The sequence below is a fragment of the Heteronotia binoei genome, chromosome 8 (genome assembly GCF_032191835.1).
Source record: "Heteronotia binoei isolate CCM8104 ecotype False Entrance Well chromosome 8, APGP_CSIRO_Hbin_v1, whole genome shotgun sequence".
Taxonomy (NCBI): Eukaryota; Metazoa; Chordata; class Lepidosauria; order Squamata; family Gekkonidae; genus Heteronotia; species Heteronotia binoei.
In genome coordinates, this window is record NC_083230.1 from 114036036 (window position 1) to 114323634 (window position 287599).

General features: G+C 47.4%; 4 protein-coding genes across 9 annotated transcripts in view; 3 read left to right on the forward strand and 1 right to left on the reverse strand.

The window, feature by feature from the left end:
* The window catches only part of CMAS (cytidine monophosphate N-acetylneuraminic acid synthetase), a 16523-nt gene extending 7641 nt beyond the window's left edge, over positions 1–8882 (reverse strand). The window contains exons 1-4 of the mRNA XM_060245916.1: positions 8646–8882; positions 6048–6190; positions 3313–3468; positions 1543–1676 (exon numbers count right to left, since the gene is read on the reverse strand). Coding sequence (XP_060101899.1) covers positions 1543–1676; positions 3313–3468; positions 6048–6190; positions 8646–8860 — 648 coding nt within the window. The 5' untranslated portion in view covers positions 8861–8882. The remainder of the gene's footprint in view (positions 1–1542; positions 1677–3312; positions 3469–6047; positions 6191–8645) is intronic.
* An 11709-nt stretch (positions 8883–20591) lies between these two features.
* ABCC9 (ATP binding cassette subfamily C member 9) lies at positions 20592–153532 on the forward strand. 6 transcript variants are annotated; one of them, XM_060245922.1, is made up of 40 exons: positions 20592–20687; positions 32513–32682; positions 34891–35032; positions 36600–36721; positions 37622–37788; positions 38061–38303; positions 43106–43300; positions 48879–49037; positions 54544–54699; positions 59748–59882; positions 62730–62892; positions 67420–67460; positions 70694–70836; positions 75160–75268; positions 76316–76426; positions 77487–77559; positions 80001–80106; positions 86553–86615; positions 90676–90774; positions 92699–92783; positions 94064–94144; positions 96865–97002; positions 98762–98887; positions 100885–100981; positions 104650–104909; positions 108229–108377; positions 109713–109782; positions 111572–111729; positions 112375–112467; positions 122502–122604; positions 126934–127035; positions 130859–130979; positions 131788–131918; positions 133324–133402; positions 138908–139016; positions 142746–142849; positions 143690–143823; positions 147190–147252; positions 148533–148700; positions 153338–153474. In XM_060245922.1, the coding sequence occupies exons 2-39, from the start codon at positions 32526–32528 to the stop codon at positions 148668–148670; spliced, it is 4725 nt and encodes a 1574-aa protein (XP_060101905.1). In that variant the 5' UTR covers positions 20592–20687; positions 32513–32525; the 3' UTR covers positions 148671–148700; positions 153338–153474. The 6 variants fall into 6 exon arrangements, with proteins under 6 accessions (XP_060101905.1, XP_060101901.1, XP_060101902.1 ...); XM_060245918.1 differs by lacking the exon at positions 148533–148700 and having other exon boundaries at positions 20593–20687; positions 86553–86591; positions 100885–100987; positions 153338–153532; XM_060245919.1 differs by lacking the exon at positions 148533–148700 and having other exon boundaries at positions 20593–20687; positions 86553–86591; positions 153338–153532.
* A 16198-nt stretch (positions 153533–169730) lies between these two features.
* On the forward strand, positions 169731–175358 carry KCNJ8 (potassium inwardly rectifying channel subfamily J member 8). Its single transcript, XM_060245917.1, has 2 exons — positions 169731–170174; positions 174179–175358. Exons 1-2 carry the CDS (start codon positions 169810–169812, stop codon positions 175077–175079), a joined length of 1266 nt encoding a protein of 421 aa, XP_060101900.1. The 5' UTR covers positions 169731–169809; the 3' UTR covers positions 175080–175358.
* Positions 175359–246642: 71284 nt separating this feature from the next.
* Positions 246643–263354, forward strand: LDHB (lactate dehydrogenase B). Its single transcript, XM_060245925.1, has 7 exons — positions 246643–246775; positions 249852–249969; positions 250820–250993; positions 252631–252804; positions 257588–257705; positions 258247–258370; positions 262949–263354. Exons 1-7 carry the CDS (start codon positions 246650–246652, stop codon positions 263114–263116), a joined length of 1002 nt encoding a protein of 333 aa, XP_060101908.1. The 5' UTR covers positions 246643–246649; the 3' UTR covers positions 263117–263354.
* The last annotated feature ends 24245 nt before the right edge of the window (positions 263355–287599 follow it).

Consider the following 287599-nt stretch of genomic DNA (forward strand, 5'->3'; position numbering starts at 1 on the left):
CCCCCATCTATTTGAAGAAGAAGAAGAAGAATTGCAGATTTATACCCCGTCCTTCTCCCTGAATCAGAGTCTCAGAGCGGCTTACAATCTCCTATGTCTTCTCCCTCCACCACAGACACCCTGGGAGGTGGGTGGGGCTGAGAGGGCTCTCACAACAGCTTCCCTTTCAAGGACAGGTCTGCCAGAGCTATGGCTGACCCAAGGCCATTCCAGCAGCTGAAAGTGGAGGGGTGGGGAATCAAACCCGGTTCTCCCAGATAAGAGAGCTACGGCTGACCCAAGGCCATTCCAGCAGCTGCAAGTGGAGTAGTGGGGAATCAAACCTAGTTCTCCCAGATAAAGAGTCCATGCACTTAACCACTACACCAAAGTGGCTCTCATTCCTTCCTCCCTCCCTCCCTCCTTCGCAGCTCTCAAACATCTGATGTTCATATCTTGTGGCTCTCAAACATCTAACATTTATTCTATGCGGCTCTTACATTAAGCAAGCTTGGCCACCCTTGGTCTAGGCTGATGCTGTATCGAGATGGCCTGGAGGGCCCCTTCCAACTCTACGATGACATGCCTGTCTCTCTCTCTTCCCATAAAGAGTGCAGCGTGGCAAACATGACTTTACCTTTCCTGACTGAATCCTCACAACATCCTTGTGAGGTAAGTTAGGCTGCAGGGCAAGAGAAGGTAGAGAAAGAAGTCCTTTCCTTCCTTTCTCACAATAGAAGAACTCACGGGCACTCAATGGAATTGCTGAGCAGTCGGGTTAGAAGGGATAAAAGAAAGTGCTTCTTCACCCAAAGGGTGATGAACACGTGGAATTCAGTGCCACAGGAGGTGGTGGCGGCTGCAAGCATAGACGGCTTCAAGAGGGGATTGGGTCAACGTATGGAGCAGAGGTCCATCAGTGGCTCTTAGAAGAAGAAGAATTGCAGATTTATACCCCTGAATCAGAGACTCAGAGCAGCTTACAATCTGCTTTATCTCCTTCCCCCACAACAGACACTCTGTGAGGTGGGTGGGGATGAGAGAACTCTGACAGAAGATGCCCTTTCAAGGACAACTCCTGCGAGAGCTATGGCTAATCCAACAGCTGCAAGTGGAGGGGTGGGGAATCAAACCGGGTTCTCCCAGATAAGACTCCACACACTTAACCACTATGCCAAACTAGCTCTGTCTGAGGCAAGAGATGCTCTGTATTCTTGGTGCTTGGAGGTGGGGGGCAACAGTGGGAGGGCTTCTAGTGTCCTGGCCCCACTGGCGGACCTCCTGATGGTTTTTTGGCGACTGTGTGACAGAGTGTTGTCTCTCTGCCCCAGACACAGTGTTCCATCTATAACCTGTGGCTAATAGCCCCTGATAGACCTCTGCTCCACAGGTTTATCCAATCCCCTCTTGAAGCTGTCTATGCTTGCAGTTGCCACCACCTCCCGCAGCAGTGAATTCCACTAGGAAAGGTGTTGCCAAGCGCCCACAGCCACCACATTGGGGGACCCAGTCTAGAAAGTACGGGTGACTTTGGAAAAAGCCCAGCACCGTTTCAGCACCAACCTGTAAGTACCCCTTGTCAATCAGCGACCGTTTGGCAAAATAAAATGAACCGTTTTCATAAAGTTCCCCATCCCAGTCCTGGCGCCGGGGACGTTTTGCCGGATTCAGGTTCTGCGGTTTCGTCACCTCACACACTGTGAACAAAGAAGAAGAAGACAACTGCAAATTTATACGCCACTCTTCTCTCTCAATCAGAGACTCAGAGCAGCTTACAATCTCCCGTATCTTCTCACCCCACAACAGACATCCTGTGAGGTGGGTGGGGCTGAGAGGGCTCTCACAACAGCTGCCCTTTCAAGAACAACCCCTACGAGAGCTATGGCTGACCCAAGGCCATTCCAGCAACTGCAAGTGGAGGAGTGGGGAATCAAACCCGGTTCTCCCAGATAAGAGAGCTCTGGCTGACCCAAGGCCATTCCAGCAGCTGCAAGTGGAGGAGTGGGGAATCAAACCCAGTTCTCCCAGATAAGAGAGCTCTGGCTGACCCAAGGCCATTCCAGCAGCTGCAAGTGGAGGAGTGGGGAATCAAACCCGGTTCTCCCAGATAAGAGAGCTCTGGCTGACCCAAGGCCATTCCAGCAGCTGCAAGTGGAGGAGTGGGGAATCAAACCCGGTTCTCCCAGATAAGAGTCTGCACATTTAACCACTACACCAAACTGGCTGTCAGGTTCTGGGGTTTCCCAATTCCAAGCAGGCTAAGAGAGGGGCTATGTCCAGGGAGCACCAAAGGGAATCCCACAGAATAGATCAAGGGTGTCAAACTCATTTGTTATGAGAGCCAGAACTGACATAAATAAGACCTTGTTGGGCTGGGCCGGGCCACGTCAGGCTGGGCCATGTGTGTACCTATTTAAGATTAGGTAGCAGAGATATAAACTTTATAAAGGACACAGAGGAACACAATTAAGAAGATTTCTTTAAAAAAAAAAACCTTAAAAACATGCTTCAAACATTAGCACTCATCGGTCTTAAAGGTGCTTTCTTTGTATTTCTCCCACGGGATCCAGGAAACTGGACAAAGGAAGCTCTGGCTCTTTCCTTCCTTCCCCAGGGGGCCAGGAGGGAGAGGAGCCTCAGCCAATGGCAAAAATTGAGGTTTTGATCTGTTGCTCCTGTACGTAGCCTTGCAAATCAAGCTGAGATGCAGAAGGAAGCAAGAGAGAGGGAGAAGGAAGCAGATGACACCCAGTTGCTCGGGGGGCCCAATAGGAGCCCTCCAGGGGCCTGATTTGGCCCCTGGGCCTCATGTTTGACACCCCTGCCTTAAAACACACTTAAAATGTTAGCTCTCATTAGTCTTAAAGGTGCTTTCTTTGTATTTCTCCCATGGTATCCAGGGAACTGGGCAAAAGAAGTCCTGGCTCTTTCTTTCCTTCCCCAGGGGACCAGGAGGGGGGAGGAGCTTCAGCCAATAGAAGGAAAAAGAGGCTTGGCTCAGTAGCTCTGCTGTGTGATTGAGAGAGCCTGGAAAAACAAGCTCCGCCTTCCCCCTTTCCTCCCCAAGGGAGAAGCCTCAGCCAATGGAAAAAATAAAGAGTTTTTGCTCTGTAGCTCCTGTGTGATTGAGCAAGCCTTGGAACAAGCTGTTACGCAGAAGGAAGCAAGAGAGAGGGAGAAGGGAGCAGATGACAGTCAGTTACTTGGGGGCCTGATAGGAGCCTTCTGGGGAACTGATTCACCCCCACGGGCTGCGTGTTTGACACCCCTGCCACAGATGCTATTTGGGGAAGGGAGGGAAGAAAGAAGGGGGGAAAGGAAAAGGAACCTGACCTCCTTTTTTGATTTCACTCCACCTAAACTGATGTCGCCTCACTACAGAAAAGACAGAGTCGAAGCCGTCCTCTCGGATCATTTTGGCCACTCGGATCAGATCGGTGGGGTGCAGGCACGGAGAGGTGGCCTGGATGTTTCCTACGATGTCGACCTCTGCAAAAAAAACCCCCAAAATTTCCATGAAGTAACCAGATCTTTAGTTAAATACCTAAGGCAAACAAATTTAGGTTTACAGCTTTAAATCAGGGCTGGCCAAACTTGCTTAATGTAACAGCCACACAAAATAAAGGTCAGATGTTTGAGAGCTGTAAGACATGGATATTAGATGTTTGAGAGAAAGGAGGGAGGGAGGAACGAACGAACGAAGGTAGGTAGGTAGATAGATCAGGGGGAGAGGTAGAAAGAAAACAACTTTAACATAAGAACATAAGAGAAGCCATGTTGGATCAGGCCAATGGCCCATCCAGTCCACCGCCCTGTGTCACACAGTGGCCAAAAAAACCAAAACCCAAGTGCCATCAGGAGGTTCACAAGTGGGTCTAGAAGCCCTTCCACTTCCCCCAAGCACCAAGAATACAGAGCATCACTGCCCCAGACAGTTCCAATAATATACTTTGGCTAATAGCCACTGATGGACCTCTGCTCCATATTTTTATCCAATCCTCTCCTGAAGCTGGCTATGCTTGCAGCTGCCACCACCTCCTGTGGCAGTGAATTCCACATGTTAATCACCCTTTGGGTGAAGAAGCACTTCCTTTTATTTGTTTTAACCCGACTGCTCAGCAATTTCATTGAATGCCCATGAGTTCTTGTAACTTTAAATGCATTCTCCAAGCTGCTGGAAGGAAGGAAGATAGATGAGGGGGGAAAAGAGAGGTAGAAAGAAAGCGACTTTAACTTTAAATGCATTCTCCAAGCTGCTGGCTGGCTTGGAGAAGCGATTTAAAGAGAGAAATGCCTTCTTCAAGGTGGTGGGGCCTTTGAGAGCCACAGTTTGGCCACCCCGGCTTTAAATCAACCTCTGATCACCATCACAGAACCGTCACATTGCTGACAGGGCTTCCACTACACGCTTTTACCAGCAACTTTCTTTTTGTGCCTCCCTTCCCAACCTAGGAAAACGTTGTAGTGCCAGGGGTAAGTTTTAACACGACTTAAAGTTTCCCAGGATCCCTTCCCTTCTGGTGTAAGCCACAGGGTGAAGCCACCAGCTGCAGGGTATCTGCCCCTGAGGGCCAATTAGAGGCTGGTGGGTTAGAAAAAGGAGAGCTCTCTCTTAGTTTGAGCCTTCTGACCACTTGCTGAGGCAAGGAGTGGTAGTGACCTGAGGGTCAGCAAAAATATTCTCGATAGAGTGCCCGAGGAACTTTTCAGCTTCCCATGATCAACCTGAGGGCTGAGGTACTAGTTAGCTTTTAAGTTTTGTTGTTTTTATTACATTTCTATTGGGGGATTACCTGCACTGCTGAAATAAAACTTTGTTTAAATCCTCTCTTTGTGTCAGTGACTTGCAAGGTACCAGTGCCTATCGGCCCACCTCAGAGAAGGTAAAAGCCATAACCAGCTTTTGGTTAGCTGGAGACGGTTGAGCCCGTTAGGGGGAGAATGAGGGTGGACTGGGTCCTGTAAAACAAACCTGTCTGGTGGTAGCAACCTGGGGAGAGGTGGAAGAGCTTGACCTTCCCCCTGCTATTGGATATAAGTGTCCTGGGAATGAGTCTAGGCTGGCCTCCTCACAGGGAGCAGGGAGGTGGCTAGAGGGACCCCTGGACACCACAAATGTTCTGTGAAACTCAGAAGTTTCCTCGCTACCTCAGTGCTCTGGAACACAGGAGTCCCCAACTCAGTGACTGTGGGCACCCACAAACAGCTTTCCTGGAATATACCAATTGTTTTTTGAAAGTAGGTGGGGCCAGGCAGGGTTTTGGCCCTCCAAGGCTTCTGATAGGTTGTGCGTATTTGTTGAAAGTAGATTTGGGAGCTGTGGCCACCACAGCACAAGGCTTTTCCCTGTAGGGCTGAAGACAAACTGTGCGTATACCAGAATATGTCTTCATACAATATGTTGTCTTAAAATGACATCCTATTATGAAGAAGAAGAAGACTGCAGATTTATACCTTGCCCTTCTCTCTGAATCAGAGACTCAGAGCGGCTTACAAACTCCTATATCTTTTCCCCCCACAACAGACACCCTGTGAGGTGGGTGGGGCTGAGAGAGCTCTCCCAGAAGCCACCCGTTCAAGGACAACCCCCACGAGAGCAGCAGCTGCAAGTGGAGGAGTGGGGAATCAAACCCAGTTCTCCGAGAAAAGAGTCCACACACTTAACCACTATACCAAACTAGCTCTCGTAAACAGTGCTTCTGCTTGAAATGCTGAAAAATAACTGTAAAAATTATGCACAACCTTGCTCCCTGACAGTTTGAGGTTGGCTCCGCCTCCTGGCACCGCCATTTTGTGGATGAACTCACCACCCTCTGTCAGAATTCTAAAGGTGCTCTCAGGGTCCAAAATGTTGGGGATCCCTGAAGCAGTGTGTTAAACTACTCTATCAGTCAAGAAGAAACAAGCAACACTATCAACTAACCCCCCCCTTTCTTTTACAGAAACATTTGTTGGTTAGGATGGGGGGGGGTAGGCCAAACCTGTTCTAAAATTCCTCAAAAAAGGTCTTTTCCTCCACACGTTTCACGCCCCGATCGGTTCCCATTTTAATCCACCAGGGGTCATACCGTCATGATACTGAAGAAACTCCACAATAGCGTCCAGGGAGGTAGAGGAATCTTTGGACACTTCCGAGCTCCTTCGATGGACTTGCGCCCCAAACTGCTTGGCCACTTTCTCTATTTCTTCGTGGTCGGTGGAAACCCAGACGCTGTTGGCAGACAAAAAAAAAAAAGCAGCATGAGAGACGGCTCAAGAGATGTGAGGAGGATCAGAGCTAATTTCCAACAGTGTCACTGCTGACCACTGTGCCCTCTAAGCCAGGGGTGTCGAACTCATTTGTTATGAGGGCCAAATCTCACATAAAGGAGACCTTGTTGGGCTGAACCATGTGTGTACCTATTTAAGATTAGGTAGCAGAGATATAAACTTGATAAAGGACACAAATTCAATTAACGATTTAAAAAAAACCCTAAAAAACATGCTTAAAACATTTGCACTCAATGGTCTTAAAGGCGCTTTCTTTGTATTTCTCCCATGGGATCCAGGGAACCGGGCAAAGGAAGCTCTGGCTCTTTCCTTCCTTCCCCAGGGGATGAGGAGGGAGAGGAGCCTCAGCCAACAGAAGGAAGAGAGGCTTCCTCAGTAGCTCTGCTGTGCGATTGAGAGAGCCTGGCAAAGCAAGCTCTTCCTTCCCCCCCCTTCCTCCCCAAAGGAGGAGTCTCAGCCAATGGAGAAAACAGAGGTTTTGCTCTGTAGCTCCTGTGTGATTGAGCAAGCCTGGCAAAGCAAGCTGTGATGCAGAAAGAAGCAAGAGAGAGAGAGAAGCAGGCAACAGTCAGTTGCTCAGGGGCCTGATAGGAGCCCTCCCGGGGCCAGATTCGGCCCCTGGGTCGTATATTTGACACCCCTGCTCTAAGCTGAGTTAGTGCGAGCTAGGAAGCAAATGACAACCAGTTGCTGGGAGGGGGGGGGGCTGATAGGAAGTAAACCTTGGGGGGGGTGTTAAACTGAGGCTAGATGGCCATCTGTCAGCAGTACTGATTCTGTGAACTTAGGCAGTCATGAGAGGGAAGCCAGGAAGGGTCGCATCAGTGCTTGCTTCTCATAGCCCTTTTCTTACACACCCAGGGAATGCCAGTTGCTGCTTTGGGTTCAGGAAGTCGTGTTTCCAGTTTGACAAGGAATCCTGGAGGGTTATTTATTTATTTATTTATTACTTTACATTTATATCCCGCCCTCTCCGCAAGCGGACTTTTTGCCATCTTCTGGGCATGGAGCAGGAGTCACTGGGGTGGGAAGTATTTGTGAATTTCCTGCATTGTGTGGGGGGTTGGACTAAATCAGGGGTGGCCAATGGTAGCTCTCTAGATGTGTTTTCCTACAACTCTAGATGTGTTTTCCTATGGCCAATGGCTGGGGCTGATGGGAGTTGTAGGCAAAACAAATCTGGAGAGCTACCGTTGGCCATCCCTGGACTAGATGGCCCTGGAGGCCCTTTCCAACCAATATCTTTTGTCTAATAATACTGGTCTTGTGACCTCTTAATGTGAGCTGCCCTGAGCCTGCTTTGGCATGGAGATGGGGATACAAGTCAAACAAACAAATAAATACTCCCTCTATGTTGTGGAGTCTTGTGACCAAAAATTCTACTCTGTGAGCTACTGACATTAAAGGTGTGAGCTCCTGCATCAATTAGCTTGCTCTGGGGCCTTTTTTCCTGAGCTAGGACAAAAATGTGTGAGCAGAAAGCTAAACAACTGTGAGCTAGCTCACGCTAACTCAGCTTAGAGGGAACCCTGCTTCCAACGCTGTGATTCTGTTTCTAAAGCACACACATGCAGAATTGAAGCTCTCAAGCCAGGTATGGAAGTGAAATTAAAGGAGGCAGATTTTTCTTTTCTCCTCCTCTAGGACACCTGGCATCCTTTCGATTGAGAGCTTCCGTTTTTTGCATCTGCTCCAAAAAAGCTTATTTTAGAATAAAATGCGGTTACTCTTTAAGGTTCCACAGGCCTCCTGCTTACTGCCCCTGCGGAAAAGACCCTGATTCATTAACATTTCCCTTATTTATATTTGGGTCCAGCCTAGGGTTGCCAAGTCCAATTCAAGAAATATCTGGGGACTTTGGGGGTGGAGCCAGGTTCTGACAAGCAGGATTGAACTCCAAAGGGAGTTCTGGCTGTCACATTTAAAGGGACTGCACACCTTTTACATCCCTTCACTCCATTGGGGATAGGGGCCCCTTCTTGTGGGGCTCATAGAATTGAACCATCTGGTCCAATCCTTTTGAAACTTGGGGGGTTACTTGAAGAAAGACATTGGATGCTATGCTGAAAATTTGGTGCCTTTACCTCAAAAAACAGGCCCCACCACGAACCCGAGATACCCAAAGATCGATTCTCCATTATAGCCTATGGGAATCAGTCTCCACAGGGAACAATGGAGTGCCCAGCAGATATTTCCCTCCCCTGCCCCAACTGAGGATTGGCAACCCTATCCAGCCATTAGGACATCCAACCACCAAGTCCCTATATAGCGTTGCCATTGAGAATAGCAAAGACGCAAAAGTTCCAACGCAACACGGATGTCCGGTCTGGAAACAAAAGAACCCTACCCCTTTATAGTTAAATAAAAGCGGAAGGGAATAGGCCGCATGCGCAGACCTCTGGAAGACGCCGGAGTCCTGGGCTGCCCTCAACACCCAGCCAATAAGCGGGACTCCAGCCAGCAGCTTAATGTTCTTCAGCGGGATCCCTTTGCTGCCCCCGCGGGCCAAGATGAGCGCCGCCATATGCGCGGAAGGCCGCCCGGCGTCTCCAGACGGCTGGGGAAGCCCGGCAGCTGCAGAAGGCGGCAACGGTCTATCGGCAGCCGCCATCCTTCTCTCAAAGAAATGAACATTTCCCTCAGGGACACGTCTAGGCCGTGCCTCTTCACGTAGCGTCCGTGGCGCCCAGCCGCAAAGCGTGCTGGGAGATGTAGTTTTTCTTGGGTCGTTTAAGTCTGCCGCCCTTGTTTGGAAAAGGCGGGCCTCACTCTTGGAGGTGGGTGATGGGAAATGTAGTTCGTTGGTAGTGAAGAACGCGGGGGGGGGGGAAGCCCGGATGGAGGATGGGAAATGTAGTTCTAATGATGGCTCATTTGTATTTGGAAGAGGGGAAAGAATGTATTGAAAAAGCAGGGATAGGGTTGCCAAGTCCAATTAAAGAAAAATCTGGGGACTTTGGGGGTGGAGCCAAGAACAAGGATGTGACAAGTATAATTGAACTCCAAGGGAGTTCTGGCCATCACATTTAAAGAGACAGCACACCTTTTAAAATGCCTTTCTTCCATAGGAAATAATTAAGGATAGGGGCACCATATTTTGGGGCTCATAGAATTGGACCCTCTGGTCCAATCGTTTTGAAACTTGGGGGGTATTTTGGGGAGAGGCACTAGATGCTATACTAAAAATTTTGTGCCTCTACCTCAAAAAATAGCCCCCCCAGAGCCCCCAATACCCATGGATCAATTTCCTATTATTCCCTATGGGAATCGTTCTCCATAGGGAATAATAGAGTGCCTAGTAGACATTTCCCTCCCCCCCACACATGCTTTCTAAAGGTGGGGAGGGCCTCCAAACTAGGGAATCCCCTGCCCCCTCCCTCTCACACACACACATTACCAGATCTTCCGCCGGACAACTCTACTTCCTGTGAAAATGAAAGCAAAAGAAAGGGAGGGGCCGTTCTCAGAAGCCCTTTCTGCTTCCTGCTTCCTGCCCAGCCTTAAAGGGGCAGACATTTTGCAAACGGCTCAGGAGCTCTACAACATGAAGCCTAAAGGTATGTTCTCCCCCCCCCTCCACCCTCCACCCCCACTTCCAGAGTTTTGAAGAGCGGGAGATGAGGCTGCGAACCCAGAAGTCTCCCGCCAGAGCGGGAGGTTTGGGAAGCCTAAGCAGGGAGGGGGAGGTTTGTAGCAGGAACTCCTTTGCATATTAGGCCACACACAAGCAAGTCTTACTATAGCTAATTAGGATCACAGAATCATAGATTTGGAAGGGACCTCCAGGGTCATCTAGTACAACCCCCTGCAGAATGCAGAAAATTCACAAATACCTCCCCCTAAATTCACAGAATCTTCATTGTTGTCAAATGGTCATCCAGCCTCTGTTTAAAAACCTCCAAGGAAGGGGAGCTCACATCTCCTGAGGAAGCCTGTTCCACTGAAAGGAAAGGTCCCCTGTGCAAGCACCAGTCATTTCCAACTCTGGGGTGACGTTGCTTTCACAATGTTTTCATGGCAGACTTTTTATGGGGTGGTTTTCCATTGCCTTCCCCAGTCATCTACACTTTCCTCCCAGCAAGGCTCATTTTACCGACGTCGGAAGGATGGAAGGCTGAGTCAACCTGGAGCCGGCTACCTGAAAACCCAGCTTCTGCTGGGGATCGAATTCAGGTCATGAGCAGAGGGCTCCAACTGCAGTACTGCAGCTTTAGCACTCTGCGCCACAGGGCTCTTCTGTTCCACTGAGGAACGCCTGCTAGAATGGCCTTGGGTCAGCCATAGCTCTGGCAGAGGTTGTCCTTGAAAGGGCAGCTGCTGTGAGAGCCTCTCCAGCCCCACCCACCTCACAGGGTGTCTGTTGTGTGTGTGGGGGGGGAGAAGGTAAAGGAGATTGTGAGCCGCTCTGAGACTCTTCGGAGTGGAGGGTGGGATATAAATCCATTATCTATATCTACATGTTGTACTCCGGGTGATCTTCCTTTCCATTTCTCCACTACTAACAGGTATTATGTTGAAAAGCCTCATCATTGAGGACTAAAGCTGGCAAGGGGCTTCAAAAGACAGCTGTGTGTTTATATAGAAGAAGAAGATGATTTTGGATTTATATCCTGCCCTATACTTTGAATCTCAGAGTGGTCACAATCTCCTCTACCTTCCCGCCCCACAACCAACATCCTGTGAGGTAGGTGGGGCTGAGAGTGCTTTTACAGCAGCTGCCCTTTCAAGGACAACTTCTATGAAAGCTGTGGCTGACCCAAGGCCATTCCAGCAGCTGCAAGTGGAGGAGGGGGGGGGAATCAAACCCGGTTCTTCCAGATAAGAGTCTGCGCACTTAACCACTACACCAAACTGGCTCAATAAATAGGAAAATTTATTGTTTCTAGGCCAAATTTTGAAGCTTATTAAAAGTTGCCTGCCTTTTGTTTAGAGAGTTCACATTTAAAGTTCAGGCCCGTTCTTTTGCTTCCAGCACCTGATCTGAATTGTTAATAATATATGAGGCTAGCAACAATATTCTTGGGAGGGGGTCTTTGACCCTGGCAGTTTAATTCTTATTATTAGCCAAAGAATTGTGCACGCATATGAAAGCTTATACCCAGAATGAATCTTTATTGTCCTAAGGTTAACAAGTAACGGTTGTTGATGGACCTGCCAAAATGGCCGTTCTAAGGCAGCATCAATCCCCACATTTGGGTTTGATAAGGTAGATAGACTAGAGGAAATTATGGTTTATTTTGTGATATAAGACACCTGGACATGCATAACAGGATGTAGCATAGTCCGGCAGTTATGCAGAAGGGAGTGCTTTGCTTCCAATAGATAAGGGCTAACATCCTTAGCTTCAGAACAAAGAAACAAACCTCAAAGTGAGCCAAAGTTTCACAGCCGTAAAAACACCAAAACATATCTTAAGGAGAACAGGGAGGGGGGAAAGAAACACGGGGTGCGCGCGTGATAGAGTGTACGGGGATAGGGCGAAGAGATTGTGAGGCTGTTGGCTAATTGGTTGACAGAGCCAGGGTAGGCGGGACAAGGGAGGCTTAAAAATGAGCTGTGCTGCGCCACAGACTTTGAAGATTTTGCGGTGGGTTTACTTGCCCTAATCTTCCCACACTTTGCAAACCGTGTAATAAACTGCTTGCTTCTCTGACCTACTCGTCCAGAACTCCTTTCTTTCAATAGAAGAAGAAGAAGATATTGGATTTATATCCCGCCCTCCACTCCGAAGAGTCTCAGAGCGGCTCACAATCTCCTTTACCTTCCCCTCCCCCACAACAGACACCCTGTGAGGTAGATGAAGATATTGGATTTATATCCCGCCCTCCACTCCGAAGAGTCTCAGAGCGGCTCACAATCTCCTTTACCTTCCCCTCCCCCCACAACAGACACCCTGTGAGGTAGATGAAGATATTGGATTTATATCCCGCCCTCCACTCCGAAGAGTCTCAGAGCGGCTCACAATCTCCTTTACCTTCCCCTCCCCCCACAACAGACACCCTGTGAGGTAGATGAAGATATTGGATTTATATCCCGCCCTCCACTCCGAAGAGTCTCAGAGTGGCTCACAATCTCCTTTACCTTCCTCCCCCACAACAGACACCCTGTGAGGTGGGTGGGGCTGGAGAGGGCTCTCACAGCAGCTGCCCTTTCAAGGACAACCTCTGTGATAACTATGGCTGACCCAAGGCCATTCCAGCAGGTGCAAGTGGAGGAGTGGGGAATCAAACCCAGTTCTCCCAGATAAGAGTCCGCACGCTTAACCGCTACACCAAACTGGATCTCCAGTTGGCCTTCTGGCCGTTACAGGTTTAGCTGCAAATGAGGCGGCCTGGGGAAGAGAGACACCCCCCCCCTCAGAATCCTCGCAACCAGGGATGGTTTGGTGGTTTGAGCGTTAGACTTGAGATCTGGGAGAATTTGGAGACCTGTGTTCAAATCTCTGCTCCACCATGGAAGCTTGCTGGGTGGCCTTGAACCGGGCACGTGTTCTTATTCTCACCTACCTCACAAAATCGTGGCTTCTGTGCAGGTGTATATTGTGTGTGTGTGGCTGGAGTTCATTAGCTGTTGTAGATTTTCTGGACTGTATGGCCATGGTCGTGGCCTTGTGAGACCTGACGTTTCGCCAGCAACTGTGACTGGCATCCTCAGAGGTATAACCCAGAAAACTGGAGTTCTCTCTGGGTCAAAGTGAGATGAAGATGGTAGGCAGGTACTTTATAACTGCTCAGGAAGGTGGGTCAGGCACGTGCTCTCAGTCTTACCTACCCCCACATCATTGTGGCTTCTGTGCAGGCGCATATTGTGCGTGTGCCCACTCAGGCCAGCTGCAGAAAAGATTTCCGAGTCATTCTAGTAAAGAACAACAACATTGAAATGTGTCTGGGTTTCTGCTGTGCACGAGGACGTACAGTGGTGCTCCATCCTAACAGTGGTTCAGGCACCGCAAGCATTTGGAGAACGACAAAGAGGTCTGTATTTCAAAGGAGATTTGAACAAGGAACTGGGTTTGGCCCAACCCAGGGGGATTCGAAGGTCCCCCTAATCTTCTGAGGAGTCCCTCCCTAAATCCCCATGACCCCGCCTCTGTAGAGGGTGACAATGGAGGCCCTTCCCTGTGATGTCGTTGGCTCCTCCCTATGATGTCACTGGGCTCCCGTTTCTTTTCTTTAAGGATCTAGCATAGCAATGCCTCTTGCCCAGCCCCTCTCCAGGAAATGGGAAGGTCTACGCCCCTAGTTGTTAGTGGTATTAAACTAACAATGTCACAATCAGTGTTCACCTCTAAGCTGAGTTAGTGTGAGCTGGCTCACAGACCTTTAGCCTCCGGCTCACACATTTTTGCCTTAAGCTCAGGAAGGATGACCCCAGAGCACACTAGTTTATCCAGTAGCTCACAACTTTAATGCCAGTAGTTCACAAAGTAGAATTTTTGCTCACAAGGCTCTGCAGCTTGGAGGGAACATTGGTCATAGTGTCGTTTAAAAGTATGCATTGTGATATTTAAGGTTTCTGTATTCTTTATCTGAGTTCCCTCCCTAGCCAACACCTGCAAAACTCCAGGAATTTTCCAGTATTCCTGGAGATTTGCAGGTGTTGCTTGGTTCCCTCTAAGCTGCAGAGTCTTGTGGGCAAAAATTCTACTTTGTGAGCTGCTGGCATTAAAGCTGTGAGCCACTGCATAAATTATTGTGCTCTGGGGCCATTTTTCCTGAGCGGAAACACAAATGTGTGAGCTGGAGGCTAATAATCTGTGAGCTAGCTGAATCAAGAGAACGCCGTTCAAGAAATATGGGAAGCAGAACTTGTCTCTCTAGCGCTCTTCCTGCAATATTCCTGATCCGCCAGCAGAGGGCAGGTGGGTCACATTGGAATCATTTGATCAGCTCGGTGTGTGAAATGAGGGAGTCCCGTACAACCCTGGACCGGGATGGCCAAACTGTGGCTCGGGAGCCACATGTGGCTCTTTCACACCTTTGGTGTGGCTCTCGAAGCCCCCACCACCCTGTTGGCTGGCTTGGAGAAGGCATTTGTCTCTTGAAATCACTTCTCCCAGTCAAGTCAGCCAGCAGTTTGAAGAATGCATTTAAAGTTTCCACCTCTCCTTCCATCCTCCCTGTCCCCATCTCCTTCCTTCCTTCCTTCCTTCCTTCCTTCCTTCCTTCCTTCCTTCCTTCCTTCCTTCCTTCCTTCCTTCCTTCCTTCCCTCCTTCCCCCCTCCCTCCCTCTCTCCCTCCCTCCCTTCCTCCAACATCTGACGTTCATGTCTTGTGGCTCTCAAATGTCTGACATTTTATTCCATATAGCTCTTACATTAAGCAAGTTTGGCCACCCCTGGTCTGAATTCTGGAGTATTGAGAGAGAAGGCATTTTACCACCCCCTCCAAGGTCCTTTCCCAGATCTAAATCCACCACTCTGCTGCAATTGCAGCATCTTCCTTCTCCTTGTTTGTTCCCTTTAAGCTAATCGTTGCTGTTCAGTTGCACGGTTGAGTCCGACTCTTTGCGACCTCGTGGACCACATCACACCAGGCCCTTCTATCTTCCACTGGCCTCCTAAGTTCGCTCAAATTCACGTTCATTGCATTGATAACACTGTTTAACCATGTAGATAGATCCAGGGGGGGCAGCCGTGTTGGTCTGAAGCCATGGAACAAAGTAGGAGTCCAGTAGCACCTTTAAGACCAACCAAGTTTTATTCAGGATGCGAGGTTTCGTGCGCATGCACACTTCATCAGATAATGGAATGGGATGCAGTGAGCAGAGCTACTTAAAGCTGGTGGGCAGTGGTTAAGAATGCCAAATGGTACAAAGCTAGAATCCAATGGCAAAAAAAAGTGAAATTAAATTGAAAGAACATTCGGTCTGGACAGCATTTGTGTGGGAAACCAACTCAAGAAATATCTGAGGACTTTGGGGGTGCGGCCAGGAGACTTTGGGGGTGGAGCCAGGAGCAAGGGTGTGACGAGCATAATGGAACTCCAAAGGGAGTTCTGGCCATCGCATTTAAAGGGACCGCACCCCTTTTAAATGCCTTCCCTCCATAGGAAATAAGGAAGGATAGGGGCACCTTCTTTGGGGGCTCATAAAATTGGACCCCCCCCGGTCTGATCTTTTAGAAACTTGGGGGGTGTTTTGAGGAGAGGCAGCAGATGCTTTGCTGAAAATTTGGTGTCTCTACCTCAAAACATAGCCTCCCTAGAGCCACAGATACCCACAGATCAATTCTCCATTCTACCCTACAGAAATCAGTCTGCATAGGGAATAATGGAGTGCTCAGCAGACATCTCCGCCCCCCATTTTCTTATAGCCCTGAAGCGGGGGGAGGGCCTCCAAGCCGGGGGAGGGGATTTCCTTGCCCCCACCTGGAGATTCAATACAAACAGGAAACCACGGCGTGTGAATAACTATCAACAACAATAACGTTGCGCATAAGCATGACAAACAATCATGCTGTATTCCTAAGTAAATTTATAACTTCCACATATTTTATGATACAAAATCTTTCAGTCACTTCCAATACTTTTAAAGTCCACGGTTCATAAACATAAATTGATATCCAATCCGGATTCTGCATTCGGCCCCTTCACATTAATTGTTGGGGAAGTGAATTCAGCTCGTCTGGCATAGGTGGACTCTATTGAATAATCGTATTGTTCTTTCCAACCATATCGTATGGTTCGATGATATCGTTAGTCATTGCGTTCATTTGCTACATTTTTGATGACACGTAAGAATAATTATATGCATTTTGACGATCAGGTTTTCTGAGTTATTTAGTGAAGTATGCGTAATAGTAATATATTGGAAACACGGTTTTCTCCAGGTCTTCAACCTTTCCTGAGTTTCCCCCCTTTTTTTGCCAAGCCTCCAGGAAGGGGCTGGAGATCTCCCAGAATTCTGTCCAGTTGACAGAGATTCAGCCCCCCTGGAGAAAACGGCTGCTCTGGAGGGTGGACTCCTAAGGCATTATACTCTCCCCTCCCCAAATCCTGCCCTATCCGGTCCACAATCGAATTTCCAAATCCGGGATTAGAAACCCTAGGCACTGATGCTAACCCCCGACCCCAGCGTTGAATAGGAGCTGTGCAGACATGTCTACATGGGTTTCAATTCCTGGAAAAAGCAATTCTTTCAGCCAGGGAGGGTGGGAAGAAAGGTGCCCCCATCTCACCCCTGTAGGATGTCAGATGGCTATCTCCAAAAGCTTGGCATTCAGAGCTTTTCTTTCCTAAGCACGTCTGCGATGGCTTTGGCTGCTTTCTGCTCGCCCCCACTCCCCGCCACCCTCTTAAGCTGGAGCGGCCAGCGCGTTTGGCTCTGGAACCGACTGCAGTCTTTTCGCATGGCATCCCCTAAGAGCAGGTTGCTGCAATAGATCCCGGTAAGTCCTATTCTTTCAGCAAACAAATTTGGAGGGGCGAAGGAGCTGCCCAGAGTAGCTGAGAAAGGCAGGACATGGGAAAGCCTTTCCTTCAGCAGGGCTGTTACGTAATGTGTGGGAAATGGAGCATGTCATTAAGACAACAGCATCCCCTTTGTCAAACATCATCCTTTGTTACTTTTCCCTCACACACTTAAGTCACTCTGACGTCTGGTTTGTTCCTTCATCTCTCCTGTTCCGGCTCTGCAGCTTAAGGGAGATTCCTAGATCAGGATCCTTTGCCAATCTAGGAATTGCCAAGTCCGATTCAAGAAACGTCTGGGGACTTTGGGGGGTGGAGCCAGGGGACTTTGGGGGTGGAGCCTGGAGCAAAGGTGTGACAAGCACAACTGGACTCCGAAGGGAGTGCCGGTCATCCCATTTAAAGGGGCCGCACACCTTTTAAATGCCTTCCCTCCATTGGAAGTAATGAAGGACAGGGGCACCTTCTTTGGGGGCTCATAGAACTGGACCCCCTGGTCCAATCTTTTTGAAACTTGGAGAGTGTTTTGAGGAGAGGCACCGGATGCTATGCTGCATATTTGGTGCATCTGCCTCAAAAACAGCCCCCCCCCCCAAGAGCCCCAGATACCCATGGATCAATTCTCCGTGATACCCTATGGGAATCGGTCACCATAAGAAATAATGGAGGGCCCAGCAGACGTTCCTCCCCGCCCCCCCCCAACTTTCTGATGACCCTGATGAAGGGGGAGGGCCTGCAAACCGGGGGATCCCCTGCCCCCACCTGGGGATTGGCAACCTTATGCGAATTGCATCACAAATGGCAGACTTTTCGAGCACCGCCACAGTCCGAACGACCCGCTCAGTCAGGAAGCTCACTGCATCGCTTCAGAGCCGGTTGCTTCCTCTCGGCCTAACCTACCTCACAGAGCTCTTGAAAAGACGAAAGAAAGGAAGGAGGATCGAACATGCTGGCATGGATTCCTTGGAGGAAGCACAGGATTTAAAAAAAACCCCATAATTAAGTAGAAATCTTGGTACATAACGGTAGAGATTCGGTGTTTCAAAAGCAAATGGTGTATATTGATTTTATTTAAAATGTACCAAATGTTACACAAAAGAGAATGGGCGTTGTGCGGAAGCTAAAAGCGATGGAATCCTAGAGCTGGAAGGGGTCTCCGGGGTCATCTAGTCCAACCCCCTGCACAAATACATACATACTCACAAACACCTCCCCCCGCCACAGCCCCCCTGTGACTCCATGTCCAGAAGACAGCAAAACGTCTCCAGGATCCTTGGCCAAACTGGAATGGCCTTGGGTCAGCCGGAGCTCTCATAGGAGTTGTCCTTAGGGTTGCCAAGTCGAATTTAAGAAATATCTGGGGACTTTGGGGGTGGAGCCAAGAGACATTAGGGGTGGAGCCAAGATCAAGGCTGTGACAAGCATAATTGAACTCCAAAGGGAGTTCTGGCCATCACATTTAAAGGGATGGCACACCTTTTCAATGCCTTCCTTCCATAGGAAATAATAAAGGATAGGGGCACCTTATTTTGGGGCTCATAGAATTGGGCCCCCTGGTCCAATCTTTTTGAAACTTGGGGGGTATTTTGGGGAGAGGCACTAGATGCGATACAGAAAATTTGGTGCCTCTACCTAAAAAAAAAAAACCCACCACCCCCCAGAGCCCCAGATACCCACGGATCAATTCTCCATTTTTTTTTATGGGAATAAATCTCCCTAGGGAATAGTAGAGTTCCCAGCAGACATTTCCCTCCCCTCCCCCTGCTTTCTGACAACCCTGAAGCGAGGGGAGGGCCTCCAAACCAGGGGATCCCCTGCCCCCACCTGGGGATTGGCAACCCTAGTTGTCCTTGAAAGGGCAGCTGCTGTGGGAGCTCTCTCAGCCCCACCCACCTCAAAGGGTGCCTGTTGTGAGGGAGGAAGATAAAGGAGATTGTGAGCCACTCTGAGACTCTTTGGAGTGGGATATAAATCCAATATCATCATTATCTTCTTTTTTCTCATATATTTTATTGAATTTTGAAAATATACAAGTTAATATCAATATTAATACTCATATACAATTAATCTTATGGAATCAGGTTATAAACAAACATAAATACTTACATACATACAATAAAATATCTAGTTAGAATTTTAGGTTATGTAGATGTGTCTTAATATGTAGACCATTTTCTATCCAAGGAGAGAGATCGAGATGAAAACAAGATTAAAGTTAAGGCAATAATTCCTGCATCCAAATACAATCAAATTGAACCCATATTATCATTAAACTATTAAGTGAGCATTGCTAAGAATTCTTCTTCATGTTCTTCTTCTTGTTGTTCTTCTTCAACATAAGAGAAGCCACGTTTGATCAGACCAGTGGCCCATCCAGTCCAACACTCTGTGTCACATAAAAACATAAGAGAAGCCATGTTGGATCAGGCCAATGGGCCATCCAGTCCAACACTCTGTGTCACATAAGAACATAAGAGAAACCATGTTGGATCAGGCGAATGGCCCATCCAGTCCATCACTCTGGGCGTTTTCGCACTCACCTTCAGCTGGCGCGACCCCCCTCTTCACCGCGCAGGATCTGCGCGGATTTCGCACTAAATGCCGCGGAGCAGCCGGAAGAGCCGGAAGCTCCCGGCGCAAAAGCCGCTCAAACATAAACCGCCAAAAAGCAGTTTCCGTTTGCGCGGCTTTTGCGACGGGAGTTTCCGGCTCTTTTGGCTGCTCCGCGGCATTTAGTGCGAAATCCGCGCAGATCCTGCGCGGTGAAGAGGGGGGTCGCGCCGGCTGAAGGTGAGTGCGAAAACGCCCTCTGTGTCACACAGTGGCCAAAACCCAGGTGCCATCAGGAGGTCCTGTGGAATTCACTTCCTGTGGCAGTGAATTCCATATGCTAATTATTTTAAAAAGTTATACAAGATTGTTGCTTTTGAATTTTTTAAAATCTAAACACCAAGAAAGCTACTTACAATCTTTAGGGATCCTCTCACTGGTTCCCAACCTACAGGTGAGGCCTGGAGATCTCCTGGAATTATAATTAATTTCGAACAGAGATCAGTTTCCCCTGGAGAAAATGGCTGCTTTGGAAGGTGGACTCAGTGGCACTAAACCCAGCAGAGGTCCCTCCATCCCCGAACCCTGCTCTCCTTTGACCCTCCCCTCTCTGGATATATGTATTTTACATAATAATTCAGGGGTGTCAAACATGCGGCCCGGGGGCCAAATCAGGCACTCGGAGGACTCCTATCAGCTTCCTGAGCAACTGGCAGTTGTCTCTTTCCTTCTCCCTCTTTCTTGCTTCCTTTTGCATCTCAACTTGCTTTGCCAGGTTTGCTCAATCACACAGGAGCTACAGAACAAAACTTCTGTTTTCTCCATTGACTGAAGCTCCTCCCTCGGGGAGGAAGGGGGAGAAGGGGTAGCTTGCTTTGCCAGGCTCTCTCAACTGCACAGCAGAGCTACTGAGCCAAGCCTCTCTTCCTTCTATTGGCTGAGGCTCCTCCCCCTCCTCATCCCCTGGGGAAGGAAGGAAAGAGCCAGAGCTTCCTTTGCCCAGTTCCCTGGATCCCATGGGAGAAATACAAAGAAAGCACCTTTAAGACCAACGAGCGCTAATGTTTTAAGGTGTTTAAAAAAAAAATCTTTACCTGAATTTGTGTCCTTTATGAAGTTTATATCTCTGCTACCTAGATACACACATGGCCTGGCCCGACAAGGTCTCATTTATGTGAGATTTGGCCCTCATAACAAATGAGTTTGACACCCCCTGCGATAAGTGGTTAGCCTGTTGATCTCTTCCTAGTTTCCTGCCTTCTTGAGTGTCTGTGTGTATGAGAAAGACAAGAAGAATGTGTACACTTTGGAAACCCGATAGGCGGCAGCAGCTGATCTTCTCTTCGCCTGTCTAAAAATAATCTGCGGTAGGGACTGTATGGGCTTCTTGCTGGGGAGCAGATTGCTGTCGTCTGAATGATAGCTGCCACCCCAGGAGAGATTTGTCTTGGCAGGGACCTTGGGGATGTGTGCGTGAAGGTAAGAAGCTTGACCAAATTTGATCTAACATGAAACCTGACTTGATGTAGCTCCCCCCACTAACCTCTCTCTCTCTCTCCGCCACCCTTTCCCTTAAACCTTCTGACACCCCTCTTTTTACTCCTCTGGGCTTCCCTGCCGCAAATTGTTTTACGCTTTGCCATCCTAGAGGGCGAGTGAGAATATTTCTTCATACCCAAACGATCCCAAGAAGTTTTTATTTCTCTTCGAACCCACCCAGTCGGATGTACCTTTTGAAGACAGATGACAGAGCACGGAAATAAAAGTTTTGCTTTTCAGTGCCGTTTTGACGTTTAGCAAAGATGCGGCTGTTGACGGAATTCTGTCTTTTTTAGCACTAGATTCTGTTAGATTCCCCAAAATATAAAGAAGGTACGGTCCAGCTCAAGAAGTGAAATGCTTTTGAAGTTGGCTTTCAGTTTAGAAGGGTTGTGCTGTATTCATTTATTGACCTCTTTTGTGAGGTAACTCAAAAGCCTCCCAGCTAAAGGACGGAATAGGAAGTTTTATTATAAAGAAACAAAATTTAGAACCCAGGAAAGGATTGTAGCATCTATTGTCTTCTCTCCTTGAAGCCAACTGTCTTCTAAAGTCCTTTGATTTGTCCAGATCTTGCCCTCAAGAGAATGACCTTAGCTCCAGATAAATCAGTGCAGTTTTGAAAAGTTTGAATTCAGTTCACTGTTGTTTGGACACACATATACCTTAAAAAAAAAGCAGATAATAATTTACTGTTATTTGTGACTGAGATTTTATAGCCTGTAACTATGAAATCTATATAATCCATGTAAGCGTTCTTGTTTATAAAATAACATAAAACAGAGAATAGTACATAAAAGATATAGGATGATTTCTCCAGGGAATGCGGATTGCAAGTATATATCCTGTAAATATAAACTGAATGTACCTATTTTGAGAAAAAAATGGTTGAATGAACATAGAGAATGTGGATGCTTTAAACCGATGGAAATAACACCAAAAAGCAGGATATTTATATAAACATATGACAGTGTATATCCTTTACAAAAACCAAAATTTACTCATGAAATGCAAGAAATAATAGTTTTACATACCTGAAAAAACACAAATGGTTAGCATTCCTTTTTCTCTGCTATCACAAATGACATTTGCCATGTTATAACAGGCAAACGGTACTTTTATATACAGAACACAAATTTAGCTATTGCCCCTGGGTTTTGGGTTGTTGTTTTTTTTGAGATTGTGGTTTAGCAATTGTGCTTGCCTATTTATTTTACAGAATGACCTCTTCTTGTTTTCTGCTCCATGGAATACATTGTCTTACCAAGGGGTCATTTCGTAGAAAAAGAGGTGCCAAAGCTCATTGGCACAATTCATTTGTATAACTCATTTGCATATGCCACACACTCCTGACATCATCGGAAGGTATACTAAATTATATCAGCTCAGCATCTACCTTCAAATGCTTCTTGGATTATAATTGTCACAGTAAAATCTTACTCCCCTCATACTCTCCTTTAAGCTTGGAGAAACGTCAACTGCGGGGTGACATGGTAGAGGTTTACAAGATTATGCATGGGATGGAGAAAGTTGAGAAAGAAGTCCTTTTCTCCCTTTCTCACAATCCAAGAACTCGTGGGCATTCAATGAAATTGCTGAGCAGATAGGTTAAAACGGATAAAAGGAAGTCCTTCTTCACCCAAAGGGTGATTAACATGTGGAATTCACTGCTACAAGAGGTGGTGGCGGCTACAAGCATAGCCAGCTTCAAGAGGGGATTGGATAAAAATATGGAGCAGAGGTCCATCAGTGGCTATTAGCCACAGTGTGTGTGTGTGTGTTTGTGTATAGGCCACTGTGTGATACAGAGTGTTGGACTGGATCGGCCATTGGCCTGATCCAACATGGCTTCTCTTATGTTCTTATGTTCTTACTTTTTAAATTACTTTCTCCTATGTGGCCACAGTGGCATGAGGAAAATTTCCATCTGTCTGCTTTATATGTTTTTGGTTATTTTCCCAATTTTTGTGGGGGGAAACATTAGAAAGTCTGTCCCATCTTAGAGTTCAGCAAAATTTCCACAGGAGGTTTGAACAATGGAGCCCAGAAATGAGGGGGGGGGGGTTGTGGGGGGGGGAGGTTTAAGAAAGAAAGAGCAGAATAAAATTTAGAGGTTCTGGAGCTCCACACCTGTGAATTCCTGCCCAAAATGAGGCCTGGCCTTACCCTTTGCAGCTATAAAATAACCCGAAGGCCAGGACATTATCAATGAAATCAGAATCACAGCAACTAAGACGAGTGATTTAAAACCTATTTGACACCCAACTCCCTTAAAAAACTTAAAAAAAAAAAAAAAGCAATCAGCAGATTTCAAATATAGAAAAAAAAGCAGACAAGGAGTGATCAGCGTTCCAAGAGCCAGTTCAGTTTAGTGGTTAAGTGTGTGGACTCTTACCGGGTTTGATTCCTCCACTTGCAGCTGCTGGAATAGCCTTGGGTCAGCCATAGCTCTCGTAGGAGTTGCCCTTGAAAGGGCAGCTGCTGTGAGAGCCCTCTCAGCCCCACCCACTCCATAGGGAGTCTGTTGTGGGGGGTGGGGAAGACATAGGAGATTGTGAGCCTCTCTGAGTTCAGAGAGAAGGGTGGGGTATAAATCTACAGTCTTCTTCTCCTCCTCTCTGGAACGCCCCCTCTTTAGTTTAGCCCACGAGGCCAAGACAGAAGGTGCAAGCTGGGTATCGTACCTCTGAAAACAAGAATCCCAGAAACAGGGAACGGCAGCTCCTGGAGTTTTAGAGATGGAGCCTGGGGAGGACAGGGACTATAGAGTCCACCCTCCAAAGCAGCCATTTTCTCCAGGAAAACTGATCCCTGTAGTCTGGAGATGAGCTGTAATTCCAGGGGATGCCCTGGTTCCACCTGGAGGCCAGCATCTCTTTGTCAGTTCAGACAGTATGTGCAATTGTGGTTTCATGAATGAATGCTTAGTGTGCTTGTCTGAGTGCAAGCCACTCCACTAACTATGGTGACGCAGGGTCCATCAAACCATACTTAGAAGTCAGGATCTGGTTGGTTTGTTAGTCTTAAGTAAGATTCCAGATAGGGTTGCCAATCCACAGTTGGGGGCAGGGGACCCCCCGGTTTGGAGGCCCTCCCCCCACTTCACGGTCATCAGAAAGCGGAGGAGGGGGATGGAAATATCTGCTGGGCACTCCATTGTTCCCTTTGGAAACTGATTCCCATAGGATATAATGGAGAATTGATCCTCGGGTATCTGGAGGGGGGGGTGCTGTTTTTTGAGGTAGAGGCGCCAAATGTGCAGCATAGAATCCAATTTCTCTTCTCAAGCTTTCAAAAGAATTGGACCAGGAGGTCCAATTTTATGAGCCCCACAAGAAGGTACCCCTATCTTTCATTATTTCCAGTGGAGGGAAGGCATTTAAAAGGTGTGAGGTCCTTTCAAATGTGACAGCCAGAACTCCCTTTGGAATCCAATCCTGCTTGTCACAGCCTTGCTCCTGACTCCACCCCCAGTGTCTCCTGACTCCACCCCCCCAAATCTCCAGATATTTCTTGAATTGTACTTGGCAACCCTAATTTCAGGTAAGGTTTGAAGGCATTTGTCTGGGCTTCATCTGGTGATGTAGTAGGAGTGTCATACTAGGATCTGACAAAGGTAGAGTTGCCAGTCTCCATGTGGTGGCCGGGGATCTCCAGTTAGTACAGCTAATCTCTCAGTTCGCCTGGAAAAATTGGCTCTTTTAGAGGGTGAACTGTATGGCATTATACCCTGCTTAGTAGGGTTGCCAGATCCTGGAGAGGGTTCCCCTTGTTTTTAGGGGCGCTCCCCACCACTGGGGGGGGGAAACGCTGCCCCCAAACGATGACATTGCCAAGCAACGTCCCTGATGCAATGACATCGCCTGGAAGTGATGTCATCGCATCGGGGAGGGGGGGGGGATTGCATGATGACGTTCTGGTTTGAGGGCAAAACTCTATGGTCTGAAGCCGGTTATAGAGTTTGGCCCAAAAATTAGAGTGTCACTGCACGATGTCCTCAATGCGATGACATCACTTCCAGGTGATGTCATTGCACTGCAGATGTCCCTGAATGCCCCCCAAATACCCCCGCCAGTGCAATGAGGGAACCTGGCAACCCTACTGCTGAAGTTCCTCCTCTCCCCAAACCCCACCGTCCTCAGCTCCGCCCCCAAAATCTCCAGGTATTTCCCAACCTGGAGCTGGCAACACTAGTCAAAGGATTATAATAACAACCCACAGCTATAATTAGGGCTTTTCTTTTTAGCAGGAATGTACAGGAACACAGCTCCAGCTGGCTTGATGCCAGGGTGTGTGGCCTAATATGCAAATGAGTCCCCACTGGGCTTTTTCTACAAAAAATCCCTTTGCAAAACAATGATGACACCAGGAGGTCTGGCCTAATATGGAAATGAGTTCACATTGGGCTTTTTCTGCAAAAAAGCCCTTTTCAAAACAATGATGACCCCAGGAGGTCTGGCCTAATATGCAAATGAGTTCCTATAGGACTTTTTCTACAAAAAAGCTCTTTGCAAAACAATGATGACACCAGGAGGTGTGGCCTAATATGGAAATGAGTTCACACTGGGCTTTTTCCACAAAAGAAGCCTTGGCTATAATGATTACCATTTTCAGGTCTTTGGGGGGGGGGGGGACCGCCACACAATAACACTATGGTTATTACCATTTTTTAAAGTCTGAGGGAAAACGCTGCAGTGGCAAGGGGGGTGGGAAATGGCAGCCACAGAGGTAGAGGCCTGAGGCAAGGGAAATGTGGAGAAACCGTCTGTGTGGATGCACCGTTGCCCTCGGGAAGGCCTCTGCCTCTCTGTGGGTCTTCTAGGCAGGGGAACTGGCTGGCCACCATGTGAAACAGGATGCTGGACTGGATGGACCATTGGTCTGATTCAGCAGGTAGATCAAGATAGGTAGCCGTGTGAGTCTGTCTGTAGCAGGAGTCCAGTAGCACCAGGAAGTTTTCATGAGCTTTTTATGGTTTCCAGACCCTCAGGTGGAGCCTAAATATCTCCCTGAATTAAAACTCATTTACATACAAGACTAGAGTTGCCAATCCCCAGGTGAGGGCAGGGGATCCCCCGGTTTGGAGACCCTCCCCCCCCCCCCCCGGCTTCAGGGTCGTAAGAAAGTGGGAGGAGGGGAGGGAAATGTCTCCTGGGAACTCTGTTATTCCCTATGGAGATTTATTCCCATAGAAAATCATGGAGAATTGATCCGTGGGTATCTGGGGCTCTGGGGGGACTGTTTTTTGGGGTAGAGGCACCAAATTTTTAGTATAGCATCTAGTGCCTCTCCCCAAACTACCCCCCAAGTTTCAAAAAGATTGGACCAGGGGGTACAATTCTATGAGCCCCAAAAGAAGGTGCCCCTATCCTTCATTATTTCCTATGGAAGGAAGGAATTGAAAACGTGTGCCATCCCTTTAAATGTGATGGCCAGAACTCCTTTTGGCGTTCAATGATGCTTGTCACAGCCTTGACCTTGGCTCCACCCCCAATGTCTCCTGGCTCCACCCCCAAAGTCCCCAGATATTTATTGAATTGGACTTGGCAACCCTATACAAGACAGATCAGTTTCCTTGGAAAAAATGGCAGCTTTGGAAGGCGGATTCTAGGGTGATGTCATCGCATCAGCCACGTTGTGCAGCGACGCTCTACTTTTGAGACTTACTCTATGGTAAAATTGGGCTTGATGTCATCGTGTCAAGGGGATGTGCTGTTCAGGGCAGGCTAGCTGGCTGCTGGTTTGTGGCGGGGTGAATCCCAAAAAACTGGGGGCCACTGTGCGACACAGAGTGTTGGACAGGATGAGCTATTGGCCTGATTCAACATGGCTTCTCTCAGGGGTGGAATTCTAGCAGGAGCTCCTTTGCATGTTAGGCCACACACCCCTGATGTAGCCAATCCTCCAAGAGCTTACAAAAAAGAGCTCTTGGAGGATTGGCTACATCAGGGGTGTGTGGCGTAATATGCAAAGGAGCTCCTGCTAGAATTCCACCCCTGACTTCTCTTATGTCTGGAGCAGTGATGCTCTGCATTCTTGGTGCTTGGGGGGCAACAGCGGGATGGCTTTTGGAGTTCTGGCTCTGCTGGTGGGTCTTCTGATGGCGCCTAGGTTTGAGCCACTGTGTGACAGAGTGTTGGACTGGATGGGCAATTGGCCTGATCCAACATGGCTTCTCTAATGTTCTTAGCTGGGGATGGTTTGCAACAGAAGTGAAAATGTTTTGAGGGAGACTTTCCTTCCCATGGTTGCCAGGACACCCCTAGCTACCAGCAGGGGATGGGGGGAAGGTAGAGTTTTCAGATCCAGGCTGGGAAACTCCTGAAGATTTGGAGATGGAGCAGAGGACAGGGACCACAGTAGGGTCACTGTGTGACACAGAGTGTTGGACTGGATGGGCCACTGGCTTGATCCAACATGGCTTCTCTTATGTTCTTATGTGACACAGAGTGTTGGACTGGATGGGCCATTAGCCTGATCCAACATGGCTTCTCTTATGTTCTTATGTGACACAGAGTGTTGGACTGGATGGGCCACTGGCGTGATCCAACATGGCTTCTCTTATGTTCTTATGTGACACAGAGTGTTGGACTGGATGGGCCACTGGCCTGATCCAGCATGGCTTCTCTTATGTGACACAGAGTGTTGGATTGGATGAGCCATTGGCCTGATCCAACATGGCTTCTCTTATGTTCTTATGTGACACAGAGTGTTGGACTGGATGGGCCACTGGCCTGATCCAACATGGCTTCTCTTATGTTCTTATGTGACACAGAATGTTGGACTGGATGGGCCACTGGCCTGATCCAGCATGGCTTCTCTTATGTTCTTATGTGACACAGAGTGTTGGATTGGATGAGCCATTGGCCTGATCCAACATGGCTTCTCTTATGTTCTTATGTGACACAGAGTGTTGGATTGGATGAGCCATTGGCCTGATCCAACATGGCTTCTCTTATGTTCTTATGTGACACAGAGTGTTGGACTGGATGGGCCACTGGCCTGATCCAGCATGGCTTCTCTTATGTTCTTATGTGACACAGAGTGTTGGACTGGATGGGCCACTGGCCTGATCCAACATGGCTTCTCTTATGTTCTTATGTGACACAGAGTGTTGGACTGGATGGGCCACTGGCCTGATCCAACATGGCTTCTCTTATGTTCTTATGTGACACAGAGTGTTGGACTGGATGGGCCACTGGCCTGATCCAACAGGGCTTCTCTTATGTTCTTATGTGACACAGAGTGTTGGACTGGATGGACCATTGGCCTGATCCAACAGGGCTTCTCTTATGTTCTTATGTAGGCTACAATGCCACAGAGTCCACCCTCTGAAGCATCTGTTTTTCTCCAGGGGAAACTGATCTCTCTAGTCCAGAGATGATCTGTAATTCCAGGAGATCCCCAGGCCCAACCTGGAGGCTGGCATCCCTACCAACGTGCCCAAGCATTTCTCTTGTCCCTCTGTCGCCTCTGGTGAAATAGATTTTGCAGGGTTTTTGAAGCATCGCGGGGGGGTGGGGGGAAACCCTGTTTACTGAAGGGGAAAGCGGGGTCAGCCTTTATAACATCTCATCCTTTCCCGACTGCCATCTTGTGCCTGTACATCCCCAGCATAAATAAGCTCAGGGTCAGGGTCAGGTTTGCAATAAGAAGCTGCTGCTGAAGAGCCATGAATAGCGTTGCCAGGTCCAGTTCAAGAAATATCGGGGGACTTTGGGGTTGGAGAAGAGCCCCGTGGCGCAGAGTGGTAAAGCTGCAGTACTGCAGTCGGAGCCCTCTGCTCACGACCCGAGTTCGATCCCAGCGAAAGCTGGTTCAGGTAGTCAGCTCCAGGTTGACAGCCTTCCATCCTTCCGAGGTCGGTCAAATGAGTACCCAGCTTGCTGGGGGGGGAGGGGGGAGTGCGGATGACTGAGGAAGGCGATGGCAAACCACCCCGTAAAAAGTCTGCCATGAAAACATTGTGATGCGACATCATCCCAGAGTCGGAAAGGACCAATGCTTGGACAGGGGACTACCTTTACCTTTTGGGGGTGAAGCCAGCAGACACTGGGGGTGGAGCCAGAAGCAAGGGTGTGACAAGCATAATTGAATGCCAAAGGGAGTTCTGGCCATCACATTTAAAGGGACCGCACACCTTTTAAATGCCTTCCCTCCACTGGAAATAATTAAGGATAGGGGCACCTTCTTTTCGGGCTCATAGAATTGGACCTCCTAGTCCAATCTTTTTGAAACTTGGAGGGTGTTTTGAGGAGAGGCCTTGGATGCTATGCTGCAAATGTGGTGCCTCTACCTCAAAACATCCCCCCCCCCCCGAGCCCTAGATACCTGCAGATCCATTCTCCATTATACCTTATGGGAATTGGCCTCCATAGGGAATAATGGAGTGCCCAGCAGATTTCCCTCCCCACTCCCGCTTTCTGTTAACCCTGAAACAGGGGGAGATCCTCCAAACCGGGGAATCCCCTGCCCCCACCTGGGGTTTGTGTAGAATTTCTAAGAGGTATTGAATTCAAGATAAGCACAGTACTGGTATGCTTGCGACTATACACAACTGTTTTGAGCTAAAATTGCTGCAAAAAGAAGGGCCTGCTCAACATTAAAAATAAAAATATATGAAGTAAATAAGAGCAAATGGCCAACTAAAGAACAGCTTGCCGTATATATTCACAGGGGGTTGCAGGCCAGCAAACTCCAGAAGGTTTTAGCATCTGGTTGAATGTATCAGTTTGTACCGGCTCTAGCTCCTATATGGAAAACGTACACACTTAAGTGTCTTGGAGTGATGGAGAGTAAAGATGTGACAAGAAGAATCATGAACATTGGTCAGTACTAGCGCCTGTTACTCCCGAGGAAGTCTATTGATGAAATGGGCCTATATCCGGGTGCTCATAGACTCTTATTGCAATATGGAAATGTTAATATTGGACCTCTATTACAACATGAAGCATGCGTAATTTACAACATGAAATATATGAATGGCCATTGAAACTGGATTTTTATTACGACATGAAGTTTGTAAAATTTAAAACGTGGAGCATTAAAATATACGAAAGTTTTTTTAATGGTCGCTATATTCCTTGTTTACCATCACAGTAGTTTTTGAACTTCTATTGCCTATCCCACCTGGGGTTTGGCAAGCCTCACCAGGAAAGCCAGCCTCTCCAGCTTCTGACCCTGACTGCCAGTGCCAGCTTAACAATTAAGCCAAGTAGGCCCTGGCCTATGGGCCCCCATGCCTTTAGGGGCCCTGGGCCAGCTTCCCCCCCTCCGCCATGTTTCCCTTCCTTGCAGCCCTCCCAGCCTGCACACGCAGCCAGCAACTGAGCCGCTCTTTGCCCAGCTTGCCTGGTGTGGCTGCTGCTGGCAGCGTCGCCAAGTTTGCCTCTCTCTGCTTCTCCCCCGCAGCTTTGTCAAAGGGGCTTCTGAGAAGGTGCCTGAAGGTTGCAGCGGGGGCCGCAGGTGGTGGTGGGGCACTCCAACTCTGAGATAATTTGCGAGGTTGCCCCCGAGATTTTGACTGCCTGGGGGCCTCCACAGGGGTTGATCTGGCACCGCTGATGGTGTTGCTTCGAATGGTTTGAAAGGTTTGCCCAGCTCCAGCAGCGAGTGCTTGATTGCTTCCGATTCAGTTCTGGACTCTTAAAACAGAGCTGGGGGGTGGGGGGGAAGGGAAGCAGCCCTCTCATGAGAAGCTCTGTCTATTTTAGCCGGCTGCTGGAGGAACACGTGGAAGAAGGTAAGGCTATCCCCCTCTCCCTGGCTGTCCAGAAATGAGATCCTTGGGTGTGTGCCCAGCACGGTAGGAGAGTCTTTGAGAGGAAGATGACTCTGCTTTGGCAGGGAGCTCTTTGTGATCCTGCTGTCTTAAGTTAACTAGGGATGCCAGCCTCCAGGGACCTGGGGATCCCCCAGAATTAGAGTTGCCAGGATTGACTCAAGAAATATCTGGGTGGAGCCAGGAGCAAGGGTATGAAGAAGAAGAAGAAGAGATTGGATTTATATCCCACCCTGTACTCCCTTGGACTGCAAGAAGATCAAATCAGTCAGTCCTCAGGGAAACCAACCCAGGCTGTTCCCTGGAAGGTCAGATGCTGAAGCTGAAGCTCAAATACTTTGGCCACCAAATGAGAAGGGAGCACTCCCTGGAGAAGACCCTGATGCTGGGAAAGACAGAAGGCAAAAGAAGAAGAGGACAGCAAAAGATGAGATGGCTGGACAGCGTTGCAGATGTAACAAACACGAATTTGAGCAGGCTTCGGAAGAAGAAGATATTGGATTTATATCCCGCCCTCCACTCCGAAGAGTCTCAGAGTGGCTCACAATCTCCTTTACATTCCCCTCCCCCACAACAGACACCCTGTGAGGTAGATGAAGACATTAGATTTATATCCCGCCCTCCACTCCAAAGAGTCTCAGAGCGACTCACAATCTCCTTTACCTTCCTCCCCCACAACAGACACCCTGTGAGGTGTGTGGGGCTGGAGAGGGCTCTCACAGCAACTGCCCTTTCAAGGGCAACCTCTGCCAGAGCTATGGCTGACCTAAGGCCATGCTAGCAGGTGCAAGTGGAGGAGTGGGGAATCAAACCCGGTTCTCCCAGATGAGACTCCGCACACTTAACCACTACACCAAACTGACAATCCTAAGCATGGTGGGAGACAGGAGGGCCTGGCGTGACTTTGTCCATAGGGTTGCAAAGAGTCAGACTCGACTCTTCGACTGAACAACAACAAATACTCTGAATCTCAGAGTCTCAGAGTGGTCACAATCTCCTTTACCTCCCCCCCCCAAAAAAAACAAACACCCTGTGAGGTAGGTGGGGCTAGGGTTGTCAAGTCCCCTGCAACTCTAGGTTCCATTCCCAAATCTCTAGCAGCTTCCCAATCTGGATCTGTCAGCCTTATCCCTTCACCCTCCCACAGTGACCTGGGAGGACCTGTTGTGAGCAGAGCTTAGGGCTGCAGTCCTTAGGGCTGAAACCCCCAGTTTCCACCCTACTAACCTGCAGTCAGGGCTTTTCTCTTTCTTTCTGAGCAGGAACACACAGGAACACAGCTCCAGCTGGCTTGGTGTCAGGGGTGTGGCCTAATATGCAAATTAGTTCCTGCTGGGCTTTTCCTACAAAACACCCCTAAAATTGGAGATCACACACCTAAAATTGGAGATCAATTTTAATTAGCGAGGGATTTTTGGGTGCCTCCTGGAGGCTGGCAACCCCATCTGCCTGTGGTAAGATAAAATGAAGGAAGGGAGAACAGTGTTTTTTGTTGTTCAGTCGCACAGTGGAGTCCGACTCTTTGCGACCCCATGGACAAAGTCACGCCAGGCCCTCCTGTCTTCTACCATCCTCCAAAGGCTGCTCAAATTCATGTTTGTTACATCAGTAACACTGTCCAGACATCTCATCTTTTGCCGTCCTCTTCTTCTTTTGCCTTCTGTCTTTTCCAGCATCAGGATCTTCTCCAGTGAGTGCTCCCTTCTCATTGGGTGGCCAAAGTATTTGAGCTTCAGCTTCAGCATCTGACCTTCCAGTGAACAGTCTGGGTTGATTTCTCTTAGGACTGACTGCTTGGATCTTCTTGCAGTCCAAGGGACTCTCATGATTCTTCTCCAGGGAGTGCTCCCTTCTCATTGGGTGGCCAAAGTAGTGTACTCTGCCTTAAATCTCTGGGTGGAAAGATTAGATTAAAAATGTATTAAGTATAAAGAAATAAATAGGGAATTCAAAAAGTTTTAAGAATTCATTTTGTTTTTGGAAGCGCAACCGACTAAATGCCAGAAGTGATGGAAATTGCATTTTGCGGCACAGACAACTCTTCTGCCTATGACATCAGCGATGGATTCTTAAGGAATGTCTGCTTTCTGGATGCCCTCAACTTGGTGCCTCACGTTTTCCTCTTATTTATCACCTTTCCTATTCTGTTCATTGGTGAGTAATCCAAGTGCATCATTTCTGCAGCCTAGAGCTCTTGCTTTGTAATGTTTTCCTTTCATTGCGTGATGCGTCCATTTGTGATTTTTAAAGCTGCAGTGCTGCAGCCCTAAGCTCTGCTCACGACCTGAGTTCAATCCCCGGTGGAAGCTGGGTTTTCAGGTAGCCGGCTCGAGGTTGACTCAGCCTTCCATCCTTTTGAGGTTGGTAAAATGATCCCTCCACTTGCAGCTGCTGGAATAGCCTTGGGTCAGCCATAGCTCTCGTAGAGTGCTAAAGCTGCAGTACTGCAGTCGGAGCCCTCTGCTCACGACCCAAGTTCGAGCCCAGCGAAAGCTGGTTCAGGTAGTCGGCTCCAGGTCGACTCAGCCTTCCATCCTTCCGAGGTCGGTCAAATGAGTACCCAGCTTGCTGGGGGTGGGGGGAGTGTAGATGACTGGGGAAGACAATGGCAAACCACCCCATAAAAAAGTCTGCTGTGAAAACGTTGTGAAAGCAACGTCAGCCCAGAGTCGGAAACGACTGGTGCTTGCACAGGGGACCTTCCCTTTCCATTCTTCTGCCTATGGTAGGTTTGCCAACCTCCAGGTGGTAAAAAGGTAAAGGTAGTCCCTTGTGCAAGCACTGAGTCGTTACTGACCCATGGGTAGGGTTGCCAAGTCCAATTCAAGAAATATTTGGGGACTTTGGGGGTGGAGCCAGGAGACACTGGGGGTGGAGCCAGAAGCAAGGTTGGGACAAGCATTATTGAACTCCAAAGGGAGTTCTGGCCATCACATTTAAAGGGACCACACATCTTTTAAATGCCTTCCCTTCATTGGAAATAATGGATAGGGACACCTTCTTTTGGGGCTCAGAGAATTGGACCTTTTGAAACTTGGAGGGTGTTTTAAGGGGAGGCACCAGATGCTATGCTAAAAATTCGGTGCCTCTACCTCAAAAAACAGCCTGCCCAGAGCCCCAGATACCGTGAATCAATTCTCCACTATATCCTATGGGAATTGGTCTCCATAGGGAATAATGGAGTGCCCAGCAGACATTTGCCTCCCCCTACCCCACTTTCTGATGACCTTGAAGTGGGGGGGGGGCCTCTAAAGCGGGGGATCCCCTGCTGCCGCCTGGAGATTAGGCAAACTGGCAACTGTACAGATTAGTAAGAAAAAAACCCAAACGCTGTAAATTGCACACTTCAAATTAACGCTCTGCACTCTTTACTCATACATTCCTTATTATGATTCACATCAGATACCCTTAACACCATTACTATAAGAGTCTACAGTCCTCAAAGAGAAACTCTATTGCAGGTGAGATCCTCTATTGCATCAGATACCCTTAACACCATTACTATAAGAGTCTACAGTCCTCAAACAGAAACTCTGTTGCAGGTGAGATCCAAAACTGGATGCAGTGGAAGTGGCAAATGAAACACGAATTAAACCTGGGACTTGTGTAGCCGCACCTGTTGAATAGAGGACTGCTGCCTCTGGAGTGATTCAAGGGTGTATCTGCGTCTGCCAGCAAGAGTGATATAAAGACAGCAGGATTTGGTACCTATTATTTGCAGTATCCAGTTTGGATCTCACCTGCAATAGAGTTTCTGTTTGAGGACTGTGGACTCTTATCATAATTGTGTTAGGAGTATTTGATGTGAACCATAATGTAATTTACACAGTGTTTTGTGTTTTTCTTACCCACCTGGGGATTGGCAATCCTAAGGAGAAAGCTGGTATCTTTTTATAAGCAAGTACAAAACCCTCTGTTTCATTGCTGGCTTCAACGCTCTCCATAAGCACAGGCACTGAGACGTCATGAAGGAACCACCCATTGTTGCCATCCACTTTTATATAGGGAGCAAGGTAACCAATCATTAGGGAGCAAGGTAGCCAAGGTAACCAATCAATGAGACATCATGAAGGAACCACCCATTGTTGCCATTCACTTTTATATAGGGAGCAAGGTAACCAATCATTTTGCTTTATGAGGTTCCAAACCTTCTGTTCAATAGCTGGCATAATGCTCTCCAAAATTGCAAGGAAAATATAGTTTATATAAAGAGCGTGCCATTTTAAAGCAGGAACAAAGCCTTTTCTTCAACTGATGGCGGGGAACAAAAAAAAAGCTCCATAGGGTGTGTGAAATAAGTGGGGAGAAAAATCCTAGTTGTCTGAGCGCCTTAGCTATTGCGTTTCAATGTGTTTATTTCAGGATGGGGAACCCAAAGTTCGAAGGTCCAGATCCATCACAACACGTGGCTGCACTTCCCTGGACACAATTTACGATGGATCCTGACGTTCACCCTTCTGTTTGTGCACGTGTGTGAAATAGGAGAGGGCATCGTTTCGGATACGTAAGTTCTTGGCCTCGGGGGCCAATTCCATAGTAAGGCGGATTATTTATTTATTTGTTTGTTTTATTACATTTATAATAACACATTTACATAATATTTATATATTACGAGCCTTCTCAGTTGTGGCCCCAATACTTTGGAACACCCTTCCAGAAGCCTTCAGGGCCCTGAGGGATTTATCGCAGTTCCGCAGGTCCTGCAAGACTGAATTGTTTCGGATGGCATATGACATCTAATGGGAGAGGGCTGCCACCACATCTGGATCCATAACGCTTTTATTACTAACTGCCCAGGATCTGTGCACATGAGAAAGAAAATATTACATGACCCGCCTGAAGTAGCACCATTGTCATTTATCTGATTTGTTTTATTGTTTTAATATTGTTTTTGTTTGCTGTCTTTTTTATGCTGCTAGCCGCCTTGAGTCTGTACAGAATGGGCGGGATATAAATATGAACATATGAAGCTGCCTTCTACTGAATCAGACCCTCGGTCCATCGAAGTCAGTATTGTCTTCTCAGACTGACAGTGGCTCTCCAGGGTCTCAAGCTGAGGTTTTTCACACCTATTTGCCTGGACCCTTTTTTGGAGATGCCAGGGATTGAACCTGGGACCTTCTGCTTCCCAAGCAGATGCTCTACCACTGAGCCACCGTCCCATCCCCGATGCAAATAAATAAATAAATACTTACATCTTGGTGCAAATGCTTTCATTCAACTCATTAACATTCTTCTCTCTGAGAATCATAGAGTTGGAAGGGACCTCCAGGGTCGTCCAACCCCCTGCACAATGCAGGAAACTCACAAACACCTCCCCCTAAATCCACAGGATCTTCATTGCTGTCAGATGGCCATCTAGCCTCTGTTTAAAAACCTCCAAGGAAGGAGAGCCCACCACCTCCTGAGGAAGCCTGTTCCACTGAGGAATTGCTCTAACGGTCAGGAAGTTCTTCCTCATGTTGAGCTGGAAACTCTTTTGATTTAATTTCAACCCATTGGTTGAAATTACCTTCCAGGGCCACAGAAAACAATTCCACACCATCCTCTAGATGACAACAGCCCTCCAAGCACTTGAAGATGGTGATCCTATCACCTCTCAGCCACCTCCTCTCCAAGCGAAACATCCCCAGCTCCTTCAACCTTTCCTCATAGGAGTTCAACCCATTGGTTCTGGTCCTACCTTCTGGGGCCATAGAAAACAATTCCACACCATCCTCTCTAGGACAGCCCTTCAAGTACTTGAAGATGGTGATCCTATCACCTCTCAGCCGCCTCCTCTCCAGGCTAAACATCCCCAGCTCCTTCAACCTTTCCTCATAGGACTTGGTCTCCAGACCCCTCACCATCTTCCTCGCCCTCCTCTGGACCCGTTCCAGCTGGTCTATATCCTTCTTAAAATGTGGTGCCCAAAACTGTCATTGTCCTTTCATCGCCCCTATGAGGAGGCAGTCTCAGTCTGTAATGTTCTCCCTTCTACCTGGAGACTCTCTTGTCCTTGGACTTTGTACAAAACACACTATGATTAAGGACCCTTTGAGAGCTCTGACGTTCCATTTGTTCCCTTGCAGACATTTAAATTCTCGCCACCTGCACCTCTTCCTTCCGGCTATAATGGGATTTGTAGCGGCCACAACGTCTATAGTCTATTACCACAATATCGAAACATCCAATTTTCCAAAATTGCTTCTGGGTAAGTAGCTGCTGTTTCCTGTTCCGTGTTCAAAAAGTGGGTCGCAGAATCTGTGGGTCCTTTGGGGTGTGAAGCCGGCATAGCTTCAGACATTCTGCAAATGGCCTGCCGCTTTTCTTCTTGAGAGGGTTGCCAGGCCGTGTCTGGGAACTGGTAGGAGGGCTGGGGGCAGGGATAATGGAGGGGCTGCAGTCAGCGGGGGAAAGGGGGTACTTATGAGGAGAAAGAGAAAGACCTCGGCCTCTTTGCCAGTGTCACACAGGAAGTAACAACATCACACCAGTGAAATCCAAATGATGCCCTGGTATTGGGGCAAAAACTCTACGGTAAAACCAGCTTCTACCTTCAGATTTTTTGCCCAAATACTAAAGCATCACCCAGCCATCAGTGGCATGATGACATCATATTCTGTGTGATACTGGCAATGAGACCTAGGTCTTCTTTCTTATGGTATGACCCCTCTGCCAGCAAGCTGATTGGTGACTGCGCCTAGCAGCAGGGGACCCCTGCGTCCACCAGGGGGTCTAGCTACCTGATCTACACCACTACGTTGCTTCTGGAGAAAACCAGGGAGTGATGTAGGACAGCTCTAGGAATTGCCAGAAATTCTATGGTTTTCCCAAGTATTGACATAACAGCACAGATGACTTTGGAACAGTAGTGGGCAACCAAATGCTGTTGCCAACGCCATCTTGCGGAATTACTGGAGATTTAGAGATGATGCTTGGAGAAGGAGAGAGTGCATCAGATATGTGATACCTTAGAATCCATCTCATGAAGCTGCTGTTTCCTGTAGGGGAAGTGATTTCTGTCATTTACTGATTACAGATAGATTAAAACAGCTACCCATCCTTATTTACTCCATTCATTCATTCATTCATTCATTCACTCACACCACAGCTCTGTTCCTGTACTGGGTCATGGCCTTTGTCACCAAAACCATCAAGCTGGTCCGGTATTGCCAAGATGCAGTGCCCCTCGCCCAGCTGCGCTTCTGCATCACCGGAATCATGGTTGTGCTCTACGGGTTGCTGATGGCTGTGGAGATCAACGTCATCCGTGTTCGGGTATGTGCCTGGGGAGAGACACGTTTGGGAAGGGGAAGGACATCAGCCGGATATAATGCCATAGCATCCATCCTCCAAAGCAGCCATTTTATCCAAGGGAACTGGAGATCAAATGTGATGTCTGGAGAACAATAAGTAGAGATCTCCAGGTGCCACCTGGAAGTTGGCATCCATAAATAGAAAGTAGTTTGCATGAACCTCAGGAGAGACCTCATCACATACCAGGGGGTGGAAACCAACCCTTAATGCTCTCTTTGCCTTTTCGTCCCCAGAGATACATGTTTTTCACAACCCCTCAGAAAGTAAAGCCACCCGAAGACCTCCAAGACTTGGGAGTGAGATTCCTTCAACCCTTTGTCAACTTGGTCTCCAAGGCAACGTATTGGTGGATGAACACGCTGATCATATCGGCTCACAAGAAGCCAATCGACCTGAAGGCGATCGGGAAGCTGCCGATAGCGATGCGAGCGTTGACAAACTACGTCTCCCTGAAAGACGCGTATGAAGAGCAAAAGGTAATGAAAAGATTGAGTGTGGTTTCATCTCTTTCAAAATGGCGCAGCTGTCCTTCTTTCATTTCTGGTCCTAGGTCTGCCGGTTTCCAAACTGTCTGTTTCAGGGCTGAAATGGTCCTTCAGTAACGTCACCACCAGAGCACAGTGGATTTTCGCAAATAAATATGTTTATACCAATGGGTCAAATAAATATGACCTCCCTGGGCCATTTTAAGTCAGAAAAACGTTACGAGGAGAGTCGTATACACCTCTTCTCTTGTGCTTTAGTCCCAATCTAAACTGGACTGCTAAAGTTGACAACTCCGGGTTAGGAAATACCTGGAGATTTTGGGGGTGGAGCCTGAGGAGGACAGGTGTTTGGGGAGGGGGACTTCAGGGGAGTATAATGCCATGGAGTCTACCTTCAGTGCTTAGTTTTCATGGCCCATTTTACATGCCCAAGGAAATACTCTTTGCCGCTTTGGGGTCAGGAAGTAATTTTTCTCTAGGCCAGTTTTTAGGGATCCTGGAGGGTTTTGTTTTTTGCCATCTTCTGAGCATGGAGCAGGTGTCACTGGGGATGTGTGGGGAGAAGCATTTGTGAGTTTCCTGCATTGTGTGGCGGGTTGGACTAGATGACCCTGGAGGTCCCTTTCAGCTCTGTGATTCTAAAGCAGCCATTTTCTTCAGGAGACTTGATCTCTGTCACCTGGAGATCAGTTGGAATCCCAGGAGATCTCCAGCTACCACATGGAGGCTGACAGCCTGGAGAGAACCATGCAAGAATACAAAACTATTATTCACAAAGTTACAAATGCAAAATGCTGATATATATATTTAAATCTGTATTGTCATTGAATCTTACAGCAAAATTGTCAATGACTCAATAATCATTAATAATACATTAATTATTGATAATGACAATACATTATTATTAATACATTGATTATTGAGCCATTGACAATTTTGCGGTAAGATTCAATGACAATACAGATTTAAATATATATATCAGCATTTTGCATTTGTAACTTTGTGGCCCTGTTCACACAGCGTGTTGAGTCCGTGTTAAACTGACCCAGTTCTGTTCCAAATATCTTTGTTCCGAATATCATACTGCAATTTGAATCACTCCGCAGTGAAACCGTCTTCTGCTGTCCACACGACGGCATCATGCAGTTCTTTTTTTCTCCACTATTATGCACATGCAAGCATTATGCTCACATTTGCATATGCACATAGGTTAAAACATTATGTGGTTATGCGCATATCGCTAAGTAGTAAAAAAAAATTGCAAGGGAAGGGAGAGGGCAGGTGGCAGGGAGAGGCAAGCAGGCAAACTAGGCGCCCCTCCTCCTGGCGCCCTGGGCAACCGCCTAGTTTGCCTAGTGGGTGAGCCGGCTCTGCCTGATAGCTTAAGTGTTGAATTAACAAGGCGGTGCATTTGATGACAGTAAATGGCACCTTCGTTCCCACAAAGACAATGGTTATGGTGTTAGGCTATTAGGGATTATCAAGGAGATTTAGGAAAGCCGCAAGTCATGACAGCTGGAAGCCTGAAGAAACCGTTACTTATGTCATAGTTTACGCTATTACTGTAGATTTGAAAGAAATCTGGCCTGACGTTATTCTGGGTTGCCAAAAGGAGAAGGATAAAGCAAATAGTTCTGTCTGAAAGTTTGCACCATTACTGCAGATTTGAAAGAACTCTGACCTGGACATTATTCTAGATTGCCCAAGGATTAAGGCAAATAATTCTTTGTCTGTTTTCTTCCTAAACCATTCATCGCACTTTGGTGAAAGATGTTGGCCGTGAGGACAGTGCTCTCCTTGAGTGCGTCTGAGGCAGGCCTCTTTTTAGGCAGGAGCTCACAGGAGTGGCGCCCTGGAACCTCTAGATTTCATTGTGCTCTTTCTTTCTTCACCCCCCCTCCCCACAAATACTTGCTTCGGGCTCCATTGTTCAAACCCCCTGTGAGAATTTTGCTGAACTCTGAGATTTGACAGACTTTTGAATATGTCCCCCCACAATCGGGAAATAACCAAAACATAAAGCAGACAGATGGAAATCTTCCTCATGCCACTGTGGCCACATGGGAGAAAGTTATTTTAAAAGTACGACGGAAGTAAGGTTTTATGATGACAGTTATAATTCAAGAAGCCTTTTAAAGTAGATGCTGAGTTAATATACTTTAATACACCTTCTGGTGGTGTCAGGGGTGTGTGGCAGATGCAAATGAATTACGTAAATGCGTTGTGCTGATGAACTCCGGCACCTCTTTTTCTACAAAATGGCCCCTGGTTGTTAGGGTTGGGTGACGGCTATGGGGTGAAGGGGCGGAGGGAGGGAGGGAGACGCTCTGAGGCAATTAACTTCTGAGGAATATCCAGTCCCCCACTCTGGCCTCGCCAATAGATTCTTCATATCTCAACTGGTGCCGTACCTGCCAGATTTCGGTCTGCTACCCAAACGAAGAAGTGACTTTCATAGTGGTACTGTCTACGTCTCTCAATATAAGGAGTTTTATGACAGTGGACTATAGTACCGCCTTATAATATTCATGGGAAAATGATTGTACTTTGCTTTGAAAAGAGTTTTGGTTTGTAATGAAAATATACATCTGGATCAAGGCAGCTCGGCGGTACTGATGTTGCTAGACTAATCGGCTGCTTTCGATACGGTCGACCATCAATTACTGACCCGCCGCCTCGTCGACGCAGAGATTCAGGGGTTGGCCTTGCAGTGGCTTTCCTCTTTCCTAGATGGTCAGGGACAAAGGGTGGCGATTGGGAGAGAACTGACCCAGAGGCACACTTAATTGTGGGGTGTCTCAGGGGGTGGTGTTGTTCAACATCTACATGCGCCCCCTTGCCCAGATTGCCTGGAGGTATGGGTTGGGTTGCCACAAGTACGCTGATGACACCCAGCTCTATCTACTGATGGCCAGCCAACCTGACTGTGTTCCAGAAAATCTGGATCTGGCATTGCAAGCCGTGGCAGGATGGCTTAGACTGAGTTGATTGAAGCTGAATCCAGCAAAGACAGAGAGGTCCTTTGGCTGAGTCGCGGTGGTCTGGGTATGGAAATTCCCTTACCAGCATTTCACGGTGTGCCACTGACAATGGCTCACAAGGTCAGAAGTCTGGGGGTGCTGCTGGAGCCTGCCTTGAAAATGGAGGCCCAGATAGCAGCCGCTGCTAAATCCGCTTTTTTCCATCTTAGGCGGGTAAGGCAGTTGGTTCCCTTCCTGGAGTGCGGCGACCTGGCAACAGTGATCCATGCAACTGTCACCTTGAGGTTGGACTACTGTAATACCCTCTACTAGGGGCTGCTCTTGTGCCGAACCCGGAAACTACAGCTAGTGCAGAACGTGGCAGCCAGGCTGCTGTTGGGGCTTCCCAGGTGGGAGCACATACAGCCGGGACTGCGGGAACTGCACTGGCTGCCAATAGTATACCGGATTCGTTACAAGGTGCTGGTTATTACCTTTAAAGCCCTATATGGCCGAGGACCTTCCTACCTTAGGGACCGTCTCTCCCCACACGTTCCCCAGAGGGTACTTCGATCTAGATCTCAAAATCTATTAGTAATCCCCGGGCCGAAGGAGGCCAAACTAAAGATCACTAGAGGGAGGGCCTTCTCGATCACAGCCCCCTACTGATGGAATCAACTACCAGAGGAAGTGAGGGCCTTGTGGAACCTTGCCCAGTTCCGCAAGGCCTGCAAGACCACTCTCTTCCAGTTGGCTTTGAACTTATGCGGAGCCTATCTTGTAGGGAAACTGAAGAAACGCCATCGTCCCTGAAAACATATAATATCAAAGAGATTAGCACCAAATTAATTCTGTCTGCTTTTAACTACTGAATGTGTAATTTTTGTAATATGTATTGATTTTAATTGTTTGTTGTGATTTTATATTGTGAGCCGCCCTGAGCCTGCTTCGGCGGGGAGGGCAGGATATAAATCAAATCGAATGAATAAATAAAATAAAAATATACGTGTAACGGAATGCAAAGGAAATTTGTCAAGCAAATGTTTGTAACGTGTAATTACGCAGTGGTTTACTCTAGTTGCTACTAATCCCCAGTTGGGGGCAGGGGATCCCCTGGTTTGGAGTCCCTCCCCCCGCTTTAAGGTCATCAGAAAGGGGGTGGTTTAAATGTCTGACTGGAACTGAAACTGGTCCCTATAGGGCAGGGGTGGCCATATATCCCACATATCAATTCTCCATTATACCCTATAGCAGGGGTGGCCAACGGTAACTCTCCAGATGTTTTCTGCCTACAACTTCCATCATCCCCAGCCATTGGCCATGTTGGCTGGGGCTGATGGGAGTTGTAGGCAAAAAACATCTGGAGAGTTACCGTTGGCCACCCCTGCTATAGGGTATAATGGAGAATTGATATGTGGGTATCTGGGGCTCGGGGGGAGGGGTCTGTTTATTGAGGTAGAGGCACCACGTTTTCAGCGTAACATCTGGTGCCTCTCCTCAAAACTCCCCCAAAGTTTCAAAAAGTCCAGACCTGTGGGAGGTCCAATTCTACAAGTTCCCAAAGAAGGTGCCCCATCCTCCATTTTTTCAATGAAGGGAAGGCATTTAAAAGGAGCACAATTCCTTTAAATGTGATGGCCAGAACTCCCTTCGGAGTTCAATTCTGCTTGTCACACCTTTGCTCCTGGCTCCGTCCCAAAGTCTCCTGGCTCCACCCCCAAAGTCTCCAGATATTTCTTGAATTGGACTGGCAACTCTAGTTTGCATGGAGATTCTTAAGGAAGCCTCCTCTTCTTGCTTGTGGTAACTGTACTGATGGGCTTTCTTTTCCAGAAAAAAGTGGCCGACCAACCAAACCGCGTCCCTTCCATTTGGCTGGCCATGTACAGGGCTTTTGGCCGGCCCATCCTTCTTAGCAGCATGTTCCGTTACCTGGCCGACCTTTTGGGCTTCGCTGGACCCCTCTGCATTTCCGGCATCGTCGACAGCTTCAACAACAGCGCTGACAATGCCAGCAAACCACTCGTTGTAAGCGAATGACGACAAAGTCAATGAACGATGCATTTGTGTTTCATTTTTCTCTCTCTCTGGATGTTCCGTTTGGTTGATGGAAAACTGAGCCTGGATCCAACCCGATGCCCTCCATCTGCCAGTGGAACCGATGGGTTGGATCTATGGTTGCCAGCTCTAGGTTGGGAATTTCCTGGAAATCTGACAGTAGATCCAAAAGAAGACAGGGTTTGGAGTGGGGAAGGACACCATAGAATCCTCCCTCCAGTGCAGTCATTGTCTTATATGATAGTGCCCAGACATTGGCTGTGTAATATTCTAGTGAGCAGAAATGCAAGGGGGAGCGGGGGGCACAATCCATTTTAATTCCCTCAGGCAGCTACTGTGGTTTTTTCCTTCCATTTCTGCTCATGAGAAAAGAAGAAGATATTGGATTTATATCCTGCCCTTTACTCTGAATCTCAGAGCAGTCACAATCTCCTTTACCTTCCCCCCCCCCCAACAACCACCAGCAGACACCCTGTGAGGTGGGTGTGGCTGAGAGAGCTCTCTCAGAAGCTGCCCTTTCAAGGACAACTCCTGTGAAAGGTATGGCTCACCCAAGGCCATTCCAGCAGGTGTAAGTGGAGGAGTGGGGAATCAAATGCGGTTCTTCCAGATAAGAGATCGCACACTTAACCACTTAAGAGGCCTCAAGCACAAGTGAGAATTTTGCTCTGGATCCAGCCCAATGGTTGTGCAAACTTCAGTGAATTCTATGAAGCCATTTAAAAAAACAACAAACCCCTAATCCTTCAAAAGAACTCTTTTGTGCACACACCATACCTTGAATAAAACCTGTCAATGCAATCCTAAGGACGCTTTCCTGGGAGTAAGCTCCACTGAATAGACCATAGTAGAATTCAGAGTAGACCTGCTTAGGATTGCCAATTTGGTGTAGTGGTTAAATGTGCAGACTCTTATCTGGGAGAACCGGGTTTGATTCCCCACTCCTCCACTTGCACCTGCTAGCATGGCCTTGAGTCAGCCATAGCTCTGGCAGAGGTTGTCCTTGAAAGGGCAGCTGCTATGAGAGCCTTCTCCAGCCCCACCCACCTCACAGGGTGTCTGTTGTGCGGGGGAGGGGGGGGAGGAAGGTAAAGGAGATTGTGAGCCGCTCTAAGACTCTGAGATTCGGAGTGGAGGGCGGGATATAAATCCAATATCTTCTTCATCCTCTTCTTTGTTGGTCTCAAAGGCAGGGCTTTTTTTGTAGTAGGAACTCCTTTGCATATTAGGCCACCCCACCCCAGATGTAGCCAATCCTCCTGGAGTTTACAGTAAGCCCTGTACAAAGAGCCCTGGAAGCTCTTGGAGAATTGGCTACATCAGGGGTGTGTGGTCTTATATGCAAAGGAGTTCCTGCCTGAGATGCCCTGAGCCTGCTTCGGTGAGGAGGGCAGGATATAAATCAACTAAACTAAACTAAACTGCTACAAAAAAAAAAGCCCTGCTTAAAGGTACCACTGGACTCAAACTTTGTTCTATTGCAGGGGTGGGGAACAGTGGCTCTCCAGATGTTTTTTTTGCCTACAACTCCCATCAGCCCCAGCCATTGGCCATGCTGGCTGGGGCTGATGGGAGTTGTAGGCAAAAAAACATCTGGAGAGCCACCGTTCCCCACCCCTGTTCTATTGCTTCAGACCAACAGGGCTTTTTTTGTAGAAGGATCTCCTTTGCATATTAGACCACACCCTCCTGCTGTAGCCAATCCTCCCAAGAGTCTACACTAAGCCCTGGACTAAGAGTCCTGTAAGCTCTTGGAGGATTGGCTTCATCAGGGCTGCGTGTGGCCTAATATGCAAAGGAGTTCCTGCTACAAAAACAGCCCTGACTATTGCCTTTTGAGGGGTATTTTGTGTGCAAGTCTGAACATATGAACATATGAAGCTGAATCAGACCCTGGGTCCATCAAAGTCAGTATTGTCTACTCAGACTGGCAGCGGCTCTTCAGGTGTCTCAAGCTGTGGTTTTTCACACCTATTTGCCTGGACCCTTTTCATTTGGGAGAGGCCGGGGATTGAACCTGGGACCTTCTGCTTACCAAGCAGATGCTCTACTACTGAGCCACCCTCTCTCCAGCTGCCTTATCTCCTGCAGCCTCTTCCAGAGAGAGGACAAACCTCCTTCCCAGCCAGGCCTATTTATGCTTTCCTCCCAGGTCCCTCCAAAACCTCTTCATCCAATTAGAGTCACAGAAAGAATCCCCCCTCTAAGCTGTGGAGTCCTGTGAGAAAAAAATTCTACTTTGTGAGCTACGGACATGAAAGTTGTGAGCTGCTGCATAAATTAGCTTGCTCTGGGACCATTTTTCATAAGCTATGACAAAAATGTGTGAGCCAGAGGCTAAAAAACTGTGAGATAGCTCACACTACCTCGGTTTAGAGAGAACACTGCCTGGGAGATATAGGCCCACCAGCAACTCCTAGGCAGGCTTCTCCCTGCCCTCTAGGCCACACTAGGCCTCAGATGATGACAGACATAATCTCAGGTCAAGGCCACATTGACTGCTGCTTTGATGAGCCTGTTATCCAGCGTTCTGCTCCATGGAGAACTGCATGTACTTCGCACAAGGCCTTGGTATAGGGGGATGGACCGGACGTCTCATCTCCTTTTGTTATCCGGTTCTACGGTTTGGCCACCAGAGAGTTACGTACGTAGAAGGCCTAAAATCAGATTCAGTGAAGACTCCAAACAGAAACCGCTCATCTTGATAACATCTAAAGAGATGTTGTTGTCGATCCTCAGCCCCTCTTTGATGTGGCCAACGCCGGGTTGGAGATTTCAGGATCAAAGCGGGCCATCTTTTTTGCAGTTGCTGCTAACAGGCCTGGAGAGGACTCAGAGACACCTCCCCACACTCATCCCCTGTCCTATATTCCCCTGTCCTATATTCTGGTACAAAATGAACTGTGCAGAAAAGAAAGGGCTTTATAAAATTACCAAAACTATAAGCAAAGCAAGGCAATATGCTGTTTGGTCATTTTTAACTGAGATTCAGCCGTACACGTCTTATGGTATCCGGGCTATCAAAAAGACACTGTCAACTAATTGAGAAAGGGAAATTATTCAACTTCTGAGAATGTACCAGAATTGTAGATGTCAGGTAATGACGATGATATTGGATTTATATCCCACCCTCCACTCCAAATCTCAGAGCGGCTCACAATCTCCTTTATCTTCCTCCCCCACAACAGACACCCTGTGAGGTGGGTGGGGCTGAGAGGGCTCTCACAGCAACTGTCCATTCAAGGACAACTTCTGCCGGTGGAAGCTGGGTTCAGGTAGCCGGCTCAGGTTGACTCAGCCTTCCATCCTTTGAGGTCGGTAAAATGAGTACCCAGCTTGCTGGGGGGGAATTGTAGATGATTGGGGAAGGCAATGGCAAACCACCCCGTAAAAAGTCTGCCATGAAAACGTTGTGAAAGCAACGTCACCCCAGAGTCGGAAACGACTGGTGCCTGCACAGGGGACTACCTTTACCTTTTACATTAGCCTCTATCTTTTGTATAATCATGAAGAAGAAGAAGACGACTGCAGATTTATACCCCGCCTTTCTCTCTAAATCAGAGACTCAGAGCGGCTTACAATCTCCTATATCTTCTCCTCCACAATAGACACCCTGTGAGGTGGGTGGGGCTGAGAAGGCTCTCACCGCAGCTGCCCTTTCAAGGACGACTCCTGCAATAGCTATGGCTGACCCAAGGCCATTCCAGCAGCTGCAAGTGGAGGAGTGGGGAATCAAACCCAGTTCTCCCAGATAAGAGTCTGCACACTTCACCACTACACCAAACTGGTGCCATATTAACAGAGATGTTCTCTGTCCCCCACATGGCTTTTATGTAAGAGGCGATGCTTCTTCTAAAACAGTGCCTTCTTGAAAAAAACGCAAAACTGTGGTTTGGTTCAGACATGCGTGAAACCCACGGTTTATTTTATCTATGCTTAGGTTATAAAATTCAGCTTCAGCTTTTGGGGAATTGTTCAAATTCTTGTTTGTTTCAACAAATGAATCTCTCCTTACCTCTCTTTTTTTTTTAATGGTTCCCCGTAGCAACCAGGGCTGCCAAATTCCCAGTCAGTGGAAATCTCACCCCTTGCTCCTGTTGCCCAGTACTGCTTGCAGCAGAAGTGTGAAACACTCCTCCCCCCACTCCAGCTATGATGCCAGCTGTGACACCAAGTCACTTCCGATTAAAAAACCCTGAAGTGACATAGGTAGCTCTAGGAATCACCAGGAACTCTGTGATTAAACTGTAGAGTTTCCAGTGATTCCTAGTGTAGCCTCACCATATCCTCACCCACAGCTCACCTGCTGGCTCCCTGGCATCCCTACTAGGGACCTGTTTGACATTCCAGCCTTCATTGAAAAGAGGGACACCAGGGAACAAGCCAGAATTAAGCATTCATACATAACAAGAAAATCTGTAGTTAATAAACCAGACTGCAGTTAATAAACCAGATTAATAAATAAGACTGCATTAGGGTTTGTAGAATCTTTCGGGCTCAAGTGCCGTGTTCTACTGGAGAAAGTTTTTCTTCCAGACGTTTCGTTCTCAGCTGCGGAGAACATCCTCAGTGGTGTTGCAGCTGAAGCAGGCACTCTGACCTTCTTGGCTGTTTCTTGGCTCAATGCACAGCAGCCAAGAAGGTCAGAGCGCCTGCTCCGGCTGCAACGCCACTGAGGATGTTCTCCGCAGCTGAGAACGAAACGTCTGGAAGAAAAACTTTCTCCAGTAGAACACGGCACTTGAGCCCGAAAGATTCTACAAACCCTAATGATGTTACCAGCCGTGAAAATCTGAAATCTTTGATAATAAGACTGCAGTTAATAAACCAGATTCAAACTATGGTTTCAGATCCTAGCCTGATGTACCCTAACTAACCATGGTTAGTTGAGTGGCCCATCTTTGATGATCACACTAACCACCATTAGTTGAAATTATGTGTGGCTTTCATTATTGGTTATTATAATTTAAAACATTTATTAGTCACCTTTCTCCCTTGTGACCCTCAAGATTGTTTATATTAGAAGAAAAAGAAGTAGTAGAAGAAGATTTATACCCCGCCCTTCACTCTGAATCTCAGAGTGGCCTACAATCTCCTTTACCTTCCTCCTCCACAACAGACACCCTGTGAAGTGGGTGGGGCTGAGAGAGCTCTGACAGAAGCTGCCCTTTCAAGGACAGCTCTGCAAGAGCCACAGCTGACCGCAGGCCATTTCAGCAGCTGCAAGTGGAGGAGCGGGGAATCAAACCCAGTTCTCCCAGATAAGAGTCCGTGCACTTAACCATTACACCAAAGTGGCTAGTACAAAAAAAGCTATTACAAAAAAGCATGATAAAACAAGAGGAATAAAACCAACATTATAAAACACATTAAAGGCTACAATTTCATGTGATAGACAAGCCTTGTTTCCCTTCTGAACTATTGTTTACCCTCATGCAAGTCAACTACTCTGTCTTTAATTTGCTGCGATAACTTTATTTCCTTCCCTTAATTTTGGGCGAGTGCTCCGAAAGCCCTCTGAGATCCTTCCTTTCTTTTTATTCTTCAGGATTTGACACAGCCGTATCTGACCTCGCACGATTTCTTGAAAACTGCTTATGTCTTGGCGATTCTCCTCTTCTTGGCCCTCATCCTACAGAGGACATTTCTCCAGGCCTCCTACTACGTTGCCATAGAAACAGGCATTAACCTACGCGGAGCTTTACTGGTGAATAAAGATGTTATTTCATTGGCCGGTCTGCTGTGAAATGTCTCGATAAGGGTCTTAAGATAAGCTTTCTTAATTTGTCATTTCCAGAGCAACAACAGGGAGAGCAGGACAAGGGTAGAAGACAGGCCAATAGCTAAAAGCCTCCTATGATAAGGTTGCCAGCTCCGAGTTGGAAAATTCTTAGAGATTTGGGGGCGGAGCCTGGGGAGGATGGAATTTTGGGAGGGATGGGAATTCAGCAGGGATGGGATGCTATAGAGCAGGGGTGTCAGACATGCAGCACGGGGGCCAAATCAGGCTTTTGGAAGGCTGCTATCAGCCCCCCCCCCCCCGAGCAACTGGCTGTCATCTGCTTCCTTCTCCCTCTCTCTTGCTTCTTTCTGCATCACAGCTTGCTTTGCCAGGCTTGCTCAGTCGCCCAGGAACTACAGAGCAGAGCCTCAATTTTCTCCGTTGGCTGAGGCTCCTCCCTTGGGGAGGGAGACCTTGCTTTGCCAGGCTCTCTGAATCGCACAGCAGAGCTACTGAGCCAAGTCTCTCTTCCATCTATTGGCTGAGGATCCCCCCCCAGTCCCCTGGGGAAGGAAGGAAAGAGCTAGAGCTTCCTTTGCCTAGTTGCCTGGATTGCACGGGAGAGATACAAAGAAAGCCCCTTTAAGATCAACAAGTGCTATGTTTTAAGCATGGTTCATTTCAAGTTTTTAAAAATCTTTAACTGTTTGTCTGTGTCCTTTATAAAGTTTATATCTCCGCTACCTGGCATTATGTCTTATGACACACATGGCCCGGCCTGACAAGGTCTCATTTATGTTGGATCCATCCCTCATAATAAGTTTGACACCCCTGCTATAGAGTTCACCGTCTGAAGCTTTCGTGAGTCGCTGCACAATATTCTAAAGAAGTGAGCAGTGACTGACAGAATCTCCTACCCTGCCACGAATGTTGTTAGTCTTTAAGGTGCTGCTGGACATATATGAACATATGAAGCTGCCTTATACTGAATCAGACCCTGGGTCCATCAAAGTCAGTCTTGTCTACTCAGACTGGCAGTGGCTCTCCAGGGTCAAAGCTGAGGTTTTTCACACCTATTTGCCTGAACCCTTTTCAGTTGGAGATGCCGGGGATTGAACCTGGAGCCTTCTGCTTACCAAGCAGATACTCTACCACTGAGCCACCGTCCCTCCCTAACATATGAAGCTGCCTTCTACTGAATCAGACCCTCGGTCCATCAAAGTCAGTCTTGTCTACTCAGACTGGCAGCGGCTCTCCAGGGTCTCGAGGTTTTTCACACCTATTTGCCTGAACCCTTTTCAGTTGGAGATGCCGGGGATTGAACCTGGGACCTTCTGCTTACCAGGCAGATGCTCTACCACTGAGCCACCGTCCCTCCCTAACATATGAAGCTGCCTTATACTGAATCAGACCCTCGGTCCATCAAAGTCAGTCTTGTCTACTCAGACTGGCAGCGGCTCTCCAGGGTCTCAAGCTGAGGTTTTTCACGCCTATTTGCCTGAACCCTTTTCAGTTGGAGATGCCGGGGATTGAACCTGGGACCTTCTGCTTACCAGGCAGATGCTCTACCACTGAGCCACTGTCCCTCCCTAACATATGAAGCTGCCTTATACTGAATCAGACCCTGGGTTCATCAAAGTCAGCATTGTCTACTCAGACTGGCAGCGGCTCTCCAGGGTCTCAAGCTGAGGTTTTTCACACCTATTTGCCTGAACCCTTTTTTAGTTGGAGATGCCGGGGATTGAACCTGGGACCTTCTGCTTACCAGGCAGATGCTCTACCACTGAGCCACTGTCCTTCCCCAACGCTTGCTCTTTTCTGCTGCTGCAGACAGACTAACGTGACTAACCATCTTGACCTACCTCTGAAGCTGCCGTAGTCTCTGGGGAATTGATCCCTGAAGCTTGGAGATCAATTGTAAATCCAGGAGATCTTCAGGCCCCACCTGGAGGCTGGCAACTCAGTTCTTTATAGTGAGCTAAACAAGTTCTGTGAATGGGTTGGACAGCATTCTGTTGTACCTTTCAGGAATAGTAAAAAGCGCTTGTTATGCTTTTTATCCCATGCTGCTGCCATAATGTAACGGTTCGTAATGCAGAGGGGGGGGCGGGTTCAGAGCAATAAACGACAGCGCCCTTACGGCTCGACAAAAGTGAAATTGCTGCGAAAGTATACCAAAAAATATAAAAAACATTTATCATAAACCTAACATCGTGCATGCCGCTACGTCACATATTGCGAGATCCTGAGAGAGACGCAGGGTAGCTCTAAGAAACGCCAAGACTCTCTATAGTTCTGGTGATCGTTAGAGCTACCTGACATGACTTCCAGGTTTGCTATGTCACTTCCAAGTTTTCACTGGAAGTGACATACCAAAGAACGTACCTTTGCCCTCTCCCCCTGTCCTTGCCCACAGACCTCTCATAGGTTACCAGGCATGGCCTAGCAGCCCTGGCATGTTCTAAACCAGGGGTGGCGCCAAACTGTGACTTGGGAGCCACATGTGGGTCTTTCACACATACGATGTGGCTCTCAAAGTCCTCACCACCCTGTCAGCTGGCTTGAAGAAGGCATTTCTTTCTCTAAATCACTTCTCCAAGCCAAGCCAGCCTGCTGCTTGGCGAATGCTTTTAAAGTTAAAGTTGTTTTCTTTCTACCTTCACCTTCCCCCATCTATTTTCCCTCCATCTTTCCTTCCTTCCTGAGCCAGTTCGGTGTAGTGGTTAAGTGCGCGGACTCTTATCTGGGAGAACCGTGTTTGATTCCTCACTCCTCTACTTAGAGCTGCTGGAATTGCCTTGGGTCAGCCATAGCTACCGCAGGAGTTGTTCTTGAAAGGGCAGCTGCTGCGAGAGCTCTCTCAGCCTCACCCACCTCATAGGGTGTCTGTTGTTGGGGGGGAGAAGATATAGGAGATTGCAAGCTGCTCTGAGTCTCTGATTCAGAGAGAAAGGTGGGATATAAATCTTCCTTCCTTCCTTCCTTCCTTCCTTCCTTCCTTCCTTCCTTCCTTCCTTCCTTCCTTCCTTCCTTCCTTCCTTCCTTCCTTCCTTCCTTCCTTCCTTCCTTCCTTCCTTCCTGTCTTATGGCTCTCAAACATCTGATATTCACATCTTGCGGCTCTCAAACATCTGACATTTATTTTTCGTGGCTCTTACATTAAGCAAGTTTGGCCACCCCTGTTCTAACCTGTAATCCAGGGTCTTAATTCAATTTTAAAACCATTCTATGGCGCTGCTTCAGTACAATATAAGTGGTATTGAATTCTTGACTGTGATCACCAGCATTCTATGAGATGTCCGGCGGCAGCCCTTTTTCAATTAAACAGCAAAAGCCTGCTTAAACAATTCGGTCTTACAGGCCCTGCGGAATGCAGACAAATCCCGCAGGGCCCTTATGGCTTCTGGAAGGGTGTTCCAAAGTTCTGGTGCTGCCACCGAAAAAGCCCTAGATCTTGTTACACATAACCTGGCTTCTTTTGGCGGACAGCAAATTTAAGGGCTTTTCTCTAAACTATACAGCACCATTTATAGATGAGTACATTTGTTGTACCTCTTGCTTAGGAATCATAGAATTGGAAGGGACTTCCAGGGTCATCTAGTTCAACTCCCTGCACAATGCAGGAAATTCACAAACACCTCCCCACCACACCCTCCAGTGACCCATGCTCCATGCCCAAAAGATGGCAAAAAAAAACCCCAACCCCCTCCAGGATCCCTGGGCACACTGGCCTGGAGAAAAATTGCTTCCTGTCCCCAAAGTGGCGACCAGCATTTCCCTGGGCGTAAAGGAAAAGGCCATGGGAACTAAGCGCTGATGCAACCCTTCCTGCCCTCCTCCTCACGATCTTCCTAAGTTCACAGAATCAGCATTGCTGTCAGGTGGCCATCTAGCCTCTGTTTTAAAACCTCCAAAGAAGGAGATAATTTAGGAATGCGTTGAGGATTACTGCTTTACGCATGAACGGGCGGTGCCCAAAGATACCAGCCACTAGAGGAGGTGGATCTGAGCCCTCGAATACAGCAGTATAGAAGGGGTAGGTCTGACTGAAGTGGAATCTGTGGTATCTGCGTTGCACGTGTGCGTGTTTTATGCAACTATGAACAGAAACACATGAAGGACATTTCTTATTGGCCGTTGGATTAACGAGATAAAAGGACCAAGCAGTAGGTGACATAAAGGACCTTAGCCTGAGTCCCTGGAGGGCTGTTGCCAGTCTAAGTGGACAATACTGACTTTGAGGGACTGACCAATACTGACCTTTGATGGACTTTGATGATTCAGTATAAGGTAGCTTCAACTATGTACATCATATTGTGGCCAGGTCTGACTCAAGAACTATCTGGGGACTTTGGGGGTGGGGCCAGGAGACTTTGGGGGTGGAGTCAGGAGACTTTGGGGGGGTGGAGCCAGGAAACTTCAGGGTGGACCCAGAAGCAAGGTTGTGACAAGTACAACTGAACACCAAAGCCATCACATCTGGCCATCACATTTAAAGGGATCGCACTCCTTTTAAATGTCTTCCCTCCATATGGGGAAAAAAAGGCTAGGGGCACCTTCTTTGGGGGCTCATAGAATTGGACCCCCTGGTCCAATCTTTTTGAAACCTGGCAGGTATTTTGAGGAGAGGCACCAGATGCTATGCTGAAAATGTGGCGCCTCTACCTCAAAAAACAGTCCCCCCCAGAACTGCTGATACCCACAGATTGATTCTCCATTATACCCTATGGGAATCAGTCTCCATGGGGAATAATGGAGCACCCTGCAGTCATTCCCCCCCGCCCCCGCCATCCCACTTTCTGATAACTCTGAAGTAGGGGCAGGGCCTGCAAAGCAGGGGATTCCCTGCCCCCAACTGAGGATTGGCTACCCTAGTACGTCAGGGGTCGTTTTGTAGAAAAATAGGTGGCGAGCTCATTAGCATAACTCTTTAGCATATGCAGCCACCCCCCCAGCCAAAAGCAACCCAACACAAGAAAGGAGAGCCCTGGGCAAGTGAGGACTGCTTGGGCTGGCTAGAGATCCAGCGAGCCCAAGCAGGCTTCACTCACCTGGGGCTCTCCTAGGCTGCCCCTCCAGTCAAAAGGCCAGCAAGCCACCCTCTTCCCAAAATCATGTAAGAAGTGGAGAAAGAGTGGAGCGGGCTTCTCCAGAGGTTAGTGCTGGGGGTGTGGCAAAGCTCCTGGTAGCCAGCTGGCTGCCCTCTTTCCTTATCCAGGGATGGTTATGCAGCTGCACCTACTATTCAATGGGCAAGGTAGGTGGGGAGGAAGAGGAGGAGCTAGCAGAAAGGTTCAGGATCTGCACTTCTGTGAGCTCCTGCTGAATCTGAGGCCTGGTCAGGATTAAATGGTGTTGGCCCAGGAATAATATAATGCTTATGGGATTTAAAAGAACGTGTTGTTTTCAACGATTCTCCGGGGTTGTGCTAAACCTGCCATCTTGGTTGCCGCAATCCTGAACAGCCTTTGGCATCTGCTTCTTTTCCTAGGCAATGATCTACAACAAGATGCTCAGGCTCTCGACGTCCAACCTGTCCATGGGAGAGATGACCCTGGGGCAGATCAATAACCTGGTGGCTATCGAGACCAACCAGCTCATGTGGTTCTTGTTCCTGTGTCCCAACCTATGGGCTATGCCCGTTCAGGTAGAGGGGTTGATTTTTGAAACACAAAAATAATTTGCTGGTTTCTTTGCAGTCCGTGTCATCACACATTTCGGATCTGCCAGAAACAAAAGCCCGTTTCAAAACTGGGCTCCCAGTTACTCTCCCAGCATTATTTATTCAATTCACATATCCCTGCTTTCTCCCCAGTATGAACCCAATATGATGCTTGGGGGCAAGAGTGAGAGGGCTTCTGGAATTCTAGCCCTGCTGGTAGACCTCCTGATGGCTCCTGGGTTTTGGCCACTGTGTGACACAGAGTGCTGGACTGGATGGACCATTGGCCTGATCCAACATGGCTTCTCTTATGTTCTTATGTGACACAGAGGTCGTTTTTGCAGTGACCTTATTCTGGAGCGACGTCTCTCTTCACCGCGCAGCGTCTGTGCGGATTTCGCACTAATTGCTCCGCAGAACCCGGAAGAGCCGCAGCTTCTGCGTCGCAAATGTAAACCGCCAAAAACCAGTTTACATTTGCGACGCAGAAGCCGCAACTCTTCTGGGTTCTGCGGAGCAATTAGTGCGAAATCCGCGCAGATGCTGCGTGGTGAAGAGGGACGTCGCTCCGGAATAAGGTCAGTGCGAAAACGACCAGAGTGTTGGACTGGAAGGGCCACTGGCCTGATCCAACATGGCTTCTCTTATGTTCTTATGTGACACAGAGTGTTGGACTGGATGGGCCATTGGCCTGATCCAACATGGCTTCTCTTATGTTCATATGTGACACAGAGTGTTGGACTGGATGGGCCATTGGCCTGATCCAACATGGCTTCTCTTATGTTCTTATGTGACACAGAATGTTGGACTGGATGGACCATTGACCTGATCCAACATGGCATCTCTTATGTTCTTATGTAACACAGAGTGTTGGACTGGATGGGCCACTGGCTTGATTCAACATGGCTTCTCTTATGTTCTTAACCCAAGACAACTTGCATTATTTGCCTCTCCTACCCTTGCAAAAACCCTGTGAGGTGGTGTCACACAGCAGTCGACCAGGGAGGGCCATTACTGGCTGCCGTCACTCTGCCACCCAACTCATAGGTAGGCTTCTCCGCACTAGGCCTAAGATCCTGACAGGCAGGTTAGGCTCTGAGCCGGATTAAAGAGTGCCCACCCCACCACCTGTGGCCCCCGCTGCAGCCTGCAGGCACTTTCCCAAAAGGCTCCCAACCCTCTGGGGGAAAGGCAAAGAGAAGCAAACTTGGCGACGATGCCATCAGCAGCCACACCAGGCAAGATGGGCGTAGGGCAGCTCAGTTGCTGGCTGGGCGTGCAGGCTGGGAGGGCTGCAAGCAGGAGGGAAACAGGGAGAAAAGCCAGCCCGGAGCCCCTAATGGTGTGGGGGCCCATAGGCCAGTGCCTACTTGGCCTAATTGTTAATCTGGCCCTGGTTAGGCTAAGCGTGTGTGACTGGCCCAGGAACCACTTCCGTGGTACCAGGTAAGCTTCCATGGCCGAGTGGGGAATCCGGGTCACCCAGATCATAGACTGACACGCCCTCATTGCAGGGCTTTCCACATAAACAACGCGTGGCAAACAGATGCACACCCTTGCCATGTAGGGTTACCAGGTCCTGCCTGGCTGCTGGTGTGGGGGGGACTTCCCTCATGCGCGCTTAGCACACGATGGCATCACCCGGAAGTGATGTAATCGCACCGGGCACGTCACACAGGGTCACTCTAGCATTTTGGTTTAAAACTCTACGGTCCCTGATTACATCTGGCCAATCCTACCTGAAACACTGACAAATGGCAGCCAATCAGATTAAGTTAAAAGGGAAGAAAAATAATGGTTTGACTCAGCATAAGGCAGTTTCATTTATTCAGTCCAATTTTGGGGGATCACTGATGGGCCCCGGATTTGTTCCCCAGGTTCATAGAAATGTGACCCATGGGCAATAGGAACTAAGCCTATCTTTAAGGAATTATAGAATCATAAATTTGGAAGAGACCTCCAGAGTCATCTAGTCCAACCCCCTGTCCAATGCACGAAATTCACAAATACTTCACCCCCATACACAAACACTGATGTCTGATGACCATCGAGAACAAATGAAATTGCCTTCTACTGATCCATCAAGGTCAGTATGGTCTACTCAGGCTGGCAATAGCTTTCCAGGGCCTCCAGTAGAGGCTTTTTATATCAACAGCTACCCTAACTGGAGATGCTGGGCATTGAACCTGGACCTTCTGTATGCCAACCAGAAGCTCTACCAATAAGCCACAGCCCTTCCCCGAGCACAAGTATCTTACTGGCTCTAAAGCTGATATATGTATACTGCAGGGGTGGCCAATGGTAGCTCTCCAGATGTTTTTTGCCTACAACTCCCATCAGCCCCAGTCAGCATGTCAAATGGCTGGGGCTGATGGGAGTTGTAGGCAAAAAACACCTGGAGAGCTACTGTTGGCCACCCCTGGTATATTGAATTATGCATACATCACAATTCACCACTCCTCCTCTTGCACCTGCTGGAATGGCTTTGGGTTAGCCATAGCTCTTGTAGGAGTTGTCCTTGAAAGGGCAGCTTCCGTGAGAGCTCTCATCCTCACCCACCTCGCAGGGTGTCTGTTGTGGGGGAAGGAGATAAAAGAGATTGTAAGCCTCTCTGAGATTCTGATTCAGAGAGAAGGGTGGGGTATAAATCTGTGGTCTTCTTCTTCTTCGCATATATAATTAAAACTACGTTGTGTGTACTGCTGGTTTTACAACCCTGTTTTTCTGCTTGTGGCTGGAGGGGCATTCAATAATAATATTGCATACTTGATGAGGAGCAAAGCTGAAGAACCACTTGAGTAGATAGTCCTGTGCTAAAGGAGACAGCTGGAGACGATTTAGAACCACATTTGGTTATGTTTACTAGCAGTTGTAAACCGTAATACCGCCGGACATTCGGTCGCACCATGACGTAGCAAACTCTGTGAAAACGGGGGGGACCAGCGAGAAGGTGTTGCTACGGATGCAGTTATGCAGGAGAGGCCATTGCAGTGACCATCTGCCAGGCTTTTTTGTAAGCTCTTGGAAGATTGGCTACATCAAGGGGGTGTGGCCTAATATGCAAGGTAGCTCCTGATAGAATTCCAGCCCTGATGAGGATCATAGAAGTTCAGAATGATGACACAATGCAAATGTCACAGGATTACCACTGTCTAGGCTTGCCAATCCCCAGGTCCCAGCAGGGGTTCTTCCACTTTCCCAGACTCCTTCCTGCTCCCAGTCAGCAGGGGGAAGCCCCGCGCCCCCAGCCACCATGTGCCTTTCCACCTCCGGAGGCTTCAGTCCCCGATGGAAAGGCTTCCTCTTGGGATGGTGTGTCTGTGTTACTTTGAAGAAGTTGGCAGCAATTCATGAGTAGAGAGGCCAATCCCTCACTTCAGAGTCACCAGAAACGGGGGGGGGGGATGTCTGCTGGGCGCTTCATTATTCCCTAAGTGGAGATCGATTCTCATAGGGTATAATGGGGAATTGATCTGAAGGTATCAGGGGCTCTGGGGGGGCTGTTTTTTGAGGTAGAGGCACCAGACTTTCAGTACGGCATCTAGTGCCTCTCCCCAAAATACCCCCCCAAGTTTCAAAACGATTGGACCAGGGGTCTAATTCTATGAGCCCCCCAAAAAGGTGCCCCTATCCTTCATTATTTCCTATGGAAGGAAGGCATTTTAAAAGGTGTGCTGTCCCTTTAAATGTGATGGCCAGAACTCCCTTGGAGTTCAATTATGCTTGTCACACCCTTGCTCCTTGCTCCGCCCCCAATGTCTCCTGGCTCCACCCCCAAAGTCCCCAGATATTTCTTGAATTGAACTTGGCAACCCTACCCCTATCCCAAGATGGCCTTACCGTGTCATTCAAGGAGGCCTGGCATTTGGATGTGAGGCTTTATTGGTGTCCTCTGTGTTTACGGAGGATGGGGACTTGTTTGTTTGGAGCAGGCAGGAATAGGTTTGCATCATCGATGCAACTAACATGAATTTGGATGAACTTAGGAGGATGGCGGAAGATAGAAGGGCCTGGCATGATGTGGTCCATGGGGTCGTGAAGAGTCAGATTTGACTGCGTGGCTGAACAACAATAACAAATCCTTTCTTTAAAAACTGGGTTGTTTCCATCCCATTGTGGCATTTCTCTTCAGATAGCAAGAGGCCTCTTAGCCTCTCCCCAAACCCCAGTACTTCTCAGTAAACCAGCAGGGGGAGAAATGAAGGGGAAAACCAGGGATGGAATGCTAGCAAGAGCTCCTTTGCATATTAGGTCACACCCCCTTGATGTAGCCAATCCTCCTGGAGCTTACAAAAAAGAACCTTGTAAGCTCTTGGAGGATTGCCTACATCAAAGGTGTGTGGCCTAATATGCAAAGGAGCTCCTGCTAGAATTCTACCCCTGGGGAAAACACTGTTGCATTAACCGCATGATGTCATTTCCAGGTTGAGCTTGAAAGTGACATCACGTTGCTCTAGGATTCAGTGGCATCGGGTTAGAACTGATAAAAGGAAGTCCTTCTTCACCCAAAGGGTGATTAACATGTGGAATTCACTGCCACAGGAGGTGGTGGTGGCTACAAGCATAGCCAGCTTCAAGAGGAGATTGGATACACATATGAAGCAGAGGTCCATCAGTGGCTATTAGGCACAGTGTATTGTTTGAACTCTGTCTGGGGCAGTGATGCTCTGTCTTCTTGGTGCTTGGGGTGGGGAACAGAGTGGGAGAGCTTCTAGTGTGCTGGCCCCACTGGTGGACCTCCTGATAGCACCTGGGGGGTTTTTTGGCCACTGCGTGACGCAGAATGTTGGACTGGACGGGCCATTGGCGTGATCCAACATGGGTTCTCTCATGTTCTTAACTGTATGGTAAAACCATAACTTTTCTTCTGAATCAGAGCAGTGTGATATCACTTCCAGGCCAGGAAATGACATCACTCTATCCATGCAATGCCTTCCATGCCCTTGCCCCCCTCTCCGGTCTAAAGGATACACGGATCCAGAGTACACTAATGACATTTCCTACATCTCTTTGTTCCTTTTCCTTGTTTTTAGATCATAATGGGTGTGATCCTGCTCTACCATTTACTAGGGAAGAGTGCCTTGGTTGGTGCCGCTGTGATTGTCCTGCTGGCTCCGATACAGTATTTCATAGCAACAAAGTTGGCTGAAGCTCAGAAGAGCACACTTGTAAGTTGTCAAGTTTTACTGTAAGCTTCTCCACACACTCCATACAAGCAATTTCCTGCCACATTGCCCGTTTCCTGCCAGTGAACTTTTTATAACCTAAAAAGAGAAGAGAAATTGAGAGCGAAAAGAAGAGAAAGACAGGCAGGCGAGGAGGAAGGGTGAATAAAGAAAAGAGGAGGGGGGAAGAGATATGGCTAAACTAGGAGACTGATCAGCTGGGCCAACGGGGCCAACTGTATACAGTTCAAGGTTCCCACGCTAGGATGCCATTGGATCATTCAAACCAGCAGGGGGCCCGTGATTGGAGCAGAGCTGCAGGGATTTGGATCCTACTGCCCGTTGTTCCTGAGTCCCCAAGCTCATGCCTAAAGGTTCCAATGAGCCAGGTAGGAAGGAACCCTAGTAATACACAACATTAGTCCACATACACAACAGAAAAGAAAGACAAAGATGGGAAAGGAAGACAAGATCAAATAGAGGTGCCTTAAAAAGGATAGGAGTGTAAAGGGAGCTTTCCTCAGCACTTGGATTATTTGGGGTGAAGGTATCTTCCTTCCCTAAACTATATTTCAGTACTGGGATCTTTTGCCCCACAAAATGTATAAGTGAGGGGCTGACTACACCTTTAAGTCTCAGTGACTAAGATTTTTCCTCTGCGACAAAATGGTTCTTGTCGCAGTGAAATTGGCTGAAGATTCTTTTTTGTGTTTATTTAGGGTTGCCAAGTCCAATTCAAGAAATATCTGGGGACTTTGGGGTGGAGCCAGGAGACTTTGGGTGTGCAGCCAGGAGCAAGGTTGTGACAAGCACAGTTGATCTCCAAAGGGAGCTCTGGCCATTACATTTAAAGGGACTGCACACCTTTTAAATGCCTTCCCTCTATTGGAAATAATGAAGGATAGGGGCACCTTCTTTTGGGGCTCATAGAATTGGACCCCATGGTCCAATCTTTTTGAACCTTGGAAAGTATTTTGGGGAGAGGCTCTGGATGCTATGCTAAAAATTTTGTGCCTCTGTCTAAAAAAAAAAAAACACAGCTTCTCCAGAGCCCCAGATACCCACGGATCAATTCTCCATTATAGCCTATGGGAATCAGTCTCCATAGGGAATGAGTGCCCAGCAGACATATCCCTCCCCCTTTCCACTTTCTGATGACCCTGAAGCGGGAGGAGGCCCTCCAAACTGGAAGATCCCCTGCCCCCACCTGGGGGTTGGCAACCCTACCTCCAGGGTAATGACCCATTGGGACATTTCTCTCTACATTAGATGTCCCCTTTTAAAAGATGCAGTTGAAGAGACAATAGGGTTGCCAATCCCCAGGTGGGGGCAGGGGATCCCCCGGTTTGGAGGCCCTCCCCCCACTTCAGGGTCGTCAGAAAGCGGGGGGAGGGGAGAGAAATGTCTGCTGGGAACTCTGTTATTCCCTATGGAGATTTATTCCCATAGAAAATAATGGAGAATTGATCCACGGGTATCCGGGGCTCGGGGGGGTTGTTTTTTGGGATAGAGGCACCAAATTTTCAGTATAGCATCTAGTGCCTCTTCCCAAAATACCCCCAAAGTTTCAAAAAGATTGGACCTGGGGGTCCAATTCTATGAGCCCCAAAAGAAGGTGCCCCTATCCTTCATTATTTCCTATGGAAGGAAGGAATTGAAAAGGTGTGCCGTCCCTTTAAATGTGACGGCCAGAACTCCCTTTGGAGTTCAATGATGCTTGTCACAGCCTTGATCTTGGCTCCACCCCTAATGTCTCCTGGCTCCACCCCCAAAGTCCCCAGATATTTCTTGAATTGGACTTGGCAACCCTAAGAGACAAGCTTATTTGTCTTATTTTCATGTTCTACACTTTAATAATATAGTTTGTTATCTGGTGGTCAACAAAGGGATTTTTTTTTAAATAACCTCCACTTGATGACTTTTCCAATGAGATGTGGGTTAAAAAAAAACAAGCTTAAAATAGATCATCGCTTTTTCAATGTCATCGCCTTTTTTATTTTTCTTCTGCATTGTGGCCCCCCCAGTTTGGTGTAGTGGTTAAGTGCACGGACTCTTATCTGGGAGAACCGGGTTTGATTCCCCACTCCTCCACTTGCACCTGCTAGCATGGCCTTGGGTCAGCCATAGCTCTGGCAGAGGTTGTCCTTGAAAGGGCAGCTGCTGTGCGAGCCCTCTCAGCCCCACCCACCTCACAGGGTGTCTGTTGTGTGGGAGGAAGATAAAGGAGATTGTGAGCCGCTCTGAGACTCTTCGGAGTGGAGGGCGGGATAGAAATCCAATATCTTCATCTACCTCACAGGGTGTCTGTTGTGGGGGAGGGAAAGGTAAAGGAGATTGTGAGCCGCTCTGAGACTCTTCAGAGTGGAGGGTGGGATATAAATCCAATATCTTCATCTACCTCCCAGGGTGTCTGTTGTGGGGGAGGAAGGTAAAGGAGATTGTGAGCTGCTCTGAGACTCTTTGGTGTGGAGGGCGGGATATAAATCCAGTATCTTCATCTACCTCCCAGGGTGTCTGTTGTGGGGGAGGAAGGTAAAGGAGACTGTGAGCCGCTCTGAGACTCTTCGGAGTGGAGGGCGGGATATAAATCCAGTATCTCCATCTACCTCACAGGGTGTCTGTTGTGGGGGAGGAAGGTAAAGGAGACTGTGAGCCGCTCTGAGACTCTTTGAAGTGGAGGGCGGGATATAAATCCAATATCTTCATCTACCTCACAGGGTGTCTGTGGGGGGGGGGGGAAGGTAAAGGAGATTGTGAGCCACTCTGAGACTCTTTGAAGTGGACGGCTGGATATAAATCCAATATCTTCTTCTTCTTCTTTCTTTCATTCTGTGTGCGCTTCATGGAAAGGATTATTCTACAGAGAGGCTGAAGAAAACCAACGAAATCCTGAAAGGCATCAAACTGTTAAAATTATACGCGTGGGAACATATATTCTGTAGAAGTGTGGAAGACACCAGGATGAAGGAACTCACCAGTCTGAAAACGTTTGCCCTTTACACATCTCTTTCCAGTGAGTAATGGTGCCTTCCATGTGGCCGTTGGGGAAAGCCTTTGTCATCAGATGTAAGGAACTGATTTAATGTAACCACAGTCTGAGTAGTTGACTTCAAAGATGAAGTATACGCATTTCTGTACCTCATAAAGCCTTCTGAGTCCTTGGTGTTTCATGGAGTGTTTACTCCTGTATCGAACTCCCCAGGGCTTTTTTAGTAGAAACATCACCACTGTTTCACACAGGGCTTTTTTGTAGGAAAAACCCAGCAGGAACTCATTTGTATATTAGACCACACCCCCTGACATCGAGCCAGCCGGAACCACGTTCCTGTGCATTCCTGCTCAAAAAAAAAAAAAAAAGTCCTGGAACTGCCCATTGTGTAAAAGCAAGTTGGTGTTGTTAGGTCTTGGTTCTATCACCAATGGACCTAGAGCAGAAGTCTCCAATCTTGTTGAACCTGTCGGACATTACAAAATTCTGAGAACGGGAAGTGGGCACCACCACAAAATGGCAGTCAGGAAAGGCAATTACAAAATGGCTGTCAAGGGGAGCAAGGGCCAGTCAAAACAAAGCAAGACGCTGCAAAATGAGCATCCTCTTATGGCAGAGGCAGCTGTTTCTGAATGTGTGCTGTGATGCCTCTTGGGTTTTTCTGAAGCAGTTCCTGTTCCACTGAGGTGCAAGAAGGCCGGGGTTGGCCCCGTTGCTTGAGACAGAGATGCTGTGTGTGTGTTTAAATAAGTGACAGGTACCAAATGGCAGATACCATAGGATGGTGCCCGTGTGTGTGTGTGTGTGTGTGTGTGTGTGTGTGCGTTTAAATAAGTGATAGGAACCAAATGGCAGATACCATAGGATGGTGCCCATGAGTATCATATTGCCAATCAGGCTTTTTTTAGTAGCAGGAACTCATTTGCATATTGGACCACACATCCCTGCTGTAGCCAATATTCCTGGAGCTTACAGTAGGCCCTGTACTAAGAGCCTTGTAAGCTCTTGGAGGATTTGCTACATCAGGGGGTGTGGCCTAATAAGCAAAGGAGTCCCTGCTACAAAAAAAGGCCTGGCAATCACTGATCTAGAATCTAAATCGGGGTCCCCAACTTTTATCAGCCTGAGAGCACTTTTGTAATTCTGACACAGCATATTGGGTGGGCTACAAAATGGCTTAGAAGGTGGAGCTAGCCACATAATGGCTGTTACAACTTGGTGAAGATCTGTGTGCTGTGGTAGCAGCTGCTGCCAATGCAACATTTTTGAAAGTCTGCACAGCCGATCAAATTCTCCAGTGGCCAATCAGAAGCCTTGCTGGGCGAAAGCAGCACATGGCCTCACCCTAGGGTTGCCAAGTCCAATTAATGAGAAATCTGGGGACTTTGGGGGTGGAGCCAGGAGACTTTGGGGGTGGAGCCAGGAGACATTGGGGGTGGAGCCAGGAACAAGGATGTGACAAGCATAATTGAACTCCAAGGGAGTTCTGGCCATCACATTTAAAGGGACAGCACACCTTTTTAAATGCCTTTATTCCATAGGAAATAATTAAGGATAGGGGCACCATCTTTTGGGGCTCATAGAATTGGACCCCCTGGTCCAATCGTTTTGAAACATGGGGGGTATTTTGGGGAGAGGCACTAGATGCTGTACTGAAAATCTGGTGCCTCTACCTCAAAAAATAGCCCCCCCCAGAGCCCCCAATACCCACGGATCAATTCCCTATTATTCCCTATGGGAATCGTTCTCCATAGGGAATAATAGAGTGCCTAGTAGACATTTCCCTCCCCCCCACGCTTTCTAAAGGGGGGGGGGAGGGCCTCCAAACCAGGGAATCCCCTGCCCCCTCCCTCTCTCACACACACAAATACTTACTAGATCTTCTTCCAGAGAACTCTACTTGCTGTGAAAACGAAAGGGAAAAAAGGGAGGGGCTGTTCTCCAAAGCCCTTCCTGTTTCCTGCTTCCTGCCCAGCCTTAAAGGGGCACACATTTTACAAACGACTCAGGAGCTCTACAACAATATGAAGCCTACACGTATGTTCTCCCCCCCTTCCACCCCCACCCCCCCGCTTCCCGATTTTTAAAGAGCAGGAGATGAGGCTGCGAACCCAGGAGTCCCCCGCCAGGGCGGGGGGGGGGGTTGGGAAGCCTACCTCACCCACTTTCTGAAAGCACGTGGTGGGAGCCAGGAAAGATGTTGACGGTGCCATGTTGTGGATTTCTAGTCTAGATTTAGGGACAGGGGTGGAATTCTAGCAGGAGCTCCTTTGCTTGTTAGGCCACACACCCCTGATGTAGCCAATCCTCCAAGAGCTTACAAGAGCATACAAAAAAGAGCCTTGTAAGCTCTTGGAGGATTGGCTACATCAGGAGTGTGTGGCCTAATATGCAAAGGAGCTCCTATTAGAATTTCACCCCTGTTTAGGGATAAAGTAAATTTCTGTCTGGCTTGATTGGAATATCCCAGGTCTCATTTTGGACAGGAGCTCACAGGAGCAGAGCTCTGGAACTTCTAAATTTCATCACGTTCTTTCTTTCTTACCCCCCCCCCCCCCCGCCCTGCAAAAAACCTTGCTTCTGGGTTCCATTGTTCAAACCCCCTGTGGGAATTTTGCTGAACTCCAAGATTTGACACATTTTCTAATATTTCCCCCCACAAAAAATGGGCAAAAAGCCAAAACAGATAAAGCAGATAGATGGAAATTTTCATCATGCCACTGTGGCTACATAGGAGAGAGTAGTCTAAAAAGTATGATGGGAGTAAGTTCATGTGAGACGGCTCACACATTTTTGTCTTAGCTCAGCCTGCCCAGAGCACACCAATTTATGCAGTAGCCCACCACTTTAATGCCAATAGCTCACATAGCAGAATTTCTGCTCACAGTTTAGAGGAAACACTGGCATGGAACATTGTTAGATTTCCGCTTCCTGCAAGAAGCAGTTGACAAACCAGAATGGGGAAAAGAGACATAGCGATGCCACGTCACATGTTTTTTTTAAAATTGAACATGGCCGAGGATCCTCAAGTGGGGGAGGGGGATAGAGTGCAAGTTGAGACGGTGTTGGCAGCCATATGCCCCTCCATGCCACTAGGACAAAAATTAACACTGACCAGATTTTGTTAGTGCTGCCCACCAATTTAAAGGTGTTTCAGCTGATTGTTTATCTGCCCTGGCTCCCTAAAATGTACCATACCCAGGGGTGGGATTCTAGCAGGAGCTCCTTTGCATATTAGGCCACACCCCCTGATGTAGCCAATCCTTAAAGAGCTTACAAGGCTCTTTTTTGTAAGCTCTCGGAAGATTGGCTACATCCGGGGTGTGTGGCTTAATGTGCAAAGGAGCTCCTGCTAGAATTCAACCCCTGACCATACCCTAATTATAATACTATTCTTCATGTATATGGTTTTTTCCCCTTACCCTAGTTTTAGAGTTGGCGATTGGGAGGGAGATCCTGCAAGGGATAATCTTCCTTACCTCCTTGACCATTCCCAGAGTTTGCCAGTTAGGCCCGAGAGTAGGGTTGCCAAGTCCAACTCGAGAAATATCTGGGGACTTTGGGGGTGGAGCCAGAAGCAAGGGTGTGACAAGCACAGTTGAACTCTAAAAAGTTCTGGCCATCACGTCGAAAGGGACCGTGCTCCTTTTAAATGCATTCCTTCCATAGGAAATAATGGAGGATAGGGGCACCTTCTTTGGGGGCTCATAGAATTGGACCCCCTGGTCCAAGCTTTTTGAAACTTGGGGAGTGTTTTGAGGAGAGGCATCAGACGCTATGCTGCAAATGTGGCACTTCTGCCTCAAAAAACAGTCTCAGATACCCACAATCAATCCTCCATTATGCCCTATGGGAATCGATCTCCATGGGGAATAATGGAGTGCCAAGCAGATATTCCGCCCCCCCCCCCCCCCCAGTGTCTGATGACTCTGAAGCAGGGAGAGGGCCTCCAAACTGGGGTATCTCTATCTCCCACCTGGGGATTGGCAACCTTAGCCGAGAGGGATCACATTCCCTATTGAAAACGAGATCACAGATCTCTTTTCAGTCACTTCCCTCCAAACTAGGAGTAAGCTCAGTGAAGTTTACGAATTTGTGTCTCTCTGCCCTCTTGGTCCACTAAAAATGGTCTTCTGACCTCTTCTAACTTTCTCATACTCTCAAACAAGCCTGGCAAGAAATAACCCCTAAGAAATAACCCCTAAGCTGAACATCTGTTCGTTTACTCGAATAATTACAGAGATAACATCTGTGGATCTCATAAATTAGAGTTTTGAAGTAAATTACCGTCCTAGGATTTCAATTGACCTGTGACATATAACCCCAGTATTTTTTTTTTTTAAAAAACATCCTTTTGCATACACACAAAGCAACATTTTAACTATGGTACACAACTTGACAGCTCATAGGGGAGTCATCCAATATTTTTGATTACAGGCAAGAAATAGTATTCACAGGAGAGTTCATAGGTCATTCCTAACTTTTTCCTCAATGGGCTCTGCCCAATTTTAGCGTATAAAGCACATTAATGGTTGCACTTTGTTTTCACAGTTTTTATGAATGCGGCTATTCCCATTGCAGCTGTTCTTGTGGTAAGCATTTCTTTCTTACAGTTTTCCATTAAAAAGTGTGTGCATGCAGAGGAATAAAATGGGGAAATAGATTAAGAACATAAGAGAAGAAGAAGAAGAATTGCAGATTTATACCCCACCCTTCTCTCTGAATTTGAGACACTGAAAGTGGCTTACAATCTCTATATCTTCTCCCTCCACAACAGTCACCCTGTGAGGTGGGTGGGGCTGAGAGGATTCTCACAGCAGCTGCCCTTTCAAGGACAACCTCTGCCAGAGCTATGGCTGACCCAAGGCCATTCCAGCAGGTGCAAGTGGAGGAGTGGGCAATCAAACCTGGTTCTCCCAGATAAGAGTCCACACACTTAACCACTACACCAAACTGGCTCTCCATGTTGGATCAGACCAATGGCCTCTCCAGTCCAAAACTCTGTGTCACACAGTGGCCAAAAAAACCAGGCACCATCAGGAGGTCCACCAGTGGGGACAGGATACTAGAAGGCCTCCCAGTGTTGTTCCCTCGCCCCAAGCACCAAGAATACAGAGCATCACTTGCCCCAGACGGTCAGTTCCATCTATACCTTGTGGCTAATAGCCGCTGATGGACCTCTGCTCCAGATATTTATCCAGTCCCCACTGTACCACTTTAGTTTGCTGGAAGACCTACTCATAAATATTCTCCTGTGTAGAAAACCTCAAACCTTTCCTTCAAATGGAGAACTGTTACACTAGGGATAAAGGTTCTAGCCCAGTTCTTTGCTTGTTTTGTTTTTAATTGGAAGACGTTTTATGTTAACACAGGAGAGCAACCAAATAGATCTCCTGCAGCAATCCGAAGTGGTACTTTCCTTTCTGATTTTCTGCATCCTACATGTGCAGAACAGTCTTTGGCAGGGGTCAAATATGCAGCTCGGGGGTTGTATCATGACCCTGGAGGGCTCCTATCAGGCCCCTGAGTGACTGGCTGTCATCTGCTTCCTTCTCCCTTCCTTGCTTCATTCTGCACAACAGCTTGCTTTGCAAGGCTTGCTCAATCGCACAGGAGCTATGGAACGAAGCCTCTGTTTTCTCCATTGGCTGAGGCTCCTCCCTTGGGGAGGAAGGCAGAGCTTATTTTTTCAGGCTCTCTCAACCACACAGCAGAGCTATTCAGCCAAGCCTCTCTTCCTTCTATTGGCTGAAGCTCCTCCCCCTCCTGGCCCCTTGGGGAAGGAAGGAAAGAGCCAGAGCTTCCTTTGCCCAGTTCCCTGGATCCCATGGGAGAAATAGAAAGAAAGCACCTTTAAGATCAACAAGTGCTAATGTTTTAGGCATGTTTTAAGTTTGTTTTAAAATTAATTGTGTTTGTCTGTGTTCTTTATAAAGTTTATATCTCTGCTGCCTAATCTTAAATAGGTATTCACATGGCCTGGCCCTAACATGGCCCGGCCCAACAAAGTCTCATTCATGTCAGATTCGGCTCTCATTACAATTGAGTTTGACAGCCCTGGTCTTTGGAGTATGCTTATAACCTGCAGGAGATACACCCACGGAGCTGAGCTTTTGCTGGCAGTTTAGGGGTGCCAAGTCCCTGGTGGCCTTTGGCTGGGGACTGTTTTCACATGTGCGCAGTGCAATGATGTCACCCATGAGTGATGTCATCACACCAGCAACATTGCGCGCCGGCCACTCTAGGTGTTTTCGGTAAAACTCTATGGTTTTCCCGGACGCTCTAGCATTTTGGGAGGTAAAAACTCTATGGAATCGCCTAGAGCGGCTGGTGCACGACATCACTGGTGCAATGACGTCGTCGTGGGTGACATCATCACGCTGGCGATGTTGGGGGAGGTTCCCCCTGCCGGCCCAATGTGGGCCGGCAGGTTGGAAACGTCGTGGCCAGGAGAACCCCTGCCTGGCCCGGGGGCTTAGCAGCCCTACGGTGTATTGACATTACTTCCCATTCCGCCAGAAGTGATCTCAGTGTGTCATCAGGGATGCTCCAGCATTTGGACAAATTTCTGTGGGCTTTCTCATAGAGTTTTGCCTGAATTCTAGAGCAGGTGTGTCAAATTCATTTGTTATGAGGACCGAATCTGACATAAATGAGATCTTCTAGGGCTGGGCCATGAGTGTCATAAAATGGAATGCCAGGTAGTGAGGATGTAAACTGTATCAATTTCACAGACAAACACAATTAAATATGTTTTAAAAACTTAAATTAAAAATACGCTTAAAAGATTAGCACTCATTGGTCTTAAAGGTGCTTTCTTTGGGTGTCTTTACACTGACAGTTTGTGACTCTCTATCACCGCATTGGAAACTCACCTTTTACATTACCTAATGTTCTCACAACTGTTTTGCATAATTGCTGCCCGAAGCATCTACATTTGTTTCAGTGAGATGGGTTCTGGTGCTGCTGCTGAAACGTTTTTCTTGAAACTAGTTATGATCTGATCATTTCTCTACAGGCGTTTCAATCTTGCATTGTAAAAGTTTTCATGCATTTTAAAAGACTCCTCCAAAAGCCACAAGGTGCAGTAATTTGCATAAGAACTGACAGCATTTGAAATTTTTACATATCATTGCTTGCCTCATCTTGTAATTTAAATTTGTATTGTTGCAGTGTTGACAGGATTTCCAAGCAATCATATACATTTAACTAATCACTGGTATTCCAGCTGCCCTCTGATCAGAGACTCCCCCCCCCCCGCCCCAATTGAAACGCTTTCAGCAGGCAATATAAAAGTTTGGCTACGCAAAATTAGCAGAGTAAGTCGACAAATGTAAAAGGAAAATAATAAAAGTGGAACGGTGGCAGGCAATTTGAAGACTCTAAAACTCTGGATCAAAATGAATGTAAAAACACTCTCTGTGTTTTTTAAACAAGCTTAAAACGTTAGCACTCATTGGTCTTAGATGCTTTCTTTCTATTTCTCCCATGGGATCCTGGGAACTGGGCAAAGAAAGCTCTGGCTCTTTCCTTCCTTCCCCAGGGGATTGGTGAGGGAGGAGCCTCAGCCAATAAAAGGAAGAGAGGGTTGGCTCAGTAGCCCTGCTGTGCAATTGAGAGCCTGGCAAAGCAAGCTTCCCCCCCCCCCCACTTCCTCCCACCATGCATCTGGCAACCCTACCACCCCCTTCCACTGGTCGAGGGAATCTGGCAACCCTAACTGATTGGCTTCGAGGTGAACAGAATGGGGTTTCTTGTAGTTTGTCTTCTGTTTCCTCCAAAGTCACTTTGGCTCTTCCCATCTCTCCTTTTTCTGAACTGACAGACCTTCGTGACCCATACGTATACTGAAAAGGAGCCACCAAGTCCTGCTCAGGCCTTTGCGTCTCTGTCATTGTTCCACATCCTGGTCACCCCTCTGTTCTTGCTGTCTACTGTTGTTAGATTTGCTGTCAAAGCCGTCATAAGGTACGTGACTTCAACGGTATCCACAGATGAAAACGCCTCGTTCTTGCTGAAGTCAAACCAGCAATCCAGTGGGAAGCCAGTGTGGCCTACTGGTTAGACCAGGCATCCCCAACACAGCGCCTTTGGGCACTGTGGTGCCTGCTGACACTTATCTGGATGTCTGCCAAGTGTTTTGAGCAGGGGTGGATTTCTAGCAGGAGCTCCTTTGCCTATTAGGCCACACCCCTAGATGTAGCCAATCCTCCAAGAGCTTACAAGGCTCTGTTTTGTAAGCTCTTGGAGGATTGGTTACATCAGGGGTGTGTGGCCTAATATTAGGGTTGCCAAGTCCAAATCAAGAAATATCTGGGGACTTTGAGCGTGGAGCCAGAAGACTTTGGGGTGGAGCCAGGAGACATTAGGGGTGGAGCCAAAATCAAGGCTGTGACAAGCATCATTGAACTCCAAAGGGAGTTCTGGCTATCACATTTAAAGAGACGGCATGCTTTTTCAATGCTTTCCTTCCATAGGAAATAATGAAGGATAGGGGCACCTTCTTTTGGGGCTCATAGAATTGGACCCCCTGGTCCAATCTTTTTGAAACTTGGAGGGTATTTTGAGGAGAGGCACTAGATGCTATACTGTAAATTTGGTGCCTCTACCCCCAAAAAACAGCCTCCCCAGAGCCCCAGATACCCACGGATCAATTCTCCATGATTTTCTATGGGAATAAATCTCCATAGGGAATAATGGAGTTCCCAGCAGACATTTCCCTCCCCTCCCCCCGCTTTCTGACAACCGTGAAGCGGGGGAGGGTCTCCAAACTGGGGATCCCCTGCCCCCACCTGGGGATTGGCAACCCTACTTAATATGTAAAGGAGCTCCTGCTAGAATTCCACTCCTGGTTTTGAGGAAGTGGGTGGGGCCATGAAGGGCTTTTGCCCAGCAAGGCATATGAATTGATTATTGGAGATTTGATTGTGCAGATTTTTTAAAATGTTGTTTTGGCAGCAGCTGTACAAGCATCTACACCGGGATGGCCAAATTGCAGCTCAGGAGCCACGTGTGTCTCTTTCACACATATTGTGTGGCTCTTGAAGCCCCCACTGCACTGCTTGCTCAACTTGGAGAAGACATTTCTCTCCTTAAATCACTTCTCCAAGCCAAGCTAGCTGGCAACTTGGAGAATGCATTTAAAGTTAGTTGGTTTCTTTCCATATCTTCTTCCCCTCCCTTCCCCATCTATTTTCCTTCCTTCCTTCCTCCCTTCCCTCCCTCCCTTCCCGTCTTGTGGCTCTTGAACATCTGACATTTATTCTATGTGGCTTTTACATTAAGCAAGTTTGGCCACCCCGATCTACACTGGGTTGCTGAAGCTGAGCTGTGGCAGCCATTTTGTGGCTGCATCCACCATGCCGTCTCAGAATTCCAAATGAACCTGTAGGCTCAAAAAAGGCTGGAGATCTCTGAGTTACTGTCGGACTAAGAATGATGGAGCCATGTTGACTGACTTAAGGTCACTCCGCAGTCTTTCATGACAGACTGGGGATTTGAACCTGGCTCTCTCCCAGATCTTTCTCCAACACTCTAACCCAGGGGTATCAAACATGCAGTTCGTGGGCCAAATCAGGCCCCCAGAGGGCTCCTATGAGGTCCCCGAGCAACTGGCTGTCATCTGCTTCCTTCTCCCTCTCTCTTGCTTCCTTCTGCAGAACAGCTTGCTTTGCTTGCTCAATTGCACAAGAGCTACAGAACAAAACCTCTGTTTTCTCCATTGGCTGAGGCTCCTCCTTTGGGGAGGAAGGGGGAAGGAATAGCTAGCTTTGCCAGGCTCTCTCAATTGCACAGCAGAGCTACTAAGCCAAGCCTCTCTTCCTTCTATTGGCTGAGGTTTCTATCCCCCTCCACCCAGTCCCCTGGGGAAGGAAGGGAAGAGGCAGAGCTTCCTTTGCCCAGTTCCCTGGATCCCAAGGGAGAAATGCAAAGAAAGCACCTTTAAGACCAATGAGTGTTAACGTTTTAAGCATGTTTTAAGTTTTTAAAAATATATATTTGTGTTTGTCCGTGTTCTTTATAAAATTTGTATCTCTGCTACCTAATCTTAAATAGGTACACACATGGCCCGGCCCAACATGGCTTGGCCCAACCCGACATGGCCCGGCCCAACAAAGTCTCATTTATGTCAGATCCGCCCCTCATAACAAAGGAGTTTGACACCCCTGCTCTACCCACTACCCCATGCTTCCTCTTTCTTTCTCATTGCAGCATGACCAATTCAAGCAAAACAGACGTTCCAGACTCCCCTTAGGTTTGCTGCGTATCTTTTCAGTGTTGAGCAGAATATCTGCTATGTGAGAAGAGGCGGGGAAGGCGATGCAATGAATCATTGGCGGGAAAGCTATTTTTCAGTCCCAAATCTGGCATCCGGCCACAATTCTTTCCAACAATGAAGATTAGTACACTCTCCTATGTTTAAATTCCCATTCGTTTCTTTCTCTCTCTCCCAGGACTATATTTAGCGCAGCTGTTAATGCCAGGGAAGTTCATTGATCTTGCTTGGTGTATCTGGACCATCGAAAGATCTCCCTTTTGACAGGTCAAATCTCAACCCTTCCGAAGTCGTATTCCCTCTCATCTTTCTCTTTCAACCCGAGCCACTTCCCTTGCAAGAAGATAACTCATCTTCAGACCATTTTCTTCCACCCCGTTATCATCCATCAAGTTAGCCCAGAGAATTAAGTGCCTGTTCCCAGAGTATTTAAGTGCTTACATGTTTCTGCCAAACACTTTCAGTCCATTTTAAGGAGTAGCCCTTGTGTTGAGGGAGAAACCATTTTTTTTATGGCTTTTTATGACTGAACCTCGGGGTCAAAACCGAGGAGATGTTTGGAAATCTGTGACTGGATCTCTCCTATTTGAATTGCTAATAAAAGCTGCCGGGGAACTTGAATTGCATTGGAGACACGTGGGAAGGGCCAAGAAGGAGCTTAACTCTTTCTCCCCATGTGGTTTTGGCAATCAGAACCATTTTTCCAATTCGTTTCATTTACAGCCTAGTCTGACACTCTATTCACTCTTCCACATTGGCTGTCAGCCAACCTTTCCTCCCTGTCCTGTTACTAACCCTCAAAGGAAAAAAGACAGGTGGCTGTCTCCTTTTTTTATCATTTAGGGCAGGGGTGTCAAACTCATTTGTTATGAGGGCCGGATCTGACAGGAATGAGGCCTTGTTGGGCTGGGCCATGTCAAGCCAGGCCATGTGTGTACCTAACATAAGAACATAAGAGAAGCCATGTTAGATCAGGCCAATGGCCCATCCAGTCCAACACTCTGTGTCACACAGTGGCAATTTTTTTTTGTGGCTAATAGCACTGATGGACCTCTGCTCCATATTTTTATCTAAACACCTCTTGAAGGTGGCTATGCTTGAGGCTGCCACCACCTCCTGTGGCAGTGAATTCCACATGTTAATCACCCTTTGGGTGAAGAAGTACTTCCTTTTATCCTATTTAAGATTAGGTAGCAGAGATATAAACTTTATATAGGACACGGACAAACGCAATTAAAGTTTTTTTTAAAACCTTAAAATAAATCATGCTTAAAGCTTTAGCACTCGTTGGTCTTAAAGGTGCTTTCTTTGTATTTCTCCCATGGGGTCCAGGGAACTGGGCAAAGAAGCTCTGGCTCTTTCCTTCCTTCCCCAGGGGACCAGGAGGGGGAGGAGCCTCAGTCAACAGAAGGGAGAGAGGCTTGGCTCAGTAGCTCTGCTGTGTGATTGAGAGAGCCTGGCAAAGTAAGCTCTGCCTCCCCCACTTCCTCACCAAGGGAGGCGCCTCAGCCAATGGAGAAAATAGAGGTTTTGCTGTGTAGCTTTTGTGTGACTGAACAAGCCTTTTAAAGCAAGCTGTTATGCAGAAGGAAGCAAGAGAGAAGGAGAAGGAAGCAGATGACAGCCAGTTGCTTGGGGGCCTGATAGGAGCCCTCCAGGGGCCTGATTTGGCCCCTGGGCTCCTGATCTAGGGCTAATGGGGGCATGGGAAAGACTTTCAACAAGTGAAACCATGCAGAGGGCAGAAGAATTAAACCTGTCCCCCTCCTCTTCTCCCAGGGGGCCAGGCACATCCTTCTGTAGAGTTTGTTCCATTATGGCGGGGCTACCACTGAAAAGGCCCTTTCTCGTATACCCACCAAATGAGCTTTTTTGATTTATGGGGCAGTCCAGAGGGACTCTCCCTGCCATCTTTATTCCTGGACAGAAACATATGGGAGAAGACCATGCCTTCAGATTACCCAGCCCCAAGCTATGTAAGAAGTGTTTCACGTTCTCTCTCTTTCTCTCTCAAGTGTACAAAAACTGAACGAATTTCTCATCAGCGATGAGATTGGAGATGACAGCTGGAGAAATGGGGATAGCGCCCTAACGTACGAATCTTGCAAGAAGCACACAGGACTGGTAAGGGCTTTCCTCTTGTTGAATTTCAAGTTCGAGCTTGCACGGGTGTGGCTCAAAAAGGTGCACATGAATAGGGGGTTAACATACTGGGTTTATTGCATTAGTAGTTCACACAGAACTGCTTTATTGGTGACTACATCCTACAAAGACAACACGGTGGGGCCGAGACCCCGCTTATATGCATTCCCAATAGCACCCCCCCAGTCCATACCAATTTCGTGCCATGACCGCTCATTGGTTGCTGTACAGAGTTCAAATCATCCAAGTCCTTAGGCAGACCCGCAGTTTCCCGGATGCCTGCGGAACTATTGCGGACCAGTAAGTTCAGTGCAGTCAGTTCATGTTGCCCACTAAGTAAGTAACGGGGATAGTGATCACACCTGCCAGCTCTCCTCACGAATGTTCCCTCTAAGCTGTGGCATCTTGCGAGCAAAAGTTCTACTCTGTGAGTTACTGTCATTGAAGCGGTGAGCATAAATTAGTTCGCTCTGGGACCAAAATGTGCGAGCTGGAGGCTAAAGAACTGTGAGCTAGCTCATGCCAACTCTGCTTAGAGGGAACTGCTCCTCACACAATCTTCATCTGACAGCTGGCATAGTAAAATAGTTAGGGTGCTGCTGGCTTGGTGTCAGGGGGTGTGGCCTGATATGCAAATGAGTTCCTGGTGGGCTTTTTTTCCCGATGGGACTCTCTGTATTCTTGGTGCTCGCAGGGGGCAACAGTGGAAGGGCTACTAGCAGGCCTCAGGTTCCACCTCCTCCTGAGAGTTCCACCTCCTTGTCCATTGAATAGTATGTGCAGCTGCATAACAATCCCTGGATGAGCTCCACCACCTATTTTTCTACAAAATGACCCCTGGCTACTAGTGTCTGGGCCCTGCTGGTGGACCTCCTGATAGCACCTGGGGGGTTTTTTTGGCCACCGTGTGGCAGGGTGTTGGCCTGATCGAACATGGCTTTCTCTTATGTTAAAAACGTATAAAACACTGGGTTTTTTGCAGAAATAAAACTGACTTTCCTCCTCCTCCTTTGATTTCAATCAATGCAGCACCCCAAAGCTATAAATCGAAAGCATCCCTTCAGGCAGCAGCTGGACGGCTGTGAGCAGACCCTGAGGATACCAACTCGTCATATAGATATAGATGACTGCGCCATCAAGGTAGCCAAACCAGTTGTTTTTTATGCCATTGACCACCCAGTTTCTAACTAATCGATCAGAACAAACACACAGCCTTTGAACACACAGGCATCAGTGGAAATATTTTGGGGGAGAAGTTTGAAGGATAGTTATCATCCGGGCTTTTCTTGTAGCAGGAGCTCCTTTGCACATTAGGCCACACACCCCTGACGTAGCCAATCCTCCTGCAGCTTATAGTGGACCCTGTCCTAACAGCCCCGTAAACTCTTGGAGGATTGGCTACATTAGGGGGGCGTGGCCTAATATGCAAAGGAGTCGGAGCGGGTGGGCAAAGTTCTTGAAGTGGAAATAAGCTACTGAAGTCAGAAACTGACATGCTTACATGGGACTGAATGAATTTGGACTTCGGTTGTTATCTTATGTTTTATTGTGAGGGTTTACTGTGATATTTTATATAAGAGTCGGACTCGACTGTGCGACTGAACAACTATATATATATATATATATATATATATATATATATATATATATATATATATATATATATATATTTGTAATACTGTATATGAACCCTAATTTGTACATATTGTATTGAACCCTATTTTGGACTGTTTCACTTTTAAGAGAGTTTTTTGGAATTTGGTTAATAGTAGCTATTTCTTGTGTATGATACTTCATTAAGTTTCCACAGTTTTGGGGTTGTTCTTACCTCCTGGAGGCTGGCAACGCTGAACCAACTACATTTTTAAAGCTGAAGAGTTCACAAAAGTGGATCTGAATTAAACAAGATGATTTGTTTTCTCCTTGATTGGTAACACTTGCGGCCCCGTTTTACAACCACAGGCAGGACTATTTTGAACAGGAACGCACAGGAACTCAGTTCTGGCTGGCTTGGTGTGAAGGGGGTATGGCCTAATATGCAAATGAGTTCCTGCTGGGCTTTCCCTACAAATAAGCCCTGTTCGAAACAATGGCTTGGTGTGAAGGGGGTATGGCCTAATATGCAAATGAGTTCCTGCTGGACTTTTCCTACCAAAAAAAAAAAAGCCCTGACCACAGTCTTTGTGGGATTGTGTTGCAGGTAACCAACGGATACTTCTCATGGGGAAGCGGCTTAGCAACTCTATCGAACATCAATATCAGAATCCCAACAGGTAGGATCGATCACTCTCCTTTTTCAGCACTGTTTGATTCAGTCCCTTCCTCCATTTCATTCTACAGCCATAAGACGCTTTTTCAACTATATTTAAGAACTATATTAAAGGCTATATAAGTTGCTAATAAGTAGAATCATAGAATCATAGAGTTGGAAGGGACCTCCAGGGTCATCTAGCCCACCCCCTGCACAATGCAGGAAACTCACAAACACCTCCCCCTAAATTCACAGGATCTTCATCGCTGTCAGATGGCCATCTAGCCTCTGTTTAAAAACCTCCAAGGAAGGAGAGCCCACCACCTCCCGAGAAAGCCTGTTCCACTGAAGAACCGCTCTAATGGTCAGGAAGTTCTTCCTAATGTTGAGCTGGAAACTCTTTTGATTTAATTTCAACCCTTTGGTTCTGATCCTACCTTCTGGGGCCACAGAAAACAATTCCATACTCTCCTCTCTATGACAGCTGTGATGGCAGCTGCTGGCAAAGCAACTTTAAAAAAAAATCTTAACCACCTAAAGGCCAATCAGATGTCCTATTGAACAAAAGTCCTACCTGGCCCCAGGGCTTTTTATGTAGCAGGAACTCCTTTGCATATTAGGCCACACACCCCTGATGTAGCCAATCCTCCAAGAGCTTACAGGACTCTTAGTAAAGGCCTACTGTAAGTTCCAGGAGGATTGGCTACATCAGGTGGGTGTGGCCTAATATGCAAAGGAGTTCCTGCTAGAAAAAAAGCCCTGCCTGGCCCCAAGGACTTTCTAAAAATACTTGTTGGAGATCCTTCTTTCCCTTCTTACTATTGAATTAGTTGAGATTTGAGGAGATCTGTGGCTGGATAGTCCCAGCAGTCCTTAAAGTGCAGTAGCTGCTGTGCAGGGCCTGATTGAGATTGGCACCATGGAAGAAGAGGAGGAGATTTTACCCCTTAGCCCCCACATGGTTTCACTAATCAAAACCACATTGATTCCCTTGAGGACAAATGTGGGTAAATAAAATAAAATAGCCTTAACAAACAATTTTAAAAACCTGTACAATATATATTATGCCAATCAAAGTAACCTTCAGTTTCCCATTCTTTAAAAAAACCTTTTCTTTTGCCATCAGGTCAAGCCAACCTCTGGTGACCCCCAGTGGGGCTTGAAGGGAAGGGGCATTCATTGCCTGCCTCCATGTCATGACCCTGGTATTCCTTGAAGACCACCTGTCACAGGCTGGGTGCAGGCGAGAGTAGAGTCTAAGTCCAGTCCAGGTTCAGGCCAGAGAGTTCAGACCAAAACCAAATAAGAATGCAGAGTACGAAGGCGGAAAGCGAGGTTGTGTGGTGCCAGAAGTCAGAAAGCCAAGAGTCCAAGCAAGGGTGCAATTGTTGCTTCCATGTTGAGCCCAGCCCTGAGCAGGGGGCTAAATGGGCCTCCGGCGATGCCCCAATTAGCAAGTGGGGAAGCTCCTGCTAAAACTCAGGACTCAGTGACTGCTTCAGCGAGAGCCGGTTTGGTGTAGTGGTTAAATGCGTGGACTCTTATCTGGGAGAACCGGGTTGGATTCCCCCCTCCTCCTGCTAATGGCCTTGGGTCAGCCAGAGCTCTCGTAGGAGTTGTCCTTGAAAGGGCAGCTGCTGCAAGAGCTCTCTCAGCCCCACCTACCTCACAGGGGGGTCTGTTGGTGGGGGGAGGGGTAAAGGAGATTGTAAGCCGCTCTGAGATTCAGAGTATAGGGCGGGATATAAATCCAATATCTTCTTCTCCTTCCCCATAAGCGTGGATCCCTCTGTGGGGCCGCAAAGTCTTGGCGGAGTCACTCCCTCAACTGAGCTACCCGTGGGGGTGAGTCAGGCTTGCACAAAAGGCATTAAAATGTTGCTGTTAGCGTTACACAGAGGGCTTTTTTTGTAGCAGGAGCTTCTTTGCATATTAGGCCATACCCTCTGATGTAGCCAATCCTCCAAGAGCTTACAGGGCTCTTCGTACAGGACCTACTGTAAGTTCTAGGAGGACTGGCCACATCAGGGGTGTGTGGCCTAATATGTAAAGGAGGTCCTGCTGGAATTCCTTACAGGGCTCTTCGTACAGGGCCTACTGTAAGCTCTAGGAGGACTGGCCACATCAGGGGTGTGTGGCCTAATATGCAAAGGAAGTCCTGACCTCACTTCCTGCTTGCAGCTGTGCCTCCTCCTCCTCTGCTGCCAGGTCAGATGCGGGGAATGCTGGCAACAAGCTGTCAACCTCAGCTGCGCCAGAGGGCCCAGCTACAGGCTCAGTTGCCGGCTCGGGCAAGGCTCCTGCCGGGTCGTCATCGTTGCCTATGACACCTCCCATCCAAATACCGGCCAGGACTTAGCTTCCAAGATCAGACAAGATCAGGCTCGCCTGGGCTATCGGGGTTGGGGCAATTTCCCACCCTTAATGAAATGGGTCTTATTTTATAATGATTTTCCTTTGCAGGCCAAATGACAATGATTGTGGGCCAAGTCGGCTGCGGCAAATCTTCTCTCCTTCTCGCTATCCTTGGAGAGATGCAGTCTCTGGAAGGGAAAGTTCATTGGAGCCGGTAAGTTTTGCCTTGAAAATAATGTTACTTTCCAACAGAGTCAGGAGCTCTGTTTTAGATCCATGGGCAAAAGGGCTGCCTCCTATTAATCGGACAAATCGTAGAGACTCCAGCCAATAGAGCAATCACAGTATTACATGAAGGGATTTGGTGCTATTAGTTATTGTCTGGTAATACAATTTTAATATTAAATGCACCACTGGAACACAGACAGTAGTCATGATAGCTCCTATAACACAACTTCAAAGTTGGAATGCATGATCCACCTTCAAGAAAACCAAGTAAACCCTATTTCTGGGAGGGAAAGCATTGCAGTATAGCCTGATCTCAGAAACTGGGTTAGTACTTGGAAGGGAGACCACCAAGGAAGGCTCTGCAAAGGAAGGTAATGGCCAACCACCTCTGCTTCTCACTTGCCCTGAAAGCCCCTTGCTGGGGTCCCCATAAGGCTTGGATGAGAGACCACCAAGGAAGGTTCTGCAGAGGAAGGTGATGACTGACCACCTCTGCTTCTACTTGCCTTGAAAGCCCCTTGCTGGGGTCACCATAAGCCTTGGATGGCAGACCACCAAGGCAGGCTCTGCAGAGGAAGGCAATGGCCAACCACCTCTGCTTCTCACTTGCCTTGAAAGCCCCTTGCTGGGGTCACCATAAGGCTTGGATGAAAGACTACCAAGGAAGGCTCTGCAGAGGAAGACAATGGCCGACCACCTCTGCTTCTCACTTGCCTTGAAAGCTCCTTAGCTGGAGTCACCATAAGTCAGCTGCAACATGAAGGCACATTACACACCCACACAAAGACAAAATCAATGCCTACCTTCTAGGTAGTCGGTTAATGCTGGGAAGTCATTTTGGAAGTCTGGCTATGATAAAGTAGAAGCATACTCATCCTTAGCCAGTCCAGAGTTTTTTGTGGAGACAGCGGAAGCAGGCATTAGAAAAACACCATTTAGGGCCTTCAGTTGTGGAAGGAAGAGGAAGCTGTGTCTCCAAGACAACAGCCCACCTCTGCAGTGCTTGTCTCCCAGGCTCAGATCCTTAAGGGCACGGACGATCCTAGAAAGAAAATGACATGGCTATTACCAGGGGTGGAATTCTAGTAGGAGCTCCTTTGCATATTAGGCCACATCCCACTGATGTAGCCAATCCTCCAAGAGCTTACAAAAAAGAGCCTTGTAAGCTCTTGGAGGATTGGCTGCCGGGGGGGGGGGGGGGTATGTGGCCTAATATGCAAAGGAGCTCCTGCTAGAATTCCACCCCTGGCTATTCCTTTGCCTAACCATAAGTCATATAAACAAATGGAGCTGTGTTTTGCTGATGATTTCAGACTGCCTGACAGAGAAGCGATTACAGAAGGATCCTTCAGGTATAGCTAAATACAGTGCTGCTGGTTTCAGTCCTCTGGTATAATAGCCGAAGTTCTAATATCTTCCATCATTCCATCAATAATCATAACACTACATCATTCTGCATGCTTGAGTCTGATGCTCAGTGATCTCACAGAAGCAAGCAAACTTGGAAACGGACTCCAAAAGCACTAACACCACCAGGGACGTTAATGAAGATTTTTGCATTGTTTGGGAGTGGTTGCCAACCTCTGGGTGGTGGCTGGAGATCTCCTTGGATTACAACCGATCTCCAGGGGACACAGATCTGATCCCCAGGAGAAAATGGAGCAAAGTATGCAGCAAAGTATTCTACATCGCTTTCTACATGACCCATGTTGGCGGGAATGTCAGGCAATGCTCTGGTATTTGGGCAAGAATTCTATGGCAAAACCCAAATTTACCATAGAAGTTTTGCCCAAAGACAAGATGATGATGATGTCACTTCCGGGTCATGTTGGATGGGCCTCCCTCCTGCTTCCAGTAAGTCCTCCCATCCCCCACCAGTTGCCAGGAGAACATAAGAACATAAGAGAAGCCATGTTGGATCAGGCCAATGGCCCATCCAGTCCAACATTCTGTGTCACACAGTGGCCAAAAAAACCCAGGTGCCATCAGGAGGTTCATCAGTGGGGCCAGGACACTAGAAGCCCTCCCACTATTCCCCTCCAAGCACCAAGAATACAGAGCACCACTGCCCCAGACAGAGAGTTCCAACAATACCCTGTGGCTAATAGCCACTGATGGTCTTCTACTTCTTCAATAAGGGCTTGCCAGCTCAATTTAATATAAGAATTCTCTGCAGAATTAGGACTAATTGGGTGGAGCAAGAAGAAGACTCCCTTTTTGCTGCACACCTTCTGGAAAAGCCCTGCCCCAAATTTGAGGCGGGGGGAGAGATGATGAATATAAATCTATAGGCAGGGATCCCAACTCATAATGTGTGGTTATTAGAAATCTGTGCTAACATTATAAGGATTCAATTCATGGTATGGTGATTTGCATCTCTTGCTTAATCCAATGTTCTTTTCTTGTTCTAAAATTTCACCTCATTCTTTTGAAATAATACTTTAAAAAAAATCCATGTGAAGTAAGAGTGAATTAATTAACTCTGCTGCTTTTTGTTTTCTGCGCATTTCCATCATCCAGGCGTTTGTTTCCATTGCTTGTTGATGCTTGTTGATGCTGTGTTCCCCACTCTTATTTAAGCTGGAAAGTGTTGGGTACCATATTGTCAGCCTCGTGCTATTCTTCTAGGAATCTGGGCTGTTGTGAGGAATGGGAAGAATACGATGTAACACGGAGGGTGATCTTAAGTACCAGCAATTTAGTTTTCAACTGGCATTATAAAGTGGGATGGGAGATTTGAAATTAAATGTACAGAGAAGTTCTAAGCAGAGTTACTATCTTTATAAAAGGGTTAGAAGAGCCCTGCTGAATCAAACCAGTGGTCCATCTAGCCCAGCATTCTAAGAACATAAAAAGAGGCCTACTGGGTCAGACCAGTGGTCCATCTAGTCTAACATCCTAAGAATGTAAGAAGAGCCCTGCTGGATCCGACCAGTGGTCCAGCTAGTCTAGCATCCTAAGAACATCAGAAGAGGCCTGCTGGCTCAGACCAGTGGTCCAGCTAGTCTAGCATCCTAAGAACATAAAAAGAGCCCTGCTGGATCAGACCAGTGGTCCATCTAGTCCAGCATCCTAAGAACATAAAAAGAGCCCTGCTGGATCAAACCAGTGGTCCATCTAGTCCAGCATCCTAGGAACATCAAAAGAGTTCTGCTGGATCAGACCAGTGGTCCATCTAGTCCAGCATCCGAAGAACATCAGAAGAGCCCTGCTGGATCAGACCAGTGGTCCATCTAGTCCAGCATCCAAAGAACATAAGAAGAGCCCTGCTGGATCAGACCAGTGGTCCATCCTGTCCAGCATCCTAAGAACATAAAAAGAGCCCTGCTGGATCAAACCAGTGGTCCATCTAGTCCAGCATCCTAGGAACATCAAAAGAGTTCTGCTGGATCAGACCAGTGGTCCAGCTAGTCTAGCATCCTAAGAACATAAAAAGAGCCCTGCTGGATCAGACCAGTGGTCCATCTAGTCCAGCATCCTAAGAACATAAAAAGAGCCCTGCTGGATCAAACCAGTGGTCCATCTAGTCCAGCATCCTAGGAACATCAAAAGAGTTCTGCTGGATCAGACCAGTGGTCCATCTAGTCCAGCATCCGAAGAACATCAGAAGAGCTCTGCTGGATCAGACCAATGCAATCTAGTCCAGTATCCTAGGAACATCAGAAGAGCCCTGTTGGATCAGACCAGTGGTCCATCTAGTCCAGCATCCTAGGAACATCAGAAGAGCCCTGCTGGATCAGACCAGTGGTCCATCTAGTCCAGCATCCTAGGAACATCAGAAGAGCCCTGCTGGATCAGACCAGTGGTCCATCTAGTCCAGCATCCTAGGAACATCAGAAGAGCCCTGGTGGATCAGACCAGTGGTCCATCTAGTCCAGCATCCTAGGAACATCAGAAGAGCCCTGGTGGATCAGACCAGTGGTCCATCTAGTCCAGCATCCTAGGAACATCAGAAGAGCCCTGGTGGATCAGACCAGTGGTCCATCTAGTCCAGCATCCTAAGAACATCAGAAGAGCTCTGCTGGATCAGACCAATGCAATCTAGTCCAGCATCCTAGGAACATCAGAAGAGCCCTGTTGGATCAGACCAGTGGTCCATCTAGTCCAGCATCCTAAGAACATAAAAAGAGGCCTTCTGGATCATACCAGTGGTCCATCTAGTCCATCATCCTCTTTCATACAGTGGCCAACCAGTTCCTCTGGTGGCCGGCAATAGAGCAGAGGCTAAGACCTTCCCCTGATGTTGCCTCCTGGCTCTGGGATTCAGAAGCTGACTACCTTTGAGCAAGGAAGTTCCCTTTAGTCCTCTGGCTAGTAGCCACTGAAAGACTCATCCTCCATGAATCTATCTAATCCTCTTAAAAAGCTATTTTATTCTGTGGCCATGTCTACATTCTCTGGCAGCGAATCCCACATTTTAATCACTTTTGCGTGAAGTAGTATTTCCTTTGGCTCATCCTGAATCTACAGCCCATTGGATGCCCTTGAATTCTAGTATTTTGGGAGAGGGAGGGGAAGAAATTTCCTTTGTCAACTCTCTCCAAACCTTTACAAACCTCTCTCATCTCCCCCTTAATTGCTACTTTTTGAAACTGAAAAGTCCCAGAGTCTCCAGCCTTTCCTCATATGGAAGGTGCTCCAACCTCCTAATCATCTTGGTTGCCCTCTTCTGTACTTTTTCCAGCTCTGCAATGTCCTTTTTGAAATATGGTGACCAGAACTGTATACAGAGCTCTTTTTTCTAGCAGGAGCTCCTCTGCATATTTGGTCACGCCCCCCTGATGTAGCCAATCATCCTGGAGCTTACAGTAGGCCCTGTACTAAATTCTTGGAGGATTGGCTACATCAGAGGGGCATGGCCTAATATGCAAAGGAGCTCCTACAAGAAAAAGAGCCCTGAATATTCCAAACGAGGTCACATGATTGATCTACACAGGGGCATTATAATATCAGCCGTTTTTTCAGTTTTTCAATTTTATTACAGTTAATTGACCAGCAATAGCAATATACAGAATCTCATAGTCACAGACCGCAATTTCTGACTGCATAAAAACATTCTCATATTCAAATTCTGCCAATGCTAAATCTTAAGAGTAACACTATTTACCATCTCTACTTTGTTAAAAACGTCCACTTACTTATGACTAAAAAACAATATCTTGCTACTGCCTGAGTTACAGACTTCTTAGTATCTCCCAATAAATATTCCAGTAGCACGACATCTGCAGATTTCAAATAATTATCCAAAGGTTTAAATTTAGAGAGTAATGGAAATATTAATGGTGGGCTCTCTTCCAGAAAAAAAGCTGTCAATGTAAAAGAATGTGAGTGACAGTTTCAGCTTCCTTTTCCTGAGCATATATAGCGTCTTTGGTGGATAGGCCAGTGAAGAACCCTTCCTTGCAATACGTTAGAAGGGAGGGCGTCGAAACACAACCTAGAAAAGATATCGGCCATTTTATTTTCAATCCCTTCAAATCCCATTGATTTCAGTGGATTTAGTAGGGCATAATCCTGTTTAGGACGTCACTGTGTGTGTTACAAAATCCTATTCGTGAATGGGTATGGCTGTTGGCAGTCATTTTCCTGAGAAACCAAAAGACATAGCAATGTACCATAATCAACCTGAGAGTACAAAAGAATGAATTATAAAGTTAAAGAGAATCTCCGTCTATCTTGCAACTTCTACAAGGAGCTCCCCAGGGCTCCTTTTCTAGCAGGACTCCCTCTGCATATTAGGCCACGCCCCCTGATGTAGCCAATCCTATGGTTTTCCTTGATTCTCTAGCCATTTGGGAGGGGAAAACTCTATGGTAGAATAGGGTACAAAACCATAGAGTTTTCCCAGAAACACTTAGACCAGCTGCGCGTGACGTCACCGGCACAATGATGTCACTTTCAGGTGACTTCATTGCGTCCCTTGCTGGAGAATGCAGGGGACTAGGCAACCCTATTTCCAGGGCTATTTTGGATCAGGACAATTGCACAGGGGAAAGTCTAATGCCCCCTTCTTCTCATGCCATTATACCATGTGCCTGATAACCGAATTGAAAACCCGCAGTGAATGCTCCAAGTCATGGAACTACCACCATCTCGTTTGGTTTGGTAGGCTTACTTTCTGCGTGATCACCTTTGAGTGAATCTGTGCTCAGGTTTCCCTGTAAGGAACAAGTTTAAGTAATGATCACATGATGTGACCATCAGAGGAACAGAACTGGTCAGGATTTCTTCCAGTAATCCCATAAAGCTGAAAATGCGTGAGTTTGGTTATAGGCAACATAATATAGAATATAGGGGTCTTTCTTCCTCTGCTTCAATATAAGAACTTTTGCATTATTTTAATTTTAGAATATTGCCCTTAGTATGTGAAGTTTGCTCACAAGCTTGTTACCTATTTTGCATTACTAAAATATTGTTTACCATAACTTGCAGCATATATGAAACCGATTCTTCTTTTGAAGCAAGCCGGAGGTATTACTGCGATTCTTTAACGGGGTATTTTGATGCAAACTGTTTGCCTCTTCAGGATCATCTCGAATCTCCACCTTTCATACTCTACAATCAATACTTTGTTTTCATCCTATGATTACAACAGTTTGCCAGACTAGTATTAACCATTAGACTTCTTCAATGCAGTGGTTCCCAATCTTTTGGGGGTAATGGGTGGTATCTGTTTTAATTCCTAACCAGGTAAATTTTGAAGCACTTAGTTAAGATCCCATTCAGACAGTTACCAGATGAGCCAGTGACTTCGTATAATATTAATTCTCAGATGGACACTAAGGTTGCTACCCCATGACTGGCAACCAGTGACAGATCACAGGGGGCATTGTGTCAACACCATGACATCCTTACCGGTGTGACCCAGAAGTGACATCATCACGCCAAGGCAATGTTCTAGCATTCTCCCCAAACTTTGTGGTTTAATAATTGAAGTTTGGGCTATGCCGTAGTACCAGAAGTGACATAGTTGTGTTGGTATGATGTCAATTTCCCCCCCATTTCCCCAGACATCCCCCCCCCCCCCACTATCCAATTCAGAGGCAGCAGATAGAGCTAGCAGGCATGGGAGATTTCCTGCCAAAGAAGAAGATCTGGTCTCCCTAAACCAACACCTGTTTGTGCAATATCCTCCTCTTGTGAATTGTGCAAATGAGGAGAATTGTGCAAATGAGGAGTCCTCAGTAAATAGCATCTCACTTTGTACTTGCTGCATTTCATAACCCCGCTCTTTATTTTTTGTTCCATAACCTTATTTTCTTTCCTACTGAGGATTCAAAATATTGTATCTGACGAAGTGGACTCTAAGCTACAAAATCGTAAACTTGAAAAAAAAAATTTAGTCTTTAAACGCTCTGAAAGGGAGGCTACTAGATTATAGCCTCCTTTTCAGAGTATTTCTCCAAAGAGGGCTTAACTATTAATGTTTCTAGGTCAAAAGTCCTTCTCTTTAGTTAAAAAAAGCCCGTACAGATGATGAACTATAAGTAAGCAGTAGCAGGTCAGTCTATAGAGCAAGTAGAGCAATTTAAGTATTTAGGAGTTAGCGTGTGATGTCTCGCTGTTTGTGACTTTTGTCACCAAAAAAGTAACATAAGAACATAAGAGAAGCCATGCTGGATCAGGCCAATGGCCCATCCAGTCCAACACTCTGTGTCACACAGTGGCCAAAGAACCAAGTGCCATCAGGAGGTCCATCAGTGGGGGTAGAAGCCCTCCCACTGTGCCCCCCCAAGCACCAAGAATACAGAGCATCACTGCCCCAGACAGAGAGTTCCAACAATATGCTGTGGCTAATAGCCACTGATGGACCTCTGCTCCATATGCTTATCCAATCCCCTCTTGAAGCTGTCTATGCTTGTAGCCTCCACCACCTCCTGTGGCAGTGAATTCCATGTGTTAATCACCCTTTAGGTGAAGAAGTATTTCCTTTTATCAGTTCTAACCTGACTGCTCAGCAATTCCATTGAATGTCCACGAGTTCTGGTATTGTGAGAAAGGAAGAAAAATACTTCTTTCTCTACCTTCTCCATCCCATGCATAATCTTGTAAACCTCTATCATGTCATCCCGCAGTCGACATTTCTCAAAGCTAAAGAGCCCCTGCTCTTTAGAAGATTCCTGCGTCATATACAACATGATTTGGTTTTGGGAGACCAGAGGATTTATCTGTTTTCAGTCACACAGAGACCTTGGCTCGCTCGTATCTGTCTGAACTGGATCTTACTGTTTTTATTTCTATTGATATTGCCTCTAACTTGCTCCTTGATTCTCTAGATCTGGGCTATCTTTGTTTTTATTACACGCAATGCTCCAAACCCCGGAATGCAGGAATTGGTATGGCAGAAATCGAACAGAGATGATAGCTCGTTAAATTTTCATGTCAGTGAAAGCAACTAGGTATTCAGCCCCAGTTGTGAATACAGTCATAACAGGGAACCGGGGAAAGAGTTGTTAGCCATGCTGAAATGGATTCACTGAACAAACCTTCCATCTTAGTTTTCAGGGAGAGTTTTTTCATACAAAACTCAAATTTCTTTTACTTTATGATGCAAAATTCAAGTTTCGGTGGCTTGCTGGATAACAAATGTCAGCAGCTCAGTGGTCACTTCCCAAATGGCAAAATCCAGTTTCCACGTCTAGAATCAGATATCAGCCAAAGATTCATGGTTCATCCAATTGCATTCCAAAATAAAGTTATTTAGATGCACAGATGTTCATTGAACTTGAGTTGAAATTCCATTTCAATTTTAATTCATAGCACATGTGGAGATGATTGGGAACCACTGGATTGGATCTAGCCCCTCTTTGACACCTGATAACTGAAGAGCAATCATTAACATAATTCAACTTTTTTTTTAACCTTTCTAAACTCCTAAAATATGAGAACTGGTTGGGTTACTTCATATGCTTCTAACCAACATTCCACTTTTCATAGCACACGTATATCTTTTCGTCTAATTGTAGAGAGCATCTAATCTAATTTGATAAATCAGGATAGTACTCTCCGAAACAATAGCTGAACGAAATTTCGGCAGATATTCAAAGGTGTAACACATTAACCATATTTACCATTCAACGAATCTTGAGTGAGAAATTTTCAATTCAGGATTAGAATTTACCTTTTGAATGTGACATTTTTAACCTTGATATGTGAATACTTTTGACTTCTTGGGCTCTCTCAACAGTATTGGCATGGGCAGGTTTCCCATATAAAAATCTCATAAAATGTCAGTAGTTAAATACTGATTAGTACTGTTATATGTCATCTATTTGATGCTAATGTATTAAATATAGTCAAATAGAAATACCATTACATATCAGTCACCAGACATATGTTAGGTCATTGATTTTCCAAATTTCTCATCTCAGAATCTGGGATTATTTGGAAAGTTTTTCATTAAAAATTACAGACAAGATTTCTCTAAAGAGATATGCTCCACCATTGTGATCTTTCTCTGCAATGTGCAACTGCAGGAGAACATTGGGTGTGTTCCCAATTCACAATGTGTTTCAATCACACCCTTCTGCAGGGGTGGAATTCTAGCAGGAGCTTCTTTACATATTAGGCCACACACCCCTGATGTAGCCAGTCCTCCAAGAGCTTACAAAATAGAGCCTTGTAAGCTTTTGGTGGCTTGGCTACTTCAGGGGTGTGTGGCCTAATATGCAAAGGAGTTCCTGCTAGAATTCTACCCTTGCCCTTCTGAACATTCTTTGGAACCCTCCGCAGCATGCTCAGACCAGGGCTTTTTTTTGTAGCAGGAACTCCTTTGCATATTTGGCCACACCCCCTTTGATGTAGCCAATCTTCAAGAGCTTACAATGAGCCCTGTACAAAGAGCCCTGTAAGCTCTTGGAGGTTTGGCTACATTAGGGATGTGTGGCCTAATATGCAAATGAATTCCTGCTACAAAAAAAGCCCTGGCTCGGACAAATCAGTGTGGGAAATATAACTTGCAGGTAGATCTCATACAGATTGGACCAGTGTCTGTTGGGCTGTATGTATGCTCCATTCCAATGTGACATCCAGTGTTCCACATTATGTGAGTTCAGATGGGGGATATGGATTGCCTTGGTTAAAGGCTGAGGTCATAAACCATCCCCTCCTCCACCCCACACACACATGGTATCTTTACATACTTCAAAGAAAGTGCAGATAAACCAGACAGTCTTTCAGTCTGGGGAAGAGGCAGGGGTGGAATTCTAGCAGGAGCTCCTTTTGCATATTAGGCCACACCCCCTGATGCGGCCAATCCTATAAGAGCTTACAAAAAGAGCCTTGTAAGCTCTTGGAGGACTGGCTACATCAGGGGTGTGTGGCCTAATATGCAAAGGAGCTCCTGCTAGTATTTCACCCCTGGGAAGAGGGAAGCAACACGTCGCAGAGAGTGGGTGCTCTTTTAACCTGATCCTTCAACCCTTTTTTTCCTTGGTTATGATGCCTGCTAATTGTTTTGTGTGCTTTTACCCTCTTACCAAGCTCAGTGTGCATGAGCCAGAAGGAGTTAATTCCCCATGAATTAACATGTATTTTTATGTACTTCTTTCATCAGGAGCAGATACACAGTGGCTTATGCTGCCCAGAAGCCCTGGCTCCTAAACGCCACGGTGGAGGAAAACATTACCTTTGGAAGCCCATTTAATAAACAGAGGTAAAGCACAATGTCTTTTTGCTTTGAACAGCTGTCAGAACTCCAGCTTTAGTCTTGATTAAAGCTAGAAGACAAAGTGAAATGGATGGGTCAGGCAGATGGAAAACACAAGAGAAGATTTTTTTAAAAAACATATAATAAGTTTATTTTAAAAATTCCAAGTTATACAGAGCATTGTTGGGTGAAGTAGTACCAAGCAGATTTAATTCCATGTGTAACAAAATTCTACTATGCATAAAATACTTTGGTATATATAACATTGTAGAACATCTTATTTAGCATTTAAGATAATGTCCAGTTCGCCAATCAATCAATCAATCAATCAATCGATAAACAAATAAATAAATATCTTATTAAGGATAAATTAACTGGTAATTGGGCTGGAATGTTTTACTCTTAAGCTAAGAATAATGCCTTGCTCCATCCCAAGCCAAACAAAAGGGAATATTTAAATAAAAAGAGAAAGAGGGGATAGCATAAGTTAGAAAGAATTATAGTGAGAGAAACCGAAGGTAAGTTATGTTAAGAGGTAAGATGTTTTTAGATTCATTATATTCTAGAAACAGAAGCCGTTTTTCTTCAAAAGATGTGACCTTGGGGTAAATGTCAGACTGCAGGGTGACATGATAGAGGTTTACAAGATAATGCATGGGATGGAGAAAGGGAAGGTAAAGGAGATTGTGAGCCGTTCTGAGACTCTTCAGAGTGGAGGGCGGGATATAAATCCAATATCTTCATCTACCTCACAGTGTGTCTGTTGTGGGGGGGAGATAAAAGAGATTGTGAGCTGCTCTGAGACTCTTCGGAGTGGAGGATGGGATATAAATCCAATATCTTCATCTACCTCACAGGGTGTCTGTTGTGTGGGAGGGGAAGGTAAAGGAGATTGTGAGCCGTTCTGAGACTCTTCGGAGTGGAGGGCGGGATAGAAATCCAGTATCTTCATCTACCTCACAAGGTGTCTATTGTGGCGGGGGGAGAAAGTAAAGGAGATTGTGAGCCGCTCTGAGACTCTCCGGAGTGGAGGGCAGGATATAAATCCAATATCTTCATCTACCTCACAGAGTGTCTGTTGTGGGGGGTGGAGAGGTAAAGGAGATTGTGAGCTGCTCTGAGACTCTTCAGAGTGGAGGGCGGAATATAAATCCAATATCTTCATCTACCTCACAGGGTGTCTGTTGTGGGGGAGGGGAAGATAAAGGAGATTGTGAGCTGCTCTGAGACTCTTCAGAGTGGAGGACGGGATATAAATCCAATATCTTCATCTACCTCACAGGGTGTCTGTTGTGGGGGGGGGGAGAAGGTAAAGGAGATTGTGAGCCGCTCTGAGACTCTTCGGAGTGGAGGGCAGGATATAAATCCAATATCTTCATCTACCTCACAGGGTGTCTGTTGTGGGGGAGGGGAAGGTAAAGGAGATTGTGGGCCGCTCTGAGACTCTTTGGAGTGGAGGGTGGGATATAAATCCAATATCTTCTTCTTCTTCTATTTGAGAAGCAGGAATTAGGGGGAAATAAGAGTAATTTCCTTTGGGTTTTAAAGGTTTAATTTGTCTCGTTCTTTTCTCATTTGCCATTGAGAATGGCCTATTAAATGTTTCATATGGTTTTCAGTTACTTATAGGCAGGGCTTTTTTGTATCTGGAACTCCTTTGCATATTAGGCCACACACCCCTGATGTAGCCAATCCTCCAAGAGCTTATAGGGCTCTTTGTACAGGACCTACTGTAAGCTCTTGGAGGATTGGCTACATCGGGGGTGTGGCCTAATATGCAAAGGAGTTCCTGCTACAAAAAAGCCCTGCTTATAGGTCAAACTTGTGTTTCAGGCCCCCTCCAACTGCCCAGGGTAAGATTATGTAAAGCAATACTGCTCTTCCGTTCTCGTGCAGATTGCATCAGATGTGTCTTCTGTTCCTTCAACAGGTACAAAGCCGTCACAGATGCCTGCTCGCTGCAACCCGACATTGACCTTCTGCCTTTTGGGGATCAGACAGAAATTGGTGAACGGGTAAATAAAGAAGGATGGTCTTTCTTGTCCTGTTGATCTGTAAATGTTGCCGCTTACATGTTCGAGATGTTTTGCTTGGAAAATCAATTTTTATATCCCAAAACAGTTCAATGGATCATTGGATCAAAATGAAATTGAGAGCTCTTTCATCTAGGCATTTCAATTAGTCTTCTTCAGTCTGTTGACTGTATCCAATTGGAACCTGATTTGAAAGACATTAAATTTGGACACTGAGTTGTTAGCATAAAGATGAATCAAGCCAGCATAAAGATGAATTATAGCCAGCTTTAAGAGGGGATTGGATAAAAATATGGAGCAGAGGTCCATCACTGGCTATTAGCCACAGTGTGTATATATATATATATATGTGTGTGTGTGTGTATGTATGTATATGTGTGTGTGTTTGTGTGTGCGTATATATATGTATTTCTTAAATCTTCGTTCGCGAAGTCAAGCCGAGAGAGAGAGATATGTATATATATGTACACACACACATATATTGGCCACTGTGTGACACAGAGTGTTGGACTGGATGGGCCATTGGCCTGATCCAACATGGCTTCTCTTATGTTCTTATGTGACACAGAGTGTTGGACTGGATGGGCCATTGGCCTGATCCAACATGGCTTCTCTTATGTTCTTATGTGAGACAGAGTGTTGGACTGGATGGGCCATTGGCCTGATCCAACATGGCTTCTCTTATGTTCTTATGTGACACAGAGTGTCGGACTGGATGGGCCACTGGTCTGATCCAACATGGCTTCTCTTATGTTCTTATGTGACACAGAGTGTATCTTCCATCTTCCAGACTAGACTAAGTAGCTGTTCTTGTCCCTGTTCTGTATTACTGTGGCTGATGTAGATCCAGTCTCACTAACGGAGCATGTCTACCCCTGCTCTAGGTTGCCTTGACAATATTGCCTACTAAACCCAGGAGTCCAGAGGTCTTCAAAAGGCAGCTTGGGGGATGGTCCCTCTATGTCTTCCAATGATGAACGAACATTCTCTGTTTCATTTCTTTATTCTATTTGCCTCCATATTATCAACCATTTTGAATATCTGCCTTTCACTAGTGGTTGCATCTGTTGCTTTGTGATGGACTGTTAAAGGCTGGCATTTTATAAGGTGTTGTCCCTGCAAAAAGTAATTTGAGAGTTCGATATGAAATGTATTACTGTGCTGACCTATGACCATAATAAACTATTTTGTTCATTTATTTATTTGTTCATTCGTTCGTTCATTCATTCATTCATTCATTCATTCTTTGCTGTATCCATTAGGGAATTAACTTAAGCGGAGGTCAAAGGCAACGCATCTGTGTCGCACGAGCACTCTATCAAAACACCAACCTCGTCTTCCTGGTGAGATTTGTTTCTTTTCGGTACCAACTATATGGCTTGTTTTCTGTTTAGCCATTGAAGTTTCCAGCCTTTAATTAAGGATACAGTGAAGTTATGATTCAAATCTATAATACAGTGGGTTTGATGCACTGAAGAGGCAAGGTGGTAGTGATAATAAGCTCTTTGTTAGATACAGCATGGTTGATGGCTGCACTACAAAGACTGGCGGACTGGGTCAATGGGCCAACTACATACAACTCAGGGTTTCTACGCAAGCATGTTATTGGATCATTCAAACCAGCACGGTGTCTGTGGTTGGTGCGGGGCAGCAGGGATTTGGATCCTGCTGCCCATTGTCCCCGAGTCCCCAAGCTTCATTCATATGGCTCCAATGAGCCAGGCAGGAACACCCAATTCAGTCCTCACTTGAGTCCGGTACACAACAAAATCTCAATATTGAATTTGATTAAATAAAGTAGGCTGGATCCTACCAATCCGTTCGCCTAGCAGTTCTTTTTTTCAGGTAGAAGAAGCCTTCCACTAATGCTTCCCTTTCCCATGGAGCTCCTTCTCTTGCATCTGGGAAAGCTTCTTCCACTAGATAGAAGAAAGAGCCTCTGCTAGCAGAACAGATGCATGCAGAGAGGTAACCAATTCCATGCTTGAATACTGGCATTTGAATGCATAGGACTCAGCTGCTTTTTTGGTTCTCAGCTTCATGGAAATTTGCACTTCAGATGGCCCATGCTAGTCTGACCTCATCAGATCTCATGCTAAGCAGGGACACTACTAGCTAGTACTTGGATGGGAGATCACTAAAGAGCTCAGGGTTGCTACAAAGAGGCAGGCAATGCAAAGCACCTCTGTCCATCTCTTGCCTTGAAAACCCTATATGGCAGGGGTGCCAATGGTAGCTCTCCAGATGTTTTTTGCCTACAACTCCCATCAGCCCCAGCCATTGGCCATGCTGGCTGGGGCGGATGGGAGTTGTAGGCAAAAAGCATCTGGAGAGCTACCGTTGGCCACCCCTGCTTTAGGGTCTCCATGAGTTGGCTGCAACTTGACGGCACTTTCCACCACCAGTAAAGGTCAACAGGACCTTTCTGCCTAGTTGGATCCTATCAGGGCTTTTTTTTTTTTGTAGCAGGAACTCCTTTGCATATTAGGCCACGCACCCCTGATGTAGCCAATCCTCCTGGAGGAGGATTACAGGGTCTACTGTAAACTCCAGGAGGATTGGCTACATCAGAGGGCGTGACCTAATATGCAATGGGGGTGCAACCTAATATGCAAATACACTACAAGAAAAGCCCTGGATCCTATGATTCCTTTCTTCTAAGAGTTGTATAATTTTATTGAATTGTTGTTAGCCGCCCTGAGCCTGCCTAGGCGGGGAGGGAGGGATATAAATAAAATTTATTATTATTATTATTATTATTAACATTCACTACTGGAAGAAAACCTGGCAGAAAGAAGCCCTAGCATCCAACCCAGATCATCCTTTGCATTGGCAGAGCTGTTGCAGTCCCACATTAAAATCCACAAATGTCCAAAAACCTGAACTCTGGATCTGGTCTAGAGTGGATCAGGCTACTAGGGATGAGGTCACGCGTCACATTAAAAGTGGGACTGCAGCGCTCCAATTTGAACCACCGAATTTTTTTTTTTTTGTAATAAACAATTTTTATTAGTAACATATGGAGCTCCATATGAACCACCGAATATTGATTCGACGCAGGGCCGATCAGACGAGCATCTAAGAATGCGACTCGTCCAGATATCGTCCAGATACCATGATTCCTGCTGTGGTGTTTTCATGAAACATGCACCCAGATGTTGGGAGGTGGGGAATCAAACGTTGCTTCAAAGGGGGAGGAGTTTGGGGAATTAACATTGCCGATTCAAACTAGGGGACTGCCGGGAACTACTGTTCTGAAAATGGGCAGTGACAAGGATATCTGGAAATCCTCCACATTGGAAAAAAAAAATTCCCCTTCCACTCATGTGGACTCTGTGTTGATTGGAGAAGCAGAAGCCTCACCTCAGATTCCCGATGATCTGGTCGTGCTCATGTCTCCTGGGGCTTTTTTAATAAAAAAAAGGTGGGAGGTGTGGAAGGTGGATGCCAAACATCCCAAGAGGCAGTATCCCGCACGAGCTGTCCAAACAGGAATAACCCGAATGTGTGCTGCTTCTGTGGAAAAGGACCGGACTTTCTCCAGTGTCTAATAACGCCGACATCAAACCGGGGGCAAGTCAAGATGCTGATGAGTTGCATTCGAGGGACAGATGTGGTTGTCTGGACATGCTAATAAAATCCAAACGGGAACCATGGGTAAGACAGAGCTAAAGGTGTGTGTGAACGTACCCTAGATCCAGCTGTGTGGTGATAACATCAGCACTGTATGTCAGTCTAGGAGATTCATTCCCAAGATCTGTTCTGCAACTGAACATCTAAAGCTGAATATTTGAGATGGCTGTTCATCTTTTATGAGACACCCAGGGCTTGTTTTGAGCAGGCTTGGTGTCAGTGGGTGTGGCCTAATATGCAAAAGAACTCGTGCAGGGCTTTTCCTACAAAAAAGCCCTGTGTGGAACTACGGTGGCGTCAGGGGGCATGGCCTAATATGCAAATGAGTTCCTGCTGGGCTTTTTCTACCAAAAAAAAGGCCAGGAGACGCCATTTGGTAAACAATAAGAAACTGTTCATAATGGTTTTTTTCCCATCTATGTCATTGCAGGATGACCCATTTTCTGCCTTGGACATTCATCTGAGTGATCACCTGATGCAAGAAGGTATCCTGAAGTTCCTCAAGGATGACAAGAGGACTCTTGTGTTAGTGACCCATAAATTGCAGTACCTGCCACATGCAGATTGGGTAAGAAAGAAATCTGCTCTCCTCCCACCCACGCACCAAGCGGAATTGTTAGGTCAAATCATTCTCCTTATCTCATTCTCTTACTCCAAGGACTATCCTTATGCCCATACATGTCTTGCACAGAGGGCATGAAGATGTCTTATTGAGCTGGGTATCCCCAGAGTCTAGGGATGATCAAAAGTGGTATATTGAGAGCCAGTTTGGTGTAGTGGTTAAGTGTGTGGACTCTTATCTGGGAGAACTGGGTTTGGTTCCCCAATCTGACTCAGGGCACCTGACTGATTGGCAGGCCCTTTAAATGCTATGGGAGGGGCAGCGGCTAGTACTGGGTACAACTCCCATACAATTTAAATCATGGGGAGGGAGGGGTGGCCCCCAGCCTTTCAGCTTTCACCCCTCAGTGATGACAGGGCAGGGGGAGGGAAGACTGAGGGCAGCTGAGTTGGGACACCTGACATGGAGTCAGGTGGCAGGGCCCCCACAAGGCCCCTGTAGCTACACGCCTGCTGGTGGACATGTCCTTTTTGACTTTGCTGAGACCTCTTTCCAAAGGCATCTAAGGCAATGGTTGTCACTTCACCCTTGCGTCAATGAACTGTGGAAGTGAGGCAAGGTGAGGTATTTCTTTTGTTTAGTCCCGATCCCATAATTTATTACGCAAGGCCAGGTTTCTGGGCTGCCTGTGGATTCTTACAGGCCCTTAGGAAAGTCAGTCCCTTTTTGAGAACCAGTTTGGTGTTGCGGTTAAGTGCGTGGACTCTTATCTGGGAGAACTGGGTTTGATTCCCCACTCCTCCACTTGCAGCTGCTGGAATGGGCTTGGGTTAGCCATTGCTCTCATAGGCGTTGTCCTTGAATGGGCAGCTGCTGTGAGAGCTCTCTCAGCCCCACCCACCTCACAGGGTGTCTGTTGTGGGGGAAGAAGATAAAGGAGATTGTGAACCGCTCTTACCGATTCCCCCACTAGCCTCTTACCGATTCCCCACTAGCCTCTTACCGATTCCCCACTAGCCTCTTACCGATTCCCCACTAGCCTCTTACCGATTCCCCACTAGCCTCTTACCGATTCCCCACTAGCCTCTTACCGATTTCCTACTAGCCTCTTCCCGATTCCCCACTAGCCTCTTACCGATTCCCCACTAGCCTCTTACCGATTCCCCACTAGCCTCTTACCGATTCCCCACTAGCCTCTTACCGATTTCCTACTAGCCTCTTCCCGATTCCCCACTAGCCTCTTACCGATTCCCCACTAGCCTCTTACCGATTCCCCACTAGCCTCTTACTGATTTCCCACTAGCCTTATGCCACTCTCACTCTCCTCTTCTCCGCAGGGCTTCAGTTGGATTTCACACTATTTGACCTGAGTCTGCAACTCATTCCACCTTTTTTGTGCAGCAAACAAGATCCTCTAAAACCCAGTTTCTGTTTCCTCTGTGAAAAAAGCCAAAGCGAATGCAGCCCCGGGACAGATAGTGTGAAATCCAATTGAAGCCCCGCGGAGAAGAGGAGCATGAGAGCGGCATAAGGCTAGTGGGGAATCAGTCTCTCATTCAGAGAGAAGGGCAGGGTATAAATCTGCAGCCTTCTTCTTCTTCTTCTTCTTCTTCTAGGGGTGGTGAACCCATTGTATGGTTTTTGTCATCCGCAAAGAGGCCAGTCAGTTTACTATTAGATGCTGGGTTACTAGGCATTTCCTGATTCCCAGAGAAATAAGTAACGGGTGTTCTTGTGGGATAGCTTCCTTCGTTCTGCTTTCTAGATCATTGCCATGAAAGATGGAACTGTGCTTAGAGAAGGGACGCTGAAGGACATCCAAAACAATGACGTTGAGCTGTACGAACACTGGAAAACTCTGATGAATCGCCAGGACCAGGAATTAGAAAAGGTAACTGCAAACAACCAGCAAGGCAAGTCGTAGTTTGTGGGTCATATACTGCAAGATGACTATTTTTCCTAAAGCAGCCAATCCTAAAACTTCCCTTCTTTCCCCAGTCCTCTAATTTCAAGAGGTTGGAAACAAGAGGATTCAGAAATTCTCAAACTGTCCGGTGACACTGTGGTTGATTGCCACTGGCTGACTACAACAACCTGTTGAAATTCTCAGTGGTCCTCCATAGCTTCATCTGATTCATTATCTCCTTGCTTGGCTTGTTGGGAATCAGCTAACATAGTGTTTCCCATTTGCAGGGTCGTGACCTGGTACCGGGCCACGAAAACCTCAATACTGGATCACAAGAAAAGCCAAAGCTAGCCCTGCCCTCAGCAAAGCATGAGCTCTGCTCTGCTTCCTTCCTTTCCCGTCTCTCTGTTGTGCAGAGAAAAGCTAGACTTGAAGACTGACACAGGCTGCAAAGCCTGAGTTCCATTTTCCTTCCTTCCTTCCTTCCTTCCTTCCTTCCTTCCTTCCTTCCTTCCTTCCTTCCTTCCTTCCTTCCTTCCTTCCTTCCTTCCTTCCTTCCTTCCTTCCTTCCTTCCTTCCTTCCTTCCTTCCTTCCCCCATCTGTGTTATGCAGAAAAAAGCTAGGCTTGAAGACTGACACAGGCTGCAAAGCCAGAGCTCCATTTTCCTTCCTTCCTTCCCCCATCTATATTATGCAGATAAAAGCTAGGCTTGAAGACTGACACAGACTGCAAAGCCTGAGCTCTGTTTTCCTTCCTTCCATCCCCCAGTGTCTCTGTGTTGTGCAGATAAAAGCTAGGCTTGAAGACTGACGCATGCTGCAAAGCCTGGGCTCTGTTTTCCTTGGAGACCTCTATAGAAGAAAGAGACAGGCTTTCCTGTCTCCTGGCTCCACCCCCGAGTTGTAATGGGCCATGAAGGAGAAGTATAAAAATAACCGAGCCATGGAGGGGGGGGAGGAGTTGGGAAACCCTGAGCTAACACGTTCCCTATCTACACTTTTGCTCCCCGATACCTTTCCATCAGGCCCTATATGTTAGCCCCCTACACAAGTTACAATGAACACATGTGCACTTTGAGTATAGCATATGCTTGATTTTCCTTTTACATGCACGTTGTGTTATTCTCATGTTACAGTCAACCCACGAACTGCTGAATGTGTGATTGAAACCACACATTTATCCAGGCTCCGGTCCCCAGTTTTGTTTGTAAAACGAATGCACGTCGGCTCATTCTTACAAACAAACATATGTGGGGGCCGCTGGAAGAAGCAGCATTTTCCCTTGTACCTAACAGTGATGCTGGAAGAAACAACCGAGCCTCACGCCCCACCCCCAATTTTTTTTTATCCCCTCAGGACCCCCCCCCCCCAAAAAAAAAATTTTGGCTATAGAGCTGACCCTACCACACAGGGCTGTTGTGAGAATCAAATGGAGGAGAGTAGGAGCCACATATCTAATTATAGATATGTTCTAGACAGGGCTTTCTTTGTAACAGGAACTCCTTTGTGTGTTAGGCCATACACACACCCCGATGTAGCCGATCCTCCAAGAGCTTACAGGGCTTTTCTTACAGAGCCTACTGGAAGCTCCAGGAGGACTGGCTACGTCAGAAGGTTGTAGCCTAATATGCAAAGGAGTTCCTGCTACAAAATAAAAGCCCTGATTATAGATAGGCTTCTTCCAAGCAGGCAATGAACTGTATGCAGGCAGATACCAAATCTCATCAGTCTAAGAAGCTGAGTGGGATGAGCCCTGGTTGGGAGACCCCCAAGAAAGAAGAGGGCTGCTGCACAGAGGCAGGCAATGGCCAACTGCCTCTGTTCACCTCTCGTCTTGAAAGCCCTACGGGGCTGCCCTAAGTCAACTGCTGCTTGACAGTCAGGTCCAAGACCACCACCACCACCCCCTTCGCTTTTCAGCAACCAGACTTTCTTATGCTCTTTGAACCCAAGCTTGCCATGTTTAAAATTTGGATGGCAGGATATGGAAGCCGACCAAACCACTCTGGAAAGGAAGACTCTCCGCAGAGCCATGTATCCAAGAGAGTCCAAGGCCCAGCTGGAGGACGAGGATGAAGGTGAGGGTGAGACATTGCCTTTATTTACTTCAGCTCTCATGCTTAACCACAGCCAGGGCTCTTTTTCTAGCAGGAGCTCCTCTGCATACTAGGCCACGCCGCCTGATGTAGCCAATCCTCCAAGAGCTTAGAGGGCACTTTGTACAGGGCCTACCGCAAGCTCCAGGAGGATTGGCTACATCAGGGGGGGCGTGACTTAATTTGCAAAGGAGCTCCCGCTAGAATTCCACCCCTGGGCCACACACCCCTGATGTAGCCAATCCTCTGAGAGCTTACATGGCTGTTAGTACAGGGCCTATTGTAAGTTCCAAGAGGACTGGCTACATCAGGGGGGCGTGGCCTAATATGCAGAGGAGCTCCCGCTAGAATTCCACCCCTGGGCCACACACCCCTGATGTAGCCAATCCTCCGAGAGCTTACAGGGCTGTTAGTACAGGGCCTATTGTAAGTTCCAAGAGGACTGGCTACATCAGGGGGGCGTGGCCTAATATGCAGAGGAGCTCCTGCTAGAATTCCACCCCTGGGCCACACACCCCTGATGTAGCCAATCCTCCGAGAGCTTACAGGGCTGTTAGTATAGGGCCTATTGTAAGCTCCAGAATTGGCTACATCAGGGGGGCATGGCCTAATATGCAGAGGAGCTCCTGCTAGAAAAAGAGCCCTGACCACAGCAATGGGAAAATGTTCCAGAACCCGGCTTGGGTCTAGGTCTTGGGTGCACCAGGTGCATCATGCGGAGAATTGTGGTTTAAAGCCTGCTTCAGCAGGGAGGGCAGGATATAAATAGAACTAAACAAACAAATAAGAACGAACTCTGGTTCTCTGTGACATAACTATTGCACATGTGTAGGTCTACTAGAAGAGCCCAGTGGCGCAGAGTGGTAAAGAAGATATTGGATTTATATCCCACACTTTACTCTGAATCTCTGAGTGGTCACAATCTCCTTTACCTCCCCCCCCCCCCCAACACACACACAACAGACACCCTGTGGGGCTGAGAGAGCTCTTACAGCAGCTACCCTTTGAGGACAACTCCTACGAAAGTTATGGCTAACCCAAGGCCATCCAGCAGGTGCAAGTGGAGGAGTGGGGAATCAAACCCGGTTCTCCCGATAAGAGTCCACACACTTAACCACGACACCATACTGGCTCTCTGCAGAACTGCAGTAAAGCTGCTGTACTGCTGTCCAAGCTCTCTGCTCATGACCTGAGTTCAATCCTGGTGGAAGCTGGGTTTCAGGTAGCCGGCTCAAGGCTGACTCAACCTTCTGTCCTTCCGAGGTTGGTAAAATGAGTACCCAGCTTGCTGGGGAGAAACTGGGGAAAGCAATGGCAAAACACTCCTTAAAAACTCTGCCGTGAAATCGTTGTGATGCGACATCACCCCACAGTTGGAAACGATTGGTGCTTGCACAGGGGACTACCTTTACCTTTAGGTCTACTAAAGTTAGTGTGCTTACCCCCAACATTTGGAATTCTAAACTGGGATTAAACTATTTCTTTGGGCCAAACTACATGTGATGAAATTTACAGGTATGACCTTTGGCTGCTGGCTGACACCATGTTAAAGGAATTTAGAAATGCTGCAAAGGTCTGCAGCATGGGAAAGGGGGGCTGAAGTGTTCGTGTTCCCTCCCCCCCACACACACCTTTTCAACTGCTGATAGATGAATGGAAGAGAGGTCTATCATTGACTACTTGCCACAGTGACCAAAGGGAACCTTCACATTCAGAGGCAGTAACCCCCATCACGGCTAGAAGGCAACATCAGGGGAGGTCTTCAGCCTCTATGCCCTGTTGTTGGACTTCCAGAGGAATTGATTGGCCACTGTGTGAGACAGGATGCTGGACTAGATGGACCACTGATCTGATCCAGCAGGGTTCTTCTTATGTTCTTAGGATGCTGGACTGGATGGACCACTGGTCTGACCCAGCAGGGCTCTTCATATGTTGTTAGGATGCTGGACTAGATGGGCCACTGGTCTGATCCAGCAGGGCTCTTCTGATGTTCTTAGGATGCTGGACTGGATGGACCACTGGTCTGACCCAGCAGGGCTCTTCATATGTTGTTCGGATGTTGGACTAGATGGGCCACTGGTCTGGTCCAGCAGGGCTCTTCTGGTGTTCTTAGGATGCTGGACTAGATGGACCACTGGTCTGATCCAGAAGGGCTCTTCTGATGTTCTTAGGATGCTGGACTGGATGGACCACTGGTCTGACCCAGCAGAGCTCTTATGTTCTTTGGATGCTGGACTGGATGGACCACTGGTTCTTCCTTGAGAATTGTGTCCTCATATTACCATCTGATTGTTATTATTACTTGTTGTAGTTATTACCAGGGCTTTTTTTGTAGCAGGAACTCCTTTGCATATTAGGCCACACACCCCTGATGTAGCCAATCCTCCTGGAGCTTACAGCAGGCCCTGTACGAAAAGCCCTGTAAGGAATTCTAGCAGGACCTCCTTTGCCTATTAGGCCACACACCCCTGATGTAGCCAATCCTCCTGGAGCTCACAGCAGGCCCTGTGCAAAGAGCCCTGTAAGGAATTCTAGCAGAACCTCCTTTTCCTATTAGGCCACACCCCCTGATGTAGCCAGTGCTCCTGGAGCTTACAGCAGGCCCTGTACTAAGAGCCCTGTAAGGAATTCTAGCATGACCTCCTTTGCATATTAGGCCACACACCCCTGATGTAGCCAATCCTCCTGGAGCTTACAGAAGGCCCTATACGAAGAGCCCTGTAAGCTCTTGGAGGATTGGCTACATCAGAAGTGTGTGACCTAATATACAAAGAAGTTCCTGCTACAAAAAAGCCCTGGTTATTACCAGTTTTTCTCTGACTAGTTAGACCTAACAGGAAACTCTCAGAGAAGGACATTCTTGAACAAGCCAATTTTATACTCTGGGGGAGGAGTAAACAATCTTATGAGCCACTCTGGTTCACACCTGCATGTATGCTTGATTTCTCTACCCATCATACACAAAATGATGAACATGTGAAGCTGCCTTATACTGAATCAGACCCTTGGTCCATCAAAGTCAGTATTGTCTTCCCAGACTGGCAGCGGCTCTCCAGGATCTCAAGCTGAGGTTTTTCACACCTATTTGCCTGGACCCTCTTTTGGAGATGCCAGGGATTGAACCTGGGACCTTCTGCTTCCCAAGCAGATGCTCTACCACTACCACTGAGCCACTGGTGTTATATATATATATATATTATATATAGCTGTTATATATGAATGTTCTGTTTAAAATGTTACATCTGTAATGACTCATTCACACACGCATGTCATCCCAAGATGTTTCAGTCCTCAAACACAGAATATGCATTTGTAGGTCCTCAACGTGTTTAAGCACACAGATAGCCTTCCCAAGTTGTAGGGATCTTTTCTAGATCCAAGCAATGTTCCCTCTAAGCTGCAGAGTCTTGTGAGCAAAAATTCTACTTTGTGAGCTACTGATATTCAAGTTGTGAACTACTGGCATGAAAGTTGTGAGCTGCTGCATAAATTATTGTGCTCTGAGGTCATCCTTCTTAAGCTAAGACAAAAATGTGAGCCGGAGGCTAAAAATCTGTGAGCTAGTTCACACTAACTCAGCTTAGAGGGAACACTGGATCCAAGATATGTCGGGCAGATGAACTGATCAAGTGACATTTGTGCCCCGTTAGAGGAAGAAGAAGAGGAAGAGGAAGATGACAACATGTCTTCAGCAATGCGACTCAGGACCAAGATGCCTTGGAAAACCTGTTGGCGATATCTCACTTCCGGAGGATTTTTCTTACTTTTCCTTATGATCGTTTCTAAACTGTTGAAGCATTCAGTCATTGTGGCTATCGACTATTGGCTGGCCCAGTGGACGTCAAAGAACCAAAACCAGAATCACACCCGGACCTTTTGTTCTGTGGAAGGCTCCATCGAAGAGAGCAAGGTAACGGTTTCCCAAAAGGTAACAGACTTGTAGTCAAGGCGCCTAGGACAGGAACGCAGCACTGCAAAACACTTAGTAAAAGGGGATGGATTGTGGAAGTGATATTGTTCCTGGAGGACGTATCTTATCAGGTCCAGGGCTTTTTTTTTTTGTAGCAGGAACAACTTTGCAAATTAGGCCACACCCCCATGATGTAGCCCATCTTTCCAAAGCTTACAGTAGGCCCTATAATAAGAGCCCTGTAAGCTCTTGGAGGATTGGCTACATCAGGGGGGCGTGGCCTAATATGCAAAGGTGTCCCTGCTACCAAAAAAAAAGCCCTGACAAGGTCTACTTTCCAATGAGGCTGTCGTCCATTGGTCTTTAAAGCGGAATGTAAGTCAGGAGGCTCGAATTCATTTGTTATGAGAGCGGGAGCTGGCATCAATGAGACCTTGTTGGGCCAGGCCATGCGTGCCATAAAATGTAAGGCCAGGTAGTAGAGGACATAAACTTTATAAAGGACACAGACAAGCACTGCGAGAGATTTTCTTTTTAAAAGCATTAAATAAAACATGCTTAAAGATTAGCACTCTTGCAATATTTTATTTGACAGTCTCTGATAAATGAAGGAAGCAAGAGAGAGGGAGAAGGAAGCAGACTTGCTCGCGGTCCTAATAGGAGTCCTCCGTTGACCTGGTTTGTCCCCCAGGGGTGCATGTTTGACACCCCTGCGCTAGATGGACCTCATCAGATATCAGAAGCTAAGCAGGGTCAACCCTGGTTAGTCCTAGGATGTGAGACCTCCAGAGAAGTTCTGGAGACCACCATGGAAGTCCAGGGAGACCACCAAAGAAGCCCAGGGTTGATACGCAGAGGCAGGCAATGGAAGACTTCCTCTGTTTGTCACTTGCCATGAAAACCCTACAGGGTTTGCACCAGCACCTGATTTATGCATGCAGGAACACCATTTTGCTTTCCCCTCCGTGTTGTATGTAGGAGCATAAATAATCCAGGTTAGCCTTGTGTCTCCCACTGAACCCAGCAGTTTCATGTGGGAGAAATATAAATAAAATCCTGCTCTCTACTCGAGATGAAGAAGAAGAAAAGAAGAAGAAGAGATTGGATTTATACCCTTCTCTTCACTACCCAAAGGAGTCTCAGAGTGGTTTACAATCTCTTTTCCCTTCCCCTCCCCGCAAGAGACACCCTGTGAGCTAGGTGGGGCTGAGAGAGCTCTCTAAGAACTACTCTGAGAGAGTTATGACTGACCCAAGGTCACTCCAGCGGTTGCATGTGGAGGAGTGGGGAATCAAACCCGGTTCTCCAAAAGAAGAGTCCGCCCACTTACACCAAACTGGCAATCTGTATGGGACAGATGCTGCATGGGACAGAATATGTAAATAAAATAAAGGTTAAGTATCAAATATTACCTTCCAAATTTAGATCGGAGTCTGAAATTTTCTAGCTTCCACGTACATTGTATTCGAAATACAAATCGGAAATCTGAACATATGAGTGAAAGAGGTATTTTACCCCTCCACAAACCAATTTCAATGCTAAATTGATAAGAATAGTGTTGAAGTTCCCGTTAGGGTTGCTAACCTCCAATGAGACCTGGAGATCTCCCAGAATTACTGCTGGTCTCCAGACAAAAGACATCAGTTGCCCTGGAGAAAATGTAGGGTTGCCAAGTCCAATTTAAGAAATATCTGGGGACTTTGGGGGTGGAGCCAGGAGACACTGGGGCGGAGCCAAGATCAAGGCTGTGACAAGCATCATGAACTCCAAAGGGAGTTCTCACATTTAAAGGGACCACACACCTTTTCAATGCCTTCCTCCCATAGGAAATAATGAAGGATGGGTCACCTTCTTTGGGGGCTCATAGAATTGGACCCCCCTAGTCCAATCTTTTTGAAACTTGGGGGGTATTTTGGGGAGAGGCACTAGATGCTATACTGAACATTTGGTGCCTCTACCTCAAAAAACAGCCCCCCCAGAGGCCAGATACCCGCGGATCAATTCTCCATTATTTCCTATGGGAATACATCTCCATAGGGAATAATAAAGTTCCCAGCAGACATTCCCCTCCCCTCCCCCCCCCACTTTCTGACGACCCTGAAGTGGGGGGAGGGCCTCCAAACCAGGGTATCCCCTGCCCCCACCTGGGGATTGGCAACCCTACAGTGGGAGGAGGAGGAGGAGGGCCCAGACCCCCCTCGGGCGACCCCCACCCCCCCGGGCAGGGCGAGGAAGGGATACCTTGCTCGCTGGGGATGTCATAGTCTTCCTCCAAGATGAGCTGGTCCCTGATCCAGATGGTGGCGGCGGCGGCGCCATGGCAGCAGCCCGCCCACCAGCGGCTCCCCCCTCACCCCAAGTGGACCCAGGGGGCAGGCAAGGAGCCACCCCCACCCACCCTCCCTGGGAGCTGCGCTCCCACCCCCCAGGAGGCCAAGCCAGCAGCTGCCGGGTGGCGGGCGGGCGAGCCTCTGCTTGGCATTGCCCCGGAGACCGAGCAGGAAGAGGAGGCACTTCCGTGCGCAGCCGGGAGCGGCCCTCTCGCTTTTCCTCCCCCCCCCTCCCAGGAGGCCGCGCCAGAAGGTGACGGCGGGCAGCTAAGGCGTCTGACTTGGGTTGCCCAAGTAGGAAGAGGAGGAGGCACTTCCCAGCGCAGCCTAGAGAGGCACACTTTCTCTCCCACCCCACCCACCCCCGCCACGCTCCTGGCCCGCCCCCCCCACTCCACCTCAGAGGCGGAGCGGGCGATGCCGCTGCGCCGCCGCCCCCTCCCCACCCCATCCCAGAAGCAGAGAAGGGACAGCTCGCCACGCTCCTTCGCGCCCTTTCTTCCCCCGCTTCTGTTTTTTGGGGGGGCGGGGGAAGAGGCTGGAAAACCTGGGGTCCCCCGCTAGAGCGGGAGGATTGGGAACCCTAAGAAAATGGCTGCTTTGGGGGGTGGACTCTATGGCATTATACCCCACTGAAATTCCTCCCTTCTCCAAACCCTATCCTTCCAATGCTCCACCCCCTGAGATCTCCAGAAATTTCCCAACCCAGAGTTGGCAACCATAGTTCCCATGAAGATACAGAACAGATTACAAAATTGAGTTACATTCAGAAATTTTATTCTCCCCGCTCCCCAGTGCTATGCAAACACAGTACTAATTTAAACAGGAAGTTCATGGACTACTGTAACAGAAGCTTTCTGGAACTATGACCCACCAGCTGGTCCATGCCAGAGATGTCTGCATCATCTCCTTGAGGGCGTTTCATAATAAAAGGAAAATAAATGGTCTCTTTCCCAGGATCAGAAATATGTTTCTTGTCATTTTAACAGAATTGCTACATAGCTGTATTCACCGCCCTCAGTGCTGCAGGGATCATCCTTTGTCTTGTGACCTCCTTGACTGTTGAATGGATGGGACTCATGGCAGCCAAAAACCTTCACCATAATCTCCTCAACAAGATCATCCTTGGCCCAATCAGGTACAGCCAGAATGAAATGAGCAGTCATGGTGATACGCATTTAGTACCTTGACTACAGGGTCTCCTGAATAGAGATGGGAATGAACTGCATTTTTGCAGTAAGTTGGTTCGCAAACTGAACCAGTTCATATCGGTTCGTGCCCCTGCTTTCTGCTCCCCGCCGCTTTTGGTGGGGAGCGGAAAGCAGGGGTTTAAATGGCTCTGAGCCATTTAAACACCTGCTTTCTGTTGTCTGCTGTTCAGCTGTTATTCATGAAGAACAGAAAGCAGGAGATTAAATGGCTCAGAGCCATTTACACCCGTGTTTTCTGCTCTTCACGAACCACCACAAACTGCCTTGAAATTTGTGGAAGTTCATGGCTGTTCTTCAGTTCACAAACATCGCTTCACAAACCATGAATCAGCCAAAATTTATGATGAACCCTCATTTGTGAACTGGTTCATGCTCATCCCTACTTCTGAAATTTGGACCCTGAGATGTAGGGGGCAGAACCTGGGAGTTAAGGGCTATTTCTTGGCAGGTTCAAGCCACCTCAGATCCAGGGAAAGGTCACGGCTCAGGGTAGAGTATCTGCTTTGCATGCAAAAAGTTCCAGGATCAGTCTCCGGAACAAGTTGGCTCAGAGGGTATGAGACAGGATGCTTGACTGGATGGACCATTGCTCCGATCCTGCAGGGCTCTTCTTATGTTTCTGTGTTTAAATGTACATTTGAAAGTCTCGTTGGGCTGCAAGGAAAGGCAGGATAAAAAATATTTTAATCAATAAATACCTACCATTTTAAGTTTGGGCTTATATAGGATGGGAGTGGAGGAGTGCAACTGATACACATAGATCAGAAGAATAATAGATGAACATTCAGAGGCAGTAAATCTCTGGATTTCAGCATTATGGGAACATCAGGGGAAGACCTCAGCCTCTATGCCCTGTTATTAGCCATCCAGAGGAAGTGGTTGGCCACTATGTGAGACAGGATGCTGCACTAGATGGACCACTGGTCTGATCCAGCAGGGCTCTTCTTACGTTCTTAGGATGCTAGACTAGATGGACCACTGGTCTGATCCAGCAGGGCTCTTCTTATGTTCTTAGGATACTGGACTAGATGGACCACTGGTCTGACCCAGCAGGGCTCCTCTTATGTTCTTAGGATGCTGGACTAGATGGACCACTGGTCTGACCCAGCAGGGCTTTTGTTATGTTCTTATGGCTTATATCCCATAATGGCTTACACTATGCAACCCAGCTTTGAGTTTCAGTGAGGAAGGAGGACTATAAAGTAAATAAAATAAATGACATTTTATCTTTGTTTTTTCTTTCCTGTATCTGTGTCCAACAGATTCTTTGACACAACACCCTTGGGGCTGATTCTGAATCGCTTTTCTGCAGATACAAACATTATTGATCAGGTGAGCCCACTAATTCAGTTTTTGGCAGAATTCCCTGATCCACTGCATGGCATAGTTTGAAGCTTATTCCCTATCTGTTTGTATAAACTTCCTATGAACTGAATGGAAATTTTTATGACTCTGCAGGATTCTTGTGAGAGTCTTAATGTAACAATCACAGAGGAAGTTGTAAAATGAAAGCATATGAATACTGGTGGTAATGGGGGGAGTGCGGGGCTTGAACCCAGGTCCCTCCCAGTCTTGATTTGACACTTCAAGCACTTTGTTACACTCAGGGCTTTTTTTGTAGCAGGAACTCCTTTGCGTATTAGGCCACACACTCCTGATGCAGCCGATCGTCTTGGAGCTTACAGGAGGCCCTGCGCTAAGAGCCCTGTAAACTCTTGGAGGATTGGCTACATAAGGGAGGTGTGGCCTAATATGCAAAGACGTTCCTGCTGCAAAAAAAGCCCTGATTGCACTAATAGATCAAGATGGATAGCTGTGTTAGTCTGTTCGTTGTCAATAGAAAAGCGAAAGAGTCCAGTGGCACCTTAAAAACGAACCAAATTTGTTTCAGGGTGTGAACATGAGCGGTGACTCATGAAAGCTCATAGCTCATAAGCTAAGATTTTTCTTAGTCTTTAAGGTGCTACTGGACCCTTCTCTTCACACTGGTTCTTCTATTCCCTAAACATCTTGCTTTCTTCTAGTACTTTTTATTTGGTTACTGTTTTCAGTACAGATTCAGGTTCGTCTAAATGTAGCTCTTCAGATCCTTGCTATGCATACTGCCGAAATGCTTAATGTTTTAAAGGTTTTAAATGTTTTGAATGTTTTAAATGTTTATATATTTAAATACCAATTTAATATTATGTTGACTTATCTGTTGTAAGCCGCCCTGAGCCACCTTGGTGGGAAGAGCGGGATATAAATCATAAATGAATGAATGAATGAATGAATGAATGAATGAATGAATGAATGAATGAATGAATGAATGAATGAAGCAGCGGAACACAGCATGAGTGCAGTGGTATCTTTAAGACCAACGAAATTTTATTCCGGGTATAAGCTTTCAAGCATATGCAGGCCTCATTTTGGGCAGGAGTTCACAGGAGTGGGGCTTTGGAACCTCTAAATGATATTGTTCTCTTTCTTTCTTACCACCCCCTCCAAATGCTTGCTTCTGGGCTCCATTGTTCAAGCCCCCCTGCGAGGATTTTGCTGAACTCTTCAGATTTTTACAAACTTTCTCATATTTTTCCTCACAAAAAAAATGGGAAAATAACCAAAACATATAAAGCAGACAGATGGAAATCTTCTTCATGCCACTGTGGCCACATAGGAGAAAGTCATTTAAAAAGGTATGATGGGAGTAAGGTTTTATGATGACAATTCTAATTCAAGAAGCATTTTAAGGTAGATGCTGAGTTATATATTTTAGTAAACCTTCCGGCGATGTCAGGGGTCTGTGGCATATGCAAATGAGTTATGCAAGTGAGTTGCGCTAATGAACTCTGGCACCTCTTTTTCTACAAAATGCACACTTCTTCAGATATATTGAAACTGAAGTCACCAACCATTACGTATAGGGTGTTGTCAGCATCCTCCCCATCCTCTACCTATATGGAATGGCTGGTGACTTCTGTTCCAGTGTATCTGAAGAAGACGGTATATACTCAACCATGTTTCCTAAGTGAATATAAATTAAGAAGAGAGCAGGGGAAATGTGCCTTTGCTTGCCGAAACAAGAAACTTGTTTCTCGAATGTTCGCCCGAACATAATGTTTGCCAATCATCTTTGCAACAGCACATCCCTCCAACGTTGGAGTCGCTCACGAGGTCCACCTTGCTCTGTCTATCTGCCATCGGGATGATTTCGTATGCCACTCCCTTCTTCCTACTGGCCCTCGTGCCCCTCGGGATCGCCTTTTATTTCATCCAGAAGTACTTCCGGGTTGCATCCAAGTGAGTCTTTCCAATTGATGTCCGGGGCCACCCCTACACTGTCCGGCACCCTAGGCAAGGCTAACTTCTGGTGCTCCCTCCCCCACGCTGGTAACATCACCGAGTGGTAACATTGTTGGAACTCTCTGTCTGGGGCAGTGATGCTCTGTATTCTGAGTGCCTGGGGGGGGCACAGTGGGAGGGTTTCCAGTGTCCTGGCCCCTGGTGGACCTCCTGATGGCACTTGGGGTTTTTTGGCCACTGTGTGACACAGAGTGGTGGACTGTATGGGCCATTGGCCTGATCCAACATGGCTTCTCTTAGGTTCTTAAGTGTGACAGAGTGTTGGACTGGATGGGCCATTGGCCTGACCCAACATGGCTTCTCTTTTCTTATGAGTCGCACAGGGAGCACCCAATCTGTCACCCCCAGAAGGCTGGCGCCCTAGGCAATTGCCTAGCGGCAGCGCTGGCCCTGTCGATGCCTATCAATCAATGCCATCACCACTCTGATGTCGATCAGCAAGGGCCAGTTTCTCTTTTTACAGAAAGCAAATTTTGACAAGCAAGCTTAGAATAAAGGCCTCTCTTTCCTGCCAGCTGCTGTTTTCTGGGATGGTTTTTTAAAAAAAAGAATTACTTCTTGCCTTCTGTCCTTTGCACATAGGGACCTTCAGGAGCTCGACGACAGCACCCAGCTGCCTCTCCTCTGCCACTTTTCAGAAACAGCTGAAGGCCTCACCACCATCAGAGCGTTCAGGTTTGTTCTTGTGGACTTCTCTTTGAATTTATGTTAGATATGACACCCAGGTTTTGAATTCAGCAGGAACTCATAGGGACACAGCTCTTGAACCTTTCTGATGGCCCCCCTCCTCCTCCCCACCTACCGTGTCCATTGAATAGTAGGTGCAGCTGCATAACAATCCCTGGATTAGGAGAGCAGGCAGCCAGCCAGCCACCAGGGGCTTTGCCACGCCCCCAGCACCCCTCATGAACCCCTGGAGAAGCCCACATCACCCATTCTCCACTTCTTATGTGATTTTGGGCTGTGGGTGGCTTGCTGGCCTTTTAACTGGGGGAGGGGGCAGCCAAGGAGAGCCCCAGGCAAGCAAGGCCTGCTTGGGCTGGCTGGATCTCTAGCTGGCCCAAGCAGGCCTCGCTTGCTCGGGTCTCTCCTTTCTTGCATCGGGTTGCTTTTGGCTGGTGGGTGGGGGCGGCATTTGCTAAATGAGTTATGCTAATGAGCTCCGCCACCTATTTTTCTACAAAGTGACCCCTGATGACGCTGATCCCCAACATGGCACCTATAAGGGCCATGGTGCCTGCTGATGGGTTTCCTTGGTCTAACATGTGTTTCCTTGGTCTAACATTTTGACTCAGCATGCCTGGACACTGGGGGGCGCTACATCACTCTAAGTGTGTCTAGGTGTCACCTCCTTGAATGGGATGCCTCTCTTTGTCTTCACTTAGGAGCTTTCCACTAACCCTTCCTCCAGGGCTCATTTGGTAGCTGGAGCTCCTTTGCATATTAGGCCACACCCCCTGATGTAGCCAATCCTCCAAGAGCTTACAGGGCTCTTAGCACAGGGCCTACTGTAAGGTCCAGGAGGGTTTGCTACATCAGGGGTATGTGGCTTAATATGCAAAGGAGCTCCTGCTACCAAATGAGTCCTATCTCACTTTGTCATTGCAGCCCCTCACATGGCGTTCCATGGAGTCACATGACTCTGCAGGTCTCTCATGTAAATACAGCGCCCTCATACTACCACACACATGACGCCAGACAAGCTGGCTATTTGTGATGGGGAAAGTACTCTTTAGATCAAGCTTCTTTCTCTTCTTTCGGCTCCAACTTGAACGTGAGCTGGATCTACTTGAATAAACATAAGTTTACCTTTTTTTTGCAGTATACTTTTTGGGAGCTTTATTTACTGCATTCAGTATCACACTTCTGTGACTGGGCAAAACTCTGCTATATTAACCAAATATCCCCATCCCTTTCACCTCACTTGTTAAAATTTTGCTCAATGCCCTATAGCACTGAAATGGTTTTATAATGGCATTTTTCTGAGTGCAATTCACCTTCTCCAACAAAATGTACTCCAGCGTAGCACTCTTAGGACAAATGGAAAAGCTGTTAGAAAAGAAACGTGGATATTTTATGAGGAATTTAATTACAGCTGCAGGAATGTTAGTGGCAAGTTGTTGGATATAATCCAACCAGGGATGGAATTCTAGCAGGAGCTCCTTTGCATATTAGGCCACACACACCCTGATGGAGCCAATCCTCCGAGAGCTTTCAAAAAAGAGCCTTGTAAGCTCCTGGAGGATTGGCTACATCAGGGGTGTGTGGCCTAATATGCAAAGGAGCCCCTGCTAGAATTCCACCCCTGAGTCCAACCCTCCACCAACTGATATTTGGCTAACAGATAGGACTGAGGTTTACAAATGGACAAGATGGAAAAAGAGAAATAGGCACAGTCACTCTTCATGCAAAGTTGGACCGATTCCCCACTAGGCTTGTTCTGGCGGCAAAGATCTCCCCCCGCCCCTCCCCCCCCAACGTTTCCGTCTGATTTTGCACAAGCTGTTGCGTGGCTGCGACTTGCCCCGCCTCTTTTCCATGGCAAGCGAGATCCTCTGAAAAACCTGTTTCTGTTTGCTGCAGGAAAGAGGCAGAGCTGGTCACTGTCAGACGTTGGAACTTCAAATGAAAACGAATCATTTTGTTTCAAAATTAATCCATTTATTTGAGAACTAGTGGTCTGGGATAGAAGCAGATTGAGTTTGATACATTCCAAGGCTTTGCTTGGTATTTTGTAGAGCACATGAAAGCAAAACAATAAAGCCATTCTCACACCCTGAGAGACAGTCGCCTGTCCCCATACTCCCTTATCTCTTTCCCAAGGAAGGAACCCCGCTGGTTACCTTGGGGCATACCAGCTTCAAAGGCTCAAGGCGTTTGTTGGTGCCAAGTGAGGAATTCCTCCCTTGCGGTTAGCAACTGTCTCATTCTGTTTGAAATGCAGATCTTCACTCTCGTGGTTAGTAGCAGCATACAAAATGGAGTTAGTTAGGACAAAGGAACACATCTACTCGTGGTGCAGTTAGGAGTACGTTACGATGTCTGACAGTCACAGCCGCACGGCAGCTTGTGCGAAATTCAAGGTTCTGGGGATGACCTTTAAGGCCTTGAGCGGTCTGGGACCGACGTATCTACGGGAGCGCCTCCTCCACTATGTCCCTAGAAGAGCGCTACGCTCTACTGGTCAAAATCTACTGGAGATCCCCGGCCCTAAAGAGGTCTGGCTGTCCTCAACAGGGGCCAGGGCTTTTTCAGTCCTGGCCCCAACCTGGCGGAACTCTCTGCCGGAAGACACCAGGGCCCTGCGGGATCTTTTACAATTCCGCAGGGCTTGCAAAGCAGAGATGTTCCGCCAGGCTTTTGTTTGTTTGGCTGCTGGGCTGGCACCCCTCTCCCCCTCAACTTAAGGGGGGGGGGGAAGCTCCCAATGCCTGGAAAGCAGAATTACAGCACACTATAAAGTATGTTCATTGGGCTGCAAGTGTTCTACATTACTGGTTTTATTGATTTTATGTGTTCCTTTTGTTGTACATCACCTAGAACCTGGTATTGGCCAGGAGGAGGGAATTCAAAAATCTAAATTTTAATAACAGCAGCAGCAACAATAATAATAATGGGAGCGTGGGAGGGGAAAGAGCTCCAACTCCAGAACAAGCCTAGTGGGGGATCAGTCTTGGTTTTTCTTCTTCAGTTATTGGAACAACGTTATTCCAGAGGAGGTGACAAAACTTGCAATGTTGAAATGTTTCTAATAGTATGATTTCAGGAAAAAAAACAAATTCATTTATTTACTTTGGCCTTACTTATCTATGCAGCATATTAGTATGCCATGGGTGTCGCTGGTTATTGCAAAAGGACAGTAATTTGATATATGTATATTGTTATATTCTAAAGGTTTATAATAAGTATTTTTTTTAAAAAAAGAAAGACACTGGGAACCGATAGAGCTCCTGCTGAGGAAACATCCTTGCCAATTTTATCCAATCTTTTTCCCAGGGGAATAGGGCTGCTCTGCCCCGGTGCTCTAGCTCCTCACCGTTTGTACCAATTTTTAAAAAGAAAAACGAAATTTTAAATTTTAAGAAAGAGAAAGGGGGGGGGGGGAATGTCCAAATAAAATGGGTAAAATGAGAGAGCCAGTTTGGTGTAGTGGTTAAGTGTGCGGACTCTTATCTGGGAGAAGCGGGTTTGATTCCCCACTCCTCCACAAACACCTGCTGGAATGGTCTTGGGTCAGCCATAGCTCTCGTAGGAGTTGTCCTTGAAAGGGCAGCTGCTATAAGAGCTCTCTCAGCCCCACCTCTCTCACAGGGTGTCTGTTGTGGGGGGAGATTGTAAGCCACTCTGAGTGATTCAGAGAGAAGGGCGGGGTATAAATCTGCAGTCGTCATCTTCTTCTTCTATAAAACGGAGGAGAGGATAATGATGAAAGGCACTTTAGGTACCCATTGGGCAGGAAAGCGGGATATAAAATAAATAAATGCTATTACATCACTTCCGGGTGTGTGGCTGGGTGACATAGTTCTAGGAAGTTCCCAAGTGTTTATGGTAATTACCATAGAGATTTGTAGAATTCCTAGAGTGTCATCAGTGTGGCAACATCTCTTCCAGCTGCTCAGACAGAAATGTGGTCATGGTACTCGTGATGCCGTCCGTCCTTCCATAGACTCTGCCAACCAAAGCTCCCAGGGATTGTAAACAGAGGGCCTTGTGAAAATTTCTAATATCATTTCTCTCCTGCCTGACTTTAGACTTCTTTGCCACTTCTGCAGCTGTCGTGCTACACCAATTCCGTTGCATTTCTTCCTCCTTTCCCTGCCTCTTAGCAGCCTTCTTCCTTCACAGGCCTTTGATAGAAAACCAAAGTCCACTTCATAAGTCCTTCTGGGCTCGCCGTGTATCCCTCAAGCAGTAACCAACTCCCTCGGCCCCATTAGCTGCAAAGTTCTGAGCTGCAGTTAGACTGGGATTTCGGTGACCTTTCTGTTCATCGTCGGACAGGATAAAAGTCTAGGAATGCGCAGAAAAGCATCTGGAAGGGGATGAAAAGAGGGCAGCCTGATTGTGTCAGAGTTTCCATTGGGGGAGTGAAAAAAAGACAGGCGTGTGGCTGCCAAAGGGAATCAGTACGAGGCTAGAAAGGGATAAGAGGGTTTTTTGTTGTTGTTGTTTCATTTTTATGAGGAGTTGAAAGCAGTAGGAGAAGGTCATTCTTTATTTGTTCCTTATTTATGAACTTTGTATTCCACCTTTTGCCTTTGCAAGGGCCACCAAGGTAGCTAACCGGGGTTCATTATGTAGAAAAAGAGGTGCCGGAGCTCATTAGGACCACTCATTTGCATAGCTGTTTTGCATAAGCCACATAGGGCAACTAGAATGATTAAAGGGTTGGAACACTTTCCCTATGAAGAAAGGTTAAAACGCTTGGGGCTCTTTAGCTTGGAGGAACGTCGACTGCGGGGTGACATGATAGAGGTTTACAAGATTATGCATGGGATGGAGAAAGCAGAGAAAGAAGTCCTTTTCTCCCTTTCTCACAATACAAGAACTTGCGGGCATTCGATGAAATTGCTGAGCAGTTGGGTTAAAATGGATAAAAGGAAGTACTTCTTCACCCAAAGGGAATTCACTGCCACAGGAGGTGGTGGCAGCTACAAGCATAGCCAGCTTCAAGAGGGGGTTAGATAAAAATATGGAGCAGAGGTCCATCAGTGGCTATTAGGCACAGTGTGTATATATATATGTGTGTGTGTGTGTGTGTGTGTGTATAATTTTTTTGGCCACTGTGTGTCACAAGGTGTTGGACTGGATGGGCCATTGGCCTGATCCAACATGGCTTCTCTTGTGTTCTTATGTTCATACCCCTGACATTACCGGAAGGTGGACTAAATGATATCAGCTCAGCATCTACCTTCAAATGCTTCTTCCTAAAACCTTCACTCCCATCATAATTTTAAAATTACTTTCTCCTATGTGGCCACAGTGGGATGAGGAAGATTTCCATCTGTCTGCTTTGGTTATTTTCCCATTTTTTTTGCGGGGCGAAAATATTAGAAAGTTTGTCAACTCCTGGAGTTCAGCAGTGACTCACAGAAGCTCATAGAAAAGGTAAAGGTAGTCCCCTGTGCAAGCACCGAGTCCTTACTGACCCATGGGGTGACGTCACATCACAACATTTTCTTGGTAGACTTATTACGGGGTGGTTTGCCATTGCCTCAGAGCCCCATGGTGCAGAGTGGTAAAGTGCTGCGGTCTGAACTCTCTGCTCACGACCTGAGTTTGATCCTGGTGGAAGCTAGGTTCAAGTAGCCGGCTCCAGGTTGACTCAGCCTTCCATCCTTCCAAGGTCGGTAAAATGAGTCCCCAGCTTGCTGGGGGGGAAACTGTATATGACTGGGGAAGGCAATGGCAAACCACCCAGTAAAAAGTCTGTCAAAAAAAATGTTATGATGTAACATCACCCCTTGGGTTGGTAGTAGGGCTGCCAATTTCCAGGTGGGGGGGAGGGCAAACCACCCCGTAAAAAGTCTGACGTGAAAACATTGTGAAAGCAACGTCACCCCAGAGTCGAAAATGACTGGTGCTTGCGCAGGGGACCTTTCCTTTCCTTTGCCGTCGCCTTCCCCAGTCGTCTACACTTTACCCGCGGCAAGCTGGGGACTCATTTTACCCACCTTGGAAGCTCGTACCCTGCCATAAATTTTGTTAGTCTTTTAAGTTAAGGTAATTACTACCTTTCTAGTAAATTCAGCATTCAAAGCACTTATTTATTTGTTTGTTTAGTGAACTTATATTCCGCCCTTTCTCATAACGGGCTCCCTCCCTCACTCGCTGCCTTCCCCGCCCGCGCGCGGGGCCCGGCGGCGGTGGTGGAGGCCTCTCCGTGGCCTCCGCTGGTCGCTGGAAGCCCTCCAGAGACTCTGGAGGGCCTCCAGCGACCAGCGGAGGCCGCGGAGAGGCCGCGGAGCAGCCGGCGCTGGTCCCGGAAGGCCTTCCAGAGACTCTGGAAGGCCTTCCGGGACCAGCGCCGACCAGCGAAGGCCTCTCCGCGGCCTCCGCTGGTCGCTGGGGGCCCTCCAGAGACTCTGGAGGGCCCCCAGCGACCAGCGGAGGCCGCGGAGAGGCCGCGAGCAGCCGGCGCTGGTCCCGGAAGGCCTTCCAGAGACTCTGAAAGGCCTTCCGGGACCAGCGCCGACCAGCGAAGGCCTCTCCGCGGCCTCCGCTGGTCGCTGGGGGCCCTCCAGAGACAGAGCAGCAGCCTACTTCTACTAGTTAATGCCCCATCTTTCAAAAAAACCATTTTGAATCATTCTACATAGACAGAAAGCAACTGCAAATGCTTTACATAAGAAGCATATAATAATCTTTAATACAAGCAGCAACATAAAGAAATATGTGAAAGTGCCATCCATGCAGGCATCTTTTAAAGTGAAGTGGCCCTGGGATGATTGTGGCTGAACGTTAGTCTTTAAGCTTTGTATTTGAATGAAGGATGTTTCACTGATTTTTCTTTATGAGGATGGGTTGGGGAAATTGTGGAATAGTGTGGGGATTAGCAGAAACAGCAGAATATGAAGAAAGCAATATTCCTAATGGCCTTCAGTTAGGACCCACAGCAGGTTTACCTCTGGTTGTGCAAAACACATACATACTGTGATTTTTTGTGGTAGAACTACTAGTTTTGTCACAAGTACATGCATTGCGAAACAAGGATCAATATACTTTGTGTTGCTTTTTATATTTGTAATGTTATACTTAATGGTTTTTCGATGCTGAATTGTACAAATGTTAGGCAGACAGCAATTTACCCTGTTTCCCCCTGCTACAAAAACCAGTGTGGGGGGGAAACAGGGAGTTGGGGGAGTGCAAACATGTGCACCAGTGTACAATGTCACTTCCTCTGAAAAAAGTGAAGTTATATCATGACATCTGAGGGCCCCTCTAAGCTTTTCCTCAAACTATATAGTTCAAAACAGAACTTTGGTGTATCCTAGAGCACTGTCTTGACATCATGACATCACTTCAGGGTGGTGGTTTTTTTGGTCAGCAATGGCATTGTATTTGGGGAATAGCCCAGTGCAGGTGGCGCGGGGGAAATGATGTCACAGGAAGTGATGTTGCTTCCTGCTTCCGGCAGGTGGCGCGGGGGGAATGATGTCACAGGAAGTGATGTTGCTTCCTGCTTCCGGCAGGTGGCGCGGGGGAAATGATGTCACAGGAAGTGACGTCACTCCTGTTTCTGGTGGTGGCATGCCGTCACAGGAAGTGACGTCACTTCCTGTTTCCGGCGGCGCACGCGCTTTGCGCGCGCGCACCCCTACCTTCCCCCCCCCCAGGTGTCCCTGGCTGGCCTTCAGACATTATGGCCACCCTAGGTGCCAGACAATTCTGAGAGGCCTCCAGGCCCCACCCAGCCCCTGGGTTGATCCCTCCCTCTTAGGGTTGCCAGGTCCTAGGCTCTTGCCAGCAGGGGGGTGGGAGGGAGCTTTCTGGGAGTGGGGGGCTGTTAAATACTGGGTTTGATATACAAGGAGGCACGATGCATAGTGATCAGCACAATTTATTGTGATCACAGCATATCAGTTAAGAACTAGAGCTGCCTGAATGGGCCAATGGGGCCAACTGTATACACCTCGGAATCCCGCGTTGTCACGCCATAGGTCCATTTGAACCAGCAGGGGAAATCCCTATTGGTCCAGAGAGCACAGGAGTTAGGATCCTGCTCCCATTGTTACAGCAAGTCCAGAGCTCAGCCCTACAGGTCACTGAGCCTCTGTATGACCACCAAACGCACAGAAACCCGGACACAACAGGGGCAGAGCAATGTCCCCAATATGATGACATCACACGGAAGTGATGTCATCCCACCGGGGACATCATGCAGCAACATTCTGGTATTTGGGGCAAAACTCCGAGCTTTGCCCCAAATACCAGAGCGTCGACGTGTGACGCCATCACGTTTGGGGACATCATGCCGGATTGTGGCTGTTGGGGGTAGGGCTTTCCCCCAGGATCTCGTGAACTTGGGGGACCCGGGGTTCTACCCGGGGTCTGGCAACCCTACTCCCTCCCTTATCTCAGCCCGGAAGGATGTTAGTTCATCCTGTCTTGTTTGTTGTGTGAACCCATTTCTGGTTGTATCATGGATCTCTGGCCACACACACAGAAAGCCAAGCGCAAGAAAATTAAACAACATGAGCCCCGAGCCCTGTATTCGTGCAATTCATAATAAACCAGCCAAGATCTGTCTTGTTTGCTTCCACCAGCTTTGATATACACACAATGGCATCTGGTCTTTGGCCAGCACTTACATGTTTCTAAACATTTCACTGCTACAGCAGCCCTGTCGTTCAAGCTGAACTCTTCCTACCCCCACACACTGAGAAAGCTCCAGATGATGAAATTGCTGTGAGCTGGGTTTTGGGGTGGAGCGAGGGAATAGGAGTGATCTGAAAGCCTAGCTATTACTGAAGGATGATGAGCCCATGTGAGTAGTAGAAGAGAGGAAGAGTGCAGTAGTACCATAAAGACTCACCAGATTTGTGGCAGGGGATGAGCTTTCATGAGTCGCTTCTTCAGGACCATGAGCAGGTCTGCTTTCTTCTCCCTCTCACAGCTTGCTTCACCAGGAGCTGCAGAGCAGCCTCTATTTTCTCCTCTGGCTGAGGCTCCTCCCTTGGAGACAAGAGGGGGAAGGGATAGCTTGCTTTGCTACGCTCTCTCAATCGCACAGCAGAACTGTTGAGCCAAGCCTGTTTCCCTTCTATTGGATGAGGCTCTGCCCCCTCATCATCCCCCTGAGAAGGAAGGGAAAGAGCCAAAGCTTCCTTTGCCCAGTTCCCGCAATCACATGGGTTTGCTCGTGTTCTTTATAAAGTTTATCTCTCCGCTACCTGGCATTACATTTTATAACACCCATAGCCCAGCCCGACAAGGTAACAGATAAATTTTATAAAGGACATAGACAAAACACAGTTAAATATTTTTTTAAAAAAAAAAAATTAAAACATACTTAAAACTTTAGCACTCATTGGTCTCAAAGGTGCTTTCTTTGTATCTCTCCTGTATGATTGAGGGAACTGAGCAAAGAAAGCTCTGGCTCTTTCCTTCCTTCCCCAGGGGACCAGGAGGGGGATGATCCTCAGCCAATAGAAGGAAGAGAGGCTTGGCTCAGTAGCTCTGCTGTGTGATGAGAAAGCCTGGCAAAGCAAGCTGTCCTTCCTCCTCTTCCTTCCCAAGGGAGGAGCCTCAACCAATGCTCCTGTGTGATTGAGCAAGCCCAGCAAAGCAAGCTGTGATACAGAAGGAAGCAAGAGAGAGGGAGGAGGAAGCAGATGACAGCCAGTTTTTCGGGGGGCTGATAGGAGCCTTCCGGGGGACTGATCCAGCCCCCAGGCCACATTTGACACCCCTAAGGTGGCAGGTGACAAGAAAGACCTCTACTTGAGACTTTGGAGAGCTGCTGCCATTCAGAGTACATGATGCTGACTTTAATTGAATGATGGTCAAACTTAGGATGAGGCAGCTTCGTGTGACCTGATTTGATTTGATTTTTATTCTTTAAAAGTGCTTAGCACAACCTTTCATCCCATAGAAGTCCACCAGTGAAGTGTGGATGGCGAAATTCTGGAATCCATTGTGCTTGTTGTTGCATCAGAATTGTGTGACAAGCTAACTTCTAACGCCAGAGCCCTTTTCCTCATCTACAGGCATGAGGCCAGGTTTAAACAACGCATGCTGGAACTGACGGACACCAACAATATTGCGTACTTGTTCCTGTCAGCTGCCAACAGATGGCTGGAGGTCAGAACGGTACGTATGGGCTGCATTGTCTTTGCCGGGGTTGTGAAACCTTTCCACTGAACGGTTACTTTGCTTGATGCGGAAGAATCGTAGCTGGGACGCATCTGGGAAACTCGACGTGTTCAACTTGTTCGTATGCCACAATCCTTAAAATAGCCCGGTCTTGAGTTTGTTATAAATTCCTTGACAAGGCCAAGAACCCCCTCATTCGCTACTGCTGTGTTGACTATCACTTGGAAGAGATCATAAAAACAAACCACAGACAAACGTGGGGTGGCAAACGAATTCATTGTCAAAGACAGAGTAGCAATTGAAAGACCTAGGTTCAAACTTCACACTCCGCACCGTGAATCTCACTGAGTGCCTTGGGCCACTCAGCTCAACGTCCCTCACAGAATTAGTGGTGTGAGCAGGGGTGGAATTCTAGCAGGAGCTCCTCTGCCTTTTAGTGAGTGGGCGTCAACGTGGCAGATGCGGTTCAATGTGGCCAAGTGCAAAGTAATGCACATTGGGGCCAAGAATCCCAGCTACAAATACAAGTTGATGGGGTGTGAACTGGCAGAGACTGACCAAGAAAGAGATCTTGGGGTCGTGGTAGATAACTCACTGAAAATGTCAAGACTGTGTGCGTTTGCAATAAAAAAGGCCAATGCCATGCTGGGAATTATTAGGAAGGGAATTGAAAACAAATCAGCCAGTATTATAATGCCCCTGTATAAATCGATGGTGCGGTCTCATTTGGAGTACTGTGTGCAGTTCTGGTCGCCGCACCTCAAAAAGGATATTATAGCATTGGAGAAAGTCCAGAAAAGGGCAACTAGAATGATTAAAGGGCTGGAACACTTTCCCTATGAAGAAAGGTTGAAACGCTTGGGACTCTAGCTTGGAGAAACGTCGACTGAGGGGTGACAGGATAGAGGTTTACAAGATAATGCATGGTATGGAGAAAGTAGAGAAAGAAGTAGTTTTCTCCCTTTTTCACAATACAAGAACTCACGGTCATTCGATGAAATTGCTGAGCAGACAGGTTAAAACGGATAAAAGGAAGTACTTCTTCACCCAAAGGGTGATTAACATGTGGAATTCACTGCCACAGGAGGTGGTGGCAGCCACAAGCATAGCCAGCTTCAAGAGGGGTTTAGATAAAAATATGGAGCAGAGGTCCATCAGTGGCTGTTAGCCACAGTGTGTGTGTATATATATATAAAAAATTTTGCCACTCTGTGATACAGAGTGTTGGACTGGATGGGCCATTGGCCTGATCTAACATGGCTTCTCTTATGTTCTTATGATATTTCATATTATATAATAGGATAATATTTTATATGGTCACTTAGAAAGCTTGCAATAGAGGTGAAATTTGAACTCAGGGCTCTGCGGTGCACAAACATGATGACAGACTCCGAGTTTCAGAGTATAGGGCAGGATATAAACCCAACGTCGTCGTCATCTTCTTCTTCCCTTCTACAGATTCTAAGGCCAGTTGGAATCAGTTCAGCAACAGAGGATCCCATCAGCTTCTCGTTGCTAGGATCCTCTGTTGTCAAACTCGCACGCTCAAGACCTATCAACTCCCATTTGCCAAAAATTTCTTTGCCGTTAGCTTTCCAAAATAAAGTTCTAACTGGTGCCATTACAAGTCCTGGACGTCAACATGTTTTGTCTTTGAGCTGTCTTGGAACCTACAGAACTGTAACGTCAACGGATAGCATAGCCTCTGCTCCCTCATTCTTGCTTCCCACCCATTGGGAAACACTGGGTGCACTGATCTGATGGAGCAGAGGTCAAATTCTGAGCCACTAAGGGGCTGCCCATGACCCAAAGCCCTGTCCTTGAAGTAGGGCTCCCAAGTCCAATTTAAGAAATATCTGGGGACTTTGGGGGTGGAGCCAGGAGACATTAGGGGTGGAGCCAAGATCAAGGCTGTGACAAGCATCATTGAACTCCAAAGGGAGTTCTGGCCATCACATTTAAAGGGACGGCACACCTTTTCAATGCGTTCCTTCCATAGGAAATAATGAAGGATAGGGGCACCTTCTTTTGGGGCTCATAGAATTGGACCCCCTGGTCCAATCGTTTTGAAACTTGGGGGATATTTTGGGAAGAGGCACTAGATGCTGTACTGAAAATGTGGTGCCTCTACCTAAAAAAACAGCCCCCCCAGAGCCCCAGATACCCGTGGATCAATTCTCCATTATTTTCTATGGGAATAACAGAGTTCCCAGCAGACATTTTCCTCCCCTCCCCCCGCTTTCTGAAGACCCTGAAGCGGGGGGAGGGCCTCCAAACCGGGGGATCCCCTGCCCCCACCTGGGGATTGGCAACCCTACCTTGAAGGCTGATTCACATGACATTCATCCTTGATTATGGGATTACGCTTTCAAGCGATTCCTAAAGGTGGACCTTCTTAAGATGTCACATCAAAATATGCTCTATATGTCTCTTGCTTCCATATATATCTTTAACTTTCCACTCGCTAGGCTGAGGGTTCCCGACATGGTGCTTGTGGGAACCATGGCACCCAACAGCACTTTTTGTGGTTCCCGTGTTTTTCTCCACCGTGTGGGTGGAGCCGGGTGAGGGTTTTGCCCAGCGAGACCACTAGGCTTCCCAATCCCCAGGTCCCAGAGGGGGATCCCCCGGTTTTACAGACTTCCCCCCTCCCCCAGTCAGCTGGCTGGCGGGGGAAGCCCCTCCCCCACAGCCATCATGCACCTCCATGAACGATTCCCATAGGGAATGATGGGGAATTGATCCATGGGTATCGGGAGTTCTGGGGGGACTGTTTTTTGAGGTAGAAGTGCCAAATTTTCAGTATAGCATTTAGTGCCTCCCCCCAAAATACCTTCCAAGTTTCAAAAGGATTGGACCAGGGGGTCCAATTCTATGAGCCCCAAAAGAAGGTGCCCTTATCCTTCATTATTTCCTATGGAAGGAAGGCATTTAAAAAGGTGTGCTGTCCCTTTAAATGTGATGGCCAGAACTCCCTTGGAGTTCAATTATGCTTGTCACACCCTTGTTCCTGGCTCCGCCCCAATGTCTCCTGGCTCCACCCCCAAAGTCTCCTGGCTCCATCCCCAAAGTCCCCAGATATTTCTTGATTTGGACTTGGCAACCCTAGAGACCACTGACTGGTCAATAGAGATTTAGTGAGCTGTGCATATTTTTTAAAAAAAAAAACATTGGTTGGACAGCAGCTGCCACCACATAACAAGGATCTTTTCTGTGGAACTTAGGCTGCAGCCACTATTTTTTATGGCTGGCGTCACCATGTGCAGCAGCCATTTTGTGGCTGGCTTCACCATGTACAGCAGCCATTTTGTGGCTGGGCTCACCACGCTGTGTCAGAATTCTAAAGGTGATCGCTGGCTCAAAAAGTGTGGGGGCCCTGATTCTAGCCCTTTTACTTGTGGATATATAAAGAAAATCAAACAGGGTTCTTCCCTATTTTCTTATGTTCTTAATTACTCTTAACACATTTTTATCCCAACCTTTCTCCAAAGAGCTCGAAATGGGGCATGTTATTCTTTTATCTTCACAACTGCCTTGTGAGCTAGGATAGGCTGTGGAGAGAACGACAGGCCCAATGTCACCCTGGAAGCTTTGTGAATGACGGGGGAACTTGAACCTTGATCTGCCCAGTCTTAGGCCACTACCTATTGTGCCAAGAGTTTCCCCTCCCAAATTGCTAGAGCATCCGGGAAAACCATAGAGCTTTCTCGGAAACGCCTAGAGCAGCCAGCGCACAATTTCACCGGTGCGATGGCGTCACTTGCGGGTGATGTCATCACACCGGCGACATCGGGGAGGTTCCCCCCGCTGGCCCAGTGTGGGCCAGCGGGTTGGGAACCTCCAAGGTGGGAGAACCCCCTTCCGGCCCAGGGGCTTTGTAGCCCAGGGCTGAGGCCTTCCCCTAATGTTGCCCACTGGCTCTGGGATTCAGCAGCTTAGTGCCTTTGAATGTGAAGGTTCCCCTCAGTCCCCATGGCTAGCAGCCATTGATAGACTTATACTCCATGAGTTGATAGACTTCTACTCCTTCCTGCATTGATAATGTCACTGATTCACATGGGGCATGCCCAATTTGGCACCCCCAGAAGGCTGGAGCCCTCGGCAATCACTTAGTTTGCCTAGTGGAAGGGCCGGCCCTGACAAGCTGAACCACTGGTCTGATCCAGCAGGGCTCTTCTTATGTTCTTAAGGCAACTGCAGGCCACCTCTACCTTCCTAGGCCTCAAGCAGCCCATGGACGGGGTCGCCACATGAGTCTGCCATGCTCCCCCCCCCCGCAATCCCCCCCCCTTTTATACGATGTGTGCCTTTCCTTTTTCTTCTCAGGACTATCTTGGGGCTTTCATTGTGCTCACAGCAGCCGTGGCTTCCATTGCTGAAGGACCCACTTCCGGACTCATGGGTTTGGGACTTCTCTACGCTTTGACGGTCAGTACAAAAGCAACGCTTAAGGCTCTCTTAGGCAGAAGCCGTTAAGAGCTGGGAAGTTCCTGGAGATGGTGGGCTTTGGGAAGGGGAGGAGTTTTCATGGGGGGATAAAGTCACACAGCCCACCCTCCAAAGCTGCCATTTTCTGCAGGGGAACTGATCTCTGTAGCCTGGAGATCGGTTGCAATTCTGTGAGGCCCCACTGAAGGCTGGCACCCCTCATTAAGAAAGTCCCTAAAACCAGGGGGCTTTTTTTGTAGAAAAAGCCCAGCAGGGATGGATTTGCATATTAGGCCATGCCCCCTGATGTCACCATTGTTTCACACAGGGCTTTTTTGCGGACACAGCTCAGCAGGGACGAATTTGCATATCAGGCCACACCCCCAATGCGTTCCGGCTCAAAAAACACCCTGCCTAAAACATTTCCCATGGACCTGAATAGGATTGCACTAGAGAATTTTTTTTTTTTTTGATAGATCATGTGTCACAGTGTTACATGACAGCCTATGCCCCTTGGGGAACCACGATTCTCTTCCCAGCTTTCTCGAGACTGGAAGAAACAATCTTTCAAGCGATGGATTCAAGCCAGGACTGAGGAAGTTTGGGAGAACTTGGAGCTGTTTCAGAGTTTGGGAGCTAATTAAAAAAAAACACGTACAGTCATGGATTCCCAGGCCCCGAAGGCTCCCAGCAACAACAAAAATCCAGAGAGTGTAGCAAAATTTCAGTGAACTGTGCATTACTACTCAATGTTCTTTAACCTTCTGAGACTCAACATGAGACCCGCTTTGAACCTCTGAAATATTACATTGCTATTTTGTCACAAAATGCTTTGGAGGGGGAGACAAGGTGGGCCTAAAGCTAGGCTGGAAAATTTAAAGCAAGGGGTAGCCAAACTTTCTTAACAGAAGAGCCACGTAGAATAAACATCAGATGTCTGACAGCCGCAAGACATGAACGTCAGATGTTTGAAGGGAGGGAGAGGGGGGAGGGACAGCAAAAGGTGGAAAGACAGCAACTTTAACTTCAAATGCATTCTCCAGGCCTGGCTTGGAGAAGTGATTTAAAGAGAGACAGGGCAGTGGGGGCATCAGGAGCCACACAATAAGTGTGAAAGAGCCACACGTGGCTCCCAAGATGCGATTTGGCCAGTTTGGTGTAGTGGTTAAGTGTGTGGACTCTTATCTGGGAGAACCAGGTTTGATTCCCCCCTCCTCCACTTGCAGCTGCTGGAATGGCCTTGGGTCAGCCATAACTTTCACAGGAGTTGTCCTTGAAAGAGCAGCTGCTGTGAGAGTCCTCTCAGCCCCACCCACCTCACAGGGTGTCTGTTGGGGTGGGGGGAAGGTAAAGGAGATTATGAGCCGCTCTGAGACTCTTCGGAATGGAGGCCGGGATATAAATCCAGTATCTTCATCTACCTCACAGGGTGTCTGTTGTGGGGGAGGAAGGTAAAGGAGATTGTGAGCTGCTCTGAGACTCTTCGGAGTGGAGGGCGGGATATAAATCCAGTATCTTCATCTACCTCACAGGGTGTCTGTTGTGGGGGAGGAAGGTAAAGGAGATTGTGAGCCGCTCTGAGACTCTTCGGAGTGGAGGGCGGGATATAAATCCAGTATCTTCATCTACCTCCCAGGGTGTCTGTTGTGGGGGAGGAAGGTAAAGGAAATTGTGAGCCACTCTGAGACTCTTCGGAGTGGAGGGCGGGATATAAATCCAGTATCTTCATCTACCTCACAGGGTGTCTGTTGTGGGGGAGGAAGGTAAAGGAGATTGTGAGCCGCTCTGAGACTCTTCGGAGTGGAGGGCGGGATATAAATCCAGTATCTTCATCTACCTCACAGGGTGTCTGTTGTGGGGGAGGAAGGTAAAGGAGATTGTGAGCCGCTCTGAGACTCTTCGGAGTGGAGGGCGGGATATAAATCCAATATCTTCATCTACCTCACAGGGTGTCTGTTGTGGGGGGGGGGGTAAGGTAAAGGAGATTGTGAGCTGCTCTGAGACTCTTCGGAGTGGAGGGCGGGATATAAATCCAATATCTTCATCTACCTCACAGGGTGTCTGTTGTGGGTGGGGGGAAAGGTAAAGGAGATTGTGAGCCGCTCTGAGACTCTTCGGAGTGGAGGGCGGGATATAAATCCAATATCTTCTTCATCATCTTCTTCTTGGCCACCCCTGATTTAAAGCATGTGAATAGATAAATTAGGTATATCTCCCTTTACTCCCATCTGACTATCTCTCCCTCCCTCCCCAGTCTCTTTGCTCAAGGGAAGGATGATCGTGGGCTTTTCCACCACCCCCTTGTTTGCACACAGTATTGTTTGCAGGTCATTGCTCTACTGATTTTTCTCCCAGTTTCTGACACATTTTGTTAGATGGACTGAAGATACAAGGAAAACACTTGGGGGGGGGGGGGGAGTGACGGAAGAGCAACTGTCAGGAAACGCTACATTGGCAGGGGTGTCAAACTCATTTGTTATGAGGGCTGAATCTGACATAAATGAGACCTTGTCAAGCCAGGCCATGCTGGGCCGGGCCATGTGTGTACCTATTTAAGATGAGGTAGCAGAGATACCAACTTTTTAAAGGACACAGACAAACATGGCTAAAATATAGAGGGGGAAAAAACCTTAAAATAAAACATGCTTAAAACATTAGCACTTGTTGGTCTTAAAGGTGCTTTCTTTGTATTTCTCCCAGGGGATCCAGGGAACTGGGCGAAGTAAGCTCTGGCTCTTTCTTTCCTGGGGAGGACCCTCAGAGGCTCGACTCAGTAGCTTTGCTGTGCAAAAGGGGAGAAGTGGGGAGGAATCACTTGCTTCAAAGGAAGCTCTGACTGTTTCCCTCCCTCCCCAGGGGACCAGGGGAGCCAGTTTGGTGTAGTGGTTAAGTGCGTGGACTCTTGTCTGGGAGAACCGGGTTTGATTCCCCACTCCTCCACTTGCACCTACTGGAATGGCCTTGGGTCAGCCATGGCTCTCACAGAGTTGTCCTTGAAAGGGCAGCTGCTGTGAGAGTCCTCTCAGCCCCACCCACCTCACAGGGTGTCTGTTGTGTGGGGGAGATGATACAGGAGATTGTAAGCCGCTCCGAGTCTCTGATTCAGAGAGAAGGGCGGGGTATAAATCTGCAATCTTCTTCAGGAGGTGGGGGAGCCTCAACCAATGGAGAAAAATCGAGGTTTTGCTCTGTAGCTCCTGTGCGATTGAGCAAGCCTCGCAAAGCAAGCTGAGCTGCAGAAGAAAGCAAGAGGGAGTGAGAAGGAAGCAGACAAGAGCCAGGGGCTTGGGGGCCTGATAGGAACCCTCCAGGGGCCTGATTCGGCCCCCAGGCTGCATGTTTGACCCCCCCCCGAAAGAGGGTTTCCAAGGCCTCCCTGACCACTGGTGGGGGATTTATTTATTGATTTGATTTATATCCCGCCCTCCCCGCCGAAGCAGGCTCAGGGCAGCTCACCGTATAAAATCACAACAAACAGTTGAGACCAACACATATTATAAAAACTACACGTTCTGTAGTTAAAACAATCCAAATTAATTTGGTGCTGATCTCTTTGACGTTATGTGTTTTTCAGTGGGATGGGAGATAGGGTTGCCTGATCCAGGCTGGGAAACTCCTGGAGACCCGGGAAAGCCGCTGCTAGTCTGAGTAGACAATATTGACCTTGATGAACCAGGGCCTGACTCAGTAAAAGGCAGCTCCATGCGTGAATCCATGTGACCCTTGATTCTCTCATATCAATTTGTCTCTCTTCCTCCCTGTCCCATCTTTAAGGGGACGACGCGGTCCTACGTTCAATCCTTTTCCTCCTGTCCTATTTCAGATCACCAACTACTTAAACTGGGTGGTGAGAAACCTGGCTGACCTGGAAGTCCAAATGGGTGCGGTGAAGAAAGTGAACAGTTTTCTCAACATGGAGTCAGAGAACTACGAAGGCACCACGGGTAGGAGGGCTGGATCCGTTTTTTAAGTGCACAAATCGATTTGGAATGTTTCTTGGCCCTGCTGTTTCATCTCCCAGGATAAAGGCATGTGGAGTCTGACGGGGGCAGCTAACCTTTTAAATCCCGTGGGTGCCTCTGGAATTCTGAGCCAGCACGGTGGACACAGCCACAGGATGGCTGCCATCGGGACTCATTTCGTAGAAAAAAGACGTGTTGAAGCTCATGAGCAAAGCTCATTTGCATAATTCATTTGCGTATGCCGCGCACCTCTGACATCACTAGAAGGTGTGCTAGATCAGATCAGATCAGCATCTACCTTCAAATGCTTCTTGAATTGGAATTGTCATTGTGCTCTTTCCCCAAACATCTGTACAGTTAATTGTCCAGGGCCTTACGTCATTTCCTTGTTCAGAGTTTAATTGCTGGCCCTTTTCATTTACCGCGATTCGGTTGTGTTGTTTTTGTGCTTTTGTGGTGACTTTGTTTTTGTTGTTTTTATGATGATTCCCTTTCTTGTCATTTTTATGCTATTTATGCTGATTTACTATCAAGCCGCGGACAAAACTTGCAGGCAGGGTTCTCTCTAAGCTGAGCTAGTGTGAGCTAGCTCACAGTTTTTTTAGCCTCTGGCTCTCTCATTTTTTGTCTTAACTCCGGAAAAATGGCCCCAGAGCAAACGTTTATGCAGCAGCTCACAACCTGAATGCCAGTAGCTCACAAAATATAATTTTTGCTCACAACGCCTCTACAGGTTAGAGGGAACATTGCTTGCAGGTGCTCATGCCTACCTCCTTTTGCCATCTTTCAGATGTTTCTCAAGTCCCCAAAGACTGGCCACAAGAAGGGGAGATCAAGATTGATAATTTGTGCGTTCGCTATGAAAACAACCTCAAGCCTGTTCTCAAGCACGTCAAGGCTTACATCAAACCTGGCCAGAAGGTTTCACACCAGCTTTCATTTACTTTCTTTTGTCAGGTTCCCCACCATGGGGAAAGGGAAAATCTATTGCAATCATCATTCATTGCTTTAGACACTTGTAGGCCACTTTTACATAAACACTTACCCCCAAAATGGCTTACAACAATAACTCAAGTAAGCCAGCAAACAGCTAGGCATGCTAAGGACTTTATGGTGAACATGTTAACCAAGTGACCATACTTTGTTTGAATTCCCTCAGTTACATGCAAGGTATTCTGTTGATCAGTTCACCTTAATGATTCATAATGAAGTATATTACAAGCACAGTTCTGCGCTGAACAGTTTTGTGCTTGCCTGGTAGCTACTTGGTTGTCGCAGCTTATAGCTGTTTTTGCCCAGCATCCATAATAACAAGAAGAGTCCTGCTGGATTAGACCAGTGGTTCATCTAGTCCAGCATCCTAAGAACATAAGAAGAGCCCTGCTGGATCAGACCTCCATCTAGTCCAGCATCCTAAGAACAGCCCTGCTGGATTAGACCAGTGGTCCTTCTAGTCCAGCATCCTAAGAACATCAGAAGAGCCCTGCAGGGTCAGACCAGTGGTCCTTCTAGTCCAGCATCCTAAGAACATCAGAAGACCCCTGCTGGGTCAGACCAGTGGTCCTTCTAGTCCAGCATCCTAAGAACATCAGAAGAGCCCTGCTGGGTCAGACCAGTGGTCCTTCTAGTCCAGCATCCTAAGAACATCAGAAGACCCCTGCTGGGTCAGACCAGTGGTCCTTCTTGTCCAGCATCATGTCTCACACTGTGGCCAACCAGTTCCACTGAAAGGCCAACAACAGGGCATAGAGGCTGAGACATTCCCCTGAGGTGGCTTTCGAGCTCTGGGTTTCAGAGGCTTCGTTCCTCTGAATGTGGAGGTTCCCCTCAGCCACTAAGGCTAGTAGCCACTGATAGACTTATCACATTCTAAGGCAGCCCCATAGAACAAGGAGAGCTCATGGCTCCGTGAAAGAACATTGGACTTGCATACAAAGGGTCCCAGGTGTGTTCCTTTGACATATTCTGTTGGAAGATCAGGTAATAGGTGATGGGAAAGACCTCTGCCTGAGCCCCTTGGGTGCTGAGACATTGGGTGCTTTCACACACAGTAAATAGTCCATCTTAATGACATTTGCTATTAAGATTTTACTGTGGAAAATGAAAAAAAAAATCCACCTGCAAACCATCATTGTGTGAACACACCCATCGACAGAGTACAGACTTCGATAGACCAGTGGTCTTGGCTTAGTATAAGGCAGCTTCATGTATTCGCGTGAGGTATTTCTTCATCTCCAGTTAAATATTTTGAGTTTTGAAATCTCTTCATTAGTTTCCTGCCCCAACCCAAAGGCTGCAATAAACTACAGTAAAGTTTCTCTTTCAGGTTGGCATCTGTGGTCGCACCGGCAGTGGAAAGTCATCCCTCTCCTTAGCTTTCTTCCGAATGGTGGACATATTTGATGGTAAGGAATGGCAAGTAGTTACTACTTAACGATAGTTCCACACAGGGGTGGAATTCTAGCAGGAGCTCCTTTGTCTATTAGGCCACACAACCCTGATGTAGCCAAACCTCCAAGAGCTCACAAGGCTCTTTTTTGTAAACTCTTGGAGGACTGGCTACATCAGGTGTGGGTGGCTTAATAGGCAAAGGAGCTCCTGCTAGAATTCCACCCCTGGCTCCACATAACTTGAGCCCCACCAGTCCAAACTTAGCCTTCAAAGGTTTGATAAACCTCTTCTTTTTTTTCTGCCTGTAAGTCAGGTTTTAGAAGTGCTGACTGTTGCCACTTTCCAACTGGAATGCTAACAAAATCGGTCACAAACACACATGCGCAGGGGTAATTTTGTAGAAAAATAGGTTAGCACAACTTATTTGCATATGCCACACATCCCAGACATCACCAGAAGCTGTACTGAATTATATCAGCTCAGCATCTACCTTAAAATGCTTCTTGAATTAGAATTGGTGTAGTGGTTAAGTGTACGGACTCTTATCTGGAAAAACCGGGTTTGATTCCCCACTCCTCCACTTGCACCTGCTGGAATGGCCTTGGGTCAGCCATAGCACTGGCAGAGGTTGTCCTTGAAAGGGCAGCTGCTGCGAGAGCCCTCTCCAGCCCCACCCACCTCACAGGGTGTCTGTTGTTGGGGGAGGAAGGTAAGGGAGATTGTGAGCCGCTCTGAGACTCTTCGGAGTGGAGGGCAGGATATAAATCCAATATCTTCATCTATCTCACAGGGTGTCTGTTGTAGGGGAGGAAGGTAAAGGAGATTGTGAGCCGCTCTGAGACTCTTCGGAGTGGAGGGCGGGATATAAATCCAATATCTTCTTCTTCTTCTTCTACTCCCATCAGACTTTTTATATTACCATCTCCTATGAAGCCACAGTGGCGTGATGAAGATTTCCATCTGTCTGGTTCATATGTTTTGTTTATTTTCCCATTTTTTGACGGGGGAAATATTAGAAGGTTTGTCAAATCTTAAGAGTTCATCAAAATTCTCACAGGGGGTTTGAACAATGGAGCCGAGAAGCAAGTATTGAGGGGGAGAGGGGCGGAGGTAAAAAAGAAAGGGCACAATAAAATTTCAAGGTTCCAGGGCTGTGCTCTTGTGAGCTCCTGCCCAAAATGAGGCCAGTATATGTAGAGCAGAACAGTAGCAATATCAGCAAAGAACTCCTGTGTGCAACAACTTTAACAAGTCAATTATAATGCTTTGATAAGATTTATCAAACTCTGTCCAGTAAGGAATATGTTCGCAATCATAAAATCATTCAAAAATACCTATAGTTAGACAAGGAAAATCCCAAATATACACTTACTGATTTCTCCCTCATGTTGTTCTGCCCCCAGGCTTCTGTTTCCCCGCAGTGCAAGCAAGCAATTTCCCACCAGTTGCTCTGCAGGGGCATTTGGACATGTGGCTCCCTCCAGTTCCCTTCGTGGTTTCTTAATCCTTACAAGACAGCATCACAAAGCCGTGAGAGGAACTGGAGGGAGCCCCGTGTCAAAATGCAGCCGTGGAGCAACTGGTGGGAAATTGACTGCTTGCGACGGGGGAAACTGACACCTGGGGGGGGGGGGGGCGGAGCAACGACGGTGGGACGTTGGTCACAGTGTCAATATATGTCTCTCAATACAGTTTCCACGTTTGTGTTTCAAAGTGCACATAAGGTATAGTGTCCAAATTGCTCTCAAAAAGAAATTTATAGTCCTCCTCCCACCACGTAGCTATCAAAGTCCAATAACAATACAGTGCCACTACAACTAGGCCTCAGTAAATCTAACTAGAGATGTAAAATTTCTGAAAATTTTGTTTTCGGGAAAAAATGGAAATTTTTGAAAAAATTGAAAAAAATGCTACATTAGCACTTTTTTTTTTTCTTTTCCAGATTGAAAGTCATTCTGTTACTTTAGGATCATAAAATATGACTATGGACAATTTTACTTGGCATGAAATTATCACAACTAGCATATTAAAAATATAGCGTATCCAAACAATTATTACAAACAGAATCTACTTTTTAAATAACAGTTATTTGTAATTGTCACAAATGGAGCCACAATCTCCTGAACTGTTTGCTAGTTTATGTGGAGCAGACAGAAAAACCTCCACAAAACAATTTTTTTTAAAATCCAGAAGTAACAATTATTCATATTTTCTCTCCGCAGTATTAAATAAAACATAAAAAACTCATTCTCATCAGAAGAATTGAAGAGGGGGGAAGTGTATAGACAGGAGTGTAGGACTAAGTTTCAATGAGTGGGCATGACCTAGGATGTGCATGTCCTCAGTGCACAGAAATTAGAATAACCTGATACCATACTTATTTTTTTAGAAATGATTTGGAAAATATTTGAACACCTTGTGTTAAAATAAAACGTTCCATGATCAAGTTTTTTTTCTTCTTCTTTTTCTTTTTTTCAATTTTTCAGAAAAAAAAAACAAAAAAAAGGTTTCAGGGAAAAAAACTAGTTTTTTTCCGAATTTTTCTGGTTTTTTTCCCAGGCCTTCGCATCTCTAAATCTAACTCTTCCTCCAGTAATGGTCACATGACCTGATCCTCAGCTTTCTGGAAGCCTCCAGGAGGTGTCCTTAAAGGAACAGTACCAATAAATAGGGCTGACCCTGCCCCTAGCCAAACTAGGTGATTGCCTAGGGCTCCAACCTTCTGGGGACACCGAGTTGGGACTCGGTGACATTATTAGTGTGGGACGGGGGACACCAGAAGTTAGCCTTGCCTAGGGTGCCAGACAGTCTAGGGCCAGCCCTGCATACTACACCATCCACGTACTAATCAGGGCCGACCCAGCTCAGCTTCCAAAATCTGATGACATCAGGCTAACCTGATCTGGTAATCTGCTCTGGTAAGACCTCACCTGGGGTATTGTGTTCAGTTTTGGGCACCACATTTTAAGAAGGATATAGACAAGCTGGAACGGGTCCAGAGGAGGGCGACGAAGATGGTGAGGGGTCTGGAGACCAAGTCCTATGAGGAACGGTTGAAGGAGCTGGGCCTGTTTAGCCTGGAGAGAAGGTGGCTGAGAGGTGATATAATCACCATCTTCAAGTCCTTGAAGGGCTGCCATCTAGAGGATGGTGTGGAATTGTTTCCTGTGGCCCCAAAAGGTATGACCAGAACCAATGGGTTGAAATTAAATAACACCTTCTGACTCAACATTAGGAAGAACTTCCTGACAGTTAAAGCAGTTCTTCAGTGGAACAGGCTTCCTCAGGAGGTGTCGTGGTTAAGTGTGCGGACTCTTATCTTGGAGAACCGGGTTCGATTCCCCACTCCTCCACTTGCACCTACTGCAATGGCCTTGGGTCAGCCATAGCTCTGGCAGAGGTTGTCCTTGAAAGGGCAGCTGCTGTGAGAGCTCTCTCAGCCCCACCCACCTCACAGGGTGTCTGTTGTGGGGGAGGAAGACAAAGGAGATTGTGAGCCACTCTGAGATTCGGAGTGGAGGGCGGGATATAAATCCAATATCTTCTTCCTTGGAGGTTTTTCAACAGAGGCTAGATGGCCATCTGACAGCAATAAGGATCCTGTAAACTTAGGGGGAGGTGTTTGTGAGTTTCCTGCATTGTGCAGGGGGTTGGACTAGATGACCCTAGAGGTCCCTTCCAACTCTATGATTCCATGTGCCGTCCAGGTCAGGGCAAGGTTAACAGAAAACCGAAAAAAGACACAAAAAGCAAAGATTCATCCACCCTTGCTTCTCGGATGCTTCCCTGCCATTTCCGTGGCGTAAACTCATCTCTAACACAAGGACAGCTGGACATTTATTTGCTTCCAGTCTGTCTCTTCATGCAGCTCTGGGCTTACACTGCCAGTCATCCCAAGTGAAGAGGCGAAACAGGCAAGAAAGCAGATCCGTCTGCCCTGCTGAACAAACCCGCAGCCGTGACAGATGCGTTCGCCGCTGCTCATTCTCTGCTTCGGTGCCGTCGTTAATCATGCGCTGCGGAATCAAAATATTTCCTTTACAGGAAGCAGAAAAGAGAAGAGAAACCAAAGGCGGGGGGTGGGGGGAAGCGCATTGGTCAATAATTCCGTTTTGCTCTGCGTTGGATCGTCAAAGCATTTCCTCCCCGTTCGGCTGAGCGAAATCCTGGATTGGAATGCGATGTGCGTCTTCGCTGCCGAACTTCGTTCAATGTTTGGGTTTCGTTTTGTGTTGCTTGTTCTAGAATTGTCCCGTGCAAGGGGTTATTAGATTCCAAATCAGACGGCCAGTACCATAATAAAATGAAGCAGAAGTCCGACGGTACCTTAAAAGAATAATGCCGTTTATTCCGGCATGCGCTTCTGTGAGTCAGACTCGCAAAAGCTCAAGCCATAATAAACATTTACAAAATATCCAGCCAGGAATGCCGTCACTTCTATAATTACACAATTATCTGTACCCAAATCACAATATATTAAATTTAGGCCAACAGCCAACGTGGGTTTAAATCTTAAAAGGCACACACAGGGGCACAAACACATTCCATTTGAAAACTGTATATCAGCAGCCGGTGGCGGCAGCTAAACCACTGAGGCGCACACGCAAGCGCACAATAACATGTAATGCCACTTAGATGTAGTAACACGAACCAACAGTATTTTGCAACAAGAGGTTCAAAACAACGCAATTCCAGCAAAACATTTCAGTCTTAGAGACAAACCTCAGGAATAATGATGCAGAAACTCCTTTGCATATTAAGCCACACACCCCTGATGTAACCAATCCTCAAAGAGCTTGGGAGCCCTAATATGACTTCATTGCTTTATTTATCCCTTGCCTGATGAAAGATCACTGAAACAACAGTCAAGTAGACGTTTTTGTTGCAATTGCTATGGGATTATAAAATATTCGGAACGATAATCATGAAACTGAACTGTCCGTATCATTCATCGGAGAACTGATTATTTTGGAAGGAACAAGGACTTTGTACCTGTCTCCTGGATTTTCTTATATTAGATTTATATCCCACTCTTCACTCTGAATCTCAGAGTGGCTCACAAACTCCTTTACCTTCCTCCCCCACAACAGACACCCTGTGAGGTGGATGGGGCTGAGAGAGCTCTCACAGAAGGTGCCTTTTCAAGGACAACTCCTACAAGAGCTATGGCTTACCCAAGGCCACTCCAACAGCTGCAAGTGGAGGAGTGGGGAATCAAACCCGGTTCTCCCAGATAAGAGCCTATGCACTTAACCACTGCACCAAACTGTCATCGGAATTGTATTGGAGCTTGAAAATTTTGACGTACTTTGCTAGCTGTAAGCTCTTGATGTCACAAGTTATAGTGTTTAATTCTTCAGTAAATATAGCCACAGTGTTACTTCCTTTCTGCAACCCACTTGGAGGTTGGCCGTCCTAAATACTCTCCACCTTTGAGTCTGTTTCTGATCAGGACACAGAATGCTCCCCCTGTTCCCTTCTGCATCTCACCAGCCTTTGCTTTTTGTCATCCCATACAGGGAGGATCGTTATTGACGGGATCGACATTTCAAAGCTGCCCCTCCACACGTTGCGTTCCAGGCTGTCCATAATCCTCCAAGACCCCATATTGTTCAGCGGTTCCATTCGGTAAAGACTAAACACACCATCTTTTATTGTCTGACATAAATGAGATCTTGCTGGGCCGGGCCATGTGTGTACCTATTTAAGATTAGCTAGTAGAGATACAAACTTTATAAAGGACACAGACATACACAATTAAAGATTTTTTTTAAAACTTAAAACATGCTTAAAACATTAGCACTCTTGCATTCTTTTGTTTATTTAACAGTCTCTGATAACTGACACCTCTTGTTCTGAATTAGTCCATCGAAAACTGGAGACAATGTCTGTAACATAGCAGTCTTGAGCATGCTGTTCAGGTGTTGTTCAGGTGTGTACCTGTAAGTTGCAGACCTACTTTTGATTTGCTTGTGGGCCTGACAGAACCCCTCCAGGGGCCTGATCCAACCCCCGGGCTGCATGTTTGACATCCCTGCTCTAGCCCATTAGAAGTAGCTCTCTCCATTTTGGGCCTGTACTTTGATGCTGTGGTCAAGAGCCAATGAGAGAATGAGCTGAAAAACTGTATCCAGGTGCTGTTTGTGTTGTGTTAATACGGAAGAAGAAGAGTTGGATTTATACCCTGCCCTTCATTCAGAGTCTCATAGCAGCTTACAATCACCTTCCCTTCCTCTCACTTTGCCTTTCCTTCCTCCAGTTCGGTGTAGTGGTTAAGTGTGCGGACTCTTATCTGAGAGAACCGGGTTTGATTCTCCACTTCTGCACATGCACCCGCTAATGTGACCTTGGGTCAGTCACAAGTTCTCACAGAGCTGCTCCTCTCAAGAGCAGTTTCTGTCAGAGCTCTCTCAGCCCCATCTACCTCACAGGGTGCCTGTTGTGAGGAGGGGAAGGAGATTGTAAGCCACTCTGGGACTCCTTGAGGCAGTGAAGGGTGGGAAATAAATCCAATCTCCTCCTCCTCCTCTTCTTCTTCTCTCCCCACAACAGACACCCTGTGAGGTAGGTGGGACTGAGAGAGCTGGGAGAGAACTGTGGTTGACCCAAGGTCACTCAATTGGCTGCATGTGAAGACGTGGGGAATCAAACCTGGTTCTCCAGATTAGAGTCCACTGCTCTTCGCCACTACACCAAACAGGCTCTCGATGGACTACGTTGCCATCCCTAGATGGACTTCCACTGTTATGAGCCAGTGTAGTGTAGTGTTTAGAGCAGGCCCAGCACTAGGGGGTCTGGAGCCCCCTAGGCCGAGGCCTGTGCCCCCCCCCCGGTCAGTTGCCGCGCTATGCATACGCAGCCCGAATGTTCCCCTGCTTCAAAGGGAGCCGCTTTGAAGCAGGTGCGGGCCAGCTGCTGGCCACAGGAAGTGTCTTCGGGCGCGGGGAGGTGGGCACGGAGAGGCGGGGGCGAGAGAAGCTGGTGGGTGGCAGCCGGCACTGAGAGGAGGCGGCAAGTGCAGGGAAGTGGTGGGGGGCGAGGGGAGGTGACGGGCAGCAGGCATTGGGAGGAGGCGGGCAGCGGCAGGTGCGGGGAGGCTGGTGGGGAGAGGGGGCATCTCATGGCGCCCCTACGCCAAGTGGCATCCAAGGCTGCCGCCTACTTGGCCTGCTGCCATGCACCGGCCCTGGCTTAGCGTGTCAGACTCGGTATCTGAGGAGTCACAGGTTTGAATCCCCTCCTCTGTCCTCATCTGCCACGGAGGCTTGCTGGGTGACCTTGGGCCAATCACAGACTCTCAGCCTAGCCCACCTCGTGGGGTTGTTGTGGGGATAAAATGGAGGAGGGGACAGCAATGAAGTAAGTTGTCTGGGGTCTCCATTGTGGAGAAAAGCATGGGATGAAGAAGGTAGAGAAAGGAGTACTTTTCTCCCTTTCTCACATTACAAGAACTCATGGGCACTCAGTAAAATCGCTGAGCAGTCAAATTAAAACGGATAAGAGAAAGTCCTTCTTCACTCAAAGAGTGATTAAGACACGAAGTTCACTACCATAGGAAGTGGCTTGAAGAGAGGACTGGATAAGCATATGGAGCAGAGGTCCATCAGTGGCTATTAGCCACAGAGTATTGTTGGAACTCTCTGTCTGGGGCAGTGATGCTGTGTATTCTTGGTGCTTGGAGCACAGTGGGAGGGCTTCTAGTGTCCTGGTCCCACTGATGGACCTCCTAATGGCACCTGGTTTTTTTGGCCACTGTGTGGCACAGAGTGTTGGACTGGATGGTCCATTGGTCTGATCCAACATGGCTTCTCTTATGTTCTTATGGCCCCTCTGGTGGACCTCCTGATGGCACCTGGGTTTTTTGGCCACTGTGTGGCACAGAGTGTTGGACTGGATGGTCCATTGGTCTGATCCAACATGGCTTCTCTTATGTTCTTATGGCCCCTCTGGTGGACCTCCTGATGGCACCTGGTTTTTTTGGCCACTGTGTGACACAGTGTTGGACTGGATGGGCCATTGGCCTGATCCAGCATGGCTTCTCTTATGTTCTTATGGCCCCTCTGGTGGACCTCCTGATGGCACCTGGGTTTTTTGGCCACTGTGTGACACAGTGTTGGACTGGATGGGCCATTGGCCTGATCCAGCATGGCTTCTCCTATGTTCTTATGGCCCCTCTGGTGGACCTCCTGATGGCACCTGGTTTTTTTGGCCACTGTGTGACACAGTGTTGGACTGGATGGGCCATTGGCCTGATCCAGCATGGCTTCTCTTATGTTCTTATGGCCCCTCTGGTGGACCTCCTGATGGCACCTGGTTTTTTTGGCCACTGTGTGACACAGAGTGTTGGACTGGATGGGTCATTGGCCTGATCCAACATGGCTTCTCTTATGTTCTTATGTGACACAGAGTGTTGGACTGGATGGGTCATTGGCCTGATCCAACATGGCTTCTCTTATGTTCTTATGGCCCCTCTGGTGGACCTCCTGATGGCACCTGGTTTTTTTGGCCACTGTGTGACACAGTGTTGGACTGGATGGGCCATTGGCCTGATCCAGCATGGCTTCTCCTATGTTCTTATGGCCCCTCTGGTGGACCTCCTGATGGCACCTGGTTTTTTTGGCCACTGTGTGACACAGTGTTGGACTGGATGGGCCATTGGCCTGATCCAGCATGGCTTCTCTTATGTTCTTATGGCCCCTCTGGTGGACCTCCTGATGGCACCTGGTTTTTTTGGCCACTGTGTGACACAGTGTTGGACTGGATGGGCCATTGGCCTGATCCAGCATGGCTTCTCTTATGTTCTTATGGCCCCTCTGGTGGACCTCCTGATGGCACCTGGTTTTTTTGGCCACTGTGTGACACAGTGTTGGACTGGATGGGCCATTGGCCTGATCCAGCATGGCTTCTCTTATGTTCTTATGGCCCCTCTGGTGGACCTCCTGATGGCACCTGGGTTTTTTGGCCACTGTGTGACACAGTGTTGGACTGGATGGGCCATTGGTCTGATCCAGCATGGCTTCTCTTATGTTCTTATGGCCCCTCTGGTGGACCTCCTGATGGCACCTGGGTTTTTTGGCCACTGTGTGACACAGTGTTGGACTGGATGGGCCATTGGCTTGATCCAGCATGGCTTCTCTTATGTTCTTATGTTACCAGTAGCTATTTAATCCTGTCCCAGCCCGTCTTAAGACAAGGTAAGTATAGGTGGGACTCGGGGGGCAGATGTGTGTGATCACGCATATTAAATCCAGAGGGGACGTGTGGCTACGTCAGGCCAGATCTCTCATGTGACCTTGCCCATTGATACATGTTCAGTTACCGTCCGCTGAGCATTTGCGAATGTCTTTTCCCCCTTAGTTTTAACCTGGATCCGGAGTGCAAATGTTCAGACGATACGCTTTGGGAAGCTCTGGAGATCGCCCAGCTGAAGAACATGGTCAGGTCATTGCCAGGAGGCCTAGGTGTGTAAGTCTGATTCAGCTCCAGCAACACGCTGAAATTAAAAGCCAGCATGCAAAGGAATTTTTTTTGGCTACTTGATGTTCCCAAAAAGTTGCAAGCGAAACCTGAAACAAAATGAAAATGCAAAAGCTAACGACGTGCAAATTGCTCCCAAAAACCCAAGCGAGAAACCACAGGGTTTTTTTGATGTCTCGCAGCAGAAGGAAGCATTCAGTAATCTCAGGGGTGGAATTCTAGCAGGAGCTCCTTTTCATATTAGGCCACACACCCCTGATGTAGCCAATCCTCCTGGAGCTCACAGTAGGCCCTGGAAGAAGAGCCCTGGAAGGAATTCTAGCAGGACCTCCTTTGCATATTAGGCCACACCCTCCTGATGTAGCCAATCCTCCTGGAGCTCTCAGTAGGCCCTGTATGAAGAGCCCTGTAAGGAATTCTAGCAGGACCTCCTTTGCATATTAGGCCACGCCCCCTGATGTAGCCAATCCTCCTGGAGTTCACAGTAGGCCCTGTATGAAGAGCTCTGTAAGGAATTCTAGCAGAACCTCCTTTGCCTATTAGGCCACACACCCCTGATGTAGCCAATCCTCCTAGAGCTTACAGTAGGCCCTGTACTGAGAGCCCTGAAAGCTCTTGGAGGATTGGCTACATCAGGGGTGTGTGGCCCAGGATGGAATTCTAGCAGGAGCTCCTTTGCATATTAAGCCACACCCCTCTGATGTAGCCAATCCTCCAAGAGCTTACAGCCTCCTGCATGGATCAAGGCTGTTATTTCACCTCTACGGCTCATGTTAATTAAAAGAATGCCCCACGCTATCGTTCTTGACTTTATGCCTTAACAGATGCGGTGGTAACCGAAGGAGGAGAGAACTTCAGTGTCGGCCAACGCCAGCTCTTCTGCTTGGCCAGAGCCTTTGTACGTAAGAGCAGCATCCTCATCATGGACGAAGCCACGGCCTCCATCGATATGGCCACGGTGAGTATCTTGTGTTCCGGCCTGTATCTTAGGCGGCAAGGTGTTGTTGCTAAAACCAGGCCTGGCGCGTGGGGTTCTGCAGAACCCCAGCAAGCGCCCCCCCCCCGCAAGTAAATTTTGCGCATGTGGGTGGCATGATCACATCACCCAGAAGTGACGTCATCGCACAGGGCACTGGGCTCATCCCCTGCGCAGCACTTGCCGAGTTCAGCAGGTGCTGTGGAGTGTAAGCGCTGTTCTTTCTTGGCTTTAAGGGGTCGGGAGAGCTCCCCTTAAAGCCAAGAAAGAACACTCCTGGCCTGCACTTCCCCTCCCCAGCACTCGCTGAATTTGGAGGGTGCTGCGGACGAGTTGGTGCTCTAGGCGGTTGCCTGGTTTGCCTGCTCCCACGCACCGGCCCTGGCTACTTGTGTTACAATGGTACCTTCCCTCATAGCAGAGCTCATAGCCTGGTCTTGTTAGAACTCAGAAGCTAAGTAATAACTTCATTAAATAAAAAAGGCCAACACCATGCTGGGAATTATTAGGAAGGGAATTGAAAACAAATCAGCCAGTATCACAATGCCCCTGTATAAATCGATGGTGCGGTCTCATTTGGAGTTCTGTGTGCAGTTCTGGTCACCGCACCTCAAAAAGGATATTATAGCATTGGAAAAAGTGCAGAAAAGGGCAACTAGAATGATTAAAGGGTTGGAACACTTCCCCTATGAAGAAAGGTTAAAACGCTTGGGGCTCTTTAGCTTGGAGAAACATCGCCTGCGGGGTGACATGATAGAGGTTTACAAGATTATGCATGGGATGGAGAAGGTAGAGAAAGAAGTACTTTTTCCCCTTTCTCACAATACAAGAACTCGTGGGCATTCAATGAAATTGCTGAGCAGTCAGGTTAAAACAGATAAAAAGGAAGTACTTCTTCACCCAAAGGGTGATTCACAAGTGGAATTCACTGCGACAGGAGGTGGCAGCGGCTACAAGCATAGCCAGCTTCAAGAGAGGATTGGATAAAAATATGGAGCAGAGGTCCATCAGTGGCTATTAGCCACAGTGTGTGTGTGTGTATTGGCCACTGTGTGATACAGAGTGTTGGACTGATCCAACATGGCTTCTCTTATGTTCTTATGGCCCTGCTGGTGGACCTCCTGATGGCACCTAGGTTTTGGCCACTGTGTGACACAGGGTGTTGGACTGCATGGGCCATTGGCCTGATCCAATATAGCTTCTCTTATGTTCTTATGAGTAGGTTTCCCTCCCCTCCATCCAGCGGATCAGTGGCTGGGCGGTAGAGCCTGGACATGGGGGACCCCCCTGCACCACCACCAGAGTTGGGCAACCCTAGTGCTTTTCATGATGCAACTGTGTGGTCTGAGCAGCTCTTTGTAGCAGCTGGCTGAGCTTTTAAATCACAGTGGTACCACCAACCCCTTGAAAAGAGAAGTCATGTTCTCGCAGTCAGAATCGATGCAGACACACTGAAAATGGTCTGCTACACAGAGCATTCCAGAACAATTTGGAGGGTCCGTAATAGTGCGATAAAACATCCAAACCAAAATAACAGATGCTAGGCAATTCAAAAATGGAAATGACGTTCCAAGTGAATAATGTCTCAGCTCAAACGAAGACCCAGGAGCTTTAATTTCTCCGTTTCAGTTTCTTTTGTAAACCTTCAACAGTGGTTAGGCTTACAATGATGTTATAATTAACATCACAGTGCCCCAGAAGGTAGGACCAGCCCCGGAAGGTAGGACGAGAACCAACGGGTTGAAATTAAATCAAAAGAGTTTCTGGATCAACATTAGGAAGAACTTCCTGACTGTTAGAGCAGTTCCTCAGTGGAACAGGCTTCCTCGGGAGGTGGTGGGCTCTCCTTCCTTGGAGGTTTTGAAACAGAGGCTAGATGGCCATCTGACAGTGATGACGATCCTGTGAATTTGGGGGGAGGTGTTTGTGAGTTTCATGCATAGGGGGTTGGACTAGATGATCCTGGAGGTCCCTTCCAACTCTAGGATTGTATGATTCTATGATTCTACTTCTTCTTGATTCTTATTCCAATCTAGTAATGTTACTCCTTACGTTGGTAGACACCAAGGAAATTAATTCCTGTGTTCTGTGCTCTCATCCGTACTACTCTTAGGAGTCAGGAGTGTCCCTGCTACACGGAGCACCATTCAGGAGTATTCAAAATGGCCACCCGCGCAGGTCGCTGCGTGTGTGAATCAACAGCCTCCTGCACAAAACCAGTTTAGCCACTGCTCCCCACCCCCAATAATCGCTTCTGTCATCCAATTGGCCTGCTCCTTAATCATTGAACTGATTTTTATTTGCTTTTTTTAAAAAAAAAATTGTTCCACACCTTTCTCAAACATCGACGGTGGTGTCTCGGCTTAGGCATCTTCAAAAATGCAGGGCTAGACCAAAATCACACAAACTCTTAAAACATCATCAAAAAGCAGGACTTTAATAAAAAAGGTAAAAGTAGTCCCCTGTGCAAGCACCGGTGATTTCCGACCCTGGGGTGACGTTGCTTTCACAACGTTTTCACGGCAGACTTTTTATGGGGTGGTTTGCCATTGCCTTCCCCAGTCATCTACGCTTTCCCTCCAACAAGCTGGGGACTCATTTGACCGACTTCAGAAGGATGGAAGGCTGAGTCGACCTGGAGCCGGCTATCCGAACCAGCTTCCGCTGGGATCGAACTCAGGTCATGAGCAGAGGGCTCCGACTGCAGTACTGCAGCTTTACCACTCTGCACCACGGGGCTCTTTAATAAAGCAGCCCTAAGTTTAATTTCATTACCATAAGAAAACATCAATTCACCTGCCCCCAAATGATTCCTTAAACTAATTTATGTATTTAAAAACTTGAGGCTCCACTGGAAGTCATGCACCTGCTGTTGGCCTGGGTCTTTAAATAGCTCAAGAAAGCCAGGAGGAATAGAAATAGAAATAGGAATAGGAATAGGAATAGGAATAGGGAAAGGAAAGGAAAGGAAAGGAAAGGAAAGGAAAGGAAAGGAAAGGAAAGGAAAGGAAAGGAAAGGAAAGGAAAGGAAAGGAAAGGTCCCCTGTGCAAGCACCAGTCATTTCCGACCCTGAGGTGACGTTGCTTTCACATTTTCACGGGGTGGTTTGCCATTGCCTTCCCCAGTCATCTACATCCCCCCCCCCCCCAACAAGCTGGGGACTCATTTTACTGACCTCAGAAGGATGGAAGGCTGAATCAACCTTGGGCCGGCTACCAGAATGCAGCTTCTTCCGGAATCGAACTCAGGTCGTGAGCAGAGAGTTCAGACCGCAGTACTGCTCCTTTACCACTCTGCGCCACGGGGCCGCTGTCCAGTAAATAATTGTTGCCTCCCTTCTTTGCTAGGAAAACATCTTGCAGAAGGTTGTGATGACCGCCTTTGCCGATCGCACCGTCGTTATAATCGCTGTAAGTATGTGGATAGATCCAGATGGGTAGCCGTGTTAAGCCTGTCTGAAGATGAAGAAAAAACCAAGAGTCTGTTAGCAATTTAAAAAAAAATGTGGCAGGGGATGAGCTTTTGTGAGTCGCTGCTCGCTTCTTCAGAACAGTGACTCACAAAAACTCATCCCCTGCCACAAAGTGTATTAATCTTTAAAGTGCTACTGGACTCATCCTCTTTTTTTGTAGCAGGAACTGCTTTGCATATTAGACCATGCCCCCCTGATGTAGCCAATCCTCCAAGAGCTTACAGGGCTCTTAGCATAAGGCCTACAGTAAGCTCTTGGAGGATTGGCTACATCAGGGGGGCGTGGCCTAATATGCAAAAGAGCTCAGGCTAGAATTCCATTTCTGGGCCACACACCCCTGATGTAGCCAATCCTCCAAGAGCTTACAATAGGCCCTGTGCTACAAGCACCTTAAGCTCTTGGAGGATTGGCTACCACAGGGGGTGTGGCCTAATATGCAAAGGAGCTCCTGCTACAAAAAAAATGCCCTGCCTGGAGATTTTTGGAGTGGGGCTTGAGGATGGGGCTTGGAGGAGGGAGAGATATCAATGCCATAGAGTTCACCTTCCAAAGCGGTCATTTTATCCAGGGGAACCGATCTCTGTTACGCAGAGATCAGTTGCGATCCCAGGAGATCTGCAGCCACAACCTGAAGGTCGGCAACCCAGACTGCAGATCCTGCAGACTGAGGAGGAACACATGAATGTTAGATGTTTGAAAGGAGGGAGGAAGGAGGGCAAATAGATGAGGGAGAAGTGGAAAGAAAGCAACTTTAACTTTAAATACATTCTCGAAGCTGCTGGCTGGCTTGGCGAAGTGATTGAAAGAGACAAATGCCTTCTTCAAGGTGGTGGGAGCTTTGAGAGCCACACAATATGTGTGAAAGAGCCACAGTTTGGCCACCCCTTCTGTAGCTTTTGGCGTATCCTGAGAAATGAGATGCTGCTGCATAAGGTGATGGGGTGAAGTGTGGGGGGGAGTAACACATCTAAGGAAGGAATTATGGGAATGTGTAAATCCTGGTTTATTGGATTCTTACATAGAGCACTGTGCTTTCTCGCTGTCTCTGTTCCGTTCTTTCTGCTGACACTCTGCTGACACCAAAAATGTATGTTTCTATTTATATTCACGTTTCTCGTTCTTTGCTCGGTGTTCTCTCGGCATCACTTGCCTGCTCGCCTGACCTTTCCTGCGTTCTCCTTTCCTTCTTTCCTTTCCCGCCTTCCTTCTGACCTCCAGCACCGCGTCTCTCAAATCCTGGATGCCAACCTCGTCTTGGTCCTTTCCGACGGTGACCTCGTCGAGTGCGACAGTGCTGCCAATTTGCTCCTCAAAAAGGACGGCCTCTTCACCATTTTGGTGAAAACCAACAAATAGATGCTCTCGGCAGCAGGACTCTTCCTTCTGGTACTTTTGCCTTTAGCTCCGTCTGCTGCTTTGCTCTGTTCAAGTGTGGCCAGCCCTGCTGCTTTTGGGGGGCTGTGTGACATTCTGCAGGAATGTTTAATAGCCAGGGCCCTTTTCGTAGAGAAGGCCCAAGAGGAACTCATTTGCATATTAGGCCACACCCCCTGGCATCACCATTGTTTCGTGCAGGGCCTTTTAGTGGGAGAGGCCCAGCAGGAACTCATTTGCATATTAGGCCACACCCTCTGACATCACCATTGTTTCACATGGGGCCTTTTTACAAAGAGAGCCTGGCAGGAACTCATTTGCATATTAGGCCACACCCTCTGATGTCACCATTGTTTCACACAGGGCCTTTTGAGAAAAAAAGCCTGGCAGGGACTCATTTGCATATTAGGCCACACCCCTCGACATCGCCATTGTTTCCCATGGCCATTTTGTGGGGAAACCCCAGCAGGAACTTTGCAGATTAGTCCACACCCCTGGTATCACCATTGTTTCACATGGCTTTTTTTAAAAAAAAAAAAAAAGCCTGGCAGGAACTCATTTGCATATTAGGCAACACCCTCTGACATCACCATTGTTTCGCACAGGGCTTTTTCTACAAAAACTCATCAGGAACTCATTTGCATATTAGGCCACACCCCTGGCATCACCATTGTTTCACACAATTTTTTGTAGAAAAAGCTAAGCAGGAACTTCTTTGCATATTAGGCCACACCTCCTGACACTGAGCCAGCCGGAACTGCGTTCCTGCTTTTTTTAAAAAAAAAAAGCCCTGTTAATAGCTCAGATCCATATTTTTCTGATATTGGAGACACCCATATGCTTTTGGCCAGCTTCAGCTGGTGCATCAGCTGCATCCATTCTCAGGCCTACCTTTGAAGAGTGTTCAGAGGCCCGAATGTTGCTTCTAGGGGTCAGCTACTGGGAGCACATGCCCCCAGTATTACAGCTATTACACCGGCTACCGATCCACTCCTGAGCCCAACTCATGTGTTGGTTTTGACCTTAAAAACCCTATTTGTCACTGCCTTTGATACTCTAAAGAAATGGGGCAATTAATTCTTTATGAGGCATCATCATTCTAGTGGACATACAGCAGGACTTTTTTTGTAGCAGGACCTCCTTCGGATATTAGGCCACACACCCCTGATGCAGCCAATCCTCCTGGAGCTTACAGTAGGCCCTGGACTAAGAGCCCTGTAAATTCTTGGAGAATTGGCTACATCAGGGGTGTGTGGCCTAATATCCAAAGGAGTCGCTGCTACAAAAAAAAAAGCCCTGGAATAGAGTAGTGGATTTAGCCAATGAGACCGCTTACTCCCCCCGCCCCACATACATTTCAACAGGTTCAAGCAAATACTTAAAATAGCTAACTGTACTCCTAAAAATAAGAGTTCTGAAGTGTGTGAATTAGTCCCTCATGAGACCTAGCCTTCAAGCCCCACTTTGCTTCGAAACACAGAAACATAGAGGTAGATGGGACTTCAAGGATCATCTAGTCCAACCCCCTGCACAATGCAGGCAATCCACAACCACCTCCCTGCCCCAGTGACCCCCCCGGTCTGTGTCCAGAGTTTCTACTGCTGTGAGGACTGTAACATCATGCCCTCGTAATCCACATCCCTGAATGTTCTGGGAAGGAGGATCCTCAGCTGGTGGTACATGCACCGCTAGTAATCTAGAAGTAAGCTAGGTGGGACCCAGAAGTTTCCCAAGAATTCCCTCACCTTCGATCTCCATGTCCACCTGCAAGTGTGACATGGGGTCTCCTGCTGACCCTGCTTGCCGCCAATTATATTTGTGACCTTTTGCATGTTCTAATCCAGGGGTGTCAAACATGAGGCCCAGGGACTGAATCAGACCCCAGGAGGGCTCCTCTCAGGCCTCTGAGCAACTGGCTGTCGTCGGCTTCCTTCTCCCTCCCTCTTGCTTCCTTCTGCATCACAGCTTGCTTTGCAAGGCTTGCTCAATCACACAGGAGCTATTTTCATTTTTCATTTTATTTTATTTTATTTATATCCCGCCCTACCCCACCGAGGCAGGCTCAGGGCGGCTACAGAACAAAGCCTCTATTTTATCCATTGGCTGAGGCTCCTCCCTTGGGGAGGAAGGAGGGAGGGAGAGCTTGCTTCGCCAGGTTCTCTCAATCGCACAACAGAGCTACTGAGTCAAGCCTCTTGTATTTCTATTGGCTGAGGCTCCTCCCCCTACTGTTCCCCTGGGGAAGGAAGGAAAGAGCCAGAGCTTCCTCTGCCCAGTTCCCTGGATCGCACAGGAGAGATGCAAAGAAAGTACCTTTAAGACCAACGAGTGCTAATGTTTTAAACGTGTTTTAAGTTAAAAAAAAATCTTTGTGTTTGTGTCCTTTATAAAGTTTATATCTCTGCTACCTAATCTTAAATAGGTACTGACCCGGCTTGGCCCGACAAGGTCTCATTTATTTCAGATTCGGCCTGCATAACAAAATGAAATCGACACCTCTGTTCTAATCTTTCTTCCCCCTGCCAATTAGCACTGTGCTACTTTGTGCGAGCCCTGCCTGCCTGCCAGGGACTATCCGTAGTGCTTGTGCCACTACCTTTTTAGCAGCAGAAAAGCACAAGACTTCTTCAGAGACAGTTTGGTGTAGTGGTTAAGTGTGCAGACTCTTATCTGGGGGAACCGGGTTTGATTCCCCACTCCTCCACTTGCACCTGCTAGCATGGCCTTGGGTCAGCCATAGCTCTGACAGAGCAGTCCTTGAAAGGGCAGCTGCTGTGAGAGCCCTCTCCAGCCCCACCTACCTCACAGGGTGTCTGTTGTGGGGGAGGAAGCTAAAGGAGATTGTGAGCCGCTCTGAGACTCTTCGAGTGGAGGGCGGGATATAAATCCAATATCTTCATCTACCTCACAGGGTGTCTGTTGTGGGGGAGGAAGCTAAAGGAGATTGTGAGCTGCTCTGAGACTCTTCGGAGTGGAGGGCGGGATATAAATCCAATATCTTCATCTTCTTCAGGGCCCTCTCTTGCTTCCATCCCACCCAACACACCATCCTGGATCATTAGCAGAATATCATTTCTTTAGACCATGGGAGGAGTTGGGATTCCACAAGAGATGCTATCAGACCAGCAGGGCTTTTTCTTGAGCAGGAAAGCATTCTGGCTAGCTCAGTGTCAGGGGGTGTGGCATAATAAGCAAATGAATTCCTGCTGGGCTTTTTCTACCAAAAAAGCCCCACGGAGCAGCATCCCTCTTTTGGCTCTGAAGAAGCGAGCAGCGACTCATAAAAGCTGATGGCTTGCCCCATATTTTGTTAATCTTTAAGGTGCTACTGAAACCTCGCACTTTTCTACTGTGTGAACCAGATTCTGACCATACAAATAGACAGGGCTTTTTGTGTAGAAAAGGGCAACTAGAGTGATTAAAGGGTCGGAACACTTTCCCTATGAAGAAAGGTTAGAACTCTTGGGGCTCTTTAGCTTGGAGAAACGTCCACTGAGGGGTGACATGAGAGAGGTTTACAAGATTATGCATGGGATGGAGAAAGTAGAGAAAGAAGTCCTTTTCTCCCTTTCTCACAATACAAGAACTCGTGGGCATTCAATGAAATTGCTGAGCAGTCAGGTTAGAACGGATAAAAGGAAGTACTTCTTCACCCAAAGGGTGGTTAACATGTGGAATTCACTGCCACAGGAGGTGGTGGTGGCTACAAGCATAGCCAGCTTCAAGAAGGGGTTAGATAAAAATATGGAGCAGAGGTCCATCAGTGGCTATTAGCCACAGTGCGTATATATATGTATATGTACCGTGTTTCCCCGAAAATAAGACAATCTTATATTTGTTTTTTCTCAAGAAGACACACTAGGGCTTATTTTCAGGGGCTGTCTTATTTTTTATTAAGTATGATACAACAATCTACATTTATGCAAATACAGTTGTAGCAGATAAAAGGTATTTCAGTCTTCCTTATCACTCCGCACCGAAATGCATGGAGTGGCTATGCAGATCCGCTGCATAGCCACGCCCATCACTAGGTCTTATTATCGGGGTAGGGCTTATATTTAACAAATGCATAGAAATCCTGCTACGGCTTATTTTTTGGGTAGGTATTTTCAGGGAAACAGGGTATATAATTTTTTTGGCCACTGTGTGACACAGAGTGTTGGACTGAATGGGCCATTGGCCTGATCCAACATGGCTTCTCTTATGTTCTTATGTGACACAGAGTGTTGGACTGGATGGGCCATTGGCCTGATCCAACATGGCTTCTCTTATGTTCTTATGTGACACAGAGTGTTGGACTGGATGGGCCATTGGCCTGATCCAACATGGCTTCTCTTATGTGACACAGAGTGTTGGACTCGATGGGCCATTGGCCTGATCCAACATGCCTTCTCTTATGTTCTTAGGCCCAGCAGGAACTGATTTGCATATTAAGCCACACACCCTGACATTACCATTGTTCCACACAGGGCTTCCTTTGTAGAAAAAGCCCAGCAGGAACTTCTTTGCATATTAGGCCACACCTCCTGACACTAAGCCAGCCGGAACTGCGTTCCTGTGCATTCCTACTAACCCCCCCCCCACCCTGCAAATGGATACTGAAATGATTTGACCCCTCCAAAAGTAATAGATATCTACATTAATTGTAGCATCGGGTTCACACCATCTTGACGGCAGATCTGGTCATCGTGATGAAACGAGGGAACATTTTGGAATACGACACACCAGAGAATCTACTGGCTCAGGAAGACGGCATCTTTGCATCTTTTGTGCGGGCTGACATGTGAAGAAGATGCTGCGTCGCGCCTTGTTCTCTTTTTAATCGCTATTTTTTTTCAAAAAAGGGTGGGAGAGGGAATAAAAATATCTTTTTTTTCTATTTAACATAGCAGTGTTGCGGACTTGGCCAAGGATTTTGCATCCATATGTTTTTTTAAAATAGAAAACCCATGATGTATGCTTCAAAGCAATAAATTCTTCTTCACATTTATTTATTTTTATTTATTTATTTATTTAAGATTTATATCCCGCCCTTCCCACAAGTGGCTCAGGGCGGCTTCCAATAGTAGATCCATCAAAATTACACATATAAAGGGATCCATATTTAAAACAGATAAAACAGATAAAACAGATAAAACCCTAGTTATTAATACACATAAATATTTCAGCTATATATAAAAGGAATCCAGCAAGTTACAGTAAAATTCTCAAGCTAAGTAAAGGCTAGCCGGAAGAGGGTCGTCTTACAGGCCCTGCGGAACTGAACAAGGTCCCGCAGGGCCCTCACCTCTTCCGGCAGCTGATTCCACCATGTAGGGGCCATAACAGAGAAAGCCCTTTCTCTGGTGGACTTCAACCGGGCTTCCTTCGGCCCAGGGATAGTAAGGAGATTTTGTGTTCCCGACCTCAGTACTCTCTGGGGAACGTGCGGGGAAAGACGGTCCTTCAGGTAGACAGGTCCCAAGCCATATAGGGCTTTAAAGGTGATAACCAGCACCTTGTACCGGACTCGGTATATTACTGGAAGCCAGTGCAGGGTCCGAAGACCCGGCTGAATGTGTTCCCGCTTTGGGAGACCTAATAACAGCCGGGCCGCGGCATTCTGCACCAGCTGCAATTTCCGAGTTCGGGACAGGGGCAGCCCCATGTAGAGGGCATTACAGTAGTCTAACCTCGAGGTGACCGTGGCGTGGATCACTGTTGCTAGGTCGTCGCGCTCCAAAAAGGGGGCCAACTGCCTTGCCCGCCTAAGATGAAAAAACGCGGACTTGGCAGCGGCTGCTATCTGAGCCTCCATCTTTAGGGAAGGCTCCAACAGCACCCCCAAGCTCCTGACCCTGTCCGCCGCTATCAGCGGCGCACCGTCAAAGGCTGGTAGGGGGATTCCCCCTTCCGGACCACGGCGACCCAAGCAAAGGACCTCTGTCTTCGCAGGATTAAGCTTCAGCCCGCTCAGTCTGAGCCATTCAGCCACGGCATATAGTGCCCGGTCTAGATTTTCCGGGACGCAGGTCGGCTGGCCATCCATCAATAGATAGAGCTGGGTGTCATCAGCATACTGATGACACCCTAGCCCGTACCTTCGGGCAATCTGGGCAAGAGGTCGCATATAGATGTTAAATAACATCGGGGAGAGAACCGCCCCTTGAGGCACACCGCAGTCAAGTGTGCACCTCCGGGACAGCTCCCCCCCAACTGCGACCCTTTGTCCCCGACCTTCAAGGAAAGAGGAAAGCCACTGTAAAGCCAACCCCTGAATCCCTGCGTCGGCGAGGCGACCCTTCAGTAGCCGGTGGTCGACCGTGTCGAACGCCGCCGACAGGTCCAACAGCATCAGCACCGCCGAGCCGCCCCGATCCAGATGCCGTTGAAGGTCATCCATTAGGGCGACCAGCACCGTCTCCGTCCCATGTCCCGGGCGAAAGCCGGACTGAAATGGGTCAAGGATGGAAGCATCCTCCAGGAAAGTCTGCAGCTGCATCGCCACTGCCCTCTCGATGAGTTTGCCCAAAAAGGGCAAATTTGAGACCGGCCGATAGTTTGCCAATTGGGCCGGATCTAAAGATGGTTTCTTTAAGAGGGGACGGACCACAGCCTCTTTAAGTGGCGTTGGAAAGTGCCCTTCCCTCAGGGATCTATTTATGATATCCCGTATAGGATATCTAAGGTCACCCTGGCAAGATTTAATAAGCCAGGAAGGGCATGGGTCCAATTTACAGGTAGTTGGGCGAGCAGCTAAGAGTATCCTGTCAACTTCCTCCAGGCTGAGGGGGTCGAAGTCATCCAGCGTATAATCCGAAGACAGGCTCGGAGCCTCGGGTTCACTAACTGTCTCAAAATTGGCAGAGGAGTCGGGGCGGAGTGACGCGATTTTATCCACAAAAAATTTCGCAAAAGCCTCACAGCCTATTTCCAATTCAATAGAATTTGGTCTGCCTTGCGGCAGTGTTGTAAGTCCTCTAATTATATCGAACAATTGGGCCGGGCGCGAAGTTGCGGGCGCAATCTTAGCCGCAAAGAACGCTTTCTTTGCGGCTTTGATTGCCATCTCATAGGCCTTCAAATTCTCTCTATAAGATGTTCGGGTCACTTCGTCTCGAGTACGCCGCCATTGCCTCTCTAGCCGTCTGAGTCCCCGCTTTTGTTGCCGCAGCCCCTGGTTGAACCAGGGCGACGGCTTCGGGCGGGAACGCAGAGGGCGCTTGGGTGCGACCTCCTCGATGGCCCTGGAGAGCCCATCGTTCCAGGACTCTACCAGATCATCCAGGGAGTCGCCAGCAGGCCAGGTGTCCCGAATCCCGAATCCTCCCGTTCTTTTTCATAACTTCCCGAATCCTCCCGTTCTTTTTCCTTTGATCTCCTGCACAGAAAAATAATGGCATTCTCTTTAAGCGATATGAGCTGAAATTCCTCCTTATGATTAGGGTGAGGAATTCTAACCGAAGCCCCTTTGCCTATCAGGCCACACACCCCTGATGGAGCCAATCCTCCAAGAGCTTACAAGGCTCTTTTTTGGTAAGCTCTTGGAGGATTGGCTACCTTGGGGTGTGTGGCCTAATATGCAAAGGAGCTCCTGCTAGATTTCCACCCCTGCTTATGTTGAGCAAAAAGCCTTTACTGCTCTTTGTGGTAGACACGACGGATGGAATTGCTTGTAAATGGAGAAAGGCTATGACTTTGTGTGTGTGTGAGAGAGAGAGAGAGAGAGAAAGTTAGAGGGCTGCTTATCAGATAAAATTCAGCCAAACCTAATTGCTGCTAAGGGAATGGACTCTGTCAGGCAGCCTGATCTAATGAACGTTTACTTAGAAATAAATCTCACTACCGTCTTTGGAGTTTATTCCCAAGAAAGTGTGTGCAGGAATGAAGCCTTCACCTAGTTGAACAAATACCACTTCTTCAAATGAGATTTTGATTGCCACTCGCATCTGATGGACTAGACTTTGTATAGGCAACATTTTGAAGGTTTATAACTGAGCCTTTCTTACTGCACTGTGGGTTTAGTAGAGGTCTATGCTCTGTGGCGCAGAGTGTTAAAGCTGCAGTACTGCAGTCCTAAGCTCTGCTCACGACCTGAGTTCGATTCCAGAGGAAGCTGGTTCAGGTAGCCGGCTCCAGGTTGACTCAGCCTTCCATCCTTCCGAGGTGGGTAAAATGAGTCCCCAGCTTGCTGGGGAGAAAGTGTAGATGACCGGGGAAGGCAATGGCAAACCGCCCCGTAAAAAGGTCTGCCGTGAAAAGTAGTGTCACCCCAGAGTCGGAAACGACTGGTGCTTGCACAGGGGACCTTTCCTTTCCTATGCTCTGAGGCAGGGATGGCCAAACTTGCTTAACGTAAGAGCCACACGGAATAAACATCAGATGTACGAAAGCCACAAGACACGAACATCAGATGTTTGAGAGCCACAAGGAAGGGAGGGAGGGAGGAAAGGAAGTATAATATAGTGCAGGGGTGGCCAACGGTAGTTCTCCAGATGTTTTTTTGCCTACAACTCCCATCAGCCCCAGCCGTTGGCCATGCTGGCTGGGGCTGATGGGAGTTGTAGGCAAAAAACATCCGGAGAGCTACCGTTGGCCACCCCTGATATAGTTGGTTGAATGCAAGCAAGAGGCGAGGTTGCAGTGATCATAGCTCCTTTATTAAGTACAGCGTGGCAAGGGCTGAACTCAAAAGACTGGAGAACGGGGCCAACGATATGCACTTCAGGGTTCCCACGCAAGCATGCCATTGGACCATTCAAGCCAGCAGAGGGCTCGTGATTGGAGCAGAGCAGCAGGGATTTGGCTCCGACTGCCTGTTGCTCCCGAGTCCCCAAGCTCAGTCTTCCAGGCTCCAAGAAGCCAGGCAGGAACACCCTTAACTATACGCATTTCAGTTCACATACACAACAGGGAGGGAGGGAGGAAGGAAGGTGAGGAGGGAAGGAGAGGTGGAAAGAAAGCAATGTTAACTTTAAATGCATCCTCCAAGCCTCTGGTTGGCCTGGCTTGGAGCAGTGATTTAAAGAGACGGGGCAGTGAGGGCTTCAAGAGCCGCACAATATGGGTGAAAGAGCCACACGTGGCTCCCAAGTTTGGGTTTGGCCACCCCTGCTCTATGGTCAGATTTGTTTTTCATATTTTGTCATCTGCTTGGAATCTCAACGAGAAAGGCAGGCACCAACGAAGTGTAGCATTACCGCGCGAATGGTATTTCCGATGGGTGCCGTTTGGTTTGCACCGTGCACCGCCGACGTTTCCACCGGTAATGTGGACTTCTTCTGGAAAAGAGCTTGAAAACATGCCCCTGCCGTGGTACCAAAGTTTTATTCAGGATGGGAACTTTCGGGTGCATGAACACTTTTTGTCGATCCTAAGAACATAAGAACATAAGAGAAGCCATGTTGGATCAGGCCAACGGCCCATCAAGTCCAACACTCTGTCACACAGTGGCAAAAAAATTTATATACACACATACACTGTGGCTAATAGCCACTGTCGGACAAAGTGTGCATGCACATGAAAGCTCGTATCCTCTCGCATAAAACTTGGTTGGTCTTAAAGGTGTTATTGGACTCTTTTGTCTACGTTTCTCAAACATGAGTAGAGAGACTGTGGAAGTCACTGTGGGAGGAAGACTGTCAGACTCAGATACTTGCAGGATTTAAAATCAGAGAATCACAGAGTTGGAAGGGATCTCCAGGGTCATCTAGTCCAACCCTGTGGACATTGCAGGGAACTCACAAATACCTCCCCCTAAATTCACAGGATCCTCATTGCTGTCAGATGGCCATCTAGCCTCTGTTTAAAAACCTCCAAGGAAGGAGAGCCCACCACCTCCCGAGAAAGCCTGATCCACTGAGGAATCCCTCTAACGGTCAGGAAGTTCTTCCTGATGTTGAGCTGGAAACTTTTGATTTAATTTCAACCCATTGGTTCTGGTCCGACCTTCCGGGGCCACAGAAAGCAATTCCACACCATCCTCTAGATGACAGCTCTTCAAGGACTTGAAGATGGTGATCATATCACCTCTCAGCCGCCTCCTCTCCAGGCTAAACATCCCCAGCTCCTTCAACCTTTCCTCATAGTACTTGGTCTCCAGACCCCTTACCATCTTCGGCACCCTCCTCTGAACCCGTTCCAGCTTGTCTATATCCTTCTCAAAATGTGGTGCCCAAAACTGAGCACAATACTCCACGTGTTGGAGGCAGATTGTCAGACTCAGTTGCAGGCCTTTAGGGCATGTGGGGATGTTAACCACGGATGCACATTTAGGGTTCCCAATCCCCAGGTGAGGGCAGGGGATCCCCCTGTTTGGAGGCCCTCCCCCCGCTCCCAGGTTCTCAGAAAGCGCAGGGGGGATGTCTGCTGGGCACTCTATTATTCTCTATGGAGACCGATTCCCATAGGGTATAATGGAAAATTGATCCATGGGGCTCTGGGGCGGCGCTGTTTTTTGAGGTAGAGGCACCAAATTTTCAGCAGAGCATCTGGTGCCTCTCCTCAAAAAAACCCCAACGTTCAAAAAGATTGGACCAAAAGAAGGTGTCCCTATCCATTATTCCAAATGGAGGGAAGGCATTTAAAAAGTGTGCAGTCCCTTTAAATGTGACGGCTGGAACCCCCTATGGAGTTCAGTTATGCTTGCCACAACCTTGTTTCTGCTCCACCCTCAAAGTCTTCTAGATCCACCCCCGAAGACCCCAGATATTTCTTGAATTGGACTTGGCAACTCTAAGTCCAGTTACTATTTTGTAACCTCAAGAACATAAGAGAAGCCATGTTGGATCAGGCCAATGGCCCATCCAGTCCAACACTCTGTATCACACAGTGGCCAATACACACACACACAGCCACTGATGGATCTCTGCTCCATATCTTTATCTAACCCCTCTTGAAGCTGACTATGCTTGTAGCCGCCGCCACCTCCTGTGGCAGTGAATTCCACATGTTAATCACCCTTTGCGTGAAGAAGTACTTCCTTCTATCCATTTTAACCTGACTGCTCAGCAATTTCATTGAATGACCACAAGTTCTTGTACTGTAAGAAAGGGAGAAAAGTATATCTTTCTCTACTTTCTCCATCCCATGCATAATCTTGTAAATCTCTATCATGTCACCCCACAGGCGACATTTCTCCAAGCTAAAGAGCCCCAAGCGTTTTAACCTTTCTTTATAGAGAAAGTGTTCCAAACCTTTAATCATTCTAGTTGCCCTTTTCTGCACTTTTGCCAATGCTATAATATCCTTTTTGAGGTGCAGTGACCAGAACTGCACACAGTATTCCAAATGAGACCGCACCATCGATTTATACAGGGGCATTATGATACTGGCTGATTTGTTTTCAATTCCCTTCCTAATAATTCCCAGCATGGTGTTGGCCTTTTTTATTGCAATCACACACTGTCTTGACATTTTCAGTGAGTTATTTACCACGATCCCAAGATCTCTCTCTTGGTCAGTCTCTGCCAGTTCACACCCCATCAACTTATATTTGTAGGTGGGATTCTTGGCCCCAATGTACATTTTTTTTGCTCTTGGCCACATTGAATCTCATCTGCCACGTTGACGCCCACTCACCCAGCCTCAACAGATCCCTTTGGAATGCCTCACAATCCTCTCTGGTTTTCACCACCCTGAACAATTTAGTGTCATCTGCAAACTTGGCCACTTCACTGCTCACTCCCAACTCCAAATCATTTATGAACAAGTTAAAGAGCATGGGACCCAGTACTGAGCCCTGTGGCACCCCACTGATTACTGTCCTCCACTGCGAAGACTGCCCACTTATACTCACTCTCTGCTTCCTATTAATTAGCCAGTTTTTGATGCACAAGAGGACCTGTCCTTTTACTCCATGACTCTCGAGCTTACTAAGGAGCCTTTGATGAGGAACTTTATCAAAAGCTTTCTGGAAGTCAAGGTAAACAACATCTATTGGGTCTGCTTTGTCCACATGTTTGTTCACCCCCTCAAAGAAATGTAACAGGTTAGTGAGGCAAGATCTTCCCTTACGGAACCCATGCTGAGTCTTCCTCAATAACTCGTGTTCATCAATGTGCCTACTCATTCTGTAATTGATAATGGTTTCTACCAACTTTCCCGGTATTGAAGTCAGACTGACTGGCCTGTAATTTCCCATATCTCCTCTGGAACCCTTTTTAAAGATGGGGGTTACATTTGCTACCTTCCAGTCCTCAGGAACAGAGACAGATTTCAATGAAAGATGACATATTTTTGTCAGGAAATCCACGTTCAACTTTGAGTTCTTTCAGAACTTTTGGATGTATGCCATCCGGACCTGGTGACTTATTAGATTTTAATTCATCTATTAGTTGTAGGACCTCCTTTCTTGTCACCTCAATCTCAGGTCTTTCAGCACCCCTTCCAAAATAAGTGGTTCTGGAGTGGGCAAACACTTCTCATCTTCCACAGTGAAGACGGAGGCAAAAAATGCATTCAGCTTCTCAGCCATTTCCCTATCCTCCTTCAGTAATCCTTTTACCCCCTGGTCATCCAAAGGCCCCACTGCCTCCCTGGCTGGTTTTTTTTGTTGGTCTTTATGTTTTTTGCAATATGCTCCTCATAGTCCCCTTTTGCCTGCCTGATCACAGTCTTGCATTTGATTTGCCACAGCCTGTGTTCTCTTTTATTTCACTTGGACTAGCTTTCCACCACTTAAAGGAGTCCTTCTTACCTTTTATAGCTTCCATTACTTTTTTTGTAAACCATGCAGGCCTTCTCTTATACCTGTTTGTGCCTTTCCTAACTTGTGGTATATATTTTATCTGAGCTTCTAGGATTGTAGTTTTAAATAGCCTCCAAGCTTCCCCAAGGGTTTTGACGCCATTGAAAATTAGGGGTGGGGGGGGGGAAGCAAAACTCATGCATGTTATAAGTTCCCTTCCCAGAATAAGTTCCCTACCCAGCAATGGACAGCAAGATTCTCGGGTTTCTTTTGAGAAAATACAAGCACCAAGAGGAGACGTGACCGAAAAAGCGCACTGTAAATCAGTTCCCTGCAACTCATCCAAAACCTGTCACGATTAATTCCTAACATGACTTCCTTGTCTTTTGGACTTACACTCGCCAAGATTTAGCACTCTCTGTGTCATTTGCTAAAGCAATTATGGTTATCATTTTTCATGAGATAAGAGGACTTTGACTCTCCCAGATGAGGGAGCCAAAATGACAATTGCTGCTAAAGCTAAAGAAATCACAAATGCAAAGTGTTTGGTAAGCAGGCTGGTTCACACAGGACTCTTTTTGTCTACGTGAGTCATAGAATCATAGAATTGGAAGGTACCTCTAGAGTCATCTAGTCCAACCCCCTGCACAATGCAAGAAACTCACAAATACCTCCCGCCTAAATTCACAGGATCTTGGTTGGTCATGGTTGGTGCCAGGGCACAGGACAGTTATGTTTCATCCAAGGTCTACAAGGGGAAAAAGAACCTATTAGAATGGCAGAGAAAGGATTTCTTTTTTTTAGAAAGTCATATTCAGTGCTGTGCAGGGCTGTTTTTTTTTTTTTTAGCAGGAACGCTCAGGAACTCAGTTCCAACTGGCTTGGTGTCAGAGGGTGTGGCCTAATATGTAAACGAATTCCTGCTAGGCTTTTTCTACAAAAAGCCCTTATGTGAAACAATGGTGACATCAGGGGGTGTGGCCTAATATGCAAAGGAGTTCCTGCTGGTGTTATGTATGTGAACTAAGTTATACATAAGGACTGTATTGGGTGTTCCAGCCTGGCTCATTGGAGCCAGACAAATGGAGCTTGGGGAACTGAGAACAATGGGCAGCAGGATCCAAATACCTGCTGCCCTGCACCAATCACTGGACCCCGGCCAGTTTGAATGATCCAATAACGTGCTTGTGCAGGAACCCAGAGTTGTATATGAGGCCCCATTGGCTGGTTCACCAGTCTTGTTAGTGCAGCCACCTACCATGCTGTACCCAATAAAGAGCTTGTTGTCATTTCCACCTCGCCTCTTCAATGCCTAAGAACCCACTGTATTATATTCAGGGTGTTGGGTCATGAGCAGCCTTAGAAGGGGAGCCATGGTGCCAACAGAATGTGTGTGTGCATGTGTGTGCATGCATGTCTGCACACATGCCCAGAGCACAAATCACCAGGGGCTAAAGAGGTAAGCCTGATTCTGGCCTTACAGGCAATCGAGCGCATGTTCAGGCATGAATTTGGAGCCAGGTCATGAGTACTTTTTGTACACCAGTTCTCATAAACACACCAAGAGGCAGCACCACAGGAGAGGACACAGTCCAAATCCAGCAAGTGCAACAAATAAATCTATTAATTCTAATCCGTAAGAATCCCCGTGTGCTTTGAGCTCTTCTCCAGGGGACACCAAAGCAACAGCGTGAAAATGGAGTAATTTTGATAGCTTATTCCAACAGGAATTCCCTAGACTTCTGACTCTTGCAGTAGTGAATAAGGGATTTATATATATTTATGCCCAGACCTGGCTAGCCCAGGCTAGTTCGACCTTCTCACATCATGGAGACTAAGTAGGGTAGGCTCTGGTGAATATTTGGATGTGAAACCTCTGAGAAATACCATTGCTGTGACACAGAAGCAGGCAATGGCAAACCACTTTTTGAAAAGTATTCATCATAAATAAGATGTGACTTGATGGCAATATCTATCCATCTATCCATCCATCATCTATCCTTCCATTCATCCATCTATCCATCCATCCATCCATCCATCTATCCATCATCCATCCTTCATCTATCCATCCATCCATCCATCCATCCATCCATCCATCCATCCATTATCTATCTATCTATCTATCTATCTATCTATCTATCTATCTATCTATCTATCCATCCATCCATCCATCTTTCCATCTATCCATCCATCTATCATCTATCCATCCATCATCTATCCTTCCATTCATCCATCTATCCATCCATCCATCCATCCATCCATCCATCCATCTAGCTATCCATCATCCATCCATCATCTATCCATCCATCCATCTATCTATCCATCCATTATCTATCTATCTATCTATCTATCTATCTATCTATCTATCTATCTATCCATCCATTTATCCATTTATCCATCTATCTATCTATCCATCCATCCATCCATCTATCCATCTATCCATCCATCCATCATCTATCCTTCCATTCATCCATCTATCCATCTATCTATCTATCCTTCCATCCATCTATCCATCTATCCATCATCTATCTATCCATCCATCCTCTATCTATCTTTCTATCTATCTATCCATTCATCCATCCATCTAGCCATCCATCATCTATCCTTCCATCCATCCATCCATCCATCCATCCATCCATCATCTATCCTTCCTTCCTTCCTTCCTTCCTTCCTTCCTTCCTTCCTTCCTTCCTTCCTTCCTTCCTTCCTTCCTTCCTTCCTTCCTTCCTTCCTTCCTTCCTTCCTTCATCTATCTATCTATCTATCTATCTATCTATCTATCTATCTATCTATCTATCTATCATCTATCTATCTATCATCTATCTATCTATCTATCTATCTATCTATCTATCTATCATCCATCTATCCATCCGTCCGTCTGTCATCCATCGTCCGTCGGTCAGGCGGGCGGTCTGTCCAGGATGCCCTTGACAGGCTGGAAAACTGGGCTAAAACCAATAAAATGAATTTTAACAGGGATAAATATAAAGTTTAGGCAGGAAAAATCCAATGCATGGTTATAGGATGGGGGAGACTTGTCTTAGCAGTAGCATGTGCGAAAAGGATCTAGGGGTCTTAGTGGATCATATGCTGAACATGGGTCAACAGTGTGATATGGTGGCTAAAAAGGCAAATGAAATTTTGGGCTGTATCAACAGAAGTATAGGGTCCAGATCACGTGAAGTAATGGTATCGCTTTACTCTGCTCTGGCAAGACCTCACCTGGAGTATTGTGTTCAGTTTTGGGCACCACATTTTAAGAAGGATTTAGACAAGCTGGAACGGGTCCAGAGGAGGGTGACGAAGATGGTGAGGGGTCTGGAGACCAAGTCCTATGATGAAAGGTTGAAGGAGCTGGCATTGGAATTCTGGCATTGTGGTGGGTACTGTCACAAAATGGCTGCCACAGAATGGCTGTTGCAGGAGGCAGAGACACCTACAAAATGGTTGCCACATTTTACATTCAGTCCACCGTGAAGATCCTTGTGCTGTGGTTTCAGCTGATGCCAAGATAACATTTCTAAAGATCTGTACAGGCAATTGAAACTTCAATGGTCAACTAGAAGCCTTGCTGCGTAAAAGCTCAAGCTGCCTCCCCCCTTTCTAAAAACACTTGGCAGTCACCAGAAAAGGTGTCAGCAGGCACCACATTGAGGGCCTCTGGCAGGGCTTTTTTGTAGCAGGAACTCCTTTGCATATTCGGCCGCACATACCCTGATGCAGCCAATCCTCCAAGAGCTTACAGGGCTCATCTTATAGGGCCTACTGTAAGCTGCGGGTGGATTGGCTACATCTGGGGTGTGTGGCCTAATATGCAAAGGAACTCCTGCAAAAAAAAAAAAAGTGTCTGGTATATACCGTCATCGTGAGAACAGGCGTGGTTTTTTTTTTGGCACGTCCAAATAGATATAGAAAATATAACAACTTGAGCCAACTCTAGGATTTGCTGGGGTCTTTGCCATGCAGATTTCCATAACGGAACGGTCTACACTCAAATTCTCCGGTTCAAATTAGGACATGCACCGTAAACTCGTGGAATGGAGATCTGCAGTAAAGATTGTATCAGTCAAGATAAACATTCCAGAAACATTCCTCTGCAGTTCTCTGACCTTGGATTAAAGACCCTGATAAAGCCCGGGGCATGCAGAAGTCTAATATGATGACTGGCCATTCCTTAATACTAGCAGATATCGCTTGAACCTTGAAGGTGGGTTTTTGAAGAAGGTCTCTTGCATCGCAACAAAAAAGACAAAGAGCAGGGCTTTAAAAAAAACAGGAACTCAGTTCCAGCTGGCTCGGTGTCAGGGGGTGTGGCCTAATAATGAAATGAATTCCTGCTGGACTTTTTCCTACAAAAAAGCCCAGGGTGAAGCAACGGTGCTGGCAGGAGGTGTGTCCCAATATGCAAATGAGTTCCTGCTGGGCTTTTTCCTACCCAAAAAGCCGTGGCAAAAAGTAATTATTGATATTGTTTCTCTTTAAAATTGATGGTTCTTGTTTAAAGATGAAAGCATTTATTTCTGTTGGTGAGGAAAATAGTAAAGAGTCCAGTAGGCCTTTAAGACGAACAAATTTTATTGCAAAATAAGCTTTCGAGGAACACAGCTCTCTTCGTCAAATGCTTGGAGGCCAAAGATCTATAGGTGGTAAGGGGAGGTGGAGTGGAGATTGGCTGGTTTGTAGGGTTGCCAAGTCCCCCGTGGCCTCTGGCGGGGGACTGTTTTTGCATGTGCAAAGCATCTGTGGCGCGATATCCCTCAGAAGCGATGTCATCGCACCAGCGACGTCGTGCACCAGATGCTCTAGGAGCATCTGGGAAAACTCTGGTTTTCCCGGACACTCTAGCAATTTAGGAGGGAAGACTAGAGTTTTCCTCCCAAATTGCTAGAGTGTCCAGGAAAACCATAGAATTTTTCCAGACACTCCTAGAGTGGCCGGCGCATGACATCACCGGTGCAATGACATCACTTCCGAGTGATGTCATCATGCTGGCGACGTCGGGGGAGGATCCCCCCGACGGTCCAATGTGGGCTGGCAGGTTGGGAACCTCCAGGGCGGGAGAACCCCCACCTGGCTCGGGAACTTGACAGACCTACTGGTTTGTCCTATGTACAGTGCAGAGAGTGGAAGACTTTTCCTTGCTTACAGACAGCCCCCTCAGCCTCAAATGACTTCCCACTAACAACTATGGCCCATCTAACAGCGGCACCAGCACAGGATCCAGACCCTGCGACAGACGCAGAAGCCAACTCTGCCCACTTATCTACCCAGAAAATAGGATTATAGGACATCAGCTACACTATCTCCGGCTCTTACAGCTGCTCATCCTCCAATGTGATAGGCTCTAGCAAAACAGCTCTTTTGGATTTTTTAGGCTGCGACTTAAGAGAGTGACGTGTGCTTTTCTAAAACACAGATTCCTAATGCAGCGGCAGTGTGACTTCTTCATGCTAGAAACCTTGATACTTGATGGGGTGGGGTTGTGCGAAGGAACCAGATTTCCAGGAATGTACGTTTCCATTAAGCCTAAAATGCTCAGTGCCAGAACTATATATTTCATCCACTTAAACCAGTGGGAAGACAGCAAAAACTCTTTGCTATGGGCTGATTAGTTTTGTTTGCACATGCTGTTTGGAGCACACAATTTCTGAGACTTCCACAACATATTTCTCTGAGTGCTTTCCAAGGAGAGACGCTGGATAGGTGAAGCTATTTTTAAAAAATCAGACCAAGGGTTTCTATAAATGTTTTGCTGGCTTTCAGACCATGACAGGATAGGGTTGCCAAGTCCAATTCAAGAAATATCTGGGGGTGGAGCCAGGAGACATTGGGGGCGGAGCCAGGAGCATGGTTGTGACAAGCATTATTGAACTCCCAAGGGAGTTCTGGCCATCACATTTAAAGGGACAACACCCCTTTTAAATGCCTTCCCTCCAATGGAAATAATGAAGGATAGGGGCACCTTCTTTTTGGGCTCATAGAATTGGACCTCCTGTTCCAATTTTTTTGAAACTTGGAGGGTGTTTGGAGGAGAGGCATAGGATGCAAATTTCATGCCTCTACCTTAAGAAACAGCCTTTGGGTCCATTCTATCTTAAGGACCCATAGAATTCAATGGACTTCACACCCAATATGGTTCCGTCTCCTCCGACGGCGCCCAGGGCAAGTGCCCCCTCTGCCCCTCCCTAGATCCGGCCCTGGCTGTGGGTAATTCTATAGTTATGTCCCAGAATCCTTTGCGATAGGCCAGAAAGTGCTGTGGCCATGGTCGCCCACCTAAAGATGGGGCCTGAAGATCCCTCAGAATTACAACCGATCTCCAAATTACAGGGATCAATTCCTCTGTAGCTTCAGACGAAGGACGCTGCAGCATCATGTATTTGCTTTCTCCCCACCCCGAACTCCCCCCCCCTCCCTGGCTTCTGCCCCCAAATCTCCAGAAATTTCTCAACCTGGAGTTAGCAACCCTTTTCAGTGACGTCAGAAGCGTTTAAGAATACCATCCCCGTCTGACACCACAAAGGACTGAAGGCACTCCTTTCAAATCGGGTCTCCCACCCGTTTGAGGGGAACAGTCAATTTGGGTTGGTCCTAAATGGGGAGAAGGGTCAAAGGTCATGACTTTCAGCCCTCTGGGCCCGAACCAGCCAATGTGCCCGGAGGACTCTGAAGACCAAAGTCCCTTTGCTGTGAAACACCAAGGCATTTCTCCTCAGTTCACAGAGGTTAGACTGGAATTTCTCTCCCTCGCTTTGCGTCAACGGAGCTTGGGACTCAAGCCAACTTCTCCCCTCCCACCTCCTCTCTTCCTCCCGTCTCCAGCATCAAGATAATGTAGAAAAATTTGTGATTTGTATGTCTGAGGAGGAGGAGGGAAGTCTTAACCATGGACTTTTACAGCTGCAGTTGTTAACGGTAGTGCATGTCTCCCACATTCCGACTGCTTGTCCTCCCTCCTCCTTTGAACAGTTTTAATCCCTTTTCCCTCCTCCTCCTCCTTCCTGGAGAACCGTTCCAGGGCGAAGCATTCCAAATAACGTCTCTGCCATTTTGAGGAGCGTGGCAGCTGCCTTCGAGGCCGAGCGGCAAAGGAATCCCAGCGGATAGCGGAGAATTCAAGGCCATCAGCCTGAGTTCTAATCCTGTATCATTTGCCTTTTTCGCATCTGGAGGATTCGGCAGTGATGGAAGCTCAAAGGGGTTGGCCCGGCTGACGGTTGCTGCGGAGCGCTTCTTCTGCTGAGGAATCTGTAAGTTTTCACTTTTTCCTTCTTTGGTCTGTCCGTAGATCTCCCTCTCGCTGTCCTGACTGTTGTGTTGTTGTCTTATGTCGTGTTGTGCTGTTGTGGCTTCCCATTGAAATGACTGGGCTACCTCCCCTCCCCTGAAAGGGACTTCAGCTCTGCTACAGTTAACTTGGAAACAATAGCACCCAGTCCGTCAGTGAAGTTTAAACCCCGCCGGCAATTTACACCTTCTGCCCTGGAAACATTTTCCCTACACCTCTAAAGCGGTTGACTGACAGGACTGAAGAGAAAGTACTCTGCACAGGCTCAGAAGCACTCTTTTAGGGTTTCCAGGTCCACCTTGGCCATCAGCAGGGGATAGGAGTATAGGGTTGCCAGATCCAGGGAAACGACTAATTTGCAAACAGAACCTGGGGAGAACAGAGTGGGGTACGATGCCCTGGAGTCCATCCTCCAGAGCAGGTGAGGCCAAACTTGCTTAACGTAAGAGCCACATAGAATAAACATCAGATGTCTGAGAGCCACAAGGCATAAATGTCAGATGTTTTGAGAACTGCAAGAAAGGAAGGAAGGCAAATAAATTAGAATGGGTTAGAACGGATAAAAGGAGGTACTTCTTCACCCAAAGGATGATTAACATGTGGAATTCACTGCCACAGGAGGTGGTGGCGGCCACAAGCATAGCCAGCTTCAAGAGGGGGTTAGATAAAAATATGGAGCAGAGGTAAATAATGAAGGATAGGGGCACCTTCTTTTGGGGCTCATAGAATTGGACCTCCTCGTCCAATCCTTTTGAAACTTGGAGGGTATTTTGGGGGAAGGCATTGGATGTTATGCTGAAAATTTGGCGCCTCTACCTAAAAAAAACAGTCACCCAGAGCCCCAGATATCTGCAGAACAATTCTCCATTATATCCTATGGGAATCAGTCTCCTTAGGGAATAATGGAGTGCCCAGAAGATATATTCCTCCCCCCACCACTTTCTGATGACCCTGAAGCAGGGGGAGGGCCTCCAAACTGGGAGATCCCCTGCCCCCACCTGGGGATTGGCAACCCTAGAAAGGCAATGAGCAAGAAGGAATCTCTTCTGTCTTTTTTCAGGTACCCAGTCCCAGTAAGATCATACAGAAGAAATCTCTTTGCTGTCCTCTTCTGCTGTCTGCCATACTTTTCTTCCTGTTGGCTTGCGGACTATGGTGACAGGAAGATGTTGGCTAGGAAGAGCATCATCCCTGAAGAATATGTCCTCGCGCGGATCGCTGCTGAGAACCTGGGCAAGCCACGTGTCCGGGATCGTCCACGGAAAGCCCGCTTCATTGCCAAGAATGGGGCCTGCAACCTGGCTCACAAGAACATCCGGGAGCAAGGCCGCTTCCTGCAAGACATCTTCACCACCTTGGTGGACCTCAAGTGGCGCCACACCCTGGTGATCTTCACCATGTCCTTCCTCTGCAGCTGGCTCTTCTTCGCCATGGTGTGGTGGCTGGTGGCTTTTGGCCACGGAGACATGAACTATCCGTGTGTTCAGAACGACAACATCAGTGGGTGGAAGCCGTGTGTGACTTGTGTCAGGTAAGGTGTGGCCGTAAGATTCAGGAATACACTTGGTTTTGTTTTCATTTTGAAGATCATTTATAATTAGGGTTGCCAACTCAGGAAATATCTGGGGACTTTGAAGGGTGGAGCCAAGAGACTTTGGGGTGGAGCCAGGAGCAAGGCTGAGACAAGCTGTTGAAATTAAATGGGTTGAAATTCAATCAAAAGAGTTTCCGGCTCAACATTAGGTAGAACTTCCTGACCATTAGAGCGGTTCCTCAGTGGAACAAGCTTCCTCGGGTGGTGGTGGGCTCTCCTTCCCTGGAGGTTTTCCAACAGAGGCTAGATGGTCATCTGACAGCAATGAAGATCCTGTGAATTTCGGGGGAAGGTATTTGTGAGTTTCCTGCATTGTGCAGGGGGTGGACTAGATGACCCTGGAGGTCCCTCCCATGATTCTAAGCAAAACTGAACTCTGAAGTGAGTTCTGGCCATCACATTTAAAGGGACTGTACTCCTTTTAAATGCCTTCTCTTCACTGGAAATAATGGAGGATGGGACTCATAGAATTGGACCCCATAGTCCTATCTTTTTGGAACTTGGGGTTTTTTGGGGGGGTTTTGAAGAGAGGTACCAGATGCTATGCTGAAAATTTGATGCCTCTACCTCAAAAAACAAGCCACCCAGAATCCCAGATTGATTCTCCATTATACCCCATGGGGAACCCATCTCCATGGGGTATCATGGAGTGCCTAGCGGACATTCAACCTCTTCGGCCCTGCTTTGATAACCCTGAAGTGGGGAAGGGCCTCCAAGCCAGGAGATCCCCCACCCCCAACTGAGAACTGGCAACGCTGTCCTTGCCTCCCTGCAGAGAGGGTCTCAGATGTAACAACAGTTGCAATTAAACAAACCCAGACAACTATTTAAAATTGTGCAGCCTCGCATTTCAAAGGTTAGCCATCAGATTAATAGAAGGCCCCATTAATGTCACAGTGGCCGACTCTCCTCCCAAGTACGTCCAAGCAAGTCCAAAATATGGCCATGTCCATCGTCATTGTCAATAACGCACTTGTTGCTCAATGGAAGGGGTCCTCAATCTGGTTAAGAAGATAAGAACATAAGAGAAGCCATGTTGGATCAGGCCAATGGCCCATCCAGTCCAACACTGTGTCACACAGTGGCAAAAAAAACCCAGGCATCACCCGGAGGTCCATCAATGGGGCCATCCCACTGTGGTTGAGCCTATGGGCACCCTGAGATCTTCGAGAATGGGGAATGGGTGCTACCACAAAATGGCCGTCACTAAGGCTGCCAGGTCTCTTGCTGTGGTGGAAGGTGTTGCTAACTGACACTGTTGTCTGCTCTGAGCAGTAGTGGGAGAAAAATAAAAATGTTGCCAGTCTCTGTACCAGTACTTCACTTCCAGGTAGAAGCCAGAAGTGACAATGGGTAGCTCTAGGGCTGTAGTTGTATTACATAGTGCTGTCACCAATGTTGCATGCCACCCAAGTCCCCACCCCTCAAACTTCCCACTGGTTGCCTATCTGCCACAGAGGACCAAGGTCTGTAAGAAAATTGCAGCCATGGGGTCTTACCATAGAGTTTTCTGGCAATTCCTACCACTGTCACTTCTGGTGTTTCCCTGGAAATGACATCATCAAGGTCAAGACACTGCCTCTCCCCACTGTGTCCCTGCCTCCAAGTCTCCTGCTGGTTGCCAGACTCTTCTTATGATGTGAGCCACTTTGGAGCAAGGAAATGTGGAACATGGGTCCTTCAATAAATATTCCAGGGAGTGACAACATGGGACAAAGTATGCTCCCACAAAACCACTAGGCGCTGGACTACATGCTGTTGGTCAGTGCAAGTAGTCACAATCCTGTGGCACCAAAAATATTATTTCAATGGAAATTAAATGAGTACTAAGCATAAAATATAGTTGAGCTGTTAGTGCCAAATTTAGGGTTGCCAAGTCCCATGCAGCCTTCGGCAGGGGGGACTGTTTTCATGCATGCAGATAGTGTGCAGCACGACAACATCACTCCCAATTGATGTCATCACGCAGCCAGTGTGGCACGCCAGCTGCTCTAGGAGCTTCCGGGAAAACTCATAGTTTTCCTGGATGCTCTACCACGGGGTGGCCAACGGTAGCTCTTCAGATGGTTTTTTTGCCTACAACTCCCATCAGCCCCAGCCATTGACCATGCTGGCTGGGGCTGATGGGAGTTGAAGGCAAAAAAACATCTGGAGAGCTACCATTGGCCACCCCAATTTGGGAGCAGAAACTCTATGGTACAATCACCAGCGCGATGACGTCACTGCGAGTGATGTCATCACGCCGGTGACATCGGGGGAATATCCCCCACCACCACCCCAATGTGGGCTGGTGGGTTGGGAACCTCTGGGGCAGGGGAATCCCCACCCGGTCCAGGAACTTGGCAGCCCTAGCCAAATTGTTGCCTCCGATCTCAAAAGTACTCCTGTAGCAATGGGTTTATTCATTTACTTAACTTATACCCCATCTTTCTCCCAGCCCACCAGCACAGAGCACGCCACCAGGGGATCCCCACCACCAAACAGCCCTGTCGCCACACAACATGCTCTATGCAATGATGTCACCCGGAAGTGATGTCATCACGCCAGGCATGTCACTCTGGGGATGCTCTAGGATTCATGGTAAAACTCTATAGAGTTTTACCGTGAATCCTAGAGCGTCCACCGTGCAATATGCCCGGTGCGATGACGTCATTTCCGGGTGACATTGCACTGAGCTCGCAAAGCGCACGAGAGAGAAGAGTCCCCCGCTGGAGTGGCAGAGGGACTCGGCAACCCTAGTCAGGATTCCAAAAGTGCCCACAAGCTCCCCAATCTAATGTCGGAGTTCAGGCCCACATATACAGTCATCGGAATCAAGTCTAAAAATTTGCTTGCATCGTAGCAGAAAACACGAATCCCAGCATGTTAAGGGGTGTCAAATTCATTTGTTATGAGGGCCGGATCTGACATAAATGGGACCTTGTTGGGCCGGGCCATATCGGGTTGGGCCAGGCCATGTTGGGCTGGGCCATTTCAGGCCAGGCCATGTGTGTACCTACTTGAGATTAGGTAGCAGAGATATAAACTTTATACAGGACACACACAAACACAATTAATTTAAAAAAAAAAAAAAACTTAAAACATGCTTTAAATGTTAGCACTCGTTGGTCTTAAAGGTGCTTTCTTTGTATTTCTCCCATAGGATCCAGAGAACTGGGCAAAGGAATCTGTGGCGCTTTCCTTTCTTCCCTGCGGGACGGGGGAGGGAGGAGCCTCAAGCCAATATAAGGGAATAAGTAGCTCTGCTGTTTGATTGAGAGAGCCTGGAAAACAAGCTTTGCTTTCCCCCCCTTCCTCCCCAAGGGAGGAGCCTCAGCCAATGGAGAAAATAGAGGCTTTGCTCTGTAGCTCCTGTGCATTTGAGCAAGTCTGGCAAAGCAAGCTGTTATGCAGAAGGAAGCAAGAGAGAGGGAGAAGGAAGCAGATGACTGCCAGTTGCTGAGGGGCCTGATAGGAGCTCTCTGGGGGCCTGATCCAGCCCCCAGGCCACATGTTTGACACCCCTGGTTTACATGTTTTAAGATTTCCCTATATAAAGCAAAGTCCCATGGTATGGTTGGGCAAACTTAATGAATCTAAACAGGTCAGAGCCTGTTCAGTGTCCAGGAGAGAGCTAACTTTGGGTTCCTTGATGGGGGGAAAGGCAAGATAGGAATGAAATCATCTTCCTGCATACAGAAAACTAAAATGCTAAAACTGAGAGTTCTACCTACCGTCCTTCTTGATATGCTATATTTATACATTCAGGGGTTTTGTTTGTAGGAGAACTTTTGAACACAGTCCTTGGCCTCACTTGTAGCCCAGAAAAAACGTAATCAAATGATCCAATGGACTGCATAAACTGAATCACACCCCTATCACATATATGCTTCACAAATGAATATCTTGGCTGCTCCATCAATCTTATCATGGCGTACCATTCTTTTCTTCCTTCCCTGTAGGTCCTTTACCTCTGCTTTCCTCTTCTCCATTGAGGTCCAGGTGACCATTGGTTTTGGGGGCAGAATGATGACCGAAGAGTGTCCCATCGCCATCACCATCTTGATCCTTCAAAATATTGTGGGACTGATCATCAATGCTGTCATGCTTGGGTGCATCTTCATGAAAACCGCACAGGCGCACCGGCGAGCAGAAACGCTTATCTTCAGTCGGCACGCTGTCATCGCCGTTCGTAACGGCAGGCTCTGCTTCATGTTCAGGGTGGGGGACCTGAGGAAAAGCATGATCATCAGTGCCTCGGTGAGAATCCAGGTGGTCAAGAAGACCACGACACCCGAAGGAGAAGTCATCCCGATTCATCAGCAAGATGTTCCGGTTGACAATCCCCTCGAAAGCAACAATATCTTCCTCGTGGCTCCTTTAATAGTTTGTCACGTCATTGACAAGCGGAGCCCTCTTTATGATATCTCTGCCAACGACTTGGCCAGCCAAGACCTCGAAATCATTGTCATACTTGAAGGAGTCGTGGAAACCACTGGGATCACCACCCAAGCGAGAACGTCCTATATAGCAGAAGAGATCCTCTGGGGTCATCGCTTCGTACCCATCGTGACAGAAGAGGAAGGGGCCTACGCGGTCGATTACTCGAAGTTCGGCAATACGACCAAAGTGGCAGCTCCACGCTGCAGTGCCAAGGAGCTGGACGAGAAGCCTTCCATCCTTATCCAGACGCTCCAGAAAAGCGAGTTGTCTCATCAGAACTCCTTGCGGAAGCGTAACTCCATGAGGCGGAACAATTCCATGCGGCGGAACAACTCCATTAGGCGGAACAACTCATCTTTCATAGTGCCCAAGGTCCAGTTCATAACACCAGAAGGGAATCAAAATGCGGTAGAGACATGACAGGTCTCATGTGATAAAACTTAACTATTTTGTAGAAAAGGGAGGTATTTTTTTATTCATGTTAAAAATGGCATTTCTTAACTCGTTGGGAAACAGTGGGACTTGGGGTTATTTATTATATGAAAGCACTAAGTCGAGACACTAAGGTGATAGGCCTTTGTCTGGACTGTACCACATCAGACTGCTGGGAAGAGGATGACGTGACAGAATGCTTCTCCGTGCAAAATATCCCTTGAACACAAAGGTGTGTTTAGGTTAGGAAAAGCTAAACCCCTTTGCCCTGACATGCTAGTTTTCCATGTGGAAGGAATCTGGAAGGAAAGCATGTGAACGGTCTGAGGTGACCAGGGCTTTTTTTGTAGCAGGAACTCCTTTGCATATTAGGCCACACACCCTTGATGTAGCCAATCCTCCTAGAGCTTACAGTAGGCCCTGTACCAAGAGCCCTGTAAGCTCGTGAAGGATTGGCTACATCAGAGGGGTGTGTGGCCTAATATGCAAAGTAGTTCCTGTGACAAAAAAAAAAAGCCCCGGAAGTGATACAGCTCAGACATTGGTTTCCCACTTCAATGAGAGCCTCCATCCACGTGATAGCAACTATGGGTAGCTTCTCACTTTACAATTCTGTGACCAAGGCCTGTCTGATAGTGTTATGTTGGATTACCAATCATATGGAACCAGGGGCGGAATTCTAGCAGGAGCCCCTTTGCATATTAGGCCACACCTCCTGATGCAGCCAATCCTCCAAGAGCCTACAAAAACAGAGCCTTGTAATGCTAGAATTCCACCCCTGTATGGAACTAACAACAGCTATTTGAGAGTGCCTCTGTAAAGTATTCCAAATCTTCAGCTGATTCTGAATACACTTAGGGTTGCCAGGTCTGTGTTGGAAAACACCTGGAGACTTTGGGGGTGGAGCCTGGAGAGGGCGGGGTTTGGGGAGGGGAGGGGCCTCAGTCATGGAGTCCATCCTTCATAGCAGCCATTTTCTCCAGGGGAGCTGAGCTCTGCCGCCTGGAGATCAGGTGCGAAAGCAGGAGATCTCCACCCCCACTTGGAGGCTGGCAACCCTATCAGATCTGGGTTGGGAAATACCTAGAGATTTTGGGGGTGGAGCTGGGGAGGGAGGGGTTTGGATAGAAGAGGACCTCGGCAAAGTATAATGCCATAGAGCCCGTCCTCCAAAGTGGCCGTTCCCTTCAGGGGACCAAATCTTTGTAGTCTGGAGATGGGGTGTAAAAGCTGGCAATCTCCAGGCCTCACCTAGAGGTTGGCAACGAGAGGCTTCCCTGGCAGGGGAGAGAGCCTGAGCTGATCCTACCCCCAAAGGGCTGGGCCAGATCTAGGGTTGCCAATCCTGGGGGCAGGGGATCCCCCAGTTTGGAGGCCCTCCCCCTGCTTCAGGATCATCAGAAAGCGTGGGGAGGGGAGGGAAATGTCTTCCAGGAATTCTATTATTCCCTATGGAAACATTCCCATAGGCAATGATGGAAAGTTGATCCGCGGGTATCTGGGGCTCTGGGGGGGCTGTTCATTGAGATAGAAGCACCAAATTTGCAGTATAGAATCCAGTGACTCTCCTGAAAATACCCCCCAAGTTTCAAAATGATTGGACTAGGGGGTTCAATTCTATGAGCCCCAAAAGAAGGTGCCCCTATCCATTATTTCCTATGGAAGGAAGGCATTTAAAAGGTGTGTGGTCCCTTTAAATGTGATGGCCAGAACTCCCTTTGGAATCCTTTTATGCTTGTCACACCCTTGCTCCTGGCTCCACCCCCAATGTCTCCTGGCTCCACCCCCAAAGTCCCCAGATATTTCTTGAATTGGACTCGGCAACCCTAGCAGACTGCACAACGGGTGTCTGCTCAGCCAAACCTTGTGCAGCCCAGCGATAAACAGCGTCGGGCCAGGACATCAGAAGGGTTGCACATTCTCCCGTCTGAACCTGCACATGTGCTGAGACCATCAACAGAGCCCTCTGGGAGAGAAGCAAACAAGCGCGAGAGACCTGAGCTTTTCTGTTGTGGTGCCCAGTTTGTGGAGCGTCCTCCCCAGAGACAATCACTTGGCACTCATTCTTTATCTTCCCCTTCGCCTCCCCCCTTCTCTTTTCTTTCAGTGCTCAGCGCCAAGCTAAATATGCTTTGTTTACACAAGCTTTGGCGGGACGTAGAACAGAATTGGTTTTCCCCTTCTGTCTTTTCCTTCTGTCTCATACGGCCGCTGCTTTTATCTCTTGGTGGGGTAGAGGGTTTTTGAACATAAGAACATAAGAGAAGCCATGTTGGATCAGGCCAATGGCCCATCCAGTCCAACACACAGTGGCCAATATATGTGTGTGTGTATACACACACACACACACATATATATACTGTGGCTAATAGCCACTGATGGACCTCTTCTCCATATTTTTAACCAGTCCCCTCTTGAAGCTGGCTATGCTTGTAGCTGCCACCACCTCCTGTGGCAGTGAATTCCACATGTTAATCACCCTTTGGGTGAAGTACTTCCTTCTATCCGTTTTAACCTGACTGCTCAGCAATTTCATTGAATGCCCACGAGTTCTTGTATTGTGAGAAAGGGAGAAATGGACTTCTTTCTCTACTTTCTCCATCCCATGCATTATCTTGTAAACCTCTATCATGTCACCCCGCAGGGGACGTTTCTCCAAGCTAAAGAGCTCCAAGAGTTCTAACCTTTCTTCATAGGGAAAGTGTTCCAAACCTTTAATCATTCTAGTTGCCCTTTTCTGAACTTTTTCCAATGCTATAATATCCTTTTTAAGATGTGGTGACCAGAATTGTACACAGTATTCCAAATGAGGCCGCACCATCGATTTATACAGGGGCACTATGATACTGGCAGATTTGTTTTCAATTCCCTTCCTAATAATTCCCAGCATGGCGTTGGCCTTTTTTATTGCAATCACACAGCATCTTGACATTTTCAGTGAGTTATCTACCACGACCCCAAGATCTCTCTCTTGGTCAGTCTCTGCCAGTTCACAACCCATCAACTTGATGAATTTTCAAGCAATTCAACATCCCTTAGATAACTACTTTGAGGATCTGAGTTTCTCTCTCGTAGGACTATTAGATGTCCCGTTTCACAAGGGTGATCTTTTTCAATAAAGGTTTCTTTCTCACATTCTTTCATTGGTGTGGTGCGTCATTATGTTTGAAGTCGTGTGTTTGTTAAGCATTGTCAAATTGCTTCTGACTTATGGTGACCCTCGCGCAGAGTGGTAAAGCTGCAATACTGCAGTCAAACTCTCTGCTCACAACCTGAGTTCGATCCCAGCGGAAGCTGGGTTCAGGTAGCCGGCTCAAGGTTAACTCAGCCTTCCATCCTTCCGAGGTCGGTAAAATGAGTACATTTGCTGGGAGCAAAGTGTAGATGACTGGGGAAGGAAGTGGTAAACCACCCCGTAATCTGCTGTGAAAATGTCGTGATGCGATGTCACCCCAGAACTGGATATGACTGGTGCTTGCATAGGGGACTACCTTTTACCTTTTAATGAAATAACAACCTCCAAAATGTCCTATCATCATCAGCCTTGCTCAGGTCCTGCAAGCTGAGGGCCAAGGCTTCCTTGTTTGAGTCAATCCATCTTCTGCTGCCTTCGACTTTCCCTAGCATTATTGTCTTTTCCAGTGTGTCTTCTTATGATGTGACCAAACTACAATAGTTTCAATTTAGTCATTTGCGCTTCTGAGCATGCCTGTAGCTACGAGGGGGCCTGCGGGGGCACAGCCCCCTGACTTCTGGAAGAGGCCCCAACCAGCCCCTGGGGCCTCTGCCATGGCTCCAGGACAGTGGAGAGGTCACTTCTGGGGTGGGGGGACATAAGCAGTCCCAGCCTCTGGCCTGAGTTAAAGGGCCCGCCGATCAGCTGAGCTACGAGTCCTTTAACTGACGTGGGGGCTGGGAGCTGCTTCTGCTGCCAATCTGCACGTTATTTTACCGGTGGGGAAGAGAGGGTGGCAGTGAGCTTGCCACAGCCCTCCCTTCCCTGCCACTAAAACAGCGCAGGGCTGGCAGCAGTTGTGGCAAGCGGGGGGAGGAGGGGCGGCGAGCAGGGGAACAGCACGGCGGGACGGCGGGGGGCAAGTGAGTGGAGCACAGCGGGTGGAGCACAGCGGGTGGGGGAGAGTGGAGTGTGGCGGCAGGGGGGGACGCCTGCCTAGGGCCTATTCGCCCTAGAAGCACTCCTGGAAGCAGAAGCAGCCCCCAGCCCCCCGCTACTTAAAGGGCCTGTGGATCAGCTGTTTCGCGGGCTTTTAACTCACGTGGGAGCCTGCTTCTGCTGCCGGCCCACGCGTTATTTTACTGGTGGAGAAGAGGGGGTGGTGGTGAGCTCTCTGCAGCCATCCATTCCCTGCCACTAAAGCAGCGTGTGGGCCGGCAGCAGAAGCAGTCCCCAGCCCCAAGCAAGTTAAAGAGCCAATGAAACAGCTGATCCACGGGCCCTTTAACTCGCCTGGGGGCTGTTCCTGCCCACAGCCCAGAAGTAAGTTGGTTGTGGGGGAGGGGAGGGCAGTGGCAAGAAAGAGAGGTAGGCCACTGGGGAAGGTCACTTGGGACACTGGGTGGGGCATCTGTGCCCCTCCCCCAATGTAAGTGCTCCCCCACCTTCCAGATTCTGGCTACGGCCCTGCTTCTAAGGGAGAGTTTAGGCTTCATGTTTGAAGTTAGAGACATAAAACACTGTGGCTGATTCCCCACTAGCCTTGTGCTGGTCTAGCACTGCTTTTCCCCATTTTCAGAGAATTCTACAGCCACAGAGAGGAATTTGGAAAGAGGCACAGCAGCAGTGTGTGCAAATTGGGGCAGAATCACCGTGGGAGGAAAGGAGTGTGAGACCCGGTCAAGGCTAATAGGGAATCACCCTATGTGTTTTCCCCACAAGCCATTTAGACCGGATGAGACGGAATTGATCCATGCTATTTTTCTACAGACAACTTCATTAGCAGCCCATTGCATCCCCGTATATCCTGTGTTCTTTTACCAGCTTTTAAAAGGCATTTTGCCATGTGGCTGCAGTGCCAGAGGTCCATGTGTGGGGTCACAAAAGTGCTACTGAGCCTTCCTGGGGCTACTGTCTTTTAAAATTTTCCTCCTGATTTAAAGGAGCCCAATTAATTACTTCCTCTTCGCTTCCCCTTTGCAGGGGATCTCCGGCTGATTCTCCTCTACCTGCCCTCGAAGTTTTGTGAGGATTGGATGTATGAGGTCCAAGTTACAGCAACCCCCCCCCCCAAAAAAAAAAAATAGGTGCTCCCAGGAAACTGGTTTCTGGGGAAATGACAGGGGCAGGTTCAGAAGTGTATAGGATCCTGTAAAGCTAGAGACATCGAAGTCACAAGGGAGTGCCCTACATGCTCCTCTGCATGCCCTCCAAGTTTTGTCTTCTCCTTGCATTGAACTTTGGTAAACATGTAGGCTGAGCGGAGACAGTCTATCTAGAAATTATCCCCTCATGAACCAAAACAAACAGCCACAAACGACTTGAAAGTTCATGGAAAGTCTGTGCCAGTTAACCTGTGATGAAGGGTGTTTTTACACTGGCAGTTTGCGACTCTCTATCACTGCATTGAAAACTCACTTTTTACATTACCTAATGTTCTCACAACTGTTTTGCATCGTTGCTGCCCAAAGCATCTACATTTGTTTCAGTGAGAAGAGTTTCCGAGCTGCTTTTGCAATGTTTTTCTCCAGACTAGTTTTGATCTGGTCTTTTCTCTACAGGCAGTTTCAAACTTGTATTGTAGAAGTTTTCATGCATTTTAAAAGACTCCTCCAAAAGCCACCACAAGGCGCAGTAATTTGCATGAGAACTGACAGCACTTGAAATTTTTACATATCATTGCTTGCCTCATCTAGTAATTTAAATCTGTATTGTTTTTGCAGTGTTGACAGGATTTCCAAGCAATTGTATACATTTAACTAAGCACTGGCATTCCCGCTGCCCTCTGATCAGAGACACGCCCCCCCCCCCCCAATTGAAACGCTTAAATGTAAAAGGAAAATAATTAAAGCGAACAGTGGCAGGCAATATGAAGACTCTAAAATTCTGGATCAAACCTGAATGTAAAAACACCTGAACTTCACTTCGCGAACCACAAACTTGCCAAAATTCATCACGAACTTTAGTTCATGAGCCGGTTCATGCCCATCCCTATTACCAAATTCAAGTTTCTGCTAGAATTATAACTGATCACCAGACTATCAAGATCACCAGACTATCAAGACCCTGGAGGTAACAGCAGCTTCACCATAGCATCTAGCAGAAACAAAAGTCCTGGCTATCGCAGCTCTGCCGAGCTTTGTTACCTCCTCATGTAAGGGATGCCATTCTCCAGGTGGGACCTGGAGATCCTCTGGAATTACAGCTCATCTCCAGACTACAAAGACCAGTTCCCCTGGAGAAAATGGATGCTTTGGGGGGTGGATTCTATGGCATTATACCCCACTGAGGTCCCCGTCCTCCCCAATCTCCATTCCCAAATCTCTAGGAGTTTCCCAACCTAGATCTGGCAACCCTACCCCACCTCCCCAGACTCCACCCTCAAATCTCCAGAATTGGTTTTCATACACTTTAAGTGTGACATTCTTGGATTGGATTGGATTGGTTTTCATACACTTTAAGTGTGACATACTTTACCAACTATTCCATATACAAATCACCTATTATTTTAGACAAGACTAAGGAAAGTGGGCATATTGAAAGTTCTAACATGTTCCTTCTAGCTGAAAAACAGCTGTCAAGGCCAAATCCACATATCATTGGATATGATGCATCATTGCGCTGTAATAATGACTCACGACTAGGGATGCCAGCCTGCAGGTAAACCAATACTAATGGGGAGAATCACGGAGAGACTGAGAGCAGGAAAACACCGTGATGCAGTAGCAAATGCAATAAATTACCAATACGACAAATTTAACCAAATTTAAAGTGATATTAACACACAACGTTCACTTGATATTTTCACAGAGTAAGATAATTCATGACAAAGTATCCTTTGCAACTGAGCATGTATAAATCCTTATATGAAAACCAATCCAATCAATAAAGTCCTTAGTGCAAAGAAGTGCCTGTATTCTGAAGTGTCATTTGTAGAATTCCAAAGTCCATTTTTCAGAAGACTCCACTGAAAACGGACTTTGGAATTCTACAAATGACTCTGCAGTATACAAGCACTTCTTTGCACTAAGCACTTTATTGATTGGATTGGTTTTCATATAAGGATTTATACATGCTCAGTTGTATTTATTTATTTTTTTATGTATTTTTCCTGATTTCTAGTCCGCCCTTTCCCAGGTCGGGCTCAGGGCGGATTACAACATAATAAAATAGTTAAAATCACATCATAAGACAATTAAATTTAAACAGTTAAAACCATTAAAATGAAATAAAATAAGGCAGCGTCAGTGTACAGATATGTACATCCTTCACAGATTAGAACACAGGATGTGGTCAGTCCAAGGAGGCCTATTAGCTGGTGTGGGGACGCCCGCCTGCCTCAGCCAAAAGCCTGGCGGAACAGCTCCGTTTCACAGGCCCTCCGGAATAGCAGTAAATCCGGTAGGGCCCGCATCTCCTTGGGGAGCTGATTCCACCAGGTTGGGGCCAGGACCGAAAAGGCCCTGGCCCTGGTCAAGGCAAGCCGGATGTCCTTTGGGCCAGGGATGGTCAGAAGGCATTGATTGGACGATCGTAGAGGCCTCCGGGTCTCGTATGGGGAGAGACGGTCCCGTAGGTATGTAGGTCCCAGGCCGCGTAAGGCTTTAAAAGTTAATACTAAAACCCTGAAACGGATCTGGTACTCAATTGGTAGCCAGTGCAGACTGCGCAGCAGCGGCCGACTGCCTGCCCGTACAGGCAGTTCAGTCAGCAATCGTGCTGCTGCATTCTGCACTCCAGCGAGTGCAGAATCAGATCAGTCCCAAGGGCAAGCCTGTGTAGAGCGAGTTACAGTAATTCAACCTGGAAGTGACTGTTGCATGGATCACTGTGGATAGGTCCTGGGGAGCCAGATAGGGCGCTAGTTGTTTGACCTGCCGAAGATGGAAAAAGGCAGACCGTGCAACTGCTGTGACCTGGGCCTCTATAGAAAGGGTGGGATTCAGCATCACTCCCAAACTCCTCACCTTCTGAGTTGGCACGAGAGGCGCCCCATCCAGGGTGGGAAGTTGGATACCCGTTCTTAGCTCCCCAAGGCTCAGACACAAGACCTCCGTCTTTGCTGGATTAAGCTTCAGCCGGCTCAACTGTAACCAAGGGTATGATAATTTTCCAAAATCACAGATTAGTTCCCAAAAGAGGAAAAAAAGCTGACGGTGGCTCAGTGGTAGAGCATCTGCTTGGTAAGCAGAAGGTTCGATCCCTGGCATCTCCAACTAAAAAGGGTCCAGGCAAATAGGCGTGAAAAACCTCAGCTTGAGACCCTGGAGAGCCGCTGCCAGTCTGAGTAGACAATACTGACTTCGATGGACCCAGGGTCTGATTCAGTATAAGGCAGCTTCATATGTTCATATGGATTTAGGGGAGGGACGATGGTTCAGTGGTATAGCATCTGCTTGGGAAGCAGAAGGTCCCAGGTTCAATCCCTGGCATCTCCAAAAAAGGGTCCAGGCTAATAGGTGTGAAAAACCTCAGCTTGAGACCCTGGAGAGCCGCTGCCAGTCTGAGTAGACAATACTGACTTCGATGGACCGAGGGTCTGATTCAGTATAAGGCAGCTTCATATATTCATATGTTCTGACAGGCAAAAAAAAAATGATTCTTGAAAGTACTGCAATGATATGCTTTGTGAGAATGGAAGCTGATGTGAAAAGTGAATAAGCAATGGCTTAGATAAAGCTTACAGCAAAACATGGGGAAATAGACCAGTTTTGCCTGTCAGCTTTTTTTCCCTTTTGGGAACTAATTGGTGATTTTGAAAAATGATCATACCCTTGAGATTGTGACTTACCACTTAATAAATAATATAATATTTTTGGACAAAAAAGTTTGGATTATATTTCTGTATTTTTTGTATTGGTTTGCTAAAATCTAATTCTATCACAGGAGTCAGTGGTACACAGTGCCTACACTTGTTCTCCAGTTCCACACCCCTGTGACTCTTTTCTGGTTGCTCAACCTCCAGGTAAGGCCTGGAGATCTCCTGGAATTACAGTTGAGAATGGCTGCTTTGGAGGTTAAAGTCTATGGCAAGATGCCCCGCTGAAGCCCCTCCCCATATCCCAACCTCTCCAGCAAACCCCCCTCCAAATCTCCAGGCATTTCCCAATCTGGAGTTGGCAACTGCAGCCCTCCTGAGAAATCTCAATAATGCAAGTGGAACGACTTCAGAACACGTGACTCAAAAGTTTTCCAGGACTCCAAAACAATACCTGGCAAATATGAAAAGGGGGGGGGGGAGAAATTACCAAAAAGAAAGACAAGGAGGAGAGCTGTTATTGTTCAGAAAAGATGTATTTTTGAAGAGCAGCTGATGCTTTTGCAGTTGAAAAGTACTTGGGAAGGAAACATCAGGTTCTAAAAATTCGATTTACAGTCTGCATCCACTTTCTCGTAATCGACTGAACTTCAAAACAATACCGTTCTCTAGTGTCCAACTTCTCAATGTACTACAGCAATACCCTGTATTAGTGGAGACATTCAGTCCCCAACAGAACTGAATGTTTGCAAGTCCTACAGCAGAAGCATAACGCTACTGGTTAGTCAACTCTTCAGAGCTGGAATGAACATGGGCTTTTTCTTCATGTTCGTAAAAAGATGACCATAATCACCCTGCCTTCTGACAGACGTCCATCAAACAGAGAAGCAGAATAACAGCTAGCGACAACAACAACAAAAAATCTTTATCATGTTCCTCTAAAAGTCATAACTTTTCAAAGACCAAAAGGCCTCATAGTCTAAATCAATGGTGGCAAACATGCAGCCCTGGGGTTGAATCAGGCCCCTGAAGGGCTCCTATCAGGCTCCCGAGCAACTGGCTATTGTTTGCTTTCTTCTCCCTCTCTCTTGTTTTCCTTCTGCATCACAGCTTGCTCAATCACACAGCAGAGCTACAGAGCAAAGCCTCTATTTTCTCCATTGGGTAAGGCTTCTCCCTTGGGGAGGGGGGGGAGGAGCTAGAGATTGCTTTGCCAGGTTCTCTCAATCGCACAGCAGAGCTGTACAGAGCTTTGGCAGGTGGGCTCTATGGCATTGTATCCTGCTGAGGTCCCTCCCCCCCTCCGCCCAAACCCTGATCTCCTAAGACTACACCCCCCCACCAAAAAAAATAGCTACACCCCCCAAATATATCCAAGCTGACAACCCTAAACTGCAGCCAGTTCTCGTGCACATCTGGATCAAGGCTTCCCAGAATGAAAAGTGCACCTTCTAGGAATTCTGGTACCCTGTACTTCTTTTTAGAAATTAAAGATCCTTAAGAGCTTTGCCGAGTTTGGTGTAGTGGTTAAGTGCGCAGACTCCTATCTGGGAGAATCGGGTTTGATTCCCCACTCCTCCACTTACAGCTGCTGGGATAGCCTTGGGTTAGCCATAGCTCTCACAGGAGTTGTCCTTGAAAGGGCAGCTGCTGTAAGAGCTCTCTCAGCCCCACTTACCTCACAGGGTGTCTGTTGTGGGGGGAGAAGATATAGGAGATTGTAAGCCTCTCTCTCTGAATCAGAGAGAAGGGCGGGGTATAAAACTGCAGTCTTCTTCTTCAGATCAGTAAGCCCAAATCTACTTTAATCACCTGGTCCTTGCAAGAAAATGTGGGTGGTCATTTCAAGAGACCGGGTTTGTTTTCCAGAAGATTGTTGAATAAATCGCTATTCAAGAAATATTTATAAGACGCTGTCACAGCTCCGGTGCAAATCACAGTTCCTAAATAAGTGTCTCAAGAGGAACTAAACCCCAACAACTCCAATTTAATTAATGATCGTAAACTCAAACCCCCTTTTATATCTTTTATATCTTCAGACCATACTCGCAGTCTAAATCTGCAACCCGATAGCAGGACGTGCGCTGTGAATTTTTCCATTTCCCCCAGCGCTCTCTGGTTGTATATATTAGGAAATTCTTTCCTATTCCCTTTTTCAACACAGATCTGTTAATCCTGCAGTAATCTGCCCTCAGTCGAGTGTATATTTTTAAATCAACAACCACCAAAAAAAAAGTTGATTTACTGAATTCTTATATAAACCCAAGGAAAAGCAGTTGTCCGCGTGGGGGGAGCTGGATTCTACCGCCGTAGGATTGTCAAACTCCAGGTGGAACATGGAAATCTCCTGCTATCACAATTGGTCTCCAGGCAAGCAAGATTAGTTCCCCAGTTAGGGTTGCCAGCCTCCAGGTGGGATCTGGAGATCCCCCACTTTTGCAACTGATCTCCAGTTGGTAGAGATCAGCTGCTTGGAGAAAATGGCTGCTTTGAAAGATGGTCTCTGTGGCCTTGTAGCCTGCTGAGGCTCCTCCCCTCCCCTCCCCAAGCCCCGCCCTCTCCCAGCTTCACCCCCAAAGTATCCAGGTATTTTCCCACAAAGACCTGGCAATGCTAATCTCCCTTGGAGAAAATGGCTGCTTGAGAGGGTGGAATCAAAGGGTGGCTTGGTTGTCTGTATTACCCTGCCATGTACTAGAGAAAATTTCAGCATGTATCAACTCAATGTGATGTGATGGTATCGCTTTACTCTGCTCTGGTAAGACCTCACCTGGAGCATTGTGTTCAGTTTTGGGCATCACATTTTAAGAAGGATATAGGCAAGCTGTAACAGGTTCAGAGGAAGGTGAGGAAGATGGTGAGGGATCTGGAGACCAAGTCTTATGAGGAAAGGTTGAAGGAGCTGGGCATGTTTAGCCTGGAGAAGAGGCGGCTGAGAGGTGATATGATCACCATCTTCAAGTACCTGAAGGGCTGTCATATAGAGGATGGTGTGGAATTGTTTTCTGTGGCCTCAGAGGGTAGGACTAGAACCAGTGGGTTGGAATTAAATCAAAAGAGTTTGCGGCTCAACATTAGGCAGAACTTCCTGACCGTTAGCGTGATTCCTTAGTGGAACAGGCTTCCTCAGGAGGTGGGGGGCTCTCCTTCCTTGGAGGTTTTTAAACAGAGGCTAGATGGCCATCTGACAGCAATGAAGATCCTGTGAATTTAGGGGGAGGTGTTTGTGAGTTTCCTGCATTGTGCAGGGGGTTGTAAAAGTGTAATTCCTAGAGATTTGGGGAGGGGTAAAGTCTGGGGGAGAGGAGGTTTGGGGAGGAGAGAGGCCTCAGTGGGGAATAATCCAATAAAGTTAACCATTGAAGACAGCTATTTGCTCCCAGGGAACTGATTTGCACGCATAGACAGCTTCAAGGGAGGATTGGATAAACATGTGGAGAAGAGGTCCATCAGTGGCTGTTAGCCAGAGTGTATTGTTGGAACTCTCTGCCTGGGGCAGTGATGCTCTGTATTCTTGGTGCTTGGGGGTGGGGGGAACAGTGGGAGGGCTTCTAGTGTCCTTGCTCCACTGATGGACCTCCTGATGGCACAGGGTTTTGGCCACTGAGTGACACAGAATGTTGGACTGAGTGTGGCACTGGGCTGATCCAACATGGCTTGAACATATGAATATATTAAGCTGTCTTATACTGAATCGGACCCATGGTCCATCAAAGTCAGTATTGCCTACTCAGACTGGCAGCGGCTCTCCAAGGTCTCAAGCTGAGGTTTTTCATGTCTATTTGCCTGGACCCTTTTTAGTTGGAAATGCCGGGGATTGAACCTGTGACCTTCTGCTTACCAAGCAGATGCTCTACCACTGAGCCACCATCCCTCCCCTATAATGTTCTTATGTCTGGGGCAAGTGATGCTCTGCATTCTTGGTGCTTGGGGGGAGCAACAGTGAGAGGGCCTTTAGTGTCCTGGTTCCACTGATGGCACCTGGGTTTTTTTGGCCATTGTGTGACAAGAGTGTTGGACTGGATAGGCCATTGACCTGATCCAACATGGCTTCTCTTATGTTCTTATGTGACACAGAGTGTTGGATTGGATAGGCCATTGGCCTGATCCAACATGGCTTCTCCTGTGTTCTTATGTGACACAGAGTGTTGGACTGGATAGGCCATTGGCCTGATCCAACATGGCTTCTCTTATGTTCTTATGTGACACAGAGTGCTGGACTGGATGGGCCACTGGCCTGATCCAACATGGCTTCTCTTATGTTCTTATGTGACACAGAGTGTTGGATTGGATAGGCCATTGGCCTGATCCAACATGGCTTCTCCTGTGTTCTTATGTGACACAGAGTGTTGGACTGGATAGGCCATTGGCCTGATCCAACATGGCTTCTCTTATGTTCTTATGTGACACAGAGTGCTGGACTGGATGGGCCACTGGCTTGATCCAACATGGCTTCTCTTATGTTCTTATCTTGGTAATATGGAGTTCAGCTGTAATTCTGGGAGATCACCAGTTCCCACCTGGAGGCTGGAAACACTATAAAAGAGACAGAGTTCTTTTCCTGAGCCATGTATATGCACAATAACTGTGGGAACAAGGGTTGTCATACCCTGGATCAGGGCTTTTTTTTTTTTTTTTTTTAGCAGGAACGCAGTTCCAGCTGGCTTGGTGTCAGTTCCGGCTGGCTTGGTGTCAGGGGTGTGGCCTAATATGCAAATGAGTTCCCGCTGGGCTTTTTCTACCAAAAAAGCTTGTGTGAAACCATGGTGATGTCAGGGAGTATGGCCTAATATGCAAATGAGTTCCTGCTGGGCTTTTTCTACCAAAAAAGCCCTGTTCTGGATACTGCTGGAGATCTCCCAGAATTACAACGGGTCTCCTGCACGTTACAGAGATCAATTCCCCTGGAGAAAATGGATGCTTTGGAAGGTGGACTTTATGGCTATCTACCCACCTGAAGTCTTTCCCCTCCTCAAGCCCAGATTTCCCTCAGCTCCATGCCCCAAATCTCCAGGAATTTCTTCAACCCAGTGTTAGCAACCCTAGTTGATACTGTTATCCAGGGGTCATTTTATAGAAAAAGAGTTGCTGAAGCTCATTTGCACAACTCATTTGCATATGCCGCACACCCCTGACATCACCGGAAGGTGAACTAAATTATATCAGCTCAGCATCCACCTTAAAATGCTTCTTGGATTAGAATTGTCATAATAAAACCTTACTCCCATCCAATACTTCCTTTGAACTGTGGAGTCTTGTGAGCAAAAATTCTACTCTGTGAGCTATTGGCATTAAAGTTATGAGCGATTACATAAATTAGTTTGCTCTGGGGGCATCCTTCCTGAGCTAAGACAAAAATGTATGAGTCAGAGGCTTAAAAACTGTGAGCTAGCTCACACTAGTTCAGCTTAGAGGGAACACTGCCTTCCTTTCTCCTATGTGGCCACAGCGGTATGATGAAGATTTCCATCTCTCCGCTTCATATATTATGGTTATTTCCCCATTTGTTGTGAGAAAAATATTAGAAAAATTGTCAAATCTTAGAGTTCAGCAAAATTCTCACAGGGGGGTTGAACAATGGAGCCCAGAAGCAAGTTTTTTTTTGGGGGGGGGAGGGGTAAAAAAGAAAGAACACAATAAAATTTAGAGGTTCCAGAACTCCGCTCCTGTGAGTTCCTTCCCAAAATGAGGCCTGCTGTTATCTGGGGCTAAGAGCCATTCCCTGAAATCAGAGTCACCTCACAGGCCTGTGAGAAACAGATGACATTCACCTCTTCCCAGTAGCCACCAAGCAAAGGGAGAGAAATCACTGTAGGATTCCTTTTAATTATTACATCCTTTGAGGCACTTCAGAGCCACCGACTTATTCCTTTGGGTGACCATGTTTGACGCACAAATCAAACAACGTGCGGCCTTGTTAAAGCCGTTCTCACACGTTGCGGAAGAGGCAAGCCACTGACTCCCACTGGCCATGGCTCAGTGAGAACCCAGTGAAGGAAACAGCCTGAGGACCTGAGTCTCAACCTCGGCTCCTCAGAGACGTGGGGGAAAGCATTCGTTGCCGGACAATACGCACGCTCCGTCTCAGTTATCTGGGTCGGATTGTTATAGAGGGACAGCCTGCGTTTCAGAAGATAAAGCTTTCCCATGACCTGTAGGAGACTCTGTGGGGCAATTCACAGATGTTTCGTGTTAAAGAAACTGGACAACTTGAAGTCAACAGCCTTTTTTTTTAAAAAAAGAAAAAAACTCAGCTTGCAAATAAATACAAATGTTAACTAAGGGGAGGGGAGATAACCAGTGAAAACATGGATGAGAATTCTAAAAAAAACGGGACTATTTTGAAGGCGGGTTTATGCTGATTTGAAAAATTAACTTTTCTTTTAAAAAAAAAAACCGCTGGAAAGAGATTCTGCCTTCTACTTTCTCATTGGAAAATACAAAACTGGAATCCCGAAAATGTAAATTTGCCAAGGAATTGCCACTGCAGCTCATCATTTATTTTATCAAATTTATACCCCACCCCATTAGGGGAGGGTGGGATATAAATTTGATAAAATAAAATAAAAATAAATAAATAATAATTAATTGCAAGACACAGCAATGAATAAATTGTGAATATGTGGAATTTCTGGTCTCGGAGCTGCTATTTCACCATGTTATCAGGATGCTGTGTATTCTGGCACATGTTGGAAAGCGTAGGGTACAAGGCTATGGTTCCCCTGGAAAAAATGCTTACTTTGAAGGGGGGGACTGTATGGCCTTCTACTCTGTTGAGGCCCTACCCTTTCCCCACAACCTGCCCTCCCGATGTTCCATCCCTAGATCTCCAGGAATATCCCAACCCAGAGTTGGGAACTGTAAAACACTGCAACATTACCAAGTATTAAAGACTTCCACAAATATATTTTTGAAATTCCATAAAATGGGATATTTTGTTTACCATCTCAGGCCTCATTTTGGGCAGGAGCTCACAAGTGCAGAGCTCCAGAACCTCTAAATTTTATGGTGCTCTTTCTTTCTTACCCCTCCCTCTCCAAATACTTGCTTCTAGGCTCCATTGTTCAACCCCCCTGTAAAAATCTTGCTGAACTATAAGATTTGGAAAAAAAAATTCTAATATTTCCCCCCACAAAAAAAATGGGGAAATATCCAAAACATCTAAAGCAGACAGATGGAAATTTTCATCAGCTCACTGTGGCCACATAGGAGAAAGTAATTTTAAAAGTATGGTGGGAGTGAGGTTTTATGATGACAATTCTAATTCAAGAAGCATTTGAAGATAGATGCTGAGCTGATATAACTTAGTCCACCTTCCGGGGATGTCAGGGGGTGTGTGGCATATGCAAATGAGTTGTCCAAATGAGTTCTAGCACCTCTTTTTCTACAAAATGACCTATGGCAGGATTTTTTTTGGTCTATCCTTGATTTCATACTAAATTTAGATGTTTATAGTTTTAAATGACATTTTCTTTTATAATATAATTGTATTGCCTCCTGTTTCCTATTATCTGGTTTCATAGAATCATAGAGTTGGAAAGGACTTCTAGGGTCATCTAGTCCAACCCCCTGCTCAATGCAGGAAACTCACAAACACTTCCTCCTAAATTCACAGGATCTTCATTGCTGTCAGATGGCCATCTAGCCTCTGTTTAAAAACCTCCAAGGAAGGAGAGCCCACCACCTCCCGAGGAAGCCTGTTCCACTGAGGAATCGCTCTAACGGTCAGGAAGTTCTTCCTAATGTTGAGCCAGAAACTCTTGATTTAATTTCAACCCGTTGGTTCTGGTCCTACCTTCTGGGGCCACAGAAAACAATTCCACACCATCCTCTATATGACAGCCCTTCAAGTACTTGAAGATGGTGATCATATCACCTCTCAGCCGCCTCCTCTCCAGGCTAAACATGCCCAGCTCCTTCAACCTTTCCTCATAGGACTTGGTCTCCAGACCCCTCACCATCTTGTCACCCTCCTCTGGACCCGTTCCAGCTTGTCTAAATCCTTCTTAAAATGTGGTGCCCAAAACTGAACACAATACTCCAGGTGAGGTCTTGCCAGAGCAGAGTAAAGCGATACCATCACATCACGTGATCTGGACACTATACTATTGTCGATACAACCCAAAACTGCATTTGCCTTTTTAGCTACCGCATCACATTGTTGACTCATGTTCAGCGTATGATCCACTAAGACCCCAAGATCCTTTTCGCACATACTACTGCTATGTTCTCCACAAGGAAGAACAAGGACTGGTTTGATGAGAACAATCAAGAGATCCAAGATTTACTGGCGAAAAAGAGATCTGCCTACCAAGCACATCTTGCTCAGCCCTCCTGTCCTGGGAAAAAAGCAACCTTTCGCGCTGCATGTAGCAACCTCCAGTGCAAGCTTCGAGACATTCAGAACAAGTGGTGGACCAAGCTTGCTGAGAGAACCCAGCTGTGTGCAGACACTGGTGATTTAAGAGGGTTCTACGAAGCCCTGAAGGTAGTATATGGTCCATCATATCAGACTCAGAGTCCCTTGCGTAGTGCAGACGGCCAAGTGCTCCTCACAGACAAGGCATCCATATTGAACCGGTGGTCGGAGTATTTTCAGGTTCTCTTCAGTGCCAACCGCGTAGTTCAAGATTCAGCAATTCACCTCACCCCACTTCAACCAGTGAAAACAGAGTTGGATGAGATCCCCACTCTAGAAGAGACTGTTAAAGCCATCAAGCAACTGAAAAGTGGCAAGGCAGCAGGAGTTGATGGAATTCCACCAGAGATCTGGAAGCATGGGGGCACAGTACTGCATAGCTCACTTCACAAAGTACTTGTCACCTGCTGGGAACAAGGCAAATTACCACAGGACTTTCGCGATGCAATCATCATCACCCTATACAAGAACAAAGGGGAAAAGTCAGACTGCTCCAACTACCGGGGGATAACCCTGCTCTCCATCGCAGGCAAAATCCTTGCCAGAATACTCCTGAACAGACTGGTGCCCGCCATTGCAGAAGAACTCCTCCCAGAGAGCCAGTGCGGCTTCAGAGCTAACAGGAGCACCACCGACATGGTATTTGTTCTCAGGCAGCTCCAAGAGAAATGCAGGGAACAGAACAAGGCTCTGTATGTGACTTTTGTTGACCTTACCAAAGCTTTCGATACCGTTAGCAGGAAAGGCCTGTGGCAAATCTTGGAACGTTTAGGATGTCCCCCAAGGTTCCTCAGCATGATCATCCAGCTACACGAAGACCAGCGAGGCCAAGTCAGACACTGCAACGACCTCTCGGAGCCCTTCCCAATAGGCACAGGTGTAAAGCAAGGCTGCGTTCTCGCGCCAACTCTCTTTACGATCTTCTTTAGCATGATGCTTCAAAGAGCCGCAGTAGATCTAGATGATGACGATGGTGTCTACATCCGCTATCGCACCGATGGCAGCCTGTTCAACCTGAGGCGACTAAAGGCCCACTCCAAGACAATGGAAAAACTCATCCGAGAGCTACTGTTTGCTGATGATGCTGCACTCGTCTCCCACTCGGTATCAGCTCTGCAGCATATGACGTCCTGCTTTGCAGAGGCTGCCAAGCTATTCAGCCTAGAAGTTAGTCTGAAGAAGACAGAAGTTCTCCACCAGCCTGCACCCCAGGAAGATTATCACCCTCCCTGCATCACTGTGGGTGAATCAATTCTGAATACAGTCCAGCGGTTCAGCTACCTGGGGTGCATCATCTCCTCAGATGCTAAGATTGACAAGGAGATTGACAACAGGCTGGCAAAGGCAAACCGTGCCTTTGGCCGACTGCACAAAAGAGTGTGGAGCAACAAGCATCTGAAAAAAGGCACAAAGATCAATGTTTACAAAGTGGTTGTGATGACAACCCTCATCTACGGCTCCGAATCGTGGGTTTTATACCGTCATCACCTGCGACTCCTTGAGCGCTTTCATCAGCGCTGCCTTCGCACCATCCTCAACATCCACTGGAGTGACTTTGTGACCAACACTGAAGTCCTCAAGAGGGCGGAGGTTACCAGCATCGAGGCACTGCTGCTGAAGACGCAGCTGCGCTGGGCAGGGCATATTTCTAGGATGGAAAACCACCGCCTTCCCAAGATTGCCCTGTATGGCGAACTCTCCACCGGCCATCGAAATAGAGGGGCACCAAAGAAGAGGTACAAGGACTCCTTGAAGAAATCCCTTGGCACCTGTTGCATCAACCATCACCAGTGGTCTGACCTAGCCTCAGATCGCAAAGCATGGAGGCACACCATCCACCAGGCTGTTTCTTCTTTTGAGAACGCACGCATAGCTGGTCTTGAGGACAAAAGGAGATTGAGGAAGAATCGCACTGCTACAGCACCAACCCTAAATCAGACTTTTCCCTGCAGCCACTGTGGCCGGACCTGCCTGTCCCGCATTGGTCTTGTCAGCCACCAGCGAGCCTGCAGCAGACGTGGACTATTGCACCCCTCTTAAATCTTCGTTCGCGAAGCCAAGCCGAGAGAGAGACTGCTAAGACAAGTCTCCCCCATTCTATAACCATGCATTGGATTTTTCCTACCTAAATACTGAACTTTACATTTATCCCTGTTAAAATTCGGCATTTGACACAGTCGGCATTTGACACAGTCGACCATCAGTTGCTAAAGCGCCGCCTCACCGACATAGGGGTTGGGGGGTTGGCCTTGCAATGGCTTTCCTCCTTCCTCTCCGATCGGGGACAAAGGGTGGCTATTGGGGGTGAGCGATCCCAGAGGCACACACTTGATTGTGGGGTGCCTCAGGGGGCAGTTCTCTCCCCAATGTTGTTTAACATTTATATGCGCCCCCTTGCCCAGATTGTCCGGAGGTTTGGGCTGGGTTGCCATCAATACGCAGATGACACCCAGCTCTATCTACTAATGGACGGCCGGCCTGGCTCCGCTCCAGGGAACCTAGATCGGGCCTTGCAGGCTGTAGCGACGTGGCTCAGGTTGAGTGGGCTGAAGTTGAATCCAGCGAAGACAGAGGTCCTTTGTGTGGGCCGCGGCGTCCGGGGAGGGGAAATAGCTCTCCCAACTTTCGACGGCGCACCATTGAAACCAGCGCGCCAGGTAAAGAGTTTGGGTGTTTTACTGGAGCCTTCATTATCAATGGAGGCCCAGATAGCAGCCACTGCCAAGTCAGCATTCTTCCATCTGAAGTGGGCAAGGCAGTTGGCCCCCTTCCTGGAACGTCGCGACCTCGCAACAGTGATCCATGCAACGGTCACCTCAAGATTGGACTACTGTAATGCCCTCTACTTGGGGCTACCTCTGTGCTGGACCCGGAGGTTGCAGCTGGCGCAGAACGCATCGGCCAGGCTACTATTGGGGCTCTCGAAATGGGAGCACATACGGCCAGGGCTGCGCGGACTGCACTGGCTGCCAATTACCTACCGAGTCCAGTACAAGTGTTGGTTATTACCTTTAAAGCCCTATATGGCCGAGGACCAGCCTACCTAAGGGACCGTCTCTCCCCATATGAACCCCAGAGGGCACTGAGGTCAGTGGGTAAAAATAAAATGACGATCCCTGGGCCGAGAGAGGTCAAACTCCAAAACACCAGAGCATGGGCCTTTTCAGTTGCGGCACCTGCACTGTGGAACCAGCTCCCGGAGGAAGTGCGGGCCCTGCGGAGCCTCGACCAGTTCCGCAGGGCCTGCAAGACCGCCCTTTTTAGACAAGCTTATAACGATATCGACTGCTGAGCTGCTAGGAACAAAGAACCGCCATCTATAATATTATCTAAACTGGCAGAACCAGCACCAGAACAGTTTTATTGCTGCCAGATATATATAAGTAACTTAAACTATGTATTTTAACTTAACTAACTGGTTTTTATATGTTTAATTTTAATTGTTAAATTTAATGTTCTATCTATTTATGTTAATGTTGAATTGTTGTTAGCCGCCCTGAGCCGCCTGGGCGGGGAGGGCGGGATATAAATAAAATTTATTATTATTATTAAAATTCATTTTATTGATTTTAGCCCAGTTTTCTAGCCTGTCACGGTCATCCTGTATCCTGTTTCTGTCTCCTTCTGTGTTTGCTATGAACAAATTTTCTATGAACTAATGCCTAATAAAGGTTTCAGTAATCAGTACAAAATGACCCCTGCATCTGTCCATCACATTTGTATCCCAATCTTTGTCCATGGAACTCAGGGTAGGGACTTGGGTCTCCCGTCCTCTGTTTTATTCTCACAACCACCCTCTGGGGTGTGTGCAGGGCTTTTTTTTTTTGTAGCAGGAACTCCTTTTCATATTAGGCCACACCCCCTTGATGTAGCCAATCCTCCAAGAGCTTGCAGGGCTCTTCTTACAGGGCCTACTATAAGATCCAGGAGGATTGGCTACATCAGGGGTGTGTGGCCTAATATGCAAAGGAGTTCCTGCTACAAAAAAAGTCCTCTGTGTGTGTGTGTGTGTGTGTGTGAGAGAGAGAGAGAGAGAGAGAGAGAGAGAGAGAGAGAGAGAGAGAGAGAGAGATTGGCTCCAGATAATTCAAATACATCTACAAATGGATCTTTAATCCAGAGACTGCTGAAATCTTCCCCCCAGGTTTGCCAACCTCCATGTGGGTTCTGGAGATCTCCCAGCAGGGATGGAGTTCTAACAGGAGCTCCTTTGCATATTAGGCCATACCCCCATGATGTAGCCAATCCTCTAGGGTTGCCAATCCCCAGGTGGGGGCAGGGGATCCTCTGGTCTGGAGGCCCTCCTCCCGCTTCAGGGTCGTCAGAAAGCGGGGGGGGGGAGGGAAATGTCTGCTGGGAACTCTATTGTCCCCTATGGAGATTTATTCCCATAGAAAATCATGGAGAATTGATCCGCGGATATCTGGGGCTCTGGGGGGGCTATTTTTTGTGGGTAGAAGCACCAAATTCTCAGTATAGCATCTAGTGCCTCTCCCCAAAATAGCCCCCAAGTTTCAAAAAGATTGGACCAGGGGATCCAATTCTGTGAGCCCCAAAAGAAGATGCCCCTATCCATTATTTCCTATGGAAGAAAGGAATTGAAAAGGTGTGCCGTCCCTTTAAATGTGATGGCCAGAACTCCCTTTGGAGTTCAATTATGCTTGTCATAGCCTTGATCTTGGCTCCACCCCTAATGTCTCCTGGCTCCACCCACAAAGTCCCCAGATATTTCTTGAATTGGACTTGGCAACCCTACAATCCTCCAAGAGCTGACAAAAAAGAGCCTTGTAAACCCTTGGAGGATTGGCTACATCAGGGGTGTGTGGCCTAATATGCAAAGGAGTTCCTGCTAGAATTCCACCCCGTCTCCCAGTATTACGATTGTTCTCCAGAGATCAGTTTCACTGGAGAAAATGGCTTCTTTGGAGGGCGGACTCTATGACTTTGTACCCTGCTGAGGTCCCTCCCAACCCCAAAACTTGTCCTCCCCAGTCTCCACTCCCAAAATCTCCAGGTACTTCCCAACCCAGAGCTGGCAATGCTCGCTCCCCCCCCCCCAAAGAAAAAAGCAATCTGGAAAACAATCTATGAAAACCACAGCCATTACAGAGCAAATCATGGTATTTTGTTGAAGCCGTTGGCCAGTACATTCAGGATGAACAAAAGGAAATACTACTTTACACAGAGAGTGATTAATGTGAGTGACAAATTCATAGGAAAATGTGGATTTTTTTACTCTATCAATAATAGTTCTTCAAAAAAATGTAAAATGCCAAAAAAAAAAAAACCCTAGATTTTGTATTATATCAATGTTACAAAGCAAGTGAGGGCTTCATTTCTGTACTGGATTAGGTATTACATTATTTTGTACTATTTGTAAATTGATGATGATTTTTTAAACTAATAAACATTTTAAAGTATTTTTTAAAATGTGGAATTTGCTGCCAGGGGATGTAATGATGGCCATAGGAAGAAACAGCTTTCAAAGGGGTTTAGATAGATGCATGGAGGATCAGTCTATCAGCGGCTACCAGCCATGGTGGCTGAGGGGAACCTCCACATTCTAATCCTCTGAATCCCAGACCCAGGAGGCAACATCAGGGGAAGGCCTCAGCCTCTGTGCCCTGTTGTTGACTGTCCAGAGGAACTTGTGGCCACAGTGTAAGACAGGATGCTGAATTTGATGAACTACTGGTCTGATCCAGCAGGGCTCTCCTTGTGTTCTTTACCATGAGATCTTAATTTCAGAATCAACTGAGGTGGTCTGGTAGAACTGGCGCCCGATCAGACCCACGACACAAATCTAAACCACATCCTCTCAGCCCCTCTGAGACCAATTCAGACTTTCGACTTCGCTGTTATCACAGAGAAGAGTCTGAATCATTGTGTCTTAATTATCTTCCTCCTGGGACCCAATCCCATTTCCTCTTTGCCTCAGGGCCTCTGAATTTCTCATGGTTGTTGTTTCCCAGGAAGGACATCTGAAAACAAATGATCACCAAGTGGATCCTTCCGTGCGTTCTGAAGGACCTTTGGGAATCCTTTGAGCACTGAACTTCCTGGCCAAGGTTTTCGGGTACATCCGCAACAATAATGCCGTTAAAAGAACCTTGCACGCATGGGATGGTGACTCTCAGGGAAGCTGTGACTTTGCAGTTTAGAAAAATATATATATATGGGGGTGGGTAGGAGAGAGGAGCTCTCTGCTTCCATCCTTCCGACATTGGTAAAATGAGTCCCCAGCTTGCTGGGGGGAAAGTGTAGATGACTGGGGAAGGCAATGGCAAACCACCCCGTAAAAAGTCTGCCGTAAAAACGTCATCATGAGATGTCACCCCAGAGTCGGAAACGACTGGTGCTTGCACAGGGGACTACCTTTACCTTTTAGGAGAGAGGTTTAGAGAAATATGCATTGGGATAGAGAGCATGTTTTCTCCCTCTAAAACCCAGGGACACCCAATGAAACTGTGGTCAAAACAGACAAATGCAAGTACTTCTTCAACTGACATGTCATTAAACTGTGGGATTGACTGCCAGTGGACACGATATGGTGAATGCCATAGACCAGGGGTGGCCAAACTGTAGCTCGGGACATTTTTGTCTTAGCTCACGAAGGATGGCCCCAGAGCAAATTAATTTATGCAGTAGCCAAATTGCTCGCTCACAACTTTAATGCCAGTAGCTCACAGAGTAGAATTTTTGCTCACGAGACTCCACAGCTTCGAGGGAGCACTGAAAAAAACCCTACACGGTTGCCTTAAGTGGGCTGCAACTTGAAAGCACTTTCCACCAGCCCCCCCGAGAAGAGCAGTGGGAAAAGCAGCCTCCCTCAACCGCTCTGCCTTGGTGTTTTCCAGAACCTTCCACATATCTCTGAAGGCCATCGATCCAGAATTCAGGCAGCCAAGGAAGGCAACCATTTATAGATGTGTTCTCAAACGCAATGACATCAGAATGTCAACGATATTCTCATTATTATTAACCTAATGGGAATATGGGAATGCTCCGCGTAACTACGCTTATGTAAGAGCTGATTAAAAGCGGTAGAGTTATCAGCTGGGCCAAAGGGGATTTTTATGGGTTGTACATAATCCTGGTGCTTCAGTATTTCTTTGTGTGTGTTTTTTTTTAAAGACAAGTAGCACCTTTAAGACCAACAAAGTTTTATTCAGAATGTAAGCTTATGTTCTGAATAAAACTTTGTTGGTCTTAAAGGTGATAAACTCCTTGCTTTGTACTACTGCTTCAAACCAACACGGCTGCCCACCTGGATTTTTGCTTCCTCGCTTCAACTAAACACGGGCTGGGGAGAAGTAACTACTAGCTAGAGCAGTGATGTCAAACATGCAGCCCAGGGGCCGAACCAGGCCTCCAGAGTGCTCCTATCAGGCTCTCAAGCAACTGGCTGTCATCTGCTTCCTTCTCCCTCTCTCTTGCTTCCTTCTGCATCACAGCTTGCTTTGCTAGGCTTGCTCAGTTGCACAGGAGATACAGAGGAAAACCTCTATTTTTTCCATTGGCTGAGGCTCCTCGGGGAGGAAGGGGGGAAAGGAAGAGCTGGCTTTGCCAGGCTCTCTCAATTGCACAGCAGAGCTACTGAGCCAAGCCTCTCTTCCTTCTACTGGCTGAGGCTCCTCCCCGTCCCAGTCCCCTGGGGAAGGAAGGGAAGAGCCAGAGTTTCCTTTGCCCAGTTCCCTGGATCCCATGGGAGAAATACAAAAAAAACACCTTTAAGATCAACGAGTGCTAATGTTTTAAGTGCATTTTAAGGTTTTTTTTTAAAAAAAAATTGTTTGTCTGTGTCTTTTATAAAGTTTATATCTCTGCTCCTGCTACATATGTATACTTAAATAGGTATACATATGGCCTGGCCTGACAAGGTCTCATTTATTTCAAATCCGGCCCTCATAACAAATAAGTTTGACACCCCTGAACTAGAGCATTAGTAGTTAGTTACAGGGTTTTTTGTAGAAAAAGCCCAGCAGGAATTCATTTGCATATTAGGCCACACCCCCTGACACCAAACCAGCCAGAGCTGTCTGTCTGTCTTCCTTCCTTCCTTCCTTCCTTCCTTCCTTCCTTCCTTCCTTCCTTCCTTCCTTCCTTCCTTCCTTCCTTCCTTCCTTCCTTCCTTCCTTCCTTCCTTCCTTTGTCTTGTGGCTCTCAAACATCTGATGTGTATTCTATGTGGCTCTTATGTTAAGTAAGTTTGGCCACCCCGATCTAGACATTTCATGCCATCCTCCACTAACAACAGCTGTCCTTTCTTTTTCTTGCATCCCTTCCAGTTCTTTCCTGCCAGTTTGCTTTGATGCGAGATGCTCAGAGACAGAGATTGGGGAATGGGCACCATTCCCATGACCAAGCCGAACTTGCCAAGAGGCAAAAGAACTCTTTTCACCCGACACCTTGTCAACTTGCCGTGAGCTGGCGTGCTGGGATTACAGTTCCCCAAACATGGGAAACTGGCAGCTCCAGTCCTGAGGGTTGTAAATCTCAAGGGAGGGTCGCCTCCGGGGCTCGCTGCCTACAGCCAAGATTTCTGCAATAAACAAAATGGATCATGAAGACCTCGAGAAAGAAGACGTGCTTCTTTGGAGAAAGCTGCATAAAGATACTAACCCACCTGAGGATCAATCATATTTATATTTTTGGAACTCTGTCTGGGGCAGTGATGCTCTGTATTCTTGGTGCTTGGGGGGGCACAGTGGGAGGGCTTCTAGTGTCCTGGTCCCACTGATGGACCTCCTGATGACACCTGGGTTTTTTGGCCACCGTATGACACAGAGTGTTGGACTGGATGGGCCACTGGCCTGATCCAACATGCCTTCTCTTATGGTCTTATGGCCCCACTGGTGGACCTCCTGATGACACCTGGGTTTTTTGGCCACTGTGTGACACAGAGTGTTGGACTGGATGGGCCATTGACTTGATCCAACATGGCTTCTCTTATGTTCTTATGGCCCCACTGATGGACCTCCTGATGGCACCTGGGGTTTTTTGGCCACTATGTGACACAGAGTGTTGGACTGGATGGGCCATTGGCCTGATCCAATATGGCTTCTCTTATGTTCTTATAATAAATAAATAGAAGAAAAATAAATAAATAATATTTTCACTGTTCAGTTGTGTATTTATTAAAATCCCTTCTGTGCCTCCTTTCCCACCTGGCTTAGGGTCTTCAAGGTGTAGGATTGCCAGCCTCCAGGTGGGGCCTGGAGATCTCCCACTTTCGCAACTGATCTCCAGCTGGCAGAGATCAGCTGCCCTGAACAAAATGGCTGCTAGAATTCCACCCCTGAGTGAGGTCAAGTTGCTTCCCTATGAATGACCCTATGAATGAATGACCTCCAAAACATCCTATCAGGAATAGCCCTGCTCAAGTCTTGCCACCTGAGGACTGGGATTTTGTTAACTGAGTCAATCCATCTCATGTTGGGTCTTCCTCCAGGGCTTTTTTGTAGCAGGAACTCCTTTGCATATTAGGCCACACCCCCTGATGTAGCCAATCCTCCAAGAGCTTATAGGGCTCTTCGAACAGGGCCTACTGTAAGCTCCAGGAGGATTGGCTACATCAGGGGTGTGCGGCCTAATATGTAAAGGAGCTCCTGCTACAAAAAAGCCCTGAATATATCAAAAAACAAGTGGAGGACCCACAAGGACTTGCAGGGGGCATCTTATTTCCCTCTTTGCCACTATGTCCTCTTTCCCTTCCCTGAAAGTCCCCATAGCCTCTCACAGGGCTTTTTTTATAGCAGGAACTCCTCTACATATTAGGGCACCCCACTCCCCGATGTAAGTAATCCTCCAGGGCTCTTGGAGGATTGGCTACATCAGAGGGTGTGGCCTAATATGCAAAGGAGGTCCTGCCAGAATTCCTTACAGGGCTCTTCATATAGGGCCTACTGTGAGCTCCAGGAGGATTGGCTACATCAGGGGGTGTGGCCTAATATGCAAAGGAGGTCCTGCTAGAATTCCTTACAGGGCTCTTCGTACAGGGCCTGCTGTAAGCTCCAGGAGGATTGGCTACATCAGGGGTGTGTGGCCTAATAGGCAAAGGAGTTACTGCTACAAAAATAACCCTGCCTCTCCCTTTTCCTGCTTCCTCCTCTCCTTCCCTCCTGCCCACCAACCCGCTTTTTATCAATCAACAATTTTTATCTTCAACTTTCCATCTTTCCCTCTGTTGACTGAGTGGGTTATTCAGGACTTTTTTTTAATAGAAAAAGTCTAGCAGGAGTTCATTTGCATATTAGGCCACAAGCTCTGATGTCATCATTGTTTCACATGGGCTTTTGGTAGAAAAGCCCAGCAGGAACTCATTTGCATATTAGGCCACACCCCCTGACATCACCAATTGTTCCCGCAGAGCTTTTTTGTAGAAGGGGACTCATTTGCATATTAGGCACACACACCCTGACATCATCATTGTTTCACACAGGGCGTTTTGGTACAGAAAGCCTAGCAGGAACTCATTTGCATATTAGGCCACACACCTGACATCACCATGGTTTCACACAGGGTGATGCTGGAGCCTGCCTTGACAATGGAGGCCCAGATAGCAGCCACTGCTAAATCCGCATTTTTCCATCTTAGGCGGGTGGGGCAGCTGGTCCCCTTCTTTGAACGCTGCAACTTGGCAACAATGATCCATGCAACAGTCATCTCGAGATTAGACTACTGTAATGCCCTCTACTTGGGGCTGCCCTTGTCACGAACCTGGAAACTACAGCTAGTGCAGAAGGTGGCAGCCAGGCTGCTATCGGTGCTTCCCAGGTGGGAGCACATACAGCCGGGACTGCGGGAACTGCACTGGCTGCCAATAGTATACCGGATTCGCTACAAGGTGCTGGTTATCACCTTTAAAGCCCTGTATGGCCAAGGACCTGCCTACCTTAGGGGCCGTCTCTCCCCACACATTCCTCAGAGGGTACTTAGATCCGGATTTCAAAATCTATTAGCAATCCCTGGGCCGAAGGAGGCCAAATTAAAGACCACCAGAGAGAGGGCCTTCTTGATTGCAGCCCCTTACTGGTGGAATCAACTACCGGAGGCAGTGAGGGCCTTGTGGGACCTCGCCCAGTTCCACAAGATCTGTAAGACTGCTCTCTTCCGGTTGGCTTTGAACTGACGCTGGGCCTTATATCGTAGGGAAATTGCAGAAATACTGTCGCCGTTGAAATGATATAACGCCAAAGAGACTAGCACCAAAATTATTCTGGCTGTTTTAATGGTTGAATGTGTAATTTTATAATATTGTATGGATTTTAATTGTTTGTTGTGGTTTTATACTGTGAGCCGCCCTGAGCCTGCTTTGGCGGGGAGGGCGAGATATAAATTGAATTAAATTAAATTAAATAAATAATGGATAAGAAGCCTAGCGGGAACTCATTTGCATATTAAGCCACACACCCTGACATCACCATCGTTCCACACAGGGCTTTTTGGTAGAAAAAGCCCAGCAGGAACTCATTTGCATCTTAGGCCACACCCCCATGACGTCACCCCTGTTTCACATAGGGCTTTTTTGAAGACAAGTCCCAGAAGGGATTCATTTGCATATTAGGCCACACCCCCTGATGCCAAGCCAGCCAGAAGTGCGTTCCTGTGCGTTCCTGCTCAAAAAAAGCCCTGGAGTTACTCAGTGAAGCTGTGCAAACAGATTAAAGTGTACAGAAAGCTTTATTCAGGAATTCATACATGATAGTGAAGAGTAGAGACAAGAGGTGGGCTTAGGGTTGCCACATCCTCTATGGCAGGGGTCCCCAACCACCAGGCCATGTACCGGTCCGTGGCCTGCTATCCACTGGGCCACAGAACAAGGAAGAGGCACCGCCCTGCCCCCTCCAACCTGGGACCCGGGCAGATGAAAGAGGTAGCACAGCCTTGGATGGGGGTCTTTAAATGGGAGAGAGGGAAGAAGAAGATGATATTGGATTTATATCCCGCCCTCCACTCCAAATCTCAGAGTGGCACACAATCTCCTTTACCTTCCTCCCCCATAACAGACACCCTGTGAGGTGGGTGGGGCTGAGAGGGCTCTCACAGCAGCTGCCCTTTCAAGGACAGCTCCGCGAGAGCTACGGCTGACCCAAGGCCATTCCGGCAGCTGCAAGTGGAGGAGTGGGGAATCAAACCCGGTTCTCCCAGATAAGAGAGCTGTGGCTGACCCAAGGCCATTCCGGCAGGTGCAAGTGGAGGAGTGGGGAATCCAACCCGGTTCTCCCAAATAAGAGAGCTGTGGCTGACCCAAGGCCATTCCGGCAGGTGCAAGTGGAGGAGTGGGGAATCCAACCCGGTTCTCCCAGATAAGAGAGCTTTGGCTGACCCAAGGCCATTCCAGCAGCTGCAAGTGAAGGAGTGGGGAATCAAACCCGGTTCTCCCAGATAAGAGAGCTCTGGCTGACCCAAGGCCATTCCAGCAGCTGCAAGTGGAGGAGGGGGAAATCAAACCCGGTTCTCCCAGATAAGAGAGCTCTGGCTGACCCAAGGCCATTCCAGCAGCTGCAAGTGGAGGAGGGGGGAAATCAAACCGGTTCTCCCAGATAAGAGAGCTCTGGCTGACCCAAGGCCATTCCAGCAGCTGCAAGTGGAGGAGGGGGGAAATCAAACCGGTTCTCCCAGATAAGAGAGCTCTGGCTGACCCAAGGCCATTCCAGCAGCTGCAAGTGGAGGAGGGGGGAAATCAAACCGGTTCTCCCAGATAAGAGAGCTCTGGCTGACCCAAGGCCATGCTAGCAGGTGCAAGTGGAGGAGTGGTGAATCAAACCCGGTTCTCCCAGATAAGAGTCCGCACACTTAACCACGACACCAAACTGGGTCTCCACACACCAAAAAGGCCTTCTGCTGCCTGGAAACAGCCCATCTGTCCACCCCCCCCCCCATTTAAGGACCCTCATGGGGTGCAGGGATGGGGTGTGGGCAGGAGCAGCCTGGGACGGTCAAAACCCCAGTGCCACCCCCCGCCACCGTTCTGTGGAAAAATGGTCTTCCACAAAACCGGTGTCTGATGCCAAAAAAGGTTGGGAGCCACTGCTCTGTGGCCACTGGGAGGGGAGTAAGGTTGCCATATCCAGGTTGGGAAATTCCTGGAGATTTGAGGGTGGAGCCTGGGGAGATCAGGGGCCTCAGCGGGGTGCAATGCCATAGAGTCCATTTTCCAAGGAAGCCATTTTCTCCAAAGGAACTGATCTGTGAAGACTGGAGATGAGCAGTGATTTTGAGGGATCACCAGATCCCACCTGGAGGCTGGCATCCCTCGCACAGGTGCCTAGCCACCTCACTAGCTAAGAGAGAGTGAGTTGTGGACCTTCCAAGAAGAAACAGGATATTGCAGTAGCACTCTGGACACAGAGAAGGATATAGATAAATCTGATGTCAAGAATTACAAAACTAAGAAACCTGTTGAAGATTTCAACTTCCCAGGGCACTCAATGGGGGACCTAAAACAGCTGTTTTGTCGCAAAGGAGTTTCAGAAACAGACTGGAATGGGAGACTGCTGAATTACAAAGTATTACAACTCTAAGGACAATGGAACCCCCCCAGGGCTTAACAGAGATATCGAGTTCTTATCTCGCTGTATACGCTAAGTCACTCAGTTTCTCACTGATACCCAGAATTAAACTTTGTTGGTCTTAAAGATGCCACTGAACTCAAATTTAGTTCTCACATCTGTTGTTAACTCTTTCATGACCTGTATGCTAATTTGCTTCTATTCACAGTTCTTGCCAATTGCATTAATCCAGTCCTAGCTATACTTATTGCTCAGTTACCAATGCACCTTGACTCTTGCTGGCAACTAACCTCCCACACTGCATCTTCTCTCTACGTAGATGTCAAACTTGAGGAAGTCTGTTTTAATGTACCTGAAGAAGTGTGGATCTAGTTCTCCCTGCTATCCAAAATTAAACTCTTAAAGGTGCCACTGGACTCAAACTTTGACTGATTACGTCGCAGATATATGCAATACTTCTAAAAAGTTCACGATCTAAACTCTTACCTTCTCAAATGTCGTGGAATAAATATTGTAATAATGTTATAACAGAGGAACACTGGCCTGCTATCTGGCATTCTGTGCTTGTGAATTCCTCTTCACAACACATGAAGCTTCAAAACTTTAAGTTGTTAACCCACTGGTGTCTTAGTCCCAAACAACTGGCTAAATTTTCAGCATCCAGCTCCTCTTTATGTTGGGAAGGGTGTGGAGACACTGGATCTTTCGCTCATTGTTGGTGGCAATGTCCATTTATTGCAGTTTTCTGGAACACAGTTCTTGAGCACATTGTTAAAATGACTGGTTATAGAATCCCATTTCAGCCTCTGATACTTTTTCTCTAATATTGGCAGGATACAACAGTTCCTACAATCAGACGCTCGTTAATTGATAGCTTATTAATGGCAGCAAAAACACCAATAGCTTCTCCTCTGGAAATCCAACACAAAACCTTCAATCTTGTTATGGTTCACAAAAATATGGGCTCAATTAATTATGGGGAAAAAAATCACAGACCAAATAGCCCAATCGGACATTTATCCTAAATCTACTTCTTTTGAAGAAAAATGGTTCCCATTTATGGAGTATATTTCAACTCATGATATCCTATCAGGCAACTCAACTTATAGACAAATTCTTTCACTCTGAATTTTGAATAGGATTTGTTATTAATTTTATTTATATCTTACTTACTTTTTAATGATTTTAATGTTATTCTTAGTTCACTTTCTTTCTTCTTTCATATTTCTTATCCTTATCATCAGATATGGGGTGCAGTCAGACAGTACCTCAGAATCAGTTTTTGAAAAATATTTTGTGTATTATTTTGGTTACACGAAGTAGCCTTACGCTTGATGATATCGTTATGTTGAATTTTCTAGCCGTATTGTACAGGATTTATCGTGCTTATATGCTCAGTAATTTCTTGACCATATGACACTGCCTTATACTGAATCAGACCTTTGGTCCATCAAAGTCAGTCTTGTCTACTCAGACTGGCAGTGGCTCTCCAGGGTCTCAAGCTGAGGCTTTTCACACCTATTTGCCTGGACTCTTTTAGTTGGAGATGCCGGGGATTGAACCTGGGACCTTCTGCTTCCCAAGCAGATGCTCTACCACTGAGCCACCGTCCCTCACCATCCCTTCTGTTGGAGGTTGCTAAAATGCTTCTTCATATATTTATTCTGTGTTGTCAAAACAGTTAATAATAAAATCTTTGAAAGGTTTAAAAACAAAAACCTTTGACTGATTTCCCACTCTCCTTATGCTGCAACTCACTCCGCCTCTTCCGCGCTGCAAACAAGATTCTCTAAAAACCAGTTTCTGTTTGCCGCACAAGAAAGGCAAAGCCAGTTGCAGCCCCGGGGCAGATAGTGTGAAATCCGATGGAAGCCCCACAGAGAAGAAGAGCATGAGAGAGGCATAAGGCTAGTGGGGAATTGGTCTTTGTTCTATCACTTCAGACCAACACAGCAGCCCACCTGGATTTATCAGGAAAGAAGGTGCTGACCTCACTGTCTCCCTGAAGCGAGAAGAAAGGCCAATTAGATAGGATAGTGAATTAAGCTACATGCTACATAACTGCGGGAGAAGTTTACACAGAGCAGACCCTGTAACTATTCGTTTTTGTTCCCACTCTTCCTTCTAGGCATTGATTTTTAAAAAAAACAACTATTCTGATACTGCCATCTAGTGGTCAAAAAAGGTAGTCCCCTGTGCAAGCACCAGTCGTTTCCGACTCTGGGGTGATGTTGCTTTCACGTTTTCACGGCAGACTTTTTACGGGGTGGTTTGCCCTTGCCTTCCCCAATCATCTACACTTTCCCCGCAGCAAGCTGGGTACTCATTTTACCAATCTCGGAAGGATGGAAGGCTGAGTCAACCTCGAGCCGGCTACCTGAACCCAGCTTCCACCGGGATCGAACTCAGGTCACGAGCAGAGCTTAGGACTGCAGTACTGCAGCTTTACCACTCTGCGTCATGGGGCTACTATCTAAAATGTTCAAGAACTGGAATTCATGATTTTCACCAATTTGCAACAAAAGGAGATTTTACTTTGCCTTTCACTACCGAAGGAGTCTCGAAGCAGCTCACAATCTCCTTCCCTTCCTCTCCCCGCAACAGATACCCTGTGAGCAAGGGTGGAATTCTAGCAGGAGCTCCTTTGCATATTGGGCCACACTCCCCTGATGCAGCCAATCCTCCAAGAGCTTACAAGGCTCTTTTTTGTAAGCTCTTAGAGGATTGGCTACATCAGGGGTGTGTGGCCTAATATGCAAAGGCGCTCCTGCTAGAATTCCACCCTACCTGTGAGGCAAGTGGGGCTGGGAGAGCCCTGAGAGAACTGTGACTGAACCAATGTCACCCAGCAGCTGCCTGTGAAGGAGTGGGGAATCAAACCCGGCTCTCCAGATTAGAGTCTGCCACTCTTAACTACTACACCAAACTGGCAGAAAGTCCTTGCAAGACCTTGCGTGTTTGTTTCTTTCAGTCAGCGCCAAGGAAGGGATGGTCTCATGGGCTGGACAAAGGTTGCAATTTCGGATAAATTGGCAGGTATAGAAATGAGTACCTGAGCAATTACAGCTAAATGAAAGTACACAGGATCCTTCCTTCCTAGCAAGATGGTGTGGTTAGGGGGGGCGGACTAGGATCTGGAATGCGGATTCAAATCCTCCCCCCCCCCCTACCAAGGAAGCTTGTTGAGTGATCTTGGGCCAAGTCACACTCTCTCAGCCTAACCTACCTCACAGGGTTGTCGTGAGGAGAAAATGGAGAAAAGGAGATTGATGTCAACTGCTTTGAGTTGGCTCTGGGGAGGAAAATAAGGTATAAATGAAGCAGATAAATCAATAAATTGCAGGCAACTTTTTTTTTTAAGTTTGCAAATGTAGCTGCCAAGATTGCTTTATCGAAGAGAGAAGGAAACGTTCAGCCTTTCTTCGAGTTTTTTCTTCAGCAGAGCCAGTTTGGTGTAGTGGTTAAGTGAGCGGATTCTTATCTGGGAGAACCAGGTTTGATTCCCCACGCCTCCACTTGCACCTGCTGGAATGGCCTTGGGTCAGCCATAGCTTGCAGGAATTGTCTTTGAAAGGGCAACTTCTGGGAGAGCTCTCTCAGCCCCACCTACCTCACAGGGTGTCTGTTGTGAGGGAGAAAGATAAAGGAGATTGTGAGCCGCCCTGAGACTCTGAGATTCGGAGTGGAATCATAGAGAATCATAGAATCATAGAGTTGGAAGGCACCTCCAGGGTCATCTAGTCCAATGCAGGAAACCTCCAGGGTCATCTAGCACAATGCAGGAAACCCACAAATACCTACCCCAAATTCACAAGATCTTCATTGCTGTCAGATGGCCATCTAGCCTCTGTTGGAAAACCTCCAAGGAAGGAGAGCCCACCACCTCCTGAGGAAGCCTGTTCCACTGAGGAATCACTCTAATGGTCAGGAAGTTCTTCATGATGTTGAGGTGGAAACTCTTTTGATTTAATTTCAACCCATTGGTTCTGGTCCTACCTTCTGGGGCCGCAGAAAACTCTATAGAACAGCCCTTCGAGTACTTGAAGATGGTGATCCTATCACCTCTCAGTCGCCTCCTCTCCAGGCTAAACATCCCCAATTCCTTCAACCTTTCCTCATAGGACTTGGTCTCCAGACCAAGGTGGAGGGTGGGATATAAATCCAATATCATCATCTTCTTCTTCTTCATCATCATCTTCTTCTTCTTCTGTAGCAGGAGCTCCTTTGCATATTAGGCCACACACCCCTGATGGAGCCAATCCTCCTGGAGCTTACAGTAGGCCCTGTAAGCTCTTGGAGAATTAGCTACATCAGGGGTGTGTGGCCTAATATGCAAAGGAGCTCCTGCTACAAAAAAAGCCGTGGTTTATTGAGGAAAATATTCAAGTACTTGTAAAGTTTTCCCTAGCAAGAGCAAATATGGCTCAGGCTGGCTTTTTCTAGTGAGAAAACTGCAAGGGAAGGGAGGGTTAACGTAGTTCCACCCCTCTTTGAGAAAGCATCCCTAGCACCTAAATATGCAAAATGAAAAAAAAACATAGTTTAAAAGAAGCAAAGAATGTGAAATAGATTGTTAACAAGCGGAGTGTCCCGAACGAATTACTCCACATGTAGAAAAAGAGCAAGAATCCAGTAGCGCCTTAAAGACTGACAAAATTTGTGGCAGGGTACGACCTCCTGTGAGTCACTGCTCACTTCTTTGGATACAGCGAGCTACCACAAATTTTGTTAGCCTTAAACTGCTAAAGGTAAAGGTAGTCCCAGGGCTATTTTGTAGCAAGAACTCCTTTGCATACTAGGCCACACACCCCTGATGTAGCCAATCCTCCGAGAGCTTACAGGGCTCTTATTCCAGGGCCTCCTGTAAGCTCCAGAAGGATTGGCTCCATCAGGGGGTGTGGTCTAATATGTAACTGAGTTCCTGCTACCAAAAAAAGCCCTGAGTAGTCCCCTGTGCAAGTACCAAGTCGCTACTGACTAGGGTTGCCAAGTCCGACTCAAGAAATATCTGGGGACTTTGGGGGCAAAGCCAGGAGCAAGGGTGTGACAAGCATAATTACTCCAAAGGGAGTTCTGGCCATCACATTTAAAGGGACCACGTGCCTTTTAAATGCCTTCCCTCCATTTGGAATAATGAAGGATAGGGGCACCTTCTTTTGGTGTTCATAGAATTGGACCCCCAATCTTTTTGAAACTTGGGGGGGGGGTGTTTTGAGGGGAGGCATCAGATGCTATGCTGAAAATTCGGTGCCTCTACCTCAAAAAAAAGAGCCCCAGATACCCACAGATCAATTTTCCATTATGCCCCGTGGGAACTGGTCTCCATAGGAAATAATGGAGTGCCCAGCAGACATTTCCCTTCCCGCCCCACATTCTGATGACCCTGAAGTGGGGGGAGGGCCTCCAAACAGGGGGATCCCCCCTCCCCGACCTGGGAATTGGCAGCCTTACTACCAACCCAAGGGGTGATGTTACATCATAACATTTTTTTGACAGACTTTTTACGGGGTGGTTTGCCCTTGCCTTCCCCAGTCATCTACACTTTCCCCCCAGCAAGCTGGGTGCTCATTTGATCAACCTCGGAAGGATGGAAGGCTGAGTCAACCTGAAACCTTGAATTCAGCGTCTCCTGCTACAGGCAGACAAACACAGCTACGCATCTTGATCTACTCAGCATGGCCACTAGAGGTCAGAAGACTCCCTAGGAAATATCAGACAACTCTAACTGCATGGTAACAATGACAACCTGGCAATAATAACAGATTTTCATAACAGCACTCACAGAACTAATCAGTCCCCTTTATTGCTTCAACTGTAGATTATGTGGAATGGGATTTCTGGAATTATAGGGAACTTTTCATCAGAGACAGGGGTTTTGGCTCACCCCAAAGGAAAAGAAAACTTTCTGAGAAGTAGGAAAGAAAGGGGCTTTTAATGTCAACTCTGTTGGCTTGCCAACCCCCAGGTGGGGCCTGGAACCTTCCTGGAATTGTCACTGATCTGAGGATGTTGGAGATCAGCTCCCCTGGAGAAAAACAGAACAGAAACACAACTGTGTGAGATCAATCCACTGACAAAGCAATGTATATATAAAAAAACCTCTTCTAGCGTCTCAATATGCATATACCACAAACAACTTAGCAAAAGGTCCAAGCTCCATCACCTATTTTTCTACAAAATGACCCCTGGAGATGTTGGCTTCTTGAGAAAGCAATCTGCACGTGAAATGTGTAATATCAGCTGGCAATCACATAGAAGGATGGGCCGCACATTTGACACCCCTGGGTAAGACCTTTAAGAATGTACAACTGGCCCAAGGTCACCCAACAAGCTTCTGTGGGAAAGCAAGGATTCGGACTCGGGTCTCCCAGATCCTAGTCCAACATTCTAACCGCTACACCATACTGCCTGTCATGTAGCAGTTTGGTGCTCCCGTCACATGCGACAGCTTTCATTGGGAGACACACAGCATCCGGGGGCCTGATATATCCACTGAACCAACAGTTAAAATGTTGCCCGCGGTGGACAATGCTTCATTCTGAGACCACGGAAATGAAACATACGGACAGCTAAACATTCTGGGTGGGGAAAAGGAGGAACAAAGGCCTTGAAAGGTCCCAGAGCCAGGCCAGGGGATAATTAAGGACACCGATAAATTGTCCAGGGTTTGCCCTTTCAGAATCTCACTTGCGCTCGTTGCAGTGTCCGATTTTCCTCTGCACAAAAGCTGTTTTTTCAGATGATTCACCTGGGATTGTTCGGGGCCTTTTGCCATCCCTTTAAAACTTGCCTTTGTGCAATCGCTTGATTAGGACATACCAGCAAAGACGCATTATGTAGAAATTCTGTGGGTGCGTGAAACAATGGGGAGTAAAAAGCCCTGTGTGAAACAATGGTGACGTCAGAGGGTGTGGCCTAACATGCAAATGAGTCTCTGCTGGGCTTTTTCTACACAAAGCCCTGTGTGAAACAATGGTGACATCAGGGGGTGTGGCCTAACATGCAAATGAGTCCCTGCTGGGCTTTTTCAACACAAAGCCCTGTGTGAAACAATGGTGACATCAGGGGGTGTGGCCTAACATGCAAATGAGTCCTGCTGGGCTTCTTCTACACAAAGCCCTGTGTGAAACAATGGTGACCTCAGGGGGTGTGGCCTAACATGCAAATGAGTCTCTGCTGGGCTTTTCCTACACAAAGCCCTGTGTGAAACAATGGTGACATCAGGGGGTGTGGCCTAACATGCAAATGAGTCCCTGCTGGGCTTTTTCTACACAAAGCCCTGTGTGAAACAATGGTGACCTCAGGGGGTGTGGCCTAACATGCAAATGAGTCCTGCTGGGCTTCTTCTACACACAAGCCCTGTGTGAAACAATGGTGACATCAGGGGGTGTGGCCTATCATGCAAATGAGTCCCTGCTGGGCTTTTCCTACAAAAAAGCCGCGTGAAACAATGGTGATATCAAGGGGTGTGGCCTAATATGCAAATGAGTTTCTGCTGAGCTTTTTCTGCAAAAAAATCCCTGATATCAGTCCATATCAATCCAATATGGACCACAAGGTCTCAAGCTCTAGTTAAAGGCTATCACCTTTAAAGCCCTATATGGTCGAGGACCTGCCTACCTGAAGGACCGTCTCTCCTCAAATGAACCTCAGAGAGCACTGAGGTCAGTGGGGAAGAACCAGCTGACTATCCCCGGGCCGAAGGAGGCAAAATTAAAGAACACTCGCACACGGGCCTTCTCCACTGCAGCTCCACACCTATGGAACCAGCTCCCGGAAGAAGTGCGGGCCCTGTGGAGCCTTGAACAGTTCCGCAGGGCCTGCAAGACCATCCTTTTTAGGATGGCCTTTACCTAACCGAACGACTGTTGGATTCGCCTCAAGTGTCTCTGCCATAATGTTTACATCTAACAGAATAGCACCAGAAATGTTAATTTTAAAATTGGAATGTTTTCAGGTGAATGTGTTTTTAAAATTCGTTGTATAATTTACTGTATGGATTAAGATGTTGTTAGCTGCCCTGAGCCTGCTTTGGCGGGGAGGGCGGGATATAAATAAAATGTTATTATTATTATATTATTTTCTGGAGAAAAATTTCTCTCCATCTTGCAAACCATTGTAGATTTCTCTCTGTGCCGTATTTGAGGGCACAGCAACCGCGCTACAGCTTCCGCTCCAAAGGTAATTGGGAAGAGCCAAAACAATTCCTTGTTTGCGGTGCACTTGGGAAGCCCTGCAATGACCAAGAGCGACCTCCAGTTTAATGCTGCCTGAATGGAATGGCCGTGAAAGCCATAATGGCCAAATAATGAAATAGGGAAACTCATCCATTGCCTCTCGAGTGTTCTACTCTGCAAGCAACGACGGGTTTGAAGCAGCAACGGGAACTGTGTTGGGGGTAATGAGGTATGCCGAGAACAGCTGCTGCTCCCAGGTGGTTCCCACTGGATGGAAGGTTACTGGGGTTAGAGTATGTTGCAGGGCTTCGGTCCTGATCGGCCAGATTACGATGTGCACCTGACATTTTAATCATTTGTAACATTTCAGCAGGAGTCCTGTGGTGCAGAGTGGTCAGCTGCAGTACTGCAGTCCAAGATCTGCTCACGTCCTGAGTTCGATCCCGGCTGAAGCTGGGCTCAGGTAGCCGGCTCCAGGTCGACTCAGCCTTCTATCCTTCCGAGGTTGGTAAAACGAGTACCCGACTTGCTAGGAGTAAAGAAGAAGAAGAATTGCATATTTATACCCCGCACTTCTCTCTGAATCAGAGACTCAGAGCAGCTCACAATCTCCTATATCTTCTCCCCCCCACAACAGACACCCTGTGAGGTGGGTGAAGCTGAGAGGGCTCTCACAGCAGCTGCCCTTTCAAGGACAGCTCTGCCAGAGCTATGGCTGACCCAAGGCCATGCTAGCAGGTGCAAGTGGAGGAGTGGAGAATCAAACCCAGTTCTCCCAGATAAGACTCCGTACATTTAACCACTAAACCGAACTGGCTCTCTGTAGATGACTGGGGAAGGCAGTAACAAACCACCCCGTAAAAGACTGCCAAGAAAATGTCCTGATGTGATGTCACCCCATGGGTCGGTAATGCCCTGGTGCATGCATGCACAGGGGTCTACCTTTACCTTAACTTTTTAACATTTCAATATCGTTTTGGTGGTTTGGTAGAGAGCCAGTTTGATGTAGTGGTTAGGAGTGTGGACTCTAATCTGAGAGAAATGGGTTTGATTCCCCACGCCTCCACATGAAGCCAGCTGGGTGACCTTGGGTCAGTCACAGTTCTGACTGAGCTGCTCTCTCAAGAGCAGTTCTCTCAGAGCTCTCTCAGCCCCACCTGCCTCACAAGGGGTCTGTTGTGGGGAGAGGATGGAAGGATATTGTAAACTGCTCTGAGACTCTGAGTGAAGGATGGGGTATATATCCAATCTCTGAGTGAAGCGTGACATATATATCCAATCTCTTCTCTGATTAAAGGATGGGGTATATATCCAATCTGCACCAGTTTGGTGTAGTGATTAAGTGTGCGGACTCTTATCTAGGAGAACCGGGTTTGATTTCCCGCTCCTCCACTTACAGCTGCTGGAATGGCCTTGGGTTAGCCATAGCTCTGGCAGAGGTTGTCCTTGAAAGGGCAGCTGCTGTAAGAGTCCTCTCCAGCCCCACCCACCTCACAGGGTGTCTGTTGTGGGGGAAGAAGATAAAGGAGATTGTAAGCCGCTCTGATTCTCAGAGTGGAGGGTGGGATATAACTCCCATATCTTCTTCTTCATCTTCTTCCAAAATTGCTCAGTGCAGCTGATGAAAATTATATTATTACAAAAATTTAGGATAGTCTCATGGAGTCACAAAGCAAGCGTGTAGGTGGAATTTAGGAGTTTCCAACCTCCAGACAGGACCTGGAGATCTCCCAAAATTACTACTGATCTCCAGATTACAGAGATCCATTCCCTTGGAGAAAATGGCAGTTTTGGAGGGCGGGCTCTAAGATACACCTCAGATTTTAAGTGAAATCTGCCCCCCAGTTTCTCCCTTCCTCAGGCACCAAGCTCAAAATCGCCAGGAATTTCTCATCCACGAACTGGCAACCCTAGCTGAACTGCCTCGTTTCTCACAGGACTCAGATTACGTCATTGAGAGACTGGCAGTTGATTTCATTTCTTCATGGATTGCTGGCAGGCTCTTAGCCTGATAAAAAATGGAACCTCCCCAGAGGAGGACTGGCCATTATAGCTACCGTTTATGCCTGTGGCCATCATTTCACCTTCTCCCAGGTCATTGCCCACCTCTGGAAAACCCAACAGGTTATTGTTTTGGGGGCGAATACGTCAGCTTGCCCCAAGGAGCATTTTGCCCTATAAACTACAGCATCCTGCCCCATAGCACTGCGTGTGTGTTCTCAGGTCCAAAACATCACACCCCCAATCCGTTGGGCCTCCTCTTCTTCTCTCCGTGAAATGCTGGTCATTTTGCTGCTGCCTCCTAGGGTTGCCTATCCCCAGTTGGGGGTGAGGGATCCCCTGGTTTGGAGCCCCCCCGCCCACTTCAGGGCAATCAGAAAGGAGGCAAATTGCCACTGGGCACTCAGTTCTATCCTATGGAAACTGGTCCCCATAGGATATAATGGAGAATTGATCCATGGGTATCTGGAGCTGGGGGTGTGTGTGTTTTTTTTCAGGTAAAAGGTAAAGGTAGTCCCCTGTGCCAGCACCAGTCGTTTCCGACTCTGGGGTGACGTTGCTTTCACAACGCAGAGGCACCAAAATTTCAGCATAGCTGCTGGTGCCTCTCCTCAGAAAACCTCCCAAGTTTCAAAAAGATTGGACCAGGGGGTCCAATTCGGTAAGCCCCAAATGAAGGTGTCCCCGTCCTCCATTACTTCTAATGGAGAAAGGTCATTTAAAAGGAATGCAGCCCCTTGAAGTGCGATGACCAGAATTCACTCGGCAGTTCAATCATGCTTCTTCCCTCTCTCCCAGAGCCTCCCAGTAGGTCCCCCGCCCGCTTCTCAGCCTCACCTGGCAACCCTATTGCCTCCACAGACCTTTTACTTCAAGACTTTTAATTATAGCCTTCCCCGAACTTGCTTTCTCCCCTCTCCTCCCTGAGTTCCTCCTGGTTACCCTGTGGAGTTTCGGCAGCCAGTAAAGTTAATAGGTTCACATGGGCAGCTGTATTGGTCTGAAGCAGCAGAACAAAAGTTTGAGTCCTGTGGCACCCTACAGACCAACAAAGTTTAATTCTGGGTATAGGCTTTTGTGTGCACTTTGTCAGATAAGGTTGCTAAGTTCACCTCAAGAAATATCTGGGGACTTTGGGGTGCAGCCAGGAGCAAGGTTGTGACAAGCACAGTTGAACTCCAAAGGGAGTTCCGGCCATCACATTTAAACGGGCCACACTCCTTTTAAATGCCTTCCCTCCCATTGGAATAATGAAGGATAGGGGCACCTTCTTTGGGGGCTCATAGAATTGGACCCCCCGGTCCAATCTTTTTGAAACTTGGAGGGTATTTTGGGAAGAGGCCCCAGATGCTATGCTGAAAATTTGGTGCCTCTACCTCAAAAGCAGCCCCCAGAGCCCCAGATATCCACAGATCAATTCTCCACTATACCCTATGGGAATCAGTCTCCATAGGGAATAATGGAGTTCCCGGCAGACATTTCCCTCTCCCCTCCCGTTTTCTGATGACCCTGAAGTGGGGATCTCCAAACCGGGGGATCCCCTGCCCCCACCTGGGGATTGGCAGCCCTATTGTCAGATGTCCCACGTGTTATCTGATAAAGCGTGCACGGTCGTGAAAACGTATACCTAGAATCAAACTTTGTTGGTCTGAAAGGTGCGACACTGAACTCAAACGTCGTTCCATTCGTTCAGTAACGTTAATGTTAGGAGGGCTCCGGTGCACCTAATGTTAGGTGTAAATTGTCTTTGACAGGAAATATTGGAATGCCTCTGTATGCTATGTTTAACCAAATGAGGCTATTTTTGACCAGATCATTATTTTTTTAAAGCCTAGAGCGTCCTATATGCTGACTCCGCCGCTCTCCTCCGCTCATACAGTCCATTTCACATTAATTTTAATTTGCTGCCTAATGGGTTAATTCCTGAGGGACCGGCAAGCAGCAGTATAATTCCTCTTTGCAAAGTAGCTGAAGGGTCAACGCCATGACAACCCTTGTTTGCATCACGCCAGAGTCACATAATACCCTCTTAGAAACCAGCTTAGAGAGCGTTGCCTTAAGTTCTATCGCACAAGAGCGTTCAACATGCTGCTTAAAAACTGAGGTGCGGGGGCAACAGCTAGGTGGATGCACCAGCCGGTTCCTCCTGGTTCATAATCCTGTGCTTAGAGTAAGAGTGGGGTATAGTGGTTAGAGTCTAAAATCTATACTCCGCCATTGTGATGTCCCAGGTTCAAGTACGCACTCAGGCACCCGTTCTCAGGTCCATTCAGCAAAGACAAGCGGGCTCGAAACATCAGCTGTTTGTTTGCAAGGAGACAACTCCAGCCCAATTCTAACCGAGCTTGCAGAATAAGAACATAAGAGAAGCCATGTTGGATCAGGCCAATGGTGCATCCAGTCCAAGTTCAACACTCTGTGTCACACAGTGGCCAAAAAAACCAGGTGCCGTCAGGAGGTCCATCAGTGAGGCCAGGACACTAGAAGTCCTCATACTGTCATCCCTCCAAGCACCAAGAATACAGAGCATCACTTGCTCCAAACAGAGAGTTCCATCAATATGCTGTGGCTAACAGCCACTGATGGACCTCTGCTCCATATATTTATCCAATCCCCTCTTGAAGCTTGGTTGTAGCCGCCGCCACCTCCTGTGGCAGTGAATTCCATGTGTTAATCATCCTTTGGGTGAAGAAATACTTCCTTTTATCCATTCTTGCCCGACCGCTTGGCAATTTGATTGAGTGCCCACGAGTTCTTGTATTGTGAGAAAAGGAGAAAAGTACTTCTTTCTCTCCCTTCTCTATCCCATGCATAATCTTGTAAACCTCTCTCACATCACCCCTCAGTGGACATTTCTCCAAGCTAAAGAGCCCCAAGCATTTTAACCTTTCTTCATAGGGAAATTGTTCCAACCCTTTAATCATCCTAGTTGCCCTTTTCTGGACTCTTTCCAATGCTATAACATCTTTTTTGAGAATCTCCTTCCCATGCAGAGGTCAAGGCTAAATCCCAGCTCTGTCTCCAGGTAAAGTCCAAAACTGTGATCCAATCACGCATCTCTCTTCTCGGGCAGACATCTCCGGTTCCAGCAGTAAAAGAACAGGATTCCACTTGAGGACACCAGTTAATACACAGTTAATTAATCAATTCTCAGTCATGCAGCTAAACAAGCACCTATTCTTTTGCTGCTGGAACTGGAGACGTCTGCCTGAGAAAAGAGAAGTGTGATTGGATCACAGTGTTGGAGTTTACCTGTTGGACTTTGGGGTCTGACGTTCTGTTCCTTGCTGTGATTGTTCTGTTCTGTGTATTTATATTATATTTTCTAAGATCCTTAAACAAGTTAAGAATTAGGGTTTGTAGAATCTTTCGGGATCAAGTGCCGTGTTCTACTGGAGAAAGTTTTCCTTCCAGACGTTTCGTTCTCAGCTGCGGAGAACATCCTCAGTGGCGTTGCAGCCGGAGCAGGCACTCAGCTCCGGCTGCAACGCCACTGAGGATGTTCTCCGCAGCTGAGAACGAAACGTCTGGAAGGAAAACTTTCTCCAGTAGAACACGGCACTTGATCCCGAAAGATTCTACAAACCCTAATGATGTTACCAGCCGTGAAAACCTGAAATCTTTGATAAGTTAAGAATTTTCATTTTCTAAGTCAGTGGTCCCCAACTTTTTTGGCACCAGGGACCGGTTTTGTGGAAGACAATTTTTCCGCGGACGGGGAGTGATGGTTTTGGGAATGATACAATTGTGCACTTTATTTCTATTAATTTGGTGTGGTGGCTGTGTGAAGTCTCTTATCTGGGAGAACCAGGTTTGATTCCCCACTCCTCCACTTGCAGCTGCTGGAATGGCCTTGGGTCAGCCATAGCTCTTGCAGATCTGTCCTTGAAAAGGCAGCTTCTGGGGAGAGCGCTCTCAGCCCCACCTACCTACTTCGCAGGGTGTCTGTTGTGGGAGAGGAAGGTAAAGGAGATTGTGAGCCGCTCTGAGACTCTGAAATTCGAAGTGGAGGGCAGGATATAAATCCAACGTCGTCTCATTATTATTATTATTATTACATTGTAATATATCATTAAATAATTTTACAACTCAAGGCCCACGGTCCACGAACTGGAGCCGGTCCACGGTCTGGGGGTTGGGGACTGCAGTTCGAAGTAATTGTAGTGATGGTTAGTTAATATAAGAGATTTTTTGAGACACAATTGCATGGAGGCAATGCCTTTTTTTCTCTTGCCAATATTTCCGTGATTCTCACTTCTGTTGCCAGACTTCCAAGTGACACCTGGAAGTTCTAGAATTGCATCTTATCTCCAGACTACAATTGCCTTGGAGAAAAGGCAGCATCTGAAGGTGGACTCTATAGCATTGGGGACAGCCATGACTCCCAGGGGCGTAGTATTGCTTTACATGTCCCAGTTCTCTTATCTGTGGTGTTCTGGGCACATGGAAACTTGGTGTTGTTTAGTAGAACTGATAGGAAACTAAAATAGAGTGGGTTCAACACAATGAAGAGGAGAGGTGGTAGCGATCATAGCTCTTTATTTATCACAGCATGATACAGGGCTGTGCTCTAAGACTAAAGACTGGGCCAACAGGACCAACTCAAGGTTCCCGCACTAGGATGCCATTGGATCATTCAAACCAGCAGGGGGTCCGTGATTGGAGCAGGGCAGCAGGGATTTGGATCCTACTGCCTGTTGTTCCCGAGTCCCCAAGCTCGGTCTTGCAGGCTCCAGGGAGCCAGGCAACAACACCACACAGTATACACATTTCACCTCACATATAAGAACATAAGAGAAGCCATGTTGGATCAGACCAATGGCCCATCCAGTCCAACACTCTGTGTCACACAGTGGCCAAAAAAACCCCAAGTACCATCAGGAGGTTCACAAGTGGGCTAGAAGCCCTTCCACTTTGCCCCCCCCCCCCCCCCGGCACCAAGAATACAGAGCATCACTGCCCCAGACAGTTCCAATAATATGCTGTGGCTAATAGCCACTGATGGACCTCCGCTCCAAATGCTTATCCAATCGCCTCTTGAAGCTGGCTATGCTAGTAGCCGCCGCCACCTCCTGTGGCAGTGAATTCCACATGTTAATCACCCTTTGGGTGAAGGACTTCCTTTTATCCGTTCTAACCCGACTGCTCAGCAATTTCATATACAACAGAAATCATGTGAAATTCTTCGTGGTTTTACTGTTGCTTGATGAACTTTATTTAAAAAGCTACATTTAGGAAGGCGATGAACAGTTCTCCACATTTGTGGCAAGGGCATATCCCAGTTAGGAACGTATATGTCCGCTTCTGCTTACACCTTAAAAGTCCACACCTGAGCTTGCAGGACACAATAGCAATGCAATGATTTGTAAATACAAAGATCAGTGTGTTTAAGAACACGAAGGCCAAACAATGATTTCCGCTGACCTGGACATCTTGACCTGAGGATGTTGTGACAGAACCCACCTTGACTCTTTAGGTACCTAAAAAGAGCAAACACAAAGAAAACAGTGCTGTATGGTTTCTCACCAAATACACCACTGATAAGTATAGCATTCAAAGAATGCCTTTTGGTAGAAAAAGCCCAGCAAGAATTTATTTGCATATTAGGCCACACACCCTAATATATTAGAAGTAGGAAACCAGCCAGGGAAGCAGTGGGGCCCTTGGATGACCATGGGGTAAAAGGATTACTGAAGGAGGATGGGGAAATGGCTGAGAAGCTGAATGCATTTTTTGCCTCCGTCTTCACCGTGGAAGATGAGAAGTGTTTGCCCGCCCCAGAACCACTAATATTGGAAGGGGTGTTGAAAGACCTGAGTCAGATTGAGGTGACAAAAGAGGAGGTCCTACAACTGATAGACAAATTAAAAACTAATAAGTCACCGGGTCCGGATGGCATACATCCGAGAGTTCTGAAAGAACTCAAAGTTGAACTTGTAGATCTTCTAACAAAAATCTGTAATCTTTCATTGAAATCTGCCTCCGTTCCTGAGGACTGGAAGGTAGCAAATGTCACCCCCATCTTTAAAAAGGGTTCCAGAGGAGATCCGGGAAATTACAGGCCAGTCAGTCTGACTTCAATACCGGGAAAGTTGGTAGAAACCATTATCAAGGACAAAATGAGTAGGCACATTGATGAACACGGGTTATTGAGGAAGACTCAGCATGGGTTCTGCAAGGGAAGATCTTGCCTCACTAACCTGTTACATTTCTTTGAGGGGGTGAACAAACATGTGGACAAAGGAGACCCGATAGATGTTGTTTACCTTGACTTCCAGAAAGCTTTTGATAAAGTTCCTCATCAAAGGCTCCTTAGAAAGCTTGAGAGTCATGGAGTAAAAGGACAGGTCCTCTTGTGGATCAAAAACTGGCTGAGTAATAGGAAGCAGAGAGTGAGTATAAATGGGCAGTCTTCGCAGTGGAGGACGGTAAGCAGTGGGGTGCCGCAGGGCTCGGTACTGGGTCCCATGCTCTTTAACTTGTTCATAAATGATTTAGAGTTGGGAGTGAGCAGTGAAGTGGCCAAATTTGCGGATGACACTAAATTGTTCAGGGTGGTGAGAACCAGAGAGGATTGTGAGGAACTCCAAAGGGATCTGTTGAGGCTGGGTGAGTGGGCGTCAATGTGGCAGATGCGGTTCAATGTGGCCAAGTGCAAAGTAATGCACATTGGGGCCAAGAATCCCAGCTACAAATACAAGTTGATGGGGTGTGAACTGGCAGAGACAGACCAAGAGAGAGATCTTGGGGTCATGGTAGATAATTCACTGAAAATGTCAAGACAGTGTGCGTTTGCAATAAAAAAGGCCAACGCCATGCTGGGAATTATTAGGAAGGGAATTGAAAACAAATCAGCCAGTATCATAATGCCTCTGTATAAATCGATGGTGCGGTCTCATTTGGAGTACTGTGTGCAGTTCTGGTCACCGCACCTCAAAAAGGATATTATAGCATTGGAGAAAGTTCAGAAAAGGGCAACTAAAATGATTAAAGGGCTGGAACACCTTCCCTATGAAGAAAGGTTGAAACGCTTAGGGCTCTTTAGCTTGGAGAAACGTCGACTGAGGGGTGACATGATAGAAGTTTACAAGATAATGCATGGGATGGAGAAAGTAGAGAAAGAAGTACTTTTCTCCCTTTCTCACAATACAAGAACTCGTGGGCATTCGATGAAATTGCTGAGCAGACAGGTTAAAACGGATAAAAGGAAGTACTTCTTCACCCAAAGGGTGATTAACATGTGGAATTCACTGCCACAGGAGGTGGTGGCGTCCACAAGCATAGCCACCTTCAAGAAGGGGTTAGATAAAAATATGGAGCAGAGGTCCATCAGTGGCTATTAGCCACAGTGTGTGTGTGTGTGTGTGTGTGTGTATATATATATATATATATATATATATATATATATATATATATATATATATATATATATATATATATATATATATATATATATATATATATATATATATATATATATATATATATATATATATATATATTATATATATATGGCTTCTCTTATGTTCACCCTGATGGCACCATTGTTTCACACAGAACTGTTTTGTGGAAAAGTCCCAGCAGGAACTCATTTGCATATTAAGCCACACCCCCTGACACCAAGCCAGCTGGAATTTGTGTTCCTGTGCATTCCTCCCCCCCCCCCAAAAAAAAACCCACCTGAGTTTAACTTCGCAATAACTTCTGCAAGGAGTTTCAGGGCTTTTTTTGAGCAGAAACACACAGGAACGCAGTTCCGACTGGCTTGGTGTCAGGGGTGTGGCTTAATATGCAAATTAATCCATGCCGGGCTTTTTCTACAAAAAAGCCCTATGTAAGACAAAGGTGCTATCAGGGGGTGTGGCCTAATAGGCAAATGAGTTCCTGCTGGGCTTGTTCTACAAACAGGTCTACAGCCTCCCTTTAGCAAACTGCAGTTAAGTGACCAGACCACAAGATCTTCCCTGATTGACTGCCATGCTCAGCCAACAGCTTCAGCTGCAGGATCCTGTAAATCTTTTTTTTTTACCTGAGGAGGGGGCCGTGACGTGGGCTGCCAGCCTTCAAGAGGCGCCTTGACATCTCCTGGAATTACAGGTGATCTCCAAAATTTTAAGATCAGTCCCCCCAGTTGCTTTGGCAGATATAGCATCGTGTCCCAATGTAAGCCAGTTTGGTGTAGTGCTTAAGATTGGTGGACTCTAACCTGGAGAACCGGGTTTGATTCCCCACTCCTCCTCCATGTGCAGCCAGCTGGGTGACCTTGAGTCAATCACGGTTCTCTCCGAGCTCTCTCAGCCCCAGCTACCTCACAGGGTGTCTGTTGTGGGGAGAGGAAGGGAAGGCGATTGTAAGCCGCTCTGAGACTCCCTGTGTGAAACAATGGTGACGTAACATCAGTGGGTGTGGCCTAACATGCAAATGAGCTCCTGCTGAGCTTTTTCTACAAAAAAAGCCTTAAATATAAGGCAGCTTCATGTATTCAATCCTCTGCTCAGCTTCTCCAGTCTAAACCCACCGATTTCAGAAGCACGTAATATGGAGTTAGTATAATATGTATAGGAACCGCGTGGGTCAGGGTGCTAAGCTGCAGTACTGCAGTCCAAGCTCTGCTCACGACCTGAGTTCAATCCTGGCAGAAGCTGGGTTCGGGTGGTCGACTCAAGGTTAACTCAGCCTTCCATCCTTCCGAGGTCGGTCAAATGAGTCCCCAGCTTGCTGGGGGGGGAAGTGTAGATGACTGGGGGAGGCAATGGCAAACCACCCCGTAAAAAGTCTGCCAAGAAAATGTTGTGATGTTACGTCACCCCATGGGTTGGTAACGACTCAGTGCTCGCACAGGGGCCTACCGTTGCCTTTTTAAATTATACGTATACGCAGCAAAATGGATGAAATCTTGGGTTTTACTGTGCAAATCTCAATCCTTGGTTACTCTGCAAGGGAGATCAGATGACTTTCAGTACTGGAAAAGCAGCAAGGGATAAAAGCTCCTCTTTTTCTTGAACCTGCGCATGACAAAAGCTGCGTAGGTAACTGTCCCTGTGACCAGAGGCACGTGGAGAGCTCCAAGCACGCGATTCCACTGTGTCCTGCCTCCTGAAGGGTATTGTGTGGGCTGAAGCAGCCAGCAACAGCCAAGGTCGAATTCCTCTCACAGTATTTATAGCCGCATTTCTGTATCGCTAAACACAGGAATGTTAAGCACCCAAAATACACATCCAGGACAATCAGGAGCGGAACTGAAGGGACGTATCACAAGATGTGGAGGTGGTCTCTGCATTTGTGACTTACAGCTCTGCTAGGGGCAGAATGGAAGGCAAGGTCAAAGCTCAGGAACAAGGAAGGGAGGGATGGGAGTGCCCCCAAGAGCTAGGGTTGCCAAGTCCAATTCAAGAAATATCTGGGGACTTTGGGGGTGGAGCCAGGAGCAAGGTTGTGACAAGCATCATTGAATTCCAAAGGAGTTCTGGACATCACCTTTTAAATAAGAGGGATGGTGGCTCAGTGGTAGAGCATCTGCCTGGTAAGCAGAAGGTCCCAAGTTCAATCCCCGGCATCTCCAACTAAAAGGGTCCAGGCAAACAGGCATGAAAAACCTCAGCTTGAGACCCTGGAGAGCCGTTGCCAGTCTGAGGAGACAAGACTGACTTTGATGGACCGAGGGTCTGATTCAGTATAAAGCAGCATCATATGTTCATAGGAATATTTACCGTTACTTGTATTGTCACAGTTTAATCTCTCGTCTTTACCCACCTGGAGGCTGGCAACACTACAAATCTTTAATGTCACGCATGAAAATTCCCTAAAAGACACTACCATTCCTCTGTGTTTTGAACAGGGGGAGGGGAAGGAAAGCACACAGGGGGGAATGTGTGTGAAAAGTCATATTGGATTTTCTGCATAAACATTGATCCAGGAGCAGCCAGCCAGTTCAGAGCATAACAAGGCATCGGTAGCGCTTGACCTGGCCCAATTTTGCAATGCCACCCTTGACACGAAAGACACCAGCGTGGCTTATCAAAACTTGGCGCCCTTCATCTTTTGCTATCACCCTCCCCCTCCCCAAAAAACCCTAATCATCATATGTATCTGGAGTCTCTACCTTTCTGAGTCTGCAAGAACATTTGGAATTCTGGCGAGGTGTGGTAGGCACAGCAGCAAAATAGCTGCCGCTGGAGGCACCACACTGGGGACACCTGAGATGTGTGTGTGTGTATCAGGTGCCCTATATATATATATATAGGGAAGGAAATGGCAAACCACCCTGTTAAAAAGTCTGCCGTGAAAATGTCGTGGAGATGTCACCCAGAGTTGGAAACGACTGGCGCATACACAGTGGACTACCTTTACCTTTATTTATCTATCTATCCATGCATCCATCCAGAGAGAGCCAGTCTGGTGTAGTGGTTAAGTGTGCGGACTCTTATCTGGGAGAACCGGGTTTGATTCCCCACTCCTCCACTTGCAGCTGCTGGAATGGCCTTGGGTCAGCCATAGCTCTGGCAGGGGTTGTCCTTGAAAGGGCAGCTGCTGTCAGAGCCCTCTCAGCCCCACCCACCTCACAGGGTGTCTGTTGTGGGGAAGGAAGGTAAAGGAGATTGTGAACTGCTCTGAGACTCTTCGGAGTGGAGGGCGGGATATAAATCCAATATCTTCATCTACCTCACAGGGTGTCTGTTGTGGGAGAGAAAGGTAAAGGAGATTGTGAGCCACTCTGAGACTCTTTGGAGTGGAGGGCGGGATAGAAATCCGATATCTTCTTCTTCATCATCCATCATCTATCCATCCATCATCTATCTATCTATCTATCTATCTGTCTGTCTGTCTGTCTGTCTGTCTATCAAGGATATATGTATATGAGGTGTATGTATGTATATATACACGCGCGCACACACACAACAGAATTACTTGGATCCGTTTCACTGACTTTTTACAAGAAAATCACACAACGGTGCTCTAGTCACACATTAAAAACAGGCTGTTGGAATTAGATTTTTAAAATCTGGCCCCAAATAATTAAAAAGGTCAAGGTAGTCCCCTGTGCAAGCGCCAGTCGTTTCCAATTCTGGGGTGACGTCGCATCAGGATGTTTTCATGGCAGACTTTTTATGGGGTGGTTTGCCATTGCCTTCCCCAATCATCTACACTTCCCCCACTAGCCAGTGACTCCACTAGCCAGTGAACTTCCAACGAAAATTGTTCTTCATTTCGTCTGCTGTACCTGCTATTCCAGCTCTCAGCAATCAACCTGTTCTCTTGTATATTAGCGATACATTTAATTGACCTGTGCTGCATCCCACTTTCGGGCAGTTATCCAGGGCACCGTGTAATAGTCAAACACACGAGGGCCAAGAGCAAATAACCATCTTGTAGAAGGAAGCTGAAACAAGATGTGTCGGTCAACCAGTCAGCAGCTTTTTCTTGCCTCTCTGCAAGGTGTTTGGCTGGCTTTGCCTACCTCCAGGTGAGGCCTAGAGATCTCCTCAAATTATAAGTGATCACCAGACTACACAGCGATCAGCTCCTCAGGAGGAAACGGTTGCTTCGGAGGGTGAACTCTAGGGCACTAGGCCCTGCTGAGGTCCCTCCCCAAATCCTGCCCTCATCAGGTTCCACCCCAAAATCTCCAGGTATTTCCTAACCCAGAGTTGGGGACCCAAAGGGTGGGTGTTCAGTTCTACTGGCGCAGAATCAGCACTAAAACCAAAGCCAGTTTGGTGTAGTGCTTAAGTGTGCGGACTCTTGTCTGGGAGAACCAGGTTTGATTCCCCACTCCTCCACTTGCACCTGCTGGCAAGGCCTTGGGTCAGCCATAGCTCTCGCAGTGCTGTCCTTGGAAGGGCAGCTTCTGGGAGAGCTCTCTCAGCCCCGCCCACCTCACAGGGTGTCTGAAGCAGGGGAGGAAGACAAAGGAGATTGTAAGCCGCTCTGAGTCTCTGAGATTCAGAGGGGAGGGCAGGATATAAAGCCAATATCATCATCTTTTCTCCCTTTCTCACAATACAAGAACTCATGGGCATTCAATGAAATTGCTGAGCAGTCAGGTTAAAACGGATAGAAGGAAGTACTTCTTCACCCAAAGGGCGATTAACGTGTGGAATTCACTGCCACAGGAGGTGGTGGCGGCTACAAGCATAGCCAGCTTTAAGAGCGGATTGGATAAAAATATGGAGCAGAGGTCCATCAGTGGCTATTAGCCACTATATATATGTGTGTATACACACACATGTATATATACACACACATATATTGGCCACTGTGTGACAGAGAGTGTTGGACCGGATGGGCCATTGGCCTGATCCAACATGGCTTCTCTTATGTTCTTATGTGACACAGAGTGTTGGACTGAATGGGCCATTGGCCTGATCCAACATGGCTTCTCTTATGTTCTTCTGTGACACAGAGTGTTGGACTGGATGGGCCATTGGCCTGATCCAACATGGCTTCTCCTATGTTCTTATCATCATCAATCATCATCATCATTCTGGATGAATGGATGCAACTTTGTCAGAGGAAAATCGGACATGCAACAAATAAATATAAGATTCTGAAAGGGCAAACCCTGAACAAAGTATCCTTAATTATCACTTGGCTGGCTCTGGGACCTTCCAAGGCTTGAGAGCCAGTCAGATATAGTGCAAGAGTGGCAAAAATGCCTTAATGTAAAAGCCACACAGGGCCAGTGCATGGGAGTAGGCCAAGGAGGCAGCCGCTGATGACACTTCCTTGTGAGTGCTCAGGCTGGCCTGCCCCTGCTTCAAAGGGGAGAACAGGCCTCGGCCTAGAGGAGCCTGAGCATCTAACGCCAGGCCTGGAGTCACACAGAATAAATATCAGGTGTGGCTCCCACAAGACATGAACTTCAGATGTTTAAGGGCAGGCAGGCAGGCAGGAAGATGGAGCGGTGAAGAAGAGCTGTTTCGAAAGCTGCTGTTGGAGAGAGCACTCTCTAAAGAGAACTTGTGACTGACTGAAGTCACCCAGCTGGGGCTACATGGGGGAGGGAGTGAGGAATAAGAGACCCTGTGTCTCAAGATTAGAGCCCTCCTCTCTTGTGTGAAAGAGAAACATGTGGCTCCCAAGTCACAGTTTGGCCACCCCGGTTAAGAGAGGAGGGCTCTAATCTTGAGAACCGGGTTTTATTCCTCACTCCTCCACATGTAGCCAGCTGGGTGACCTTCAGTCAGTCACAAGTTCTCTTTAGAGGTGCTCTCTCAACAGCAGTTTTCGAAACAGCTCTCTCAGCTCCATCTACCTCACAGGGTGTCTGTTGTGAAAAGAAGGGAAAGGAGACTGTAAGCTGCTCTGAGACTCCACATGAAGGGTGGGGTATAAATAGTTTCCCCCTCCTTCTTCTTCCTACTGAGTCCAGCTCCAGCTGTGATCTTCTCAGACTGGCAGCAGCTCTCCAGGGTCAGAGATGTCTTTTCTAGCCCCTCCTACATGACATCCTTTGAGCAGGAAATTTTATTCATTTCTTTTATTTATCTTGCCTTTCTCCCCAGTGGGGATCCAAAGCAACGTATGCCCTTCTCCACTTCTCTGTTTTATCCTCATGAGGTATCCCCTATGAGGTAGGTGTCATGATCCTGGGCCTAGCGAAGGGGGTGTTCTTTTCCTAGGAGGCAGAGCTGAGGAAGGCTGCTGCAAGGAAGAGACCCTCACCCTTAGAGGAAGGGTGAGTAGACCCAGGTCTGACTGAGACAGTAGGGACTGCATAGAGAGACGCATTAGGGGATTGGTTTATTTTCCCTTCACCCCTTTACCCTTTAATGAACCTTGTTTGTTTATGTTGCACTGAACTTCTCTTTTAAAATAAAACCTTTTGGTTGTTGTTCACTCTGCCTGGTCCTCACGCCTATTATTTGGCATAAGCTACAGGAGGCCTGAAGGGAGGGTATTCTAGACCTTCTCAAGGGGAACCCTTAACTCAGAGTGGTGGCAGCAATTGGTAAGACCCCCCTGAGTCATGACAGTAGGTTAGGCTGAGTCTGCGAGTGGCCCAAGGTCACCCAGCAAGCTTCCACGGCAGAGGTGAGATTTCAACCTGGGTTTTCCAGATCCTAGTCTGACACTTTAACCGCTACACGATGCTGCCTCTTCTTCTTGTTGTTCAGTCCCACAGTCGAGTCTGACTCTTTGCAACCCCATGGACCAAGTCATGCCAGGCCCTCCTGTCTTCCACCATTCTCCAAAGTCCACTCGAATTCTTATTAGTTACATCAGTAACACTGTCCAGCCATCGCATCTTTTGCCGTCCCCTTCTTCTTTTGCCTTCTGTCTTTCCCAGCATCAGGGTCTTCTCCAGTGAGTGCTCCCTTCTCATTTGGTGGCCAAAGTATTTGAGCTTCAGCTTCCGCATCTGACCTTCCAGGGAACAGTCTGGGTTGATTTCCCTTAGGCAGGGGTGGAATTCTAGCAGGAGCTCCTTTGCATATTAGGCTACACCCCCTCCCCGAGGTAGCCAATCCTCCAAGAGCTTACAAAAAAGAGCCTTGTAAGCTCTTGTAGGATTGGCTACGTCAGGGGTGTGTGGCCTAATATGCAAAGGAGCTCCTGCAAGAATTCCACCCCTGCCCTTAGGACTGGCATCTTCTGCATGCATACAAAGCTACGCCCTTTTGCATGCAAAGAAGCAGGCCCTCAGTCGCCTCACACCAGGGAGGCTGTTGATGTCCCCCCTTGCATACGGCTATTGTGATGTGCTCCACGCATCACAAAGCGGGTGGAAAAGGTTTTGGCTAGAGGAAACCCGGCTGCCTTTGGGGCAGAGGACAGCACACCGACAGGAAAAGAGAGGTAGGTAATCCTGATCTGACCATGAACAGTCAATGGAAATAAGCCACCACGGCCAGCCCAGCCAAGGGAATACGGTTGCCAACCTCCTGCTGGTGGCCAGAGGTCTCCCACTACCACGACTGATCTTCAGGCGACAAGAGTTCCGTTCCCCTGGAGAAAATGGCTACTCTGACGGTAGATTCTGTGGCATCTCACCGAGGTCCCTCCCTTCCCCAAAACCCGCCTTCTTCAGGGTCCGCCCTCCATATCTCCAGGGGTTTTCAACCTGAGTCACTGAACATTCAACATTCATCGGCAGGCGCTGGGATCTTAACCTCAATATACCAACAGCACACGTTAGGGTCAGAAAATACCTGGAGATTTGGAGGGCAGATCAAGTACCTGAAAGGTTCATTATGTACAGGGTTTTTGTTGTAGAAAAAGCCCAGCAGGAACTCATTTGTGTATCAGGTCACATCCTCTGTTGCCAAGCCAGCTGGAACTGCGTTCCTGTGTGTTTCTGCTCAAAAAAAGGAGCCCTGGTTATGTTACAGAGTAGAAGGCCAATGACTAAAAAACTATCATTATAACTTAATTATTATCAAAATACATATATTTATTATAAATTAGTTAAAAACAATTATGGGCTTGATTGTAGAAGAAGAAAACTGAAGATTTATACCCCGCCCTTCTCTCTGATTCACCTGTATCGTCTTACAATCTCCTGTATCTTCTCCCCCCACAACAGACACCCTGTGAGGTGGGCGGGGCTGAGAGGGCTCTCCCAGCAGCTGCCCTTTCAAGGACAACCTCTGCCAGAGCTATGGCTGACCCAAGGCCATGCTAGCAGGTGCAAGTGGAGGAGTGGGGAATCAAACCCGGTTCTTCCAGAAGAGTCCGCACACTTAACCACTACACCAAACTGGCTCTCTGTATTGTAGCCTCAATACAGTATAAAGGTGTACAGTATACACAAGTGAGACCTGTTTATTTGTTTGGGTTAAGTTTTTTCTCAACCTCCCCCCCCCTTTTTTCTTTTTTATCTTTGATTTTGAGGGTGGAGCCTGGGAAGGAAGGGAGGGACTTCCATGGGATAAGCCACACAGGCCACCATCCAAAGTGGCCATTTTCTCCAGGTGAATGGAATTCAGAGGAGGGACGGTGGCTCAGTGGTAGAGCATCTGCTTGGTAAGCAAGGTCCTAGGTTCAATCCCTGGCATCTCAAAAAAAGGGTCCAGGCAAATAGGCATGAAAAACCTCCACTTGAGACCCTGGAGAGCCGCTGCCAGTCTGAGAAGACAATACTGACTTGATGGACCAAAGGTCTGATTCATTATAAGGCAGCTTCATATGTTCATATGTTCTGTAGCCTGGAAGATGTTTGTAATCCTAGGAGATCTCCAGCCACCAACTGGAGGTTGGCAACCCAAATTTATGCACAGCCCATTTTTCTCCTCCCCCCCTCTTACTCAGAGCTCTGTGTAGCTGCAGATACCGCTGGAGCATGCTCAGTCCCTCTGCTTCCAGTCTAAACTGTCAGCGAAGTGGGAAGACGAAGTCTTCACTCCATTGAAATTACTGGGTTGAACTGATACACCGACAAATTTCCCCAGGGGATGACTCAGTGAATGGCTTTTGCTTTTGCTCAGGGTCTCACTCAGTACTATCATCTGAGCAGGAATTTCCAGCAAGTCACCCTGCCCAGTGATCCCACAGGGGGACTTCCCCAGTAGCATTTTGGCTGGCCTGAATCTCCCCCCTACCCCTATCAGCACGCATCTTCCGATGGGAAAGTATTTCCGTTTGCGGAAGATGGGGTAGCAATCGCTGCAGACCCCTGCTTTGTTCCCTATGCTGTTCTCTGAGAATCCACCAGAACAAAATCAGCGCGAGGTGGGGGAGTTCAGTGGGAAAGGGAAGCGGGAAACTTCTGCTCTACAAGACTTATGGACACCTGGGGACCAGGTGAGTTAGCACGAGCTAGCTCACAGTTTTTTAGCCTCCAGCTCACACATTTTTGTCCTAGCTCAGGAAGGATGACCCCCGAGCACACTCATTTATGCAGTAGCCACAACTTGAATGCCAGTAGCTCACAAAGTAGAATTTTTGCTCACAAGACTCCACAGCTTAGAGGGAGCATCGCTGGGGACACAATATTAATTCCAGGTCTCTCTGTTTGTGATATCCCTTGATGCTAAGCACTCTTTAGCACATGCAGTGGAAATAGGGCTCATCAGATTCAGCAGACAACTGCTGCCGGTACTAGGTAAGAACATAAGAGAAGCCATGTTGGATCAGGCCAGTGGCCCATCAGTCCAATACTCTGGGGCACACAGTAGCCGAAACCCAGGTGCCATCAGGAGGTCCACCAGCAGGGCCAGATAATATGGACCAGGGCCATAGCCAGCTGGGGGGGAACAGGAGTTGTGCACCCTATAGCAGGGGTGGCCAACAGTAGCTCTCCAGATGTTTTTCGCCTACAACTCCCATCAGCCCCAGCCATGGGAGTTGTAGGAGAAAAACATCTGGAGAGCTACCTTTGGCCACTCCTGCCCTATAGAATCTACAGCACCCCCCACTCAATCTTCCCTTTCATTGCCCCTGTGCCCCCACCCCTGATGACTACAGCTGATATGGGCCAATGTAAACCTCTGGTCTGGCACCTTCTTCTGTTCAGCCTTTTTATCTTTTGATGTCCACCTGTTGATTTCACGCGATTACACAGCTGATAAAAACCACACGGCTTTCTGTCTGAAAGGCTCCATAAAAAGGCACTAAGCACACTTTCAGCCCAGGCTAGCCTTTCAGATCTCACAGAACTCCTAATTCCAAATGTTTTAAGATTTTTGCTTGTCTTCTGAGCCTCACAAGACTTATTGTCTCTAACACATTTTAAAAATTTTGCTGGCCTTTTGGATCTCACAAGACTCCCTTGTTCCTAACATGCTTCAGGATTTTTGCTAGTCTTTCAAATCTCACAAGACTCCTCATTGTCCCTAACATGCCTTTTTGTTAGTCTTGGGTCTCACAAGACTCCTTATTGTTTCTAAAACCCTTTTAAGATTTTTGTTAAGTCTTCTGGGTCTCACAGGACTCCTTATTGTCTCCAAAACACTTTTAAGATTTTTGCTACTCTTCTGGATCTTGCAAGATTCCTGGTTCCTAACATTTGAAGATTTTTGCTAGGGGTTTTTTTTTTTTTTTTTTGGGGGGGGGGGAGTTCACAAGACTCTTCATCCCTAACATGCTGTACAATTATTGCATATAGAATCATAGAGTTGGAAGGGACCCCCAGGGTCATCTAGTCCACCCCCCTCACAAGGCAGGAAATTCTCAATCACCTCCCTCCCTCCCACACCCCCAGCGGCCCCGTATTCCGAGTCCAGAAGGTATCTTTCAGGTCTCACAAGACTCATTGTTCCTAATATGTTTTTACAATTTCTGCTAGACTTTTGGGTCTCACAAGACTCCTCATTGTTCCCGACACGCTTTAAGACTTTTGCTAGTCTTCTGGGTCTCACAGGACTCCTGGTTCCTAACATTTTAAGATGTTAGCTATTGGGGTGGGGGGGTTTCACAAGACTCCTCATCCCTAACCTGCTATAAGATTTTTGTATATAGGTGGAAGTGACCAGGGTTATCTAGCTCCCCACCCCAAAATGCAGGAATGCGATTTTATGATGCCTGATAGCCTTTCGGGTCTCACAAGATTCCTCGTTGTCCCCAGAGCGCGTCAGGAATCCCCAATTAGGATTTCTTGATTAATTGCATCTGATGGGGTCAGAAGCAACGCCTGGCTTGCAAATGGTAGGGAAAAAAACCCAGAAATCGCCCAGACTGAGGAATGACAAAAGGGTCACTGTGCGCTCTGGCGATGCGAGGCCTCCAATGGCCCTCCTCGGCCGCTCGCCTGACCTCTCTGCAGAAGCGGAGTGGAAGGCCGGAGGAAGCGGATCGACGGCGGCACGTGGAGGCGGGCGAGGGCGGCGGCGCAGCCTTGCCCGGGTGTCCTTGCCGGGGATTGCATGAGCCAAGAGGGCGGGCAGCGCTGGGTTTTTCCAATCCGGCAGAGCCGAGCTGCGCCGGATCCGCCTCCTCCGCCGGGCCTGACATTGAGTCTCCTCCTTGTCTCTCCTCCCGGTCACTTCTTTCCAGGCTGCGACGCCGCTAGATCTCGCCTCCTCTTCCCCCGACGCTGCTCCTGAGCCTTCCTCTTCAGCCGGCTCCACACGCCCAAGGCCGGAGGTTGGTAGCGTGGAAACCCGGCGCGGATCTTTGCCTCCCCTCCCTCTTTTGCAAACTCTGCCGTCGGGGCTGGCGCCTCTTGCAAGGGGGGGAGAAGGCGGCGATCGCCTGGGCGCAGCGCAATTGCGCGCGGGGAACCTCGGATGCCCTCTTACACCCCCCCCCCCTAAGGCGGGCTTGCCTCCCCCCACACATCCCTCCCCCTCCATTTTTTGTGCATGTCCTGCTAAAGGTCTACGGGAGAGCAAGTAACCCCCCGCCTCCATCCAAGCGCGAGGGGGGATTTTTGCATCGCAGTGGACTTTTTGCATTGCCATGGACGTGGGTTTTTTTTTGGGGGGGGTGCATTGCAATGGACTGGGGGGGAGCTTTTTCATTGCAGTGGATTTTTTCCATTGCAATGGACGAGGGGGGGCTTTTTTTTTGCATTGCAATGGACCGGGGGGGGGGGTCGCGTTGCAGTGGACCGCGGTGTGTGTGGGGGGGGGGGGGTAGGTTGCTGCTTTCCCGGGTCTGAAGGGAAAGCTGCGATGGCGCTTGGTGGCGCATCTTCCGGCTGCTTTTTCTCTCCATCTCTTTGCCCCCTCTTCCCGTGAGCCCGGCAGGCCTCTTGCTTTCCACGTCCGTCGAAGAGAGTGATGCTCCCGTCGTGGGGGGTTTGGAGCTCGGGCGCCCTTCCCAAGGCACCTGCCAGTCATACGGGGAAAATGCATGCCGGGGAGGGCGGGAGGGGGCGCAGGATGGAGCATGGCGCATGCATGCGCTGGGCCGGAGGGCGGAGCAGGAAGGAGAGTTTTAGCCGGGGGGGGGGAGAAATGCTAATTCCTTTGCTTGCCTTCCCCCCCCGGAAGTAAAATGGGGGGTTTCCCAGCAAAGAGGGCTCAGACCGGTGTGCAAAAGATGGTGCACCCAGTTGTTGGCTTGGCTTGATGCGAGCGGGAATTCGTGCTCACCACATCCTGCTCGGTTTAGTCATTCCGGGACAGCGGCCCATTCATTCGGCATCGTGCGCTCTGCAACCTAGATGAGTCAAGCCATGCGAACTGTGAACTCCCGAGTAGTTCGAATAAGGGCCTAGAACAGGGGTGGCCAGACTTGCTTAACGTAAGAGCCGCGTAGAATAAATGTCAGATGTTTGAGAGCCGCTAGACATGGCCGTTAGATGTTTGAGGAAGGAAGGAGAAAGGCAGAAAAAAAGAAAGGAAGGAAATAGATGGGGGAGAGCAGAGGGAGGGGAGATGGAAAGAAAGCAACTTTAACTTTAAATGCATTCTCCAAGCCACCGGCGAGCTTGGCTTGGAGAAGCAATTTGAAGAAGACGACGATGATATTGGATTTATATCATGCCCTATACTCTGAATCTCAGAGTAACAATCTCCTTTACCTTCCCCCCAAGACACCCTGTGAGGTGGGTGGGGCTGAGAGAGCTTTTACAGCAGCTGCCCTTTCAAGGACAACTCCTACGAGAGCTATGGCTGACCCAAGGCCATTCCAGCAGCTGCAAGTGGAGGAGTGGGGAATCAGACCCAGTTCTCTCAGATGAGAGTCCATGCGCTTAACCACTACACCAAGTTGGTGTAGACCACTCCACTAAGCTGGCTCAAGGGCCACACACTATGTGTGAAAGCCACATCTGGCTCCCGAGCCGCAGTTTGGCCACTACTGTCCTAGAAGATTCCCATGTTGGGCTAGATCAGGTGGTCAAGCTCTGGCCTGTACTCTTTAAAGATGGAGCCAAGAGTTGTGAAGCTCAGTGTTTTAAGAAAGCAAATCTCCCTGCATGGAGTAATCTAGCCCTTAAGGGTAGGGTTGCCAGCTCTGGGTTGGGAAATACCTGGAGGTTTGGGAGATGAGGGCAGGAATTGGAGAAGGGGGCGGGAAACCACAGTGGGGTAGAGGATGCACAGACTTCCCTATCTGCCGGTAAAAAAAACAAAATACGGCTTTACACAGAGAGTGATTAAAATGTGGAATTCCCTGTCGGAGGATGTAGTGATGGCCACAGGCATAAACAGCTTTAAAAGGCAATTAGACAGATTCACAGAGGATAGGTTTATCAGTGGCAGCTAGCCGTAGTGACAGAGGGAAGCAAACCTTCATGTTCAGAAGTAGTCTCTGAATCCCAGAGCCAGGAGGCAACATCAGGGGAAATCCTTGGCCTTTATGCCCTGTTGTCGGCCCTCCAGAACTGGTTGGCCACTGTGTGAGACTGGAGGCTGGCCTAGATAGTCTTCTAGACTGACCCAGCAGGACTCTTCTTGTGTTCTTAGGATGCTGGACTAGATGGACCACTGGTCTGATCCAGCAGGGCTCTTCTTATGTTCTTTGGATGCTGAACTGGATGGACCACTGGTCTGATCCAGCAGGGCTCTTCTTATGTTCTTTGGATGCTGGACTAGATGGACCCCTGGTCTGATCCAGCAGGGCCCTTCTTATGTTCTTAGGATGCTGGACTAGATGAACCCCTGGTCTGATCCAGCAGGGCTCTTCTTATGTTCTTTGGATGCTGGACTAGATGGACCACTGGTCTGATCCAGCAGGGCTCTTCTTATGTTCTTTGGATGCTGCACTAGATGGACCACTGGTCTGATCCAGCAGGGCTCTTCTTATGTTCTTTGGATGCTGCACTAGATGGACCCCTGGTCTGATCCAGCAGGGCTCTTCTTATGTTCTTTGGATGCTGGACTAGATGGACCACTGGTCTGACCCAGCAGGGCTCGTCTGATGTTCTTAAGATGCTGGACTAGATGGACCACTGGTCTGATCCAGCAGGGCTCTTCTTATGTTCTTTGGATGCTGGACTAGATGGACCACTGGTCTGACCCAGCAGGGCTCTTCTTGTGTTCTTTGGATGCTGGACTAGATGGACCACTGGTCTGATCCAGCAGGGCTCTTCCTGTGTTCTTAGGATGCTGGACTGGATGGACCACTGGTCTGATCCAGCAGGGCTCTTCTTACGTTCTTTGGATGCTGGACTAGATGGACCACTGGTCTGATCCAGCAGGGCTCTTCTTATGTTCTTTGGATGCTGGACTAGATGGACCACTGGTCTGATCCAGCAGAACTTCTTATGTTCCTGGAATGCTAAACTAGATGGACCACTGGTCTGGTCTAGCAAGAGCGCTTATGTTCTTTACCTTGTGAGTCCCCAGTTAACAAAGGGCATGTGAATCTGTGCTTTTGGTAAGTGGTTGGAAGCCCATGTGAGCTGTGGTTTGGGGGTTAAGATGGTGGACTAGGTTCTGGAAAACTCCAGTTCCCTGCTCTTCTGTGGAAGCTCTCTGGATGACCTTGGGCCACTGACACACTATCAGCCTAATTTACCTCACAGGATTGTTGTGAGGTTAAAAAGCTCAGAAAAGTGGAGAACGATATAAGCCCCTCCCCCAATTGGGGAAAAAAGTGTGGTATAAATAAGTGTGGGCTTCATTGGTGTCTGACCACAAGCCTCCAAACTTGGCAGATGTGAAATGGCTGCCTCAAGTCAGGTACCACAGACAGAACTGTTTCGTCATCTGCGTTCCCTTCCCTTTAGATGACAGTTGTTCCCACTTGTGGCCGCAAGTCCTTGAGTGATCAGAAACTATTTTGCTCACGGACGTGGATTGACTGATCCTCAATCCTCCTTTGGGTTCTCAGTTCCTCTATGTCAGGAGCCCCCAATGTGGAGCCCACCAACACCATCACTGGTGCCTCACAAGCGTTTTTGGCAGAGCTTTTTTTTTGTAGTAGGAACTCCTTTGCATATTAAGCCACACGCCCTTGATATAGCCAATCCTCCTTGAGCTTACAGTGGGCTCTGTAAGAAGAGTCCTGTAAGCTCTGGGAGGATTGGCTACATCAGGGAGGTGTAGCCTAATAGGCAAAGGAGTTCCTGCTACAAAAAAGCCCTGGTTTTTAGAAAACAGATAAGGCCTGGGCAGGCTCCTGTCCAGTAGTGCTGCTGATTGGCCATTGGAGAGCTCATTGGCTGTGCAGATTAAAATAATCACCATGTTGGCCTTATACTCTTTCTTACTCCTCCTCCCCAGTTATTTTTAAAAAGTTATTCCTTTTGTCCCCTGCCCTTGGGCTTCATCGGTGCTACCTCCCACGGCTGCCATTTTGTGGTTGTGCCCCCCCACCCTTTGAGCTTTTTTTTTTAGCAGAAACGCACAGAAAGGTAGTTCCTGCTGGCTTAGTGTCAGGGTGTGTGGCCTTATAGGCCAAAGAGTTCCTGCTGGGCTTTTTCTACCAAAAAAAAGGCGCCTTGTGTGAAACAATGGTGACATCAGGGGGTGTGGCCTAATAGGCAAATGAGTCCCTGCTGGGCTTTTTCTACAAAAAAGCCCTGTGTGAAACAATGGTGACATCAGGGGGTGTGGCCTAATAGGCAAATGAGTCCCTGCTGGGCTTTTTCTACAAAAAAGCCCTGTGTGAAACAATGGTGACATCAGGGGGTGTGACCTAATAGGCAAATGAGCCCCTGCTGGGCTTTTTCTACAAAAAAGCCCTGTGTGAAACAATGGTGACATCAGGGGTGTGTGGCCTAATAGGCAAATGAGTCCCTGCTGGGCTTTTTCTACTAAAAAAAGCCCTGACGCCCACCTTTCTGTGTCAGAATTCCAGAGATGCCCACAGGCTCCCAAAAGTTAGGCGACTCCTATTCTGTGTCAACCTCTGACTGCCTCTTCCGACTCGGTCACTTTCTGAAACTGCCCTGTTGCTGTATTACACCAGGTCCTAAAGAGAGATGGGATCACCCTGATTCACGGGTGATTTCTTCTGTAGTTAAGTGGGGAGGTTAGCAGTATGTGGCCCTGACGTCTCCCCCCCCACCTTCTCCCCATTTCTATTTTGTCTGTTACTGTAGATTGTAAGCCCTCTGGGGCAGGGACCAGGTCAGTTCTCTGTTGCCAGCATGCGGTCACGAAGCGCTAGGAACTCACCATGAGTGATTTCACGTGCTTTTTTTTCACCCACGTGACCACTAGAACAGGATGGTCTTCAGAGGAGGAGGAGGAGGAGGAAAGGTTCGAGCGAAAGGTAAGCAGGAGTGTAGCCACTGTGAGAGTTCACCCGGAAAGCTTATTGTGTTGACCTTTCGCTTCAGAACGCAAGCTGTGGGGTATCCAAACCAAAATGGCCGCCACCGTTGACCCTTCCCCTTTCTTCACAGAAAGCCACAGATGCAACTCCATTTTGCCTGTCCAAATAATACCCAGCATTTTACACAACTGGCAGAAAGTGGCCTAAAAATAAGGGCCTGAAACACTTTTCCCCATCCATCCCTTTTGCCTTCCTCTCTTTTTTTTTGATGAAGAATTTTGGAGTGCTCAAAAACGTGTCCCCCGTTTTGTGTGCGTTTGGCTGCCCTTTATCAAGGATGTGATGAGGCTTTTATTCGGGAGATTCTGTTCGAGCTCTCTGCAGCCTCCTAATAGTGAGTGACTTAATTATGAAATTAAACTTGAAGCTGTTAAAGCTCACAAATTAATGAAGTTAGGTGCCCCAAAGCAAGAGGAAGGGAGTCATAACTTGAGTCCTGTGCAGAATGCTGGAGGGGGGGGGGTGAGAGGGCTAGCCAGAAACTGTCTGCATCCTCTCAAAATGCCAACCAGTATTCCCTCTAAGCTGAGTTTCTGTGAGCTAACTCACAGTTTTTTAGCCTCCAGCTCACACATTTGTGTCTTAGCTCAGGAAAAATTGCCCCAGAGCAAAGTAGCTTATGCAGCAGCTCACAACTTGTTGCTCATGAAATAGAATTTTTGCTCACAAGCTTAGAGGAAGTATTGATGACAACCTCTGGCTTGAACAAGTGTTTTCCTTGGGACTCCCGGGCCAAACCTGGAGGAGTTGAGAGATTCATAGGTGAGGCCTTTGACGGCCTTATAGAAAGTTGCACGGTGAAAGGTCTGGTGCTTTTGCCAAGAGTATAATCTATAATGGGATCACAGTGTAGATACATTACAAGAAGCAACATAACTGTGATGTAAATAGGCTACCATACTTTTAAATATATAATTACTTTTGAATTTACGCACTTTTTGATAGAGCTACTTTTGAATTTACAAATATCTTTGACACAAAAATGGTTGTTTCTTACAGTTGTTACTGAATTTTTGTGTCATGGCTGAAGACACAAAAATGCTTGTTTCGTATGGTTGTTCCTGTGAATTTTTGTGTAAAAGATATTTGTAAATTCAAAAGTAGTTCTATAAAAAGTATGTAACGTCAAAAGTAATTGTATAGATAATAAAAAAAAAATATGGTAGCCTATTTACATCACAGTTATGTTGTTTGTTCCTTGTAAAGAGTGAAAGTCTTGCATTTGAAGAGCTGGATTCGAGTTCAACAGAAAAAGCAACAAGATTTCCAGGGTATAAGCTTTCGAGAGAGGCAACGCTTCCTTTGTCAGAGACTTATGAAAGGAGGGTATGAAATATTTGGTTAGAGAGCTTAAGAAGAAGAAGATATTGGATTTATATCCAGCCCTCCACTCTCAGAGTCTCAGAGCGGCTCACAATCTCCTTTACCTTCCTCCCCCACAACAGACACCCTGTGAGATGGGTGGGGCTGGAGAGGGCTCTCACAGCAGCTGCCCTTTCAAGGACAACCTGACAGAGCTATGGCTGACACAAGGCCATTCCAGCAGGTGGAGGAGTGGGGAATCAAACTCGGTTCTCCCAGATAAGAGTCCACACACTTAACCACTACACCAAACTGGCTCTCCAGTTACATGACAGGTTGTGGCCCGGGATTTCCAGGCAGCTTCAGATCCTTCTGAACCTCTTCACAGTCTGAGATTCCGTCTTTTTTTGTGTTTTGGTGTCATCCGCAGGTGTGGCTACCTCCCTGCTTACCTTTTGTTGCCAATCACTTATGTCAAAGTGCTGCTCATGATGTAGTTACTTGAGCAGGTCTGTCCCTTGCCTCGATTGGGACCTCCATCAGTTTATTCCCTCCTCTTCCTTTTTTAAAAAACTTCCTCTCCGGCGCCATCTTGTAGGTTGTCACGGCTATCTGGTTGTTTTGCAGCAGTGCCGCAAAGCGTTTCTGTCTGTTCCTTGCCCACCATCACTGCCTTGTTCACCTGCCCCTCTGTGCCTTCCCCAACAAAGAGCCAGGAGGGGCTACCCTGCCCCCTTCCTTTTGCACAGACTTGTGGAGCTACACAGAGCTCTGCAGCACAGCTCTAGGTGAAACCAGGACCAGTGTTCCCTCTAAGCTGATTTAGCATGAGCTAGCTCACAGATTTTTAACCTCCAGCTCACACATTTTTCTTAGCTCAGGAAAAATGGCCCCAGAGCACAAGAATTTAGGGATGCAGCTCACATCTTAAAAGTAGCCATTGTTCCCTCTTAGCTGCAGAGTCTTGTGAGCAAAAATTCTACTTTGTGAGCTACTGGCATTAAAGTTGTGAGCTGCTGCATAAACTAGTGTGCTCTGAGGTCATCCTTCCTGAGCTGAGACAAGAATCTGTGACCTGGAGGCTAAAAATCTGTGAGCTAGCTCACACTAACTCAGCTTATCGGGAACACTGCCAGTAGCTCACAACGTTAATGCCAGTAGCCAGGGGTGGTTTTGTAGAAAAATAGGTGGTGGAGCTCATCCAGGGATTGTTATGCAGCTGCACTTACTTTTCAATGGACAAAGTAGGCAGATGGGGAGGAGGAGGGGAAACCCTCAGAAAGGTTCAGGAGCTGTGCTTCTGCGAGCTCCTGCTGAATTCAAGGCCTGCCAAGAGCTCCCGAAGTAGATTTTTTGCTCACAAGACACTGCGGCTTATAGGGGACATCAACCAGGATCGCAAGGGAGGCAGAGAGCCAGGCTACATCTCCCTTGTGATCTTCAGGAGCTGGTAGCCTCAAGGCAAGGTGAAAAGGGGACCCGTTCTGGCACTGCTTGGATTTGTGAAATGATTGCTTTGAAGCGCCAACAGGTGTGGGTTGTGAGACCTTGAAGTGAAGGGCAGGAGGCTTAAAGGGATTTTCTGTTCCTACTAGCACAGGCAGAACACAGGGTTTTTTTTCCTGAAAAGACTTTGAAGAAGACTGCAAATTTATACCCTGCCTTTCTCTCTGAATCACTCAGAGCAGCTTACAATCTCCTGTGTCTTCTCCCCCCCCCCCACAGCAGACACCCTGTGAGGTGGGTGGGGCTGAGAGAGCTCTCCCAGAAGCTGCCCTTTCAAGGACAACTCTGCGAGAGCTATGGGAGACCCAAGGCCATTCCAGCAGCTGCAAATGGCGGCGTGGAGAATCAAACCCGGTTCTCCCAGATAAGAGTCTGCACACAACCACTACACCAAACTGGTACGCAAATAATTTTTCTCCTGTCTCCAGCCCATCAAAAGCCAACTGGGGGATCAAACGTGCCGTACGCAACGTCTGGATAAGGCAGAGACGCCAGCTGCGGTGAGTCTTCAGAAAACAAGAACGTGAGAGCAGAAGCAGCCTGAGAGATATGGGATACAGCAGCCTGTGTCCTGCATCTCCGCTCAGCCGAAGGGACTTTTGTCGGAGAAAGAGCCACGTTCATTAGAGAAGGGCTCCAGATTTGACTGAGTCATGATAGGAATGCCAGCCGCTGCTGTTCCGTAGTGGCACGTTAGATGGTGTACTCGGGAGTGTGTTCTTCAGTCAATCTTATAGGTCGTTGAGGAAGAGGTGGATTCCTGCGTGCGTCACTCTCTCTCGCACCTGTCGTGGAGATCTCGTGTTCAAATAGAGGCAGGGTTTTTCAGCTTCTTTTGTTTGTGCGCTTCCCTGAGGTGAGGACAAGCAGCAACTGGGGAAGGAGAGGGAGAGGAGAACTTGGGGCCTACTCCTGTTCTTCAGGCCTGAGTCTGTAGCAAGGTCAGCCAAAGTTGCTTAATCTAAGAGCCACATAGAATAATCCGATAAGATATTGGATTTATATCCCACCCTATACTCAGAGTCTCAGAGTGGTCACTCCTTTACCTCCCCTCGCCCCACAACAGACACCCTGTGATGTAGTTGGGGCTGAGAGAGCACTTACAGCAGCTGCCCTTTCAAGGACAACTCCTACGAAAGCTACAGACAACCTGTGAGGTGGGTGGGGCTGAGAGAGCTCTTGCGGCAGCTGCCTTTTCAAGGACAACTAAGAAAGCTATGGCTGACCCAAAGCCATTCCAGCAAGTGCAAGTGGAGGAGTGGGGAGTCAAGCCCTGTTCTTCCAGATAAGAGTCCGCGCACTTAACCACTACACCAAACTGGCTGGAAGGAAGGAAGGGAAATAGATGGAGGGGAGGGAGGGAGAGGTGGAAAGAAAGCAACTTTAAATAAATTCTCCAAGCCACCAGCTTGTGAGAATGTAGAAGTGATTTAAAGAGAGAAATGCCTTCTCCAAGCTGGGCAGTGGGGGCTTCAAGAGCCACACAATATGTACGAAAGAGCCACATGTGGCTCCTGAGCCACAGTTTGGCCACCCCTGGCTTCGCAGAACAAAGTAGCGGTGTAACAGGCCCGAATATCTCCTCATTCAGTGGCTTAACCACTTGTAGGGGCCAAACCACCCTGGCTCCACGGAGAAGGATCACCTTTGCCGTGACAACCAAGGTTGTGGCTGTGACATTTTGATCAATGGCTTGCGGACGTAGGTGCGTGGTCACAAGCAGGTCTTCTGGAAGCATTATCTTTATGGAATTGGGGTGACTCAGAGATGTAGGGATGGGCATAAACTGGGAAAGCCCAGTTTGGTTCAGGGCTCCTGACCCAAGCAGCCCCAACCTGAACCCCCATGCCAAAACCCCTGCCCAAACTGAACCAGTTCGGGTTCCACTTCTGGGTGGCAAAGCAAGCTGTGACGCAGAAGGAAGCAAGAGAAAGGAGAAGCAGCAGACAACTAACTGTCAGTTGCCCCTGGGCCGCATTTGTGAGATGTCTGTTCTTTATTGTGTGTTTCATTGTGTGTAATATACACTTTTTGCACATCCTGCAACATCGTATATGTATTTTGACTCTTTGTTTTTATGACATGTTTTGGAAGGGTTAATTGTAATGTTTGTTTTGTAGCCCAGTTTTATCATGCACGTTTGGAACGGTTGGTGACTCTTGTGAGGGAAGAATTATTTATTTGTAAATAAATAATTTTTTAATCTCACTGCATTTGTCTGCATTATGCACTCTTCTGGTTTGTTCCCTCAGAATTTTTGTTGTGTGTTTTGTTTGCGTTAAACCATCACATTGAGTTAAATGGTGTAATCGGCGAGCTTTCAATGAGATCTCAGTGAGAAACTTATAAATGAATAAATGAGTGTGTGTATTTGTGTATTAACCCAAACTTGATTTTCAGAGTGGCAGCTAGGAAGAGGAAACCCATAGAAACAATAATTTAAAATTTAATACGAACATTGCATGGGGAACAGATTCTCCATTGAGTGGGATTGAGGGACGGTGGAGAGATGCTTAGCTCAGGTCAGCTCTAAACTGGAGTTGCTTGTTCTCCCACCCCCCACCCCCCGGGGAATTCTCCCAGTTTGGCAGAAGGGACTTTTGGCTGTAATCTGGATTGATTTAGAACAGGGGTGGCCAACCTGTCGCTCTTTCATACATATTATGTGGCTCTTGAAGCTCCCACCGCCCTGCCAGACAGCTTGGAGAAAGCATTTGTTTCTTTGAATCACTTAAAGTTGCTTTCTTTCCACCTTTCTCTCCCTCCCCCCACCTATTTGTCTTCCTTCCCTGCAGCTCTCCAACATCTGACACTCATGTCTTATGGCTCTCAAGCATCTGACCTTTATTCTGCGTGGCTCTTACGTTAAGCGAATTTGGCCACCCCTGATTTAGAAGGAAGTTAGAGAAGCCAGATCGATCCCGTTCTAATCTGAAATCAAAGCAGAGTCATTTGGGCACGGACCACAAAGAGTTGCGTGTGCTCTCATTGATGGGACCTGAGTTGCCTCACTGAACCACTTCATCACAATATTGGCATACTGTGCACATTCAGGAATAGTACAGATGGATGGTAGTTCCTTAACAGTTTTGAAATCGAGCCGTCGACGCAACGATCCGCAAAGTTACGAAATACCCTGTTAGGAAACTAATAAAGAACGTTGCCATCGGTGGGAAATGAGAGTTGAAATGATTGACTATAGCGGGTGTGTAACAAGCCAAAAAGCTCCTGCTGGATTTCTATAAATCTCTCTCCCTCCCAATGCTCCCTCTAAGCTGTGGAGTCTTGTGAACAAAAATTCTACTTTGTGAGCTGCTGGCATTAAAGCTGTGAGCTGCTGCATGAATTAGTTTGCTCTGGGGCCATTTTTCCTGAGCTGAGGCAAAAATGTGTGAGCCGGAGGCTAAAAAACGGTGAGCTACCTCACACTAACTCAACTTAGAAGGAACATTGCTCCCTACCCTTCTTTGTTGTGTTAGGCGCCGTTGTGTATGTTGACACTCTGGGGGAAGTAGGTCCCCCCTCCCAAGTGCACAAAACCCTGCTGTTGTTTCATCTGTCCACGTTCTCTCTCTCTTCGTCCCAGACCACCAGAATGTCTTCCCTGAAGGATAAACTGATCACGCCAATCGCACAGCCGTCGACCCAGCCGAACAACAAGGTCACCGTGGTGGGGGTCGGTCAAGTCGGGATGGCTTGCGCAATCAGCATCCTCGTGAAGGTACCGTGCGCACCGGAGTCGGGGTAAATTCTAGGACAGGGATGGGCCACTCCTCCACATGAAGCCGGCTGGGTGACCTTGGATCAGTCACAGTACTCTCAGAGCTCTCTCACCTCAAAAAAAAATAACTCTAGGTTGTGCGTGACATTTTTTTTAAAAAAGCTAGAACTTAAAGCTGCCAAATAATCTCCTGGCTTACAATAATTAATCTAGTTTTAGTGTGTGATCAGATGGCTCTATGGTCTTCCCCAGGGCTTTTTTTGTAGCAGGAACTCCTTTGCCTATGAGGCCACACACCCCTGATGTAGCCAATCCTCCAAGAGCTTACAGGGCTCTTCTTACAGGGCCTGCTGTAAGCCTCAGAAGGATTGGCTACATCAGGGGGGTGTGGCCTCATAGGCAAAGGAGGTCCTGCTAGAATTCCTTACAGGGCTCTTCGTACAGGGCCTGCTGTAAGCTCCAGGAGGATTGGCTACATCAGGGGGTGTGGCCTAATAGGCAAAGGAGGTCCTGCTAGAATTCCTTACAGGGCTCTTCGTACAGGGCCTGCTGTAAGCTCCAGGAGGATTGGCTGCATCAGTGGGGTGTGGCCTCAGGCAAAGGAGTTCGTGCTACACAAAAAATCCCTGGTCTTCCCTAGCCAGGTTTTTGTAGTTTTTAAAGGGCTTGTACACCTTTGCAACCTTTATGCCAGGCAATTTTTATTCTGCACTTGGGGGAAAAAATTCTGTAACCTATATGTGAAACAAAATTAAGCAAAATTTGTTCAGTGCTTATATATTTTTTTAATTTTCTTTTTTTAATTTTGCCTAATCTATTCTGGATTTGCTTGTCATTGGGAGAGAGCAAGTAGCTGTACAGAGTACTGAAGCTTCATCCTTCAAGCAATGAAAAACTTATTCGGCCAACCCTTTGGGGGTCCCCCCACTCAACGCTCCCCTCTCCCCTTTTTGCATCTATCTTCTTCATCCAACTTTCCATTTTTGCATTGGTTTTTTCAACGCTTTTTTGTAGCAGGAACTCCTTTGCCTAAGAGGCCACACCCCCTGATGTAGCCAATCCTCCAAGAGCTTACAGGGCTCTTAGGATGGGGTCTACTGTAAGCTCCAGGAGGACTGGCTACGTCAGGATTGTGTGGCCTAATATGCAAAGGAGGTCCTGCTAGAATTCTTTACAGGCCTCTTAGTACAGGGCCTACTGAAAGTTCCAAGAGATTGGCTACATCAGAGGCCTAATAGGCAAAGGAGTTCCTGCTACAAAAAAGCCCCTGGGTTTTCCTTTTCAAAGCTCTTCTTGCAGTAACCTCTACGATAGCCATGAAAGGAAGACCAATATTTATTACCCCCATATCGTAGAGGGGGAGACCAAGAATGAGAAAGAGCGGCTCAGCTACGGCAGTCCCTGAATGAATTTCTGGCTGAGATGACCTTTGAACCAGGGACCAAAAGAACCAGGGCTCATTCTCTTAGCTTCCATTTTAGGGCATCGGTAAGATCTCCGTTGGCCAATCACAAGCTCTGAAACCAGGAAACGGAGCACCACAGTGCCCGTGGGCCCAACATTGGGGAAACCTGTTATAGACCACTGAAACTTGCCAAACTCCCCAGTAGGGCTTATTGCAGAGAATCCATCTTGTATAACCACTTAATGGACCAGCGTTGTTTGTGCAAACAGACCCTTGTGGCTTCATAGAATCATAAGCGTGAAGAGGGATCCCCAGGGTCATCTAGTCCAACCCCCTGCACATTGCAGGAACTTCACAAATTCCTGCCTTTAAATTCACAGGATCAGAACATAAGAGAAGCCATGTTGGATCAGGCCAATGGCCCATCCAGTCCAACACTCTGTGTCACACAGTGGCCAAAACACCAGGTGCCATCAGGAGGTCCATTAGTGGGGCCAGGACACCAGAAGCCCTCCCACTGTCCCCCCACCACCACCAGGCACCAAGAATACAGAGCATCACTGCCCCAGACAGGGAGTCCCATCTATACCTTGTAGCTAATAGCCAGCCACTGGCGGACATCTCCAGATGTTTAGCCAATCCCCTCTTGAAGCTGTCGAAGCTTGTAGCTGCCACCACCTCCTGTGGCAGTGAATTCCATGTGTTAATCACGCTTTTGGTGAAGTACTTCATTTTATCTGTTCTAATCTGACTGCTCAGCAATTTCATATGTCCATCTAGAGGGCCATCTAGCCTCTGTTTAAAAGCCTCCAAGGAAGGAGAGCCCACCACCTCCTGAGGAAGCCTGTTCCACTGAGGAACCGCTCTAATGGTCAGGAAGTTCTTCCTTATGTTGAGCCGGAAACTCTTCTGATTTAATTTCAATCCGTTGCTTCAGGTGGAAACAGGATCGCAGAGAGCAGGCTGTGTGGCCTCGCCTTCACCCTGATGCTGAGTTCCCTATGTGGACGGGATCTTTTTGTGTGGAGTCACCTGTCTTTAGTTGGATCTCTCAAACACAAGAGCCATGCCTTAGATTAGAAATGCTGCAGTATCGTGGACACTGTCAGCTCATGGCAGTTAAATCCATCATGGGTGGATGGGCCATTGGCCTGATCCAACATGGCTTCTCTTATGTTCTTATAGCCAGCTTCAAGAGGGGATTGGATAAGCATATGGAGCAGAGGTCCATCAGTGGCTATTAGCCACAGTCTATTGTTGGAACTCTCTGTCTGGGGCAAGTGATGCTCTGTATTCTTGGTGCTTGGGAGGGGCAACGGTGGGAGGGCTTCTAGTGTCCTGGCCCCACTGGTGGACCTCCTGATGGCACCTAGGGTTTTTTTGGCCACTGTGTGACACAGAGTGTTGGACTGGATGGGCCACTGGCCTGATCCAACATGGCTTCTCTTATGTTCTTATGTCTGGGGCAGTAATGCTATGTATTCTTTGGTGCTGGGGGGGGGGGGGCAACAGTGGGAGGAGTCTAGTGTCCTGGCCCCACTGGTGGACCTCCTGATGGCACCTGGGTATTTTTGACCACTGTGTGACACAGCGTGTTGGACTGGATGAGCCATTGGCCTGATCCAACATGGCTTCTCTTAGGTTCTTATCATTTTTCCACTTGCTCTCCAGGGTCTCTGCGATGAACTGGCCCTCGTCGATGTCATAGAAGACAGACTGAAAGGAGAAATGATGGACCTGCAGCACGGAAGCCTCTTCCTCCAGACTCATAAGATTGTAGCAGACAAAGGTAAGTGTTGGTGTGTTTTGCTTTCAAAGGAGATGAGCCACGTTCATGGAGGGGAGAGGTCTTATCAGTAGCAGTTGGCCGTTGTGACTCAATGGAACCTCCATGTTCAGAGGCACTACACCTTTGTGGGTTGGTGGGGGGATCGGCTTTTTTTGTAGCAGGACCTCCTTTGCATAATAGGCCACATACCCCTGCTGTAGCCAATCCTTCTGGAGCTTACAGTAGGCCCTGTACGAAGAGCCCTGTCAGCTCCAGGAGGATTGGCTACATCAGGGGGTGTGGCCTAATATGCAAAGGAGTTCCTGCTACAAAAAAAAGCCTGGGGGGGATGAATGCAAGTGAGGGTTCTGGCCTCCCTGTAAAGCTTTCTGGACCACTGTGTAAAACAGGATTCTGGGCTAGAGGGGTCAGTGTGGTGCTTTTCTAGTTCTCCCCAGTTATGGGGTCACAAGGCACAGGTTTAAGTAGGGGTGACGTAGCTGTTAAAGAGGTGTAATTTGGAAGAGCATACAGTTTGCTAGGTAAGACTTCCACGCTATGGAGCAACTGTGCCCCAAGTTAGGATGGTCAGGGTGGTTGTGGGCAGGGCTTTTTTTGTGGCAGGGACTCCTTTGCATATTAGGCCACACACCCTGATGTAGCCAGATCTTCCTGGAGCTTACAGGGCTCTTGGTACAGGGCCTACTGTAAGCTCTTGGAGGACCGGCTGCACCAGGGGTGTGTGGTTAATAGGCAAAGGAGTTCCTGCCACAAAAAGAAAAAGCCCTGGCTGTGGGAGACGCCGTGGCTCGGTGGAGTCTCTGCTTTGCATGCCGAAAGCCCCTAACAAATTAATTCCTTCTGGATGCAGACTACGCCGTGACTGCCAACTCCAAGATTGTCGTGGTTTCCGCCGGAGTCCGCCAGCAGGAAGGGGAGAGCCGTCTCGACCTGGTCCAGAGGAACGTGAACGTCTTCAAGTTTATCATCCCCCAGGTGGTGAAGTACAGTCCGAACTGCATCATCCTGGTCGTCTCCAACCCAGGTAAACGTGGTTGTCGGCCACTGGGAATTCCCCCTCGGCCAGACAAATGGGCCTTGAGTTGCATCCGCAGCTATTATGAATCTCGCTCTTTAACACCTCCCATGCCACTCTTAGCTGGCTTTGCGCATCTGTAGGCATAATGCGTGGCTCTTTGGTTGAAACAAAACATTATAGGGAAATGTGCTGTGTTCCTGGCGACTGGCTGTGAAACTTTCTCTTTTGTGGAATTTTTGCCATTTTATATGTATTTGTGTGCATGTGCGCCTCCATGCCTAGAAGTCGTGGCAACCTCTGGCGACCCCTGCTGGGGCATGGAGGAAATTCAGAGAAATGGCTTGATACAGCCTGCCTCTGCCTCCCAGTCCTGGTACTCCTTGGAATACCAGGTGCTTGTCAGGGCCGTCCCTGCTTAGCTTCTTAGATCTGACTTGCCTAGGCTATCTAGGTCAAGGCACTCCCTGGCTGTGAAACTTTCAAGGTATTTCAAAAGCAAATTGGACAGAAGCAACTTTGGGGGTGGGGGCTTGAATGTTTGATTCTCCTAGTTTTTATGCTGCGAAGAGGAGCTTGGAGGACATTGTGGTGAAAGAGCTGGAGTCGATGTTAAGGGAGGGAAGATACCAAAGTGACATTTCCATGGTGACTTTTCATCCTGGCGACTTTTGAAGCGGCTTGTGGCACTGACAGCTGCCATTACATACAGCCAGAGTCCCCAACGTGGTACGAGTTGGCACCGTGACACCCACCAAGACCTTTCTTGGTGCCCACCTGGGGTAGAATTCTAGCAGGAGCTCATTTGCATATTAGGCCGCACCCCCTGATGTAGCCAATCCTCCAAGGGCTTACAAAAAAGAGCCCTGTAAGCTCTTGGAGGATTGGCTACATCAGGGGTGTGTGGCCTAATATGCAAAGGAGCTCCTGCTAGAATTCCACCCCTGGTGCCCACCAAGTGTTTTTAGAAAGTAGGTGGGGGCTTTTGCCCAGTGAGGCTTCTGATGGACCATTGGAGGTATGATTGACTGGAATTTCTTTTTTAAATGTTGCTATGGCAGCAGTTGGTGCTGCAGTACAAGGATTGTCCATTTCTGACTGACGGTAAGCTGCGGCAGCCATTTTGTGGCTGGCTCTGCAACCTGGGGCCGCCATTTTGTGACTGTGCCCACCACACTCTGTCAGAATTCCAAAGATGCCCATAGGTTCCAAAAGGCTGGGGACCCCGGCATAGAGGTTCCACATGAATCCCATTAGAAGCATGGACCCACGGTATGGAGATACTTCATGAGCAATACTTCCTGTAAGCTGTGGTCTTGTGAGCGGAAATTCTACTTCATGAGCTACTGACATTAAAGTTATGAGCTGCAGCATATATTAGTTTGCTGTGGGGCCATTTTGCCTGAGCGAAGACAGAAATGTGTGCGCCAGAGACTAATAAAACCGAGCTAGCTCACACTAACTCAGCTTAGAGGGAACACTGTTCATGAGGTAGGCTGCCTGCACAAAAGCCATGATGAGGTTTCCTGCGTAATACCTGGTCCTGAGCACACAGGCATAACTTGAGTCTGCTTCGGCGAGTAGGGCAGGATATAAATCTAATAAATCAACATGCCCCACAGTCAGTTCTGTCTTCCATTCCCCAGTGGACATCCTGACCTACGTGACGTGGAAACTGAGTGGTTTGCCGAAGCATCGTGTCATCGGCAGCGGTTGCAACCTCGACACAGCCCGGTTTCGCTACCTGATGGCGGAAAAACTGGGCGTCCACCCCACCAGCTGCCACGGCTGGATCTTAGGAGAACACGGGGACTCAAGCGGTGAGTGGCAGTGTTACCTGCACCGTCTTCTCGAAACACCTGAACGTGCCTGATTTATGCCGTGTGGTGATTCATGCAGAGAGTCACTGTGACATGAGGGTTAAGAGTAAAGTTTGAGTCCAGTTTAAGACCAACAAAGTTTAGTTCTGGGTATAAACTTTCATGCATCTGCACACTTTCTTTAGATAGTGCGTCAGATAAGACTAGGATCTGGAAGACCCAGGTTCGAATCTCCGCTTGTGCCGTGGAAGTTCACTGGGTGACCTTGAGCCAATCACACTCTTTCAGTCTTACCTACCTCACAGGGTTGTTGTGAAACTAATAATAATGACTGTACGGCAGTGGGTGTTGTATAGCCAGGAGATCCTAAGGTTGTCCGGCAGACTGAAGTTCTAGCCAAATTTGCTTAACATAAGAACCACATAGAATAAATGTCAGATGTTTGAGAGCTGCAACGCAGGAAGGGAAGGAGGGAGGAAAGCAAACGGAGGGGGGAGGGAGGAAGAGGTGGAAAGAAAGCAGCTTTAACTTTAAATGCATTCTCCAGGCCACCGGCTGGCTTGGCTTTGATTTAGGGAGAGAGACAAATGCTTTCTCCAAGCCAGCCTATGGGGCAAAGGGGGCTTCAAGAGCCACACAAGACGTGTGGCTCTTGAGCTGCAGTTTGGCCACCCTTGCTCTAGATAAAAGGTATTTTGGGGAAGTGATTCTCCAGGTCTCCTGTAGCTACAGGGGGGCTTGTGGGGGCCCTGCCCCCTAACTTCCTGCCAGGTGCCCTGTCATGACCCAGATGGGGGTGCCACCTGATGCTGCCACCACTCTGGATTTATGGTCCCTTGGGAAGGCCCAGAGTCCCCTCCCAAGCCCAACAAAAATGCCCCTTTTAGCCGAGAAACATAGGCATGATGGCCAGGCAGAGAACATTAGAAAGATAAAGGTTTATTAATACAGGGATGGGTATTTAAACAAGGCAAGGTGCTTAACAGATATAACAGTGTAGAAAGGAAAAAGAAAATAAACCCTAACGCGGCTACCTGTACTTCCCCTAGCCTGTTAGGCGTCAGGGCCGACAGCCCTTTTCCCCAGGCCGATTGCCTGTGACTCACTCTACCTTCTGAGTGAGGGATCCTTCTCTCAGCCAGCCACAGGCTGTCCTCCCAGCCTGACTCTGTGAGAGAAAAGAACACAGTTCCACAGCCCACAAAGTTTATGTAGCAATTCCCTCACGCATCAAACGTTTGAGAGCCACAAAAAAGGGAGGGAAGGAAATGAGGAGTTAGAAAGAAAGCAACTTGAAATGCATTCCCCTTTAAATGCTGCCAGCTGGCTTGGCTAGGGAAAGTCATTGAAAGAGACCGATGCCTTCTCCAGGCCGAGCAGCGGGGAGGGGCTTCAAAAGCCACACAGTAGGTCAGAAAGAGCCATAGGGCTCCTGAGCCACAGTTTGGCTGCCCCCGGCCTAAGGTGAAACAATCTGCTTTCAAGTCCCTTCCACCCGCAGACTGTCTTATCACCCTGGAGTCGACATTCTGTGCATTCCGTTGCTTCCTCCCCCCCCCCCCCCCCCACCAAAGCCAGAGTGAAAAGAATTCTCAAAACACGATTGCTAGAGGCTATCAAGAAAGCCTCGTTCTTCAGTCAGAGAAACTTGTTTTTCCGCTTCTTGAACGTGGAGGTGGGGACTGAAGATTCCACAGCGAGCCTGAACTGAATTGGTGCCCAGAAACATTTGTCAGTTCCATGTATCTCAGGCCTAACAGATTTTATCCTGGGGAGGGGGAGGATGAGTTGTTTGTAAATCATCATTGGGTGGAACTCTAGCAGGAATTCCTTTGCTTTGTTAGCTCTTGCAGGATTGGCTATATCAGGGGGTGTGGCCTAATATGCAAATGAGCTGCTAGAATTCCACCCCAATCACCATCGTCATCCAGATAGAGGGGTGAATAGTTTTCTCTACAGATTTTTAAGAGTTGCTTCTAAAGGATCCAGGTAACTGCCTGTGTTTTCCAAGGATATCAGGCATAATCTCCAGTATTTGGAGAGTAAGGAAAGCGGTTATTAACTGGAGAGTAATTAAAAGAGACCGCTTAAACCAGAGGTGTCGAACTCATTTGTTATGAGGGCCGGATGTGGCATAAATGAGATGTTGTCGAGCCAGCCATGTATATTGTGAAATGTAATGCCAGGTAGCGGAGACATAAACTTTATAAAAGACACAGAAAAACACAATTAAAGAATTTTTTTTTCAAAAAAATAAATAAATAAAACATGCTTAAAATATTCGCACTTTTGCAATATTTTATTTAACAGCTTCAGATAGCTGATAACTGAAAGGGAGCAAAATAACTTTCAGATAACTGAAAGGGAGCAAGAGAGGCAGGCTGTATGTTTGACACCCCTGGCTTAAACAATGGGTATTTCTGAATTCTCATTTTACTCACGGGTAAGTTCCTGTTTCTTTTTTTTTTGTGGCGGGGAGGGAGAGGTTTCAGTTCCGCATATGTTTTGCTCCCCCTAGTGGCACAGAGCGTTAAAACTGCAGTACTGGCTTTCTGCTCACAACCTGAGTTCGATCTTAGGGGAAGCTGGATTCAGGTAGCCGGCTCAAGGTTGACTCAGCCTTCCATCCTTCCGAGGTCAGTAAAATGAGTCCCCAGCTTGCTGGGGGGAAGGTGGCAAACCACCCTGTAAAAAGTCTGCCGTGAAAACGTGATGCAATGTCACCCCAGAGTTGGAAACGACTGGTGCTTGCACAGGGGACTGCCTTTACTGTTTTTTTAGTGGTTGAGTCAAAATCTCACAGGTTTATTTCTAGCATAAAAAGCCACAGTTTAAATCTGCTGGAAATAAACCTAGGTGATAATTGAATTAACCACTAGACAGAGGAAAACACATGCAGAACAGACACCCCCCCCCCCCCAAAAAAGACCCCAAAATGCTGGAACTTTCAAGCAATGAAAATGAGAGTGGGGGAAGCCCTAAAGATAAACAAACTTTGGAGCAGAGATCCATCAGTGGTTATTAGCCACAATGTATTGTTGGAACTCTCTGTCTGGGGCAAATGATGCTCTGTATTCTTGGTGCTTGGGAGGGACAACAGTGTGAGGACTTCTAGTGTCCTGGCCCCACTTGTCAACCTCCTGATGGCACCTGGTTTTTTTGGCCACTGTGTGACACAGAGTGTTGGACTGGATGGGGCACTGGCCCGATCCAACATGGCTTCTCTTAGGTTCTATACTATATTCAAGTCATTTTTTTTGCATACATCATTTTGTCTGGATGCACTTGTTTAGAAAAAAAACATTTAACTTGTGAGGTTTTTCTTACTGTTGTGTAAATTCTGTTCTGTCATCTGGAAACCAGGCTAGTCACAACCAGTGTTCCCTCTAAGCTGAGTTGGGGTGAGCTAGCTCACAGATTTTTAGCCTCCAGCTCACGCATTTTTGTCTTCGCTCAGGAAAAATGGCCCCAGAGCACAATAATTTATGCTGTGGCTCACAACTTCAATGCCAGTAGAATCTTTGCTCACAAGACTCTGCGGCTTAGAGGGAACATTGGTCACAGTGGCTTCCTTGAGACCACCGCAGAAATGCCTCCTCTATTTTAGGAATGACGTTTCCTCTTTTTATAAATTTGCTGGAGTCTGCTGCTGATGGGGATCACAGCGGGGGGAGAGAGTCTTGTGCTCCCCACCACCACACTGTTTTCAAGAGACCAAACCCCCCAGCATTTTGGGTTCTTGACCCCCCCCCCCGCATTAATTAATTGCAGAATTTCAATTCCTTAGGGTTGCCAATCCCCAGTAGGGATATATCCGAAGATTCCCCGACATCCCTCCCGAAGATTCCCCGATGCAGATTCCCTGACGTCTTCGGATATATTCCTTCTGAGAAGAAAAAATCTGCACCGGCACTTTGACTTACAAGCACTTTGTAGCACTAAGCACTTTAAGCAATTTGTTCTAATGAAGTGTGTGCTTAGGTGCGTTTTGTAAACAATTCACACGTACTTACCTTTATTTATATATTAATTATTGAATAATTGGATAATGATCATCAGTGCCTTGAAGTTTCATATTTAAACATTTGTAAATGAATTAACCATGGTGTTCGTTATTTTGTCACGGTTTCTCATTGGGTTCCTATTCTCTCCGTGATTCTCTCTGTTGTATTTCTAATCCCCAGTAGGCGGCAGGGGATCCCCCAGTTTGGAGATCCCCACTTCAGGCTCATCAGAAAACGGGAGGGGAGAGGGAAATGTCTGCCAGGAATGCCATTATTCCCTATGGAGACCAATTCCCATAGGGTATATTGAAGAATTGATCTGTGGGTATCTGGGGCTCGGGGGGGGGGGGAGCTGTTATTTTTTTAGATAGAGGCACCAAAATTTCAGCATAGCATCCAGTGCTTCTCCTCAAAACACTCCCCAAGTTTCAAAAAGATTGAACCAGGGGGTCCAGTTTTATGAGCCTCCAAAGAAGGTGCCCCTATCCTCCATTATTTCCTGTGGAAGGAAGGCCTTTTAAAGGAGCACGGTCCCTTTAAATTTGGTTGCCAGAGCTCCTTTCGGAGTTCAGTCGTGCTTGTCACACCCTGGCTCCGCCCCCAAAGTCTCCTGACTCCACCCCCAAAGTCCCCAGATATTTCTTGAGTCGGACTTGGCAACCCTATGGGTTCCTCCTTCACGGCGAGAGCCCTTTTGCTACCAATTCACACTGGAAAGAAGGCCCGAATTACAGTCAGGGCCGCGACTTAATCTGGATTCTTCTTGTCCTCCCTTCCAGTGCCTGTTTGGAGTGGCGTCAACGTGGCTGGCGTTTCTCTCCAGGAGCTGAACCCTGCCATGGGAACCGACCAAGACCCTGAGAACTGGAAAGAGGTCCACAAACAGGTGGTTGCCAGGTACGGAGACAGGCCTGCGGGAGAAGCTTTGCCGCTTGGTTGAGTCTGCCCTCAGCTGCTGCAGGACTCGGGGGTGCATTGCTCACCCCTCACCTTGCGAACGCACGGGTGGAATTCTAGCAGGAGCTCCTTTGCATATCAGGCCACACCTCCCAGAGGCAGCCAATCCTCCCAACAGCTTACAAAAAAGAGCCTTGCAGGCTTTTGCAGCCTGTTTCGAGCCTTCCTCAGGGGAATATGAATTTATGATACGCTTTTCTTGTCGAGAATTTGGTGTACTCGCTGGCTTTCTCTGTATCACCCCACCGTGTTCTCGCAGCGCCGGCCGGTTCCGATTTGAATAAGTCGTGCTCCTTCACCTAATCATTATTTTTCACACTCACATCGGATCTTCAGAATTTTCTCGCTCTGTGCCAAATGGCGTCCTCAAATAACTCCCAAATAACGCCGTGTCGCTCCATTTCTCCACATGACCTCTCGAGTAATTTTCACTTTTCAGAAATGTAATGGAACCTTTTGTGTGTGTGTGTGTGTTTTACAGTGCCTATGAAGTAATCAAGCTTAAAGGCTACACCAACTGGGCCATCGGCTTAAGCGTTGCCGACCTGGTGGAAACCATCTTGAAAAACCTTTGCAGAGTTCACCCAGTTTCCACCATGGTGAAGGTGAGGGATGATTGTTCGGCTTGCTGTGTTTTTCTGCTCTATTTTTTTTTCATTCTTCCCACACGCCCGTCCCCTGTTTTAGGTGGGTGCCACACAGGGCCTTCTACCGGCTGCCACCACTCTGGTAAGGGTCTGTATGGAGGGCCCAAAACACCCAACCACCCCTATATCTTCGTTATTAAGAAATACCTCTTCTGTGACCAAGGACACGTGAGGACCCAAGGAGTATAACAACAGCAGTTTATTTACAGTGCTCAGATAATGAAAAAGATATTGGATTTATATCCCGCCCTCCACTCCGAAGAGAGTGGCTCACAATCTCCTTTACCTTCCTCCCCCACAACAGACACCCTGTGAGGTAGATGAAGATATTGGATTTGTATCCCGCCCTCCACTCCGAAGAGTCTCAGAGGGGCTCACAATCTCCTTTACCTTCCCCCCCCACCCCCCTCAACAGACACCCTGTGAGGTAGATGAAGATATTGGATTTATATCCCACCCTCCACTCCAAAGAGTCTCAGAGCGGCTCACAATCTCCTTTACCTTCCCCCTCCCACAACAGACACCCTGTGAGGTAGATGAAGATATTGGATTTGTATCCCGCCCTCCACTCCGAAGAGTCTCAGAGCGGCTCACAATCTCCTCTACCTTCCTCCCCCACAACAGACACCCTGTGAGGTGGGTGGGGCTGGAGAGGGCTCTCACAGCTGCTGCCCTTTCAAGGACAACCTCTGTCAGAGCTATGGCTGACCCAAGGCCATGCTAGCAGGTGCAAGTGGAGGAGTGGGGAATCAAACCTGGTTCTCCCAGATAAGAGTCCGCACACTTAACCACTACACCAAACTGGCTTTAATGTGGGTAAAACAGTGGAATATATATATATATATACACACACACACACACACAGTAAAAGTTGGCGCAAATAAACAAAAAGCCCTGACGCATTTATCTGTACAGTCCCTACTCTAATAACCAACACTTACCCCCTTGGGTAAGGGTCTTTGCCCTGCTACAAGCTCTCTAGGCCACAGCCTGCCTCCAGCTCAGCCTTCCAGGAAAAGAACACACCCTGGGCTTCTTTTATGTTCTCCTTGCAGGCCCCACCGCTCTCTGGGCCAGTTTCCCTCCAAAAACCTTGCCACCCAATCAGAGGGACAGAAGGGATCCTGGGAAATGTAGGCTCTTTTATAACTCCTAGGCAGGCTTCTCTGGGGCCTGCAGGCCTCACTAGCCCCAGGATCACGACAGTGGGAGAGACCCCTCACCAGCTTCAGGATAATGAGATTCTAGTCTTGAATGAGGTTGTTGCCGCAGTACACTTGGAGGACTTTCAGCATATTCTGCTGCCCCAAATAATTTGGTTTCTTGTGGTTGTATCTCAGTGGAAAAGAGCAAGAGTCCAGTAGCACCTTAAAGGCCTGACAAAATTTGTGGCATGGTGGGAGCTTTCATGAGCCACTGCTTACTTCTTCAGATATGGCTAGAATGTTAGTCCGTCTCTCCCATATATTGGAAAACGGAGTGGTTTCAGATGCTGAATGACATTAGCAGATGAATGGCAACACACCCTTCTTGTAAGGATGGTTACTGACTAATGCAGAACTTAATTAAATAATGGGCTTGATTTTTCCACCACCTCCCTTTCAGAAATCCCTGTTTAAAAACATAAGAAGAGCCCTGCACGATCAGACCAATAGTCCATCTAGTCCAGCATCCTAAGAACACAAGAAGAGCCCTGCTGGATCAGACCGGCGGTCCATCTAGTCCAGCATCCTGTCTCATAGCCAGTGTGGTGTGGTGGTTAAGTGCACGGACTCTCATCTGGGAGAACCGGGTTTGATTCCCCACTCCTCCACTTGCACCTGCTGGAATGGCCTTGGGTCAGCCATAGCTCTGGCAGAGGTTGTCCTTGAAAGGGCAGCTGCTGTGAGAGCCCTCTCAGCCCCACCCGCCTCACAGGCTGTCTGTTGTGGGGGAGGGAGGTAAAGGAGATTGTGAGCCACTCTAGGGTGGCCAAGTCCAATTCAAGAAATATCTGGGGACTTTGGGGGTGGAGCCAGGAGACATTAGGGGTGGAGCCAAGAACAAGGGTGTGACAAGCAGAATTGAACTCCAAGGGAGTTCTGGCCATCACATTTAAAGGGACAGCACACCTTTTTAAATGTCTTCCTTCCATAGGAAATAATGAAAGATAGGGGCACCTCCTTTTGGGGCTCATAGAATTGGACCCCCTGGTCCAATCGTTTTGAAACTTGGGGGGTACTTTGGGGAGAGGCACTAGATGCTATACTGAAAATTTGGTGCCTCTACCTCAAAAAACAGCTCTCCCAGGGAGAGGGGGGAAGAGAGGTCTAATTACTGAGCCATAACCCTGGCCCCATATTTCCATCCAGTTTGGGTACTGAGCAATGTTCCCTCTAAGCTGCAGAGTCTTGCGAGCAAAAAAACTACTTTGTGAGCTACTGGCATTAAAATTGTGAGCTACCGGTATTAAAGTTGTGAGCTCCTGCATAAATTATTGTGCTCTGGGGTCATCCTTCCTGAGCTAAGACAAAAAATGTGAGAGTTGGAGGCTAAAAATCTGTGGGCTAGCTCACACTACCGCAGCTTAGAGGGCACACTGGTACTGATGCCAGTCTCCACCTTTCGTCTCCACACACAAAGCCTGGACGAGCCCGAAGAGGCCACCGGGAAAATGATCCCTTCCTTCCACTCCAGCCTTAAGATAAACAAACAGCACCTTCGAGGAGGGAAGGAAAGAGTCCCCACAAGAGACCCGGAGAGGAGGCGGTGGAGGAGAGGGAGAAGGGAAGGGCCAGGGCTGGTCGTACCTGCGGCGAAATGGAGGGGGCTGGATTTCCTGCCGGCCATGTCTCTGCCGTTCACGTTCTCTGGCCGCACCAGGTGCTTCACGTTGCCGGCCCTCCCTCTTTCGCTCCCCCCTTCCTTCCTTCGTCACAGCCCCCCCCCTTTCCTCACAACCCGGGATGGGGCATGGGGGTTGAAAAAGAGGCGTCTGCGGGGAGGGCGAGAAGACAAAATAGGAAGGGGAGAGGAGAAGCTGGTGGGATCGGGGCTGGGTGGGAAGGGCCGCCATTCCCCCCCGCTTTCCAGATTTTTGCCGAGCGGGGGGGAGGAGGCTCCAAATCTGGGGTCCCCAGCCCAGGCGGGGGATTTGGGAAGCCTAAACCACTCTGAGACTCTGAAATTCGGAGTGGAGGGCAGGATATAAATCCAGTATGTTCTTCATACAGTAGCTAGCTAGTTCCTCTGGAGGCCCAACAACAGGGCAGAGGCCAAGACCTTCCACTGATGTTGCCTCCTGGCTCTGGGATTGGTGTATTATAAGTTTAATTCTTCTCCTCTCATAAGTAATGACCACCTTTGGTGAAGCTTATCCAGCAAGCCTGAAGCTGCGATTTTTAAATTGTGGGTTTTATGCTTCTAAGTATATCTTCTCTTAAGTTTTAAGTCAGCTTAGACTCCATAAAGAAAAGTGACTAAAAATGTTTAAAGAAGTGAAAGAAATAAGGAATTGTGGAATGTGCAGTTTGGGTTCTCATAGAGCTTTCTAGAAGAGAACAAATCTTTCTAAAAAACTTGATTCCCCCCGCCTCCTTTTGAGGTAGTTTTATTTTTATTTATTTCATTTATAACCAACATAACATAAGAGAAGCCATGTTGGATCAGGCCAATGGCCCATCCAGTCCAACACTCTGTGTCACACAGTGGCAAAAAATTTTATACATACACACACACTGTGGCTAATAACCACTGATGGACCTCTGCTCCATATTTTTATCTAAACCCCTCTTTAAGGTGGCTATGCTTGTGGCCACCACCACCTCCTGTGGCAGTGAATTCCACATGTTAATCACCCTTTGGGTGAAGAAGTACTTCCTTTTATCCATAAGAACATAAGAGAAGCAACCTTATTCAACGTGGCATACATTGTTCTCTCCTTGCTTTTATCCTCACAACAATCCTGTAAAGTAAGCTAGGCTGAGAGAGAGTGCCTAGCCAAAGTCTTGGTCTATTCCTGATGCTGGGAATGGGCAACAGTGGGAGGGCTTCACTGACGGACCTCCTGATTACACAGTGTTGGACTGGAAGGGGCATTGGCCTGATCCAACATGGCTTCTCTTATGTTCTTATGGCCCTTCTGGTGGACCTCCTGATGGCACCTGGGTGTTGGCTGCTGCGTGACACAGAGTGTTGGGCTGGATGGGCCATTGGCCTGATCCAACATGGCTTCTCTTATGTTCTTATGTGACACAGAGTGTTGGACTGGATGGGCCGTTGGCCTGATCCAGCATGGCTTCTCTTACGTTCTTATGGCCCCTCTAGTGGACCTCCTGATGGCACCTGGGTGTTGGCCACTGTGTGACACAGTGTTGGACTGGATGGGCCATTGGCCTGATCTAACATGGCTTCTCTTACGTTCTCTTAAGGTCATCCAGGGAGTTTCTGTGGCAGAGTAGGGATTCAAATCCGGGTTTCCCGGATCCTAAGACACTTTTGACCACCACAATCACGCTGGTTTTCAGTGTTCTCAGGTTTTCCATCCTCTCATTGCAGGGGATGTACGGCATTGAAAATGAAGTCTTCCTGAGCCTTCCGTGCGTGCTCGGGTCCGTTGGGTTGACCAGTGTGATCAATCAGAAACTGAAGGATGCCGAAGTGGCTAAGCTCCAGCAGAGCGCCACCACGTTGTGGAACGTCCAGAAGGACCTGAAAGACCTCTAGAGACGTGTGGGAGCACTTCTCCTCCAGCAACAACCAGACGTCAACCAGTGATCACAACCCAACCTGTGTTTCTGCACCGGCTCCCTTCTGTTCTAACTCCACAGGCGAGCTTCTGTTAGTCATAGCGAAACAGTTCCAAGCTTCTCCTCCACCTCAGCTAAGATATGCGCTTGGTGTAACGCAGAACTCTGAAACAAATAAAACCAGCTCCTGTTGTGTGTGCTCTGTTCCTCAACAAGTTCTTGTGGCTTCTTTTTTTCTCCCCCACTGGGGGCAGTGGGCAGCTTAAGGGCAGAATAAATACAATTCTCAACCTCTGTAATTTTTTTAAATTTAGATTTTGTTTTTCTTCCCGAAGAGATTTATCATGAGAATGAACCAGTTGATGGGGGAAGGTAAAGGAGTGGGGCGGGGGGGAGTAAAGAAGAAGAATTGCAGATTTATACCCTGCCCTTCTCTCTGAATCAGAGACTCAGAGCGACTTACAATCTCCTTTATCTTCTCCCCCCCACAACAGACACCCTGTGAGGTGGGTGGGGCTGAGAGGGCTTTCACAGCCGCTGCCCTTTCAAGGACAACTCCTGCGAGAGCGATGGCTGACCCAAGGCCATGCTAGCAGGTGCAAGTGGAGGAGTGGGGAATCAAACCTGGTTCTCCCAGATAAGAGTTCGCACACTTAAAGGAGATTGTGACCGCTCTGAGATTCAGGGTATAGGGCGGGGTATAAATCCAATATCATCATCATCTAGTATCATCATCTGTTTATTCTATTTTTTGTTTTGTTTCAAATGCTTATGTATTTGACCTGGCAGTTAATCACATCTTTTGGACTGTTTGCATTTGCTGACCCTCCTTGGATCTGTTCCTTTTGGGAATTTTATTTTGTGTTAGTCGGACAGTCTCTACACCAGGGGTGGCCAAACTGTGACTCGGGAGCCACACGTGGCTCTTTCAGACATATTGTGTGGCTCTTGAAGCCCCTACTACCCTGTCAGCTGGATTGGAGAAAGCATTTCTCTCTTTAAATAACTTCTCCAAGCCAGCTGGCAGCTTGGAGATTGCATTTAAAGTTGCTTTCTTTCAACCTCTCCCTCCCCCCATCTATTTGCCTGCCTGCCTGTCTTGCAGCTCTCAAACATCTGACATTCACGTGTTGTGGCTTTCAAACATCTGACTTAGAATAAAATGTGGCTCCTACTTTAAGCAAGTTTGGCCACCCCTGCTCTACAGTTTGATCACCCACTAGCTGACTGCTGTTCGTTTCTGCTCTTTCCCTGTATTTGTCATCGCTGATAAAAGCGAGCAGCCAGTTAGCGCGATGATGGTGGTTGTGCGAACAGCTGAACAACACAGTTGGTGCATAACCTTTGTGGGTACCAAAACAGAAGCTGGCTCTGTGTGTGTGGCCGGATTTCGAATCGCCACTTCATATATCAGTTCGTTTGGAGAGATGTTTTCCCCAACCACAGAAATCTTCCAACGCAATCCTTTGCCGAGTTGCTCCGGTTATTAAGCCCATTGGATTTAGGGTGGAGTAACTTTGTAGAGGATTGCAGAGTTGTTGCTGTTCTAGTTTGTAATTCGAAGCTGATTGGCAAATGCAGTTGCGGGCTGTATCAACAAGTATAGTCTCCAGATCACGAGATGTGATGGTATTGCTTTGCTCTGGTCAGACCTCACCTGGAGTATTGTGTTCAGTTTTGGGCACCACATTTTAAGAAGGATGTAGACAAACTGGAACGGGTTCAGAGGAGGACGAGGAAGATGGTGAGGGGTCTGGAGACCAAGTCTTATGAAGAAAGGTTGAAGTGAGGTTAATAAAAGGGAACGCAGGCTGTGGCAAATCAAATGCAAGTTCGTAGCCAGGCAGGCAAAAAGGGACTATGAGAAGCATATTGCAAAAGCATATTTCTATTATTCTAGCCTAAAGAGGTTGGAAGGTGTTCCATCCCCGTAATGATTTTAAATGTGCCTTTAAGAGGTGCCAGCTGAGTCTCCCCTTGAGTTCCACAAGCATGGCACCACTGCTGAGAAGACTCTGCCCCGTTTACTAATTGAACTTAAAGATGTGTATCGAAAAGATCTCAAACATAGCAGGTTAATCAGGGAAAAAGCAGTTTTTCAGGTGATAGATATTCTGGGATGCGGTGGATGCGTACGTCATATTGGCATATATTTCTTTCTGGTCTATTACCCATGGAGTAATATCCGGAGACTCCAAAGAAAACCTTATTCAAATATAATAAGACTACATTAATACCCTGTGCAGCTCATTGTCTTAGCAAAGAATCTGGCCTACTTCATATAGGAGTAGATTGTTTCCATTTAGTGGCTTTTGCCAGCTCTTTGAGTCTGTAATCCACCGACAAAACCAGAAATCATTTGGAAATCATTTTTTAATTAATTTGTACCCCTTCTTTCTTTTCAATAGGGACCCAAAGAAGCTTACATAATTCTCCTCTCCGTTTTATCCCCACAATGACCCTATGAGGTAGGTTAGAATCATAGAGTTGGAAAGGACCTCCAGGGTCATCTAGTCCAACCCCCTGCACAATACAGGAAACTCACAAACACCTCCCCCTACATTCACAGGATCTGTCAGATGGCCATCTAGCCTCTGTTTAAAAACCTCCAAGGAAGGAGAGCCCACCACCTCCCGAGAAAGCCTGTTCCACTGAGGAATCACTCTAATGGTCAGGAAGTTCTTCCTAATGTTGAGCCGGAAACTCTTGATTTAATTTCAACCCACTGGTTGCTGGTCCTACCTTCCAGGGCCACAGAAAACAACTCCACACCATCCTCTATATGACAGCCCTTCAAGTACTTGAAGATGATCATATCACCCCTCAGCCGCCTCTTCTCCAGGCTAAACATCCCCAGCTCCTTCAACCTTTCCTCATAGGACTTGGTCTTCAGACAGATATCAAATTGTTTTTCAGAGTATACAAGACCACACTATACAGGGATCCGGGCTTCAGTGTGGAACAAGATAAAGTAATTGACTGAAGGAGATAGGAAACAGAGCTCAAATGTAGTGCCAAAGATGTAAAAAATCAGGCGTCATTTTGGGCAGGAGCGGAGCTCTGGAACCTCTACATTTTATTGTGCTTTCTTCCCCCCCCCCCCCCAAAAAAACAACCCTTGCTTCTGGGCTCCATTGTTCAACCCCCCCCCCCATGAGAATTTTGCTGAACTCCCAAGATTTGGCAAACTTTCTAATATTTTTCCCCACCAAAAAATGGGGAAATAACCAAAACAATAAAACGGACAGATGGAAATCTTACTCATGCCACAGAGGAGAAAGTCTGATGGGAGTAAGGCTTGATTATGACCGTTCTAATTCAAGAAGCATTTGAAGGTAGGTGCTGAGCTGATAGAATTTAGTCCACCTTCCGGTGATGTTGTGGGGGGCATATGCCAATGAGTTGTGCTAATGAGCTCCGGCACCTCTTTTTCTATGAAATGACCCCTGTCACAAATCATTTGTATTCTGGGTCATCTTTGCTGTGTTGCTTTAGAGTTACATTTTGACAACTAACTCAGGTTAACTCAAGAATGGACACGAACTGGAAGAATGCCACGAAAGTTGATAGGAAGAGCAACATGCGGGAAGGCCGTTTATTTGCTCAAAGGGAGGATATCCTGTATCGGGTGTTTGTGAGTCCAGCAGGCTCACTTGTCAGCTGCAAACGGAATAACTCAAACACACAAACTAGCAGTGCAGATTCTCGGCAGCTCCTTTAATCTCAGTCGGGGGATTGAAATGGATGAACAACAGTAAAGGGCACTAATTCTCTGAATCCTAGAGCCAGGAGGAAACATCAGAAGAAGGCCTCAGACTCTGCTGTATTGTTGGCAGTCCAGAGGAACTGTGTAAAACAGGATGCTGGACTAGATGGACCACTGCTCTGATCCAGCAGGGCTGTTCTTTTGTTAGTTAATTTTCCCACAATTAGAAAAGATTCTCTTACACTCTTGTCTCCTATTTTGACATATTTATTGCTTCAGATGTTGCTCTACCTTAATTGGATCCATACAGCTGTACACGTGGCTTGCTGTTCCTGGTTTGTCTCAAAATGTCTACATCATGTTCAGGGGTAGAATTCTAGCAGGAGCTCCTTTGCATATTAGGCCACACACCCCTGATGTAGCCAATCCTCCAAGAGCTTACAAAAAAGAGCCTTGTAAGCTCTTGGAGGATTGGCTACATCAGGGAGGTGTGGCCTAATATGCAAATGAGCTCCTGCTAGAATTCCACCCCTGATCGTGTTATATGCTAAATTTCTTTTCAACCCTGTCTACATCACTGCCTTCTCATAGACCTTTATAAACGTTTTATAAGAAATTCTAGACTCCTCATCATAGGATCTCTGCCGCACTCGCTCTACCCATCTAAGCTGCTGCTTCATCCTCTGCAACTCCAAGGTACATGCATAAGAACATAAGAGAAACCATGTTGGATCAAGCCAATGGCCCATGCAGTCCAACGTTCTGTGTCACACAGTGGCCAAAAAACCCAAGTGCCATCAGGAGGTCCACCATTGGGGCCAGGACGCTAGAAGCCCTCCCACTGTGCCCCCCCAAGCACCCAGAATACAGAGCATCACTGCCCCAAATAGTTCCAACAATATGCTGTGGCTAATAGCCACTGATGGACCTCTGCTCCATATTTTAATCCAAACCCTTGAAGCTGGCTGTGCTTGTAGCTGCCACCACCTCCTGTGGCAGTGAATTCCATGTGTTAATCACCCTTTGGGTGAAGAACTACTTCCTTTTATCCATTCTAACCCGACTGCTCAGCAATTTCATTGAGTGCCCACGAGTTCTCAAATTGTGAGAAAAGGAGAAAAGTACTTCTTTCTCTACCTGCTCCATCCCATGCATAATCTTGTAAACCTCTATCTTGTCACCCCTCAGATGACGTTTCTCCAAGCTAAAGAGCCTCAAGTGTTTTAACCTTTCTTCATAGGGAAAGTGTTCCAAACCTTGAATCATCCCCTGATACTTCTGATGAAGAGGGAGCTGAGTTCTGCTGCAGCAATGCCAAACAAAAATCCAGGGCCACATTGAAGACCAACTTTTATTTCCATGTGAGACTTTATGGGTAATAACAGATGGGCAGTTTGGGGTGGTTGGGAGGTGTTCGGAATTGGGCCGGCTCAAAAAGACGCTTCCACACGCTCCTCGGTGAGGTGGCCCCATCCCGTTTGCAAGGCGACTTGGTACATTCTGACAGGGAGGTGCCTCAGAAGGCAGACTGCTCTTGTTCTCCCCTGAGGAGTCAAGGGCTTGTGCGCACATGCGCTCAAACAGTCCGGTTAGGTTTTACAAAAAAAAAAAAGCTGGAAGCGGCGTAGGGCAGCTTGGTGGTTTCGCACTGCCAAGGCACCTTGCGTCTACCCTGCCACTTCCAGACACTGATGGGGCGACTGGCTGTCAGCTCAGAAATCTGCTACTACTTTGGAAGTGGTAGCTTTTTGAGCTGGCTTATGGAGACTGGAGGACGGGGTGAGTGTGGGAAGGGGATGGGCGGCAGATGTTTGTGTGTGGAAGTATTTTTTGGGTCAATTTCAGAGCCATCTCTGAGGTGGACCAAAGTGCCAGTCTGTAATCACCCTATGAGTCACAGGCAGCTCATTTCTTCAGAGGGTAGCCATGTTGTTCTGAAGTGGAACAGCTAGATTCATCTCTGGTAGAGGAGAAGGAAGCGACAAGTTGGATATATCGGGGGGGGGGTTGTAAAAAAAAGCCCAGCGGGAACTCTTTGGCATATTAGGCCACATCCCCTGACATCACCATTGTTTCACACAGGGATTGTTTTGCAGAAAAGGCCCAGCAGAGACTCATTTGCATATTAGGCCACACACCCTTGGCGCTAAGCCAGCCAGAACTGTGTTCCTGCTCAAAAAACCCGCCACCCTTCACTTGGACTCTCAGAGTGGCTTACCATCTCCTTCCCTCCCTCTCTCCACAAGAGTCACCCTGTAAGGTAGGTGGAAGTGGAGAGAGCTCTAAGAGAAATGTTCTTGAGAAAACAGCTCTGAGAGAACTGGGACTAACCCAAGGTCATCCAGCTGGCTACCTGTGCAGGAATGGGGAATCAAATCCAGATTAGAGTCTGCCACTCCAGTTTAGTGTAGTGGTTAAGTGCACAAACTCTTCTCTGCAAAAACCGGGTTCGATTCCCCACTCCTCCATTTACAGCTGCTGGAATGGCCTTGGGTCAGTCATAGCTCTCGCAGAGCTGTGCTTGAAAGGGCAGGTCCTGTGAGAACTCTCTCAGCCCTGCCTACCTCACAGAGAGGAAGGTAAAGGAGACTGTAGGCTGCTCTCCGAGATTCGGAATGTAGGGCAGGGTATAAATCCAATCTCCTCCTCCTCCTTTGTTGTTGTTGTTGTTGTTGTTGTTATTCTTCTTCTTCTTCTTCTTCTTCTTTTTCTTCCCTTCCTGTGTTCCATGGTACCAGGCAACTCCTTACAAAGCGACTCTGAATGTTCTTTTCTTCTGAGTTCTTCCTAACTTAATAACAACTTTCCATTCAGACTTCATCAGAGAGCCCCTAATTAGACTGTACACTGTAGATTACAACCATACAATGATGTACGGGATCTCCCAGCACACATTTGCATGGATAGAGAAAGACTCGAAGGCCACCTAATGCTCATTATCTGATTAGAAGCCATATTAATTCACCAGTGGGTGGGGGGGGGGGAAGCAGAAACCAGGAGAGAGGAAGAAAGGAAAACAAAGGCAAAATGGTACGGGCTGATTCCCATCAAGAGAGGAGCTAGAAGGAATACCTCTCACTGATAGCTTAATTTCTACTCTGTGTTGTCTCACTTTTTTTCAATCCCTTACTTCTCAGAAACAGAGAACTCCTTCTTTTGTATGTCTTATCAAAGAACAGAATAGTATGGAGCGCCTTTTGTTAAGTTTGAGGGGTTTTTTTCTCATTCTGCTCCTTGGAAATGGTGGGGGGGCAAGAAACTAGCAAACTGAGCAACTGTTTGCAGAACAATACCAACCATTAGCAAATTTTCCTTTGTACAAATCAAGTTGCGCTAACTCTATAATTAGTTCCATCCCATATTTTGCTCCTGGGTTCCATGGTACTGGGCCACTCTTTACGAAGTAACTCTGAAATGTTTTTCCTTGGCATTGAAGGGAGGCAAGACGAGAGAGAATGATGTGTAGAGAAAACTGCTCCTGAACGTTTTACTACCTGTTGCATCCTGTTTGCAATGGGTTTCTATCACCAGCTGAATTTACCAAGAGACATCTGCGCGCTTAGAGCTGCCATCTTCCAAGTCGAGCCTGGAGATTTCCCAGAAGTACAACCGATACTCCCACTAAGCTTCGAAGTCTTGTGAGCAAAAATTCTACTTTGTGAGCTACTGGCATGGAAGTTGTGAGCGACTGCATGAATTAGTTTGCTCTGGGGCCATTTTTCTCAAGCCAAGACAAAAATGTGTGAGCCAGAGCTTAAAAAACTTTGAGCTGGCTCACACTAACTCAGCTTAAAGCAAGGGTGTCAAACTCATGAGGGATGGATCTGACATAAATGAGACCTTGTGGACCGGGCCATGTCGGGTCAGGCCAGGCCATGTTGGGCCGAGCCTTGTGTGTACCTATTTAAGATTAGGTAGCAGAGGTACAAACTTTATAAAGGACACAGACAAACACAAGTAAAGATTTTTTTAAAAACCAACTTAAAACATGCTTAAAATGTTAACATTGGTTTTAAAGGTACTTTCTTTGTACTTTTCCCATGGTATCCAGGAACTGGGCAAAGGAAGCTCTGGCTCTTTCCTTCCTTCCCCAAGGGACTGCGGGGGAGGGGGGAGCCTCAGCCAACAGAAGGAAAAGAGGCTTGGCTCGGTAGCTCTACTGTGTGATTGAGAGAACCTGGCAAAACAAGCTCTGCCTCACCCCCTTCCTCCCCAAAGGAGGCGCCTCAGCCAATGGAGAAAACAGAGGCTTTGCTCTTAATTCCTGAGCAACTGAGCAAGCCTGGCAAAGCAAGCTGAGATGCAGAAGGAAGCAAGAGAGAAGGAGAAGGAAGCAGATGACAGCCAGTTGCTCGGGGACCTGATAGGAGCCCTCCGGGGGCCTGATTCGGCCCAAGGGCTGCATGTTTGACACCCCTGGCTTAGAGGGCACACTGATTATAGCTGATTTCCAGACTACAGCTCCCCTGGAGAAAATTGCAGCTTTAGAGGTTGGATTCTTTGGCATTAATAAATTCTGCTGAGATCCCTCCCTCCCCAAACATCACCTGCTGCAGGTTCCATTCCAAAACCTCCAGGAATCCCCCAAGCTTGCATTGGCAACCCTATCTGTACTGAAGCTGACTTTGTTATTGAACGATTAGAATAATGCGGTTTCAGGTGAATCCTGGTGGGCAGCCATGTTGTTCTGAAACAGTAGGACAAAGTTGGAGTCCAGTGGCCAGGGGTGGGATTCTAGCAAGAGCTCCTTTGCATATTTAAGCCACACACCCCGTTGTAGCCAATCCTCATGGAGTTTACAAAAAAGAGCCTTGTAATCTCTTGGAGGATTGGCTACATCAGCGATGTGTGGCCTAATATACAAAGGAGCTCCTTCTAGAATCCCACCCCTGGAGTCCTGTGGCACCTTTAAGGCTTCAAATGCATATTCTCATCAAGAAGGGCTATACGTCCACTCTCTTTTTAGTGTATTTCTTATTTAGGCCACACCCCCTGATGTCACCATTGTTTTGCAAAGGGGAAAGTCCAGCAGGAACTCATTTGCATATTAGGCCACACACCTCTGATGCCAAGCCAGCTGGAACTGTGTTCCTGCTAAAAAAAAAAAAGCCCTGGTAACAGGGAAAACGATGGTAACAGGGAAGAAGAAGAAAGAGGTTTTATATCCCATTCTTCACTACCTGAAGGAGTCTCAGAGCAGCTTACACTCTCCTTCGCTTCCTCTCCCCACAACAGACAACTTATGAGGTAGGTGGAACTGAGAGAGCCCTGAGAGAACTGTGACTGACCTAAGGTCACCCAGCAGGCATCCTGTGGAGGATCAATGGGGAATCAAACTCAGTTCTCCATCGCTCTTAACCACTACAACACAGCTGGCTCTGCATACCAAGTGTGACTCTCATACCTAGCCCCGTTGTTCCGTTTTTAAGTCTTTGCACAGGATTCTGGATTTTATTGTCAGCTATAATGACAAAATGCACACAACATGCACATGAATTTGCCCAATATAGCTGGCAGGAATTTATTTAGGTCACTGTTCAGCAGGCAGACGTGTTTCATATCTGTTTATATGACCGTATCAGACAGAAGATGGCATGTGATGTTTGAAATAGCTGTTTGTTCCACGTATCTAAAGATGTGTGCTGACTTACATCAGGGCTGGCCCTCCTGCTAGGCAAATTAGGCATTTGCCTAGGGCGCCGAGATGGGGGGGGTACGAAATTGGGCCCTCCTGGCCCGGCGCCATAGGCAAATGCCCCAATTTTGCTGCCTGCGAGGGCTTCTGGCCAGCGCGCAGTGTCTGTATTGCTCTCTGAACGTCGTCTGGCTGGAGGACAATCAGAGTGCTACAGTCGTCCTCAGTGGTGGGGGCAGGGCCGAAGGGGCAGGGCCTGGATGGCCGAGGACCTGCCTACCTTAGGGACCGCCTCTCTCCATATATCCCCCAGAGAGCACTGAGATCTAGTTCTCAAAATCTTCTAAAAATCCCTGGACCAAGGGAGGCCAAACTGAAAACAACGAGAGAACAGGCCTTCTCAATAATGGCCCCCCACTGGTGGAATCAATTGTATATATATATATATATATATATATATATATATATATATATATATATATATATATATATATATATATATATATACACACACACTGTACTGTAGCACCTTTTAACTTGTAGTGATTTTAATTAATTTATTTATCTAATGTGTTTTAATTGTATCTTATTGTATAACTGTATTTTATAATCAGGGTACACTCCAGGTCTTGTGAGCCGCCCTGAGCCTGCCTTGGCGGGGAGGGCGGGATATAAATAAAAGCTTATAAATAAAAGCTTATTATTATTATTATTATTATTATTATTATTGGATAAAAGAAGCCCCGGGGGCAGCACCATGGAGGGGGTGGCAGTTGGCAGCCCACACCGTAGGGCAGGCCCTGATCCACATTAAAAAGCTACCTGGATTTTCCCGGTAGCATCCTCCTGAATCGCATGTAGGTTGCAAAATCAGCTGCTGTCTGAATGCCCAGGGGCGATTCATAAGCGGAAGAGCTGTACGATTGCACCGAGCTGTTTCCGGCACAGGTTCCCTCCCCCCCCCCGGCCCCGCAAGTAACGGTTTGGCCACCCCTGCCATAGGCTCTGCCCTCCAAAGCAGATATTTTTCTGTAGAGGATCTGATCTTTGTAGTCTAGAGATCAGTTGCAATTCCAGGAAATTTCCAGGCCCTGCTGGGAGGCTGACAATCCTATATAGAACCAGGGGTAGAATTTTAGCAGGAGCTCCTTTGCATATTAGGCCACACACCCCTGATGTAGCCAGTCCTCCGAGCTTACAAAAAAGAGCCTTGTAAGCTCCAGGAGGATTGGCTACATCGGGGGGTGTGGCCTAATATGCAAAGGAGGTCCTGCTAGAATTCCTTACAGGGCTCTTCGTACAGGGCGTGCTGTAAGCTCTAGGAGGATTGGCTACATCAGGGGGGTGGTGGCCTAATACGCAAAGGAGCTCCTGCTAAAATTCCATCCCTGTATAGAACATTTTCTCTTCTATGCCTCTTCTATTCTCTTCTATTTTCTCTTCTATGCCATTTTCTCTTCTATGCCTCAAGAAGGTTCCAAATGTACCAACTATGCATTCTGTGTGCTTTTCAGAGCAAAATGGCACCTGGTTTTATTTATTTTTGACTAGACTATTCTTTCAACACTTCAGAAGTAAACTTAAAGCACATCTCAAAGGTTAGGAAGCCATGCTTTGGTTGCTAATATGTGAACTGAATGGAGAATGCAGGGGTGGAATTCTAGCAGGAGCTCCTTTGCATATTAGGCCACACACCCCTGATGTAGCCACTCCTCCTGGAGCTGACAAAAAAGAGCCTTGTGAGCTCTTGGAGGATTGGCTACATCAGGGGGTGTAGCCTAATATGCAAAGGAGCTCCTGCTAGAATTCCATCCCAGCTGAGAATGTATGCCTGTTCCATATAGCATGTGCGTGTACAGATTTAGTTCAGAAGTGATGACGAATGAAGTTTGGTTGTGGGACCCCTGAAGGAAGTACAACAAAGGGAATTTGAAGTTATGAACTCTTAGTTCTTCGACAATCAAGACTGTTGGGAATTATTCCTTCTACCACCAACCAACCATCAGATGCAATGACCAGGCCTCATTTTGGGCAGGAGCTCACAGGAACAGAGCTCCAGAACTTCTAAATTTTTATTTTATTTTATTTATATTCCGCCCTCCCTGCTGAAGCAGGCTCAATTATATTGTTCTTTCTTTCTTTCTTTCTTTCTTTCTTTCTTTCTTTCTTTCTTTCTTTCTTTCTTTCTTTTTCTTCCTTCCTTCCTTCCTTTCTTTCTTTCTTTCTTTTTCTTTCTTTCTTTCTTTCTTCCTTCCTTCCTTCCTTCCTTTCTTTCTTTTTCTTTCTTCTTTCTTTCTTTCTTTCTTTTTCTTTCTTTCTTTCTTTCTTTCTTTCTTTCTTTCTTTCTTTCTTTCTTTCTTCCTTCCTTCCTTCCTTCCTTCCTTCCTTCCTTTCTTTCTTTCTTTCTTTCTCTTTCTTTCTTTCTTTCTTTCTTTCTTTCTTTCTTTCTTCCTTCCTTCTTTCCTTCCTTCCTTCCTTCCTTCCTTTCTTTCTTTCTTTCTTTCTTTCTTCCTTCCTTCCTTCCTTCCTTTCTTTCTTTCTTTCTTTCTTTCTTTCTTTCTTCCTTCCTTCCTTCCTTCTTTCCTTCCTTTCTTTCTTTCTTTCTTTCTTCCTTCCTTCCTTTCTTTCTTTCTCTTTCTTTCTTTCTTTCTTTCTTTCTTTCTTCCTTCCTTCCTTTCTTTCTTTCTCTTTTTTTCTTTCTTTCTTTCTTTCTTCCTTCCTTCTTTCCTTCCTTCCTTTCTTTCTTTCTTTCTTTCTTTCTTTCTTCCTTCCTTCCTTCCTTCCTTCCTTCCTTTCTTTCTTTCTTTCTTTCTTTCTTTCTTCCTTTCTTTCTTTCTTTCTTCCTTTCTTCCTTCCTTCCTTCCTTCCTTCCTTTCTTTCTTTCTTTCTTTCTTTCTTTCTTCCTTCCTTCCTTCCTTTCTTCCTTCCTTTCTTCCTTCCTTCCTTCCTTCCTTCCTTTCTTTCTTTCTTTCTTTCTTTCTTTCTTTCTTTCTTTCTTTCTTTCTTCCTTTCTTCCTTTCTTCCTTTCTTCCTTCCTTCCTTCCTTCCTTCCTTCCTTTCTTTCTTTCTTTCTTTCTTTCTTTCTTTCTTTCTTTCTTTCTTTCTTTCTTTCTTTCTTTCTTTCTTTCTTTCTTTCTTTCTTTCTTTCTTTCTTTCTTTCTTTCCCCAAATAAAACTTGTTTCTGGGCTCCATTGTTCAAACCCCCAGTGAGAATTTTTCTGAACTCTTTAAGATTTGACAAAATTTCTAATATTTTTCCCCACGAAAAAAAAATGGGAAAATAACCACAACATATCAAGCAGGCGGATGGAAATCTTCATGCCACTGTGGCCGCATAGGAGAAAGTAATTTATAAAGTATGATGGAAGTAAGGTTTTATTATGGCAATTCTAATTCAAGAAGCATTTAAGGTAGATGCGGAGCTGATAGAATTTAGTCCACCTTCCAGTGATATTGGGGTTGTGTGTGTGCCATATGTAAATGAGTTATGCAAATGAGTTATGCAAATGAGTTGTGCTAGTGAGCTCCAGCACCTCTTTTTCTACAAAATGACCCCTGGCTATGACTGCCCGATAACATGCTTTCAAAACGGCTTTGGAACCCTCAGCAGTTTTCTGCCCAGGGGTCTCCACAGGGAGTCATCACCCCATCCGGTCTGAGCTTTAGCAGAGCTTGCAGCATTTTGCCGCTGGTCTGGGAAACCGATTCCGTGTCGGCAGCCAAGATGCCTTCCTGCCGTTTCCCGAAACGCAACCCGAAAGGGTTGAAGTTAAATCTGCTCCTGGTGAAACGGAGCCTGCAGGAGATCTGCCCCTCAGTCTCGCTCTCCTGGATGAAGTAGCAGAGGCTGGAGGGATTGGCCAGGCTCACCCCCCGGGAGTCTCGGGATCCATGGTGGGAGTTCCTCTTGGCTTCCAAGTCGTTGGCTGGGTCTAGGAGAAGAACCACAAGTGGAATCATGGGAGATTGCAAAGACATTCCAAACATCAGAACCAGGGCTCTTTTTAGTAGTAGAAGCTCCTTTGCATATTAGGCCACACCCCCTGATACAGCCAATCCCCCCAAGAGCTTACAGGACTCTTCTTACAGGGCCTACTGTAAGCTCTTGGAGGATTGGCTATATCAGTGGGGTGTGGCCTAATATGCAAAGAAAAAGATGAAGATGATATTGGATTTATATCCCGCCCTCCACTCCGAATCTCAGAATCTCAGAGCGGCTCACCATCTCCTTTACCTTCCTCCCCCACAACAGACACCCTGTGAGATGGGTGGGGCTGAGAGGGCTCTCACAGCAGCTGCCCTTTCAAGGACAACCTCTGCCAGAGCTATGGCTGACCCAAGGCCATTCCAGCAGGTGCAAATGGAGGAGTGGGTAATCAAACCCGGTTCTCCCAGATAAGAGTCCCCACACTTAACCACTACACCATACTGACTCTCCAGGAGCTCTTGCTACAAAAAAAAGCCCTGATCAGAACTAACAATGACTGCATCTTAAGGGCTTTCCCACATATTCATTTTCCTTGCTTGTAATTCTTGTTCCTTTGGATTTTTGTTTCTTGTTGCACATGTGTTTTGCCCCCTCTAGTGGTCAATTCAATATTACGTTGTCTTCTGTCTGGCATACAAACCTGCTGTTTAAATCGACAGGGAGACATGCCTAACATAAACCGATATAATATCGAATCAGCCAACAGAGGGAGCAAAAGACACGTAGAACAGGAAGGTGGGGGAGAAACGCTAAAGGAACAGGAACTTCCAAGTGAGGGAAATCAGAATGCAGAAAAGCCCATCGCTAGGCTATACTATTACATATGCTGGGGCTGCACGACTGAACACTCTCGCTGTGTTTTTAAGAAACCCACCCAGCTAGAGTTGCCAGTCTCCAGGTGGGGCCAGAGATCTCCCAGAATTACAACTGATCTCCAGAGTACAGATAGTATTGCCAACCCTCCGGGTGATTGCTGGAGAACTGTTGGGGTTAGAACTGATCTCCTGATGACAGAGATCAGTTTCCCTGGAAAAAAATGGATGTTTTGGAGGGTGGAATCTATGGCATTGTATCCGGATGAGGCCCCTCCCCCTCTCCAAACCCTTTATCCTGGGGCTCCCCACCAATCTCTGGGTATTTTCCAAGCGAGAGTTGGCAACCCTAACTACAGAGGTCAGTTGCCCTGAAGAAAATCATTGCCTTTAAGGGTGGGCTGTATAGCGTTACCCAGGGCTTTTATTGTAGCAGGACCTCCTTTGCATATCAGGCCACACACCCCTGATGTAGCCAATCCTCCAAGAGCTTACAGTAGGCCCTGAAAGAAGAGCCCTGTAAGCTCTTTGAGGATTGGCTACATCAGGGGGGCATGGCCTAATATGCAAAAGAGCTCCTGCTAGAATTCTACCCCTGGACAATTTGGACGGGCAGAGCATAGGGCATCCCATCACTGCTGAGGTCTCCCCAAACTCTTCAGGCAGTGTCCCCAAATCCCCAGGAATCCCCCAAAATGAAGTTGGCAGCCCGACAGATGACAGACGTACCTGAGAAGTCCACCTGCAGAAGGGATCTGATGTCCCCATAAAGAGGTTTCCCAAAAGCTGCATTTTGGCCAACAGTCACCACAAAGAAAAGAAGCGAGAGCCTGAACATGTCCCCGTCCTAATCGAAGGAGGAGTAAAGGAGACAGAAGAGGATCTATTAGCGACAAATTTGATCTTGTTGATTTACTGTATTTACATCTTGTTCGTCTCTAATGTGCCCCAAGAATTCTGTTTATAGAAAGATATATCTACTGTATATTTTGCTATTCACTACAGTTCTGCAATTGAAGAAAAGTAGAAGAGATTGGATTTATACCCTGCTCTTTACTTGGCGTCTCAGAGCGACTTACAATCTCCTTCCCTTTCTCTCCCCACAATAGACACCCTGTGAGGTGGGTGGAACTGAGAGAGGTCTGACAGAAACTGGTCTTGAGAGAACAGCTCTGAGAGAACTTGTGGCTGACGCAAGGTCACCCAGCTGGCTGCATGTGGAGTAGGAGCGGGGAATCAAACCCAGTTCTTCCAGATTAGACTCTCTGCTCTTAACTACTTCACCAGACTAGCTCATCCAAAAGATGCTATAAAGCAACAACTGTGGGCCGCTCTTTCCCTCTCTCAGCCGACCTCGTAAGGGTGTTGTGAGAATAAATTGAGAGGAGGAGACCACGGATTCTGCTCTGAGCTCCTTAGAGGAGAAGGAGGGTTGCCATCATATCCATCAAAATAAATAAGCTTGTAATTGCTAATGGTTAATTTGTGCAGTTTAAAAGAAGAAGACTGCAGATTTATACCCCGCCCTCCTCTCTGAATCAGAGACACAGAGCAGCTCACAATCTCCTTTATCTCCTTCCCCCACAACAAACACTCTGTGAGGTGGGTGGGGCTGAGAGAGCTCTCACAGCAGCTGCCCATTCAAGGACAACCTCTACTGGAGCTATGGCTGACCCAAGGCCATTCCAGCAGGTGCAAGTGGAGGAGTGGGGAATCAAACCCGGTTCTCCCAAATAAGAGTCCGCACACTTAATCACTACACCAAACTTGCTTTCAAAAACCTTTTTAAAAGAAGACTGTTTGGTGACTATCTCATTCATCCTGATTATCTCATTCATTCAGGCTCCATCGATAGATCGCTCATCCTACAAATGACCCACTGAAGTTAAATCTAGGGCAAACTGGCACGACTTAATTGGTGTGCTGATTCCATGGCATGATTTTCAAGCAACCAACCCGGATCGTTTTTAAAATCCAGACCTATTGCTATGTAGCATTTCATGAAATTTTGCACAATTAACAAAACGTGTGAAACAAAGCATTTCCCCAGCTTCCCCCCAAATCCACTGAAATCCCCCCCAAAAAAGTTCTTTGCTCTTTCCTCAGAAAACAGATTTAAAGAGATAGAGAAGGTCAACTCGCAATGCAGAAGAACTGCTAGATTCAAATCCAGTAGCAGCTTAGAAACCAATGAGATTTTGGGGGTATACGTTGAAGAAGAAGACTGCAGAGACTCAAAGTGGCTTACATATGAACATATGAAGCTGCCTTATACTGAATCAGACCCTCAGTCCATCAAAGTCAGTATTGTCTTCTCAGACTGGCAGCGGCTCTCCAGGGTCTCAAGCTGAGGTTTTTCACACTTATTTGCCTGGATCCTTTTTTGGAGATGCCAGGGACTGAACCTGGGACCTTCTGCTTCCCAAGCAGATGCTCTACCACTGAGCCACCGTCCCTCCCCACAATCTCCTTACAATCTCCTATATCTTCTCCCGCCACAACAGACACCCTGTGAGACACCTATTGCCACGTAGCAAACTACCTTTCTTCATCTCTTATTTTGGAAACTTTATGAGGGGTCGCCATAAGTCAGCTGTGACTCAATAGTGCTTTACGCACACACACGATTGCTACAGACAGAGACAAGACCATGAGTTGTGTTTGTGACGAAGTGGAAAAGAAGTTCTTGTTATGTCTGGCCTGCTAACCCTTTATCTAGATGTTCATCCCATGTCTTTACATCTCTCATTCTCACTTTCTGCCTTTTGGGGGGGGGACAATTGTATATCCTTAGCCCCAAGTGTGGGGCTGGGGAGTCAAAAGGATGAAAATACTATTTCAGAAGGAATAAATTACGATACAGGGGAAGAAAGAGAGAGGGTAAGGAGGGAGAGAGAGAAAGAAAGATTACAATAGAAAGCTAGATAGATTACAACAAGAAAATGTAAGGAATGGATGTCAAAATAGGTTTTAACAGAATATCCTACAAAAAAAGGAAGCCCTGAGGAAGTTCAGAAAGCAGAATGGTTTTGCAACCTGCCGGAAATCACCTAACAGAACAAGAAGTAGAAAACTGCCTAACAGAATTAGAGCTGTTCCACAGACCCCATGGGCAAACTCAGTAGGAGGCAGTGTGAGAACACAGAAGGTTAAATCCAGGAACTTCTCTGGAGAAGAATGTTCTACAGCCGCAGCCGTGGAAGATGCTATACGTTTTTACGACTTCAAATGCAAAGAACTCACCTTTGTAAAAACTCCTGCCTCCAATGAGTTGCTCCTCTCTTCCAAAAGTGGTCCAAATCATAGGCAGGTCCCCTCGGTGAAGCAGACCAACGTCTGCCTATCTGGGTTTTGTAGGCGTCGTAGAATGACGAGCTGGACACAAATCATGATTTCAGAAGAACTGTGTGGCATGCACCCCTTTCTGCTCCCGACACCAACCCATCCTCTCCTGGAGATGTAGCAATGCCAAGAGCGCCACCTGTTGAGCAGCGTTCAAAGTGCAATGAACCGCCAGCGCATTTGTGATACCCAGTGATAGAACAAATTTTGAGTCCAGTGTCACCTTTAAGAGAAGCAAAAGTTTATTCAGGGTACGAGTTTTCACATGGAGCCAGGCACATTTCCTTGAATACGTAGAAATGGAAGTTAATGTTTTATATATATGGTCAGATGTGAACAGCAAATTAACATGCAATTTGTTGAAGATGTTTTGACATATGCCAAGGTAAAATAACAAGCTAAGTTTTTAGGTTGCAATCAGTGTTCCCTCTAAGCTGCAGAGTCTTGTGAGCAAAAATTCTACTTTGTGAGCGACTGGCATTAAAGTTGTGAGCGACTGCATGAATGAGTGTGCTCTGGGGTCATCCTTCCTGAGCTAAGACAGAAATGTGTGAGCTGGAGGCTAAAAATCTGTGAGCTAACTCATGCTAACTCATCTTAGAGGGAACATTGGTCACAATATGTTTGGATTTAATTTTTTTTTTGGGGGGGGGGTTGGGAGTAGTGCAACAATAAGTAGGAGACTTATGCGTGAAAGAATCTTAATTGCCTCAAGGATCTGTCCTGGGACCTGTTTTGTTCAACGTCTTTAGAAATGATTTGGATGAAGGAATAGAGAGAATGCTTATTGAATTTGCGGATGTTACTAAATTGGGAGGGGTTGCAAATACAGTAGATGACAGAAACGAGATACAGGATGATCTTGACAGGCTGGGAAACTGGGCTAAAACCAATAAAAAGAATTTTAACAGGGATAAATGTAAAGTTCTGCATTTAGGTAGGAAAAATCCAATGCATAGTTATAGGATGGGGGAGAATTGTTTTAGCAGTAGTATGTGTGAAAAGGATCTAGGGGTCTTAGTGGACCATACGCAGAACATGAGTCAACAGTGTGATGCGGTGGCTAAAAAGGCAAATGCAGTATTGGGCTGTATGAACAGAAGTATAGTGTCCAGATCACGTGAAGTGATGGTACCACTTTACTCTGCTCTGGTACTCTTGTGTTCAGTTTGGGGCACCACATTTTAAGAAGGATATAGACAAGCTGGAACGGATCCAGAGGAGGGTGAAGAAGATGGTGAGGGGTCTGGAGACCAAGTCCTTCAAAGAAAGGTTGAAGGAGCTGGGCATGTTTAGCCTGAAGAAGAGGTGGGTGAGAGGTGATATAACCACCATCTTCAAGTACTTGAAGGGCTGTTGTATAGAGGATGGTGCAGAATTGTTTTCTGTGGCCCTGGAAGGTAGGATCAGAACCAACGGGCTGAAATTAAATCAAAAGAGTTTCCGGCTCAACATTAGGAAGAAGTTCCTGACTGTTAGAGTGGTTCCTCAGTGGAACAGGCTTCCTCGGGAGGAGGTGGGCTCTCTTTCCTTGGAGGTTTTTTAAACAGAGGCTAGATGGCCATCTGACAGCAATGAGGATCCTGTGAATTTAGGGGGAGGTATTTGTGAATTTCCTGCATTGTGCAGGGGGTTGGACTAGCTGAACCTGCAGGTCTCTTCCAACTCTATGATTCTATGGTTCTATGATTTAATTGTTAAGACTCTGTTGTTCCGCTCCATTCCTCTCCTCTCAAGCATGGAGTTAGCTGACAGCATCTTTTCCTTTGAGGTGGGATGCTGTGTTATTTCAGATGAACACGTTCCAGTATTCATTGTATTACATTACTGATATACAATTCCAAAAATAAAATATACTAAAATACAGAGGATGTTTAGCTCTTCTTGGTGCAAATACACATGTAAGGACTGAACAAGCTTAGCGTATTTAATGAGATAAGAAACCAACATCCCTGTTAAGTCCTGGGGGGAGGGGATGACTTTGGCTTAGCGGTAGAGCATCTGCTTGGCATGCAGAAGGTCCCAGGTGCAGTCCCCAATATCTCCAGGATCTAGCAATGAGCTCCAATCCCCAACATCTCCAGCAGAAAAATCAAATAAGTGATGGAAAACTCACTCTTTCCTTAGCCTTGCATTCATTTGTTTATTTCCTTATTTATTTACTCGACTTAATAGTCTGCCTTTCTCACGGAAAAGGCAGATTACACAGAGTGTAAGTCAATTCGATCAATGACTGGGACAATACAGTCGGGTTTGGATTGCAGACATTTGAAAACAAGCAGCAATCTGATCTAGAGCTGAAATGATGCTCAAAGCATAATAAGCAATTAAACATGACACATTACATGATGCAGCAGTTAACTTGTAGCATAAGGGAATATACAGTCACAGGGGTGGAATTCTAGCAGAAGCGTCTTTGCATATTAGGCCACACCCCCTGATGTAGCCAATCCTCCAAGAGCTTCTAAGGCTCTTTTTGTTAGCTCTTGGAGGATTGGCTACATCAGGGGGTGTGGCCTAATATGCGCTCCACCCTTGTACAGTAGTATAGTTTACATTCCATATCTCTTTACCCAAGCAGCTTTCTGAACCAAATCTCCAGGAGTCTCCCAATCTGGACTTTACAACCCTACCCTTCCACCCCCTCCTGGTGGCCAGGTAGGGTTGCCAGGTCTGTTGGCAAAAACCTGGAGACTTTGGGGGTGGATCCAGGAGGGGACGGGGTTTGGGGAGGGGAAGACAAAGACGAAGAAAAAGAAAAAGAAGAAAAAGAGGAAAAAGAAGAAAAAGAAGAAAAAGACGAAAAAGAAGAAGAAGATGATGAAGAAGAAAAAGACGAAGAAGACGAAGATATTGGATTTGTATCCCGCCCTTCACTCTGAGTCTCAGAGCAGCTTACAATCTCTATCTTCTCCTCCCACAACATACACCCTGTGTGGTGGGTGGGGCTGAGAGAGCTCTCCCAGAAGCTGCCCTTTCAAGGACAACTTTGCCCCTAGCGCCAGGCCTGTGTGGAGGAGCAACTAATTAAATTTGCAGTCGACACCAAATTGGGAGGAGCAGCGAACACACCAGAAGATAGCTATAGAATTCAACGAGTTCTGAACACACTGGAAAAGTGGACGGATGTGGACAAGATGCAATTTAATAAGGATAAGTGCCGCGTTCTACATCTGGTTAACAACAATGAGCAGCACACATACTGGATTGGAGATACATTTCTGAGTAGCAGTGTGTGTGTGAACAAGATCTTGGGGTACAGGTGGACTGTAAGTTAAGTATGAGCAGCCAGCGTGATGCAGCAACAAAAAAGGCAAATGCCATCTTGGGGGTGTATCAACAGAAGCATAACATCCAAATTGCAAAATGTCATAGTCCTGCCATATGCTGCATTGGTCAGGCCACACCTGGAGTCTTGTGTGCAGTTCTGGAGGCCTCACTTCAAGAAGGATGTGGACAGAATGGAGCGAGTGCAGAGGACAGCAAAATGGATAATCAGGGGCCTAGAGACCAAGCCCTAGGACAGGGGTGTCAAACATACAGCCCGTGGGCCAGTTCAGGCCCGCAAAGGGCTCCAATCAGGCCCTCCAGAAACTGGCTGTCTGCTTCATTTTCCCTTGCCTGCTTTTTTTGGTCGCCATTTTGTGTTTCTCCCCGGACAGGCCAGAGCAGCAAAGCAGCCTTTCCCTCTCCCCCCCTTCCTTTTCCCAAAGGGAGGAGGAGGGAGGAGTAGCCTCAGCCGATGAGAGAGCTTGGCTCTATAGCTCTGCTGAGTGATTAAGTTTGCCAGGCTCAATTAATCACCCTGCAGAGCTACTTAGACAAGCCTCTCTTAATGAATGGCTGAGGCTCCTCCCCCTCTTCCTGCCCCAGGGAAGGAAAGAAAGAGCCAGAACTTCCTTTGCCAGTCCCCACCATCAGGAGAGCTACAAAGAGTGCTTTTAAGATTAGCAACATTTTAGTGAAGGTATGAGCTTTTTGCCTTGCTACAGAGAGAGAGAGAGAGAGAGAGTTTTGTTGGACTTGTTATGGGTGTAACTGGATTCCCCTCCTCTTTTTCACTGTACTCATGCCCTCCAGTCTTTCTCAATAGGAAAGCATGTGAACAATTTGGAAAAAAAAATATCAAAATTAGGCTGAGAGTGTGTTCCACCCCAGATTTACCCAGCAAATTTTTCTTAATTTTCCTTTCACATTTTCCTTTAACTGGGGGGTCTTGAATCTAGACTTCCCAGATAGTAGGCTGACACTGACCACTGTACATGGCTATCTCTCTGTTCTTGTAGTAGGTTTTTTTTGGGGGGGGAGTTGTATTTTTTTTTTAGTTGTAGAAATTTTTCTGGGGGAAATTATAGTTTTGTAGACAAGCACGTAGCCCTCAGTCTGCGTCATGGTGTCTTCACATGTTCTTGACTAGTGCGTGAAGCAACTTCTGTACAAAAGCTCACAGTGTCCAGCTGCTTCATGTTCCTCTGGGTCTTAGGCTCAAAGCATTGACCATGAGATATCTGTAATGAATGTCAATGAATCAAAAGTAGGTTTGCAACTTACAGATGTGTACACCTGAACAGCGCATATTCAAGACTGGTACAGCACAGACATTGGAGTTTTTGATGCAATAATTCGTAGCAAGAAGTGACCTTTATCAGAGACCGTAAAACAAAATATTGCAAGCGTGCTAATACTTTAAGCATATTTTATTTTAAGTTAAACAAAATCTTTGTGTGTCTGTGCCCTTTATAAAGTTTATATGTTCGCTACCTGGCATTACATTTTATGATACACATGGCCCGGCCCAACAAGGTCTCATTTATGTCAGATCCGGCTCTCATAACAAATGAGTTTGACATCCCTGCTCTAGGAGGAAAGGCTGAGGGACCTAGGGATGTTTTGTCTGGAGAAGAGGAGGTTGAGGGCAGTGGTGGGATTCAGCCGATTCGCACCGGTTCTACCGAACCGATACCTAATGTGCTATCGGTTCGGCAGAACCGTTTGTTGGCCGGGCGCCTGCTGTTAATTTTTATTACTTTTTTGTGTGAGCTTCACCCCGAGCCCAGCTTGCGGCTACCAAGTGTGCACTATGCGTGTGCCTGACGAAGCAGCTGCTTTGCCAAAGCATTCGGCATCCTCTCACACGCGCGCTTTCCTCAGACCGCCTTTCTCTTCCCCCCCCCCCCATCCCATTCTCCTTCAGTGCACGCGCGCCCGACCACCCGTCAGCCCGCGTGCGCGTGTCTAGTGTGGTGCGTGGGGCACCTGCTTGTCTGGCTGCTGTTTGCTGCTGCTGCCGCCGCTAGCGCCATGCGGGGCTGCCGAAGCGAAGACTCCTTTCCGTTCACTGCCGGCTCCAGTCTCCTCCTTCCCCCACCCACTTCCCCTCCATCACCCAACAACATAGAACCTGTTGTTAATTTATTTGAATCCCACCACTGGTTGAGGGGGAATATGATTGCTTTCTTTAAGTATGTGAAGGGCTGTCACTTAGAGGAGGCCGGGGAGCTGTTTCTGTTGGCAGCAGAGGAGAGGACTTGCAATCATGGGTTTAAATGAAGGGTGGGAAGGTACCTACTGGATATTAGGAAAACTTTTTTTTTTTTTAGCCATAAGAGTTGTTCAACAGTGGAATCAGCTACCTTGGGAGGTCGTGAACTCCCCCTTGCTGGCAGCCTTTAAGCAGCAGCCGGACAAACACTTGTCAGGGATGCTCTAGGCTGATCCTGTATTGAGCAGGGGGTTGAACTAGATGGTCTCTATGGCCCCTTCCAACTCTGTGATTCTATGGTTCTGATTGTCAGGGTCAGGGGTGGAATTCTAGCAGGAGCTCCTTTGCATATTAGGCCACGCATCCCTGATGTAGCCAGTCCTCCAAGAGCTTACAAAAAAGAGCCTTGTGAGTTCTTGGGGGATTGGCTACATCTGGGGGGGTGCAGCCTAATATGCAAAAGAGCTTCTGCTAGAATTCCACCTCTGGTTAGGGTAAATCTAAAGGAACTTGACAGCACGTAGCATACACATATTACAAATCAGAATTACAGTATCAGAATAATGTTTCATATTGACATACTCAAATAAGGGATATTGGCTATTTATCTCATTGCATATATCTAACCCGGGGGGGTGCGGGGGGGGGTGTGGGCTCCCTCTGGGTATCCTACCCCCCCCCCCCCCAGGGAAAGTGTATGCGCAATACATAGCCTCTCCTCTCCCGGTGTAGTAGGATGGAAAACCACCGCCTTCCCAAGATTGCTCTGTATGGCGAACTCTCCACCGGCCATCGAAATAGAGGGGCACCAAAGAAGAGGTACAAGGACTCCTTGAAGAAATCCCTTGGCACCTGTCGCATCAACCATCACCAGTGGTCTGACCTAGCCTCAGATCGCAAAGCATGGAGGCACACCATCCACCAGGCTGTCTCTTCCTTTGAGAACGCACGCATAGCTGGTCTTGAGGACAAAAGGAGATTGAGGAAGAATCGCACTGCTACAGCACCAACCCTAAATCAGACTTTTCCCTGCAGCCACTGTGGCCGGACCTGCCTGTCCCGCATTGGTCTTGTCAGCCACCAGCGAGCCTGCAGCAGACGTGGACTATTGCACCCTTCTTAAATCTTCGTTCGCGAAGCCAAGCCGAGAGAGAGAGATATCTAACCCATTTTCATTTTATGTATCCGTGTTTTCTAATGGCAGACTAGAATGATGTTTATAATGTATAGATTGATGCCGATAAGTAAATTAGGTAGCCTTCAACGAGGAAAGGCATGTCCTTCTGTGATTTGCAAAAACATCAATTGGCAGGGAACTTTATTACCTTTTATGGCTATTCAGACCAAATGGCCAAGCCATTTGTGTCATGTGACCACAGCCACATGTGACCACATGTGTTGTGTCATGTGACCACAGCCAGTTTGCACTCTTAAACAACAAACTGCACATATTTCAGCCCACGATATCTGATCCCCTTGCCTGATGAAGTGTGC

Coding starts and splice junctions, on each gene's coding strand:
- KCNJ8 (XM_060245917.1), top strand. CDS start 169,810: ATGTTGGCTAGGAAGAGCATCATCCCTGAAGAATATGTCCTCGCGCGG. Junction 170,175..174,178: donor CCGTGTGTGACTTGTGTCAG/GTAAGGTGTGGC, acceptor CCTTCCCTGTAG/GTCCTTTACCTCTGCTTTCC.
- LDHB (XM_060245925.1), top strand. CDS start 246,650: ATGTCTTCCCTGAAGGATAAACTGATCACGCCAATCGCACAGCCGTCG. Junction 246,776..249,851: donor CAATCAGCATCCTCGTGAAG/GTACCGTGCGCA, acceptor CTTGCTCTCCAG/GGTCTCTGCGATGAACTGGC. Junction 249,970..250,819: donor TAAGATTGTAGCAGACAAAG/GTAAGTGTTGGT, acceptor TTCTGGATGCAG/ACTACGCCGTGACTGCCAAC.
- ABCC9 (XM_060245922.1), top strand. CDS start 32,526: ATGCCAGAAGTGATGGAAATTGCATTTTGCGGCACAGACAACTCTTCT. Junction 62,893..67,419: donor CCTTTACACATCTCTTTCCA/GTGAGTAATGGT, acceptor TTGTTTTCACAG/TTTTTATGAATGCGGCTATT. Junction 133,403..138,907: donor AATGGTGGACATATTTGATG/GTAAGGAATGGC, acceptor CATCCCATACAG/GGAGGATCGTTATTGACGGG.